The sequence below is a fragment of the Eublepharis macularius genome, chromosome 16, assembly GCF_028583425.1.
Source record: "Eublepharis macularius isolate TG4126 chromosome 16, MPM_Emac_v1.0, whole genome shotgun sequence".
Classification (NCBI taxonomy): Eukaryota; Metazoa; Chordata; class Lepidosauria; order Squamata; family Eublepharidae; genus Eublepharis; species Eublepharis macularius.
Genome location: NC_072805.1, coordinates 11,126,261 through 11,382,558, shown reverse-complemented (window position 1 = coordinate 11,382,558; position 256,298 = coordinate 11,126,261). Strand labels below are relative to the sequence as shown.

The following is a 256,298-nucleotide window of genomic DNA, read 5'->3' as shown; positions in this document are numbered from 1 at the left end:
TTTTAAAAAACTAGCTTCCTCCCTGTCAGCATGATTTTTTGTATAGTTTTTGATACTTTCACTAACTTATTTCCAATTTTAATCCTCTTCCACAAAGCACTGACATACTACTTCTATTACATCTCTTTGGCCATTCCGTTTTTTCTTGGGTTTATTAGATTTTCAGCATGTGAGCAGAGATTGTAGTGAGTTTTTATTTATTATAAAATACGTAATACACTTTCAGTACTCTAGCACTAATAGATGGGTATCACAATGAAGTGAGAATCCGTCTCCCTCACAATAATGCTTGTCCGTATCGGAAGCAGTAGGCTCCAGTCAACAGAAGACGCTCTGAACTGGTTAATTCTTATTCATTTTCTGTGCTACCTCTCCAGATAGCCTGCTCAAAGCAGCTTACAAAGTAAAACTAAATAAATACTATTAAAAATCCAGCCAGGGCATTAAAGATATTTTAATTTTACTTCCCTTATACCCTGCCCTTCTGCACAACGGGGATCCAAAGAGACATTATTCTCTTCTCCATTTTTTCCCCACAACAAACCCTGTGACACAGGTTAGGCTGAGAGAGTGTGACTGACCTAAGGTCACCCAGCAAGCTTCCATGGCAAAGTGGGGAACCGAACCTGGGATTCCCAGATTGGACTCTCTAATCGCTACATCACACCAGCACAAGCAGCTTAAAAAGAGTTTCAAAAGAGTTCTCAGACAAACTAAAAAACTGTAAATGTGATATTAAAAGATCAACCCCTCAAAAGCTTGGCTTAAAAAAAGCATACTAGTCTGGCATCTAAAAGAAAGTAGGGCTGGCATCAGGCGCACCTCAGGCGGAAGGGCATTCTCTAGATGCCACCATTTAAAAAACCCTGCCTCTGGTCACCATTAAAATGCCACAAGATGCTTTGTTGTTCTTCCTCATGGAGTTAATCCACAAGGTCTGTGGGTTGTTGTCGGGAATCTCCAGAAAGAAACACTGAACTGTTCACACACACTGAACTGATTCATACAACTGTAAACCTCACCTGAGCAAAAGAGTTGAGTCTGCCAAGGATGAATTATGCAGACTGTAGGACCATACTAAAATATTTTATTATTGCCATTATTACATCAAGTCAATATGATTATGAATGTTAATATTTACCTGTTCAAACAGCTTGAGTCAGAACACCCTTGGGCAGGGCTTTTTTTCTGGGAAAAGAGGTGGCGGAACTCTTTGGGTTGCCTTTGGAGAAAATGGTCATATGGCCGGTGGCCCCGCCCCCTGATCTCCAGACAGAGGGGAGTTGAGATTGCCCTCTGCACCGTGGCGCAGAGGTCAATCTCAACTCCCCTCTGTCTGGAGATCAGGGGGCGGGGCCACCGGCCATGTGACCATTTTCAAGAGGTGCCAGAACTCCGTTCCCCTGCATTCCCCCTGAAAAAAAGCCGTGCCCTTGGGGACAATTGCTTTCTGTAGTGATCAGAACAAAGTTAGCTGGACCAGGTCTTTTCCAAAGGCGAGTACTTTGGAATATTTATTTAAAAGACTATATTGGCAGCTTCATTAACGGACACATACTGCCATTTTTATCTCTGTTTATCTAGCTGCCAAACAACTTCCCTCATCACCAAGTACAATTATTGCAGAAATCTCCTGGGAATCAGAGTAACCTAGAAGCCTTTGCCACCAGGCTTGTGATTTACCTTCTTTTACTGAAGGGATTGAGCAAGGCCAAGCTGGTTAGACCGGCTTGGCAGCATCTCTCTCTGCAAGAAGCCAGGAAGAACAAATCTGTTTTTGGGTTACCCTGTGAGTTGCTAAGGGACTAACTGTACCTCTGGTAAATATGTCTAAGACAGCCCTAATGCTTTTAATTAAAAAAGCAAAAGCAAAAAATAGCTTCATGGGGGGGGGGGAATTAATGAAGGAAGGGAAGAAATGAAGGAGATGAAATGCTTAATGTCCCCCCCCCCAAAGGAACTCAAGGAACGTAGGTGCTGATTCAAATGTGCTCTGGGATCCCTCAAGGTGAAAATTTTACTGGGTAGGGTTGTCAACAGGCCTACAAGAAAACATCTAGTCCCTTTAATAAAATATGTGGGCATATGCAGGTGAAGTTTTTATGGCAGGATGTTGAAAACATCACCTGGTAAATAGAATCTCAATAAAGCTTCATTAAAGGGACAAGACATTTTTTTTCTCGACAACTCAGACATTTTCAACTCAGCAAAATGGGGCAGCTGGGTGAAAAGATTAATAAGTACCCTTTCTTCTCTACCAGCTTTCTGCTTCAAATTCCCCTTCTGTGTGAAATCTTGTCTCTCCCTATGTTCCACTAAGGCAGCTTCACTCATCTGAACAGGGTCTTGTGCAGATACCACTGTTACTAGTTTTTCATATTTGCAGCTACCATACCCTATTGTATCTGCTTTCATTGAATGTCCTAACTGTTGATCATGTTATATTTGTTCTGTGAATGTCCTAGCTCGGCTGGGGGAAGGGGGAAGAGGGCATTGCCACCTGCTTTGCTCCTGATCCAAGCTGGGTGAAGAGGGGATGGGCATTTCCACCTGCACTCTGATCCCAGCTAGGTGATGGTGATGGTGGTGGTGGTGGTGGTGATGGTGGTGGTGGTGGTGATGGTGATGGTGATGGTGATGGGGCAGGCATTGCCACCTACTCCACTCCTGATCCCTGTTGGGTGAAGGCAGAGGGCGGGTATTGCCCTCTGCTCTGCACCTGATCCCAACTGGGTAAAGAGTGGGTGTGCATTGCCACCTGCTCTGTTCCTGATCCCAGCTGGGTGAAGGTGGTGGGCAGGCACTTGATCCAGGCTGGGTGAGAGGGGAGGACATTGCTCTGTGCATAACTAAAGATTTCAGAAAATTGTTTCCTTGCTCCGCTCCTGATCCCAGCTGGGTGAAGGTGGGGCCGGGCATTGCCACCTGCTTCACTCCTGATCCCAGCTTGGTGAAAGGGGGCTGGGCGTTGCCACCTGCTCCCCTCCTAATCCCAGGTGGGTGAAGGGCAGCGGGCATTGCCACTTGCTCTGCTCCTAATCCAAGCTGGGTTAAGGTGGGGGTATGGGCATTGCCACTTGCTCCACTCCTGATCCTAGCTGAATGAAGACAGGGGATGGGCAGGGCTGATTTTCAGGGGGAACGCACCAGAACGCCATTGGGGCAGTTCCCCCAACAGTCAGCTAGCCCCGCCCACCTGACTTTTGTACATTTTAAGCCGTTTAGGCCTCGATTGGGGCCAAAACTGCCTGGATCAGGTCCCAAACAACCCAAATCAGGTCAGTACCAGGTGAGGAAGCCCTCCCCTGCCCAGCACTGTCTCGATCTGGGCCGTTTCGCCCCAATCCGGGCCAAAACAGGCCCAAAATGGCAATTTCCTGCCATTTTGGGCCCGTTTTTGCCTGGATCAGGGCCAAAAGGCCCAGATCGGGGCCAAAATGCCCCGGAGCGGGTCGGTGCTGGGCGAGGGAAACGTCCTCTGCCCAGCACCAACCTAGTCCCGGCCATTTGGGCCCCGATCCGGGCTGAAACGAGCCCCAAATGGCCGAAAATGGCCATTTTGGGCCCTTCGTCCTGGATCGGGCCCGAAACACCCCAGATTGGGTCAATGCCAGGCAAGGGAAGCCTCTCCCGCCCAGCACCAACTCGGTCCCAGCCATTTAGGCCCCAATCCTGTCCGAAACAGGCCCCAAATGGCCATTTTGGGCCATTTTCGTCCTCTTTTGGCCTGGATCAAGGCCGAAACAGCCTGGATCAGGTCAGTGTCGGGCGGGGGAGGATTCCCTGGCAGTATTGGCTCTGATCCAGGCCCAAACAGGCCCAAAATGGCTATTTTTTGCCTTTTGGTGATTCCACTGGGATTGGTGCTGGAATGGCTGGGATCGGGTTGGTGCTGGGCAGGGGAACCCTCCCCCACCCGGCACTGACCTGGCCCGGGCTGTTTTGGCCCTAATTCAGGCCCAAATGGGCCCCAAGTGGCCATTTTTGTCCATTTGGGGCCAGTTTCGACCAGGGTCAGTGCCAAAACCACCAGGATTGGGTCGGTGCCTGGCGGTGGAACCCTATCTTGCCTGGCACCAACCCAATCTGGGCCATTTTGGGCCCAATCCAGGCCAAAATGTGCCCAACATGGCCATTTTGAGCCATTTTGGGCCCATTTCGGCCTGAATTGGGGCCAAAATGGCCCTGATCAGGCCACTGCCAGGTGGGGGGAACACTCCCCCATCTGGCAGTAGCCAAATCTCAGCCATTTCAGCCCGATCAAGGGGCGTGGCATATGTTATTGATTTATGCTAATGAGTTCCTGCAGCTCTTTTTCTACGAAATGACTCCTGGGGATGGGCATTACCGCTGGATGCGCACCAGGATAGGAAGTGAGTCGTCCTGAATACACTTAGCCTTTCATATAGTAGGATGGTCAATTGCCATGGAGAATGGTGTTCCTGTACCTTTAAGAACTGTGCAGAGGAGGGTATTGGGGGAGATGCGGCTTTTCCTTACGCTGAAAGTCCAGCAGAACTTGCTGAAATCCCCTATTTAAAGTACTTGAGCACTGTTCTCCCCTTTTACCTGTAGCTGGCCTGTTCAGGGAAAGGGCCAGAATCTTTAACAGTTGCCTACACATAGAACCTAAAAAGAGACCATTGCAATATAAATGAGTTTTCCAACACTACTTTCTGAAAATTTCTTTCTAATGCAGGGTTGCCAACTTCTAGTACTAGTTCTAATACTAACCAGGTAGTATATAGGGGTACATAAAAAAACAAATAGCATAAATTAGATTAAAACATATCAGTCAGTATAATAGGGTCTAAAATGGACAGTTGTGCCCATAATGCACATCCACCAAGCATTAAGACACGTCCGTGGGACAGGGTGGCTCGCTAGCTACCCACCCGATCGGATAGAGTTGTCAGCTGCTGACCCCCTGCAGTGCAGGAGTTAGAGTGTGGAATGAGGGCTGGTGAGGCCCAAACTCCGCTTACTCATCATGGAAGTCACTCGGTGACTTTGGGCTAGTCTCTCACTCTCAGCCTGTTCTGTTTCACAGCCTTGTTGTGAAAGGGGAGGGGTCATGTCTCAGTGGGAAGCCATTGCTTTGCATGCCGCAGGCCCCAGGTTCAATCCCCAGAATCTCCAGTTAAAAGGATCAGGTACTGGGTGGTGTGAAATTACCTGAGACCATGGAAAGTGGCTGCCAGTCTAAGCAGGCAACTGACTGTGTTGGGTCAAGGATCAGTTTTATATGTGTCCATGAAGAAAAATTGCAGGGACTATGTGCAATACCATGAACTCCTTGGAGGAAGAATGGAATAAAAATAAAATATCGTAGCTTGGTGCAAGTAAAACCATCACCAGTGCTTCTCAGCCCAAGAGAGATGTTTAACTTCAAGAACCGCACTACGCATCAGGGAGGCCTGCAGCTGCCAATTAACAGCTCATTAATGAGGCTAATGTTCTCCATGCTCGAAAACACAGGTGATTTTACCACCTATCACACCCTAGAGTAATTGCTACGCTGTAAACAAGGGACACAGAGTAGCAGCGGTCTACAGGTGGTCTGCTGCAGACCTATTGTCCAGCTAATCTTGGGAAATACAACCCGGGCCAGTCTGGATAAGCTTTGCCCCATTTAAAACTATTGTATCCTACATCTTTTTGAATACCTTTCATATAAGTCCTGTTGAAAGATGAATGTTACTCTTACGAACTCTCAGCAGCCCCAGTATGGACAGAGTGGTATTAGATTGGTGCAACATTGGTTACTGGGAAGGTTTTCAAATTGTGTTCTTAGAAGTCCTGGAGCTCCTCAGAGGCAGCCAAATAGGGTTGCCAGATGACTTCCCCCTCCAAAAATGGACAGGAGCCCTGGCTCTCACCCATTTTTTCTCCTTAGCACGTGCACAAAATGCATGCGTGCTCACAACTCCAGTGTGATGATGTCACTTATGCATGTCATGTCATTGCTGGCGCACAGGCGGTTGGGTGAGTGGGCTACTTCCCCAGTGTGCAGGACACTGGGCTGGCTGGAAACGGGGCGGGGGGAGGTGGAAGTGGCATAGGAGGCTGGGTGGGCTCACCGGCCACTCCGGCAGGAGTGCTACAAGCAGGGGGGAGGGGAGAAGGAGGAGGTGATGCAGGAAGGTGCTGCTGCTGCCACCTCCTGCATTCCAGTGGCCAGCCTCTCTTCCCCCATGCACAAAAATACTGGACATCTATACGTCTGGTGTTTTAACCGCATTTCCCCTACAGTCCAATAAAAAAATCAGACTGTCCAGGGGAAAACCAGACACCTGGCAACATTACAGGCAGAGATTCTTGGAAGGTGCTTTCTTGCATCTCCTGATCTTTCTTATAAAATCTGTATCTGTGGGAGAGTGTTGGGGGCATTATTAGAGGTTCACTCTGTCCCCCAGATCAATGCTAGCTGGTCTTGTTGATGACTCTCATAAATGAGCATGAATAAGTATTGCCAGCAAGCAGGGTATTCTCTAAATTTGAAATGAACTTGTTTCCCTCACTGTTGCTGCCAGGACGATGTATATTAGGGACGGGCAGGGCTTTTTTTGTGGGAAAAGAGGTGGTGGAACTCAGTGGGTTGCCCTTGGAGAAAATGGTTACATGGCTGGTGGCCCCGCCCCCTGATCTCCAGACAGGGGGTGATTGCCCTCCACCCTGAGCGGCGCAGAGGGCAATCTAAACTCCCCTCTGTCTGGAGATCAGGGGGCGGGGCCACCAGCCATGTGACCATTTTCAAGAGGTGCCAGAACTCCATTCCCCCGCGTTCCCGCTGAAAAAAAGCCCTGGGGACGGGGTGCTTGGTGGTCTTTTCCTGGTGCATACTAAGTGTCTTTAGAAAGTGGGTGGGCCAGTGGGGTTTTTGCCTTGCAGGGCTTCTGATTGGCCACTTAAGATCTGATTGGCTGTGCTGATTTTTTTAAAAAAATCCTTTGGCAGCTGCTGCCAGCACAAGGATCTTCACTGTGTGTCTCATGTATGCCTGTTTGCACATCTGCCATGAATGTATTCTGTGTTATGTACTGGTCCTCTGAGAGCATGAGAAGTTTCTTACTGATGTTAAGGCAGTAGATTATCTCACAAGTATTTACTTCCTCTTTCCCCGCTGCCTCCAGGAGTGTCCTTGAACGCTAGCTGCGGCCAGCTTGAAATGTATGTTCTTGGGAACTGAGATAATTTCATTCTTTGTTCTGTCTAGCCTAAACCTAGCTTCTCCCTGTCACCCCCCTCCCAGCTCTTTCGTGCCCAAAACTTTAATGGCCCTTATCCTGATGGTGGGAACATTCCCTATAACTAACATTCCCAATCCCAGTTACGTCACTTCTGCCAATTTCACTTGTCTGAGCACCTTGAACTTGATGGATCTCTAATAAAGTTACTTCAACCAATACGCCTGCATGTTTGTTGTGGAGAACTTGTGGATTCTACCTGCCAAGGACTCACACTGTGGCTGAAGGTAAGCTATATGCAGGGAAGAAAGTATTCTTAAACAATGTTAATTTTAAAGGTGTCCTATTAACTAGAGCTTCTTTCTGAAACACTGAACAGTTATTAGATTCTTGCATAACCTCGCTTCCTGACACTTGAAGGTTGGCTCTCCCCTCAAGGGCAGCCATTTTGAGGTGGTGCCCAGCATCCTGTTTCAGAATTCCAAATATGCCAGCAAGCTCTAATCTATCCTGCTCTGATCTATCTAGTGATTGCCATAGCAATTACTAATTTGGAGAAAGCTGTCCAGTGGCAGAGCAGGGAAAGTGGTAACTGCAAGGAGCTGATGGAAGGAAAATGGTGGCGATGTGTGGGGAGCCTCAGAAAATGCACACCTTTCCATGGCTTGCTAATGTGCTGGGGCTGTGTTCTTTCTGGAAAGATTGTATCCGGCCCGGATTGAGAGACAAATGTCCAAAGATGATGGAAGCCTGGAAAGTGGACCATTCAAAGATAATGTCCTGTGGATGCTAAGAAATAAAAAGCTGCACTTTGGAAACCTGGATTGAGAAGAACTTTAGTGTGGATGCAGCCACATGTACATAGGGAAGTTACGGAAGATGGAACTTGGTATAACTGCACCACATGAACGTACTACTTGTGTGTTTTGTGGCTCCATGGACCACCTCATGTGACATGCAGCGTGCCCCTGCAATTTTGGAGTTGCTTCTGCATGATATTGTAGGACTCTCAGGGCTTTCTCCTTTGGGCTGGAACAAAGAAAAACCTTCTAAATCGAAAGAAGGACAAGGTGTCTGCGAGTAGAACGTCTGAGTAGATGCTCTACAGGGTATAACTGCATAGAGTCCACCCTCCAAGGCAGCCATTTTCTCCAGGGGAACTGATCCCTGCAGTCTGGAGGTGAACTGTAATTCTGGAAGATCTCTGGGCACCACCTGGAGGTTGGCAACTCTAGCAGCACTGCAAGGGGCCACTGTGGTCGTTACCGCACCAATGTTTTTGTGCAGCAGTAACAGAAGGATGGAGACAGCAGCTGTCCCTGCCCACTTCCACCTGGCTTGCTGCTGCTTCCTCAGCAGCAGCAGCTTTCCCCACACCCTTGTGGAAGCAACTCAGGTTGCAAGATGGAAGCTTCATTTCTTTGGCAGTTCTGGGTTCTGTAGCTTTAGATTTCCCAAACTGTTCTGCTAGATCCGCTCCCTTCTTACTTGCTATATATCTAACTAGAAATACTGCTCTTACTCCACCAAGCAAAGGGACAGGGAACTGCCCCAGGAGAAGCGGTACCTACACCCTCCTTGGCAGCTAAAGAAACACAGTCTTTGAGCTACAGCCTGCCAACCGATCAAGTGCTGCTGTAGAGACTGTCATCTGGAATCCCTTTGTGAACCTTAAAAGCATCTTTTAAAAGGACATGCTGGAAAGGGATCCAAAACTTCTCTTTATTATAAGCAAATTCATATTTTCTTTAAGTGATGCAATTTATTTAGTTTAACAGATTGAATGTTGCTTTGCAGTACCTGGCAAAGGTGGAGTCTTATGTGGGGCTTACAATGAAGTGGCTGTTCTGCAACTTTCTACGGTGAATGAAAAACATAATGCCTGCGCATCCAGGTGTTATTAGGCACAGGAGGAAGACCCTGTTAAAAAGCTGGCAACCTTACATGCAGTTGTTCAGTATAAACTTGGAAGTAATTTACCGTTCTTATATCCTTCGTGAGTAGACTTACTTCAATCCAACGAGGCTGTTGAAAGGACTCAGACTGGAGTAACAGAGTTGAGGTAGTGGTTTTGTGGGACTCCTCTGAAGTAAATTGAGCTTTACAACCTAACTTGAATATAAAGAAGTTCAAATGGTTGTCAGTGAGACTATAAACAAACTTTTTGAAATATGGGTAGAAACAAAACAGTTCGGGAGGTTCTGAAGCTTGAAAATAAGTGTTCTGTAATTATTTAAACTTACATAGAGGGACTGTGTCATGTGAAATGCCACGATGTTTGAACTGAAGTGTTTTAATTATTTTTCTGCCTGTTTTATGAGTTCATTGTGATCTGCTCTGAGCCTGGTTTTCAGGGAGAGCGAAATATAAATGTAATAAATAAATACATTACCAAGGGTGGGAAAAAATCCCATAATTGAGGCTCATGTTCCCTCTAAGACCAGCGAACATCTGAATAAGTAACATGCGCTGTCTAGTACTGAGCCACAATTGCCAAAGGACGCCCCCCCCCGGTGCTTTCTGCAGGGAAGGGGGAGGGGAACTGGTTTATAAAACAGCCAGCTGCTTCACTGTAAAAGTGGGGGGGGGACACCACAGTTAGATATTGTTTGAAGGAGACTTATTCATGCATCTGAAAGGCCAAAAGCAGAAGACAGTGGTGGCTTGTCAAGAGAAAGTCTTAATCATGGATGAAGTTATTTAAGGAGACATGATAAGATTCAAAGGAAGGCTGGGAAGGCTGTTGTAGCTGTTGAAATCCCCTGATTTACCTGCATAAGCACTGAAGATTCAGGCCTTTTTTGTGCCCGTTCTGCCATCCATACCATACACAGCTTGAGGTATCTGCTTTCCTTGCTCATTTTAGGGCCTAATGAGCTGAGATCCTAAGAAATTAGTGAATGGATTAAAAGCCAATGTTGTGCAGTGGTTAGTTCTCAATTAGAGATCCCCACTCTGTCATGGAGGCCAGTGGCTGACTTTTGGGCCCAGTCACTCTCAGCCTAGCCTACCTCACAAGGATGTTGTGGGGATAAAATACAGCAGCTAGCTTTTCCCTGACGTGCTACAGACCTTGGAGGCTGGACTAAGAATAGCACAGTATCCAAGTCAAGAGAAATAAGAGTTTCCGGGCAACTCACATTTGTTCTGAAATTCTGTCTTTAAGGGAGATGTTGACACACTGGACTGCATTCACAGGAGTAAAGAAGCTGGTCAGAGGTTTAGCAAACTTGTCCTTTTTATTTTCTGTATAAAACACAGTACCAAAACATGAGAGACGACATATAAATCATAATACTTAAAGATCAAGACAACAATGTTTATAATGGATCCAGTAACACCTTAAAGATTAACTAGATTACCAGGGTATGAGCTTTTGAGAGTCAAAGCTCCCTTCAACAGATATGGGGCCCTGACTCTCGAAAGCTCATACCCTGGAAATCTTACTGGTCTTTGGTGCTATTGGACCCAAATCTTGCTATTCTACTATAGACCAACACAGCTACCCGCCTGAAACTATGTTTATAACATTTGCAACACTCTTAATAAATGACATCACTGATGAACAGTTATATACATCAGCACATAATCCAAGTTTCCTCTTTCAAAAATCTAGCAAAGGTTTCCAAATAGTTGAGAAGCAGTTCCCCCCTCCAGAAACATCTGTTAAATGAACTGGTTCAGTACATTTAGATAATTTGGTTACCTGCCATGTTTTAATGGTCAATTTTTTGGACATTTTTCCAGGTTTTTTGGTGTGATTATCATTTTGGCTGCAAGGGAATAGTCAGGTATCATATGGCCTTGTTCTACTATAACATGTTCTTGCAAACAACCTAAACCAATTTTTGAATAACTTGAAATTACACCATGACTTTCTCCAAAGTCATTACAGGATAAGACTACAACTTATGTCTGCTGATGTCCATTAACTTTTCTGATGGTTAGCTTTATAAATTGTATTTAATAGCATTTTTAGATGTATGATGTAAACCACAAATTTGGAAAACAAAGTCCTATGAGGAAATGTTGAAGGAACTGGAGAAGAGGAAACAGAAGGGAAACAATCACAATCTTCAAACATATGAAGGGCTACCAGGTAGAAGAGGGTGGGGCCTGTTCTCTGCTGCTTTGTAGGTAGGGGATCCAGTTCCAGGTTGGGAAATTCCAGGAGATTCTGGGTGTGGAGCTTGGGGAAGTTGGGGTGGGACCCACAGCAGAGTGTAATGCCATAAAGTCTTCCCTCCAAAGCAGCCATTTCCTCCAGGGGAACTGAACTCTGTGGTCTTGAGATGAGTTGTAATTCTGGGAATTCTCCAGGCCCTATCTGGAAGTTGGCAACCCTACCTTGAGGGCAAGATTACATGGGATAAAGCACTTTCAGGGCAGTTTAGTAATCTTTTGCAATTAGATTCTCCTTTGTGAAACAGGAAAATCCAGTTGCAAATTACTGCTTAAGTGCATTGGAAGTGTATTATGCACTGTATGTGAAAACACTCATGAGCGTAAGCTACAGAAAGATATATTTTGGTTGAACTTGTAAATTATGAGAACAGTTCTCCAATTACCCATTTAGGGTGGTGGGCTCTCCCTCACTAAAGGGGCTTCTGTAGATCCTGATTTCCTACATTGAGCAGGGGGTTGAATTAAAAGGCCTTCCCCAGTTCTAAGATTCTGAGATGTGGCTTCTATGCTACTACAACAGTGTCACCTGGTTTATACTACTATGTAGTATCCATCTATACAGAGTTTCTATGTTTCATGAAGGATCACTTACTCAGGGCCAAACTAGACAAGGCAGCAGCCCTGAGTTTGGTCTCACCATTTTATAGATTGGGTTTCCAGTGGAAAACTTTCAACAACACTGCAGGAACCCAGTTCTGGTTGGGACTACCATAGTGCTGGGATGGGGGGAGAATTCCTGCCTTTCCCTTGCACCTTTTTCTGTCCAAAAACAACACTGGAGGGGGATTTATTTATTTATTGTCTGCCTTTCTCACGGAGACTCAAGGCAGATTACACAGTGTGAGATTAGTACAATCAGTAGCAAGGGCATTTCCATAAACAACGCCATAGGGTAAATAAATACAAGTTTACAAAGTTATAGCATTAGCAAGGATCCAATATGGAGTTAAAGAATTGCTGAAACAGAACATAGGCAATTCTAGGACTCACATTAGACAACATGAAGCACAGGTAGTATATAGGAGCACATATTTAAATCAACAAATAACATGTAAGGCAACATAATGGTGAAACCTACCCCTGGCACTGTCTGATCTACTTTGACCCTTAATCAATTTGGATTATAGATTAAGGGACCCCCCCCTTTGGATTATAGATTAAGGGACCCCCCCTTATCTCAAATAGCAACTTAAGGGGGTGGGGTCTGAACTGGCTTGATGGAGAGGGAAAGAGATCTTGAGGTTATAATGGATAACTTGATGAAAATGTCAACTCAGTGTGTACCAGCAGTGAAAAAGGCAAACTCCATGCTAGGAATTATTAGGAAAGGTAAAGGTAGTCCCCTGTAAAAGCACCAAGTCATTACTGACCCATGAGGGGACGTCGCATCACGACGTTTTCTTGGCAGACTTTTTATTACAGGGTGGTTTGCCGTTGCCTTCCCCAGTCATCTACACTTTACCCCTAGGAAACTGGGTGCTCATTTTACCGACCTCAGAAGGATGGGAGTTAACCTTGAGCTGGCTACCTGAACCCGGTTTCCGCCAGGATCGAACTCAGTTTGTGAGCAGAGCTTGGGCTGCAATACTGCAGCTTACCACTCTGCACCACGGGGCTCTTATTAGGAAAGGGACTGAAAATAAAAGCCAATATTATAATGCCCCTGTATAGATTTATGGTGCAGCCTCAACTGGAATACTCTGTGCAGTTCTGGTCACCATATCTCAAAAAGGATATTGCAGGGCTGGAAAAAGTCCCCAAGAGGGCAACCAAGATGATTAGTGGGTTGAGCATTTTTCTGACAAAGAAAGGCTGAATAGTCTGGGACGTTTCAGTTTAGAAAAAAGATGACTGAGGGGGGATACGGTAGAGCAGTGGTAGTGTGGCTTGTAGAGAGGCACATTCTAAATTACCCAAACCAAGAGAGCCACATTTACTTGTATCCCTGGCATGAGACCTGCACCTCATGGAGGCTTGCACTTTATCTGTTCCCCCAGAAGCAATTCTTTCAAGGTGGGAAACACCTGCCAACTACAGGCCTTGCCCACTTTCCTGAAACTTGGGGCAGGGGCCTTAATTGGGCTCAGAAGAGCCACATGTGGCTTCTGAGCCTCTGATGACTATCACTGTGATAAAGCTTTATGAAATAGGGTAGAGAAAGTATATAAAGAGAACTTTTTCTCCCATAATGCTAGAACTGGCGGTGAGGGTGGAATGAAGTTGATGGGCAGTAATTTCAGGATACACAAACAGAAATATTTATTTACTCAGCTTGTAATGTGGAATTCACTGCCAGTGGAGGTCTGATGGTCACAAGCACAGATAGCTTTAAAAGAAGGTTAGACAGATCCAAGTCCAATGGTGGTTACTAGCCGTGATGACTAAAGGAGATCTGCATATATAGAGAGACAGGAAACTTCTGAATTCCCAGTACTTGGTGGCAACATCAGAGGAAGGCCTCGGCTTCTGTCCCCTTTGTTTGCCCTCCAGGACAACTAACTGCCTGCTGCCTGCATGAAGCAGTGTGCTGGTTCAGATGGACCACTGGCCCAATGTAAGGGCTGTAACATTTGGATCAGGTCTGAACCCAGAGCTTGGCATAATCAGGAACTGAACTTGGGACTTCATGTCTACAGGTCACAAGTGGCACTTGCCTCTAAGCTATGAATCTAACTTCTGCTGTTGCATTGCCAAATTGGTAGCACAGACAGGCACGTCGTTAAGTTCCTAAGAAACCACCAGTCATGGTGGTAAGGTTGTGAAAGGCTTGATTGTGCAAGGCTGGTGGGAATAGCAAGAGGCAAAAGGCTGCAGGGTTCCTTCCATTCTGAGCCACTGCCAGGGGTTCCCTCCTCCATTACAAGAGCCCCCCTTGGCCTCTGTGCTCTACTTGGCTGTTCTTAGGCTGATGTGGTGATACAGCAAAAGCCACTTTGCCACCATTGGGAGATGGGGTGAGGGTTGCTAGCCATTTGACAGGCTAAAAATGTGGAGCTGCTTGGATTGATTTAGGATTGCCTACTCTGGCTTGGAAAATTCCTGAATCCTTAAGGGCAGTGCCTTGGAAATAATGGAGTTTGGGGAGGGAGCTTAAGAGGGGATGTGACATCATGTTAGGGATCCCATTCCCTGTGGAGGCAACGGATCTACTGCTCTCAGCCTCTGCCCCCCACTGCCACTTACTTGGTTGGGGGGGAATGTGTGGAGGATGGGCCTGGGAGGCAAGAAACTTCCCAGGCAAGAGTGCAGTAGGCATGCTCCTGGAAGGCTCGATGACATCACATCCTGAAGTGACATCATTGAGCCTGATGGTGGGCATGCCGCCATACTTCGCAGGAGCCAATTTTGGCCCCCAACAGGCTGAACTGGCCCTGTGCAAAGCACAGGAGCATGCCCATTGCCTTTTCAATAACATCAGTTCCAGGAAGTTATGTCATTGTGTCAGCACCAGGAGCGTGGGAAGGGGATTCCTTGTCATTGCTAGCCCCGCCCCCCGCTAGGAGGGTATAGGGACCTGGCAACCCTACATCATGTCTAGCTCCAAGGTCACCTCTTCTGACTCCCTCATGTGAGGTCACTTCCTTCCACCAAAATTCTAATTTTAAATTCCTTTTCTCCCCCTGTCTTTTTCTCCTGCTTTATGTCACTTGTATGCCGGCATGCACGTGTTCTATTTGTCATCCTATCCCTAAACATTTATTCCAGTGTAACTAACTCCTGTCTAGTTATGTTCCACTTAGCCTAAAAAGCTCTTAGAATCCTCTACACATGTTTCTTAATGTTAAGGAGAAAAATCCACTTGGAAGGCCCATACGATGCCAGCCTACACCAGTCTTTTAGTGTTTTTACAGGTGACTATCAGTTTCTCCTAGTCCCTATGGTATACCATAGGAGAAGCAAAAGTCCTAGAATGGCTTCATTTTCTGTTGTCACTCTAGCACTTTTGTAGGTTTTAGAGTCTCTGAAAGCTGCCATTTCCTCCAGGGGATCTGATCTCTATAGTCTAGAGATCAACTGTAATTCTGGGAGATCTCCAGGCCCCTCCTTGAGGTGGTTAGTAACTAGAGATGGGCACCAACCTAAAGACAGACCAAAAAAGCCCATGAACCAGCCTGGTTCGGGGTTCGCGAACCAGGGTTCGTGGAAGCTTGTTTCCACGAACTTCCATGAACTGGACTACTGGTTCGTTAGGTTCGTATTAAAGGACCAGTTTAAATGGCCATTTCCCCGGGGGAAATGGTCATTTAAACTTTTCCTGCCGCTTGCAAGCGGCAGGACCCTTTAAACAGCCCAGCCCCCAGCCCTCAGCCCCTCACCCCTCACCCCACCCCCCAGCCCCTCACCCCCTCCCAAGCCCCAGCCCCAGCTCCCCAATTACCTTCCATCTGATGTTGGGGTGGTGGAGGCCTCCTCCACTGCTTTGCAGGCCCACGTGGCAGCAGAGGAGGTGGAAAAGGGCCCTCCTGCCCCTCAAATGGCAGCCACGGCTGCCATTTGAGGGGTGGGAGGGCCTTTTTTGGTGTCCTCCGCTGCCCTGCGGATCCCCAGGGCAGCAGAGGAAGCAGAAAACGGCCTTTCCATCCCTCAAATGGCAGCCATGGCTGCCATTTGAGGGGTGGGAGGGCTCTTTTCCTCCTCCTCCGCTGCTCTGTGGGCACGCAGGGCAGTGCAGAGGGGGGTGGGGTGGGGGGCTCGGGTTTGGGCCATTTAAAGGGCCCTGCCTTGCAAGCGGCAGGTCCCTTTAAACTACATGGTACCACTACATGGTAGTGGAATCCCCCCCCCACCTGCCAGCTGATAGTTTAAAGGGTCCTGCCCCTTACAAGCGGCAGGAAAGGGCCCTTTAAACGATTAAATGCCCCTTTCCCTACCGGAAACGGGCATTTAAACCCCATGAACCATGAACTGGTTCATAACTGGGCCAGTTCTGTGCCAGTTCGTGGTTCATGGAAACCCCACGAACCACGAACCCCATGGTTCGTTTTTTTTCTGGTTCGTGCCCATGTCTATTAGTAACTCTAGTTATTGTGCTTCCCTTGTCTTCTGCACAAGCACACTGTGCAGTCATTGGTGGCATGACTATATTACAGAAAGGGTGTTGCCTTCAGCCTCAGTATCGGTCATCATGACACCTGTGACCATTCAGCATTCCAGCTCAAAGGCAGAGGAGAACTGCAGGGCCCCTGAGCCTTGGAAAGGAGTGGAAAGTTTGGCGGGTACATTTTGTCATGCAGTAGCGAAGAAAGATGCCTGCTGAGATTTCTCCTTCTTCTTGGCAGTGCTTATCTAATCTGCTCATGGGCTTCCCAGAGTCCTCAGCTGGAAACATGATGCTGGGTTAAACAGGACCTCCCAAATGGTTCTTTTCTCCTTGTAGATTCCAATCTTCCACTTTAGATGTACTTCGCTATTGTAGTAAGGAAGGCGCCCAGACAGTATGCATGCAAAGCAACTCACAGAAGGTTAGCTAAACTCTGTGAACGCTCAAGTTACGTAATATTTATGATTGGTAGTATTTATGGGAAGAACTGAAACCGACTTGCAAGGTGTGTTCTTGTTACGACAACTTCCTTTTACATTGTGTAATTGCTGCTTTCTAAATTTAGGTATGTTTCCGAATCCAGTCTTGGTTTTGTTTCCTGAATGTTAGTATTCCAGAAGAGATTATTAGAAGGGGTTAGGTTTTTTTTCCTTTTGTAGTGATGCTAAGATTAGAGTTCTTTCAAGATGATGGAGCAAAGATCTGTGTTACTACGCAACCTGCATGCTTCAGTAGAGGAATATTGAACCTTAAGTGGAACATACTCCCACCTACTGGATGTTCTGATAGTATTTGTCTCAAAGACGGGGCTTTTTTTCAGCAGGAACACAGTGGAACTCAGTGGGTTGCCCTTGGAGAAAATGGTCACATGGCTGTTGGCCCTGCCCCTGATCTCCAGACAGAGGGGAGTTTAGATTGCCCTCTGTCTGGAAATCAGGGGCGGGGCCAACAGCCAGGTGACCATTTTCTCCAAGGGCAACTCACTGAGTTCCACCACCTCTTTTCCCAGAAAAAAAGCCCTGCTCAAAGAAATCCAGCAGGGTTTTGTTGGGTGGGGTGGGGGGGCTTCCGATTGGTCTCTGAATTCCAATTATAATTTCCCCTCAGGCACAGAAAGAATGGAATGAAGAATAGTTACATTTTGCCAAGTGAGTTCCTTGAGGGCTAGTTCCATGAACCATTTTAGGTCACGCAGAAGATTTTAAGTCACATTAAGACATTCATATGGATAGTCAGGAAAAAAAATCTTTGAGAGGGACAGTCCAACTCGTACCCACAGATCATTCCAAAAAAGATGAAGTTGGATCTAGATTAAAGATCTAGAGAGAGAGCCACTTTGGTGTAGTGTTTAAGAGCGGCAGGACTGTAATCTGGAGAGCCGGGTTTGATTCCCCACTCCTCCGCTTGAAGCCAGCTGGGTGACCTTGGGTCAGTCACAGCTCTCTCAGAGCTCTCTCAGCCTCACCTACCCCACAGAGTGATTGTTGTAAAGATAATAATAACTCACTTTGTAAACTGCTCTGAGTGGGGATTAAGTTGTCCTGAAGGGTGGTATATTCACTCATCTCATCTTTATTTATTTCGGTTCACGACCAGCTTTAAACTAGTAAAAGGGTGGTATATATATAAAAAAAAAATATTGGTGAGTATACTTTTCAAATTCAATACATACATTCCCTCAATATCTAATTGACCCTATCCCCCACCCTTTTCCTCCCCCCTCTCTATCGACTTCCAACAGCTTTCCAACCCTTAACCCCTCTTATTACTTGATAATTCCCTTACTCTAAGCACATTCTAATTTTTTTTTCAGGTATTCTATCATATATATCAAATATCCTATCAATATAGTATGCTTCTATCAATTATACTATCAAATATTCTATCAGTATAATATACATCTATCAGTTATACTATCAATATAGTATAGATCTTATACCCCTCAATATAGCAGACCAGTATAATATAATATAATATATAACAAAAGTCTTAGTTTAAACATTCTATTTCTTTTAAACATATATTCTATCAAATATACTATCATCATTATAATATGTATTAACACCCCTACTGTGCGCCCTGCCACCAATGTGGCACCGCACACAGCACCATACTGCACATTCATTATATAATATACAATCTGATCTACCAACATAATAGTATATATAGTATGCCCCATCAGTATATTTATTTAACTATTCCCTTATTCATATACTCTGAGAAAGGTATTACTTATCGTAACCTCCCTATCTTATTCTTTAAAAAATCAGTTCTAAATTTCACCCCTCTTCTGCTATGTTATAATCCAAGCTTAGATTAAAATAGATATAAATTCTTAATGGTACAGTCACTTCTCTCTTCTGTTTAAAATGTCTTATTTCAAAAGTTCTCAAACTGCCACAGTTCTCCTTTCACATCCCATTTTTTTCCCAAAAATTGTTTCAGTTTCGCCCAGTCCGCCAAATACTGTCCCGGATCCAGGTCTTTAAGTTTTCTTGTCATTTTATCCATCTCTGCCACGTACAGCAATTTGTAAATCCAGTCCTCTACAGTAGGTACTTCTTGCACTTTCCATTTCTGCGCATACAGTAATCTTGCTGCAGCTGTCATATAAAATAACAATGTTCTATTTTGCACTGGAACATTCTCCATTCCCAAGTTTAGTAGCAGCAGTTCTGGGTTCTTATTTATTTGGGTTTGTAAAAGGGTGGTATATAAATTGAACATTATGTTATTTAGAATGGCACTTTTCTGCCTCCCCCTTCCACTGCAGTCCTCCAATCTACATGAAATGCTATTGCTGAGGACTGCTGAGGAGGCAGCGTTCACGCGTGTGACCCTAGAGGTCCCTTCCAACCTTATGATTCTATGACTCCCACAAATGTGCCCTCCATTCAAATTGCCCTACAGTTCCATTTGTTCTACAATTCCATTCAAAATGCTCTACAATAACATGGAACTGTTAGGTGTTTAATATAGGCTGGAATGATTGGAGGTGGAAGGATGCCAAAGAACTGAGTAGAGCATACGCTTCGAGGTCGTTGGAAACCAAAACACACCCATGAATTGCTCTGGACAGTTGAGTTTCCCCAGAACATGCCAGTGAGTAATGCAAGAAGCACAAAGTAAAGTGGAGCACCTGATGCAACCATCACTTTATGGGACAGAGAAGAGATCAGCCCCACGGCAGGCGTGCCCACTGTTCTCACTCATAAATTGGCAGTCAAGGGAAGCGTAAAGGACTTACAGTCTCAGAACAAGCTAGCAACGTGACTGGCTCAGAAGGACGAATCTGTGGGGCAATGCTTGTATTACAGGAGGCAGTCTTTTTAGCTACCATTTACAGAAGGATTGGGTGGAGTTTCTTTTTGTTAGATGCTTCTCTCCTGTGTCAGGAGGCCAAGCTGCAGTGAGTCTTGAATGGTCTCAAGGGAGGGCAGGCAGGGATTTGCCCTGTGTACTATTACCTCTCTCTGTATGAGGAAACTGCGTGAAGAAAGATGTCCCAGTTACCCAGGCAACAGTACTTCAGGGTGAAATGAAGATGGCAGCTCCTGGTCCCTATAGAAGTTTTGGGGTCAAGCGCTTGTTTTTCTCTAGGATGTCTCCTCTTGTTGAATTCCGATTTCCCTGTGTCCACAACTGCACAACTTCTGAAAATTGAGGAAAGAGAATAGAAAGTAAAATCTTGACATGAAAACTGGAGTTATTATTGAATCTATTCAGGGCTGATTTTGAAGGGGAACGCGCAGGAACGCAGTTCCGGAAGTTCCCCAAAGAGGTCACATGTCAGGTGGCCTCGCCCACCTGACTCTCAGCCATTTTGGGCCCGTTTCAGCCTGGATTGGGGCCGAAACAGCCCAGATTGGTCCTCTGACGGGTGGTGGATCACTCTCCCACTCAGCAGCGGCCTGATCCTGACCATTTTGGGCCCCTTTTCAGCCATTTTCAGCCCCCTTTTGCCATTTTGGGTCCAAATATCTGCCCTGAATGGCCAAGATTGGGTCCAAAACAGCCAGGATAGGTGATGTCGGAGTGTGGCATATGCAAATCAGTTATGCCAATGACACACTTCTGGCGATGGCAAGGGGCGTGGCATATGCTAATGAGTTATGCTAATGCGTTCCTCCAGCTCTTTTTCTATGAAATGACCCCTGAATCTATTCATGCTTCTTGTATGGACAAGGAGGTACCTCTTCACACATTACACAGGTTAGGTCCAGGTCTCCTGGGTAACAGTCACACATGACATGCAGCTGCTCAATTCCCATGCATGTGGTGCTTGATTTGGATCACAACTTTGTCACTCCTGCAGAAAGGGCTTCAACTTCGCCTCCACCACACCTTTCTCCTGTCCTGAAATGATCCTTGGGGTACTATTTGGCCTTTGGGGGAAACCTATGAGTATAGATGTGGCTTTTCCCAATGGGCCAAATAGCACACCTGGGGGCATTGTAGGTCAGGGAAATGATGCAAGGGTAAGGCTGTGCCATGCCACAGTTGCAATTTGAATGGATGGCACATTTGTGGGAGTCATAAGAATCATAGAATCATAGGGTTGGAAGGTACCTCTAGGGTCATCTAGTCCAACCCCCTGCACAATGCAGGGAATTCACAAATGCCCCCCTGACTGCACCAGTGACCCCTGCTCCATGCTCAGAAGATGGCGAAACACCTCCAGGATCCCTAGCCAAACCAGCCTGTGGAAAACTGCCACCCAACTCCAAGGTGGCGATCGGCACCACTCTGGGCATGTAAGAAGGGGCCATGAGAACTAAGCACGGATGTAACCCTTACTGCCCTCCCTCTTATGATCTGCCCAGGTTCACAGAATCAGCATTGCTGTCAGGTGGCCATCTAGCCTCTGCTTAAAAACCTCCAAAGAAGGAGAACCCACCACCTCCCGAGGAAGCCTGTTCTACTGAGGGACCGCTCTAACTGTCAGGAAGTTCTTCCGAATCAAGTCAAGGAAAGCCTGCAGGTTGTGTGAGACTGTTATATCTATGGGGATTTATATAGTATGATATTTTTAAAAATTACTGCCTGGTTTTGTTTTGCTGTATTTAATTTTTATTTATTTAATTAATTAAGCATCTAAACCCTGCCTTTCCACACAGTTCAAAGCAGCTTGCAAAATAATTTTTAAAATTTCCAGATTAAAAATCAAGATAAAATCTCTCCCTACCTGTGTCCTTCACACCCCATCAAAAGCCCGGGCAATCAGACAGGCGTTGCAGCATCTCCTGAATAACTACAAGGTGAGGAGGCTCCCCATACCTCCTCAGAGAGCCCATTCCATAGAGCAGAAGCCATGATGGAAAAGGTACAGTTGATGCCAGATGGGTCACCCTAAGTGGTGAGATTGCCAACAGATGGTTGCCTGGGGATTGCAGCTGGCACATTGGGACATATGTATCACCATCTAAATAATATTAATAATAATAACATTCGATTTATATACTGCCCTTCAGGATGATTTAACGCCCACTCAGAGTGGTTTACAAAGTGTGTTATTATTATCCCCTCAACAACAATCACCCTATGAGGTGGGTGAGACTGAGAGAGCTCTGAAAGAGCTGTGACTGACCCAAGGTCACCCAGCTGGCTTCAAGTGGAGGAGTGGGGAATCAAACCTGGCTCTCCAGATTAGAGTCCTGCTGCTCTTAACCACTACATGCATTCAATTTACAAGCAGCATATATATCAATACTAATCCAAAATCAATACAATGAATCAATGACAGATGAGAGCATCATATTCCAAATGGCAAATGCCACAAATGTAAACTGCACGGAAGGACAACCCCGCAGAAAAGTCCAGGCAAACAAAAGTCCAAATGTAACAGAGACCAACCTCTCTTCTCCTCTATATTCCTTTCCAGGAGCCCAAAGCCGAAAGCAAGCCGACAAAGCAATGAGCCCACAGCGGAGGCACTGGACTTTTTTTTTTTTAAGAAAATTTTTATTGGTGAGTATACTTTTCAAATTCAATACATACATTCCCTCAATATCTAATTAATCCTATCCCCCACCCTTTTCCTCCCCCCTCTCTATCGACTTCCAACAGCTTTCCAACCCTTACCCCCTCTTATTACTTGATAATTCCCTTAGTCTAAGCACATTCTAATTTTTTTTCCAGGTATTCTATCATATATATCAAATATCCTATCAATATAGCATGCTTCTATCAATTATACTATCAAATATTCTATCAGTATAATATACATCTATCAGTTATACTATCAATATAGTATAAATCTTATACCCCTCGATATAGCAGACCAGTATAATATAATATAATATAATATAATATAATATAATATAATATAATATAATATAATATAATATAATATAATATAATATAATATAATATAATATAATATAATATAATATATAACAAAAGTCTTAGTTTAAACATATTCTATTTCTTTTAAACATATATTCTATCAAATATACTCTTGTCATTATAATATGTATTAACACCCCTACTGTGCGCCCTGCCACCAATGTGGCACCGCACACAGCGCCATACTGCACATTCATTATATAATATACAATCTAATCTACCAACATAATAGTATATATAATATGCCCCATCAGTATATTTGTTTAACTATTCCCTTATTCATATACTCTGAGAAAGGTATTACTTATCGTAACCTCCCTATCTTATTCTTTAAAAAATCAGTTCTAAATTTCACCCCTCTTCTGCTATATTATAATCCAAGCTTAGATTAAAATAGATATAAATTCTTAATGGTAAAGTCACTTCTCTCTTCTGTTTAAAATGTCTTATTTCAAAAGTTCTCAAACTGCCACAGTTCTCCTTTCACATCCCATTTTTTCCCCAAAAATTGTTTCAGTTTCGCCCAGTCCGCCAAATACTGTCCCGGATCCAGGTCTTTAAGTTTTCTTGTCATTTTATCCATCTCTGCCACGTACAGCAATTTGTAAATCCAGTCCTCTACAGTAGGTACTTCTTGCACTTTCCATTTCTGCGCATACAGTAATCTTGCTGCAGCTGTCATATAAAATAACAATGTTCTATTTTGCACTGGAACATTCTCCATTCCCAAATTTAGTAGCAGCAGTTCTGGGTTCTTATTTATTTGGGTTTGTAACACCTCATTAATTACTTCTATTATATCTTCCCAGTACTGCTTCGCTACTTCACAAGTCCACCACATATGGTATAGTGATCCTTCGTGCTTTTTGCATTTCCAGCACTTATCTGACATTTTAGCGTTCCCCAGCGCAATTTTCTTCGGTGTTAGGTACCATCTGTATATCATCTTGTATACATTTTCTTTAATATTCGCACACGTTGTAATCTTAATTGTATTCTTCCACAAGTGCTCTCATGCCTCCATTGCTATTTCTTTATGAAAATTTATTGCCCACTTCACCATCTGTACTTTCACTGTTTCATCCTCAGTGTACCATTTTAGAAGTATCTTATAGATCTTTGAGATTTGTTTCTTGCCTTCTTGTAGCATTACTTCTTCCAATTCTGTATTTTCCATTCTTATTCCTCCCCTTGAACAGTCCGATTTATAAAGATCCCTTATCTGTCTGTATTGAAACCAACTATAGCAAGGAGACAATTCTTCTTGTGACTTTATTCTTAATGTTGAATATTGTATTTGTGTTATCTCCTTGTAAGTTAAACGTTGCTGTTCGTTCTCAACAGTTCTCGGGTCTATTACTTCATACGAGACCACCCAAGAGGGGATTTGATCTTCCAGATACATCTTATATTTCTTCCAGATTGTGAAGAGGCTTCTTCTAATATAGTGATGCAGAAACAGAGAGTCCGCTTTTATTTTATCGTACCATAGGTATGCATGCCATCCAAATATTTTCTTATAACCTTCCAATGCCAGAAGCTTGCGATTTTTCAACGTTATCCAATCCTTTATCCATGTCAAACAAATTGCTTCATAATACAGTCTTAGGTTGGGCAGTTGCAAGCCACCTCTTTCTTTCGCATCCTGTAACACTTTCATTTTAACACGTGGTTTCTTGCCTGCCCACACAAAATTCGAAATTTTTCTTTGCCATTTTTCAAATTGTTTAGAGTCTCGAATAATCGGAATTGTTTGTAACAGAAACATCACACGAGGTAGAACATTCATTTTTATTGTCGCGATTCTGCCCAGCCATGATAAATTCAACTTGTTCCACTTTATCAAATCTCTCTCTATTTGTATCCACAATTTCTCATAGTTGTTCTTAAATAAGTCTATATTTTTTGCGGTTAGTTCAATTCCCAAATATTTTACTTTGTTTGTTACCACGCAGTCCGTTAATTCCATCAGTTCTTGTTGTTTCTGTTTGGTCATATTTTTGCATAGTATCTTCGACTTCTTTTTATTTACAAAAAAACCAGCCAGATCTCCAAATTCCTTTATCTTCTTTATTACCTTTGGCATATTGTCAATTGGATCCTCTACAATCAACATTATGTCATCCGCAAATGCTCTGACCTTGTAGGTAAACTCTCTTATATTTATACCTCGGATTGTGTCGTCCTCTCGTATCTGAATCATCAATATCTCCAAAATCAATATGAACAGCAATGGAGACAATGGGCAGCCTTGCCTTGTGCCTTTGCTTATTTTCAGTTTTTTTGTCAAATCGTCATTCACTACAATCGCTGCACTTTGGTCTTTATAAATTCCTTTAACTGCTTGTATGAACTTTTCTCCCATTTGCAGCTTTTCCATGGTGGCGAACATAAAGTCCCAGTTCAGATTGTCAAATGCTTTTTCTGCGTCTACGAAAAAGAAACCAACCTCCTTATCACAATGCTTATCATAGTATTCAATAGCATTTATTACTGTTCTCAGATTGTCTTTAATTTGTCTATTAGGTAAAAATCCCGCTTGTTCATCTGCAATGAATTCTGACATCCATCCTTTAATTCTTTCCGCCAACACCTTTGCAAATATTTTATAATCATTGTTCAACAGTGAAATTGGTCTATAATTTTTAACATTAGTCAAATCTTGTCCTTCTTTTGGAATCAATGATATGTTAGCCTCCTTCCAAGAATCAGGAATCCCTTGATCCTGCATAGCACCATTCATCACCTCTTTCAGGAGAGGTGCCAATTCTTGGCCCATTATTTTATAAAATTTTGCCGTTAGTCCATCCGGGCCTGGTGCCTTCCCCAATTTCATTGATTGAATAGCTTCTTTTATTTCTTCTTCTGTCACTTCCTTATTCAATTTCTCTTTCCATTCTTCAGAGAATGTCGGAAGTTTCATCTTATCTAAATATTAGCGGAGGTACTGGACTTGAGGGTCACTGCGAGAAGAGTCACAGCTATCAACTGCGCAACAGGGGCCATTTCCAGATGGCTTACCTGCCTCCGGAATGTTGCACCACATTGCGGGGAAAACGCGAAATATCGCATTTTCTCGCATGAGTTTTGCACGACGTCATGCAAAACTCACACAAGAAAACGCGATATTTCGCGTTTTCCCCGCAACGTGGCACGACGTTCCGGAGGCAGGTAAGCCATCTGGAAACGGCCAGGGTCACAAGCTGGATCCCTGTTTCGGTGTAGCTTTCTCAAGAGCGTGGATAGACAGCTGAAATATTTATAAATCATAATAAAATGTTCATTACAATAGTATACTTTCAATAAGTTTGTGCCATGAGGTTACAAAAACTCATTAACTTACAGTTCCGAAGACAAAAGTAATCTTGCTTCTCTAAACCCAAATGGGACCCCAGATACCAGGTGAAACTAATAGACAGGGAATGCCCTATATATACCCTCATATTCAATGGATAGTGCAGTCCTTTAAAGGTAAGAAGCACAGTAGCAATCACAGCAAGAAAAAGACCCTACTTCAAAGGGAGCATGACCAGTCCAACATCTGGTTAAGACCTCTGGGGGCTACAGTGTCTAACTTAAAAATCCAAAAGGACTCCCTCCTCAACAGTTCCTGTTGTATATCCCCAAAAGGAGAGGTCTTGACAACTTGAATCACGGAGTATTTAAGTTCCCTGTGTTCTCTATGGTGACTCAGAAAGTGTTGCACAAGTGGTGCTTCTATCGTTTTATTACAAATGCAGGAAATATCTTCATGTATCCGGATCTTCACAGGTCTAATCATACTTCCAACATAAAGTAAGCTACAAGGGCATTGGATAACATAAATGACATTTGGTGTATTGCAAGTGGAGAAATCCTTCAGGGAGATCTTTCTCCCCCCACTATCATAAAGTACCACGGATCTCCCCTCCATTGCCAAGGCATACACATTACAGCGCCGGCACTTAAAGTGTCCCATCGGCTGTTGCTCTTTGCCGGTAATGCAGGGAGACTCACGGGAAAAATCTGATCTAACTAAAGAATCCCTAAGATTCCTGGTGCATCTATACCCGACCGATGGTGTACTTCCACATCCCTGGATGTCGCTGATAAGATACCAGTGACGTTTCACAGTATTAGTGATATCTCTAGCCAATGGAGTATAATTGATAGACCAGTGAAGGGACGAGTGCTCACCCCTTTCCTTGGAGATAAAGAGAGAATCCCTAGGGGTCTGCACAACTAGTTGCTGCCAGTGCATCCTTTGGGTACCCCCTCCCACGGAGATCCTGGCTCAGTCTGTCCCTAGAGTCAATATAATCATGAAGATTAGAGGCATTCCTTTACAACCGCAAAAAAATGTTCCACATTTTCCATTTAAGTTGGGGGGGGGGGTGAAAGGAATCATAACGTAAACAGGAATTCCTGTCGGTAGGTTTAGGGTAAGGATGGACACTGATGGTATTGGAAGCATTCCTATATGTTATCACGTCCACAAAATTGATACTCTCCCTGCTAAATTGCCACAAATACTGTTATGTTTGGATTCATGGAATTAAACCATTGTCCCATGGCATCCACAGTATTAACATCTTTACATATAAAATACAGGTCATCTATGTACCGTCTGAAGTAAAGGATACTAGAGAAAAAGGGATTAATATCCTGGTTAAGAATGTAAGATCTTTCTTGAGTGATCATATAGATGTTGGCAGTACGTGGAACTGCCCATCGCAACTCCCTGGATTTGTAAGAAAAAGTCCTGATCAAAACGAAAATAATTGTGTTCAAGGATGATATCCAAAAATTGCAGAATCAGATCTTTTTGAAAGACATTATTAATTTGAAGGGCTTCCTCTACAGCACACCTCGCCTCCTCATGAGGTATCGAGGTGTATAGAGATGTGACATCCATAGTCATGCACACCACCTCCGGAGGGGGAGGGGTATTTTCAAGGGAAAGGATGAATGATCCAGTGTCCAAAATAAAGGAGTCTGGGTTTTTTTTGCTGAGGGTTGCAGAAAAAAATCCACATATTGAGCAAGAGGCTCAAGAATGGAATTCGATCCGGAGACGATGGGGCGTCCTTTAGGGGGAAAGCCTGGTTTATGGATTTTAGGAAGAAGATATAAGGTTCGAATCCTAGGGCTTTTGTTAAACAAAAATCCATAGGTGTTAGTTGAAATCTCGCCCATACTCAGAGCTTCATCTAATGTAACTTTAATGACACGTCTTATGTGGGCTGTAGGGTCACTAGGCAGTCTTTTGTAAAACGATGTATCCTGTAGCTGCCGATGTACTTCAGAAAGGTAGTCCTCAGTATTTAAAATCACTATACCACCGCCTTCATCAGCCTTTATTGTGGATTAGTATTGATATATATGCTGCTTGTAAATTGAATGCATGAACACCTAGCTGTTCTAGATAAATGTGATATATTTTGTTTAAGTTTGTGGCACATCTATGTTATTTAACAGCTGTATGGTGTCTTGTTAATATTGTGGGTCATCTAGACCTGGCCATGGTAGGTCCATTGTTTGCTTTCTGTCATTTACTACACGGTGCCCTTCTCTTGTGCTGTAATTTCTTCCAGGGGAACTGAGCTCTGTAGTCTGGAGAACAGTTGTAATTCTTGGGAGAACTCCAGGTCTTGCCTGGAGGTTGGAAACCCTACATCAACTCTTGGGAGAGGGGATTCCAGGGGGGCAGCAACAGAAAAGATCTTTCCTTGGGCCCCTGCCATCCAAACTTTGATGCTGAGTCAGAAAATATGGAATTGTATAGTTGGTTATCAGTCAGTTATTTTTAAAAGTAGTTTTCTGATTTTTCTATCATGCTGTGGTAGTGTATTGTAGTGGATAGAGTGTCAGACTAGGATCCCGGAAAACCAGGTTCGAATCCCTGCTCTGCCATGGAAGCATACTGGGTGACCTTGGGACAGTCACACACTCTTAGCCTAACCTACTTCACAGGGTTCTTGTAAGGAATAAAACTGAGAATGATGTAAGCTGGTTTCAGAGAAAGGTAGAGAGAAAGGTGGGTATAAATGAATAAAATAAAATAAAACAGTATGTAGGCATCTTTGCCATCTGTATCTTTCGAACAGGAATATCATCATACTAATCCTGGATGCTATGTCTATGGAGGCACAGGTCGCAGCGGTTGTTCGATCCTCATTTTTCTATCTAAGACAGGCTCAACAACTTGTCCCTTACTTATCGACCTTATGACAGTGATCCAGGCAACGATCACCTCCAGATTAGACTACTGTAACTCGCTCTATGCAGGGCTTCCCTTGGGCTTGATCCGGAAACTGCAGCTGATTCAGAATACAGCTGCACAGGTGGTTGCCAGAGCTCCAATCATAAGCAAACAACGATTCCGGGAATCAACAGTTAATAATAATTCATTTTCATTTTATAGTGCAAAAGTGCCAATGTGCAAAGTGCAAAAGTGCAAAGCAATAAATATAATAAATACAATGAGATCTTATGTTTCTCGTGTCCAATCAATCATGGAGTAATGATGTCCAAGAAGGGAATAACATGGAAACCCACACAGGGGCTGAACATAGAGTCACAATATGGAATAAGAGATGACCCCAGTCCAAATTGGAGTAAAATCCAAGCGTGCCGACGGGATTATGCGAGCATCTTATACAATTCCCGTTTCGTATAGATGATACTTCTTCCTGGGCACAGTTAATTCTGGATGGTCACCATATAAATAAATACACCGATGTGACAGTACATATGTTCATCCCAACTTCAATACTTCAATACATCACAACAATGAGCAGTAACATGGACATATTGTGACATATTATATTTATTGCTTTGCACTTTTGCACTTTGCACATTGGCACTTTTGCACTATAAAATGAAAATGAATTATTATTAACTGTTGATTCCCGGAATCGTTGTTTGCTTGCGTTCTCACTATCCGGGCGTTTCCCTTGTGTTGTTCATTCAGAGCTCCAATCATGGCACATATAACACTCATCCTCCGTCAGCTGCACTGGTTACTGGTTGAGTACTGGGTCCGGTTCAAGGTTCTGGTGCTGACCTATAAAGCCTTATGCAGACTGGGCCCAGCATACCTTCGGGACCGCCTCTCCCCATATGTTCCCCGGAGGTCGCTTCGATCAGCTAATAAGCAGTTGCTGATGGTCCCTGGACCTAGGGAGGTCCGTCTGGCCTCTACCAGAGCCAGGACCAAAGGCCCTGGCTCCGACCCAGTGGAACTCTCTGTCTGAGGAAACTAGGGCCCGGCGGAATTTGTTATCTTTCCACCGGGCCTGCAAGATGGAGATGTTCCGCCAGGCATTTGGTGGGGGCTGGGCTGTCCTCTTGCCGGCCATACCACTGAGGACTGTCTACCACCCATGCAGGAGCTCATAAGTGTGATGCAGGGCATGATGTAAGAGCCAAGCCCTGCGCCTAAAATGCTGTATTTTAGTATTTATATCTGCCAACTGAGAAATTTTAATTGTATAAGGAATGGTGTTTTAATGTTTATTTATAATGTTTTTATTGATGGTTGTTGTGGGTTTTCCAGGCTGTATTGCCATGGTCTTGGCATTGTAGTTCCTGATGTTTCGCCAGCAGCTGTGGCTGGCATCTTCAGAGGTGTAGCACCAAAAGACAGAGATCTCTCAGTGTCACAGTGTGGACAAGATCTTGGCAGGTCATTTGTATCTACTCAGGAGGGGTGGGGTTGAGCTGAGTCATCCTGTAAGGGTTTCCCAGGGTGTGGAATGCTAATGGCGGGAGGCTTCACTGTATCCTGAGGAGGTTCTTTTGCATATGGATTGGTGCTTGATGTGCTAATCTTCTCTGCAGGGCTATTGTCGGGTGTCGAGTGTTTTGTTAGCCTGGTGTTTTTCAGAACTGGAAACCATGCTCTGTTCATTCTTAAGGTTTATTCTTTCCTGTTGAAGTTTTGCTTATGCTTGTGAATTTCAATGGCTTCCCTGTGCAGTCTGACAAAGTAGTTGGAAGTGTTGTCCAGTATTAGCACATCAAGCACCAATCCATATGCAAAAGAACTCCTCAGGATACAGTGAAGCCTCCCGCCATTAGCATTCCACACCCTGGGAAACTCTTACAGGATGACTCAGCTCAACCCCACCCCTCCTGAGTAGATATAAATGACCTGCCAACATCTTTTCCACACTGTGACACTGAGAGATCTCGGTCTTTTGGTGCTACACCTCTGAAGATGCCAGCCACAGCTGCTGGCGAAATGTCAGGAACTACAATGCCAAGACCACGGCAATACAGCCCAGAAAACCCACAACAACCATCGGTCTCCGGCCGTGAAAGCCTTCGACAATACAATGTTTTTATTGTTTTTAAATTGTATGTTACAAATTGTATGCTGTTACACTGCCCTGAGCGCATCTGACAGGGAGGGAGGTCTAGAAATGCAATAAATAAATAAATAATCCTATGAATGAAAAAAAAATCCTTCTGTGTGAAGCAGAAAGTACATCAGCTTTCTGACAGTGCTGGATTTAACTTTGGGTGATGTTAGAAACCCTAGATAACATCCCTGCCTAACTAAAATAATATTTTGGGATTCTAGCAAAGTTTGAGGCCTTGTGCCAGCCTAAGGGGTCTTCCTCCAATTTCTGCCAGCAGCACAACAAACACTTCAGTGAGAGGGAGGCTGGAGAAAGGCTTCTAACATGGCTGAGGGGGAGTCATATAAGCTGCTGGCCAGAGTCATCATTTGAGAACCAGAATTAATCGAAGGAAAGTTGGCTGAGATCTGCCGCTGGCCTTTGACGTTCCGGCCCCCAGACTCTGGAACTCCGACTCTTTGGAGGTGAGAGTAGCGCTGTCCCCATGCTGGAAGAGAGTTCGAGTGTTTGAATTTAATTGGTTGAGGGACAGCACTTATCGGGTTGGATCCAACCAGCTTTTCTGCTGGAGAAAAAAAAGAGGGAGTGGAGTCTTCCTTTTGACACACCCTTCCATGGGAGCAGCATGGATGAAAGCCGTGTGTGATAAGGATTGTGGTAAGACGTTGGACAATGAAGAAAGCTGCCAGGAAGAAAATGGATTCATTTGAAATGTGGTGCTGGAGGAGAGTTTTGCAGATACCATGGATGGCCAACAAGACAGATATGTGGGTACTAGATCAGATCAAGCCTGAATTCTCCCTAGAAGCTAAAAGGGCTAGCTTAAAGGTTAGTCTTAAAGGTAATACTAGACTCTTTACTATCATGGTTTGGATTGGGGCCATATGGCGCAGGGAGAAGAAGCTTCATAGCTTCTATTTGTATAACTTCTGCATAAGAGTTATATGGCTCATGTATTCCCAGTATCTGCCAGGTGAATCCAGCCCAGCTTTGCATATTCATTCCAATGTGCAGAAATAACTGCTTAGATTTTTTTAAAAAGAAGTGTCAAATGTTTTACAGGCATCCATTTATCTGTCAGCCTAAGTTATCTGTTGGGGATCATGTGTGAAGTAGTCATGCAAACCAGCATTGTGACTGCCGAGAACTCCGAATACTTCTGCAGGCCTGTGATCAAGCCAAACAACAGCAGTTTCTCAGCAGCTTCAGCTTAGTTCCATGTTTACTCTCTGGCGCCTCCAGTGGAAACAGTTCCAGATAGTAAGACTGGGAAATAAATTCTGTGTTATAAACTTTGGAGCGCTGCCACCAGTCCAAATCAATGGTCTTGCAACTTCATAGGAGTCTTTTTCAGACGTTCAATTTTGGTGCCCCAACAGTGTGTAAGGGGAGTAAGCCCCACCCATGGTCCTCCCATTTTGCATGAATAAGGGCAATGTGAGTATTTTCTCATTCACATACACCTATGGAACGTGTCTGCATACCTTCAAAAATCCAGCGTTCTGTTTGGGTGTATTGAAGCTGGAAAATATATGCATTGCCCAATTCACATAGCCCTGACCTGGATAGCCCAGGAGAGCCTGATCTCATCATATCTCAGAAGCTAAGCAGGGTCAGCCTTGGTTAGTAATTGGATGGGAGACCTCCAATGAAGACCCAGGTTGCAGAGGCAGGCAATGGCAAACCACCTCTGTTAGTCTCTTGCCTTGAAATCCCTGCCAGAGGTCGCCATATGTCAGTTATGACTTGAGGGCACTCTCCACCACCACCACCAATTCACACAAAATGGTTTCCATGCATATTGGGAGAATCTCAACACATGCTCCTGCTAGGTAGAGTTGGAGCACCAAAACCGAACATCTGAAGCGGGCTATGGTTTTAACATTCAAAGATTAGCCAATGTTGTGAAGGAGATAGGCATGTTGGACTGTGACATAAACGGGCAACATTTCACTTAACTGCAAAAAAAAAAAAATCCTTGCAGAAGTGTACTATATGGGATATGTATTCTTTCCATAAACAGGATGCAGAGCCTGAAAGATGACATTATATTTATTCTTTCCAACCCTATATTTTCCTTTCTTGATCACTCGATTAACTGTAAGTCCTCTTTGCTGCAGGTAAAGAATATCATATTCTATCTCTCAGATGTTTACATGTACGCACGTATGTAACGATCCCCTTTCCCTGTTCCAAAGGCTTGTCTGTCATGTAAAAGTATTTAATACGACTTCCCTTCATTGTTTCTCTTTAGCCATTAAGGCAACTGATTTTCCCGTTAGCACCATTGTGTTAAGAATCAGGAGGAAGCAAGGGCCACCTTTTATCTTTCCCCTTTAGCGAGCTTGAGTTCCTGGCTTATATAACAGGAACAAATAGCCAACTTGGGCCATTCCAGTGTAGCCTTGGGAAGGAGACGACGGGTGATGCATCCCACCAGGACTAGCCATCCTGGCCATTAAGGAACTTCGCTCTTGATGGGCAGTTGAATTTTTCAACAGAAGCAAAGGTATCTATATAATTAATTAAATTAACTGTAGTTTGTTAACGATGTAGCCAAGTGTTGGTCAAGACAGAGGCTGAAAAAAATTGAAAAATCCTTTAGCAGCTGGGAACTTACAACCGATGCATAATTTGCTTACCATTTTGGTCATTCAGAAGTGATTCTTATCCTCTAGTCTCAACCATGAAGTTCACTGAGTAGCTTTGGGTCAGTTGCTCTTTCCAGGCATCCGACCCTACAGGGGTCATTCTCAACAAAGCTTTGGTTCAGCCAAGGGCCTCAAGTCCTTGGATCATGGACCCCTGTATCCTGAGCGTAATCTTCCAATAAACCTTTTGAAACCAAGAGACCTTGTGCTTCTTGCAGAAGGGGGGAGACGAACTCTAGATAACTGGGATTCCATAGTCTGACAGTTGTTGTAAAGGTTAAAGGGTGAGTTGCTGGCCTGTGTTTATTACCCTGAGCTCCTTCGGAGAAGGGCAGGATAAAAATATAACAAAGAATTCATGTGTCTAGTGCAAAGGATTATGAGACCTCTGAATTTTGCAGTGGAGCACCTGTGTGTGTGAGAGAGAGTGTGCGTGCAATCCATCAGGTTGTGTTTGGTGTTGTGATGTTGCAGAACCAGGTGCAACTTCCTGCCAGCACCAATGAATTTCTCTGGAAAAGTTTCTTGCTTTCAGCATGCCTTATTCCGGTGGGTCGTCAAGAGGATACATTGAGTATATATTGTATTATGCCCTGATTGGACTAGAGAGGCTCCAATTAACTACGTTCTTCATCTCTGTTTCTTTCTTTAGATTGTATTTAGATGTTTATATTAGACTCTGCCTTGCCAAATGTTACTGCGGTAGTTCCCATAATGTTTACTGTGGAGTCTTATCCGTTGCACGTCTTGCATTCCTTTCAGACCCACTAATTACTGCCCTCCTGAACCTCGACTCTTGTTAAACTGCTGTGCTGGGCTGTCTTGAAAATCGTTTTTCCATAGCTTCAGCAGCCCATCTACAAGGCCTCTATGAGTCACAGTGAGGCTGTATGACTGGGGATCCCGCTGTGGTGCTATTAGACATGGTTAAGTATAATCACACTCTGAAAGATACATGATTTTTTTAAAAAATGCCCTAGTTTAATTTTGTAGAGATGCAGAACACTAATGGAGCAATCCTAAGCAGGTCTACTTGGGAGTAAATCCAGTGTTTTCCAGTAGGGCTTCCTCCTAGGGAAGTTTCCTGAGGATTGCAGCTAAAATCAATTTTTCATTGTTGCAATTCACTCGCTGATATAATTGGACCGGAGTAAACTGGAGTCAGTGAACAGCTGGTCCATGTAATTTGAGGGCAAATGGATCATTCAGGTGTGTGTTGCAAAGGTGTTAGTTTGTCATCTGTCATAGCAAAATAAAACAAAAGTCTAGTGGCAACTTAAAGACTAACAACATTTATTTCTATATGAGGTTTTGTGAGTCACAGCCTGTATTGAAATAAATGTTAGTTTTAAGGCACCACGGGAATTTTGTTTTATCATGGGTGGGCGCACATATAGATTCAATACATTGGCTACTCCGTGATCTGAAGGTTTAAGCATTTATAGTATGTATGCAGGGCTTTTTTTCGGCCGGCATGCGGTGGAACGGAGTTCCGGCACCTCTTGAAAATGGTCACATGGCCGATGGCCATGCCCCCTGATCTCCAGACAGAGGGGAGTTTAGATTGCTCCCCGCGCCACAATGCGGAGGGCAATCTAAACTCCCCTCTGTCTGGAGATCAGGGGGTGGGGCCACCGGCCGTGTGACCATTTTCGCGGAGGGTGATTTAAACTTTAAAAAACTCCCCCCTTGTTCCAGCTGACCCAAAGAGACGTCATTGTGCGGTCCTGAGTTCTACCACCTCTTTTCCCAGAAAAAAATCCCTGTATGTATGTTGTCTACCTGGAATGTTGTAATTGTTGATTTTTAAATTCCTTGTTGATTCATGGCTCATCTTCTATGTGAGAGATTAAATGGAGTAGTGGCTAGTGTGCCAGACTAGAACCTGTGAAAACTAGAGTCAAATCCCTGCTCTGCTGTGAATGTTTGGCGGATGACCTTGGGTCCATCACTATCTCTCAGTGTAACCTGCCCCATAGGATTGTTACTGTGATGTTGAGGTAGAGGAGGGAGAATGATGTGATAAAGCTGCTTTAGAACGTTATGAGGAGAAAATTGGGGTATAAATAAAAATAAATATAACAATAAAATGAATGAGGTGAATTGCTAGGATTGCTATTTAAAGTAGAATACACCTTGGTGTGGTTTCTTAGTGATAGCATGGCAAAGAATGTGCAGATTTCAGGGTGAATACAGCCAGCCATTTGCTAGGTGGCAATTGAACCTGAAGTTTATAACTAGAAGCCACATTTGTACCAACCACCAAGAAAACAGGAAAATCTTACGCCTCTTCTACGCCTGATCAGAAATCTTGAGAGGTAAGGACTGGTAAAGTTCTTCTTGTCTTTTTTCTGGATGAAACATAGTTTACCAGCAATTTGTTACAAAATGGTTGTTGTGGGTTTTCCGGGCTGTATTGCCGTGGTCTTGGCATTGTAGTTCCTGACGTTTCGCCGGCAGCTGTGGCTGGCATCTTCAGAGGCATCTGAAGATGCCAGCCACAGCTGCCGGCGAAACATCAGGAACTACAATGCCAAGACCACGGCAATACAGCCTGGAAAACCCACAACAACCATCGTTCTCCGGCCGTGAAAGCCTTCAACAATACATTGTTACAAAATGTCTGTGATAAATTACTGCTGGAAAAGCATTTATCTGTATTCATACCAGAAGTCTGGTGCCAGGTGGTCTAAATTTAGTTTCTTGCGATATTGGAAAACTTTTGGCATTATTGTTATTAAGAATTTTCTTGGGCATCTTTCTTGCCCGCTATCCATTGGGATAACACGTGTTGTTTGGTTTAAATGGTCCTATGTAGATGGTCACTGAAAGCACGTGCAGCTGTATGTGTGGATGAATATTGGCCATTTCTACACACATTGAATAATGCACTTTCAATGCACTTTAGCAATCCTTTGTAAGTGGATTTTTTGTTCCACACAAGGAAAAGCAGTTACAAATGTTCACTAAAGCATATTGAAAGTGGATTATCCAACATGTGTGGAAGCAGCCATTGTATCAGGACTGTAGCCGTTAGCCCCACAACCTTGCCACACCCATCTCTGTGTGCTGAAGTTCTTCGTATACTATGTACTACTAAGGATCTAAAAATTTTCTTAGCAGACAAGAGTCCAGCAATAACTCTATCCGTTGCTGAATTCTTGGCTTATGTGTGGAAGTCAAGGGTAATATTTTATAAAGCCCCCTACGACTGTGCTGTATCTCAAGATAATTTTGCTGTCTGGGGACACGATTGTGCTGTCCTATGAACTTATTCTATAACATTTCTTCTGTTCCGTCTGTATTATTTATGCCAATAAAGGTTGCTGTGTGATGATGGTATACTATGTGGCTATGTGCATATCATCCAAGGCACATAGACTCCAAGTGTGTAATTTTGTACCCTCAGTTTTCCAGGGCATGGACTGTGTGTGCTCGGCCCCAAGAGACCAATGCAGGGGAGTTCAGGGGCAACTGGGAGGGAGGAGTAGGTGCTCTTGTGACTTTCTCACATGTGTGTGTGGCTCGCCATGCTTTGTGTGCTCCTCGAAAACCATAGGATTTTTTTTTTAAAAGCACCTCTCCTTTAACCAATTTAAAATACATATTTCACTGAAAAAAAATGGGTTGGGGACAGGAAACAATTCATAATGACCTTTTAGTTCTGAGTATTCATCAAGATGTTTGGTTGTTAAATATGGGAGGGAAGAAATGCTAATGACAATTTAAAAATGGACATGATCCTATCAAATGTAACCAGTTTTTAAGACCTATCGATTTCAGTAAGAGGGCATGATACTGATGCTTAATGGTTTTATTAAAATCAATGTACTTAATACTGGCTGGATCATGCCTAATATGTACAAATAAGATGTTCTTTATTTGGCAAGGTAATTTGTATCGTGTTCTCTGCAGATTAAAGTATTAAGGAAAAAACTTCTAACAATTCTGCTTTATTTCTTAGATGCCGGGCTCCCACATTTTGCTAATGCTGTTTGTGCTGCCCATCCTGAACCCAGGTAAGAAGTCACGCGGTTCATAATTCCCGCCTTGAATTATGTTGTCCTTCTTTCACTCTGGATCAAACAAAAATCGGGATTTGTCTTCAGGACACTGACAATGCACTCCTAAACAGAGTTACACCCTTGACGACCATTGATTTTGATGGACTTTAAAAGGTATAACTCTGATGAGGACGGCACCACAAGAGATGGAAAGCAATGAAGTATCTTCTGTCTGGAGCATTTGACGCAATATATCAGAGGGAGAGAGAGAGGATAAGAGTTCTGTAGTGGTTAGTATTGGTCTAGGCTTGAGGAAAAGCCTGGTTAAAACCCCAGCTTGCCTTGAAATCAATTGAGTGAATTTGGGCCAGTTATTCTCTCTCCAGCTAAGAAGAGATGGGGGTGGATCCTATAAGCTTTCCCACTCAGTCTTACCCAGTTCGTCTTCTTATGACAGCCCATCTCAGGTGGCTTTTGTCCACGTGCATCTCATCATTCTCAGCATGATCTTTTTTATCAGCAGAAAAGCTGGTTGGATCCGCTCCACTATTTTTAATGGCTGATTCCGCACACATTGGATAATGCACTTCCAATCCTCTTTAGAGATAATTTGGAACTGAATTTTTCAAGCGTGAAACAAAAAATCCACTTCCAAACGACAGCTAAAGTGCATTGAAAGTGCATTATCCAACATGTGCGGAATCAGCCAATGTGCCCTTATTTTGTCTTATAGGGAGATCTTAAGGTTCTAGATGTCTTTTGGCTTCCACCTTTTCAGGATCTCCAGCAGTTAAATTTATTCTGATTGGGTGTAATTGATGCCATTGTGAGATCCACTAAATATTTTTGAAACGAGAGCTGCTATGGTTGTCTTGCTAATACAGATTACTTTAGGAATGGATATTGCAGAGACACTTTATTATGCATAAGGAAAGAAAGCTACTGTTGAGGGCCTTGGATTACAAGTAGCCTGTAAATTCATTTTTTAAACTGAATGTCCATGTCTGAATAACGGTATTTTTGGTAGTGCTATGGGTCCTCTGAGTCAGTGAACCCGATGGATGAAGAAGAGCCTTAAGCAATACGTAGTAATGGGCTGTGTGTGTGTGATTTGACTAGAAATGGATTTAAAACACACAACAGCATTCCTAGCTGTATCTCCAAGTGATGTGTTAGCATGTTCAGAAGGGTAAGAGTGCAAAATGATCATGGTGAATCATGTTACAGTGCAAAATTTGTACATGTGAGGAACTCCCTTTGTGGCAGTAGGGCTGAAACTCTTAATGAAGCAGGGCTGATCTGGTCAGGTGAATTCCTTACTTTTGAAATGAATGTAATCCTGTGGGAATTCTGGCAAATGCAATAAAGGGTTGGAATGGTAGGTCTAATTGCTCCCCTCTCCCCTTGGGCTGCTGTATGCCCTCCAGGGAGAGAGAAGGAATAAAAGGGTCCCACATAATTGTTTTTCCTCTATGGAGCAAACAATAGCTGGAAGGTGGAGAGAATTTAATAGGGAAATTGTTAGATCCCATGCTCACCCCCCCCCTCCCACAGTCCTCTTATTCCAACCAAAGCAGAAGCCCCAGGAAGAAAACAGCCCAGGAGATCCAACAGAAACTCTTTTATGTAATATATTGTTTGCAATAAGTGGTTTTCAAAGTATTCCCAAGAACCTTGAGGTTCCTCAAAAGCTGACAAAGAGCCAAGCTAGAAGTGATGAGTTACACTTGAATGGCAAGTGAACAGGGAGGAATACACGTGAGTCTGTTCACTTGCCATTCAAGTGTCATTCGTCACTTCTAGCTTGGCTCAGTTTCCCCAGTGAAAAGATCAGTCATGGTTGGTCATGCTTCCCTGAAAAACAGTCCCTGTCCTGTGTATAGGCACAGACGTGTTAGACCAAACAAATCAAAGACCTGAGAGCACACCCCAGAACTAGGGTTTCCAGACCTCTACCCTTACTTCCTAGGAGCTCTGGGGAGCAGGACATGGGGAAAGGAAGCATCTATCAAGATCATAGCACTCTAGGAAGTCTCCAAAAACTCTGTGGTAAAACCACAGAGTTTCAGGAAATTCCTAGAGCATCATGATCTTAATCGACATCACTTCCCCCTCCCATTCCCCCCCCATACACTCTACTGAGTGAGCGTAAAGGACACACAAGCATCTGTAGGGAGACTCCCACCCCCAGTGAGTAAGTGGCAACCCTATCCCAGAACCCTCTGCAATGGCAGTCCTCCAGTCACATAGTCTGAACACCTGCTAAAGGGGGAGTTGGATTGCAATGGGGTCAAGTGCCGTGACCGCCACCCACTCAGTGTTCTCCAGTGCATGGAGTACACGCTTAGATTCAGTGCATACAGTTCACGGATAACATGTGCAGATGGGATGGGAGTTTGAGGAGAGACCCTCTATGTGTTCAGCTTACGTAGTTGGGAGGGCCTGTCAAAGGACTGTGTTGGGAGTCTGAAAAGGCGGGTGCAAGTTCTGTAGGTGGTGCTCAGCAGTTCCTTAGCAGACTCGTCTGGTGGCTTCCACACAGCTGCATAATTAATAAGTTTTTTAAAGCCCAAAAAGCCCTTCAGCAGTGCAGCGGTTGGGGGTGGGGGGGGGAATGCAGGGGAAATGGTGGCTGGCAGAGGAAGGGTGCGGAAATCTCCCATGGGGTGCCTTCTGTGCATTTGCAGTGGTAGTGAATGCAAAACAGAGAATCTTTACTTTGTGGACACGGGACTCAGTTTGACAAGAGTTCCTGAAAGTCTGAGAACCAGTGCTGTTCTCTCTCCCCCCCAATTTTATTTTTGATTCTAAGATTTACAACATATCATATTGATGTTTCATATGAGTCACGATATAACTGAGAACAAATTACAGAAAACAGGTCATATTATCAGAGCCAATTAAACATATTAAGTTTAAGCTAATGCAAGCTGCAAATGAGAGAGATATTAGCTATAACATTCTATTAATGATGTCCGTATTTACTCCATGGCTGAACACTGCACACAACAGAGAGTAACCTTAGATATCTTATACTGTTAAGGTAGCTAAATTTTATAGATATATGAGTTTCAGATAGACTGGGTTTTGGGGTAGAATATCCTCTTTGGTAATGTGTTCAAGAAATGGGAGCCATTTCTCAATGAACCCGGTTGTTTTAGGGTAAATTTCAGATTGGAGAAGACAATTCTATATTTCCCAGAGCTGTTGTGTGGTTCAGCTGGGCACTTGCTACTGTGTGCACATAAATAACCTGCAGTTGGGGCTGCTTTCAGCCTTCGTCTGGATAGGACTGGACCAGACCTTCCAGAAATTTGGAAACAAAGTCCTACCAGTGGTAGAAGCACATGTTTCATATTTACAAAGTCCTTGGCGTAGTTTCCAACAGCAAAGCCAGTTCAATGGATCTTGGGGAGTAGAGCTGGGAAGGACCTCCCGCTTAACCCCTGGAGAACTTTTTCTGCTAAGAGCCCACAATAAAACCTGATAAGGCAGCTCCAAAAGTTCCACAGATGGCATGCCTGCTTCAGGCCATGCCTCGTTCTCACAACCCACCCACCCACCCATATTCAGCATGTGGGCAAGTTCTTTCCACCCTGACTGCTTGCTCATTGCATTGTAAGTACTGGATGGCCCTAATAACAGTATTTTATTTTCCTTGTACATGTTGCTAGCTTAATGGTGTGCCAACCCTATGATTGAGATGCTCATCAAATGATTATCTTGCAGCTGGAAAAGAAGTTGTTCAGCCTTCCACGTACTGCAGTCTATTTGGAGGTGACCACATTAAGACGTTTGATGAGTCTCTGTATGACTTTGCTGGGGACTGCAGTTATCTATTAGCCGGAGACTGCCAAAAGAGGTCTTTCTCACTCTTGGGTGAGTCTAAGCTTCATTTATTTCTCATAGTCCCATCATGTCTGCTCTTCAGGTAAAGGTGCACCCACTTTATCAGAGTGTCCAAAGTGGCCATATGCTCTGCATTCAGATGTACACCCAAGAGGTGTATTGCTGTTGCCACTCAGCATCAACAACTTACAGCCCAATCCAATAAAGGTTTATTCAGAAGTAAGTCTGGTCCAGTTCAGCAAGGCTCACTATTGGGTAAGTGTGTATAAAATTGCAGCTTAATACTGCCTTTCACTGTTCCTATAGTCTACTGCAGAGTGATTCCTAAGGGCAAAATTTGAATCCAGTAACACCTTAAAGACAACAACAACAACAATAACAACATTCGATTTATATACTACCCTTCAGGACAACCTAACACCCACTGAGAGCAGTTTACAAAGTATGTTATTATTATCCCCACAACAAAACACCCTGTGAGGTGGGTGGGGCTGAGAGAGCTCCGAGAGAGCCGTGACTAGCCCAAGGTCACCCAGCTGGCTTCAAGTGGAGGAATGGGGAAACAAACCTGGCTCTCCAGATTAGAGTCCTGCCACTCTTAACCACTATACCAAAAGAGTTTCCAGGGTATAAGCTTTTGAGAGTCAAGCTCCCTTTAGGGTTACCAACCTCCAGGTGAGCCCTGAGGATCTCCTGGAACTATAACTGATCTCCAGACTACAGAAATAATTTTCCCTGGAAGAAATGACAGCTTCAGAGGGTGGTCTCATGGCTTCTCCTCCCTACTGAGCTCCACCTCTACCCTTCCCAGGCTTCACTCCCAAATTTCCAGGAATTTCCCAAGCCAGAGCTGGCATCTGTTTCTACTGGCCTCCCAGAGATTCTGGAACACACCAAAGCAGAGGGTGTACAGCTGCTGCTTTGCTACTCTGTTCCTCTTCCTGCGGTGGGATTTTTGTTTAATAAACTCCCAATGGGAGCAGACTGGAACGCTGAAACAGCCCCAGAATAAGCAGAGCCAAGCGGTCCCTCTGCGCGTTGCCATCATCACTGTGCCAGGCTACGGGTGACAGGATAGGGCAGACAGGTCCCTGTACCATTGCAACAAGAAGCCCAAGCTCTTGGTTAAATGGTTTTATTCAGAAATCAAATCACTTCCATATATATGTCCATAGGATTACTCAGAAGCAAGAAAGCATCTAAGCAGTACACGTTCCTTGACAGGAATAGAAACTTGAAGACAGTACAACTCTAAATACCCAATAATTCCCCCCCCCCTCCCACCTAGACTACAGGTTTGCACAGGAAACGTTCTGGGAATTTCTTCCAGGGTTTATACATCAGCCTAGACAGGACAAAAGGCATAAGATTAAACTGTAACATTTCAGACAGTGCAAGGTTGCGCCTAGGAGCTTCAAAGGAAGGAGATAAGCCAGCTGTGTTCTCAGGATGCTTGAGAAACGAAAATGATGGTTAAGGCATTTGCAAAATGACATTAAGGTACAGCATTAGCAATGGTTCACCACATAGAACAATGACATGGATGTAGGGATACAGACATGACACACTGCACAACAGGTCTGAGGGACTCCCAGTGGAGAGAAGACTGCTGGGCTCAGTTTTGTCCTGGCCACCAATGGCTCTCCAGAGCAGTGGCCCACCCAGAACTTTCCTCATAGGGTTAAAAGGCTAGTCTGCCCCTGAAGTACCAACATTAAACCTTCATGCTGTGGCTAGACTCTGAAACTGTTTAGGAGGTCGGCTTGAAATATATATATATTTTTTGAAAAGCAATTCATTTGTATGGGAAAAATATCTCAATCTTTTGTTTGTTTTCAGGTGACTATCAGAATGGAAGAAGAAACAGCCTCTCTCTGTACCTAGGGGAATATTTCGATGTCCGTTTGTTTTTAGATGGCACCGTGACACAGAGTGGCAAAAGGTAAATATTTCAGGTGTGGCTTTGAGCTCACCTCGGAGTTGCAAGCAATGTGCTGTTTCATATGCCCAACATGAAAGTATCCTTATTTCTGTCCCAACAGGATTTCCGTACCGTATGCCTCCAATGGGGTGTTCCTAGAAATCGAGGCAGGTTATCACAAACTCTCTAGTGAGGAGCATGGCTTTGTGGCAAAGGTGGATCTCAGCGGAAACATCCAAGTCACCTTTGCAGACAAGCATTATAACAGGACCTGTGGGCTGTGTGGCAACTTCAACAGATTTGCTGAAGATGATTTTATGACACAGGAAGGTAAGTATCAGAGTTGCTCTGGCGAGTGGAAAGCAGAGCTTATTCAGGTGCTCCTTCAGCAGCACTGGCTGGAAGGCCGATTTCTCAACAGCAAACATAGCTGAGGGTCAAAACGCGCATTATATGTGCCACAAGTAGGCTCACGGGTGCCCAAGACAACTCTTGAAGTCTCTCTACAAGAGAGACGCAGGGAGACGCAATGTTAGCTGGGAAACGTAGTTTAATAAGACAGAGCTGGCGGAGATCGCTCCTCAGCAGGTTTGTTAATTTCATCTTGGCCTCCAGGAAGGCTCTGTCAATTTCACCTCTCCAGTCTAAAACTGTGGGATTGCTTGCAACCAGAGGGCAGCCAGGAATGGAAACGGGCTGGAGCTGCCTTCCAGAGGTAGGCTTGGACCTGGAGAGGTTATAAAGGGCTGAAGTTTCCCTTCTGGCATTGTCACAGCCCCTTCGCACACCTCCAGTGTTTAGCAAAGGATTTGCCCTTCTACCAGCTCTGTCTTTTTAAACTACCCTTCTCAGCTAACATTGCATCTCCCGACACGTGTTCTTCACATGTCAGATGCCTCAGGTAGAGAGACTCTTAGTCACACATTCACATGGGGACTAACCTCTCTATCACTCTGCATGATGGAGAGTGCAAACACGGTGACAAGGAAGGAGCAGTCAGACTTCCTTCCTGCTGTTTTCACCAGTGGGAACAGTTGTGCGCGTGCGTGTGTGTGTGTGTGTGTGTGTGTGTAGGGGGGGCGGGCATTTGTCTCTCTTTCCCCACACAGCATTTGGGAACAAATAGGTCTCCCTCTCATAGCCATTTCCATTAGTGAAAATGGTGCAGGAGGGAATCCTGAAGGCCTTCCTCCCCCCTCACAGCATTTGGAGTTGCATGGAATGACTGAGAGATTTTTTTACAGGTGAATGTGTGACTGAGAGTAGGGTCGGGTACCCGTGACCCAATTTGTGTCACGTGTAATGTATATATTCGACCTGAGGAAATCTATCTAGTCTTTTGATCTTTAGTGTAATGGTCAGGGCACTTCATCTATGCTAGAAAAGAGGCAGAGTCTTGTAGCACCTGTGAGACTAACAAAATTTGTGGGAGGGTGTGAGCTTTTGTGAGACAGGAAGCCTGGGTCTCAATTCAGTCCAGGTGAATACATTGTCTTGAGCTTCTGAATTGCAAATGATAACAAAGCTCAAGACAATGCATTAACTGAATCAAGGTTTAGGCTGCTTGTCTCATTACCAATGCTGATTTCTCCACACTCACCATCCCTCTGAATACCACACCCTATCCAATCACACCTGCTATTGTCATTCATCGGCTATTCTCATTCGGCATCTGAAATCACTCCACTCCTCAAGATATCAGGACAGATGGACTCACATTCTAGCTGTACCTGAAGAAGTGGGCTCATCCCCTACTACTAATTTTGTTAGATTTATAGGTGCTACTAGACTCCTGCTCTTTTCTACTGCTACAGACAGACTAATATGGCTAAATATCTTGATCTATCTTCATGTATGCTAGCTGAGAGCCAAACTACATGAGATGCCAGACATGTGTTCTTCACCTGTTGGGCCCTGCAACGTTCCCTGGGCAGTGTAGTCTTACAAAGAACAGCTGCTCAATGTAATTCTCCACTGGGGGAAGAGTGATGGGAGGGATTCTGTCAAAAAGCCTCAGCTTGGGTTTTGCTTGGGGGTGGGGTGGGGTGGGGTGGGGGTGGGTGGGGGACATAACAGGAGGCAGGGAGTCCAGGGCAGCTTTTTGCAAGAGAAAGAGAGAGAATCCCTTACATCACTCTTCCCTTGGCAAAGAATCACATCAAGAGGTTGTTTCTTGTAAGACTACACTACCCAGGAAACCTTGCGGGACCCCACACACACCCCAGGGGTCTCATGTAGTTTCCCTCTCAGTCATCCTTGTAACCCTGTAGGGTAGGTCACTGTTGTTATCCCCATGTTGCAGTTGGGAAGACTGGAGCTGAGAGAATGGAAGCGAGTTGAGGCATCTGAGTGATTGGATTTCCTGGCTCGCATTTTTATCTCTGCATCTTAGGAAGCTGCTTTATACTGAGTCAGACTATTTGGCCTCTCTCCAAAGTCTTACGCTTAGCCCCACTACCAGAAACCTTTTGAACTAGAGATTCCAGGGACTGAATGCAGGACTTCCTTTATGCAAAGCATACACTCTTGGTCTGTAGATGGGCTCTCCCATAGGCCTGAATCATAACTGAACCATTCTCATGGGGTTTACTTTGCTAATTTGGAAGAGCAAACACTGGAGAGGAAATGTGTGTAATACAAATGAATATTCTGGCCAATTGTGAAGCAAGAAAACGTCTGGACATAGACTCGGTCACCACTCATGCAATTCTGGCATAGTGGCATGACTAGGAAGCGGGTCTACTTGAAAGTAAGTCTCATTTTATTCAATATGGCTTACACCCAGGAAAATGTTTTTAGCATTGCAGCGAAACCTTGCTGAAATCCAAAAAGTGAAATAAAAAAGTACATTCAGATGTCATGTAAATAACCCACAGGCATTTGAGACTCCAAGTTCAAGAGGCCTTGGAACATTACAAAAATGGTAATTTAGTAATTTTTAGGAGTTTTTTTTTTAAATACTTAGTGGCCCTAAACTGTAGCTTACTTTGCTTGTGCATAGGTCCAGCCCCGCAGACATTATTGCAAGGGGGCTAAGAATTTAATGCACAAGAACTGTATTGGAGGCCTTCCCCAGATGCCAATGGTGTTTGCTCTGAAACCTCTACAGATGTGTACCCAGAGAACTGGGACTCGGCCATTACATCAAGAGCCAAATGCCAAAGGTCCTTTTTCATTGTCTCCGACTGACCTTGTACTTGCTTCAGTGTTGAATCATTGTACCTGAAAAACATCCTTCTTTTGAAAACACTGACTCAGTTCAGGAGCCTGAGTGGGAAATCTGCAATGATTCAACAAAAGGGAAGAGACGGAGGGCCAGGCTTGACGTGCAGGTTTTTAAAGAGCTGGGTCTGGCGAACCCTGACCCAACTCGAGTTCCCTGCAGCTACACTGCAGCTTTGGGGAATAGCTATTAAAAATAAAGAGCCTAAATGCGTCAGAATTTATTTATTTATTCGATTTATATTTCGCCCTCCTCTCACCAGCAGGCTCAGGGTGGAATACCTCTGTGGATGAAGGAAGGGCTCCTCCCTCCCCCCTCAAGCCGTTTCCCCCTGTCAAAATAGCAGGGGGGAGAGTTTCCCCCCTGTTTTTTCTGTTCCGGAACCCCCTCCCGTGCTATTGTGACATGGGGAAATGGCTTGGGGGCGGGAGAGAGGCCCCACCTTCCCCCGCGGAGGCATTCTCAGGCAGTTTCGGCTGTCTTTTATTTTAACAGCCATTTACTTTTTAACTGCTATGTGGCTGTGGAAACCTGAGTTGTGTCTGGGTTCCTGTTAAAAACCTGCATGTCCTGCTTGGCCCTAAATGTTGCTACTGTCAGGCACAACTTGTGTTCCTGTTACAAATGCAGAGTTAATGAGGGGGCAAAAGCAGGTTTACCCTGATGGAAGCTGTTACCGGAATGGGACTCCTTGCAAGTCGGGGGAATTAGTGGCAAGGAGTAGGCTATGTGAGAGGGGTAACAAGCAAGATCCTCCACCCAAGGAAACTGATGAGAGATGGTTTCTTCCAAATTAAGAGTAGTTTTTATTTAAAGGAGAAAATGCACACTTACAAGAAATAACTTACAAGCATACAAGGTTCCTAGGAAAAGTAGTGGTGAAAGTGGAATATGCTTGAGGGATTTGGGGGTGATAATTACCTAACCGAAGAGCAGAATAGTCCACAGGGGAAGAGGGCTTCAAAAAGCCAGTGTTCTTGACCAGGAGAGTCTTAGGGAAGGATACCTTAAGGGTACAGCACTTGGATCTGAAGAGGCATGCACAATTTGAATGGGGCAAATCCTGGGTTTTTATAGTGCAAATCCAGCCCTGAGGCGGGAAGGTGCCTTGGCAGTTAGGACAAAGCCCTTAAAGGTCACCTCCGGGGAATGACAAAGGTTTGAGTACCTTTGGATTGGTGCTACCAGGGTGTGGCGAAAGAATCGGGCTGGTCTCTCCTGGGTGCTAATGAAATGTTCCCTGAGTTTGGTAATGAATTTAGATCTTGATTAGATGTTCTCTGGAGGAAGTTACAAACTTATCAGAGCAGATTGATGGCCCTAGAGCATAGATAGGATTCAATCATGGAAAGGAGGGGGAGATCGGAATGTTAAGGTGGTGACTCATTGAGTATCCTTAATGTCAAGACTGCACATTCCGCAGCTTGGAGGGGCAGGATTCAATCACACCTGATCACTCTATTTGCATTCACATTCCATTCATGACTTACTCTCCCAGGTGGGACTCGGCAATGCTTTGCTCAGCTGGCTGGAATTTCTTTAATGTGAATCAAGCCGCATTAAATTCAAGGGGCTTGTGATTTTTATATTGTAAGCTGTTATAAAATGGTGGAGGCTGGGGTCGACTGCTCACAGAAGCCTTCTGCTGACTGTGTCCAATGCTAGATGAAGACCCATGCTGCCCTTGCAATGTTCAGTCTCTACATCTCTCTTCAATACTCACAGTACTTGGTTGTTGCAAGCCTTGCTGAAGGAAATGGGGCTTTCTCTTGCAAAGCCTTGAGGACCAAGCTGCTTGTTCAAGTTGAGTTTTTCTGCTACATGGGAGTTTTGGAGAGCCAGAAATGGCTTCCTATCATCTAAAGTCTGTAATATGACTTGTATATGTAGCTTGGATCTTACCAAATGTTGCTTACATGGAAAAGACCCTGAAAGAGTTGTCCCTTACTGCAAAACATCAGTGTCCCACTTCAAGAACAAGATTTAAGTCCAGTAACACCTTAAAGGTATAAGCTTTCAAGAGTCAAGCTCCCTTCATCAGATACAAGACGGAGCTGGTTTCAGGTGGGTAACTATGTTGGTCTGCAGTAGAAGAGCAAGATTCAAGGCCAGTAGCACCTTAAAAACCAAGATTTCCAGGGTATAGGTCAGGCTCTCCTCATTGGATTTCCCCTCACAAAGGGAGCTTGACTCTCGAAAGTTTATGCCCTGGAAATCTTATACCCTGGTCTTTAAGATGCTACTGGACCCAAATCTTGCTGTTCCACTGCAGATCATCTGAAACAACCAGGAGGTGAGGTGGTAGGCTCTCCTTCTTTGGAGGTTTTTAAGCAGAGGCTAGATGGCCATCTGACAGCAATGCTTATCCTGTGAACTTAGGCAGATCATGAGAGGGAGGGCAGGAAGGGTTACATCCGTGCTTAGTCTTGTGGTTCCTTCTTATGTGCCCAGGGTAATGCCAATCACCACTTTGGGGTCAAGAAGCAATTTTCCCCAGGCTAGTTTGGCTAGGGATCCTGATGGTGTTTTGCCATCTTCTGAGTATGGAGCAGGGGTCACTGGGGCAGTCGGAGGGGGGGTGTAGTTGTGAACTTCCTGCATTGTGCAGGGGGTTGGACTAGATGACCTTGGAGGTCCCTTCCAACCCTCTGATTCTATGAAATAATCATGGTTCTGTCAGACTATGGAATCCCAGTTGTCCAAAGTTCATCTCCCCCCTCTGCAAGAAGCACAAGGTTTCTTGGTTTCAAGAGGTTTATTGGAAGATTATGCTCAGGATACAGGTGTCCACATTCCAAGGGTTTGCGACTCTTGGCTGAACAAAAGCTTTGTTGAGAATGACACATGAAATGACAACACTTCAAACACCCAGTCCCAGCCTCCTCACTTAGTCCTGTCTGCGAAGGCATGGGAAGGCAAGGATGTCAAGGTCTTTGGCCGGAACGGACTGATAAGAACTCTTCGCTCCCATGGATATATGTGGCCTGGGCACCACCTGGGCCTAGAGGGAGGAAAACTAAACAACTACAGATTATAGCAAATTAAAATGGCATAACTCTGGCTAGAGAACTGACGAGCAAACTGACACTCTGACAGGTCCCCCCCCCAATTGATCACTACTATCACTACAGGAACTATTTTATTGGTAAGACCCAACCAATCAGCCGTGCCACAATGGCTGCTGTCAGGTCTTTTTTCTGGGAAAAGAGGTGGTGGAACTCAGCAGGTTACCCTCGGACAAAATGGTCATATGGCTGGTGGCCCCGCCCCCTGATCTCCGGGCAGAGGGGAGTTTAGATTGCCCTCCGCACTGCTGGAGTGGCGCAAAGGGCAACCTAAACTCCCCTCTGTCTGGAGATCAGGGGGTGGGGCCACCAGCCCATGTGACCATTTTCAAGAGGTTCTGGAACTCCATTCCACCACGTTCCAGCTGAAAAAAAGCCCTGGCTGCCGTATTCATCAACTCACACCATAGCTATGTGGGACTGTGTGAAGGGGGCCTGTAAATAGCCACATAGGTGGGCCAGTCACAAGGCTCTTCTTCATTGCAAACCTTCAGGTTGGACTTGGAGACCTCCCTGCCCTCATCTGATATAATTAGAGAACAATTTACATGCCAGTGAATTCAGCTCATGAGAATACCAAGCTCACGTCTGTCTGTTCTTACAAAACGCCCCCACCGTAAGCACAGAAGCTCAGAACAATGCTTGCCTCCTCGAATGCGGCTGCTATTGGCCTGAAGTCCAAAGGTCAAGGCAGCACAGAAATGTTTCAAATAAATACACGCAAACACTTAACTGTGTAGCTGAATGCCTTTATGGTTTGCTGCCTGGCAACAAAGCCACCAGGACTGCATCATCCCAGGAGACCTGCAAGTGGCAGAAGGGAGATTACAGTGCTAAATCCAAAACACAAGCCTGATCTCTGTGGGCCAGGTACGTTCTGACTTGTTCTTGGCATGGGTGAGCCCCATCTCTGAAAGTCTCAGGGCCGAAGAAGTCGTCCACCCAAGCGTTAAGTAGGGCTGATGTTTTAGCAACTCTCGTTCTATTTGAAATGTGAAACTCAAAAGTTATGAAAATAATATAAATCCTGTGAAAACCGTGTCTCTTTCCAAACACAGCAAAACGTTTTCCAGGGTGGTTGCAAAATAAATGTTGAGGGTGTTATCAGAACTCCTGATAACAAGAGTTGGAAGGTCGGCCTCTTTCGAGTCTGGCTCCAGCTGGAACTAACTCAATTCTCTGAGTATCTGGAATGTTCTTAGGGCAGTGCTAGGAAGCAGGTGTGATCTGACCCCTTTGACAGGTGGGAGAAACAGATCTAGCTCTGGACAGTCTCTTCCCTTCTCTGGCACGCAGCTTTGGCCTTCTGGCTCTTAGTCCAGCCTACGCTGGATAGGAACCTTGAAGGAAACCATGGAAAATCTTCACACATGAAGCTGCCCTCTGCTTAGTCAGCTTCTTGGTCTATCAGGGTCAGCCATGTGTCTACCCTAATTGGTAAGCGGTTCTCCAAGGTCAGCCGCTCCTGGATTCCTTTAACTGGTGAAGCTGGTGATCAAACCCGAGTCCTTCAGCGTGCAAAATAGATGCTCTTCCACTGACCCATAGTCTTTCATCCTCGGTGCCCCTGCTTTGAACCGCTTTAGGTCAGTCTTCAAAATACCATACTTGGGCAAAGTCATTGAATGTGTGGTGGAATCTCAGCTCTAAGGATTCTTGGATGAAATGCAAGATTCAGGTCCAGAACCAGAAGCACCTTCTTGGATGAAATCCTTTTCATCCTGAACAACCAGTTCAAAAGTATATTGTTTTAAATAATGTTATTCCTTTTGTCTTTACGCAAGCCCTTAGAGTCTGCTGAAGATAACCTGACAGGAGAGGAAAGGGAAAGAATCTTGCAAATAATAATTTACTTCTTGAGGATCATAGCAATAAAATCATTTTTCAGGCTCTATCTGTTATGGGAAAATAAGCTTACAAAAGAGTTACCATTTTCAGCATTATAGTTTAACTTGGGTTCTTCTGGGTACTTTTCCACAGATGACCTACCGCTCAAGAAAGGAGATTTCTTCATTTTAGTGTTCTCAGATTAAGATAAAGCTTACTTAGCTTCTGGATTCATGAACTTCACTCCTCCTCCCATCCGTTGCAGGTACTTTGGAGGAGAACAGCTACAATTTTGCTAATTCCTGGGCCATGCGCAGAGGAGAAGAGAGATGCCAAAGAGCAACGCCCCCAAGTCAGACATGCAACATTTCATCTGAGATGGCAGATAAGGTTGGTACAGAACAGCCCAGGCCTGCTTCAGGGAATGGCAATGGTGGTGAAAGAAAGCAATAATAAAACAACAATATTCCAATCAACAAAGTAAACAATAAAAACAGTAGCAGTAAATCATATTTAAGAACCAGGAATCATAGTTAAAGCAATTTTGGGTTAACGTTTGTGTCAGAATTCCCAAATAAGGACATTGGGGAACAGAACTTGGATGGAAAAATGGGGATATATAAATGCTCTAAATAAACAAAATAGATTCTGAACCCTTCCCCCTCCTGAACTCCCATATATATCTTCCTACTGGCTGCATTTTGTAAATGTCTAGTGAGGGTCTTTCTAGTCCTTGTTGTGTTCCTTTTTTGCAATCTGGAGAAGACGATCTTAGAAATGTATTTTTAAAAACTGATATTTACTGCAGAAGATTAAGGAATCTTAGACTCTTGCTTTCCGGCTGTTCTTGCCTTTAACTGTAACCTGACACACACAAAATGAGCAAATGAAGCATGTTCTGGTGTGGAGATAAAGTGATAGGGTGAGTTTCACCTGAAGAATTTCAGTGTATCAGAACAGCACATAGAAAAAACAATTAGCTGGAAATTCTCCAAGAAGCGACACCAACATTTGCTTCTGCAGGCATGCAAACCATGGCTGGACAATTATTCTCTTTCATTGTGCTGTGTTTATAATTTCATCACTGAGTTCTTTGAGGTGTGAGCATAAGGCTAGTTTCCCTGTAGCACCACCCAGCAATACAGATAATGAGTTTGTTGCTAGAAAACAAAGATTGTAACTCCCCTCACATGCTTTGTTTTCTGTCTTTTGATCTTTCTGCTGACTGATGCCTCTCCCTTTATTTTGGGTTTCATGCTTCCCATAGCTAGCACCATCCCTGCACGCCTTCTGGGGTGATGAACAGAGAGACTTGTTCTGGAGGGTCTTCAAAATCGGTTCATTCTTTATACGGACTCATACAAAGTTATTGCTGTTTAAATTGGATGGTGAAGTGTTGGTTGTTGAGCTGCTTTTATTATTGTAGACAGGGCTTTTTTTCTGGGAAAAGAAGTGGTGGAACTCAGTGGGTTGCCCTAGGAGAAAATGGTCACATGGCTTAGCGGCACGGAGGGCAATCTCAACTCCCCTGTTTCTGGAGATCAGGGGGCGGGGCCACCAGCCATGTGACCATTTTCAAGAGGTTCCGGAACTCCGTTCCACCGTGTTCCCGCTGAAAAAAAGCCCTGATTGTAGAACTGATCATCTCAATGGTAGTTTTTACAACATTACCGACTATTTTTAAATACTCTGTGTCCCGGCCATCATAGTAATTGACATTTTACTACTGTGACTCACAATAACTCAAGGCCAAAACCACATCTGGGTGCCTCTGGCAACTCCTTCCTATGAATTGGCACCGTCTTCGGAATGAGGGCAGTGCCGGGAAACTTCCCAAACCCAGTGGATACTCATGGAGAACGAGATCTGTTTCTCTCATTTTGCTGCCTTTCCTGACACCTAAGATTTGCTGCCTTCCTCACCCTGGTACATAGTAGAGCCACCTCTGTCCAGATTGTGGTTGCCATCTCCAGCCTGGGAAATTCCTGGAGATTTGAGGGCTGTGCATGGGGAGGGGCAGGAGCTCAATGCGAATGTGATCACATTGAGTCCACCCTCTGAAGTGGCCATTTCCCCCAGGGGTACTGATCTCCGCAGGCCGGGCTCAGTTGTAATTCCAGATCTCCGGGGCCCACCTCAAAACTGGTAAATTTAGTCCACAACCAGGCCTGATTTAAAAGCAGGAGGAATGACAAGATGATAAAAAAAAGACCATCGCGACAGTTGTGTCTGTGCTTAACTACCTTTCGATACAGCTGTTTTGACAAAAGGCCCTTTCTTCTGCAGGCTGAAAAAAAGAGGCCTCTGTATAGTGTGAATTCATGAGGCTGGCAGCATTTTCAAACATTGGTCTCATAACTTCGGTCTCAAGGCAAAACATTGTTCTATTAATAGCAGTCCAGCAATGCCAGCGCCTGCTGAAGAATTTTGATCTTTTCCATCAAGAAAACAGCTTTCTTTGTTTGCTGGCGGCTGCCTCCGGAATGCAAAGTTCTTCCATCCCTCGGCCCCTTGCAGTGTGCTGTGGTCATCTGTTCGGACCAGAGAACAATAGTTGTGGTTGAGTCTGTATTTTGCCTGTTCCAAGACTGTAGAGGCTGCCTTGTCCCTTCTCAGCCCACTGTTCAGTGGCTCGTCTCAAAGTGCTTTATGATCCCTTCCAGGGACTTCAGTGGATGTTAAATCTAGCCTTGTAACCCTCAGCCTGGAGCAGATAATTTGGAACCAGGTTAAGGTATTTTGTCACTCCAGGCAAAGTGTACTTACCACCATTGGGGCCTGCATACATGCTGGCTGGGTGCAAAGCAAGCAGTTGTGGTGCTTCCACAAGGCCTTAGCTTGGCTAGTAATGGCATGGGGATGCCAGCCATATTTGATGGCTTGGAGCAACTTGGGCCTCCCTCGTTGTGTTGTTCCAAGCAATTGCTCAGGTGGCTTGGCCAGAGAATCAGCATTGCAGAGAATCTATAAAGAATACCACCTGGATACAGATAAATTGCAACGAAATCCACTGACTGAAGAGGACACGTGTCTTGATTGGTGTAGTGCAGAAGACGAAGGGCTGTCCCTTAGAGGAGGGAATTGAGGGTCCGATCTGACCACGACGTAGTCCCACAGTTCACTGCTCAATATCTCTCAGCCTATCCTGCTTCAGTCTGGTTGTGGAGATCAAATGGGGTGGGGAAGGAGGCCTCATCACCCAACAGGCCGATAGAAGAAGAAAAATGGGGGTGCTTTTTGATGTTGCTTTAATGCACAAAATCACACCCAGTGCAAAACCAGAAGTGACATCATCATATTGGCAGGATGCTCTAAGGGTCACCCACAACTCTATGGTTTGACCACAGAGTTTTGGGCAAACTTCAGAGCATCGTGGCAATGCAATGACGTCGCTTCCGTTTTTGTGCCGGTAATGATGTTGGGCAGGGAGGAGCTTGTCCTCACTCTCCAAATTCTCCTGTGTGGGTGCCAGCAACAGCTACAAGTGGCAACTCTAGTCAGAAACCATGTGTGAGCCCCTCGCACTTAGAAGAAGAGTGGCTTAAAACCTAATAGTCTATAAAAATAATTTTGGTGGTGAAAGTAAGGCAGAGAGAGTTACAGACACTGCAAAAATACTGCTATAAGCCTAAATAGGTTTTTGGTCTTTGATTGTGGATTGCGTTCTTAGGATCCTGGTGAGGGGGGCGGGGAGAGAAATGTTTACTTCTTAATAAAAAGATGCTAGGAAAGGGAACTTCGGGGAGGCCTGGCCATCTCCCCTGAATGAAGTTGTGTCCCTGAATGCGCAGTGTGTGGGGATGCACAGCTGTTGCTTCATAATGGGGAGAGGCAAGTATTTTTCCTTATTATCTAATGTTACTTCATAGCTCCTTCTTCAAAGAAGAGCCATGAACACAGATTGGGGGGCTGCTAAACGGACATGGTCAAAGATGGAAGGAGGAGGCTCTTAGATCAGTGGTGCCTGTGAGAGATTCTCCTGTCAGTGGTTTTGGTGCCATGGCTGAAAGTCAAGAGAGTAGTCAAAGCAGGAAACAGCTTTCCCCCTAAGAGCAGAGAATGCTCTTTATTATTTTCCCCCCTGAATTCTTTGTGGCTTGTTTGGATGAGTGTTACTGGATTAAGGCTGTCTCTTCCCCTTCTCAGCGTCTCTCTCTCTCCCTCAGTGTCCAGCCCTGGCTGCAAGATAACTCAAGTGTCTTGCTCAGGGTCCCTAAACCCCCTAAGAAGTGAAGTGACCATTTGTGTACCACAGACATTATGGCCACTGTTCTTTATACCAAAAGAAACCTGAATTCCTTGACCCGTATGGCTCATGCATATTGGACACATTTACAAAATTTTCTTGTTTTGCACAATTTGTTCTTCAGTTGTTCTTGTGCTTCATAGCTTACTCTGCTTTTGCTAGTCATAGGGTTCTGCTGGGGTCTGAAGCCTGTTGCCCAAGGGTCTGCAGATCTTATTTGGGCCTTGAGCCAGCAAGGACAAGCCATCCTACTATATACAAGGCAAGCCATATTGGCGACGACTCACTTTTTATCCCGGCCCAGGTGCATCGCCAACGACTCTGGCCTCAAGGCTGCTCCCAGGGGCCTAAGCACTTCTCCCCATGCCTCCCCTCAGCGCCCTCTCGGTCTGGCCTCTAGGCCACTCTGAAGTGCCTGCTTGCTGCTAGGAGGGGGCCCACCGAATCAGTTTTCTAGAGCCCGTTGTATTTTTTCACACAATGGGTATTGTTTCTAGTTTGCTTATATTATTTTAAAAGGGATGCTTAGGTGATCTGGAAGCTGAATTCTGCAGACATCACCAAATTATATGGTTTTTGTGCAACCTTGAGGAATTGCAGGACACATCTTGTCCTGGAGCGTGTAGCAAGCTGCAGTGTAGGGAGCTGTCAAGAAAAGCTCTGGGATATCCTTATTTTATGGGTGAAAAATGCAGAAAGATAGATTTCAATCTGCAAAACACTGTCTAATAAATCTTTTCCTAATTCAAATGCCTTTGAACTACACTGTTTTCGTTGTTCTGTCAATTCAGTGGACCATTCCAATTCACTCATATAATGACAATGAAAATTATACATTAACTAACCACTTTCTGCCTCCTGCCACCACTTACCTGACCGACAGGGGGAAAGGCAGGGAACAGGCCTCTGGGTATGCTCTTTGGGCCAGCACAACCTCACTGACGTCATTGCGCTGCCCCGAAAATGCTACCATGCTTCATAGCAAGCTGATTTGGGCCCTCAAACTCATGCACACTCCCAGGCTTGCGTAATGATGTCACTTCCCAGAAGTGACATCGTTGCACTGGCACAGGCTGCACTCACTCTTTGTGCATGTGCAAGGGGCAGCAGAAAGTTCTGGATCCCCACCCTCCCACTAGGAGGGCAAGAGGACCTGGCAATTTTAGGACTAAGGCCTCAGGCTTGGCTGGTTAGAGTTGGGAGGATAGGCTGAAGCTTGGAGCTGAAGGCTGGAAGCTGGAGCACAAGGCTTGCCCCGGGTGGAATAGCGGATCCAGCAATGCAGCCTTCCGAAGCCTCGGCCCAAATAGGCTTGGAGTTGATCTGGCCCAGCTACACTTGCTGGCAAGTATGGAGGCTCCTGAGAGTGTGCTGTGCTTTGGCTCAGATCTTGCAAAGCTGTACTACTTTCAAAGCAGTGTTCTGGATACAAGCTGAGATTTCATGCTGCCATTCTGGCACTTTGCCGCCTCTGCACTCTCTCAGCCTGGGCCTTCCACCAACACCATTCTTGCAGAACGGGAGTGGGTTGTGAGAGGTTCAGGCCTGGGTTTGTGTCCTGCCAGAGGCCTAGTAGTTATCTCAAAGGCAGGTGGCAAGATGTCTATCTGTCTAACAATTATCATCTGGTTTTATTCCTCAACATTTCAATCTGAAATTCTGGTAAATTGTTGACAAAGTTGACTTAAATGAGTGAGATGTGAAATATATGGTCGGAATGTTTTTTAAAATATCGTTTCAAAATAAAAAAGAATATTTCATTCTGATTTATTACTCTGGCATGTAATTTCAATTTATCATACAAAATAATCCCCTCTCTTTTCTCTTTCTCTCACATGTTGTGTATAAATTATTCCGCCTCAAGGAATATCCTGGATGTATGAGCCTCCACTCACTTGCTCCTCCTCTGGGTCTCCTTACTGCCCAAAGAGTAGGGGATCTCCCAGGGCAGCAGAGCCCCTGTAACCATAAAGCTGCTCCTCTGATCATGGGAGCCCTTTGGGTGGGAGGCAAAGGACTCTTGGTCCTCTGTTTTTAGCTGGGAGGAAGAGCTGCTAGTTGTGGAGGGGAGCAAACAGCTCAGTATTCAGAAGCCCTTTTTGTTTCTATTTTTTTGTTTTTAATATTGTAAGTCTCTTTAGGGCCCCATTGGGTAGAAGAGTGGGATATAAACAAACAAACAAATAAATAAGTAAAGCTGCAGCATTTCGTGGTTTGACTGTTGAGTCTCTCTACACGAGATATTTTACATGGGGATGTTCAAATGCAGGGAGACACAATGTTAGCTGGGAAGTGTAGTTTAAAAAGCCAGAGCCAAAGGCTCTGTCAATTTCACTTCTCTACACTAGGGTAGTTTAAAAAGACAGAGCCTGTGAAGATTGCTCCTCAGAGGGTTTGTTAATTTCATCTTCGCCTCCCCTAAGGCTCTGTCAATTTCACCAGCGAAGATGAAATTAACAAACCCTCAGAGGAGCAATTTCTGCTGGCTCTGTCTTTTTAAACTACCCTCTTGTAGAGATGTGAAATTTAAACTATGCTTCCCAGCTAACATTGCATCTCCCTACACGTGAGCGACCCCATGTAAAATGTCTCGTATAGAGAGACTCTATTTCCTGTGGCTAACGTAATAGACGACTGAGGCAGGCAGACAGCAAGCCCACTTCCCAGGAATAATTCGTACAGTGGAGAGGGGGAGTAGCTGCCAAAAGGCTCATAATAACATCTTCTTCCACCTCGTCCATACCTAGGGTTGCCAACTCTGAGTTGGGGAATTCCTGGTGATTTTTAGTGAGCCAGGGCAGGGTGGAGTTTGGGTAAGGGAGGAAGTTCAGCAAGGAAGTGATGCCACAGAAGGCACCCTTCAAAACTGCCATTTCCTCCAGGGGAATGGATCTCCTTAGTCTGGAGGTCAGTTGTAATTCTGGGAGAACTCCAGGCCCTACTGGAGGTTGGCAACTCTATCCCAATCCCATTATAATAATTTGGTAGCAATTCACATTGTTCTTTCCTTTAAGGGTGTTATAGAGAATTGCCAGCTCCTCCGGACTTCACTTGTGTTTTCCAAATGCCATCACCTGGTTGACCCTGACAAATTCATTGCCCTCTGTGAAGAAGACATGTGCACCTGTGCCCAGGAAAGGACCTGCCACTGCCCAGTTTTTCTGGAGTATGCTAGAAATTGTGCTCGGCAAGGTGTGATTCTGGAAGGCTGGCCTGCTGACAGCACATGTGGTAAGTTTTAAATGCTTGACCTCTGAAGTGCCAAATAGAAGATAATGCACTCTTGTTCATAAAATTGGGGTGGGGGTGAGAAGGTGAGATACAACTTGAATTGTTGGTACTGACCTGAAAAGAGCCGATGGCCATGATTGTCCGCTGGCACAGATAGAACTGTTGCCTTCCCACTGCTTCACCAAGGCCTGCTGATTACAGCCCTCACTAGAGTTGCCAACTCTAGTTTTAGAAATTCCTGGTGATTTGGAGGTGGTACATGGGGAGGGCAGCATTTGAAAAGGAGAAGGAGCTCAGTGGGATGTGATACCATAGAGTCCACCCTACAAACCTGCCATTTCTTCCAGGGCAGCTGATCTCTGTCATCTGGAGATCAATTGTAATTCTGGAAGAACTTCATCCCCCCACCTGGAGGGTGGTAACTGAGGCTGCCTGCTGGCAGTGGGAAATCTCCTCCTCTCTACTGCCTGCCACCATTCAGGAGGAAAATGGGGGGTGGGGACAAGTGGCATTCCCGGTGTAATAATATCACTTTCTGAGCTACCCAGAAGTGACATGGTGACTTTGGGCCACATGTGCCCCAAGCTCTATGTTTGAACCATAGACTTTTGGCCAAATGCTAGAGCGTCACTCTGGCACGATGACATCCCTTCTGTGCAATGCTGGAAGTGACATTATGCCAAGGATGCCAACCTTGGCATTCCCTCATCTCCCCCTGTTGGTAACCCAAGTCTTCACTTGCTGACTGTTCCATGAGGTCTCCCTTAGGCAAGCTGAGATTTCTTTCAGGCTGCATCTCACCTGTGGTTGCAGGTTACCAATACTTGTTCTAGGTGAAATGGTAGCTGAAGATTGTGTGTTGGCAGGGCTATAATTTAGTAACCTATGTTTAGGGTCCCCCCCCCCCAATACATAAGACACTTCTTGCTCTTCAATCCAGTAGGTGGGGCCAACTACTGATTTTTATGTTTCTTTAGGTGTCTTTAGTTCCAATAACAGCTAGTAGTTAGCCACCCGTGATGGATAGGAGCCCCTTGCAGCAGGGCTCAGCAACCTTTTATAGTGAAAGCCAAAATAGGTCAAAATTCTAACTATGGCACTTGCAATTCAGAGCAAAATATCAACAAAGAACTGGTATGAAAGCCTATTTGCATAATTGAAAACATAAAACTTATTAGTGATCATTAACATGATGATGAATAATCCATAGTTTCCACATTCCAAACTCTGGTTGCTGTGAGTCCGTTATAAGAAAGTGATATACACAAGGTCTCCAAATAAGTAATAAATACACATGGACGTAAATCGATGCATGGTTTAAACGTGGATTACTGGCAACTGTTCTCTCTCATTGCCCTTTCTGCAAAGCGTCTTTAAGAAGCCCTTTAGTCTCATAAAAATCTTTGCCTGCCTTCACTGATTCCAATCACTGGTTATTTTAGCTTTGCCATTTGCCCCTCCAGTATACCTTACCTTAAAGATTTCATTTTCTTTTTAAAAAGCCGTATATGGTTCCATACTAAGCAACATTTGACTGCAGAAGCACAGGCTGTGGATCCCTGATGCAGAGTGTCGAATTAAGGGTAACTGCCCCCGGTAATATCCCAGTTATATATTTCTCCTCATGCATTTTTCTTGTTAGAAATAATAATGTGAAAAATACATTATATCATAAGAGAAGATTTGACCTTGTATGATCTTCCTCCTTCCATTAAATTATTTGTGGCTCAAAATCATGAAACTGTTTCAGGGCCAAGATGTCCCGTTGGCTTGGAGTACAAGGAATGCATTTCCCCTTGTGCCAGAACCTGCCAAAGCTTGAACATCAATACAGGGTGTAAAGAAAAATGCGTGGATGGCTGCAGCTGCCCGGGTAATTTATATGCTGATTTGTTTACTGAGGGAATCATTGGACAGCAGTGCTTCCTATTTTGCTTAAAGAAGTAAATCGGTGTCTGTTTTCAAATGTTTACATGTATTTGTCTCTCTTCTCCTCTCCCCCTTTCTGCATCCCAGAATAAGTCCGTTTCTATACTGCCTGCATGTGTGTTTTTATCAAAGGGCTACTTATTGAATACAAAGAATTAAGGGCATATGTGAGTTCCAGTAGCAGTTGGTGAATGAATAAATGAAAAATAAACACACGAGCCCTTTCCTTTTGCCTGCAAAGTCTGGGGTACTTCTGAATTATCTCTAAGCGGGCAAGTTCAGCTGGAGGAAGAAGGAAGGGAGGGAGGATATATGGGGTTGGGTAGTTTGATAGAACCTGGGGAAGCAATGGAGCATATTGCTTTAGCTTGCTGATACTTGCACATCTCAACTGAGGCAAACATGATCTGCTAGGGCAATGTCTTTAAATGCTTTATGTTCAGAAATCTTTTCTGTGACTGTTCCTTTACTGAAGAACACTCTCACATCAACCAACAACCCCAGTGTGTTGACTAGGATTCTAGAAGCATCATTTAACATGCACACCATGCTCAAACTAGGTATCAACTAGGCCTGTTGGTCGCCCTGTGTGAAAGAATAGGCATACTGATCACTCTTCTGTGGCTGTCTACTTTAGAGAAAGGGTGGTAGTGATAGAAGCACTCAGGGTTTTTTTTTCTGGGAAAAGAGGTGGCGGAACTCAGTGGGCTGCCCTCAGAGAAAATGGTCACATGGCTGGTGGTCCCACTACCTGATCTCCAGACAGAGGGGAGTTGAGATTGCCCTCCGCGCCGCTGAGTGGCGCGTAGGGCAATCTCAACTCCCCTCTGTCTGGAGATCAGGGGGCGGGGCCACCAGCCATGTGACCATTTTCCAGAGGTTCCGGAACTCCGTCCCCCCGCGTTCCCCCTGAAAAAAAGCCCTGGAAGCACTGCTTTTCAGAGAGAAAAAATCTGCTTGTATGGATCACCTCATTAAGAAACCCCTTGATATTTTTTGGTGGTTAAGTTAGTGATCAGTAGTGCCAACTTTTCCCACTCTGCATGGGCAGCTAAGCCCCGAGGCAGTGTCGTCGCTCATGCTCCATGGCTCCCTATGGACTTTTGCAGGGGAGTCCCGCCAGCGCCCGAGCGTAGCAAGGTGAGGAGCGGCCACCGCCAGGAGCACTCACCCGCTGTTCCCCAACAACCCCACTCACACCAGCCAATGGCCACACCACTCCCCTGACAGGCAGGCGAGGGGCAAGCAGTGGTGTAGCCAATGGGCAGGCTGTGATCCCCACTGCCACCCCCCCCTCTTGGAGAGCAGGCATCCCTGCCTGGGAGGGGGGCAGAGGTGACAGTGAAGGTCCAGATTGAACATCCACCCTCTTCCCTGTCCAGCCCCCATTTCCAATGACGGCCAGGCCGGTGGCCACAGCTCAGTGTGCCTGCAAATCCCCGCCGCTGCTGCTACAGTGGGAAACAGGTTTTCTCTCCCTGAAAAGTGGGACCAGTAAGCCTGCAGCACTTGGGAACAGCCCCCAGGATCCAGGGAGGCAGGTGGGGGGGGGGTTCTCCAACGAGCGACAGGAATGCCCACTGGAAATCACATGAGAGGCCGGAAGGGAGTGCAAAGCACCCACAGACTTGCAGTGGCGCCATTTGAACAATCACTACATCACAATGACGTGAGAATGCCGGTTGGACCTTGAGAGCCATGCCCCAGTTCAGGTCCGACGCCCCCCCCCCCATGGACTGACAGCCCGTGGGAGAAGAGAAACTGCTCCGGGGGCCGCCATTCACCCCCTCCCTGTGCCAGATTTCCCAAGTCCATCCCTGCTTCTGCAAACAGCGAAATGGAGGGTGGTCCATCCTCCTGGAGGAAGAGGAGATCCGAAGATGTCGCTCCACATCCCCCACCTCCCTGCAGTAACTTCCTCCTTCCCCTCTGCCTGGCTTATCAGACGCCAGCAGCTCAGTCTGTCAGAGAATGAACATGCTCAGTGGAGCATTCCCCCCCCCCCGCCAGACATTCACAGGCCACACTTCAATTCCCACCCTACTGCCAGAACTTACATTGAGGGGTGGGAAGGGGGCAGGGAAGCTGGACAGGGCGCCACTTGATGCCTGCTCCTCCTGGCAGCAAAGCCCACCCCATCGATCCCAGCCCCAAGCCAGGAAAAAATTGCAGGGATGTGTGAGAAGATGATGGGGAGTTGGGGGTAGCAGCAGCTACTGTCAATGTCAGGAGAGCGAGCGAACAGGCAGCAGTTTCTTGTTTTTCAACACATATTTTATTAAACTGGAAAAGGTGCAGAGGTTCTCTGGAAGTATTTCCTGCCAATGTGGCCAAGCCGCGGGCTGTCTTGGTAAACTGCTCCCTGGGCAGGACCTGAATGGCACTTGCGGAGGCTTACGGGGAGCTCAGACAGCCATGCCCCTTGGTCTCCCAGACAAGTGGCGATCTGCCTGCAAGGGAAACAGACACATGTTGCAAGTGACCCAGGCCAGTGTGTGGCTGAGGCCAAGCCCAATCTGCAACATCTGGGAAGGTGTCCTTTGATTAAGAGCTGTGGCGGCAACTCCACAGGTGTAGCTCGCAACCAGATGATGCATGACTCTCTGGTGAGACAGCGCTCTGCCTTGGGATGATCTTGTCCCATGAGGGAGAAAGTCAAGTGGCTGATCACCCTCCAGCAACAGGATGTTACAACACCCAGTCAAGCCAACCACTGGCTGCACTTCCTTCTCTGCCGGGAGGGGCCCCAGCTGAGGGAGTCTGAATAGAGCTCCCACATGGGTAGTGCCCCCCCCAATTGGCTGTGTCAAGAGTAGTTTTCTGGGCAACTGCCTCTGGGGCAGGCAGGGGCTGCTGCCACCACCCTCTCCCCCACCGAGCCTCACCTGAAGAGGCTGGCAGTCAGGAGAACTCAGGTGAGGGGGGCAGCTGGCACAAATCAGCGAGCCGGGTTAGCCGCCACCCCTGCACTTTCTTACCTGTCAGTGCTCCTTCGCTCCTTACCAAGCTGGAACTCCAGAGTCAGATAACCTGCAAGGAGACTTAGGTGGTTATTGTTAGTCAGACATTCTGGACTTTGCCCTTCTTCCCTTGAGTGAGTGCAAAGTTCTCCCAGTTTTCCCGCTAAGTCTCCTCCAGTGCATTCAGGGCCCGCCATCATGAGTACCCACTCTCCTGCCTCGCACGCAAAGTCCCCACGGCAGAAGGTTGATGGGCAGAGCCTCTGGCCGTGTGCTCACCTACCTGGGGTCATGAGCAGTGCAACCAGAGGCTTTGTAGGGTGTGTGGGCAGCTGATTGTGTGTGGGGAGGGGGGCTCGCCCACAGGGGCGGCGCAAGGGTTTGCAGCGCTCGCGGCCAGCTGGCCGGGTGCCCCCTGCAAGCGCGTGCAAGCACGCGTGCACCATCCTGCGTGATGACGTCATGTGTGACATCATCACGGGAGCGCGCGTGCTGCCGCTGGCCCAATCGCTGCGGCGGGCGGCCTCCAAGCTCTCCCACTCGGTTGCCTGCGCCGCCGCAGATGCTTGCCTGCGGCAGCTGCGCCCAGCCGGGGGCTTGTGCTGGCGGTGGCGGCGGCGCGAGGCGGGAGAGATAGGAGGCTGCTGCTTTGTGGCGTGCACTCCCGCCCCCCGCACCTCCTCCGGCGCTTCTTCCAGCACCCCGCGCCTGAGGCCACCGCCTACCTGACCTCAATGGGCGCACCGGCCCTGCTCGCCCACCCCAGAAGTTCATGCAGATTCGCCCCCGTGGTAGTTCCCATTCTATGCTCCTTTGGGCCATGGTGGCGGGGCTGGGCACTAGGAGAGGAGCCCGAGTTTTCCTGTTCAACGGGCGCCTATGGGCTACGCCTCCTTTTTTGTGGCGTAACTTTCCACTGCTGTAGGGGAGTTCCCGGGCCTGGAGTGGCTTTGGATATGGACAAACTCATGGCCTGCCCCCGCCCCACCCCTTCTAGTGCTGCTGACGTGGGAACTTGCACTGCACTTACACCTCTGCTCAGCTGCCAAGCGTGCCTGCCAACGGCGACCCATCTGCAGTAGTGCGCCTTGGGTGGGCACCGGCAGAGGGGGAGTTACAGCCACATAAATGCCATTTATGCCCGCGCAAGGCTTAGTTCACTCCCTAAGCGCTTTCCACTCTGCTTTTTAGGATTGCACTGTTTGTGGCTGATAATCTGTGCAAATTTAGCACCTTAAGCGATTTCTAGCCTTCAGAAGCTGGGAACACAGCTCAAGTCCTGCCAGAAATCTATTATTTATATATACTTTTAAAGATGTGGATCTTACCTTTCCATTATGAAATGTTTACAGTAAAATATATAAAAATCACAAATAAAATGTGAGCAATAGAAACCTAAAAAGCAGAAAACATATAAACAAATATAAAATATCAGTTAAAGGTGTCCGTTTGGAAGCAATTTCTTCTGAGTTCGGCTTCAGCATGTCTGTGTGTAGGAGTTTGGTACCCTGCTGCCCTTTGGCCCCCAGCCATCTGCATTCCCACTTTGGCTCCTGGGCCCCTGGGCCCCTTGGGACCTAGGTGCCCCCCCGACCTCTGCAAAAGGAACTCTGGGACTGGTAGACACAGGCGGTCCAGCAGTTCAGCAGGCTGCTTGAGAGTTTCTCTACATGTTACTAAGTACCCAGGGACGCTCAAGTGCAGGATTGTATGTGTAGTCCTTAATTCATATGCAGGCTGTTGTTGCTCAGTGCACGTGAATGCTGCTTTCATGGGAGCTCCCTTTGTGTGACTGCATCTGCAAGTGATTCTGAAGGGCAGAGCACCAATTCAGCTCTGCTTTTGCTGCGAAAACAAGTATTGTAGGCTCCTTTGAATAGCCAATTTGCATTTCTTTAAGGTGTGAGAAAGTGACAAGATCTGCATTTGAATGAATGGATGTGAAGGAAACTGGGATTCTTTTAGCAATTAAGGAGGAACTGATATGAAACGCATGAATGTACTCATGGGGAGCAAATTAAAGTGTGACTGTGCATGAGAGTACATGGGAAGTTGGAGGGGGGAAACGTGAAATGAGGTTCATTTGAGTGTTTCTAGGTACTTAGTAACATGTAGAGAGACTCTAAGAGTGCTGCTCTAACACGGCTTCTGACTGGCTCCAGCACATCTCACAAGGGCCGTTTCCACACGTCTTACCTTTTGCCAGCACATTGCGGAAAACAGCATCTTCGCGTGTGAAATTGCTCCAGGAAGACACTGTTATCGTGCGAGAAGATGCTGTCTTCTGCGATGTGCCAGCAAAAGGTAAGACGTGTGGAAACGGCCAAGATCTGGACAATAGATACAGAGATACAAGGAAATAAGTTTCTGTAAATATCCTCAGGCATGCTCTACATCTAATCCTCGTTCCCCCCCCCTCATGATAATGGGGATTGGAGCCTGCGCTGGGCCCCTCTGGGCCTCAGTAAAGAGTACCCTCACCCCCCCCCCCATGGGGGCCCTGGATGCCCCACTGGTCTTGGCAGCTGGGTCCAAGCAGAGTTCCTGCAGCAGTTTTTTCCTCTCATGTGGTTTACCCCGTTAAAACTGCCCCCCTCCTGGTTACCCCTTCAGCTGCTTTAACTCCAAGGGTGAGTACAAAGGTGGGAAAAGTCTCAAATGCTGCAGATTGCCTTAGCTAAAAATCTCCCTGCAGTACATTCTAAATGAGTAAAAAACCTTGTCTTAGAAAGTATTTCAAAAGAAAAACAATTCATTGGAGTTATTTCAGTGCTCCCCCCAGATTTCCAGTTTTTCCAGTGAAAAAGCTGAAAAAGTCCAATTTTTCTGTTCAAGATTGTTGAAATACTCCTTAATCGACTCCTTTAAGGTTTCAGGCCTTTTTCATATTTCTTAACCACAAACTCATTCATGAACTCATTCATGTTAAGAAGGATTGCAGAAATCAGGTCACAGGACCACAGATTCAGCTTGTGACTTTTTCTTTCATGAGAAGAGGGCTGACACATCCCCTGTAGAAAGCAGTCTCTTACGGTCTCATTCCTCCACTCTCTGGTCTTGACAAAAGTGTGAGAAGGAGAAGCAGCAGTTGAATAAACTTGGGTGACAAATGTTTGTGTAAGAAGAGAAGGACTCTTATGCTAACTCAGGGCCAAGCTACAAGTGACGAACGACACTTGAATGGCAAGTGGATTGAGTGGAGCGCAAGTGGGGGGCAAGTGAACAGGGAGAAATACACTTGCCGTTCAAGTGTCATTCGTCACTTGTAGCTTGGCCCTCATTCTCAGGTTTCAGAGGGGGACAATTAAAGAGTCTGAAAGATAGAAAGGTTCGGGATGTGTCCATCCTTGCTTTCTACAGTCAGGATGGTATCCTTTGAAGAGCAGATTGTATTCTTGGGGACTTCTTCTTGCACCACCTCTTCATCTCGTTGTCCTCATTCTCCATCTTGACACCATGGATGCTAGACATGTCATCCCGCCATCCACTGGCATCTTTAGACTAGATAATTAGAAAAAATCCTCTCTCTTCCCTTTCCTATCTTACTCTTTAAAATGTATGTCATTTATAGTCCGCCTGAAATTAGTGTGAGATTAGTACAGTCAATTTCAAGAATAGCTCCACAAACAATGCCATAGAATAAATAAACACAAGTTTACGATGAGATAGCATAGTAAGAATTCAATACAGAGCTAAAGAAATGCTGAAACAGAACATAGGCAATCCTAGGGCTGACATTAGACAACATGAAGCACAGGTAGCTCATAGAAAAGCACATGAAGCACAGGTAGCTCACAGGTAATATGCAGGGCTTTTTTTCTGGGAAAAGAGGTGGCAGAACTCAGTGGGTTGCCCTCGGAGAAAATGGTCACATGGCTGGTGGCCCCGCCCCCTGATCTCCAGACAGAGGGGAGTTGAGATTGCCCTCTGCACCGTGGCGTGGAGGGCAATCTAAACTCCCTTCTGTCTGGAGATCAGAGGGCGGGGCCACCAGCCATGTGACCATTTTCAAGAGGTTCTGGAACTCCGTTCCACTGTGTTCCAGCTGAAAAAAAGCCCTGGTAATATGTAAGGAAACATAGGAAACATAGGGTCCCTTGCTCATTAGCAAAGCATCTGAGACCCCTCCCTACAATGCAAAAGCCTTTTTAAATAATTTGGTTTTGCAATAAATGAACTCACATTTCCTTTCTAAAGCTTAAGTTTCACTCTGAGTTTCACTTTGTTTCTTTCCACACATACACTCTACATCATAGGCTCTTTCACACATGCTTCTCTGCATACTATTTATTTATTTATTTATTTATACTCCGCCTTTCTGAAGGTGGAGACTCAAGGCGGAATACATAGTATGAGCTTATTACAATCAGTATCAAGGACATTTCCATACAGTGTCAGGGACATTTCCATAAACAATGTCATAGGGTAAATAGATACAAGTTGACAAGACATAGCATTAGTAAGGATCCAATACAGAGTTGGAGAACTGCTGAAACAGAACACCAGCAATTCTAGGACTGACATTAGACAACATGAAGCACAATGCTGACAGCTGACTGGAGGAAAACTCCATCCTCTTTTGAAGTTGGAAGTCCAAGTGTAGCATCACAGAGCAGGAATGACTGAAGCCCTTCCTCCTCCCATCACCTGTTTTTGTTGGTCTCTGCAGAGGGCAAGCTTCTAGATGGTGACCAGTGCGTGGACAGCTCTGACTGCTCCTGTGTCCATTCGGGCAAGCGCTACCCTCCTGGTTCTTCGGTCTACCAGGACTGCAACTCATGGTAAGTATAATGATGTGATAAAACTGCTGAGCAATGCAACATGGGCTTGTTTCCTGGGGGCATTCTCTCTCTCTCCATCTCCTGTATTAAACACGAGGCAACTGCACACAAGGCATGGGGTTGCCAATCTCCAGGTGCCGCTGCTTTGGAGAGAAGACTCTATGGCATTGCCCCTGCTGAAGTCTCCCTCCGCCCTTGGCTCTGCCCCCAAAACAAGAGCTGGGTTGTCTTACACAGCTGAAGATTCCACTGTGCAAACTTTTTATGTTCACACACAGCAACGACCTTTATTAGCATAAATAATACAGACGTAACAGAAGAAATGTTGTAGAATAAGTTCATAGGGCAGCACAATCGTGTCCCCAGACAGCAAAATTATCTCGAGATACAGCACAGTCGTAGGGGGCTTTATAAAATATTACCCTTGACTTCCACACATAAGCCAAGAATTCAGCCACGGATAGAGTTATTGCTGGACTCTTGTCTGCTAAGAAAAATTTTAGATCCTTATCCAAGAAATCCGTCTGCACAGGAAAAAGGGGACAAATCAGTAAACTACGCATAACAGAATACTTGGGGCAGCGAAAAAGAGTATGTGAGACTGAATCAGGTTCCCTCATAGTACAGTCACACAGCCTATCCCTATACGGAACTTTTTATGTTGTCTCTTATAAGCTCATGGAAATGCTAAGGGAAGCGTTGTTTGGACACATTTGAAATGGGGCGTTGATGTTTCGAAATTCTCTTCTTTCAGTTTATATATGTAGCTAACTCTTCAAAAAAAATTGTATTTCCCAGTATTTGCAGGCACGGTGCCTGGATTTGCAGCAATGAACCTTGCCCAGGTATTTTTTTTTTTTTATTAACTACATTGACTAACAATACAAAGGGAAGAAAGGGAACAAGGGGAGGAAGGAAAAAAAAACACAACAACTACAACATGTAACCACTATGCTACACAAAATGTTTTCCCTTCATACTGCCATTATTCAAAAGTTAAAGCTTTATGTTATATTGATGGAGTGGTTGACCTTACTAAATGCAAATTACAATTTAAATTCAAATTAAATTTTCCTTCCCCTCCTGGGTCCCAGACGCAATTCTCTCTGAGCAACTGCAGCCGCAGTGCTCGTTTCCTTCCCCCCCCCCTCAGACTTCTCCTTTTCGTCTTGCTTGGTGCACTGAAATTCCGGATTTTTATCCTCAAAATCCCTTAGTTGATCTTCTGATAATATCTTGAAAGCTTGATCTTTGTGACTGAACCAGATTCCTTCCGGAAATAACCATTTGTACTTTATTCCACGTTCTCTCAGAAGAGCTGCGAACTTTTTATACTTAAAACGTCTTTTCCGAACTAAAAATGGGACGTCTTTCAATATCTTAACTTTATTACCCAAAAAGTCCAAATCTGCATTGTATGAATTATATAGGATAGTGTCCCGGATCCTCTTAGATGAAAAATCAATGATGATCTCGCGAGGCAGCTGACGCTTCATTGCATATTTTGAAGTAGCCCGACGGACTTCCAAAATGGCGCTTTTTACTTCTTCTTTAGTTGCCCTCGCGGGTGTCGCCAGTAGTTCCGAGACCAGACCCCGTAAATCCTCATTTTCCTCCTCTTTCACATTCTGGAGGTGCAAAATTGTCTGTGTTCGTTCCACTTGTAGCCCGATCAGCTGGTTCTCCACCAGCTTAAGCTCTTTATTCGTAGCCTTCACGAGTGACGCACTTTCCCGAGCAGACTTCTCTGCCCCCCCCCCGCTGCTTCCTTAATGGTTTTCACTTCGCTCTCAATTAAGCCCACCCTTTGATCTGTTTCGTTCAGCTTGTCAACAAAGGGTTTTATGGCTTCACCAACCGCCCTCCGCACTACTTCCTCCAACGACTCTCCCTTCAGGGCAGCCGAAACTGACTTGCCTAAAGCGGGACTTTGTTTTTTCGTTGCCATTTTTTGGGGGGGGGGGGAAAACCGCCAACCAGATTCTGAAACTCAGCGAAGGGGAAGAACGAGCCTTCTTAGCTTCAGATCCCACCACTCCTTCGCGTACGCTTGTAATAACAGAAGGGATTCGCTTACTTGCAGGCTTTCGCCTAATTCTGCTCTTTGCCGTTTTCCATGGCCCGGCAGCACTCGAGGCGCCGCACACGTCTGCCGGCCTCTGTAGGGACAAACGGGCAATTAACCCCCCGCATTGATTCCGGGGGGCTCTTCCCGCAGCGTCCCGGACCCAGCATCCCTCACTGGGAGTTTTGGGGGCTAATCTTCGCAGATCAGCCGCCCGGATAGGGTGCTCGGGCGCTTCCTCTCGGACCTGCGAAGAGGAGCGTCCGACATGGCTGAGAAAACGAAACCGAATGAACCTTGCCCAGGTATGTTTCCATTGGGTCACAGGACGGCCCATCAGTGAATTCTGCCTTTTGGCTACATCTCTGCACTGTCCCTCACTGTGAGGATCAAACAGCACATGATACTCCAATCCTCAGGTGCTACAAAAAGCCACTGCAGGGTCTGTGTGATGGAGTGAGAAGAGCGCTTCCTCCCTGCACTTTTTCTCCAAAGAGGGAGAACAGCCAGTGTGGTTTAGTGGTTGGTGGTAGGGAGTGCCCTCAAGTCATAGCTGATTTATGGCAACCCCTGGTGGGCTTTTCATGGCAAGAGACTAACAGAGGTGGTTTTGCCATTGCCTGCCTGTGCAGCCCTGGCCTTCACTGGAGGTCTCCTATCCAATTACTAACCAAGGCTGACCCTGCTTAGCTTCTGAGATCTGACGAGATCAAGCTCACCTGGGCTATCCAGGTCAGAGCCTCAGTTATCCAGATCATGTTTAGTGGTTAGTGTTGGAGTTTAGGCCCCCTGTGATGAACTAAGTTGTGCATGGTAGAAAGTTCTCTCACGCTCTGCTTCCAACTGCATGGAATGGTCTTCCCAGGCAGAGAGCTACGCTTGTCCCCCCTCCTATTTCAGAACATCTTTTTTAGACACTTAAGGTTGAGGTAAACAAGGTGCCAGGTAAGGGTTGAAACCCAGGTTTGGTGACGTATTTTACCTAGGAACAGTAATTTTCAAAGACAGAACCTCATGGACTTGCTGGGGGATGGGGGAGGGGAGGGATTCCCTCACAGTCCTCCGCTGGGTCGCAACCTCTGCCGGCCAGCTCCCTCCCTCCATAAGCTGCTTGCCTGCCTCCCTCTGTCCATCATGCTCTGGGTGGCAGCAGGGCTGTTGGGTGCCTCCCCTCCTGCCTTCTCTCCCTCCAGGAGTGCAGGCATGCAGCCACACCATGAGTACAGGAGAGGGGAGCCAAGGCAAGAGGATTTCTGTTTAATAATAATAATAACAACATTCGATTTATATACTACCCTTCAGGTCAACTTAACGCCCAGTCAGAGCGGTTTACAAAGTATGTCATTATTATGCCCACAACAATAATCACCCTGTGGGGTGGGTGGGGCTGAGAGAGCTCTGAGAGAGCTGCGACTTACCCAAGGTCACCCAGCTGGCTTCAGGTGGAGGAGTGGGGAATCAAACCTGGTTCTCCAGATTAGAGTCCTGCTGTTCTTAACCACTACACTAAACTGGTTTGCTTTCATTCTGTGTCATCCACGCTAGCCCTGTACTCATACATTGGGGCACAATGGAAATTTGTAAGCCTTCCTCCTGTCTTTGCTCCCTTTCCCTGTGTTCTGGGTGGCTACACACTCACAGTCCTGGAGGGAATGAAGGCAGGAGGAAGGTGGTGGTGGCATACAATGGCCCCCTGCCACCACGCAGAGTGCGGGGAGAGATAATGAGAATCACAGAATCACAGAGTTGGAAGGGGCCATACAGACCTTCTAGTCCAACCCCCTGCCCAATGCAGGATGAGCCTAAAGCATCCCTGACAAATATTCATCCAGCCTCTTCTTGAAAACTGCCAGTGAAGGGGAGCTCACCACGTCCCTAGGCAGCTGATTCCACCTTTGAACTACATCATATACCTTTGAACTACTATTACTACGACTAGCTGTGCTTATATACCATTCTTCTAGACATATTAGTGCCCCACCCAGAGCAGTGAACAAATTAGTGTTATCATTATACTACAATACAGCTGAGGAGCTGGGGCTGAGAGGAGGGGCTTCCCCAAGGCCACCTACTGAGCTCATGGCAGGAGTGGGATTTGAACCGGTAGAATGCTGATTCGCAGCTGAACACAGGGGTTAAGTGGAGGCAGGCAAGCAGGTGTGGGCAGGGGCAGCAAAGCAGCCAGCAGATGCAACAGTTAGGTGGATGGCAGCGAGGGAATCCCTCCCCTCCCCCATCCTCCAGCAATCGCATGCAGCTTTGTTTTTGAAAAACTACAGTTCCCAGGTATAACTATGTCACTGAACATGGGTTTCAACACTTGCTTTGTGTGCTTATTTTCACAAAAGTTCACACAGACCTGCAACCAAACAGAAACCAATTTAAAAGCAAGCAAATGTTTGGAGTCACTCCTGATTACTAACAGGCCTACTTCTTTCTTAGCACCTAAGGGTGCTAGCCCCCCTCCCCAAGCTGGCATTTCCCATTACTGCTCTGAGTGGGAGAAAAAAATTGAAAAATAGCCATCGGACATTGTTGTGATGCCATGTCTCTCTGGTGTTTGGCTGGAACTCTATGGTAAAGATATAGAGTCTTTGGTGATTCCAAGATAGAACTAACACCACTTCCTGATTTTCCCTAGTAGTGGTGTCAGACCTCTCTAGGAATTGCCAAAAACTCTGTGGTTTTATCATAGAGGTTTGGTCAATTCCTACAGAGGCTGGACATCAAGCCATAGCTGTTGCCTGCCTATGTCTCTGCTTCCTCAGGCTTGGTAAGCGCTTAAAGGTTACTGCATTAATTTGTAATCAGGTCAGCCATTTTGTCTTTCTGTTTTTAGGTGAATGCTCTGTCACTGGTCAATCCCATTTCAAAAGCTTTGACAACAAGCATTTCACCTTCAGTGGCATCTGTCACTACTTGTTTGCCAAAGACTGTGAGGACAATTCCTATTCTGTTGTCATAGAAACTGTCCAGGTAAGAAGGTATTTTTTGATAGGAACGACAAAATGATTTGAACCCCCAAATTGCCAGCCTTCTGTCAAAAGTCTTTTGGAGGGAATTCTAAGATCTGAATCTACTTTGAGAACAAAGGGTATGCGTGCTCAGAACACAATTTTGATGCAGAGTTGCTGCTTAAAATGGCAGCCCTAAGTTGAGCTTCCCTGCTCTCTCTCCATAGTAAATATCCCATGCCCTGATGTTCTTATTATTTGCATTTCTCCACCCCGCCATGCAGCAGCTAGAGCTATGGAGTCATGGGGGGGGGGTGCATGAAAATTGTAATGACATCATAGTTGGAGGAGTTGATTACACAACTCAGGGCTTCCGTTTTCAGCAGAGCCTCAGGTTCCTTGTAGTAAATAGTAATATGTATGGGGAGAAAGGGGGGGCGGGGTTAACTCGGCAAGTCCCACTCAGTTTCACTAATCAGAACTGGGGCTCTCTGCTTTGTTCATTAGCGTTCTAAAAGGAAAGGCTTTTTGAAAAAGTATTTAAGACTGCTGCTAGCAGAGTAGGGAGTAGGAAGGCTGAAGGAAATTTCTCCCCCAAGTAGCCCCAGACAAACTGGAGTGCAACAACCTGCAGTTTACATTTCTTTTTATCTTCTTCTTGTCTGTTTGAGCACTGAACTCTGTAACATCTTGTAGTGAAAGCTGACCCTCACGGACTGAGGTTATTTTGTTTCTGGTGTGTTACAGTGATAGGGAGTGAAAAAGAAAACATTGAAGGAGCTCTAATGAGTGTTTACCTTAATTTACACATTCATAAGTAGACTTGCACTTCCTTCAGTTCTCCCAGAAAAAACATCTCTATTGAGGTTTTGGTCACATGCAAACTATGTTTAAAATGAATCAATCAATTGAAAGGCAGCTGATTTGTCAATTACAACACTCTTATTGGTTGTCAGCCCTCAAACAATGAAATCCTAAAGTGCCTTAAAAAGGAAAGCTGCATTCTGAATAAAAAAAACCAGATGGCAAACAGATGGCACCAAAAGCTAAACAGAAGATCCGGACTGTAGTTAAATTAGCACATTTTGCAGATGAATTGAAAAAAATAGTAGGCAGCTCACCAGCATGGAGAATTGGGGAACCTGTTGCCTAGAAAGGAATGTAAGCAGCTAACTGCCAGGCCATATTTACATGAGCAAATGAGCTTTAGGTTTGGTATTCTGTTTTATTTTTCTACTCGTGGCAGAGAGGTGGCAAGACGCTTGGTGGCATGCGTGCCACGGAAGCACTAAGCAGGTCCTCATAAGAGGTGCTGTCGGTTTTATACCAGTTTCATAACTCTCACTAACAACCAAGCCCGTTTTTTATAAAAATGGGCTCTACACATGGCCTGCTGTGGAGCACAGGAATGCTGCTGGGGCGGCATGATGGGCCCCGGAGTGCTCCTGTGCTCCACAGTGGGCCGATTTTGGCCCAAATGGGCCTGATTTGGCCTCAAATGGGCCAAAATTGAGCTGCTGCACTCCAGGGTCCGTCAAGCCACCACACTGGGCTTTCCTGCTCCCACAGCAGCCACTGTGGAGCCTTGCGAGGGCTGCACCAGCACACAGGGCTTCCCCATGGTGCTGTGGGGATCTAGGAGGGCTGTGCCAGCGTGCCGGGCCTCACTGCTGCCTCCATGGCTGCCGGAACCTCTGGAGGCCCCAATGAAGTTACCGCAGCAACAGAAAAGCTGGCGCAGTGGTGCAGCCCTCCCTACCCATGCACTGGGGCTTCTTGCCACCTCCACGGCTGCTGTGAGACCTTGGGAGGGCTGCGCTGGCGTCCTGGGCCTTCCCACTGCCTCCAAGGCCCTCTAACTATACTATATCCTAGGCAAGCTGTATTGGCGATGCCTCATCTTTTATTCTCACGCAGGCCAGAGTGCACCTGCATAGGGATAAAAAGCGAGTTGTCGGTAACACGGTTTGCCTTTTATATAGTAGGATGCCCACCTCCCATTGTCCCAAATCCTAGGTATAAGGGCTTTTTTCAGCAGGAACGTGGTAGAACGGCATTCCGGAACCTCTTGAAAATGGTCACATGGCTGGTGGCCCCGCCCCCTGATCTCCAGACAGAGCGGTGTTTAGATTGCCCTCTGCGCCACAGCGCGGAGGGCAATCTAAATGCCCCTCTGTCTGGAGATCAGGGGGCAGGGCCACCAGCCATGTGACCATTTTCTCCGAGGGCAGCCCACTGAGTTCCACCGCCTCTTTTCCCAGAAAAAAAGCCCTGTTAGGTATTATAATTTAGTGATGGTGCTGGGAATTCTCTGTGACAAGTCACTTTCTTCACAGAGTTACCCTTCTTGAGGTGGAAAGGAACCAATTTCTTTGCGTTGTAGATGTGTCCATGGTCTCTCTCATGCAGAATGACATTCATTATCCTTGCATCTGACTCCTTTTAGATCATATGGGTACACAAGGCAGTAACAGGGCCATCTGTGTGGAAGTGCTGTCAGGAATGTTTCTTTACTGTGCCATGTAGCTGATGTCCCTGCAAACTCATGAACCAAAATGGCAACAAAATTGAAAGTTCATGTCTTACTTCCTCTTTAGTGCGCTGATGACCCTGATGCTGTGTGCACCCGCTCTGTGTCTGTCAAGCTCCAGGAAGAGAACAGCATCATTAAACTGAAACACGGTGGCGGAATCTCTTTGAATGGGCAGGACATACAGATCCCCTTTATGCAAGGTGCGTTCAGTGCCCCGTTACTGCCAGTACCTCCAGAGGAGAGATTTCTGGACAGATCTTGACTGTGCAAAGGGTCTTAACTCACTGGTTGAGCCTGTTTTTTCACGTGGAAGTTCTCAGATTCAGTCCCTTGCCTCCATACATTGTATTGGGTAAGAAGGTTCAAAAAGAGCTGTAGTCAACTGGAGTGCCCAGTAATGGTTTGGGTTGGAATAAGGCAGCTTCCCATACAGTAAAGAAGCGGTATGTAAGACCAGTTGCTGGAACTTTGCTATTCGTACCTACAGCCAGAAGCAAAGCTCACGCCTAGCCATGGTGCAACAGCGTCAAGCTCCAGGCTACACCTGGAGGTTAGCAACTCTATCTGTGCCCCTCCTCTCCTATTTACAGGGTAGAAGCTGGAGGGGGTGGGGACAGTCCTTGCTCACTTGCCACACCCCATGCTAGAACAATCGGCATCGAGGGCTACCCAGACGGTCCCTGGCAGTAGCAGTGGCAGCCGTGGCAGCAACTATCCTTATTGTTAGCGGGAGGGTGGTGGCAGTCTGATTTCTGCTGGAAGCAGCCATGGCTGCTGCTGCTCCTTGGGGTCTAGGGCAGCTGCATTTCTTCTATATCCTTGCAAGCAAAGCCCATCTTCTTGCTCGGCGAGCAATGTGATATCCTGCTCAGCCTTAGGTAGTGATTCAGTATTCCGCTTGTGGCATACAGCTTAGACGTGGTTTCTCAGCCTCCATTTCCACTCCCCATGTCTCTGAAAGTGGCCTTTTGATTTCTGAAGGTGACCTTCACATCCAGCGCACGGTAATGTCCGCAGTTCGCCTCACATACAGGGAGAATATGCAGATTGACTGGGATGGCCGTGGAACACTTTTGATGAAGGTATGAGCCCCCCCACCCCTGATTCAGTTTTATTTCCACACTAGCCACAACTCTTTCCTTCCAAGAGAAAGTGATTATGCTGCAGGTTTGAAATTCTAGATTTTCTTATCTACCCACTTTTAGAACAAAACACAGGCCTTTTTCTTCTCTAGAAATGCCAATGTTTACATCACAGAACTTTTATGTGCCTCCGTGCCCCAACTCTGCAACATTTACAGTTGGGCACCCTGGGGCTTGAACCGAGTGCAGAATGATAGGAGACTGGGACCTAGTTTGGTAAACTACATAGGACAATCCTAGGGTTGCCAGATCCCCATACCCTCTCGGCGGCGGTGGGGGGACCTGGCACTTACTTTGTTTAGCTTGCGTGGCAATTCTTTGCACACTCACAAAGTGCGCACATGGTGCTTGTGCAATGACATCACTTCTGGAAGTGGCGTCATCACGCCAGCCATGGAAACACTCTCACGCTCTGTGCGGGGCTGATTTGGGCCCCAATTGGCCCCATACGAAGCACAGGAATGCTCCCGTGGCTGGTGCGACAATGCTACTTCCACAAGTGACATCGCTGTCCTGACTGGGAGCATGCACACTGCGCGTATTCCTGGTGTGCCTGCCGGTGGCGGTCAACCTCTGGGGGGGGGGCCCTCACCACCTCCCACCAATTGCTGGCAGATTGGAGGGCGAGGGGGGAAATCCCCAGGAGTTTGCCCGCCACCAGTGGGCACCTGGGAACCCTTGACAGTCCTCAGAGGCTGCCTTCAGGTGCAGAATGCAAAAGGAATGTGCAGAGACAGTCCCTCTAAATGGAAACCTCTGACTTTGTTAGGCCCGATAAAAATAGTGGGATCACGACCGGCTGCCCTTGTTGGATCAATAGCGCTGCCAAATTTCCTCCCCAATGTGACTCCCTGTTGATGCTGTGCAGGCAGGAGATTTCTGGGTTCTGAGGTCCTCTGTGCAAATCAGTGGCACTTGATAACCAATTCAGCACCCTCTGCTGGGATACCAAGCTTATGCCATAGGCCTATTTCACTTGGCAATAGGGTTGTTATTCTCCTGGGGACAGTGGTTAAGTTCTGCCTCTGGGCTGCAGGCCCCACTGGGCCTATTCAGTCCAGCAGAAACAAGGGTCCGGGGTAGGAAATGACATTGTGTGATGACTCTTGATGTTGTGACATCACTTTCAGTTTGTACCAGGAAGTGACATCATGGTGCTCTAGAAATGTGCATGTGTCTATGGTAAAAACCACAGATATGAGCAAATTCCTAGAGTGCTATGTTGCTACCTCTAGGTACAAACCGGAAGTGATTTTGCCTAATTGCATGACGTCATTTCCTGCTCCCAAAATGCTCTCACTGGTTGCCAGCACTAGGCTGTCATCTTTTAAAAAATTTCACAGCAAATCATGCAGAGGAAAGGTAGTAGAAGAGCCAATGGCAGCTTTGAAGAATCATTTTAAATGGTGGAATAAAAGCAAGAGGAAAGGGTTTAAATGCTCTCTTTCCCACAGCAGCCCTTCCCGTTTTCAAAGCAGCCACCTCGGAAGCAAATTTACATTTCAAATCAGACTTTTCAGACCCAAAGAGAAAGTAGCTTGCTAAAAAGCCACCTCGACAAAGGCTTCAAACATTGCTTGGAAAAGAAGGATGGGAGTAGGATCCGCCCCAAGGTGTGTAGGATTGCAGCTGCAATTCTTCCTTGGGAAAGATAATCTGGCCACAGTTATTTCCAGGTTAGACTACTGTGATGGGCTCTGTATGGAGCTGCTTCTGAAACTTCCATTTGTACAGGATGAAGCAGCAATATTGCTGATTGGATTACATTGACTGGGATGTATCTTGCCAGCACTGCAAGAATTATACTGGCTGCTGACTCACTTTCTGGGCAGAGTTTAAAGTGGTAGTTACAGGGCTTTTTTTCAGGGGGAACGCAGGGGAACGGAGTTCCGGAACCTCTTGAAAATGGTCACATGGCTGGTGGCCCCGCCCCCTTATCTTCAGATAGAGGGGAGTTGAGATGGCGCGGAGGGCAATCTCAACTCCCCTCTGTCTGGAGATCAGGGGGTGGGGCCACCAGCCATGTGACCATTTTCTCCGAGGGCAACCCAGTGAGTTCCACCACCTCTTTCCCCAGAAAAAAAGCCCTGGGTAGTTATATGCCCTTCAAAGCCCTACCTGATTGGGGACCAGGGTATCTGAAGGCTTGCCTACTCTGTATGGATGATTGCTAGATGCGTTTCCCGTGAATTGCTCTTATCTTCTTTTAAACCCATCTAATCAAAAGAATTAGAAAATTTCCTGGAAGACAACCTTAGCTGTGATACCTACACAGGACCACCTTATTCAGAAGAAGATCTGAATTCGTCCACATCTGTGTTTGAGACAAGCCTAAAAATCTAGGTTGTGTCGTGCTGAGAATAATTCTTTTCCGGGCACTGATGCTTTATGCCAGGGGTACAATTTCAGGATTTCTTTTGAGAGGGGAGACGAGATTCTCAGCAAGGCGCTCTGAGATATTAGATCAGATTAACCTGCAAAAAGAAGTGAATTTTAAGATTATTTAATTTTATTATATCTTGTAATAACCATAGCAATAATGTCAACACAGCCTAAACAGTCACCCCCCCCCCAAAAGAAAACATTTGCTGTACAAACTTAGTACTTTTGCCCAATACAAGGCTAAGTATAGTTGCTAAGAATGTAAAACTGGTGTGGCCTCCTAAATGATACTCTGGGCCTATGGTGGGTGGAAGGTTGATTGTGGTTTGCTGGTAGTAGACAACTGGCCAGTATCTCTTGAAATTTTGTTGAGATTCTTGAAATTTTGCATAGGCTGGATCTTGTTGAGGTCCATACAACAAATCAGTTGCCCTTTAACTGTCCAGAAAGATTATTTATAATTGAAAATGCATCATTGGCATTTGGAACAATGCAAGATCAAGGTTGCCCTGTCCCTGAGTGGTCTTTTCCGAGACTTCTTATTTTCCTGGCTGATGTTTAGTGGTTTCAGATCATGTTATGCTGTGTAACGTCTTGCAGTTATCTACTTCAGACCTTTCATCATAGCAATAATAAGAAAAACGATGGCATGTTTCCGTCTTTTAAATCTTCTCCATTGTCTTTTTTTAATAGCTCCGTTCCTTTCCATCAGCTCATAAATGCCAGTTTATTGTTTCTTTTACAGCACTCAAAAATAATTTATGTCCGTTAAATGGAATGAGGCATTGCCAAGTGTTTGGGACAATTGGGGGAAGTGATTCACAGCCAGTGACCTGGGAAAGGGCTTTAGGGTCTGGGTTTTCCTGCCACATTCCTAGAGAATAACACGCTTATCCTCTGACCATTTAAAAACATGAAAGTAGAATCTCCCTTTGGTGGTCACCCTTTTCAACAAATAAACTTCTACATTGAAAGGAGGAAAAAAACAAAGTTATAAATTTTTTTTGAAAACTCCCATTGGGAAAGGGTAAAGCGCACGCTTGCTGATATCAGTGGGTCTAACAAAATGCTTGATTGATAGGTCTGTGTCCTAGATATAGTAAGCGACCAATTTATTTATTAACCAATAATCAGTGTTGCTCATACCCGTGGAAAATAGTTTAAAAAAAAAAAGGGTTCTTCTGCGTGGACTTGTGTTGGGGCGGCTCACGTTCCCCCTTCCCCCTCTATTTCCTCTTTTTCTTCCCTGAAAGCACCCATAGTGTGTCCCCTTTTCCTGCTTCCTTTCTTTCCCACCGACCAGCCAAACTACCTTTATCTGCCCCCCTTCAGTTCTCCCTCCTTCCCTCCCCCTGTAGCCTCTACCTGGAAAAAGTCTGGCTGAGTTGCACAGTGCCGGCTGCTCGGCCAGGCCCAGTTGCTCAATGGGGAACCTGCAAGAACTTCTGAGGGGGACCTCTTTTCCCCTGTATCACTTTCCTTTCCTTCTGACAACCCCCATATCTTCACCTTTTCCCACTTCCTTCTCTTCGTCCCACACTCCAACCAACCTACCTTTTATCTGCCCCCCCATCTTCAGCTACATTTGTTATTTATTCACCTTATTTATATTCCACCTTTTCCCCCAATGGGGGCCCAAAGCAGCTTACATCATTCTCCTCTACTCCATTTTATCCACACAACAACCCTGTGAGGTAGGTTAGGTAGGCTGAGTGTGACCGGCCCAAGGCCATCCAGCAAGATTTCATGGCAGAGTGGGCATTTGATCCTAGTTTGAAATTCTAACCTTTACACCACATTGGATTTTGTGAGGTGGTTGCTGTTGCACAGTAACAAGCAACCAGTCCTGGGTGAGTCATGCCAGTCATTTGGTAGCAAGCTGCCTGTGGTTGCTGTTGGACCTGGCCCCAATGAATTCTCCCTGGGCCTGCCCCTACCCCTACCTTTTACTGACAGAAATCAGCAACAACAACAACATTCGATTTATATACCGCCCTTCAGAATGACTTAACACCCACTCCGAGCAGTTTACAAAGTATGCTATTATCATCCTCACAACAATAATCACCCTCTGAGGTGGGTGGGACTGAGAGAGCTCTGAGAGAGCTGTGACTGCCCCAAGGTCACCCAGCTGGCTTCAAGTGGAGTGGAGAATCAAACCTGGTTCTCCAGATTAGAGTCCCGTGCTCTTAACCACTACACCAAACTGGCTTGCAACATCAAATCAAGGCTTGAATGCTGACAATTAGGGTTTCCAGGTGCCTGCCAGTGGTGGGCAAACTCCCAGGGATTTGCCCCCTTGTCCGCTGATCACCCAGCGATTGGCAGGAGGGGGCAAACTCCTGGAGCTTGCCCGCCACCGGCAGGCTGTGTGCACGCTCCCACCCAGCGTGGCAACGTCACTTCAGTAAGTGATGTTGTTGTGCCAGCCGCGGGAGCCTCCCTGTGGCTCCCAAACCAGCTGAATTGGAGCCATGCGGAGCATGGGAGCACCCCAGCGTGTTGACGTCACTTCTGGAAGTGATGTCATCACGCCACCGCCGGAACATGTGCACACTGCGCACATGCACAAAGACTGAAAACGGAACTGCAAAAAGTGCCAGGTCCTGACCTCCCCTGCGGGAGGACAGATGGACCTGGTGACTCTACTGACAATACTATAATGGTTGTCTAGCAATGGCCACTGAGGGACGAAGCTGAAGTTGGTTCCCAGTTCCCAGTTCCTTATTCGCAGATCCTAGTTCCTTATTTGCAAAGCCAAAGAAAAATATTGTGGGGGAATTGAAAAGCTCTGAACCCCAAAATGAAGTTTGGAGGGGCACATATTATACACCTCCGGATTCAGCAGACTTGGCCCTCTAAGTGGACCGATACTGGGTTATCCTACAAAACCCAGATCTTGAGTTAACAGCTTCAAAATAGGGTGCCCCAGAACAATTCAATAAGAAGAAAGGGGGCGGCAGCTGCAGCAGGAAAAAAAATTGCATCACCCCAAGTCACACAGCCTTGAACTCCAGAAACTGTCCATTACAAGAGGCCATGTGCTGGTTCCGATCCAGTCTCTACTTCTGGATCTGAGACCTCCTATTTCACCTTTCTCCCAGAACCTTCTATCAGACATTGCTGTGAATAAGGAACTAGGAAACATAAAAGACCTCCGCACCCCCCAAAAATCTTTGGATCACCCCAAGTCACACAGCCCTGAACTCCAGAGACTGTCCCCTACAAGAAGACATGTGCTGGTTCTGATCCAGTCTCTACTTCTGGAGCTGAGGCCTCCTATTTCACCTTTCTCCCAGAACCTTGCATTAGACATTGCTGTGAATAAGGAACTGGGAAACATAAGAGGCCTCTGAACCCCAAAATAATATTTGGATCGCACAAAATCACACAGACCCAAACTCCAGAGACTGTCCCCTACAAGAGGACATGTGCTGGTTCTGATCCAGTCTCTATTTCTGGAGCTGAGGCCTCCTATTTCACCTTTCTCCCAGAACCTTCTATCAGACATTGCTGCGAATAAGGAAATAGGAGAATAAAAGCCCTCTAGGCCTCAAAACAATCTTTGGATCACCCCAAATCACACAGACCCGAACTCCAGAGACTGCCCTCTGCAAGAGGACATGTGCTGGTTCTGATCCAGTCTCTACTTCTGGAGCAGGGGCCTCCTATTTGGACCGCCTCCCAGTAGGGCTGGATCTAGGGTTGCTGGTCCCCGGTGCTACCCTTGTCTGGTCATGTGTGTGCGCGCGCAGTACACGCGTGCTTCCAGCGCTGCGTGACAACATCACTTCCATGATTTCATCACGCAGGGGCAGGAAGCATGCCACCCACGTGGCAAGCCAGCCGCCCCAGCATCCGGTGCGCCATGGAGTTGGCAGCGGCAGTGCGGGCGTGTGCTGGGGCGGTTGGCTTCCCATGTGCGCAGGACCTCCCAGCCCTGCACTCAGCCACTCCCATGGCAAGCCAGCTGCCCCAGTGCATGCATGCTCTGACCCCACCAGCTCCATGGCGCACTGGGCGCTGAGGCGGCCGGCTTGCTGTGCGGGCGGCTGAGCACACAGCTAGGAAGCCCTTGGCCCGGTTCACCTGCCCCGTGCTGCCCGCATGGCAAGTTGGCCGCCCCAGCGCACGGTGCACCGCGGAGCTGGTGGGGGCGGGGGACGGCGCAGGCATGTGCTGGGGTGGCCGGCTTGCCGTGCGAGTGGATGAGCGCAGGGCTGGGATGTTCTGCGCACGTGGCAAGCCAGCCACCCCATCGACGGGGCAGGCAAGGGCCTCCCAACCCTGCGCTCAGCCTCCTGCGTGTCAAGCCGTGGCATGCTCCTGGTGGCTGGCAGCTGTGCCTGATGCCTCCTCTTTGGCAGCGCCAGGGGCAGGCTACCCCCCCTGCCCCCCTCGATCCAGCCCTGCCTCCCAGAACATTCTATTATACATTGCTGCGCATTAGGAACTGAGGAAAATAAAAGCCCTCTGAGCCCCAAAACATGCGCTGAGGCAGAACTGCACCTTCTGCTCATAAACAATGGCTTAATGGTTGTCTCCGGTGTTTTAAACACGTAAGAGGGGCTTATGATATTGCCATATTCATAAGTCTTCTTAACATCATGAGGGCAAACGTGACCACTTATAATCAGGCACTCAAATGGATGTTAACACTCTAGCCCAGGCTCCAAATGTGTGGAGGTCCAAGAAGACCAGGACTGTTTTCAGACAGAAGCTGTTCCCAATATGAGCTACAGGGATGCAGCCCAAATAGGAAGTCATAGCACCGGAACCGATGTTTAGATCAGCAATACCACATGCTATCTTGTAGGGCAGTCTCTGGAGTGCGGAGCTGTGTGAGTTGGGGTGATCCAAAGATTGTTTTTGGGCAAAGAGGGCCTTTGTTTTCTCCAGTTCCTTATTCATGGCAATGCCTGATAGAAGGTTCTGGGAGGCAGGCCAAATAGGAGGCCTCAGCTCCGGAACCAGAGAGTGGATCAGCACCAGCACACGTCCTGTTGTGGGGGACAATCTCTGGAACTCAGGTCTGTTTGATTTGGGGTGATCCAAAGATTATTTGGGGGTGCAGAGGCCTCTTATATATCCCAGTTCCTTATTCACAGCAATGTCTAATGCAAGGTTCTGGGGGAAAGGTGAACTAGGAGGCCTCAGCTCCAGAAGTAGAGACTGGATCAGAACCAGCACACATTCTCTTGTAGGGGACAGTCTCTGGAGTTCAGTGCTATGTATTTGGAGTGATCCAAAGATTATTTGGGGGTGCAGAGGCCTTTTATATATCCCAGTTCCTTATTCACAGCTATGTCTAATGCAAGGTTCTGGGAGAAAGGTGAAATAGGAGGCCTCAGCTCAAGAAGTAGAGACTGGATCAGAACCAGCACATGTCCTCTTGCAGAGGGCAGTCTCTGGAGTTCGGGTCTGTGTGATTTGGGGTGATCCAAAGATTGTTTTGAGGCCTAGAGGGCTTTTATTCTCCTATTTCCTTATTCACAGCAATGTCTGATAGAAGGTTCTGGGAGAAAGGTGAAAGAGTAGGCCTCTGCTCCAAAAATAGAGACTGGATCAGAACCGGCACATGTCCTCTTGTAGGGGACAGTCTCTGGAGTTCAGGGCTGTGTGATTTGGGGTGATCCAAAGATTTTTTCTGCTGCAGTTGCCACCCCGTTCTTATTATTGAATTGTTCTGGGGGCACCCTATTTTGAAGCTGTTAACTCAAGATCTGGGTTTTGTAGGATGACCCAGTATCGGTCCACTTAGAGGGCTGAGTCTGCTGAATCCGGAGGTGTCTAATATGTGCCCCTCCAAACTTCATTTTGGGGTTCAGAGCTTTTCAATTCCCCCACAATATTTTTCTTTGGCTTTGCAAATAAGGAACTAGGATCTGCGAATAAGGAACTGGGAACTGGGAACCAACTTCAGCTTCGTCACTGATGGCATTTGTTTCTTAAAGTTACGGCTCTGCTTCTATAATTTTGTGGAGTTTTAACCCCCCAATGTGTTTTTTTAAGATTTTCTATAAACCTTTCCTCATGTTTGTAGAAAGATCTGTCCATGGCCCCTGTCTCTGAATTTAAGTATCCACAAGTGGTGCTGTGTTAAGAATTAGATATATAAATATTTCAGTGGGAGAGATTTACAGTGAAATCCTAAACAGAGTTATATGCTCTAAATTCATTGTACTTTGTTGGGCTTAGAAAGGTGTAAATCTGTTTAAGACTGCATTGTTAAGCATAGGCTTAAGGCCGCAATCCAAAAAGCACTTTCCTGGAAGTAAGTTCTTCTCAGTAGACTTGCTTAGAATCGCTCCCTAAGTCTATCCTTAAAATCATCAGGATTAAAAGTGCTTAACTCTGGCTAGATAGGCTCCTAATTAAAAAGAGTCTTACTGTTTATTCTTTGCAACTGTACTTAATCTACAAAACTGTTTCAACTAAGATATGTTTGCAGGAAAGGAAGTGAACCTGAATCTAAAACTTCTCCGTTGAATTAGACAGACAGACGGATTTATTGCATGTGGCCATAGGCCTTTACATGTTAAAAATATGTTACAGCTCTAGTCAATAGAATTTAACCCAAGTCTGAACAGAACCTTTAGGAACGCAAGAAGCGCCTTGCAGGATTAGTCCAATCAGGGCTGTATTATTCATAAGGCTGACTAGGCCGAAGCCTAGGGCCCCCACAAGGAGTAGGGGCCTGTCAGTTTTTTTCTGCTGAGGCACACCCCCACGTAAATTGCAATTAATTGATTCTCTTATCAGTCAGTCATTTATTATTGCAGCAAAAGCCAGTGAAACAAAACCTGCGATAAAAGATAAGTTATAACTTTTTTTTTTGTTTTACTGGCTTTTGCTGCAATAATAAATGACTGACTGATTCTCTTATGTAACCTCTATTAATAAGATAATTAATTGCTTCCCTATTGAAGTGAAACAAATTGTCTCTTAAAACAATTATCGATAAGTTATATATTTATAAATAAATAATAAAAAATTTGACTCACTTCAAAATATTACAGTACTGAACAATTATACCCCCCAAATGTGCTTTCCTTAAGAGTTCTGCTCGCGCAATAAAAATATTAAAAATATTGTGAATAGAATTCTTCAGGAGCCCCTCGAAATGGATACAGGGCTATGTACTGCGGTCTAGTACCTACTGTGCCAGGGCCAGGCAATCAGCTGTAGTGGGGTGAAAGACTGAAGTGCCGGAGGGGACCCCAAATACCTGAAAGCCTGAGGGCCCTGGCCGTGGGTTAAGATGGCACTGAGACCAAGTAGTTCAGCATCCTGTCTCACACAGAGGCCAGTCGGTTACTCTGGTGGCCCAACAACAGGGCACAGACACCGAGGCCTTCCTCTTGATGTTGCCTCCTGGCACTGGCATTCAGAGGTTTACTGTTTCTGAATGTGAAGTTTCCCTTTAGTCACCATGACTAGTAGCTACTGATAAATATATCCTCCATGGTTAGGGTTGCCAGGTCCAGGTTGGGAAATTCCTGGAGATTTGGGGGTGGAGCCTGAAGAGGGTGGGGTTTGGGGAGGGGAGGGGCCTCAGTGAGGTATAATTCCATAGAGTTTACTCTTCAAAGCAGCCATTTTCTCCAGGGGAATTGATCTCTGTTGCCTGGAGATCAGTTGTAATTCCGGGAGATCTCCAGCTTTCACTTGGAGGCTGGCAAGCCTATCCATGATAGACCTATCCCAACTTTAAACACAAAAACTTAGTAGGCATATAAAAGTTTAACTATGTAGCACTGTACATTATCAGTTGGATCCAGACCAATGTTCCCTCTAAGCTGTACATTGTTGTGAGCCAAAAATCTAATTTGTGAGCTAAAACAATGATTTCCATTAAAGTTTTAATCGCGCCTCCTTTGAAAAAAGTATTCTAAAATGCCTGCATTTTCCTCTGAACATTGACCTTGATGGCATAAGAGATAGCAAAATGGCCTAAACACATGATACTCCTTTAGTTTAAACTAGCCCATTCTTGCCACCAATCTTCCCACTCCAAACCACGGAATGACAGAAACAGCAGGTTTTCTTCAACCAGAAAGCTAACATTTGAACAGCAAATACCTACAGAGGAGTCAAACAAGAAGGCCAAGCCACAAGCTGACTGGGGAGGTAGGGGGAGTCATCCCTGAGTACATTTCGGCCATTTTCACACTGCTTACTGGCCAGGGAACATCGCGCCAAGCTCCCGGAACGACAGCATCTTCCTGGTGCGATTTCGCCGTTCTCGCGTGAAATTGTGCTGGAAAGACGCTGTTGTTCTGGGAGCTTGGCGCAATGTTCCGTGGCTGGTAAGTAGTGTGCAAATGGCCTTCTTCTCAATCCAATTATAGTGATCAGTTTAATTTTGTGGAGAAACGCAACTCACCAGAACAGGGGAAAGAATACAAAACCCAGAATTCTCTCCAATGCAAAAGTTTGGATGGTGCCAAATTTGGACTGGCTAGTAAAAACTGCCTAGGCAGACATGACGTATGTGTAACACCTGCCCTCCTGTCTTTGGCCTCTTGGGTATGACTAATAGTGCAGTCTTACACAGAGTATTCTGCTGAAATCAATGGGCTCATGTAGACTAGACTCTGCATAGGATTGCACTGTAAAGATGCTGGATATGATCTATTCAACTCTAAACAGTTCAGGTCAAGCGTATCTTTAAGAACACACATTATTCTCTTAGATCTTTTTTTTTTTTGAAAAATTTTTTATTGGGTTAGGATCATATATTTACACATCACAGTCAATTTTCCCATTTCCCAATTTCTAACCCCCTCCCTTTCCCCCCCTTTTTTGTTGACTTCCAACAGTTTTCCAACCCTTTGTCCCTTTTCCCTTACTCTTTATATATTCCTCTATCTAATCAAATGTCTATTCTCCTTTTATTCTAAGCAATACTTCTTTAACTATTTTTAATGCTCTGTACCCATAATGGATAAACAATTTATCCCATAATTCCGTTTTCAAATATTTCTGTATAACGTAAACTATGTAAACTATATAAGCCATACAATCATATAAATCAACCAACTTAACTTATACTCTATATATTATTCATTCTATCTTCTTCTTTCTGTTTTAGTTATATTTGTTTACATTGATATCTCTATTCCCTTCAATCATAGATCTATATATGATATCAATCAATTTGACTCATATATACCTTCATATAAACATATTCCGTTTGATATATTATACAAAATCAGAAAGAAAATATTATTAGTTAGTCAATCCTTATAGTTAACCTTTATGATTAATTATATTCTATCAATATTCTATTTATTATTCTATATATATCAATCTAATAACATAGCTGCTTAGAAGTTCATTTTTACCTCTTCTCCCCCCCCGGTAAAGTCACCCCCCTCTGCACTTTATTATACTTCAATAGTTCTCAAACTGCCACAGTTCTCCTCCCACCTCCCATTTCTTCTCCAAATATTGTTTCAGCTTCTCCCAATCTGTGTTGAACTGTCCTGGGTCCAGATTTCTCAGTTTTCTTGTCATTTTATCCATTTCTGCCATATACAGCAATTTGTAAATCCAATCTTCAATAGTTGGCACTTCTTGTACTTTCCATTTTTGCGCATACAAAAGTCTAGCTGCAGCCGTCATGTAAAATATCAACGTCCTATGATGGGCTGGAATTCCCTCCATTCCCAGGTTTAGTAGCAGGAGTTCTGGGTTCTTATTTACCTGAAATTGTAAAATCTCACTCATTTCTCTTATTATTTCCCCCCAGTACTGCCTAGCTACCTCACACGTCCACCACATATGATAGAGGGAGCCCTCGTGCTTCCTGCATTTCCAGCATTTATTAGAAGTATTCAAATTCCCTAGCGCAATCTTCTTTGGTGTCATGTACCAACGATAAATCATTTTATAAATGTTCTCTTTAATGCTGGTGCATGTCGTTATCTTCATTGTAGTCTTCCACAAGTATTCCCATGCCTCCATTGTTATTTCTTTATTGAAGTTTATGGCCCATTTCACCATTTGTACTTTAACTATTTCATCCTCAGTATACCATTTCAACAGTACTTGGTACACCTTGGATATTCTTTTCTTATCCTCTTTAAAAAGGGTCTGCTCTAGTTCCGAATTCTCTATTCGTATACCTCCCTTTACAGAGTCCGAGTTATATAAATCTCTAATCTGTCTGTACTGGAACCAATCGTAGTAAGGTGATAGTTCCTCCTGAGTCTTTATTCTGAGTTTAGATGCTTCAATTCTAGTTATTTCTTTGTAAGTTAAACATTGTTGCTCATTATCAACAGCTCGCGGGTCTATCACCTCATATGGAACTACCCACAAAGGGGTTCCTTCTTGTAAATAGATTCTGTACTTCTTCCAGATTATATATAAACTTCTCCGTATATAATGATGCAGGAACATCGAGTTCGCCTTTACTTTATCATGCCATAGGTATGCGTGCCATCCAAAAGTTTTTTTATATCCCTCTAGAGCTAGTAGTTTCTTATTCTTTAACGTCATCCACTCTTTCAACCATACTAGACAAATTGCGTCATGGTAAAGTCTTAGATTGGGCAGTTGCATTCCGCCTCTTTCTTTTGCATCTTGTAAAACTTTCATTTTCACTCGAGGCTTCTTGCCTGCCCATACAAAGTCTGATATTTTCCTCTGCCATTTTTCGAATTGCTTAGAGTCTCTGATGATTGGTATTGTCTGTAGCAAAAACATTACTCTTGGTAACACATTCATCTTCACTGCTGCAATCCTTCCCAACCATGACAAATTCAGTCTGTTCCATTTGATCAGATCTCTCTCTATCTGAGTCCATAGTTTTTCATAGTTATTTTTAAATAAGTCTATGTTCTTTGCAGTCAGTTCAATTCCCAAATATTTCACCTTATTTGTTACTTCACATTCCGTTATTTCCATTAGCGATTGTTGTTTTTGCTTAGTCATGTTTTTGCATAATACCTTTGATTTCTTTTTATTGATATAAAAACCTGCCAGGTCCCCAAACTCCTTAATCTTCTCTATCACTTTTGGCATGTTCTCCATTGGGTCTTCTACAATTAACATTATGTCATCCGCAAATGCTCTGACCTTATAAGAATAATCCTTTATTTTTATTCCACGGATTTCTTCATCTTGTCGTATTTGTATCATCAGGATCTCCAATACCAAAATGAACAACAGCGGAGACAGCGGGCAACCTTGTCTTGTTCCTTTACTTATAGCTAATTTCTTAGTCACTTCATCATTCACCACAATTGCTGCATTCTGGTCTCTGTAAATTTCCTTAATTGCTCTAATGAATCTTTCTCCCATTTGTAGCTTTTCCATAGTGGCAAACATAAAGTCCCAGTTTAAATTATCAAACGCCTTTTCAGCATCAACAAAGAAGAAACCAACCTCCTTATCACAACGCTTATCATAGTATTCAATAGCATTTATCACTGTCCTCATTCATATTTCGTGTCGTAAGCTGCACAATCACGTCTCTTGGTAGTTTCCTCTGGGTTGCAATTCTCGAATTCACACGGTATGCCACATCTAGGATAGCCACAACTTCCTCCTCCTCCTTCCCCAGGTATTCAGCTAACACCTCAGTCATCTGTTCTTGCGCTGACTTTCCTTCCACTTCTGGCAATCCACGAAACCGTAGCTGCTTCTCCATGTGTTTAGTTTCTGCAACCGACATTCTTCCCCTCATCAGTCTCATCTCTGTTTGTTGCGTGTCTGCTAAGTTCTCCATCGCGTCTTCTACTGTTTTAACTCTCTGCTGCGTTCCTTGTAGTTCACTTTGTATTGTTTCCATACCTTTTTTCACTTCTGACAGCTCCGATTTTACTGTCTGTTTGACCTCTTTAACCTCTTTAATAAGCTCCAATTTCGTGTCCTTAAGTTCTTTAATCACATCTAAAAGTTTTTTGTCCAGGTTTTCTATTGCCGATTGCCACTCTTTTTTTGACATCGTGGGGCTTGCTTTGGCTCGCTCCCACGAGTCCGCTCTCTTCCTTAACTCCGTGGCGTAAAATTTAAGTATCTTTTTATTTCAAATGTCCCGGTCTTTGCAAAAATTAATTTTTAAAGAGTCCAAAATGTCGGGCGTCTTTTCTCTATGGTTCCTCTATGATTTTGTAATCCAAGATGGCTTACTTCCTTTTCCGCTGAAGCCGCGACCCTTCCCCTTTCAAAGATGGCGATTCCCTTCTTCCTGCCCTCCGGCAAGGGCCGCTTCTCTCCAGCAACTCTATTGTTATTACGTACTTCCTGTCTCCCGACTTCCCACAGTAGGTCTCGCGATGGTATCTTTTTCTCACAGCTCCATAACCGCAAGTATTCAAAACAATAGTCCAATTTCTTTAATAACTTCTTAAAACTTAGTCTCTTTTCAAGTACAACTCTTGCCGAGTCTTCCCCTCCTTATTATTAGCCTGTTGCAGTTTGAAAATCTACTTTTCTTCCTCTCTGCTTTTATCAATCTGTCCCGTATCAAAAGATAGTGATCTTTACCTTCTCCTTCACTTTTCTCGGGCTGTAATCGCTGTTTCGATTATAACTTCTCCTCTCCACTTCTTTCCCCAATCGAAGCTTGGGTATGTAGGTCTTATGCCAGCCGAATTGGCCCCAGAACTGCCGCAGAGATCGTAGCCGACCTGTCACAGGGTGGGACCTCAAGGATCGGGAGGGGACCCGTTGCGCAGAGCCCCCCCTCGTCCGAGATCTAGCACACCCTAGGGTCTTGAGCGTTCTTTGCCTGCTCTCCGCCTGAGAGCACTTGGCCGCGGGCTAAATTTCCCCCGCCGGCCGCTTAAAACGGCAGTCCGGTCAGCTCCGCGAATGGAGCTGCTTCAGACCTCCATGAATCCCAAACCGGAAGTCTCATTATTCTCTTAGATCTTGAAGGAAGGCCTTGTTCCAAGATCCATCTGTTTGGCTAGTTATACTGTCAGGGACATGGTAACGGCTGTATTCCGTTAACCAAAGCCCGTCCACTGGCTTTTAAAAATTCTTTTAAATGGCAGAATTTTGTTTAGGTTGGAAATACAATTTAGCTCTCTTTTTAAACTCTGCAATGAATGATTTTATTTGACAGATTGTAATCATGTATGTTTTTAAGAGGAGCTTTTTATAACTAGCTGTGTTACCGAAAAAATCTTGCTGTACAGTATAGTATAGAAAATGTAGTCAATATTTTTTTAAAAAAATAAGATAATCTAAATATCAACAGGGTTTTTCTTTTATAACTGAGTCCTGTCAGTGGCACCTGGGAGACCAACAAGATTTTCAGGGTGTATATCTTTTGAGAAACAGAGCTGACACTCTGAATTATAGGAACCATAATAGTCTAATGCAATGGAAGTATGTTATGCATGTATAATTGTATATACTGCACAGGTTGGTGGGAATTTAGGCAACGCAAGCTAAAAATAGGAGCCCTGGTGCAAACAGCTCAAAGCAGGGACTGTGGGGCACAGCTCTTCTTGGTGGGGGACAAGGCAAACAAATGGGTAGTCCCCAAAGGCCATGGAAGGCAGGGGAGACCTGGCAAGGCAGGCTGGGCCAACCATGGCACTGCCACCAGGGCCCCTTTCCTTTCAGTGCCAGGTCCCCTTTTAACCAGACACAGCTGGCTCTTCAGCAGGCCCCGCAAACAACTAGAGCCCTGCCAACGAGCAGCGGCGGTGGCAACAGCATGTTCCCCTCCCCCATTCTGTGCCAGGCTTCACTTTTAGCTGGGCCCAGCCAGCTCTTCAGAAGCCCTGCAAGCGGCCCGAGCCCTGCTGGCTGCCAGCAAGCAGTGGCAGTGTGTTCTCCTCCTTCCTTTCCATGCCAGGCTCTGCTTTTAGCTGGGCCCAGCCAGCTCTTCAACAAGCCCTGCGAGCAGCCCAAGGCCTGCTGGCTGACAGTGGGTGGTGGTGGCAATGGCATCTTCCCCTCTCTCCACGGGCCAGTGGACTAGGGCCTGGGAGGTGACGGGGTTTCTATGGATACTCCCTTCACGGCTGCCAGGAAGAGTGTTACTTCCTGAGCCTGCGGATGGGAAGGTGGTGTGAGGGTATCATCCAGCGCACTGGCAGAGCGGGAGGGTAAGAGGAAGCACCTCTGCGCTTCAGATGAAAAGATGTATGCAGAGGAGTCAGAATCCGTGCACAATTCCCCTTTCCCACTGCAGACGGTAGACCCCTTCCACGTCATTCCTCAGGGCTCACTATACTGCAGGATTTTGCGCAGGGAAATTGGTAGGCACATCTATGGAACCTGCTAGGTAGTATTTTTAGAAATACAGTCTACTCGGGATTAGGTAGACATAGCTGCGAGGTCTCCACAGGTGAATGAATGAGAGTATTCTTTTACTTAAATGTGTAGGTTGGCTACATCAGGAATATTGTATATCATTTTGGTCATCCACGACTCCAAACGAATAATGCAGAATGCTGCTGCTGCTAGTAAATATTGAAAAAAATCAAAATTAACTTTTCTGTCTTGTCAGTTATCCTCAGAATACACGGAACGAACCTGCGGCCTGTGTGGTAATTATAACGGCAATCAAGGAGATGACTTTCTCACACCTTCTGGCCTTGTGGAAACACTTGTGGAAGATTTTGGAAATTCCTGGAAGCTCAAGGGAGATTGTCAAGATGTGCAGAAACAAGAGAGCGATTCTTGCAGTCTCACCCCTCGCTTAGGTACTGGCGCTTGAGGCTGTGATGAAAGCCGCAGATTTATCTTTCATCAGTATAACAATGATAATCAAATAACGCCTGTTATTGACTCTGACATGAACTCATATTACAAAGCACTGAGCCTCCCCTAAGTGCTACATAAACCAAGAATGATAGGGGTCACAATGTACATTAACATTGCAATGATCAGAGTGCACTCCTGTACCTTTCATTCTTATTGTTAACTTTGGTGTTCAGTCCATTTGAACACAAACAGTGCAATCCTAAGAAGAGTTACTCCAATCTAAGCCCATTGAAGCCAATGGGCTTAGACTGGAGTAACTCTTTTTAGAATTGCACTAAAAGGGTCAGATCCTGTGGATCCATTATGCTAGTTGGCTTGCTTTCCTCGGGCAGAAGGCACCCTTCCTCTGGTGCAAGGATGGCATCAGAGGAAAGCTCCTTCCATTGGAGAAAAGTAGGGGTTTTTTTCTGGGAAAAGAGGTTGTGGAACCCAGTGGGTTGCCCTAGGAGAAAATGGTCACATGGCCGGTGGCTCCACCCCTTGATCTCCAGACAGAGGGGAGTTGAGATTGCCCTCTGCGCCGCCGGAGGGCAATCTCAACTCCCCTCTGTCTGGAGATTAGGGGGTGGGGCCACCAGCCATGTGACCATTTTCAGGAGGTGCCGGAACTCCGTTCCCCTGTGTTCCCGCTGAAAAAAAGCCCTGCTCTAGGGTAACTGATCTTTGTAGTACGTAGAGCAGCTGTAATTCCAGGAGAGCTCCATGCCCCACCTGAATATTGTCAGCCTTAAAGGGGGCCCTTCCTTCCTTCTTTGCCAGCCGGGAAAAAACTGGTTGGATCCAACCTATGGTTTGCTTAAGGCCTTTTAGAGTGAATTAATGGCTAAAGATATGAATGAGGGACTTTCCAACTTGTAGTCCAGATTTATAGCCGCTCAATATTATCAAGCTAATGCCAATACAACAGCCCCTACGGTGTAAGAAGAGTCTTTGTCTTTTTGATTAAGTCTGTCCCTATGACTGCTGGTACAGTACTGCTAATACTGCATTGCAAACTTCCTTCCTTTCAGCCAAGTATGCTGAGAGCTCGTGCTCGGTTTTGGTGTCAGCATTGTTTGAACCTTGCCACCACGAAGTCAGTCCTTCTCCATATTTCAAGAATTGCCGCTACGATGTCTGCTCCTGTTCTGATGGCAAAGACTGTTTGTGTGCTGCTCTCTCAGCCTACGCTGTGGCATGTGCTCGCAAAGGTGTCCTCATCGATTGGAGGCAGCCGGACTTCTGTGGTATGTAAGCGCTACTGAAAGGTGTTCTTGAGAAGCCCGTTGATATGTGAGGGCTTAATTAGTGCCTTAGCTTGCCTGCCCTGTGACCCTGGGCATCTGTGTTCAATGTGTGTATTCAGGGCTTTTTTTCTGGGAAAAGAGGTGGTGGAACTCAGTGGGTTGCCCTCGGAGAAGATGGTCACATGGCTGGTGGCCCCGCCCCCCTGATCTCCAGACAGAGGGGAGTTGCGATTGCCCTCCTTGCCACCGAGCGGCCTGGAGGGCAATCTCAACTCCTGTCTGTCTGGAGATCAGGGGCCATGTGACCATTTTCAAGAGGTGCAGGAACTCTGTTCCACCGTGTTCCTGCTGAAAAAAAGCCCTGTGTGTATCTGCTACGGTTGCCAGGTCCCCTTACTCTGCCAGTGGGAGGGGGGGAAGAACTGGCCCTTACCTCCTCCTTCCCATCTTCATATTTTATTGGTGCAGTGTGCGCTGTCCTGCGGCAGCACGATGATGGCATTTCCAGTGACGTCACTGCCAGTCACATCACTGCGCAGGCAGTGTCTGCGCATTTCACAGCAGGAGTATTTGGGCCTCAAACGGGCACAATTTGGCCCATTTGGGGCCCAAACCAGCCTGCGGCAAAGCACGGGAGTGCTCTTGGGGCAGTGTGATGACATCCGTGATGTTGTTGTGCTGTCCTGGGCGCTTGCCCGGGAAGCCCATTCCTGTGCCTTCCTCCCCTGCCAGCCAGGTAAGTGGAGTTGGGGGGCCGAGGGTGAAAGTGAGAGATCCCTCGCCCCCTTCGGAGGAATGGGATCCCTAGTGTCTACTCAAGTGTCTTTGGTTTTCATAGCTTGCTATGAAGAAAATTTGCAATGTAAACATAGTGTTAAAATTTATCCTAAAATGATAGCTGGCATGGAAGGAGGGCTCCAGCTTTCCCAAGGATGCAGGTTTGGCTACGGACAGGGGGGGTTAGAGGGTGGAGACACAGGGTGTGTGTGATGTGGTCAACATCACTGATATCACTACATCACTTCCAAGTACAATGGCGATTCCTAGAGTTACCCATTGTCACTTCTGAGTTGCCAGCAGTGATAATCTGTGAGAGGCCTCCTACCATACTGGAAGGCCTGGCAACCTTAGCTGTGAAGATTGGTAGGCCTTTGCAGGGCTTTTTTTCTGGGAAAAGTGGTGGTGGAACTCAGTGGGTTGCCCTTGGAGAAAATGGACACACGGCTGGTGGCCCCGCCCCCTCATCTCCAGACAGAGGGCAATCTCAACTCCCCTCTGTCTGGAGATCAGGGGGCGGGGCCACCAGCCATGTGACCATTTTCAAGAGGCTCCGGAACTCCGTTCCACCACGTTCCAGCTAAAAAAAAGGCCTGGGCCTTTGGATTTGGCATCTTCAGTGGGTCTCCCTCTCCTGGAAGGGGTAAGATGTGCTGGCTAGAAGGTACCTCTGACCTTCTTGAGCGCTCTGTGCAAAATGGGAATGTTTGTTTGTTGTAGAAATTGTTTATGCTCCCTCTCCAGAGAACATGCTAGAGGAGGCTTACAAAGTTGAACATGATTTTATTTATTTATTTTTATTTTATTTATGTCATTTTTAGTCCGCCTTTCTCACTGAGACTCAAGGCGGATTACACAGTGTGAGATTAGTACAGTCAATATCAAGGACATTTCGATGAACAATGCCATAGGATAAATCAATACAAGTTTACGAAGACATAGCATTAGCAGGAATCCAATACAGAGTTGAAGAAATGTTGAAACAGAACATAAGCAATTCTCGGGCTGACATTAGACAACATGAAGCCCAGGTAGCTCATAGGAACACATATTTAAAACAACAGATAGTACGTAAGGCAACATAGTGGTGAAGTCTATGGTCCCTAATTAATTAGTGTAGCATCTGGGATCTCTCTCTATAATACAGAAAGCTAGGAGAGTGGGGAGGGGGGGGGGAGGTGTCTCCTGACCTCAGGCAGGCTGTCCCACAGAGTAGGGTTTACCCATGAGAAAGCATGAAAACATAAAAAACCGTAAATATTGTTAACAATAAACTATTAAAAAGCCAGCCAGAACATCAAAACAACAGAAAACATTGAGCCATTTAAAATGAATCCCATAAAATAGTTTTGAGACTAGAAGCAGACTGTAAAAACAATGTTAAAAGAGCAACCCTTTCATGAGAAGCTTGGGTAAAAAGAGTGGCAATTTTTGAGCTGTTGCATATTTATGCTTATTTATTTTATTCTTTAATTGTACCATGCTTTTCTCCCTTGTCAAGACCCAAAACAGTTTTTTTTTTACATCATTCTCATAGCAACAGCATGGTGAGGTAGGTTAGGCTGGAAGGGTGTGACGGGCCCAGTGTCACCTGGTGAGTCTCCGTGGCAGAGGGGGTGTTTGAATCTGGTTGTCAGGTGTCCTAGCCCAATATTCTCACAATACTAAAACCATGTATGTAAGCCACTTTGGGTTCCCAATGAGGAGACAGGTGGAGTATAACTGAAGTAAAATAAATAAATTAATTAACACTCTAATCACTAGCCATGCCAGCCCTTGGGGCTTCAGCTGCTCTTCAGGACCCAACATTTCTCTGTGGCACTGGAGCTAGATTAGAAGTACAGCTTGAAGAAAAGGGTGAGGCCAAATGGGGCCTGATCCAACAGAACAACAGGCCACCCAGTGGAACGCACCTCTACTCAGAAACAAACCCCATCCGAGCCCAACAGGATTCCCTTCAAAGCCTCACAGAACCAAATGCTGCTTTATAAGACACAAAATATGAAAAGTGGCCCCCCACTGTATCTTTTCTCCCCCTTAGCCTCCCACTGAGATTTCTGAAGGCTTTCGCATTAGGCCCCTTTTCTCCCCAACAGCCCTCCCACAAAGCGCCTCACCACTTGCTTCCAACCCCAGGGACTCACAAGCGCCTCAGCTGTTCCCTTCCTCCTTCCCTGGCCAGTAAAGGTAGGAAGTGCCATTCTTCCTATGAGAGCCCACTGGGAGTGGAGGTTATGCCTGGACTGAGGAGAAACCAGAAAGGAGGGCAGACCGCAGTGCTGAGGAGGTCTCCATCTCCATTTCCTGCCAAGGATACTTTGGGCCTGCAGAAGCTAAGAGGTGCTGCCTGAAGGGCTACTGGTCAAGCTAGGCCTTGGTCAGAAATTTTCATGCCACTATCCTGTCTGAAACGGATCCCCCCAAACCTCTTGACTGATTTGAGGTCACTATCCTTCATGGATCTAAAAGTCCTGGTTTCTTTACAGAATCATTTTGCTTTGCTCTTGCTGATCAAAAGCTTGGACAATGTGGGTGTCCCGGCAGAGCCAAGCCATCTCCATGTTGTGAATACTCTCTTCCTTACCAATGACCTAATGGAGGAAGTGATGGAGGAAGCACTACAGAAGAGAGGGGATCATATTCTTTCCTTCCATTCCCCATTTTCAAACCACTTAAATGTATAACATGGCAAATGTGGAAAGAGCGTCTGGTGAAAATGTGGAAAGAGCTCTAGAAAACAGAGTCGGTATTTACTCTCCCCAGATGGCCAGTAACACTGAACCTCATGAAGTCAATACGTGGCTTGCCAAAGAACTTGACGTGTGCATCGCTATCCCTTTGCAACCCTCTGCAGCTTCTAATTATCCTACTAAAGATCTCACAGGATTGAATTCAATCTGTTGAAAATCTAGAAACAGTTTTGTCCGCTCTGCGTGAGATGCCATGCGTATCACTCGTTGCACCCGCACCTGCCAGATCTAATGGCAAAGAGCCGGCAAGAGTCGGCTTGAATTGCATCCAGCGTGCCTCGTGGCAAGTGGTGGCCTCGCTTTCCCAGAACACCCCTGTTTATGAAAGGCCTGAAATAATGCCGTAACAAAAGCCTTCCCTTGAAGATACCAGAATGGGACGTTTATGCACCTTAAAGGCACCAGCAGCTGTATTAATCTTTGTTGAAAGACTGAAGACCCATTTAAGACGGATTCATGTTGGTCTGGCCCTTGGAGCGGGGGAAGTCATTGGAATCCGAGGTTAAGATGGTTGCTGTCTGTGTGGGCTTGGGAACAGGGTACGGAAGCTGATCTCCAACTCACAGGAGAGACAACAACAACATTCGATTTATATACCACCCTTCAGGACAATTTAATGCTCACTCAGAGCAGTTTATAAAGTATGTTATTATTATCCCCACAACAATAATCACCCTGTGAGGTGGGTGGGGCTGAGAGAGCTCTGAGAGAGCTGTGACTGACCCAAGGTCACCCAGCTGGCTTCAAGTGGAGGAGTGGGGAATCAAAACTTGGTCTCCAGATTACAGTCCTGCTGCTCTTAACCACTACACCATACTACACCATGGCATACTGGATGCTGTTGCAAAATCACATCACTGTCATTTTGTGTGAGCATAATAACATTGAACAAGGCTTTCTTTTAGAGCTGAGAAGGATGAGCAAGTCAATGGGTTGACTCACAATGACTTTGGGGGAAAACAGTTGAAGTCCTCCCATGCTTGAGAGAAAGTGAGAGGTTGGAGGATTTCCCTTTTATGCTTTCTGTCTTGGTTCAAACGAGTGACTTAGAGCTGCTGTCCGATTTGCAAGGCAGATGTTTACTGAGAGGATGAGACTGCATTAAACAGCAGCAAAGCTTTGCACTTTTATATAAATGCTTAGGAGATGAAATTGCAGGTCAATAAAAAAGAATCCTCTTTAGGAATTAGGCATTCTTGGAGACGGAGGGTGAGGAGGACTGCTGTAATGCACTTGTTGTTCTTGCTGTAATTGAACACTGTCAATTTTTGCAATTAATCTTTAATGCCGTGCTGTTTCTTCCCTCTGCCTACCGTCCATTATGGAGCACTTTATGCCTCCAGCAAGTGCCAATTTTCTGTTGCCATAGATCCATCAAAAAGCCTTATTAAATAATCTTGATGCTTCAAATATCTCCCTTTACGCACAACGGAATGTGTGTTCTTTTAATGGATTAAGATTTGAGCTGGCAGTTTTGCATAATTAGTACCGATGAGCGACTGCATTGAACCTCTGGTGGTGGTCTTCTTCCGTGGCCGCTGAATATGAAATGGAGAACAAGCCTCTTTCTTTTAGTGCTTTTTTACTTAGCAGTGGTCAGCTGCTGAATTTTTCTGTCTGTGTAAAGCTGAAGGTAATATGGCAGACCTGTTGTTTCTGATACTCATTTTACACTCTTCTGCTGTTCTCTGGACAAACATGCCTTGTAGAGATTTAAAGTCCTGTCAAAAAGGTGTACAAGTGTGCCTGGGCAGTTTGCCAAATATGTGCTGTCTGAACATACAGCCAGTAACAATGCACGCATTGAATGGATGCACTGGCCAAAGTTATTCACTTTTGTTGTGCAGGACAAAACATACACATGATGCACAAGGAAGGAACAATATTACAGTATTCACACAAACAATTGCCACTGTATGGACTTCAGCAGGGAACAATTGTTGATAGATGTACTTTTACAAAAGTCAAACAAATACAAACCTATATAAATATAAACGGCTATACAGGCCAGAACCCTGACCCGGATAGCCCAGAGGAGCCTGATCTTGTCAGATCTCAGAAGATAAGCAAGGTTGGCCTTGATTAATAACTGGATGGGAGACCTCCAGTGAAGACCAGGGTTGCACAGCCAGGCAATGGCAAACTACCTCTATTAGTCTCTTGCTGTAAAAACCCCACCAGGGGTCGCCATAAGTCAGCTATGACTTGACAACACTCTCTACCACCACATGCAGGTCACAATTTGATTCCAAGCCTGACCAGACTGGAAATTCAATGGATGTTGTTATTTTACTACATCATTTTAAAATTGTCTTTCAATCTCTCTCTCTCTCTCTCTCTGTGTGTGTGTGTGTGTGTTTGTGGATATGTGTAAAATAGTGTGAGAGATTTGTATTTGTGATAGGGGGCAAAGATAGGGGGTCCCTATTTTACTTGTCTTTTCTCTTTCACAGCTTGCAGTTGCTTGGTGTGTGTGTGTGTGAATGATTCCAAATCCTAATAGATAGTGTTGGAGGGTACGGGTGTGTTCCTTGTGCCACAACACCAAATCACGCCCTCTCCTTCCTGCCTCATTGAGGCTGCTACAGAAATCTCCCAGAATCAGATTTTTTTAAAATTTTTTAAATTTAGTTTGAATAATTGAATAACAGTTAACATTTCAACTTTCAAACAATATAAAACAAATCAACAAACAAACATAATACAAGTATTTCTCAGGTATTAGAACAATATCTGAACGTTAACTTAGGGCAACCAAAAAAAAAGATAAATGTTTAGGAGGATGTATATCATTGATAATTAGAAATTCAAAAAATGGAAACCATTTAGTTACAAAGTTAGTTTCTTTTGAATGAAGTTGTGATTGACTAGTGAGGTCCGCAATTCTTTCTTGGATAAAGAAATCCCATAGCTTAATTAACCAGTTCTCAATAGAGGGGATTTTAGATGAATTCCAGTTGGACGCTAATAGAGACTTGGCGGCCATCAAAAAGTTGCAGATTAATTCTTTCCTTATTTCAGGAACATCTACAGACTCCCATTGGTTCAAAAAAATTAGTTTTGGATCAAATGGGATAGAATATCCAGTGATATCTTGTATATTTGTTAAAATTTCTTTCCAATATTTCTCAACATATGGGCAAGCCCACCAGCAATGTGCGAATGTGCCTACTTCGCCACACTCTTTCCAGCAGAGCGGAGAACGCTTTGGATAGATTAGAGAGAGTTTTTTGGGGGTTAGGTAACATCGATGAGAATCAGATATTTTTGATGTCCAGTTTCTGCTTATCTTGTGGAAGCAAGAGAGAATGTGGTTGTTGTTGCTGCCACCTTGTGTTAAATATGGGTGCAAAAAATTCCAAAAAGTTTTCTAGAAGTGCAGTTTTGAATTGTTACAGTTAAATATATATATCTGTTTCCAGTTATGAGTTGTTTTGCTTGTAGTAAATCACAGCAGAATGATTTCTAATGTATGAAGAAGCCCATCAACTAGGAGGGGCTAAAAAACCTGTTTTTTATTGTTTGCTCGTAGGGTGGTCTTTTATTGTATTTTATTAAAACATTTATACCCCTCCTTTCCATGTGCCTCAAGGCGGCTTGCAATAATAGTTAAAATTCCAGTTAAACCAAAAATAAAATAACAAACCCAAACTCTCTCCTTTTCTCTTCTGAGTCACAAACTATGCTGTCCAGAAAAAAACATACTGTTGCCATATAGGGTCACACTCACATAGGGTCACACTCCACTGCACTGTGTTTTCTTGTACCACAAAGGTAGTTCCAGTTATCATAATGTGACTCTTTCTGTGCCAGCATGGCTCCAATGTCCGGAAGGAGCTACATCAGTATTGGATGGGGCTGCATTATGGCCCCTCATAGGTGACTTAAAGCAATACGATATTCTGTGTGCAATAAAGGAAGGGACCCAGCTGCTATGATTCTTGAGCTATGAAGGCAATGTCAGTATGGCCTCCCATGTATTGTGGTGGGATACTTTCCCTCAAGTTAGCATTTCATTTTTCAAGTGCTCAAACAGCAGCGTTTAATCTTTTTGAAAATATGTTTTCCCCACTCCCTGAACTTGAATGCCCATTGTGACGATTTGCATGTTTGTTTTCTTTTTAAACTTTTGTCTTTGGACCTTTGATCCAGCTCCTCTTTACTTTACCTTAAATTCATACCTCAGGAGGGCTCTGGTCACATTCTTTATATTTCCACTCACACAAAGCTTCAGGTGTTCTCTACTTTATCCAAGCTTTTACCTCAAGAACACCTTCCCTTTTTGTTTGTGTGACCTTTATATCGCTGCCACCGGAGGCTTTTTGACTTAGGTCGCCTCAATTTAACTGGCAATGTAGGAAGGCTTATTATAGAGGGTAGTCTGACAGAATGGTCAGTGTGTGAAATTAGTTGTGAGGGGAAAAACGGGATCTTTTTTGCTTAATCAAAAGTAGAATTTATTTATAAGAACATAAGCATGATGGTCACAAAGTTTTGATAAGTGTATTGGTTTCAGAATAGTTCTTTAAGCTTGATGGTTTCAAAAGTAATAATATCTTCTTAAAGATATAGACTCAGTCACAGACTAATTTTCTACACGGGCCTTCACTAACAGAATAAAGTATCTTCTCATCCACACAGACATAGATGCACTCAGGCCCTTCCACAGAGCTTGCATGACCTAGATAGATTAACCTCTTTTTCGGATATACACAGACTGACCCAGGCTCACACACTGTTTGCCTGACTTAGACAGTGTTCATTCTGGGCAAAGCAGGCAAACTGTGTGGAGCCTGAGAGAGTCTGTATCTGTGTATTTCTGAGAAAGAGTTAACTAGCCAGGAGAATCTGGCTAAGTCAGTCTTTGGGTGTCTCAGAGCTAAGCTACAAGAGACGAATTACACGAGGACGCCCATGTGAAGAGTCACAATGTTAGCCAGGAAGTTGAATTTTAAAAGCGATTGGAAGGCTTTGTCAATTTCTCCGCTCTACAGAGTCAGCAAAGATCACTCCTCACAGGGTTTGTTAATTTCCTCTTTGCCTCCCAAAGGCTCTGTTAATTTCACCTCCCCTTCTAAGAGGGGAAGAGGAAATAAACAAACCTTCTGAGTAACAATCTTCCTGGCTCTGTAGAGGGGAAATTGACAAAGCCTTCCAATGTCTTTTAAAACTCAGCTTCCCGGCTAACATTGCTCCTCCTTGTGTAATTTGTCTCTTGTAGCTTAGCTCTCAGAGAAAAGATTCTTCCTCTCAGCACATTGATTAAAAACTGCTCTTCACTCCGCCCTCCTGGGTACTGATACCATCCAATCAGATCATTCAACCATCCACCCCCCTCCTCCTCCTTACCTCAGAGGCCTACATTTAAACTTGCAGCAATAATTTTAAAAAGAAACGCAATCAGCAAGCAGAAATAAAACTCAAACTTAATTACTTGCAAAACATTACATCCATTGTGGAATACGATTGGGCGATTATTGTGAGCATCTATTGGTTAGTGTCTGTTAGCTCTCTGGTGGTGGTGAGCAGTAACTGCTACAAAAGAAAGGGAGAAGTACCTTGCCAAATAAAAAAAAAGCATTTTAGTTCTATGAGGGAGCAATTATAAGCAAGTCTACACTGAGGTAAATCCCATTTTATTTAATGGGGCTTACTCCCAGGACTGTAGCCTTCATAACCTACACTGCATTTTTATTTGTTTTGTTTGTTTGTTTTCTTACAGCTTTAAGTTGTCCAGAAGGTCAAGTTTACCAGCAGTGTGGAAGTCCTTGTAACCAAACTTGTCGGTCCCTATCCTACCCGGATACAGATTGCGATGAATTTTGTATGGAAGGTTGTTACTGCCCTACAGGATTATACCTTGACCAGCAGGGCGATTGTGTGCCAAAGTCCCAGTGCTCTTGTTACTATGATGGGGAGATCTTCCAACCGGATGATGTCTTCTCCGATCATCACACCATGTGGTGAGTATAGGACATGGGTCTGATTTTATACAATCATAATGTGACAGAGAGGGACCAAAAATGATCTGTTGTGTACTCTTCTTTCTTTGTGAGAAAATGTCCTTATGTATTGTCATATTTGTGTGAAACGTAGCCCCCCACCCCAAATTAATCCATATCATTCTAACTAAATTAAGGGTGGAGGGAAATGTTCCCCACTAAACATATGTCCAGAATGTTTACCACTCTGGACTAGATCCAGAAGCAAGAAGGTATCTTTTTAAAATGTATAATTCTTACGCAAACAAGGTGGATGAAAAACACAGGATGGGTCTAAATAAACATGATGAAAAGGAAGGTGAAAAGAATATGAAAAGCATATTGCTAAAAAAATTAAGATAGTAAGAATTTCTTTAAATAAATTAGAAAGAGAAAACTGGCTAGGTGGGGGGGTGGGCTTTGACAACCAAGGGGTGAAATGATTGCTAAAGGAAGATAGGGAGATTGCAGAGAAATTAAATTACTTCTTCGTGTTGGTTTTCACTGTGGAAAATGTGGGGCAGTTACCCACCTTGGAACCAATAAGTTCTGGGACTAACAGACAAATCTTATAATCTTAACAAGATGACAGGTCTCAGTGGCACATTCCCAAGAGTCCTTAAAGAACTCAAATACAAATTTGTTGATCTTTTAAGAGAAATGTGTAATTGCTTACTCCTTCTCTCTCTGGGTGAAAGGTAGCAATTTAGTGCTGGTTTTTAAAAAGGCATGTAGCTAATAACTGTATTAAGATAAGGAGCGAAACCAAGATGACCAGAATCAGAGCGCTCTTGCATAGATCTGTGGTGGGGCTGTCGAGCCAAGACTATTCGTTGGATCCTGTGCTTTTAGCTCTGACCAGGAGTGTTTCTCCCAGGTCTCTAGCACCGATTATTGAGATTGCTCCAAACTAGGAATTGAACCCAAGCCTTTTTGATGCAACGTGTGTGCTTTACGTTATGTAGCGGGAGTGGCCACAGTTCAGGGCTCTTGCTTTGCTTGGCATGCAAAAGGCCCTAGCTCAATTGCAGGTTCCTCCATTTACAAGGATCAGGTAGCAGGTGATGGGAAAGTCTCCTCCCTTGAGCCCCTGAAGAGCGCTACCAGTCAGAGAAGAAAAGACTGACCTTGAAAGGCCAAGTGTCTGACTTGGTGTAAGGCAGCATCATGTGAAGGGGGAGTTTTTATTGTACATGGGAGCATGGATATACTGACTATATACTGACGTTCCTTAGGACGTCTTCCCAGTGTCTGTTTGTTTTCCCTGTAGAGGAATGGCTCCTAGTTGCTGATCCCAGTTGTTGGCTGGCAAATTAATAGTGTGAGTGAGTGCATAGAGGCTTGTTTAAACAGAACCCCCACTTTCTCTTTTTCTAGCTATTGTGAAAATGGTTTCATGCACTGCAGCTCAAATAAACTTCCAGGAGTCTTCCTGCCAGATGTTATCTTTTCACAATCCTCTTCTATCAGAGGTTAGTAATTTTACTTTAAAAGTCAGTGGTATGTCCTTTTTATTATCTTTTCCTTTTCCTTTCCCTTCCTATTTCTGGTAGAAAGGTATACTAGGTAACGTGATCAAGCCTTCATGTTTATGTAAATGACTTGATGTGGCTCCAGGTTTATTTCAGCTCTTGGTAAGAAATCCTTAATCTGAGGAGGGCAAAACTGACTCCCCCACCCATGCAAACATAAAGTGGTAAGGGGAAATACTGCAATACGTTTCTTGGAAACTCAAATTAGAACACTGTTTGCATTCCATTAAATGTGCATTCCATTATGATTTAAAATGGAAAGCATGTGTCTGAATATCAGCAAGTATGCACCTGGCATATCAGTTTTGGGGAATTTAAGATCCATGAAGCACTGAAATTTTGAATGAAGGGACTTAGAAAGGGAGCTGTGGAAATGTGGTAGGAGGAGTTAGTGGGCTTCCATTTTGTTCTGCATATCATGATCTAAGCAGTCTAGGTACACATGATGAATCCAGTTATGTGATGCAACTATGTCTTTGTAAAAAACACAAAGTTGTGGGTCTTAACCCATTACAGATGCTTGGAAAGAATTTCACCTTCTACCCCCAGTGTCTTCACCTCCTTTACAAAAAAGTTTCAGGTCGGTAGCTGTGTTGTTGGTCTGCAGTAGAACAGCAGGGTTCGAGTTCAGTAGCACCTTAAAGAACAACAAGATTTTCAGTTATCAGCTTCTAAGAGATACCAAACTGACGAAGAGAGCTTTAGAAAGCTTATGTTCTGAAAATCTTTAAGGTCCTTTAAGGTTCTATTGGACTCAAATCTTGCTCAAATAAAGAAAATGCTGAGCTTGCTTTTTGCTGGGAGGCTGGGTTCACAGCCAATTAGGGGCAAAGAGCAAGCAATCTTATAAGCTTGCTCCTCCCCTGTAACGGCACTTGCCATTGGAGCTGCCTGCTTAGGGTCCCCAAGTCTCCCTAGCCTCCCAGTGAGAGGCAGGGAGCCTGGTGCTTATTTTCCAACCTTCCCATGACCCTCCTCCTTGTTTGTGTGCACACCCCTGTGCCTACACAATGATGTCACTTCTGGGAAGTGATGTGTTGCACAGGTGCGGGGGTGGTGTTTCACTGTGGGCCGATTTTGGCCTCAAATGGGCCAAAATCGGGCCCATTTGGGGCCAAAATCAGCCCACAGCGAAGCATGGGAGCCCTCTTGGGATGGTCTAATGACATCATTCCTGGGAGTGAGGTCATCATGCCACCCCCTGGAGCACAACAGGGAGGCCTGTTCCTGCGCTCCCCCCCCCCACTGACCAGGTGAGTGGTGGCAGGGATGGAGGGTGAAGGTGGGAGATCCTCTGCCCCCACCGGGGGAATGGGATCCCTATACCCGCCTTGCCCATTCCAGTACTTTAGCAAGTTGGGAATTGCTGGTTGTTTGGGGACTAAGCAGGGATTATTTGGAGTCTTTCAGATGGGCTAAGAAAGCGTTCTTTTTTTTACCTGCGTTGCCACTTTATTGGGGTGGGTGGTTTATAATTAGGCCCTAATAAGACTGGTTAGGCCCTGCTGGGATTGGCTGGAAGGAACATTATGGGCTTTTGCTCAAGTTAAGGGACTGTGCAGGGCAAGCACCCGGAGGCCTCTTAGGATGGAGGGGGAGACTTCCGGAACTGAACTTCCATGGCTTTCTAGTCGGGGGAGGGGCGGGGTTGGGATGCGTCCCCTCAGGGCTGGGGCTTCACCTCTCCGGACCCTTCTGTTTGCCCGCATGGGAGGAGGGTGAGGGACTAGCAGCCTTTAAGGCCACCTGGTACTTGGGGCCGGGGTGAGTTTGCCCATTAATGTTGGCATCCTCTGGCAACCTGTTAGCTAGGTACCCACACTGAGGGTTGGGTATTAATAAGGCTCATGTCAATTTAATAAATAAATCCCAGTTGAACTCAGTTTTTTGTGAGGCGTCTTTATTTGGGGGATGGTGAGGCAATCATCTTTAAAAACCCTTCAGAAAAAAACTCACAATGGTTATTCAGGGCTTTTTTTCCAGGGGGAACGCAGTGGAACGGAGTTCCAGAACCTCTCGAAAATGGTCACATGGCTGGTGGCCCCGCCCCCTGATCTCCAGACAGAGGGGAGTTGAGATTGCCCTCCGCGCCACCGAGCGGCGCGGAGGGCAATCTAAACTCCCTTCTGTCTGGAGTTCAGGGGGCGGGGCCACCAGCCATGTGACCATTTTCCCCGAGGGCAACCCACTGAGTTCCGCTACCTCTTTTCCCAGAAAAAAAAGCCCTGGTTATGATTCAGTTTGGAGAAGGAATGTTATTGATAGGTATTTAATTTTTTAAAAGCAAAACGAAGCTTGACCTGCAGACCCCCCATGACGACGTTTATATGCCCTGTCAATGATCCAAAAGCGGAAGGGGTGGAGTGTATGAAGACTTGCCAGAACTATGAACTGGACTGCGTTATCCATGGATGCACGTCTGGCTGTCTTTGTCCTGCTGGATGGGTAAGAAAAATGAGCGTGAGGTGATTTTGGAACGGGAGGAAATGAGAGCGGAACACAATCCCTCTAATTGGGGTGGGGGGCATGTATGCTGCCCTTAGCTCCTTGCAGGAAGGGTGGGGTGCAAATATGATAACAATTTACAGCTCCTTAAGTCATGAAAACATTTATTCAGCAATGAGTTTTGAAAGACAATCTCATTTATGTGGGGAAAAACCACCGCCCAACATCTTCTTAAGTGGACGTTTATCCTGAGGAAGACTTCAGAACATTAGTCTTTTAAACTGAGTTCAGCAAAAATTCCTTGAGCCACAGGGAAAGGTGGAGCATAAGTAGTTAAATAACTGTCAGTGCAATCCTAAACAAAGTTACTCCAGTCTAAGCTCATCTGAACCTGGTCTCCTGCAGGTGCCAGGCTGCACACAGGTGAAGTCAGCAGCAGCCCGTACACGGGCTTTCTCTGTGGTGGCCCCTATCCTGTGGAATGACTTTCCTGAGGAAGTCAGAAGAGCCCCCCCTCTCCTGACTTTTCGTAAATGATGCAAAACCGAACTATTCAAAAAGGCTTTTTACTCAACTGGGAGGGCTGTATTGTAGGGAAGATGCTTCCCTAATGAGTTAAGGACCATAGACTTCATCACTGTATTGCTTTACATATTATCTGCTACTTTACATATGTACTCGTATGTACCACCAGTGCTCCATGTAGTCTAATGTTAGTCCAAAAATGGATTATGTTCTGCTTCAGTATGTTTTCGACTCTGTAGTGGATTCTTGCTAATGCTATGTCTTTTAAACTTGTATCTATTTACCCTATGGCATTGTTTATGGAAATATCCTTAATACTGTATGGAAATGTACTTGATGCTGATTGTACTAATCTCTTACTGTGTAATCCGCCTTGAGTCTCAGTGAGAAAGGCAGACTATAAATGACATAAATTAAATAAATAAAATGGGCTTCGACTGGAGTAACTCTTCTTAGGATTGCACTGTAAACAATGTTCAAATCTCCCTTCTTTTCATCAGAGGAAGCTTATCCGTTAACAGTTTGCTAATGGAGCACTTTTGTTACAGCCAATACTGGATTTACCTTTGTGCATTGAGGAAATTTTGCATCTGTGAGAAAATTTGGTAGGCTGATAGCATTCCCAGAGTGCAGCCACTTCTGAGTGCCCAACAGTGTGCTGCTTTTAACAAAATACCTTGAAAAAAATCCTCATGTTGTCAATTTTTGCATGCTGGCATTCAGTGGTAAACATTTCTTTTGAAATCTGCCATCTTTGGTGAATCTTGGGTCTTCCAAGTAGCGAAAAATGTTGGTTTTAGTAGCTGTTGCAGTCAATGGAGGAGAATCCTGACGGGGGTTTGCACACAGAATCATAGAGTTGGAAGGGGCCATACAGACCATCTAGTCCAACCCCCTGCCCAGGGCAGGATCAGCCTAAAGCATCTCTGACAAGTATTCAACCAGCCTCTTCTTGAAACCTGCCAGTGAGGGGGAGCTCACCACCTCCCTAGGCAGCTGATTCCATCTTTTGAACTACTCTGACCATGAAAATGTTTTTCCGAATATCCAGCTGGTACCTTTCTGCATGTAATATAAGCCCGTTGTTTCGGGTCCTACCCTCTGCTGCCAACTGGAACAGCTCCTTGCCCTCCTCAAAATGACAGCCTTTCACGTATTTAAGGAGAGCAATCATGTCCATCTCCTCTTCTCCAAACTAAACATTCCCAAGGCCCTCAGCCTTTCCTTGTAGGGCTCAGTCTCCAGACCCCTGATCATTCTCGTCGCTCTCCTCTGCACCCTCTGGATTTTGTCCACATCCTTTTTGAAGTGAGGCCTCCTGAACTGCACCCAATACTCCAGGTGTGGCCTGACCAAGGCAGTATAGAGAGGGGCTATGACCTCCTGCGATTTCGACGCTATGGCCCCAATTGCCACCCTTGAATACAACATTAAGTAATTACTTGCATGTGTTTAAGGTGCCCCACAAGTTAAATATCCTCTCAAAGACAATTCAGTGTGCAACGCAACACACACATTTGTCAGAGAGCCAGAGTGAAGTTGTTAGGAAGTATGTGTGCATGTGTGAAAAGAGTCTTCAGAGCTTGCTCTGTACATGTAGAAAAAAATGTCCATCTCCATTAAAAGAATGACTGGGAGGTTGGGCTTCAGGACATCTCGTCCTTATTCCACCACACACTCCAGTACAAATACACAAGCACGTCAGGATGTGTGTGTGAGTCTTTGGTCAATATTTACCATGTGCGTCAGTGGGTGCATGCTTGCACATGTTGTTTTCATCTTTGTGCATGTTGTGGATAGGACAAAAAGGGTGTTATTTGGTGTGCCAATGTCTTGGTTGGAATACACAAATCATTTTGCAGATTGCTTGTTAAAATGCGGTATGGTTACACACTCCCTGCATCTCCAAGCAGTGAGAAGCTCCAGGGGGTACTGCTTCCTTCCTGGGCTAGATCTCTTCGGAGAGGGGAGTGCTGGAACCATTTGGAGTTGTATTTGATTTATTTAGAAGCCAAGCACAGGTAGATGCAAAGAGGCACTTCTGAAGACAAGCAATTCTACCACCTCATGTCAGATTGCCAGAGAGAGCGAAAGCGAGCGAGCGAGCGAGAGAGAGAGAGAGAGAGAGACCATGGAGTTTCAGCCAACTTACAGCTCTGTTAGTTTTCCCACCTTTGTGTCTTCCAACAACTGGTCCTTCTTTACACATGTGCGTGCGCTCTCTCTCTCTCTCTCTCACACACACACACACACACACATGCATGCACACAGCTGGAAAAGGTCAGCAGCATCCCCAAGTTCTGACAGGAATTGTGTGGAGTCCCTGGGGAAGCCTGCTGCGCCCGTCACTCTCTTTCAGCCCTAACCTAACCTCCCTCACAGGGTTGTTGTGAAGATAAAGTAAAGAAGGAGATAATTACGTTGTACGGTATTTGGGATCCCTGTTGGTGTATAAATAGCTAAATAAACGAGAAGGAAGAAATAGCATAACAATGGAGGAGAGGAGAATGATAATAAGCCGCTTTGGGTACTCTTTAGAAAGATAGGCAGGATATAAATGAAATAGGTCAATAAATACATTTCAGAACAAGAAACCTTATCTGAGTTATTTTAAGACATCTGAAAAAGGCCATTTTGGAGATACTTGGAGTTATGAGAAGGCCTAATGAAGCCCTCTATAGTACCATGGGTCTGATACAAAGTGAAGTGTTGTTGACTTTAATAAAGCAAGTAATGCTAGAGCAGATTGGACAGGGGAATTAAAAAAAACGTTATCAGCAAAATACCAACGTGTACAGAGGGCTTCAATGTATATTGAACCTCTAAGGAACTTGGCCAGTGTAGTGTAGTGGCTAGAGTGTTAGACTAGGGTTCAAATCCCCACAATGCCATGGCAACTTACTGAGTGACTCTGGGCCAGTCATGTCCTCTCAGCCTAACCTACCTCACAGGGTTGTTGTGATAACAAAATGGAGAAAGGGAAGACACTGTAACTTGCTTTGGGACCCCACTGGGGAGAAAAGTGAGATACAAATGAAGTCAATAAATAAATGTTGACTCCCAGTGTGTTCTGTACCCAGAAGTGCATTGCAACCATGTGTAGGATTCCTGCTTCTGAGGGTCAGTCTCCCATATCAATGGTAGACAGGAGGTACGAGTGTGGACTAGCCCACATTACCTCCGGTTCAATTCTCCGGGAAAGTGGTGTTTAGTGGTTAAAGTCATGGACTTCCCTTGGTTCAATTCTCCATGAATTGGGGAATTCATGGGCCAGTTACACATTCTCTCTCTCTCTCTCTCTCTCTCAAAACCTAACCCACTGGACAGCCTTGTGAGGATAAAATGGGGAGGAGATAATAATATACACTGAGAACGTTTCAGCCCCCTGAAAGCCCCGCCCTTCATAGCAAAAATCTAGCAAAAAAGCCCAGCATTAAAAAATACCTTTAATTTATAACTGTGTAGTTAATTAAGGAATTGTTATTTTAGGTATGTGTGTCATTCAGGATGCAGTGTTTGTTAGCAAACTTTTGATGCTTTTTGTCGAAAACAATACTATGTCTTAGCAGACGTTCCACCATGCGCTTTCCCTCATGAGCAGTGCCGTCCTCCTTATCACTTAACTGGGTGATACAGAAGATCAAACTGTACCACAGTGAGAGACAGCCCACCTTGGAATGGTTACAGGGGACCAATCCACTCAGCGAAGGAGCTCACTAGGGGACCGGGGGGGGGGGGGAGAGAGAGAGAGCAGAGGCAGTTGTGGAGTCCTCTTGAAGGTCCTCTTCAAACCAGGGCTTTTTTCAGCGGGAACGTGGTGGAATGGAGTTCTGGCACCTCTTGAAAATGGTCACAATGACGATGGCCCCGCCCCCGATCTCCAGACAGAGGGAAGTTTAGATTGCCCTCCGCGCCGGCGCCGGCATGGAGGGCAATCTAAACTCCCCTCTGTCTGGAGATCAGAGGGTGGGGCCACCAGCCATGTGACCATTTTCGCCAAGGGCGATTTAAACTTTAAAAAACTCCCCCCTTGTTCCAGCTGACCCAAAGTGACATCATTGTGCGTTCCTGAGTTCCACCACTGAGTTCCACCACCTCTTTTCCCAGAAAAAAAGCCCTGCTTCAAACTATTGCGCCTGCTTGTTGAATTGGCTATATGAAAGTTGCCAGGCTGAGTTTTCCTCTCTGCATTGCTAGAGTGGCTAGTTATGAGGGTGAGGGAATTCTGGTAGGGCCAGCTTCATTCCCCCCCCCCCTTAGGTGGGATAACCCTTTCATAAAATCTCAGAACCTTCCTAGGGTGCTTTGGTACATCACCTTGAGGTGCCGGAAGCCACCCAGAACAGAAGAACGTGCCTCAGGACAGAAACTCCAGACTCCATGTCCCAACAGTCAGTCCTGCATTAGCATGACGTGAGAGCCCAGAATGGGGCTCTCTGCAGTGGGGCTTTCCAGACTGGAGCAAGCTTGTTTCTCTGGGATCACTAGAGAACAGGGCACACAGGGTTCGGCCTACCTCGAAGGCTGTCTTGGAGTGACTCCATTATTTTCTTCTGTACAGCTGCTGTAGATGCGAGAGAAAATAAAGCACTGTTTGGGAGTGTTGCTGAGGCAAGGCCGTCTTTGCCCTCCCCTTCCTGGCTCTGTGGGAGTCTGTGGCATGCGTGTGGTGTCTTTGGATCCATGTAGGGACACCCCTCTGTGACGCACTGCATTCATGCTTGTATACATATGTACCAGGATCCTTGCCATAGACATCCTCCTGCATTAGGATTTGAGGGTAGAGTCTGGGGGAGGCAGAGTTTGGGGAGGGGAGGTATATGATGCCATAAACTCCACCTAGGAATGCCAGCTCCTGAGTGTGGGTAGGGTATCCCCCGCCTCCACCTTTCACCCCCCAGACCCACTTACCTGGCTGGCAGGGGGAGAAGGGGGAAGCTCTAGAGCATGTGCGCTCCAGAAGCCCCGATAACATCACTTCTGGTTGAAAACTGGAAGCTATTGGGTCTTAGCAGGATCAAATCAGCCTCAAGCACAGAGAAAGCACTATGGGGGCAATTTGGTCCCAAAGAGACACCATAGCTTTTGGTTCTAAATCAGAAGTAATGATTCTTTCCGCGTGATGATGCAGGATGGAAATTCTGGCACTAGATGGCAACATTGCTCAACAAAGAAGGAAAATTGCTCCTTCGGCAGCTGGTAGGACTCCTTCCTTACCATCTCCTTTGCCAATGGGCAGTTCGCACATGCAAACCTTCTTACTTCACTGTAGTTTTTTTAGGGTACCCAGAAGCAGAGGAAAAGTGAAACGGATGTGAGTAAATGAGGCTTTCAGCAGGTGCAGCGTTGGTGATCCCTGTGCCTGCCGGAGTTCCCCTCTAGATACAAAACGTTAAAGGGCCATGGATTTTCCCTCCTCTGCAGCAGGTGAAGTCCCCAGGGGATATTTCCTTTTCACCTTCAATAAGTAGGATACGCAAGGGAGGAATGGAGGCTGAGCATTCCAAGGACGCAATTGGTTCTAAGATCTCATTACAGGAGGTGTGGTGGGTATTTGAGTCCCGCTCGTTGCTGGATATTTTGGTGTGCATTTTGGGCAATGTGTGGGTGCATTTCTCTGTATTCATGAGACTGTAAATTAGATAACACTACTTGATGCTAAAAATGACCTAGCTAGCACCTTAGCATAAATCTACTGTCAGCATAACCCAAATTATGTTGCCAGAAAGCCGATTCATACTTGTGGTATTTGGTAATGATTTTATTAGGGCTTTGAGACGTGTGAAATCTCAGTGCTCTCTGGCCCCTGAAGCAATCATTCGGGACTGCCTTGTTCGCATGGTTCCCTGAGTCACAGGCACACACAATTCAAATTTCTCAAATGTGGGTTCAGCAGTGGCATACCAAAGCATAATGTGTAGTTTAGGAGGAACAAGCGGAGACCTGTAAAAATGCACAGATTTCTTAAAAGGTCTGTCTCAGCAGTGATTCTCCCTTCGCTTTCTCACACAATCTCCTGTTCACAGAGTGCATATCTACATAGTACCTCTCAGGGCTTTTTTTCTGGGAAAAGAGGTGGTGGAACCCAGTGGGTTGCCAGCACAGAGAGCAACTCTTGGCGGGAGGTGGTGCCCCTGGTACCACATGCGTGCGCGCCAAGTGCGCGCATGCTCCCGGGGCCAATGATGTATCTTTGGGTCAGCTGGAACAAGGGGGGAGTTTTTAAAAGTTTAAATTGCCCTTGGTGAAAATGGTCACATGGCCAGTGGCCCCGCCCCCTGATCTTCAGACAGAGGGGAGTTTAGATTGCCCTCCGCGCTGCTCCAGCGGCACGGAGGGCAATCTCAACTCCCCTCTGTCTGGAGATCAGGGGGCGGGGCCACCAGCCATGTGACCATTTTCAAGAGGTTCCGGAACTCCATTCCCCCGCGTTTCTGCTGAAAAAAAGCCCTGGTACCTCTCAAGCGTGCCAAACATCACCCACCCACAGAAATATGTTGTGTGTTTCTGTGCCACACTCCTTCCTGTCTACAACTGAGTTGTTTGTGTGTACAGTTTTAAAAACAAAACTGCTGAGCAATTGAAATATTGATAAATATTCCTTAATGCCCCAGTAGCTGAGCCAGTGGCTGGGGAAGTTTCAGTATACTGAAAGCCGAACTCCTAGAGCCAGCCTCAAGGTAAGAAGTAGAAGAATTGGGGGGGGGGGGGGGAATCCCAAGAAGAAACACTGTTCAGGGTTTTCTGGTGGTGAAAACTGAGGGGCAAATAGGCAAGACTGCTGCTCTCCTACACAGTTCTTTGTTCTGGATTTATTCTTACACATCCTTACACTTTCTATAACCTCAGCTGTGCTCGAGCTGAAAGTTCAAAGATCATTTGTCTTCAAAAGTACACTTATAGATGATTCACATAATCTTTTGAGCCTTTTTTGTGATGAAAAAAGTGGCAGAGCATGTGCAGAACGATGGTGTGAATGGTCCTGAACTTTGGTGCTCAAAATGATATTTTGTTAGTCCTCAGGTGATGTCAGATTTTTTTGTTCATGTGTCTTTTTTCCATGCCCCCAGCGTATGGTTAATTCTGCTGACTTGGTGTATTCTATAAATTGTGTGTCTGTGTTCTAGGTGCGGCATGGAAGCAAATGCGTTGTACCTGACAAATGCCCCTGCTTTCACAATGGACAAGAATATGCTCCAGGCGAGACAGTGACAAAAGACTGTAATACTTGGTAAGGAATTGGCTTGCTCGGCAGTGATGCTCCAAACATGGAATGGCCAGCTCATGTCTGATAAGGCCCTGATAATAATCTGTGAGAGAGCCCCTGCTCTCTGTAGAACTCCCGTCCTCGGTATCCTCTGGGTGCTGGGAAATGAATGCTGAAGTCTGTGTTGTGAAAGCCTCTTTGGAAAGGATGTTGTAATGCTTAAATGATATTTTGGTGGAACAAATTGCAGTTGAGGAGTTGCTGTGACTCTGGAATTTGGGGGAGAAATTCAGCTGTCTCATTAGAAACAGCCAAATACCTCCCCCGCTCCCGATTAGACCGATACACCAGCTTGGGTGCCCCTTATCAGTAAGGGGCAGGTTCAGGTTGTTTCCTCGCAACCAGAGACAGAGCCTGCTGTGGAGCCCACTGAAGGAACTCCTAGTCAGATGCCATGTTGGATCATGTCACAGGGCAACCTGCAACATGTAGAAAAGGGCTTTCAATAACTGTTTTGTATTCCTGAAAGCTCTTTTCTACTTGCTGAGTGCTGCCCTGTGACGGCCTGCTTTGCATTGATTTAAGAGCAAAAAAATAAGGTACTTTGTTCTCTTAGGACTTATCTAAATGGTAAACTTATGCAACTTGTCTCAGGGATTCCTCCACATGACTCACAACCACACACGCATAGGGGAAAATCACCTTTCACAGTCTAGTGCATGTGTACCCCAAGTGATAGGCTACGATCTGCGTGGCCCAGGTTTGATTCCCACTCTGCCGAGGACACTTGCTGAGTGACCGTGGACCAGCCACACACTCCCAGCCTAAACTACCTTGCAGGGTTTGTGGGGAGAAAAAAGAGGAGAGGAGAATGATGTAAGGTGGGGAGAAGGTAGGATATAAATGAAGTAAAATACAAAAAATAAACAGCTCCCATAGTGGTTTCTGCTGCTGAAAAATGGCACAGGAGGAAATACTGAAGCTTCTTCTCTACCCTCCCCAGTCTGAACCCACACAGAGCAGCAGAGCCCTTTGAAGAAGTGAGCCCCCCTAGACAGGTGTGCCTGTGAGTCATATCAGGGAGTCACTGTCATGACTCATGTCAGTAGTAGCATTAAGACAAGCAGTTAGGCTGCATCCACACTCCTCATTGGATATTATATTCCCTGCAGAGATTATTTGCAAATGAACTGGGTTGTCCACACAAGAAAATCCAGTTGCGAATGATTTCTATAGTGCATCAAGAATGCAACAGCCAAAGACGTGTAGATGCAGTGTTAGTTGAAGATACAATCGAATGTGATTGCCCTACAGTGTGTTATTCCTAGTTCAAAATAAGCTTCCCATACCAGCTGCAGTGTGTGGACAGCAGGCCCGACATGCCACTTTAGGGTCAAACCAAAAGCGACTTTGTCACAAGTTAGCCTCGTGGACTGGCAGCCATTCAGTAGCTGCCAGTCCCTCGTGTCTGTTTCCAGGGACCCAATTCTTATTGGCACCATGATATTAGGGAGGAAAGGCTCCTTCCTCCACCCACTGTGATATTTTCCCCATGCCGTGTATGTGTTATTTGCCCAGTTAGGCGGCCTTTGCAGCCGATTTATAGGGAGCTGCCACCAGTGACTGGCAGCTGGCACATATGTGACAAACCTCATGTCTGGTTTGGCTGTTAGTGTTTGTGGATGTGCTTTTGCACTACAGAAAAGCTACATCCCTTCCACAGAGCAGATAACTAACTTCTGGAGACCCAGGAAATGGGGGTCGGAAACCTAAAGAAAGACAGCTGTTAACCAACGTAACTGTCTTTGAGAAAGGTATCTTCATAGTTTCTTCTGTAAGCCAATCAGAGATAAAACAGAGGTTAAAATTTAACAGAGTTGGGGGCCAGAAAGTAGGTGTCATTAGAACTTATGTGCAATTTAATATACAGTACTATCATTCTGGCTTCTTATTTGTAGTTAATAAATGCATCATAACTCATTTGTAGTTATGCTACTGCTGAAGAAGGCAATGCCAGTCTTACGTTGTTCAGTTCTTTTATTTTATTCATGTATAGCCCGCTTTTCTCTCTGAGACTCAAGGCAGAATATAAAACAGTCAGACAGCAGAGAACTCTAATTGACAGCGCAGTAGGGCTTGGATTACAGAGCTGGGCAGCAGTGCAAACAAAAAGAAAAAAAAACTGTTTAAGGCAGGACATACCATAATGCGGAAAATAGATACAGAGAAGTTAGCCATGTTAGTCTGTAGTGGCAAAATAGTAAGGAGTCCAGGAGCAACTTTAAGACTAACCAACTTTATTGTAGCATAAGCTTTCGAGAACCACAGCTCTCTGACTGTGCATCTGACGAAGAGAACTATGATTCTCAAAAGCTTATGCTCCAGTAAAGTTGGTTAGTCTTAAAGGTGCTACTGGACTCTTTGCCATAATGCAGAAAGTGCAAAGGACAGTGCTGTAAAAAGGCAAAGGACAGTGCTGTAAAAGGAAGGTGATGCATACAACAAACACTGGAAGAGTATGAACCTCTCCCTTATACAGTAACCTCCTGCACTCTTCTGTTATACAGTTGTCACAAAAATGCCCTCCTGAGCATTTTTGTTTTGCACATTCTGTGGAGTGATACAAGTGTGGGCGCCTTGCTGGCCTCCTCAGGCAGGTCGTTCTGCAACAGGGGAGCCAGCCCAGAGAATGTGCACGAATGGGTAGTTGGTTGCCACGCTTAATCATTTGCAGTGTGGCACCTTCAGACAATTTTGCTCTCAGGAGTGAAGATGTCCGGATAGCAGGGTCGTTTCCACATGTCCTGGCATAGCGCTAAACAAATGCAATGAGGGTGTCTTCCTGCCGTGATTTCTGACGTCATTGCACCACGATCTCGTTTTCGTGGTGCGATGACTTCAGAAATCATGCCAGTAAGACACCCTCATTGTGTTTGTTTAGTGCTATGCCAGGACTTGTGGAAATGCCCCAGGAGACGTGGCTCCCCCTGGCATGTGGGTCGAATGACATTAAATGTTCTTTGTATGTCGTAACCAGAATCTTGAATTGAACCTGATAACCAATGAATGGTGTGCAGAATGGGTATGATGTGCAAGAACTGCCTTGTGCTCAGTACTAACTGAGATGTTCCAACTACAGTTTCCAAGTTACGTGAAAGAGCAAACTCATATGCAGTGCATTGCAATAAACTAGGCCGGAAGCAATCATAGCATGGAGCCACATGGCTAGATCAGTTGAGTTGAAGCTTTCAGAGGCAATAAAAGTGTTTTATATATTCTGTATACGGCAGGATTTCTATGGTAAGCTAGCAAGAGTTAAAACATGCTCCATTGTAGTATTTCCATCCCTTTCCTTACAACAAGAAAGTTTAGTGGGGCACAAATTGTTACATGTAGCCGTAAAGTAAAGAGAGAATTTATTGGTGCTATCTTTATTTACTGTTCAAAGGTGCATGTCAGGTACGTTTTAAAGAAGTATCCTTTAAAACCCACCAAGTGCCAGAAGATATTCAGCTTTAGATCGAATCTTTTTCTGAGCATATAAAAAAGATGAGGTCTAGTGTGTGCTGTGTAGATTTGGCAGAATCTATATGGTAACCTTTTCTGATTATTTGGTGTGTGCTTGGAAGGACAGAGGAATTGCATTGGTACTACGTCTGTTGTAGGTCATGTACAAGGTCTAATAACCTTGTTCCCTCTTTCAAAGCTGGCTTTGATGTGTATGGTATTGCTACACCTCATAGAAAGTACTAAAAAGTCCCCCATAGCCAGCAATTTTTTAATGATTCCAGGTTTGGGCAGTGGAGGGAGGGATTGTGATATAACAAACTGATGCAACTATTGGTGACTTTCATGAAGTACTCTGAGTAGCACTAAATTACAAAACATACTTTCAACAAAATGCAAAAAGATTATTAACTAGTGGCCTTCTGCATATTGCAGTGTCTGCCGTGCGCGGAAGTGGGAATGCTCAGATAACATCTGTGATGGCACCTGCTCAGCCATTGGTACAGCCCATTACTTGACTTTTGATGGACTCAAATACAGGTTTCCAGGCAACTGTCAGTATGTACTTGTTCAGGTAAGAGCTGGGCCAGAATATCATGCTAGGAAACATGGATACTGGTGGTTGTTTAGGGCAGGGATGTGTTAATCCTTTCGGGGAAGTTGACTGAAACCGTTTTTGCTCCCTTGAAAATTCCTCACGCGTTTTGCTTGAGGATTTCCCACCATCATTTTGAATTTCATTCTGGTGTCATTTTGGGAGGCAACTCTAAATGGAAACAAGATTCTGTCCTCTGCTGTGCTACCAGTGGGGTGGGGGAGGAACCAGTGCTTCAGCAAGTCTGGTACAGAATCCAGAAACTCTGTGTGCCAGCGGTCAAAAGGGGCCTTAGAGCTGAAGCCAGGGATCCACTCCCCAGTGCCAAACCCATATTTTAATGTGGCCCAAAACAGGTGGAGGCTCTTCTCTGACTTTGCACCAAGGGTTGAATGCACTTGGAAAACCATGAAATTTCCCTCTGCTGCCAAACACTTCCAAAGTCCAATGTGGCACCTGGGAGGAGCCACAGTCTTCTACCAAGGGTGATTCCGCACGAATGGTTTTCCCTGCTTCAGCTTCTAAATGACCTCGATTTTTTCTTGTGTTTCCACACGTGGGAAGGCAATCTTAGCAGCAGATTCGAAGTCACTGCACGTTTTGTCCGTTTTTTTTCCATCCTGCTTTCCCCCGACTTATTTGTCCATGCGCAGCAGATTAGGGATTTTAATCATGCGGAATTCTTTATCCAATGTTCTCCCCACCCTTGCTCTTTTCTCTCGCCCTTCGAATCAACTTAATTAGATTGGCCAATCATGTTTTCTAAGCTACACCCACTACCCTTTCCCTTCCCCTCTTTTTTTTTTAAAAAAAAAATGTAAAAAAACCGTCCTAACCTTTCTACAAATCTATGCAGAAACATATCCTGTGTCACATGACAACAGCTGACCAATAACGGGTCCATTTTACAACACGACAAATTTGTTACTGTTGCTCACTGACAGCTGACAGCTTCTGAGGTAGAGTGAAAGTGTGATGGAGGGACTTCTGCGTTCAACTAGTGGTCTAGGCATTTCATGGAGGGAGAAAGAGACCGTCCTCAACACAACACCTATTACTAAACCACACTGCTCACGAAGAAAGCAGGAAAGATAGACGCGGGGTCATTGGTAACAATTTCCCCTCCAAATGTCAATAGCCAATACTCTTCCACAATATCGGCGGGAAGTGCTCTGGCCTATCCAATATGTTTATTTGATGCAACATTTATGTGTAGCAACTTTTTTTGTGAGAATTTTTTTTCTAATGTGTTGGTTTGATGCAACGTTTATGTGTAGCAACGTTTTTTTGGGGGGGAAAATAATTAAAAAATGAAGATGTGCATCATTCGACACTTCCCCCGGAAAAAGCGATGAGGAATCGATTTTTATCCTGTCAAAAATTCCGCATGATGGACTTTGAGCCGATGAAATATGCAAAACAAAAGCCTAATGTGGAATCGGGGAGAAGTGGATGCGTAGGACTCCACCACGGCATGACTGCTCAGAAAGTCCGATCAAAATTGATCATGCGGAATCCCCCCAAGTCTAGAAATGATGGCTTTCCTTGACGTTGCAGTGGGGTTGAAGATACTTAGAAAGTAACAAGCCCTGACAGTTTTCTGGTGCTCCTGAACTCAGTGCAGTCAGGGGCTAAGATGCATGTCGTGGCACACGTAATTGCATCACAGTAAGAGAAGTTAGGGTGTGCGTGAATGGGATCTCAGTGGTGCCGTTTGCAAGAGACGTGGATAGGCTTGGGCTGCAAAGTTAATATCTCCCTGCAGAAACCATGTGAAAAGAAAAGCTATCTCCCAGATTATTGTCCTTAAATCAAAGCCCATTGAGACAGTCTCCAGATATTGTTTAAACTGGTAATGTTTCAAGGTGGCACTCTGTGCCCAAGTTCCAAATAGGATTTGTTAATGTTCTCTCTCTCTCTCTCTATTATTATTATTATTATTATTATTATTATTATTATTATTATTATTATTATTAACAGGATTACTGTGATGATGACAGTTCTGGAACCTTTCGGATACTTGTGGCTAACGAGGGATGTGGCTTCACTGGAGAGAAGTGCACCAAAAGGATCACTGTTCTGTTTGACGGCGGAGAGGTTGAACTTTACAGTGGAGAGGTAAGTGTGAGCCTCCTCCAGGTTTACAACAACTCTTTCGCTGAAGATCAAGCTGTCTAGACTTTGCTGACAAGTTTCGCTTACAATGATGTGTTAAGCTGCTGTTGATCCAGGCTGTGTTCTTTAAGGTAGTAGAAGTTCATGGTAGCTTTTTCAGGGTTGGGCCAGATGTTGTGCAACACTGCAACATCACTTCCAGTCATGTCACTGGAAGTGACATCACGTGTTGCTACAAAACTCTGTGGTTTATGTAACCATCATGCATAGTTGTGATGTTTTGGCAATGCCCCCAAACTCGGGTTTTACCATAGTTTGGGAGGATTTCTAGAGCATCGTGGTGATATGTGTGGTATCACTTCCAGTTACATGATCAGAAGAGATGTTGCGACATCACTTTTCACCCCCATTTTCTCCCAGACAGTAATTTTATGTGGTAAGATGTGTATAGACAGTTTAGTTTACAGTTTAAGGTAGTTAAATACGTCTTGTTCAGTTATGAAAATAAGTAATGCATTTTCAGTTTTAGGATTTTTTTCTTGCAAAATTTCAGGCTTTTTCTTAAAAAGAGGGGGGAAACCCTCAAATTCTCCAGAAATTTTATTTCTCTTCCACTTCTCACAGAGAACTGACCCTCTCCAATGTTCCCCCTGAAACATCTTTCTTACCAGGGAAATTTGAAGCATAAAGCAAATGACAGACTATCCACGGATTGGACATTGGCCTAGTGGCAGCCTTCAGCCCCTTGGCCCAGCATGGGTGGGGCTAAGGTGAGGGCAAGTGAGCAATAAGCTCGTAATGCCAAAGACCCCTGCCAAGCTGTTGTCCTGTTGGTCGTCTGTAATTCCAGATATGAATGAACAACCCCATTACCCTGGCAGGTGTTTGAAAGGGCTGCCCAGCTGAAGTCCTGAACGAGATCCAGTGTCCTACCATTGATGTTTCTGTATTGTTTTCCTCACAAAGGTTAGCATCTTGACCCCTCCTAGAGAGGCTGATCTTGAAGTCCTGAAGTCTGGGCGTTATTACCTTCTGTTATTGGGCAACGGAATCTCTCTAGTTTGGGATCAAGAGATGGGCATTTCTGTTATCTTGAAAGAAAATTACAAAGTAAGTGCATTCTGTTTTTATTACTCATTAAGGATGTATTTATTAGATATTTCTGTCAGAAGGTAGACAATAACAATAAAATGACAAAATATACACAGTTTCTCTAACAAAACAATGACATGATAAATCCAGTATCTATGTATATCAACAAAGTACAGTTTACTAAGATCTGAACAGGACGACCACACAGAAAAACAGAGAAGCTAATGTAATTGCCCTGACCAGTTGGAAGAGGAAAGTTTGGATTTCCTTCCTAAAGGCCAGTAGGGAATTTACTGCATCGGCTCCATTCGGGAGAGTCTTCCGCAAACACGGCACTACTGCTGAAAAAGTCTTTGTCCCATGAAGTGTTTCATAACTGAAGCATCTAGAAAAATCTCAGCAATATTGAGAAAACAATGTAATGTTTGTAATGTAAACGGTTTGGGGAGTGGAGTTTCACCTGTATTTATATAATATGAGGTTCAGTGTTGTCACTGCAGTGTTGAACTTAGGTAGAAGATAGCTGGATTCAAATCCCAACCATGAAATAGATTGGGGGCCTCTTAATCCAGTTATTTATTCTCAGTTTAACATACTTAAGTTGAGTTGTGATGGTAAAATGGTATACATTCTTACCTGCGAAATGTGTCAAAATACCACCTCCCCTGAGCATCTGCCGCCTTTATTGGTGGTACAGGAAATCAGGATTCTCTTTTCCAAACTACGTAATAGTGGGAGGGGGGAAAACTTATTTTCATTCTTGTGGCTTGTTTCTTCGAAAGGATCGAGTATGTGGTCTGTGTGGGAATTTTGACGACATCCAAAATAATGATTTCACCAGTAGCAGAAAGCAACTTGAAATCGATCCAAATGACTTCGGGAACTCCTGGAAAGTTAATTCACAGTGCGCTGATGTCCAAAAGGTATTGTGTTGGTCTCATAGGAAAGGGGACAGGACCCCGTCTGCTTCCATTTTTATCATCAGAATGGACCCAGTGCTATCGTATGGCTGAAAGTAAAGGATTGAGGACTTGACCCAACCCTGCATGGGAGATATGCCTGAGTCTCTGAGCTTTGATGTATTGTCGAAGGCTTTCACGGCCGGAGAACGATGGTTGTTGTGGGTTTTCCGGGCTGTATTGCCGTGGTCTTGGCATTGTAGTTCCTGACGTTTCGCCAGCAGCTGTGGCTGGCATCTTCAGAGGTGTAGCACCAAAAGACAGAGATCTCTCAGAGATCTCTGTCTTTTGGTGCTACACCTCTGAAGATGCCAGCCACAGCTGCTGGCGAAACGTCAGGAACTACAATGCCAAGACCACGGCAATACAGCCCGGAAAACCCACAACAACCATCTCTGAGCTTTCTAAAGGATAGTAATCCCATGCTAGAGTGTAATACTAACAGTGCAATCCCATAGACCAATTGAAATTATATTGACTAGAATGGTTTACTTGCTTTGAAGTTTCTGTCAATGAGAGTGTTTTTAGTTGTAAGTTTGATTTAAATTACATCTGAATTGTAAAGTCCTGTAAGGTTGCACTGCAATATAGAAAGGTCTACAAGGACCTTGACAAATTTTCTATTTATCCGACTGATAAGAGACCCATGTTTTAAAGTAATTATACTTATTATTATATTACTTACATAGTTATACTTATTGTTATAATACTGTATGTTAAAACTGATTTGGGGGGTATTTTTCCTCGACCACCCTGCAAAGTGGTGGGAGGCAGACGAGAGGGAAGCCAAGAAGAGGTCTCGTTAGTACACTAATAAGATTTTACTGTAGCATAAACTTTCATGGACTTTGTCAGATGAGAGCTAGTTTACATGAGACTTGTTAATTAATTCCTTAACATAATATATTTACACATATTTTCATTAGTATCAAAACTTCTGTGTGGTTTTCTTTCTTTATTTTTTTAAGTGATTTTCTTTTTTCATTTTTTTCTGGAAAATTAATGGAAGTCTAAGGGTAACCTATTAAACAAAAGCTACCTCTCAGTATGAGAAAGATAATTTTTAAAATGTTCTATTTTTATTCCCTGTTACAGCAAAAGTAGCCTCAAAACATAAAGCTTTGTCCTTAATTTGCAACCTGAGTAACATTTATTTTGATTAATCAGCTGAACTTCACTGATTAAATCATTGATAAAAAGACTTATAGGTTGCAGCCCTGATAGTAATTACTACTATGGAACTGTAATCTTACTTGGTACTAAAATCACAATTAAGTAATCAACTCTTCAGCAATGTTTAGATCATGTTTGTTATCTGTCTGCTATTGGAAGTTTGGGAGTGTTGTCACACTTAAGAAAGCCTATGAACCTTAACCCATTCAGCTTAATCTTTCGTTATGAAATGAAATGAGACGTGCAAATCTGATTTTCTAAAATGGATTATCACAACTGCTGCTATATACATTCAATGTATAAATAAGTAGATGACTCTTTAAGCAGTTTTGTCTCGAGTACAGGGCTTTTTATCAGGGGGAACGCGGGGGAACGGAGTTCCGGAACCTCTTGAAAATGGTCTCATGGCCGGTGGCCCCGCCCCCTGATCTCCAGACAGAGGGGAGTTTAGATTGCCCTCCGCGCCGCTGAGCGGTGCTGAGGGCAATCTAACTCCCCTCTGTCTGGAGATCAGGGGGCGGGGCCACCGGCCATGACACCATTTTCTTCGAGGGCAACCCACTGAGTTCCACCACCTCTTTTCCCAGAAAAAAAGCCCTGCTCGAGTGTTTAATAATATGTCATTCACTATTTCTTCTCTGCATTAAGCTTTCTCAGGGGCAAGGCCTGGTTTCTTCACTGTGTAATGGCAACGTAGTGAAGCAAGTGATGGTGGAAACGTCCTGCAGTGTCTTGACCAGTGATCTCTTCAAAGACTGCAAAAAACTGGTAAGCCATTGCTTAGCTTGTTCTTAATGGTGCTAGTGTAACTGTTCTTTGTATGGGTTCTGTGGGGCTTAGGAAGCAAACTTTCACACAATTGTAAGTTAAGATTTTGTTTAAAACCATACAGAAACTTTTAACAATAAATACAATACAACTATTCATTTCTTTAACTAAACTCAAAAGTGCAACCATACAGAAACTTTCAGCCAACAATGTCTTTGAAAAGGTAAACAGTTCAACTTGTCGGAACCCACTAAGAGCCAAGCTACAAGTGACGCCTTACACAGGTTGGACGCTTGTCAGCTTCCCTCAAGTTTTGATGGGAAATGTAGGCATCCTGGTTTTACAGCTTGGCTCTCCATTACAGCTGCAAGACCGGGATGCCTACATTTCCCATCAAAACTTGAGGGAAGCTGACAAGTGTCCAATCTGTGTCCGGCGTCACTTGTAGCTTGGCTGTCTGTGTGACAGAGTCCTTTTTCACCGTCTTTCCAGTTTGAAGCAACTATAGGCCAGGCTTCTTCTTGGGGAATTACAGCCCTGCAAGAACAATACAATCCCAGTAATAACACCAGCCAAACACAATACACAAACACCACTTTTAGTCATATTGTACACATACAATATTTCTGATTACCTTATTCAAGATGATAAGAGCATATTAATTATTATTCAGCTCTCTAGAAACCAGCTTCTTTCTCAGCTACTTGGCTCCAGCTACTGACTCTGCCCTATTGGGCTAAACCAATTACATCATAGGGGTTACACTAGCACTGGTGGCAGTACTAAGTTCTTTTTCAGTCCTATATGTTGACTCTGTTGGGCTTCCCAGGTAACAGGGCTGAGGTAGTACAGAGGAAGAATTTGGAAAGGTCTTCTGGAGTGCTCAGAGCCTCAATGATCCACTCATGTTTCTCTTGAGCCACTTATCTTTGGGCAAATAATTTTACAGTAGCTGACATCTCTCCACGGAGGTGAAAGATGAGCTGTAAAAGATGGGTCTATCAGCCACCTTCCTGGCAGACTCATCATTGGACTCTGTTCAGTTTTCATCTAGAGCGGTGGCCTCTGATGTGGCAGTTTGTCACAACAACTCCTCTGCTGGGAGGTAGGAACACTGGCTCCTATCTAGACGCACCTGTAACGAAATGGTTGCCAAGGGTGAGATGAGTGCTGGTGGCAGTTAATCTGTTTTAAAAAGGAAAAAAATGTTCCCCATGAGGGTTAATGGGCTGTAGGGCCAGGGAGGGGCCTGCAGGAGTCTTGGTGTGGGACGCCCTTCTTCCTGGACTTCAACTCCCAGCTGCCCCGGGGCCAAGAGAGTGCGGGAAAAAATAAGGGGTGGAGCCTGAATAGATATACCCAGCCGATCCTGAGGAAAAAGAGTTGCCTTCTTGGTTGAAGAAGGAGAGGCTCCTGCTGCGGGGTGAAACCCGGGTGCCTGGGCCCTAAGTGTGGAGGGCCTGGGAGGCAGCAGAAAGGAAATGAAGGGGGGACCTTCCCTGAGACCCCCACCAGCCCCTTAAGGTAGAGTAGGGAACAGTGTGGTAGGGAAAGCAGATGGCGGTTCTCTTCAGTTTGGTTTTCTGCCCTATGAGTCCTGAACAGGGGGGGGGGTCTACCCCTATGTGTGGTGCCTTTACCTGCTTGTATATAGTGCTCTGTATATAGTTATTAAATTATACTTTTTGAATATAAAGAATCTTGTGGTACTATGACTACGTAAGCTCCCCCACTTGGCACGCTACAGGAAGGGAGGGAGCCTGGGAGAACCTGATCAGGCCACACCTTGGTGGGTTGCCAATTCTCCAGGGCCCACCCAAAGATTGGGTAATTCATTTCCCAGTAAGGAAATTCAGCCAGAGGGGTCTCACTGGCCCTCAGTCAGGCTGTGTACAAATCAGTGTGTGGTGGCAGCGACGAAGAGTGTGAGCCACGCCCACCAGGGACGGTGGGAGGCAGATAGCGGGGCTAGCAGGCCATTGACGGTGGCTCAGTTGCCCGGACTGAGAGCCAGCGCCCGTTCCGCCACAGCACCAATGCCCCCTTTCAGTACAGTGAATTATTCAGAGTACCCCTGGAGCCAGTGCAAAGTGCCTAGCAGTATTCCTTATATTCTTAGGGAAGACAAAAATTGAGTGCTTAAGTAGCTGTTGGTGCTTGCAGGGCTTTTTTTCAGCTGGAACGCGGGGGAACGTAGTTCCGGCACCTCTTGAAAATGGTCACATGGCCGGTGGCCCCGCCCCCTGATCTCCAGGCAGAGGGGAGTTGAGATTGCCCTCCACGCCATGTGGTGCGGAGGGCGATCTCAACTCCCCTCTGTCTGGAGATCAGGGGGCAGGGCCACCGGCCATGTGACCATTTTCGCCGAGGGCGATTTAAACTTTAAAAAACTCCCCGCTTGTTCCAGCTGACACAAAGTGACATCATTGTGCAGCCTTGAGTTCCCCCACCTCTTTTCCCAGCTGCCCTGGGTGCTTGTATCATTTTATTATACCACATGAACTCACGTAGCTCTATACTGAATCAGACCATTTGTCCATCAAGATCAGGATTGTCTACTCGCAGTGACACTCCAGGATCTCAGGCGGAAAAGTCTTTCATATCACTTCCTACTTAATCCTTTTAGCTGGAGATGCTGGGAATTGAACCTGAGACCTCCGGCATGTCACCTGCATTCAATACAGAATAGCTTTAGAGCTGGAATGGGAGAGTGTGTGTGTGTGTGTGTGTGTGTGTGTCTGAAAGTGCCTCTTCTCTGCGCGTTCGGCACAACAGAAAAGTGCTGATGGGCAAAAGGATTCACCCCACACCATATTGCTTGTAGGTGGATCCTGAGGTCTATGTGGATATCTGCATGTATGACACCTGTGCTTGCGAATCCATCGGGGACTGCGCCTGCTTCTGCAACGCCGTTGCTGCTTATGCCCACGCTTGTGCTCAGAAAGGTGTGGTCATTCACTGGCGGTCACCTGCTCTATGCCGTAAGTATCACAGAACAGCAACAATCAAGATGGAAAGAGGGCGTAAGGACTGAATGCCCCACACTTTTGGGGGCAAAAAAAATCCAGGATAGAATAGTTGCTTTTAATCCCATTATCCTCTGCTGAGATGTTTTATCACACCAAGAAAAAAATCTTTTTAAAAATATATTCTGCACAATTTAGGCCAATAGTGTGTTTTATTGTGTGTTGTGTCCTTCCATGTGCCTCGGAGTGATATCTTGCACCGAAGACATATCTGTCGTGTAAAAAGCTTGTGCTTTTAGATCAGTTTATTGGTTTCGACTATTTTAACTGTCATGGTTTTTCTCAGACCCTCTTGAGACGATGCTGAGAATTCTGTTCAAGATCCTGGGCTCTGCCTCGTCGTGCAAAGAGACCCCAGAGTTTCAGAGAAGAGGGAATGATGATCAAGTATTGAATCAGTTGAAGCATACAGGAAAAGGACGTTCAAGTTCTGTATCCCTCCTTTTCCTTTGTTTACATGTCCAAAACACAGCTCCTGCATCTCCTACCTGGGAGATGTACAAAAAACAGTGAGATTAAGCTGTGGCAGTGTTGCGGAGGGGTAGGGAACTTGTACATCTAATACTTTGTGTTGCCAACTCTTGAAAGGCACAGAGCTGGCAAACGATGGGTCTAGTAAGGGGCAGAGTGAAGCTCAGGGCCTACCCACTCTGAAACAGCACTAGTGGGCTCAAGGGGCAGAGCCCATTTGCCCAGGGACAGAACAGAAGGATTAAAACATCTAAGGTGCTGCTTAGCCCTCCCTCTCTGTCTCTCTGGTTGAGAAGATATCAGGAGAGAAAGTAGGGGTGCCAGGTCCCTGCACCCTCCTGGCAGGTGGAGGGGAGCTGGCACTTACCTGCTGGTCTCTCTTCTAGGGAGTTGTGTCGCTGTGCCGGCAGTGGGTGTGTTCCTGTGCAGGGCCAATTCAGCCTGTTTGGGGCCAAAATTGGCCCCTGTGAAGCGTGAGAGGATGCCCACCGGTGGCGTGATGATGTCACTTGAGGAAGTGATGTCATTGCGCCCTGCCTGCTGTGTGCTTGCCTAGATGGTTTGCTGGTGGTGGGCAATTGCTGGAGGGTTTGCCACCTCCTGCAGATCACCAGTGATTGGTGGGTAATGGGGCAAACCCCTGGGACATTGTCCACCACCAGTGGGCTATTGGGAACCCTAAGGAAAAGGGAAGCAGGAAAGACAACTGCACTGTTTTATTTGTTCATTCATTCATTCCCTGCCTTTCTCCCCAGCGGGAACCCAAAACAACTCACATCATTCTCCTCTCTTCCATTTTATTCTTACAACAACCATGTGCGTTAGGTTGGGCTGGGAGAGTGTGACTGGCCCAAGCTTGCGAGCTTCCATGACACAGCGGAGATTTAGAGAAGCTGCTTTTCAGGCACAGAAATGCCTCCATTAGAAATGAAAGTAAAAATTCAGCTGCAAACTTAGCTCTGCAAAGATTTTTAAAGGTGCAGCACAGCAAAGTTACTGGACAGTAAATATTTGGCCCCTCTTTTCTCCATTATACAAGAGAGAAAAACACATGTGGCAAGTGGTTAGAAGGGGGGGACAGTAATGGCTATGAAAAACTGGGCAGTTGGCCACTCTACCAGCATCGAGGCAGAGGGCAGAGGAATGGGTGTCTTGCACCATGGCGTCCAGTTAAGTCTCCGCTTTGAATCAGTTTCAGCATCACCCCCCTGTCTCTGCACTTGGGGCTAATAATATTGACTTATCGTACAAAGTGTAAGAAATACAATATGATAATGCATATGAAGCATTGTGAAAAATTGCTAAATATGATTATTTATTACTAGCAATCAAGCCCATTGTATAAACAATGGGCGCTAGAAAACCTGGTGCTGTAGACTTGGCCCTCCACACCTGGACTCTCGCTGCCCTGCTGTCATTTGGGCCAGTGTCTGGGGCTCGGAAGGTGATGGTGTGGCTTGGCCAGCTGTTCTCTCGGCTGTTCCTGCCCTCGGGGTGGCCTGCGCTGTGCCTAGTGCTGCATAGACCGGTGGCCGAGGCCCAGGAGGGACTCTTCCCTGAGCCTGGGCCAGGGCCAGTGTCCAAGGCCTAGCAGGGGTGGGGGCAGCTCCGGTGGCTGCTTCCGCGGTGGTACATGCTTGGGTTTCTTCCCTCAGTGCCCTACTGAATCCATGGGCACAGACTCCGCCTCTGGGCTCTTGTGGCCAGGTAAGTCCGTTGCCGACAACTCACTTTTCATCCCCTGCACGGGGATAAAAAGTGGGTCATCGGCAACACGGTTTGCCTTTTATATCTTAGGATAAGGCACGTACATTCCATTCCATTCTTCTTACTTTTCTTCGTATTGCATAGCACAAAGTTGTGAGCACCTGAACCGGGAAGAGGAAGAATACCGGTGTGAGTGGAGATACAACAGCTGTGGTCCAGCTTGCCCACGAACATGCCAGCACTTGGATCCTGTGGAGTGCCCGGTGAAGTGTGTGGAAGGGTGCCATGTACACTGTCCCGCAGGTATGCACGATCCCTCTTGTGCAGGTTTTTTTAGGAATGTCCCATGAACTCTTACACGTCACAAACCCTCATCTCTGTATATTTTACATTTTTCAAACATGGAGAATTTGAGTAGGAGCTTCATGTTCCTAGGCCTCTTGGGGTGGATAGTTGGTGTAGCTCAGAGATTGGCTCCTGGTTCATATCTCATACTATTCGTTTCCCATAACACTGGAACTTGTGTGGGCATCCAGTGAAGTCGATGGGCAGGAGATTCAAGACAGACAAAAAAGGAAGTACTCATCAAGTAATTAAAATTGTGTAGTTCACTGCCAGGGGGTGTATGGAGGGCCAGGAGCATAGATGGCTTTAAAGGGAGATTAGATGGATGGAGGAGAGGTCCAGCAGTGGCTCCTAGCTACTGTGACTGAATGGATCCTCCACATTTGATGGCAGTAAACCTGTGACTACTAGTGGTAGGAGGCAACCTTAAAGAAATGCCCTGTTGGCCCTGTAGTGCAACTGGTTGGTGACTGTGTAAAACAGAATGCCAAACTAGATGGATCTCATCCAGTGGGGCAGCACTTATGAATCCCATGAGCTCAATAATTGGCTTTAGGCAACACACACAGCCTCTCTAAACAAGACGAATCACAAGAGGACGCTTAAGTGAAGGGAGGCGCAATGTTAACCGGGAAGCTGAGTTTTAAAAGACAGATTGGAAGGCTTTGTCAATTTCGCTCCTCAGGGGGTTTGTTTATTTCTTCTTCAGCTCCCAGAAGGGGAAGTGAAACTGACCAGAGCCTTTGGGGAGGTGAAAAGGAAATAAACAAACTCCTGAGCAGTGATGTGTGCAGGCTCTGTAGAGGGAAATTGGCAAAGCCTTCCCATCTGTCTTTTTAGAACTTGGCTTCCCAGCTAACATTGCGCCTCTCTTCATTTGAACACCCTCATGTAATTCGTCTCGTTTAGAGAGACTCAGTCTAATCCTCACCCTCCCTACCTGTAACACAATGATTACTCTACTGCCTTACTTTAGTTTAGTGTTGCCAACTTCAGGTTGGAAAATTCTAGGAGATTTCAGAGTGGCACCTGAGGACAGGGAGTCTGGGGAGGGGAGGGGCCTCAGTGTGGTATAATGCCATAGACGTCACCCTCCGAAGCAGCCATTTTTTCCAAGGGAACAGATCTCTGTCATGTGGAGATCAGTTGTCATTCTGGGAGATCTCCAGCCACCACCTGGAGGTTGGTAAACCTACTTTAGTTAGTGTACTTATTGTTCGATTTTCTCCCTAATGGGACCCAAAAAGGGTTGCAACAAATGAAAATACACTTAAGTACAATAAAAGAAATACAGTTTAAATATACAAAAATAAACTAGCTTGGAGCCAGACCGGAATCTAACAGGCTAGTTGTCCAGGATATATGAGGCACAAGCTGCAGGCCCTTTGATTCTTGCATTTTGGCATCTGGCCATGCCCACAATACATGCCTGGCACAGGTGGAACAATACAAGAGCACAGGTAAGATACTGCAGCTGTCTCCCCTCTTTGCTTTACAGAGCAGTTATTCAGATTATTGTGTGTTTGCTGTGTTAATGTGTGGCTCAAACTCTGAAAAGGGCAGAAGTGTTATTAAATTTTCCTCGAAGTCCATATTGTTGAGTGGTGTCCTGGGGGCCCTGCTGCTGTCCTGCACCCCACCCCAGTGGACTGCCTGCTGTGATCATGGCCGCAGCCCTTGTACAACAGTATTTCCCAAACACTTGATTCTTGGGATGCATTTCTTTCTGGAATTGAAACAGAGGCACATGTCCAGTTATAACCAAAAGCAATGGGTAAGGATGTTCACTGTTGGCTTCCTTTTCCTGCTCCGAACCAGTCAGGGTGCAGGAATGGGAGTATGTTTTCTGGGCAGTGCTGATGATGCCTCTGGGATTCTTCCACACCTGACAGCTGTAATGCAAACTGTGTGAGGGGGTTGGAGTGCATTCCCTACTCCCACCCACCCCCTTAGGATGATGTAACTGCAATATGTGTTGGCAAAAAGAGGTTGGGATCAATAACAGTGCAATTGGCAAAGCAGCTCCTTATTCCAGAACCAGTGGAATAGCCATTCTGGGGCGGGGTGGGGTGGGGGGAGGTTGGGGATGCCAGAGGCAGCATGGGTCTCTAGGAGGGGCACAGGATGAGCCGCTATCCATGGTAGGCTGTGCCATTTTGCCCAGCTGATGTGCAGATCTTGCAAGCACTGCATGTCTTCCCCAGTAGTGGAAGCCAGATGTTTTGAATCTTAATATTTTTACTGTCCTCGTCATTTGCCTTCTTGGGCAATCTTTGGAAAGGTGAAATATAAGTATGTAACTATTTTTTTAAAAAAGCCACTTAGGTTGTTGTAGTTGCTGTGGCTGTTTTTGTTCTGTTTTTTTTTTTTAAAAAGCTCAGTTTCTACCATTATTGTGATGCAGGGAAAATACTTGACGAACTGTCTGAGTCTTGCATTCATCTCGAAGAATGCCCTGTGTGTGAAGTAGAAGGTCTCCGGATACCCCATGGGAAAAGGGTTGTTTTGAAAGCTGAAGATGCGCAACTCTGCAAGTCCTGGTAAATTAGTGATCTTTTGGGGGGTGCATATGGGGGGAGCCCTGACCTGGCTAGCCCAAGTGAGCCTGATCTCGTCAGATCTCAGAAGCTAAGCAGGGTTGGCCTTGGTTAGGAAATGAATGGGAGACCTCCAACGAAGACCGGGGTTGCAGAGGCAGGCAATGACAAACCACCTCTGTTAGTCTCTTGCCATGAAAACCCTGCCAGGGGTCTCCATAAGTCAGCTATGACTTGAAGGCACCACACACACATATGGGAGGAAGAGTGAAAAAAGCAGAAAGGTACTCTAGAAAAACAATCTGTGGCATTTTGATTCTTCTGTATGACGGTATACAACAAAGAGGGCCACAGAACACAAATGTCTGGTACTGCTACAACACTGACTTCCTCCCAACCACAGTGAACAAATCAGGAGCCAGATTTGGGAATGCACAACTTACCCACCTACCTAGAGGTTCAGTTCCCCTCTTGTGATATAACTGTGTGTAAGGGAAACGTCTGCAGTGATGCTAGCTTATAGTTAATGCTAATCGGTGGTTGCCTTTAATCAGACCAGAAGGTTCACGCCAGCATTTTCCTCAGCTTCTTTTTTAATGGCTTGTGTTTTATCCTGTGTTTTTTAATTGTAAGCCTCCTCAAGCAGGACACTGAAGAGGCAACATAGAAATATTATAAATAAGTAGATTCTGGAGAGAATCAGCTCTTGAGGGAGTGAGGGCTGAGAGTTCAGGTACCCAAAGCTGACTCTCGATTTGTTTAGCATGGCTAACTGGGAGCCAGTGCCAAGCCTGTACTGATTCTGGAATTCTGTTGCACAAGAAGCTTGCAACTAAACCTAGCGCTTCTTTTAAAAGATATTTTATTTTACAGTAATGGTTGCAGTAACTTTTAACAACAAATATACAATAAGAGTGAATTAACAAAACTATTTAAGAGTAACAAGTTGTGGTTGACAGTCTTTAAATATTTACAAATAAAGCAAGATGTCATAGTATCCATTGGTTGATATAGATTTTTTGACCAGGTCATTTTCAGTGAGATAGTCCAGTATTGGAAGCCAGAGCTCCGTAAACTGGGATTTGTAGTTGGGAAGTTCTGCGTGTGCGATCTGATCTGAAAGCTTCTACATAATAAAGTAATCCCAAACTCTGGTAAGCCATTTTGAGACCCGGGGTATATGTTTTTCTTTCCAAAAGGAGGCTATAACTGCTTTAGCTGCTGATAATAGAGTGGCTATCAGATTCCTACGAGAGGATGGAATTAGTTCACCATGCCAGTAATTAAGCAAAATAGTCTCCGGTTTCATAGGGACAACGTAATTGGTCATTAGAAGCTTAGTGCTTCAAGACAGAATCTCTGTAGGTTTATTCCAGTGGGCGCAGGGTGTAGCTTGTATCACCCTTGGCATGCTTTATTTCCTGCCCACCAAAGGTACAGCTCAATATCAGCCACACCCTAGCTCTTTTCAGGTGTTTCAGTTTGGTTCTGCTACCTGACAGGCTGGTGGAAGAGTGAGCTACATGTGATGATCACCGTTTGGTATAGTAGTTAAGAGTGGCAGGACTCTAATTTGGAGAGCCAGGTTTGATTCCCCACTCCTCTACTGGAAGCCAGTTGGATGACCTTGGGTCAGTCATAGCTCTCTCAGAGCTCTCTCAGCCCCCACCCACCTTACAGGGTGATTGTTGTGGGGATAATAATAACACACTATGTAGACTGCTCTGAGTGGGCATTAAGTTATCCTGAAGGGCGGTGTATAAATAGAATGTTGTTGTTGTTCTTATCATCTTCAAACATGCATTCACCTTTGTGATGTGAACACGGCAACATGTATGTTTTCCTGCAACAGTACACATGATCAGGAGTCCAGAGTATGGAAGGTTTGTGTTATTGTGCATATATTGAAGCTGGAAAATGCACCGTTGCCATATTGATGCAGAATGAGGGATGCATGTACTGAGAATATTGTGCTGTGTGTCCCAGCACACAAGGATAAAACCAAAACTGAAGCGACTGAAAAGTGCCCCTGTACCCACAGAAGTCAGCCAAGAGTTCTACGCAGGCTGCTGCTGAAGAGGCGATAAGGTGTGATTGGCCCTCAGAGCTCCCCCAGGCCCCACTTTTTGTTTTGTTTTTTAACATCCAGCCTGGTGAAGAGTTCTGGAGAACTTGAAAGCTTGCACATCCTGTTATGTTATTTTGGACAGTTTTAATAAATGGCATGGCATGGCTTTTGTTAAATATTTGGTTGCTAATAAAGAATAAAAATAAATTATACATTTTACACATTATACCTTATTATTAAAAATAGTTAGGAAAGTGCAGTATTTCATGTATGGAAGTGCAGGTTTTCATGTTTTTGTTTACTTTTAGCCATTATATATCTTTTTGTAAGTGTACATAACGAACCACTTCAGCTCCACAAGATAAAATATTTTTTCCCTAGTTTCTTATGCTTGCTGCAGCACCTCTTGAGGGCTTTGGGGACATTTAAGATTTCTGTAGGGTTTCCAATATAAGGAAGGGAAGCAAGCTTTAAAAATATTCGAAATTAAACTGCCAAAAACGTAATTTAAGCTCAAACTTAACAGAGATAGACATGCTCCTGTGGAATGCTCCATATGTGCTCGGAAGCAGCGGAACATTGTTTGAGTGGAATGCACACAAACTGAGTTCCGCAGAGGACCTCTCATAACCCCAGGGGCATGTTCCTGTGTTATTCTTTATGGTGCTTTTTCCTTGGACGTATAGGGCTCAACATCTGTGAAATCTTCCTTCTGAACACTGATTACCCTTTCAAGATTGGAGATGTAGACTAGTAGATAGGTGGGAGGGAGCATTTTGCCTACTAAGTGGGTATTGCTAAAAATCTCCACTGGACAAGGCCATGTAAGTGTCTGTGCGTGTTTATAAATATTCCAAATGCCTGCTATTAATTTATTGCATGTGCCAATAGGCTGTGACTTCTACTTCCATGCAACTTTGGAACGATGCAAACATTTGCTTCACTGGGGATATGTTATTGCGTGTAGCTGTCACCTAATTTAGATGCCTACACCATCTGTACAAACAATAGGAACGCATTTATGTAGCAAATATCCAAAGGAAATTGGAAGTAAAAAGGAATGTTGTCCACCAATATTACATCAGGATTAAAACAATAAATTATAATGGTCCTTTAACTCGGCGTATTAATTTCAAAAATTCTTAGACACAGTAACATTACATCATCTTTAGTGATGTAAGTAAATATGTAGATCCCCCCCCCCACACACACACCCACTCACTCAGAACTCCCATAAAGTTATACCAAAAGTTCACTCATTGTCAGACCCAGGCAAGACATGGGCAGAGAAGAGAGTTATTAGGCAAATAAGCCCCATAAGCCACCAAGTTTTCAGCTGTCTAGACCACCAGGCAAGGCGGACCTGAATCATGATTCAGAGACTTCTCTGTTGCTGGCTAATCTTGGGTCTCAGCCTAACCTACCTCACAGTGTTGTTGTAAGGATAAAGTGGAGGTGAGGCGAATGAGCCATTTTGAGTCCCCGTTGGGGAGAAAGGTAGAATATAAATAAAATAAGAAAGTAAGTAAATAAAATCTGTCCTCGCACGCATATATTGGGTATTTCCGGCACACTGAGAGGCAGAAAGGAAAAAAGAGAACAACTGTGTTCCTCTTTGCAAAAGATTCTGTGCTTAGTTTTTAGATGCAATTCTTATTGGCCAAAAGACTGGTTGTTTATTATCCTGGTACAAACCCAAAGTTGTTTGGAGGTGATGTGGCTGTTAGTATTGATTTTTCACTGTTTAGATTTTGATTTTTTTCCCCTAGTCATTGTGAAGGCCAAAACTTGACATGCCATGCGTGTGATCCTGGAGAGAATGATGAAACCCTGGCTGTAACCACCATTTCTCCAGAAGATGAAGTCACCCGAGAATACTCATGTAGTAAAATGATGGACCTTGCCTTCTTAATGGATGGCTCCAATAAGCTGTCTGAAAATGACTTTGAAGAGCTGAAAGCTTTCATCATTGGCATGATGGAAAAGCTCCACATTTCCCAAAAAAGGATCCGTCTGTCGATACTGGAATACCGCACAGGCTCACACATTTACTTGGGTCTCAAAGATATCAAAAAACCATCTGAAATGAGGAGGATTGTTCAAAATATAAAATACACCGGTGGAAATGTGGCTTCTGCAGCGGAAGTGCTTAAGTATATCGTGTTTCACGTCTTTGGGAAGGCTCCACGAACAAATGCTGCCAGAATTGCTGTGTTGCTTACAGCCAGCAAGGACCCAAAGAGAATTCAAAGCATTTTCCCTCTTTTGAAAAAGAATAAAATCACTGTAATACCAGTCGGACTTGGGCCACATATCAGCATGGAGCAAATTAAACTAATTGAAAGGCAGTCGCCAGAGAATAAAGCCTTCATCATGAGCAGCGTGCGTGAGCTGAGAGAACGGAGGGATGAAATAATTGATTATTTCTGTGGGATTGTGCCTGAAATAACTTCTTTTTTACCAGTTACAGCTCAGAGCCCTGTTACAACTCTCCCTGGTATCCCCGCAGTAACAGTACCTGGATTATCAGAAATGGTGCCAACTATGTTACCCATAACATTCAAACCCGTCCCTAAGACCGTTGACATTGTTTTTGTGCTTGAAGGCTCTGACAAAGTTGGCAGGGAGAATTTCAATTTGGTCAAAGAGTTCCTTGCCCGCACAATCAGAGAAATGGACATCGGGGAAGGCACCACTCAAATTACCATTATACAGTATTCGTTCGTGATCACTGTGGAGTATTCCTTCAATGAAAGGCAGTCAAAGGGAGACCTGGTCAAGAGGGTGAGGGAGATCAGGTTCCATGGAGGGAATGCTACTAACACTGGAAAAGCTCTCCGCTTTGTTTCTGAACAAACCTTGGCCCCAAGCAGGAGAAAAAGGGAGCATGTACCAAACTTGGTTTACATGGTGACCGCGAACCCTGCCACAGATACCATCACCCGCCTTCCCACTGATATCAACCTCATTCCCGTGGGTATAGCTCCTAATGTGAACAGACAAGAACTTGAAAAGATGAGCCAAACACATACTCCAATCATCCTGGAGGGATACAACAAGCTCGTCCAAGAAGGACCTGGCTTAGTGCTGAAAGAGTGTTGCTCTAGGGAAGGTAATGTCTTGCTTTTCCTTGGGGCTAAGAAGAGTTTCTGCTTTTGTGTCTCGTGCATTTCTTGAGAAGATCCTCTTCACATTTTCATACTTGTCCTCCTTCCAAAATTCTGGAGGCACTGGCTTGCATCTTTCCGAATATCTTTCCTAATAATAAGATAACATTTGGGCAGGAGAGGCAGAGTTCAAGTGACGATATGATGAAGACATTCTTGACATTGTTTTTCTCTCTTGTTGCTGCTTTCTAGTCAAGCAGGGACGTTTGCCTGTTGTTGGCAGTGTTTCCAGAACCTGCAAACCCTATTATACCTGGCAGAATAGTGGGGCAAACTAAATATTTTTCTGAAGTTTGCACTATTACAGCAGTGGTCATCAAACTGAGGTCTAGAAGAACCATGAGGTTCCTTGAGAACTTATTAGGGATTCTTCAAAGAGAAGAACCGTAAACATAGAACAGCCCTGCCGAAATACAAATTGTCCACCGCATATGCACTTTCCTTACAAAGCTCAGCCAGGGGAGGGAGACATTGGACATGCTGCAGAGTGACAGGCTTGGGCAATAATCCATGCACACTGGATGTGTGCCCTACAGTCTTCCCTAGAATGTTCTGAAATGTGCAGGGTAAGCAAGCAAGAATTCTTTGCTAGACAAATCAGCGTGGAAAAGGGTTCTAGATGTAGAATGTTGGAAAGAGCATGTATTACAATAGAAAAGAGCAAGTGTCTAGTAGCACCTATAAGACTAACAAAATTTGTGGGAGGGTATGAGCTGTCATGAGCCACAGCTCACTTCTTCAGGTACAGCTAAAATGTGAGTCTGTCTGTCCTTATATCTTGGTGAGTGGAGTGATTTCAGATGCCGAATGATAATAGCCAGTGAATGACAATGGCAGGCGTGATTGAATAGGGTGAAGTATGCAGAGGAGTGGTGGGTGTGGAGAAATTAGTTCATGAAAGCTCATCCCCTACCACAAATTTTGTTAGTCTTCTAGGTGCTACTGGACTCTTGCTCTTTCCTGCTGCTACAGCCAGACTAATACGGCTACCCATCTTGATATATTACAATATTGTTCTACTTTCTCCCTAAGTTTTTTTTAAACCTGTTCTTTCTTTCTTTTGCTTGGAGAACACATACTGTTGTTTGGCAGTTGCTTAGTTCAAATGTCTTATCAGAATAACAGACTTTTAAAAAACCCTTTGCAGGAACTTGCAGCAAGCCAATGGATGTGATATTTCTTCTGGATGGGAGTTCAAACGTTAGAGAATCACAATTTGAGGAAATGAAACACTTTGTGAAGGCATTTATTAACTACATGGATGTTGGTAAGTACTATGTGCTCACTTGGAGAGGTTTGAGGGCTAACGGTCACAATAGCGGCCATTAAAGTGCTGCTCTGAAAGGTATCATGGTTTGGCAAAACACTTATATTGCCATCTTAAGCAGAGTTACAACCGTAGGTCCATTGAAGTCAAAGGGCTTAGAATGGTGTCACTGCACAGGACTGTGTGGTTGAACCCCCCCCCCCCCCACCAAAATCAGGTACCAGACGAATCCGAATCCTGTGATAGAGAAGCGATGGGTTCTGCAATCAGTATAAATTATGCAAATGTAGTATTGTTGCATGCTTTTTCATATTCTGAATACTTATTCTGCTGGTCACAAGGAGTGATATGGAAAACAGATCACAGCAGATGAAATTTTGAGGTTAGTCTACATGGCTATTTGAGCCAATAAAGTCATAAAAAGTCAAGAATTCTACAGGCTGAAAAATGCATGTTAGAGCTAAATAAATCTCAAATATGATGAAACAAGTCAAGCTTTGAGTATAAGACGAGGGAAGATGTCAGACTGAGCTTTTGTGTAGGCCAGATTACCATAACAGCATGTCCAGAGTTCGATTTAGCAGACAGAATGAGGCAGCCGAATCCTGAGGTGGCAGGATAGGGTGGTCCACTGCAGACTGCGCAGAAGCATCTTTGTCAAAATAAATGCGTCTCACATTTTAAAACTTCCGCAGGAAGAAAATCAGACTGGCAAAGACAAATTTAGTTTCTGCTTTGCCTGTTCTCTACTTATAGGTGTGTGTGTGTGTGTGTGTTTTAGAGGGAAGCAATAAAAATAACACATGCACCTTTCAGCCTGATAATGGTACACTCCATTCTGCCACCTACAGTTGCCGGCCTCCAGGTTGGGCCTGGATTTCTCTCAGAATCGCAGCTGATCTCCAAGATGTGGAATCAGCTGCCTAGGGAGGTGGTGAGCTCCCCTTCACTGGCAGTTTTCAAGAAGAGGCTGGAGGAATATTGGTCAGGGATGCTTTAGGCTGATCCTGCACTGGGCAGGGGGTTGGACTAGGTGGTCTGTATGGCCCCTTCCAACTCTGTGATTCTAAGAGGCAGAGACTGGTTCATCTGGGGGAAATGGCAGGTTCAGAGGGCAAACAGCGTGGTATCAACAGCATGCCCTCTGAGCTCTCTCTCCTCCTCAAACCCTGCCCTCCTGAGGCTCCACCCCCAAATCTCCAGGAATTTCCCAACCTGGAATTGGTAACCCTCAGGATCCTGCCATTTTTCTCATTCTGTTGCGTGTGCGGACCTTGTCCACACAGGTGGTTTACTCCTCTCTTTTTGAGTGTTCGCTCCTCAAGGATTGGATTTATTTGGCCACCTACCTTTCCTCACGCCACTTTTAATCCCAGTGTGGGTGCAGTCTTTTTTGGCTGCACTGCTATGAAATAAGGAGTATTACGTGGAAAGGTCTGGTTGTCATCATTGGTGTTACTGTCGGTGTCACCAGTGCTGTTGCATCACCACCACCCCCTTTTTTAATTTTCATGCATGCCTAATTGTGTTATGTTATGATGTTATTACATTATGATGACTGGAGGCACCCACGCACTAAGGCTTTATCAGGGGGAAAAAAACAAAAACAAAAGAGAAACAAAAGCAAACAGAAACCCAATATGACGAGCATGCAGTGCTGGTGCAGAGTAGAACTTTTTACCCCAAAAGCAGACAGCTAATATTTGAAAACCTAAGAGATCCATGTAACCACAACACAAAATAATCCTGTCATTATATTGTTATAATGTCAGCCTCAACCCACAGCCTACCTCTCACCTGGTTGGCGGGGGGAGGGTAGAGTTCCCAGATGTCCCCCGGTGGCAGGCAAACTCCCGGGGATTTCCCCCTCGTCCGTGCGTTCCTGAGGCACCTCAGGAGGGCAGGGTTTGAGGAGGGAACCCAAAATACAGAAGAACTCTGGGGGCCGTACAGCCAGTGCCAACTTGAAGCAGCTTAACTCTCTTGTGGTATCTGCAGTCCAGTAAAAAATGACGCATGCTCAAGGCCCACTGCCCTTTCTTCTCATGTGATTTCCTGTGCAGGACCTACTACAATGCAAGTGGCAGTTCTTCAGTATGGCAAAGCAAGCACATTGGAAATGTCCTGGAATGTGCCCCAGGAGAAAGCAGTGCTTTTATCTATGGTGAGCAACATTCGTCAAAGAGAGCCAGGCCCCAGCAAACTCGGTAGGTGGCTGTCCAGACTGCATGGAGAGGAGGTGTGTGTGTGTGTGAACTATCTGGCATGTACAAGTATGTACTTATTCATTTAAAACATTTCTTTCCTCCCTTCAGGAGGGCTTGCAACAGGGTAAAACTTAACATAACATGTTTTCAGTGTTAATGTATAATATTTATTGTGTTTTTAATATAAATTGCTTTGGGCCTCATTTCGAGGGAGAGACCATCTAAAAATCTGAAAAATAGAAAAAAAATGGCATAAGAGAGTTTCATGAATCAGTTCTGTTTTCAGATTTCAAGTTGTTTCTCTGCTGCTTAAATCTGTTTTTCATCCTTTGGAAAAATTTGCAGTGTACACATACACAGATGGAACAGCATAATCCCCACATATCTCAATACAGATGTTCAGAGGAGGCCCCCTAATTTCTTGGGTCAAGATCCTGAAAGTGCAAAGAAGCCCTCATTCGCTGGGCCATGCTCAGGCCTGCCCCACCCTGTTCTGGGAAGTGGATACAGGGAAATAGCCGTGCCAAATGTTTGCCGTGAACCAGGAGTCTGGACAGTTGGGGAAACTGCCAGGGTGAGGTGGGGCCTGGGACTAGGACCTGGGGCCGAATCCTCATTCTGCCATGGAAGTTTGCTGAATGATGTTGGGCAAGTCATGCATATTTTCAGCCTATGCAACCTCACAGGGTTGTTGTGAGGATAAAATGGAGGACAGGAGAATGATGTAAGTCAAATGAAGTAAGTAAAATAAAATAATGGATAATGTAACTATGGCGTGGGCTTTGAGACAGTCTTTATTATTTAGATATTCAGAAGTCCACCCTCCAAAGCAGCCATTTTCTCCAGAGGAACTGATCTCTATGTCCTGGAGATCAGTTGTGATTCCAGGAGATCCCCAGCCACCACCAGGAGTCTGGCAATCTAGGCTGGACCTGGTCAAAGTTCGGAATATTTCAGCTCATTTGCACCTCTACTTTTTTCTCTGTCCTAGCATTAAATATGTCTATGCCTTTCTGATCCATGAGGTTGTCTTCTATTTCTAATCGTAATGATTTGTTTCCTGGCAAGGAAATAGTGGATAAAGATAACTATTATTGCAGGAATAATTCGGGGTTACGACCTTCATTTTTACCCCCTCCCCTTTTTTACTGGCCTCTTAAAAGAGATGGCAGCTGAAAGAGAAAACCACTTAAAAGAAAGCTGCTGCTAAGACTGAGCATGCAAAATATACTGGAGACAAGTAAAAAAGATACCAATAAATGCAGAGGTGTGAAAGTGCTTCATGTCCAAAGCAAGGAGCTATGGGGGACCTGAACGCTCCCCTTGAAAGAAATAATTCCTGCAGTAGGAATCACGACGGAAGTAACAAAGTGAATCATGTCGGTGTGCTCTGTAATAATAAAAAGCTCCTTTCCTATTGTAATAAAATGTGAATTTTGAAGGGGAAAGCTTCCAAAGACGGGGAAAGATGAAGAACAATGCACCTTCCACCTTCTGGCCAATGTTCATGGGGAAGGGCTGTGGCTCAGTCTCTCTCTACACGAGACACCTTGGCTCATGTTCATCAAGCGTTGGGCAATGCAGTGTTAGCTGGGAAGTGTAATTTAAAACGACAGAGCAGATAGGTTTGTCAATTTCATCTTCACCTCTGGATAGGCTCTGTCAGTTTCACCTCTCCAGTCTAAAACTGTATGGGATCCCAACCAGAGGGCAGCGAGGAATGGAAATGGGCTGGAGCGGTCTTCCAGAGCCCGGCTTGGACCTGGAGTGGCTTTGGGGAGTCAGGGAAGAGAAAGAGGACAAGGGGTGGAACATAAGATTTCCCCTGCAAGTCCTTGTGGTTCCTCCCTTGTCTTCTTTAATATCCACACCAAGGATCTTATGTGATTGTCCAGGAGTTCTCCTTGCCTAAAACCTCTGCCTCCTTACTTACTGGGCAGTTGTCTAGCCAAAGGCCTCAGAGGAGGGTCTCTGTTACCACACTGTGTCAGTGCAGATGTAACAGCCGTTCCCTGTGAGCGGTGGCTAGTGCAATAGAAGCTAGGCTTGGCAAGACCTTTCCTTCCTTTGGAGCTCCTCCGCAGAATTGCTGTGGAAATGTAGGTGGAAATACCAGGCTGGAAAAGTATTTTAGTCCTGGGAATAAACTGGATTTAATAAAGAAGTAATTTGATTAGTTCTCAAGTTATGAATAATATTTACCTTTTACTTAATAAATATGGGTAGGGGGGCCCGTGGCACAGAGTGGTAAGCTGCAGTACTGCAGCCCAAGCTCTGCTCACGACATGAGTTCGATCCTGGCGGAAGCTGGGTTCAGGTAGCCAGCTCAAGGTTGACTCAGCCTTCCATCCTTCCGAGGTCGGTAAAATGAGTACCCAGTTTCCTGGGGGTAAAGTGTAGGTGACTGGGGAAGGCAAACCACCCCGTAACAGAAGTCTGCCAAGAAAACGTCGTGATGCGACGTCCCCCCATGGGTCAGTAATGACTTGGTGCTCGCACAGGGGACTACCTTTACTTTACCTACTTAATAAATATACATTTGGGCACTGACAAATGGCTTGCTCGTCGTTAAGGAAAGAAGGGAGAATTTATTCCAGCAAAAAGAGCAGAAGGGCTTCAGAAAGGAAATGGGTGGCTAAAAAAAAATTCTGCACTGGCAATAATCATTTGTCCTAGCACACAACAATAGAAATGACCAGTGTCCCCTTCTTTGTATTTTTTAATCAGCCCTATTTTTTGACCATGCTCCACAGCCTTCTTTAAGTAAGCTGACTTAGGGCTGGTTCCTGTAAGATTCCTATAGGTTTCTTGACCCTGATAAAGTGCCGTGGTGGTGGTGGTGGTGGAGAGTGCCCTCAAGTCATAGCTGACTTATGGTGACCCCTGGAGGGGTTTTCACAGCAAGAGACTAACAGATGTGGTTTGCCATTGCCTGCCTCTGCAAGCCTGGTCTTCGTTGGAAGTCTCCCATCCAATTACTAACCAAGGCTGACCCTGCTTAGCTTCTGAGATCTGGATATCCAGGTCAGGGTAAAGTCTCATGAATACCATAGTAAACAAGCTAGTCACTTAACTGCACCACAACCCTTGTCAGCCAACTAGTTGAAACCCTTCTCTTCTCTTGCCCACCAAATTATTTTGAGCTTCAGATTATGTCTTCTCTCAAATACTCTGAAGTATAAATGCTGCAATCCAAACAGCCCTGAGAGCAAGAGGAAAGTATTTTTGTGCCTGCAAGGGAACACTGCTGTCCTTCACTGAAGCTCTTCATTGAATCCTGGTCCGGAGATCCCCTCAACCACCCAGAGAAGCTGTTGTATTTGTGTGCGTGCGTGCACGCACACGAGAAAGACAGTGTGCATGGCGGCAGTGGGAAGGGGGGGCTGGAGAAGTCCCGGTGCATGCGTGGAACACTGTCCAGGGCCTTTTGGATTCCACCCATAATGTTTTTGGACTGGAGACTACAGCCTGTCTGGCACTAGCCTAGCATCAGGGCTCTTCTAGGAGCAGAGGAGTATTCAGATTTTAGGATCCTTGGCCTACTTTGCACAGTAGAGAGTTTATTGCTGCCGAAAAGTGAGAAATGAAACCTGACTTCCATAGTTCACTGGAGGATTTACCATGATTGCTTTCTCAGCCTGGAGAAATAATAATAAAACCCCCAAAAAACAGATGGCTGAGAAGCTGTTCCTCCTCTTTGTGGGAGGAATAGTTACGTTCAGATAGATAAGTTATAGAAGACTTTGTTATGTAATGTGTGGAGCAAGTTCCCCAAGGCTGGTAGACTGTCAACATGAAGCTGCCTTATACCATGCTAGATGGTTGGGTTCATCTAGGCCAGTGTTGTCTACCTTGGGTGGCAAGAATTCTGTAGGATCTAAGGTAGCCCTATAATAGTGTTGCCAGCCCAGAACTGACTGATCTCCAGACTACAGAGTTCTGTTCCCCTGCAGAGAATGGCAGCTTTAGAGGGTGGATTATATGGGAGCTCACCCCTGCTGAGCTCCCTTACCTCCCCAAATTTTGTCCTTCCAGGTTTGGTGGGTGGACTGTAAGGGAGCTCACCCCTGCTGAACTCCCTTACCTCCCCAAATTTTGTCCTTCCAGGTTTGGAGGGTAAATTTTAAGGGAGCTCGCCCTTGCTGAGCTCCCTCACCTCCCCAAATTCTTTCCCAAATCTCCAGAAATTTCCCAGCCCTTAGTTGGAAACCCTGCTCTGTTACCTGTATACCTTTAACTGGAGATGGCTAGGATTGAAGCCTTTTGAGTGCAGAATTGGGCTGTCCATAATGAGAGGTAGTATGAGTTTCTCCCTTCCATCTCTTCTTTGGAATCTGCTCTTTTTCTCCTTTTTACCCTGGTTCAGCATTAAGTTTGACTGGCATTAACTGGCGTCAATGAAATCTCCAATCTAGCCTTTGGTACCCAAGTATTTCACAACACATTGTTATCTTTGATGGGATGAGTCTTAAGGCCTGTAAAGGGGAATATTCCTAGATTTGATGGAGGAGAGAAGATGGCCATTCCAATTAACAAAAAGAAAATCAGCACCGCTCCAGGCTGGTCTGGTATCCACTTGGGTCACAGGCTTTGAGTCAGAGGATAAGAGGCAAGAGTTAAGAACTTTTCCCCTTCCGGTCATGCCCAAAGGCTTGGCCCTCTGGCCTGAAGCAGGAAGGGGAACAGAAACTCAATCTATATCATCTTCAGTTGGCACAGATGATCTAAGATTCCTCTCCCTGTTTATACTTAATAGCTAATCAATTGTTAATTTGTTACCTTAAAAAGCTGTTAAGTAACTAATATTACACATTATTAGCCTCAGTGAAAGACCTAAGAAATCTACAACAATTAGCTTCAGTGATATATTTAGAATTCAAATGAATCCACAGTCCCCTTCCCTTAGAATGAAAATAGCCAGGGCTTTTTTTCAGCGGGAATGCGGTGGAACGGAGTTCTAGGAGAGAACCCCTCTTTCTAATATTTTATGTGCAGGGAAGTTTTTAATATAAGAGAGCATTCAGACATGTGAGTCCTCATCAGAAGAGCTACACCCAGGGCTTTTTTTCAGCTGGAATGCGGTGGAACGGAGTTCTGGCACCTCTTGAAAATGGTCACATGGCCGATGGGCACTGCCCCCTGATCTCCAAACAGAGGGGAGTTGAGACTGCCCTCTGCACTGCTAGAGCGGCACGGAGGGCAATCTAAACTCCCTTCCGTCTGGAGATCAGGGGGCGGGGCCACCAACCATGTGGCCATTTTCTCCGAGGGCAATTTAAACTTTAAAAAACTCCCCCCTTGTTCCAGGTGACCCAAAGTGACGTCATTGTGTGGTCCTGCGCTGGCAACCTACTGAGTTCCACCTCCTCTTTTCCCAGAAAAAAAAGCCCTGAAAATAGCTGAACACATGTGTAGATTTATTAGTCCGCCTTTCTCATTATTAACACTCAAGATGGAGGCAGGAAAGGATTTGGATGAGGGCAAAACTGAAACTAAGGGCCAGAATAGACACAGAAAATACCATATATCTCTTTCCACTCTGTAAAAGGTAAATTACATACACGTTCCAGGTCAGGGCTGAATGAGGAAGGGAGAAGGGATTGGATTTAACCCTTAAGCTCTGCTCAGTTTTGATAAATCAGGCTTTTATTAGCATTTTAAAGGAAAAAAGAGTCTCCCTTCTAAAATGCTGCTAACAGTACAGGGAGTCTGGTTTTGATTAGCGAAATGAAGCAGTAGCTGAAGGGTTCAAGACCCTTTCCTCTTGCTTCATGTCCCCAGACTTAGTTGCAGCTGTGTGTACATACTTGACAGACTGGACCTTTCTCATATCTTTTTATGCCCTAAATCCAGGTACAACAATTAGGGTTGCCAACCTCCAGGTAGGGCCTAGTGATCTCCCAGAGTTACAACTGAATTCTAGATTACAAGGAAAAGTTCCCCTGGAGACAATGGCAGTTTTGGAGGGTCGACTCTACGGCATTATATCCCTCTGAAGTCCCTGCACACCTGCCGTCCCCAGGCTCTGCACTGGAACCCCCGGTCTTTCCCAAGCCCGAGCTGGCAACTCTAGAAACGCTGGAGATTGAGGGTGGAGCTGATGCGGGAATATGAAATGCTGGGTGGAGCTGCACCCTCCTAAAGGGCAAGGCAGAGGTTCCGGGAGTCTGTCCCTGGAGGCGGTTTGCAAATGCAGTCAGAGCTGCAGTCTGGATCCATTCCGAGGGGTCCTAGGAGGGTATAACTCTGCTTAGGACTGCTTCGTAAGAGTGCTTTACCAGTTTAGGTTGCTTGCCCAGCTATGACTATTCCTAGAAAAGTGGGTCTGGCTGGTGTCGCACACCCCCTTGGTAATATTGAGCCTGGAGGACCGTAATGCGCTCTACGTGGAATTGCCTTTGAATTCAGTCCAGAAACTCGACTGGTATGAAACGTGGCAGCCAGAACATGAACAGGGGCCTACTTCAGTAAACATAAAGCAAGTCTCATACCAGCCATGCTGACTTTCTGGGGTTTTTGTGGGTCCAGCTTTAAACAAAGAAATAATCGACAGGCTTGGCACCATTTAACAAAACTCAGAAGTGGTGTTGCTTGATTGGGCTGTCCTTGAAACCCCATGACGTATAGGTAACATTTTAGATTGCCACAGTTGTGTTGTATAGCACAGGCCTTTGCTTTCCTGTTAGGCATCTATTCCTCTACCATATTCAGGTGCTAGGAAGTCACTTATTTTGACTACTTCCTGAGGAAGCGTTCCATAAGTGTGGGTGAATAAAGGCCTTGGGGGAATTTCGCTTCCTTGGTCAAAGCCATTGAGGAGGTGTGATTGGAATTGTAGAGACCTCTTTAACATGATGATTCATAAGGTCCAGGCAGGAACTTCTGCTTTGTTAAATTCCCTTGCCTCTTATAACTGTACAACATCCTAAATTGATTTAACATTTTATCCCTCATTTCAGGAAACAAAATATTAAAGAGAATAACTATTAAAGCATATTCTTGGTTTCCGTTTCCCAGTATTTCAGTACATAACCTCCCCCCCTCCTTGCAAATATCACATTTTATAAAAAATCCTGTCCACGCTTTTGGATTGGGTTGAACAGCTTCTCTGCCATTCCAATTAGCTTCTCTTTTAATGATAGTGAATTTAATTGAGAGATTAAATTGAGAGATTAAATTGAGAGAGTAACCTGGTCCATGTTATAATTTGCTAGTGAAGAGGTTAATATACATGCCTAAATTCTCATACTACGAAAATCAGACCTGTATTATGTAGGAGCTCAAGAGAAATGCCTGCTTTCGCTTTCAATAACTCTTTTGGTTGTTGTGATTTTATTTTTTTAATTATTTATTTTTAATTTTTTTAACAATACAACAATAAGTATATACTCAAAGCAGTACAGTAGGATAATTTTCATTAACAGTTGTACAGTGAAAAAGAGAAAGAAAGTTATACAAAGAAGATAAGATCTTAATAAATCACAATAACTTTAAGGTTATCTGGAACCAGACTTTCATCTTGATGTTCCATAAATTCCAGCAAAGGTGACCATTTCTCAAAAAAATCCGAATGGAACTTCTGGCTCTCGGCAAGTGAGATGCGATCTGTGATTTTAGCCATAGTGAGGTATTCCCACATTTTGTTGAACCAAAGTTGGATTAAAAGTGGTTCTTTTGACTTCCAAAATTTTGATATGATAGCTTTAGCAGCATTTAGCATTAGTGAGATTAGATCCCTGCATACTGCTGGAATATCTGAGTCCACCCATAAATTAAGAAAAACTGCTTCAGGTTGGGGAGGGATAGTATACCCTGCGATCTTTTCAATCATTTTGAAAATCGTTGACCAATATGATTTTAGCTCTCCTACCTCATGTTCTAGGAGAGTATGGTATGTGTGTTTGCTTTTTTGTATGAATGAAAATTTTCAAACTTCAGCGTACACAGTCAGAAACTCAGATTTTTGAGGGTACATGCATTTATGTATCAAAGCTGGAAAACATGCATATTGCCCTATTCAGATGCATGTATTTAGTGGATAATGTGCCCCTTGTAGCCAGCTGCAACCCCCTGGGAGAAATTGGGGGGTGGGGCCTGTACATCAGCATCTTGCCAGCACACTGACGTCACTTTTGGGAAATCCAGAAGCAACTTCATTAGATGCTGTAGAATTTACAGAAATCGTATGACTTTCCCATAAAGTTTTTGTAAATTCTAGAGCATCTGCTACATCACTTCCATTTTTTGCCAGAAGAGAGACCAATGTTTTCTCTCCTCCAGTTCCTCCACCCAGTACCAGAGGCACCTTTGGGCAAAGCACCAGGAGGCCTGGCATCACTAGCACCACCTAGTCCTGGTACAACTAAGTAGAAGCACCCAAATCAGAACAGCTGAAAAGGACTATGGTCATAGCTGCAACTGTAGCATCCATGATGTTACGTGCCATTCCACACAATTGTACTTTGCTGGGCTGAGCTTTGCCACTGTGGTTGTCTGTTAAACTGTACTATACACATGGATGCATTAGGCCTATGGTGGCCAACTCTGGGTTGGAAAATTCCTGGAGATTTGGGGACTGAGACATGGAGGGATGGAGTTTGGAGAGGGGAAGAAGATCAGCAAAGAAGTGATTCCGTACAGTCCACCCTCCAAAACTGCCATTTTATTCAGGGGAACTGTGCTTTGTAGTCTAGAAAGAAACTGTAGGCAACCTAAGGCCTCATTTGCTGCCCTCTTTGTGCACTAAAGGAGAAGGAACTGCATATTTGAATTCAGGTTTCCCTATGAAAACCATGTCTATATAGACAGAAGACTAGAATGGCAGGGAGAGGCTAGGCTAGGAGAGAACCCCTCTTTCTAATATTTTATGTGCAGGGAAGTTTTTAATATAAGGGAGAATTCAGACATGTGAGTCCTCATCAGAAGACCTACACCCAGGGCTTTTTTTCAGCTGGAATGCAGTGGAACGGAGTTCCAGCACCTCTTGAAAATGGTCACATGGCTGGTGGCCCCGCCCCCTGATCTCCAGGCAGAGGGGAGTTTAGATTGCCCTCTGCGCTGCTGAGTGCCGCGGAGGGCAATCTCAACTCCCCTCTGTCTGGAGATCAGGGGGCGTGGCCACCAGCCATGTGACCATTTTCGCCGAGGGTGATTTAAACTTTAAAAAACTCCCCCCTTGTTCCAGCTGACCCAAAGTGACGTCATTGTGTGGTCCGACTCCTGGGAGCATGCACGCACTTTCCGCACATGCATGTGGTACCAGGGGCACTACCTCCTGCCAAGAGTTGCCCCTTGTGCTGGCAACCCACTGAGTTCCACCACTTCTTTTCCCATAAAAAAAGCCCTGGCTACACCATATGATTGGTGGCCAGCCCATTTGATGAGTATGCTGCGCTATCCAACAGCTGAAATTATGCTATACTGGTGAAGACTAAGAAGCACGGTAGAGGAAATAAGTGCCTATGTTGTTTTCTCCCCTTTTCCCCAGTATGGTAGCAGCGTTTGTCTTCTAGCCCCTGAACAGAGAACAGCACACTCCTGGAAAGGAAGGCATTGTGCCCTAGCCGGGGCTGGTTCCAGGTTTTGGGGGGTTCAGGGCCTCTCCTATGCCCATTGCTAGGTCTTCCTTCTTGCTGTCACACCCACATGCCCCCATCTGCTTGTACGTCCTTCCTTTGCCCATTCACAAGCTCTCCTACCACTTGCAATCATAACTGCCCACACTGCCTGCACGCCCTTTCCCCCCGATGGTGCTGGGTCGGTACAGCTAGGAGTGTCACTGCTGTGGCTCCCGGGAATGCTGATCTTTTGTGCACCAGCCACATACCATTCTCCAGAAGTGCCAGGCAGCATGTGCAACTAGGAGCAGAGGTGAGAAAGCACCCACAAGCAGGCAGTCAAACGGTGTGAGTGCAGGCATCAGAAGAGATGCGTAAGTAGGGAGTCAGCAGCAGGGGCCCCCGCCAAGCCACAGGCCTGGGCAACTGCCCCACCTCACCATGTGCTGACACCGGCCCTGGCCCTAGCCAAGAAGCACAATGACCCTTCTGTGTCTTGCCATGAGCCACTTCTGGTGCAAAGAGGTCACTTGCTTGCCACGTCTGTGCGATATTGCTACACAGATCAAGTCTAGGAGTAACATAAAACAAAAGTTGATTAAGCTGGAAGTGTCTTGACTTTCTTCCAGCAACTGAACAACTAGTTTATAGTTTGGCATGCTTGTAGAGTGAGTGAGTGACTCACTGGTGGGTGAGTGAGCGAGATGATCATTTTTGTCTGTTGCTCCCCACTGGATGTCACTGTAGCTCTATTAAAATGTTTAGCTTTAAGAGTCATGAAAATATTCTGTATTTCTTATTTCCCCAGATGTGTGTTTAACTGATTCAGAGGTGATTTAACACTGGAAATACTATATTTCAGAACAGTACTGTAAAAAATTTTTATGAAGGATTATTTTCTATGATGTCTGGTTATTTAGTACAAAAGTACACATGACATGTAATTCTGTGATAATTTCAAAAGGTTTTTCCCCTCCTTTTCCAAAAGCAGTCATTGGGGCCTCTTTTTGGTTCTAGCAAATGGCATGGGGATATTGAGAGTTATTTATGTATTTATTTATATTAGTTCAGTTCAGCAACCTTCATTGGCATTACATCCATGTTAACAAAAACACTCGACACAACCAGAACTCAATCTACAAATACCCAACTTGCCTCATAGATGCAAGATACAAAAATTTAGCTACAGTTTCGATAACTTTTTGGTTCTGAGTAGCCAATAGGAAGATAACTTTACATTTATCAGATTTTCCAATTTGCTCTCTCAACAGCGAGTCAATGAGTGTGGGACATATATCACAGCAATAAGTACAATATAAAAAGACATGTTCCAGGGTTTCTATGTCTCGCTGAGCACAAGTGCATAACCTGTTAGCGTATGGCGTTTTATGGAATCTCCCATAAAGTATTGCAGAAGGTAGCACATTAAACTGAGCTAACGAATAAGCTCTGCGATAATGTGGGGCCACTAAACAAGTGAGATAGATATTAGAGATTTTAATTCCAGCTCTCCAGAATCCTGCTCAAGATGACTTATAAGTAAAAAACCCATAAAATCATTATAATTTAACAAGGAGACAAAACATGCCAGGGACATAAAAACAGCATAAAGATATTCGGTAACAGATAAGGTTGCAGCCTGAAGTTCTCCCAGAATTACCACTGATTTCCAGAGGTCAGTTCCTCTGGAGAAAAGTGCAGCTTTGGAGGGTGGATTCTATGGCCGGCCCACTCACTGAATTCTGGCGGCTTTTCTCCAGGAATCCAGACGGCTCTATTTGCAAAAGGGCTGCGGGCTGTTTGGCTTCCGTTTTTTTGGCGTGCTTTTCTGGGAATGCACTTTCTGCGTTCCTAGAAAAACGCGCTGAAAAAACGGAAGCCAAACTCCGGAGGCAGCGTGATGATGTCACTTCCAGAAGTGACATCACTACGCCGCCTGTGTGAGCACTCCTGTGCTCTGCACGGGGCCAATTCAGCCCATTTGGGGCCCAAATCATCAGGAAGTGATGTCGCTGTGCCGATTTGGAGTGCACGCGTGTGACACACACTCCTGAGGTGCCTGCCATGGTGGGCAACCTCTAGGAGCTTGCTCCCTCTCGCTGATTGCTGGGCAATCGGTGGATGAGGGGTCAAATCCCTGGGAGTTTGCTTGCCACCAGCGGGCACCTGAGAACCCTAGTTGGCAACCCTAGATGTAGGCCATAAACAGCTAAAAAGATTTTTTTCAAAGGATTTTCAAAAAAACCCTTAGTTAAAAACCTGGTTAAAAAGAAATGTTTTGGTTTGATGCCTAAAAGACATTGTGTGTCGGATGAACTAGGACTGGGGGCACATTCCAAAGGCAAGGGGATCTCTTCTGTTTGTGCTTAGCCCAGAAGGAGCCACAATGGCTAGATCGGGTGAAAAAAGGTCTTTTAAAATAGCCACAGTTACGTCTGTAGTGCTCTTTTAACTCTGCTTGTGGGTTTCTTAAATTTTCCTATAGGGGAAGCAATAGACTTCACAGTTCAGCATGCAGCTTCTGAAGCCAGTGGAGGAAGGCCCAATGCATCGAAAATAGCAGTGGTTGTCCTCTCGAACGAGTCGGAAGATTCTGTGGATGCTGCTGCGTATTCTGCAAGCGTCAATAGTAAGTGTTTCTCTCTGTATAATACAAGAGTATCTCAGAACGTAACTGCAATTTTCAAATAAGGCATGGTTCGCCATTTTGCTGCTAGTTTCCAAAACATCATCATAAAAACTGGGATCCAGTTTGGTGCAGTGGTTAAGAGCGGTAGGACTCTAATCTGGAGAGCCGGGTTTGATTCCCCACTCCTCTGCTTGAAGCCAGCTGGGTGACCTTGGGCCCATCGCAGCTCTTTCAGAGCTCTCTCATTCCCACCCACCGGAAACTGCAGCTGATTCAGAACGCAGCTGCATGAGTGATTGCCAGAGTTCCAACCATGGCACATATAACACCCATCCTCCGACAGCTGCACTGGTTACCAGTTGAGTACTGGGTCCGGTTCAAGGTTTTGGTGTTGATCTATAAAGCCCTATGCAGACTGGGCCCAGCAGACCTTCGGGACCGCCTCTCCCCATATGTTCCCCGGAGGTCACTTTGATCAGCTAATAAGCATCTGCTGATGGTCCCTGGCCCCAGGGAGGTCCGTCTGGCCTCTACCAGAGCCAGGGCCTTTTCAGCCCTGGCTCCGACCTGGTGGAACTCTCTGTCTGAGGAGACTAGGGCCCGGCGGGATTTGTTATCTTTCCGCCGGGCCTGCAAGATGGAGATGTTCTGCCAGGCATTTGGTGGGGGCTAAACTGTCCTCTTGCCGACCATACCATTGAAGAATGTCCACCACCCATGTAGGAGCTCACAAAGTCTGATGCAGGGCATTTTGTAAGACCTAGGTCCTGAATTTTAATATTTATATCCGCCACTGAGAAATGTTATTGTATACAGAAAAATGTTTTAAATGTTTTAAATGATTTAATTGTTTATTCATGATGTTTTTATTGTTTTAAATTGTATGTTGTAAATTGTTGGTTGTTACACCGTCCTGAGCCCGTCTGACGGGGAGGGCGGTCTACAAATGTAATAAATAATAATAATGAATAAATAAAATAATAATGACATACTTTGTAGACCGCTTTGAGTGGGTGTTAAATTGTCCTGAAGGGTGGGGGAGGGGGAAGGCCCCTAGGGGAGAGGCCACTCCCACTCCCCATCCCCTAGTTTGGATCCTGGGGGACCTGGCACCCCTAGTACAATGGGGTGAAATGTGGCACTCTGTTGAGGCCTATTGTAAACGCAGCACTGCCATTCAGACCACTAGGTTGCGTATTTTTTTGCCCTATTGGTCTGGAGCACTGAGCTTAACCATGGTTAACTATTATTTTGGCAGTTCCATATATAGCTTACCAAGGTTTCTCCAAGGGTTGCCAGTCCTGGGTTGGGAAATTCCTGGAGGTTTGGGGGGGGTGGAGCCAGGGGGAGGGGAAGGTTTGGGGATGGCTCAGGAGTGATGTCTGTCCATAGAGTACACCCTCTGAAGCTACCATTTTCTCCAAAAGAACTGGTCTTTGTACCTTGGAGATCAGTTGTAATTTCAGGAGATCTCCAGGTCCCACCTGGAAGTTGGCAACTCTACAGTGCTCACCCCCCCCCCCTTAAGACCCTTTCGAGGAGGAGGTGGGGAAGGCAGTTTGCAAAATGGTGGTCTGTTCTTGTTTTATTTTTGCAGCCAGGAGTGTTAAGAATGCAATAACTCACATGTTGCTTCAGTGTAGTAGTCTCTCCATTAATTTTGACATTTCCTGCATATTTTAATAACTGCTGATTTTACGCAGTGTGGCACAATGGCCGTACGTTATGCTTTTATTATATCTGATCAAAGTTATTGTGGTTTGGTGTGCAGCCATAGTGTTAAAAAAGGGAGAAATTAATTGTCATTAATATTTTAAAGCTGCCTCCAGTACAGAATCATTTCTGAGCATTATGTTGAAGTGCAGTTGGAAGCATGAACTGTTTCAATATGAGCGTTTTTTTCCCTTCTAGGGGTATTGTTGCTTCCCATTGTAGTTGGGGACAGATACAACGTAGCACAACTGAGCTCTTTAGTGGGACCGTCTGCCACTGATAAGATCATTAAATTGCAACAGTTTCAGGAACTTTCTGCCATGGTTGCTTCAGATGACAAATTTGTCAAAAAGCTTTGCGCAGGTAAGCTTCACATCTCTTCGAGAACCAGAAACCCTCTTCTACTTCTTTAATGATTTAATTAATTTCAGAAACAGGAGAGCTGTTTCATAATGTAAAAGACAGCTAACTAGCAGAGAAGTATTTCTTCTATCGGGCCAAGAATGTTGCCTTACATATATGTTGCCCTACAGAGGGGTAGGGGAATTTGGCTTACTTGAACTCCTCAGGTTTAAAGAAAGCATCAATTGTCCATATTTCAGCCCCCCTCCCACCACCACCTCGTCTACAACGTGCCAGACATGGGCCTTTTTTACACAGCCAAAGCTTCCAGAAGATTGTGCGAAACTCATGGAATGAAATATCTTCCTTGCGCAATTTCCTGGCACAATCCCGTTTAATGGCGTGATTTCTGATGTCATTGCACCAGGAAATTTCACTAGGAAGACGCTTCGTTCCATGAATTTCGCACGACCTTACGGGTGTGTGTGAAAATGACCACGGTCCCCAAAGAGGTGGAATCACCAAATCTGGATCCTTGTACTGATTAGGATGAGGAAACTGTAAACCACCAACCTAGCCTAATCCCACTAGCAGTCGAGGTCATGGAATAGGAGGGAGTTGTGGTTCTTCCATCTAGACCTAGAACTTGGACCTCATGAAAATCTCTGAAAGTTAGTCCCGTGTATTACCCCAGAGGTCACTGGGACCGAGCTACATCTGCTGGGCATCCTAGAGGGCTTGTGAAGAGATTGTCAGTCAGCAGGTCGGTCAGTCAGTCAGCCAACCTTTATTATGGCCCACAAGTCTTATAGAAGCAGAACAAACAACATTAATTAATTGCCTAACATCATATCTCTACATGCATCATTCATCTTAGTATATCAGACAATGAAAATGAGGAGGTTGTGCTTGAGAAGCGCAAGGCATTGAGTACATGGCCTGGCTCCTTAAGGAGATACTTCTTATGCTGGCTAGAACAGTCAGATTGGGTCTACAGGGCTCAGCCTGATTCTGACCGTGTTGCGTTGGTTGCCAACTGACCAAGTTTCTGCAGCTGATTGCAAAGCATTCCCCGCCCCTCTAAGTGTCTTCTCCTGCCTTTGTGCACCCATGCCACAAACCTGTGCCCACAAGAACCAAGACACAACAGCTAGAAAATTAAAGGCCTGTGTACCTTTGAAGCTCAAAGACTATTGGGATTTATTAGGAAGTGTTTCATCTTGACCCAATTAATGACTTCTCCACAAAGATTCTTCATCTAGCTAAAAGGCAGGCTAAAACTGAGAGGTAGTTGAAGGGGCAGGTTGCGAGCCAGTGTGGTGTAGTGGTCAGAGTGTCGGACTAGGGTCGGAGAGACCCAGGCTCTAGTCCCCTCTTTGCCATGGAGATTTGCAGAGTGACCTTGGGTCAGTCACACACTTTCAGCCTACGTGACTTTTGTCATTTGGGCTGGGGAAAAGGAGGCTTTCAATGGATAAAATGTATGGAGGCAGAAGAATTAACATTGACACACACTTTGGACAGTGTACATCTGAACAGACAGTAGGACTGTCAGTTGGGTTGGGAAATTTCTAGACATTTGGGGGTGGAGCTTGAGGTGATGAGGAAGGGCAGGGAACTCCGTGGGGATGTGATGTCATCGAGTCTGCCCCCTGAGACTGCCATTTTCTTCAGGGGAACTGATCTCTGCAGTCTGAAAATCAGTTGTAATTCCAGAACTCCAGGAATAACTGGAGACTGGCAACCCTAACAGAATGCCCTAAGGGGACCTCGTGTCCAGTCCTCTCTTCTCAGTGTTACAGTTAATTGTGATTGTTTTGATATTGGGGTGGATCCAACTGTCCTCCACAGAACCTTCCTCCAGCCTAAGGAGCCTTTCTGCAACTTAAATGGCTCTTCCTCTAATGGCAGAGCAGCTTAAATTGGAGGAAGGCTCCTTAGATTAGAAGAAGGCTTTCCGCTGGAGCCAGAAGGGAAAGAATAAACAAATAAATAAATAAATATACTTTGCCCAGTAGCAGGGCTTTTTTTCTGGGAAAAGAGGTGGTGGAACTCAGTGGGTTGCCCTCAGAGAAAATGGTCACATGGTTGGTGGCCCCACCCCCTGATCTCCAGACAGAGGGGAGTTGAGATTGCCCTCTGTGCCGCTCAGCGGTGTGGAGGTCAATCTCAACTCCCCTCTGTCTGGAGATCAGGGGGCGGGGCCACCAGCCATGTGACCATTTTCAAGAGGTTTCGGAACTCCGTTCCCCCGTGTTCCCCCTGAAAAAAAGCCCTGCCCAGTAGAGTGATAGAATAGGGATAGAATCCACTCCATTATTTTAGGATTAGGGAATCCCAAGATTCCAGGCTTATGGTTAAATCTTGAGCAAATTTACAGCAGTCTAGGCCCATTGATTTCAAAGGGCTTAGACTGGAGTAACTCTGTTTAGGATTTCACTGTTAGTCTGATAGCTGAAAAAGCCCATGTCCTTAGGGTACATGGCCCTGTTTGGTGACCAAGAGGAGTTGCTGCCCTCATCAAAGAATGACCCATCCTGGAATTCACAAGTAAAAGCCCTGTTTACCTTTTTCTGAACAATTGAATTGTTGTATGTAACTGTGATTCTTGGTTGCTGTGTGGCTGTTACATAACTATTTCATTCAGTCTGATTCTGATTTCACAGGCAGGAATTTATTATCCTTGATAAATGAGACCCAAACATATCATGCTTGCTTCTCTTTCAGCAACTGTCCTGGAGTGTATAGATGAGGATGGGAATAAGAAGAGAGTGAGTATATATTAATATTATCTGGTTTCTAGATAACACAGCAGGTCTACCAATTTTTATTCAAGATGTAATATGAAATCCAGGATTTCATCATAAGCAAATGGGAAAAAAACATTTTGTGTGTTAAAATACAAGGCTCCACACCAGCTTTATATGTCTTTTTAGATTCTTTTTGCAAAGCCTTTATTAAGCTTAAATTCATTATCTCCCACAATTGTGAAATCTTTCTTGCTAGGTGGAGCCCCCTTTTAATGGATCCTGCCTTGTCATGAGTAGAGATGGTCAGGAACAGCAATACGAACAAAAAAAAGCCACAAACAGCCCAATCTGCTGTTTGCGAACAAGCTGTTCGTGAGGCCCCATTCTAAACGAACAGGTGGTCGTTGCAAGCCTTGTTCGTTGCTGTTCATCAAGCCAGACAGTCTGGCACCTTGGCAATTTAGGCAGGGATTGTCTGAACTCTGTCCGAACTCCTGCTGTTGCCCTGGAAACCCCAATCTAAGCCCAATTTAGCTTGATAGGCAGATCTTCCTTTAAAGTGCGGAGCTCCAAATTTGTTACAAAGGAACAAAGACCGGGGGGAGGGGGACTCCCAGCTCTGGGTTGGGAGAGGGAGAGACAGCTGTTGATATTTTGATAGAGAAGGTGCATTGGAGCTTGAATTTTCTTTGTGTGTGGTGGGATAGGGATCTACCCCTTCAAGTTCCAGGGCTGCTGCCAAGCTCCGGGGCCAAGCTATTATTTATTATTGGTACCTTTCCTGGTGCCTGCTCAGGTCAGGTTTCTGGGAGTGGTGCAGTAGAGAACTTGACTTGGATGATGGCTGGAGGAGAGCCTGCTGGTCCCCACAAACAGCCAACCACGAACATGTCCATGAACAGGGCCATGTTTGTGGTTGTCTGTGAGTCCCTGTTCGTGGATGACAATGAACAACGAACATCATGTTCGGGTTTTTTTTCTGTTCGTGCCCATCTCTAGTCATGAGGGGCACATGGAATGCATTTCCAGCCCTGGAACCCCAGTCTTGAGAAAACAAAGGGAGGGAGTATCATAACTCAGAGACAGAACACATGCCGGGCATGTATGCAGAAGGTCTCAGGTTCAAACCCTTTTAAATCTTGTGGAAAGGATCTCGGATAGTAGGGCTGGGAAAGGCTCTGGGGAGTTGTTTCCTTTCAGAGTAGACAGTACTTCTATAACTAAACAAAGGATCTGAGTCATTTATAAGGTGCTTTGTAGGTTCACAATATCATTCTCCTTTCTTGGAGAATGCAGAAATTGTCCATCAAGGCTGGACAACCACTTGTCTTGCAGAACATGTCCAGATGGCCCCAATTTCGTGGGCTTAGGTATGACGAGGAATAAAAGCGGAGTTCATTCAAGGTACAATGGCTTTGTGCTTGAAGGTTCTCAACCTTGGGATAAGCCCATGAATCCAAAGAAGTAAAGGAATATTAAACTCCCTCTGAGAGGAAGCCTGCTCGAGTCCTTTTCCTGCATGATGGGAGAAGCATCTGTTTTGATAGACTTTAACTTACGTGTGTGTATTATTACCACGTCTGCTATTTTGGGAACTAGCTTGCATTGGCTGGGATTTGTTTGATTTCCTTGTATGCCAGGTTCCTTGGTCCACTCTAGATGTCTCTTTAATTTTTAAAATACGGCTTACCTTCCATTATTACAGTTCTTCGATCTGTGTCTGACAAGTGGTACGTGTATTTATTAAAGAAAAGCACCTCTTCCTTAGCTAAATGTCCACAAGTGTATGTAGAACCTTTTTAGTCACTTCACTTCTAATGAACTGAGAAAGAAGGCAGCACAATTAAAATATCTCATTTACTACTTAAATATTTCTTAGCACTTAACCCTCCACCCCAAGTTATTCTTTTACAGTTTCCCATAAGCACTTCAACCTTTCCTTGAAAATCCAGCAAATCTCAAGACAACTTTTAGGAGGAGTTCCTCATTAAAACCCCCAAATTTCCTTACCACCCACCAAGAGAAATGAAATTCTTTTACCAATAATTATGTCTGTAGATCTATATTAGTTCTCGTAATATTTCAGCTATAGGAAAAATATCTCTATGTGGCATTTTTTCTAGTTGCACACATTAGTGCTCGGTCCATCCCAAGGAAACATTACCTCACAATATACTTTCATGGGAACTCTAGATTTAGAGACGTTAGTCTGGTCTCCTTGTGCTGAGAGATCTTCGGATACTTAGCTAGACCTGGAAGAAATCCAGCCTTTGTGCATATGTTTAGAGTGAGCAGGAGACCACGCTCCTCTTTCTCCCCACCCCTTCCTTCAAATGCTTCATGTGAACTGCAGAGCCAAATCTTGAGAAAGCCTAGTTTAAGTGATTCTGGGCCCCACACATCACTCCCCCAACCTCCTACTGGTTGCTAGGGAGAACTTGGCATCCATGTGCTAGCCCCCCTTACCTCCAAAGTGGGGAGGGGGAGGGGGGTTGCTGGCAGCCGTGGGGGCCCAATTGTGTGTGTATGCTCTGGAGGCTCCAGTGACATCACCTGGTTGAAAAACAGAACTGTCGGGGTCTCAGCGGGGGCAAAATTAGCCCCAAACAGATTAGGCTCCACTGAGACCCTGTCACTTCCAGTTTTCAACCAGAAGGGCATCGTTGGGACCTCCAGAGTGCATGCTCACTATTTCACTGCATGCTCCAGTGTCTCCGGGCTGCAGCCCCCCTCCTTTTCCCGTGCCACCCATGTAAGCGGGGCTGGGGAATGGCATCCCTATTTCACACTTAGCAATATCATTGTGTCAGCTTGTGGCTAGATAAGGCTCTTCCTACAGGTTCCCTTTCAAAAGCAAACAAGAGTCCATTGATTGAATAAGGAAACTTTACTGCAGAAAAGGTCCATTATAGTCCACTGTCCTGAATAGAAGACTCAGGATGGTACACAGTCATTGTTACCAATGAAGGGCAAAGCATGAGGTACAGAGTAACAGTTCCCATCTGCATCAGCCTCCCCCCACAGTTCTCAAAACAACATCTTTCAGTCTTGGGAAGCTGCTCTCCTTCAAGGCCAATGCTTGGTGGAACGGTGTTAGACAAAACAGACTCCTCCGGTGGGAAAGCTGCCTGGGAACTGGTGCACCTGCGGGGAAAGCACTTAGACACTAGAAACATTAGAAAATGGAGTCAGTACAGTTTAAATACACACTGGACCTGACATTCTGCCCCCCTTAAAATAGATCCCCCCCTGGCTTATATGGGTAACGAGTATGAAAAGCTTTGGTTAATCTAGGAGCATGAACATGTACAGAGTTCACCCACTCATCGTATCCAGAATCAAAGTCCTTCCACCTAATGAGGTAAAAAAGCTGATTCCGTTTGAATTTAGAGTCCAAAATTTGTTGCACTTCGTAGTGTATTTGGTCGTCTATCAAAGTTGGAATGGGTGGAGCTTTGATGTGCCACTTGTCGTCGGTGGGAGCTCTTTTAAGGAGACTGACATGAAATGTATCATGAACATGGCGCAAGTTTTTGGGTAAATTTATAGCAACAGTCACTTTATTAATTACTTTGCGCACAGGGAAAGACCCAAGGAACTTTAATGCTAGTTTGCGGCTTGTCTGAGCTAATTTCAGGTTCTTGGTGGAAATATAAACATGATCTCCAGGTTGTAAATCCCATTCGGCCACACGATGGCGATCTGCGTACTTTTTGTAATCCAGTTTGGCTTTCTCGAGGTGTTTTTTAATAAGAGTCCATTGTTGCGTGGCCTCCCCCCACCAGGAAGATACATCAGGCGAATTAGAGGAACGGAGGGGGGGAGTGTCCAACGGGAAGGGATTGAAGTGAGTTCCATATACAATTTTGAAAGGGGCCTCCCCAGTGGAAGCATGCACACTGTTGTTGTATGAGAATTCGGCTAAAGGAAGAAGGTCCACCCAATTATCTTGTTGGAAATTAATGTAGCAACGAAGGAACTGTTCTAAAATTTGATTAGTTTTTTTGGATTGTCCGTCGGTTTGTGGGTGGTGGCTTGAACTGATTCCTTGCTCAATATTCAACATTCGCAAAAGCTCCCGCCAGAAGTTGGCAACGAACTGTCCGCCGCGATCCGAAATCACCTTGGACGGAAAAGAATGTAATTTTACGATGTGTTTTAAGAATAAATCTGCCAGTTTTCGAGCGGTGGGTATAGCAGTACATGGAATAAAATGAGCTTGTTTGGAGAACAGATCTACCACGACTAAAATGCAATTATGTCCTTTCGAAAGGGGTAAATCAGTGATAAAGTCCATAGATATTATTTCCCACGGTCTGTTAGGCGTTTCCAATGGTTGTAGGAGGCCTGGAGGTTTCCCTTTCCGGGTTTTGGCGCTGAGGCAAATGGGGCAGGAGCTAACGTATTGGGAAATGTCTTTACGCATGCCCGGCCACCAGAATTGCCGTTGTATTAGATGCAACGTTTTCAGATACCCATAATGACCAGCAGTGGGGGCATCGTGACATCGTTGTAATACCTCCCGTCGGAGGCTGTCTGGGACATAAAATTTGCTTCCAGCTAGCCAGTCCCCCTGTGGGGATTGAGCCAGTTTGCTTTTAGGCGCTTTATCCCCCTCCTTTTCCACCTCAGCTTTAAGTTTCGATTTCCACTCCTGGTTATGCGGGAGGGGCTGTCTTGCGCGGCTGCGGGTAGTTACCACGCCTCCCAATTGCGTAGGGGAGAAGACCGTGTCTACTGTCTCCTCCCGTTTGCTCTTGTGTTGGGGCATGCGCGATAGGGCGTCTGCAAGAAAGTTAGTTTTGCCCGGGAGGTAATTTAAAGTGAAGTTGAATTTGGAAAAGAATTCTGCCCATCGCAGTTGTTTGGCATTCAGTCTGCGAGGGCTGCGAAGGGCCTCCAGATTTTTATGATCTGTCCAGACCTCGAAGGGATATCGCGCCCCCTCCAGCCAATGTCTCCAGTTAGTGAGGGCCGCTTTTACTGCAAAAGCTTCCTTCTCCCACACATTCCAATTCCTTTCTGCTTCTGAAAATTTCCTTGATAGGAATGCACAAGGCCGTAGTTTCCCATCCTCCCCCTTCTGCAATAATACCCCTCCTATCGCCGCATCGCTGGCGTCGACTTGCACTATGAAAGGGTAATTTTCGTTGGGGTGGCAGAGGATGGGTTCTGTTACAAATTGCTCTTTTAGGCATTCGAAAGCAGTTTGGCAATCGGATGTCCATTGTATTTTGGAGGAGGGTTTTTTAGCCTGGTCCCCTTTATTTTTTGTCCTTAACAATTCGGTTAAGGGGAGCGTGATTTGAGCAAAGTTTGCTATAAAGTCTCTATAGAAGTTGGCAAAGCCCAGGAAGGACTGCACTTCTTTGCGGGTGGTGGGAGTTTGCCATTCTTGGATCGCTTGTATTTTGGCTGGATCCATTTTTAACCCCTCTTGGGAGATACAGTACCCAAGGTAAGTGAGTTCAGTTTTGTGGAATTCACATTTGGACAGCTTAATGGGAAGTTTATTGTCCATCAAAGTGGACAGGACTTTTTGCACCATTTGAACGTGTTCCTCCTCCGAGTCCGAATAAATTAATACATCATCAAGGTACACCACTATACCTTTATAGAGGAATTCGTGTAGAACTTCATTTATCATGGACATGAATACAGACGGGGCTCCCGCCAATCCAAAGGGCATAACTAAATATTCATACTGTCCGAGGGGTGTATTAAATGCGGTTTTCCACTCATCCCCTGCCCTGATACGGACGTGGAAGTAAGCATCTTTTAAGTCTAATTTGGTAAAGATCTTACCTTGGGCCACGACGTTGAGAAGATCTCGGATGAGCGGGATGGGATAGGCGTTGTTGGTAGACACAGCATTAAGTCCTCTAAAGTCCGTGCACAGCCGAAGTCCCCCATCTTTTTTCTTCACGAAGAGTACCGGTGCGGCATGGGGGCTATTGGCTGGGCGGATGAACCCTCTTTGAAGATTAGTGTCGATGAATTTTCGGAGCTCCTCTCGTTCATGGAGACTCATGGGATAGAGTCGTCCTTTGGGCAATGAGGCTCCAGGTACAATTTCCACCGCACAGTCAATCCGTCGGTGCGGGGGTAGAGTATCAGCTTCTTCTTCGGAGAAAGCATTCAGAAAGGGCCAGTACGGTTCGGGTATTTGGTTTATTTCTTCTTGGGTGAGAAGAGCCTTCTCGGTGTGAGTTGGATCACTACCCCAGTTTTGGTTCCAACGATGGTTTTTACAGTTGGCGTGACTGAAAGTGATGGATCCTTCTGCCCAATTTATGTAGGGATTGTGATCACATAGCCACTTGCTGCCTAGAATTAACGGGTATTTGGCAGTGGAGCTGATGACAAAAGACCTTTTCTCCCAGTGTTGGCCCATGCCGGTGATTACTGGAATGGTTTCAGTGGTAACAGGGTTCATATTGGTGCCATCCATTTGTTCAAAAATCACTGGATTTTGCAATTCACGAGTTGGTAGAACTAGTCCGTTGACTAGGGCTGGGGCGATGATGTCTCTCGAGCAACCCGAGTCGATGAGGGCTTGCACTCGGATGTGCATCTTCCTCTCCGGGTTAAGTAAAGTCACTGGCATGAATAAGATGGACCCAGGTGGCCGGTTCCGCGCAGGGACGGGCTTGGGGTGGATCTGTCGTTTGGGCCCTTTTACGACAGATCCATCTCGTTTCCCGACTGGGGGCTTTCTGGATTTACCTCGGCGTTTGGGGAAGCGGGGTCGTATTCCATAACTTCTTCCGCTTCCTGTCCTCTTTCTGAGGCGGGCCTTTGGGAAGCGCCGCGGCCTCTGTTCGCGCGTGGCGCGGGAATCGGGCGTTGGAGAGTAGGAAATGGAGCAAGGGTTGGACGCCGTAGTTGAAGCGGAGGTCTCTGCACAGGCCGGTAGGGGCATTGTGCTGCAAAGTGACCGGCTTGTCCGCATTGCAAACACAGCCCTTGTTGCCATCTAGCATCTCTCGCTCCACGAGTGGCATATCCAGCTCCCCGTCCTCCCTTCTGTAAAGTCAAGGGTCTTCTTTGTCCCGTTTGTTGTTGTTGTTCAACCAAACGGACTTCCAAAATGCGATTTTCAACTTCGCATGCAAGTTGGATCCAACCTAACAACGTAGGGGGATTGTCCTGCATAAGGGCTCTGTCCAGAAGTCTCGGGTTTAGCCCTTGCTTGAACAGGATGATTTTGGTGGACTCCTCACACCTAGGGCATTTGGCAGCCAATTGTCGGAATTTCGTAATATAGTCCCTCGCCGACATGCTGCCTTGTTTAATGGCTTGCAATTCTGTTCGGGCCCTGGTTTCCTCTAAGGGGTCTTCATATTGCGCTCGAATAGCATCCACCAACCCCTGGAGAGTATTGAGTTCCGGGGCCCCGATATTGTATAGTCCTACATACCAGTCCGCTGCTTTGCCTTGTAAGCGGGAGCCGAGATGTTCAATTTGACTGGCCTCGCTGCCGAAGAGGTGTCCCCACCGGTTGAAGAATTGCACGACTTGCACTAGGAAAAATCCCAGTTTGGAGGGATCCCCATCAAAAGTAGCTTCCAGTTTCACCCAGCCCATCGGGAGGTCTTGCCTCGGAGCCGGTGCTGGGTAGAAGTCCGTCGGAAGCATCAGTGGCACTTGAGGTAGGGGGGGACCCGGTTGTGGTAGCGGCGCTGGTTGCGCTGGTGGCGGCATCACCGGCTGAGCTGGCGGTGGTGGCCTCGGCTGGGCTGGCGGTGGTGCCCTCGGCTGGGCTGGCGGTGGTGCCCTCGGCTGGGCCGGTGGCTGTAGCCGTGGTCGGGCAGGTGGCTGTAACCTTGGTCGGGCTGGTGGTGGCAATACCGGAGGTGCTGGCAGTAGCGGTTGAGGTGGAGGTGGCCGGTGCGGTTGAGTGATGACCGGCCGCTGAGGGGCGGGTTGGTGGGGTCGTAGTGGTGTAGGCCCCACCGGTTGGTTCGGAGGTGGTAATACGGGCTGATCAAGTGGCAAACGTATCGGTTGCTGCAAAGGGGTTAGTTGCGGTCGAAGCGGAAGGGGCCGCAGCGGCGAAGGCCTGATGGGTGGTGGGCCGCGCGGGCTTGCCCCTCCCGGCGTCGTGACTCTGGGAAGCAGAGGCTGGTCTTGTGGCGCTGGTAGACCGTCCCTCGGGGTTTGCTGAATGGGAACCACTTCTAGCGGTTGTTGCGGCAATTCCTCCCCAGGAGGGGCCGGAGGCTCTTCCGTCTGATCCGGCCGAACTGTTATTGGAGAAGCGGGAGGGGGTATCACCGTCGTCTCGGTTGGACGGGTTGGCCCTTCTTCCCCTTCTCTAGGCACCTCAGCTGGAGTCTCCTCGGGAGGTGGATCCCCGTCCGATTTAGGGGGTTCCGTTGGAGTCTCTCCAGGCACCTCAGCTGGAGTATCCCCGCTAGGCGGAATTTCGTCTATTCTAGGGAGTTCCGCGGGCGGTTCTCCCGGTTCTCCAGGGTAGGATTCCTCCTCTCCCGAAGGCAGCGGCTGCTGCGGGGCGTCCTCCACTGGATAGGACATAACGCTTTGGAGGGTGGCGATTTGTACAGCCATTTCTTCAGGTGAGATTCTCTCTCCTGCCCCCATCGCTGAGATTAGGTGAATGGCATGAGCCAAACTTTCCTCCATATCGATCAGCCTAGCTTCCAACTGTTGCATTCGGCTTGGACCCGGTTGCCCCATCACGGAACCTCCCTCGGTTGTACTCACCGGGGAAAACGGCCCCCAAGGCGGAGGATCTTCTTGGTCGACTCGCGATCTCGCTGCTAGAATTCCTTTGGCTAGACCCGTCACTGCCGAGATGCCGGAATCTACAGCATGGGTGCGACTTTGCATTTGCACCCAACTTTGTTCAGGAACTTCCGTTGGCTCTTTCCATGGGGCAAGTTCCGAATAATCCCAACTCAGGGCGCCGCGGCGGGATGTGTTCCCGTCCGTCTGTTCGGTCGTCCTGTTCCAAAACAGCCACGGTTGGCTGCTATCCAGCTCAGGGACAGTCTCTAGGCTTCGGCGCCCGTCCATCGAAACTCTTGGATGTAGTCCTCCGGCCCGGCGCTCTCGCGTTTCTCGGGGTCTGGCTCCCCACTCCGACGGGGTGGGTAGCGAGATCAAGGGGAGAGCGGCAGCCGTCGGCCTTGTCCCCTCACTTCCGAGGTCGATGAGCGGTGGTGTAGAAGTCGAAGCTCCGGCCCCGGCTGGCACCGGTTCCTGAGATTCTTGGGGTTGCGCTGTTTGACTGTCGGGGGACGCATACGGATCAAACAAAGGATCCCTGTCCGGGACTACCTTGGATTCCGCTGGGCCCGACTCAGGCATGATTGGTAACAAAATGTCAGCTTGTGGCTAGATAAGGCTCTTCCTACAGGTTCCCTTTCAAAAGCAAACAAGAGTCCATTGATTGAATAAGGAAACTTTACTGCAGAAAAGGTCCATTATAGTCCACTGTCCTGAATAGAAGACTCAGGATGGTACACAGTCATTGTTACCAATGAAGGGCAAAGCATGAGGTACAGAGTAACAGTTCCCATCTGCATCAGCCTCCCCCCACAGTTCTCAAAACAACATCTTTCAGTCTTGGGAAGCTGCTCTCCTTCAAGGCCAATGCTTGGTGGAACGGTGTTAGACAAAACAGTCTCCTCCGGTGGGAAAGCTGCCTGGGAACTGGTGCACCTGCGGGGAAAGCACTTAGACACTAGAAACATTAGAAAATGGAGTCAGTACAGTTTAAATACACACTGGACCTGACACATTGTAGAAGGGAAGGGGTTAGCTTGCTCCTTCATTGTCCGAGAACAGCACTGTCAAATGTGATCTGAGGCTGAGCTCCAGCTGTTGCAGAAACCAATTCAAGGTACCATTATTAGACAGAAGCATCAGTATTTTGAATACAGTTGTGCATTTACAATACAGCCCTAGGCCTGTCTGGAAGGTTTCATTGTGATAGTAGGCAAGGAATCCATAACCCACCCTTTGGAACATCCATTTTACTGTGAGACAGGACTTTTTTTCTGGGAAAAGAGTTGGTGGAACTCAGTGGGTTGCCCTTGGAGAAAATGGTCACATGGCTGGTGGCCCTGCCCCCTGATCTCCAGACAGAGGGGAGTTTAGATTGCCTGCCGCTCCGCTGAGTGATCTAAGGCAATCTCAACTCCCCTCTGTCTGGAGATCAGGGGGCGGGGCCACCAGCCATGTGACCATTTTCAAGAGGTTCCAGAACTCCGTTCCCCTGCGTTCCCGCTGAAAAAAAGCCCTGCTGTGAGATATAACCAAGTATGTTCAAAAAGGCAATTTGTCAAGGGCAGTTCCAGCTAAGGCAGGAAAGCAAATGGTGGTCTGAGATTTTAATCTTGGAACTACTTGCTCATGTATCTATCCTTGAAGGGGAAAGTGAGGGAACTTTCCAAGGCTATCGGTTGGAAAATTGTCATTGTCCATCTGGAAAATTTCAGAAATGTCTTTTCACCTTGCAAGTCCAGAACTTTCATATCCAGAGGCAGCAAACCTCTGATGGCCAGTGCTGGGAGGCAACATCAGGGGATGGCCTCGGCCTGGATGCCCTGTTTGTTTAGCCCTCTGGAGTAGCTGGTTGGCCACTGTGTGAGACGGTATCCTGGAACAGATGAGCCACTGGTCTGATCCAGCTGAGCTCTTCTTAGGTTCATTACAATTGCATATCCATGCTTCATTAAAGCTTCCAAATGATCCAGTTATGTGATTCAACTCTGAAACGCTCCAAAGGCTTTAAATAATGAGACCTAAAAGAGAGATCCCTTTTTGAAGATAATTTGTATAGGTTCTCCTTGTTTTAACTCTTCCCGTCAGTGCACACAGAGATTTCTTTTAGAGCTTAGATGCAGAGGAGTTAGCCGTGTTAGTCTGTGGTAGCAAAATCAAAAAGAGTCCAGTAGCACCTTTAAGACTAACCAATTTTATTGTAGCATAAGCTTTCGAGAATCAAGTTCTCTTCGTCAGATGCCTGATACAGATACTGGCCAAATACAGAAGAGCAGGAGAGAGAAGAGAGGCGGCAATTAGGGGGGGAGGGGGAGGGAGCAATCAAAACATTCCTTTGCTAGTATATGTAAACATCTCCTTTTGGTGTGTGTATCAGTTGGCTTCAAAGGAGTTTTCCCTGTTAGTTTGTAGCAGCCAAACAGCTAGACCATCCAATTCCAATGTAGTATGGGAGCTGTGGTTGTCGAAGGCCCATACTACATTGGAATTGGATGGTCTAGCTGTTTGGCTGCTACAAACTAACAGGGCAAACTCCTTTGAAGCCAACTGATACACACACCAAAAGGAGATGTTTACATATACTAGCAAAGGAATGTTTTGATTGCACCCTCCCCCTCCCCCCCTAATTGCCGCCTCTCTTCTCTCTCCTGCTCTTCTGTATTTGGCCAGTATCTGTATCAGGCATCTGACGAAGAGAACTTGATTCTCGAAAGCTTATGCTACAATAAAATTGGTTAGTCTTAAAGGTGCTACTGGACTCTTTTTGATTTTGCTTTTAGAGCTTAGTGTTTATTCTTTATTGAAATAAACTCTAATCTTTTTAAATAAAACAAGATAATAATAATAATAACTGTGCTTATATACCGCTCTTCTAGACAGATTAGTGCCTCACTCAGAGTGGTGAACAAGTTAGTGTTATTATGATCCCCACGATACTGCTGGGGAGGTGGGGCTGAGAGGAGTGGCTTACTGAGCTCATGGCAGGAGTGGGATTCGAACCAGCAGAGTGCTGATTTGTGGTCAGACCACTTAACCACTTAAAATAAAACCTGTAAGTAATTAATATATACATGAAACAAGAATTAGCTCTCCTAACATCTCTCAAATCTAAGATAGATTTAAAATCGGATCTACTATGAAATGCATTGAATTTTCAATAAGCACAGAGATACATTTTTTCTTACCTAGATCCTCATGAGATTTCCTTCATTAAAATCTTGATCTGCTATCTGGGTTAGCATCTTCTATAGTAATTAGCATATGCCTTTCACACATGACAGCGATATAAAAATATGATTGGTTTTAGATCTAGCTGATTCTTTAGGTTTTCACTCATATGGCATGTGACAAGGTGATGCCATGTCTCAGGTGCAAGATCAACTGCATAAATCACTAGAAGGTGACAGGAAAGTTAGGTGAGCAGATCATCATTGGTCCATTCTAGCAATTAAAGAACCATTTACAGTCTACTACTGTCCCCTACATTGAATAGGTTGTCAAAGATAAAAGGAACATCTGTGGTTATACAACCTGTTGACAAACTGCATTGAAGTTCATGCACAGTTCACTAGAATACACCTGTATAACAAGGACATATTGAGATCTAATCTATATTCCCATTACACAGTGGCAGGAGGGCACCCCTGGATGGTGGACTCTGTTTCAGGAAAATAACGACATTTCTGCAGCAAAGAAAATGCTGCATGTATGAAGGTTAGGTTTGCCCACATACAGCAGGTGTACCCCCACTCTTGGCTTCAATCCTTCACCCTTGAGAAATAAAGGGGCATGAGAAAAAAATGGCTGGATAATGGCCTCTATTGTGGTGCTCTAGGAATTTCCTGATGTCTCTCTGGATTTTGCCATAGAGATGGAGAAAATTCATAGAGTGTCACCTGGAAGTGCCATCACATCCACCCCAAACTCCGCTTTCACCAGGCGCTACCCTCAAAAGCTCTTGGCATTTTCTGAGGCAGTGCTGGCACACCCAATAGGGACCCCCATTCCCCAGATTTTCAGGTTTAGTTCAGGTTCTCTAAAACTGTCCATGTGGACACAGCTGTTTCATGGAAATAACATCTGACCGCATGCAGTCTCACTGACTGGTAGCAATTCCATTGTGTGCATATAATAGATCCAAACATGCTTGAGTGAGTTGCAGGACTGTTAATACTTGATGCAGTGACACCGCACATACATGCCTCATGCAAGTGCATTCTCAGTGATGCTCCATGTTAGAAGATCCAGACTAGCTCCCAAGTCTTCTCTTGCCTTCAGATGTCCGATTTCTGCTTCAGCAGCACGGAATAGCAGTTATTTATTACCGTCATGGTGTGAGCTTTATAACGAGAATGCTTCCTAAAATAATTTTTATGTTCTTGAAAGCTGAAGTCCTTTTGCCCTTTTAAGAGATGAGCGTGAAATTCTTTTATTGATTCCAGTGCTCTGGCTTCAAGCAGGACCAAGTATGTTAACGGGCAGAGCTCCAAGTTCCTCTTTGAACTAGCACAGAATTGTGGAAATTGTTTTAAGACATGGGTGCATCTTCATAGCAGCGGGCACGATCCCTCTGCAGTGAAGGGCTTTTAAGCCCCACTGATTTCAGTAGGAGAGATTGAAGAATGTGCTTAATTCTCCTGTTGGAATCCCTGGGTCATGCTGAGCATTTCTCTGTGTCATAAATAATTTTGCATCCCCATAAGGTGTGTTTTTAATTTTTTTTTTATAACTGAGGACAGTGTCACTTTAGTTGGTACTTTTAAAGAAACTGCCCACTTTTTTAAAAAATGGACACTATTTTAACATTAGCGTGTTATTTTGAGTGGGAGGGAGGTGGCATGATATAGCTCGATCTTGTCAGATCTCAGAAACTAGGCAGGGTCGGTACTTGCATGGGCAACCATCAAGGAAGACTCTGGCCATTTTCACACTGCTTACCAGCCATGGAATATCGCGCCAAGCTCCTGGAACGACAGCATCTTCCTGGCGTGATTTCGCACGAGAACGGCAGTTCTCACGCAAAATCGCACCAAGAAGACGCTGTTGTTCCGGGACCTTGGCGTGATGTTCCGTGGCCGGTAAGCAGTGTGAAAACAACCTCTACAAAGGAAAGCAGTGGCAGACCACCTCTGCTTCTTGATAGGGGAATTTTTTAAAAATAGTACTCTGCTGCCAATTATAAATCCCCTATTACCACTTACTCAAATATATTCAAGACTCCTAATCACAGTGATACAAAGAAATATAAATTTCATTGTGTTTCAGATAAAACCCAGACACATATTGCCTCTCTCTGGCTCATATGTGTAAAGACCAGTTACATCAGAGAATCTTACGTACCCTCAGTGCTAATTGTTTATAGGATAATTGCTAATTATTTAGAGAATAAAAGATCAAAAAGGTTCATACAAACATCCCTTCAGAATTTCATTTCCCATGGATACATGGCACCCAACAGCCTGATTGACAGGACAGTCAGATCTCACTGTAATATAAACTCCTCAATGCTGAAGTCATACTTTTGTTATGGGTTCAAAATGCTTCTGGGAAGTAGCATATTCAAGGCTAAAATCTTAGTTACAGAATGAAAACAATGAAAAATGTTTACAGTTGAAAGGAATTTTCTCACCTCACTGTAAGACCGAGTTGACCTGCAATATAATCTCTAAAGAGAAAGAATCTGCCTACCGAGGCAAATTTGCCTCTTGTGTAGGTGTCCAGCTTAAATAATGCTCGCATAGGATTTTAGGAGAGGGGTCCTCAGAAAAATCCCTTAAGATTTCTCACTTGCCTTGAAAGCCCCTTGCTGGGGTCACCATAAGTTGATCGTGACTTGACAGCAAACACACACACGTGTCATTTTGCACAGCCTGGGGACAAATGGACGTTGCTGGATCAGTGCCATACGGTGACCTGCTTGCCGGGAGGATACACCTTTTTGGAAAGCCACCAAATCAATTGTGAGATGATGCCCAGGCCACTATGTCGCAACAACATGCCAGCTCTGAAAGTAAAAGAAACATGCGGCTGTCGCTGGGTGTGTCCATGTGAGTAGGCTTGGTTCCTTCACACATGAACTTTGTGCATTTCTTTCCTTCAGGTTCACTTTATAAGTTCGGATGGAGATTTGAACCCTGGCACCTTACAAAGTTGAACTTAACATTTAGAACATTAGTTGAATCATGATTTGCAACTGTTAAGGGAACAAGTAAGGAACAAGTAAGAAACAAGTAAGGAAAGCTGGAGAAGATCGTTGTCAGCCTACAGGAGGGAGCCATTAGCTAGGGATTCTTGGTTGTTGCCCAGTTCCAGCTACCTCCCTGGACAGAGCAGAGGAAAATAGCTGCTGAGAAGTTGCAAACTGGAGATGTGCAATAGATGGAGAAATCCAGAGCCCCCCTCTCTATGCGCATGTGTGCTTAACTGCACATTTCATGCTAGCGCAACAGAACAGAACTGCCAGGTTTGGGGAGAGGAAAATTAGCATCAGGAAGGGAGGATTTGTGGCAGGGAAGCTGCAGGAGTGGGCCGTTGCTTCTCTGCCCCAAACAGCCGCCCCTCAAGGCTGTTTTTGCTTTTGAAAAAGTCAACCAGGGCTGGCTTGCACATATTTTCCTGTAATGTGAAATTAGGCCCTTTGATTGTGACCCCCACGGTTTTCTTTGCCTGCAGACAGGGTGCCTTCAAAGTTCTTCAGAGGCACTGCTGGGCTTCCCCTCCCACATAATCCATAGCCTGCCTTTTCATCCTAAATTAGCGCAATTCCTGTTCCGTATAAATAGAGTTGGGTTCTGCCTTGCCTCAAAAAATGGGATTCAAGAATGGAAAAAGCCTGGGGTGCCCAAGAGCTGGAAAAAATATCCAACGCACTAAACAGCCATGTGTTTTCTCTGCTGCTTCCTTTTCCATAGATCAGGAACATTGACATGGCTCTTATGGTTGGCTTCTATAGTGCCATTTAGTTGATTTTCTTCACAAAGTTGTTCATTGAGAGTCATAGTGTAATGGATCCAGAGGAGTCAGCCGTGTTAGTCTGTAGTTGCAAAACAGTAAAGAGTCCTGAAGCACCTTTAAGACTAACCAACTTTATTGTAGCATAAGCTTTTGAGAACCACAGCTCTCTTTGTCAGATGCTCTAACGAAGAGAGCTGTGGTTCTCAAAAGCTTATGCTACAATAAAGTTGGTTAGTCTTAAAGGTGCTACTCTTTACTATACTGCAATGGTTAGAGTGTCAGACTAGGATTTGGGAAACCCAGGTTCAAATCTCCACTCTGCTGAAGAAGTTTGCTGGGTAACTGTGGGCCTGTCTCAGACTCCCAGGCTGTGACGATAAAATCGAGGGGAGGAAAATGATATAAGCTGCTTAGGGGTCCCCACTGGGTAGAAAGGCAGGGTATAAATTGTTAATTAATTAATTAATTGCCATTTTGTAGGCACGTGCATGGGAAGTTCGACAAGGCATATAGTCACATTCGACGGACTGGATTTTAAACTGACGGGCAACTGTTCCTATATACTATTTGAAGATAAAGAACATGATATCAAAGTGGTTCTTCACAATGGAGCCTGCAGTTCAACCCCCAAACTCAACTGTATGAAGTCCATTGAAGTAAGGCACAAGTCCACATCCGTGAAGCTCTCCAGCGACATGTCGGTAAGCCATTACACTGAAAAGAATATGGGGGGAGGAAAGGGAGGGTGTCACATAGAGATTACCAGCTTTTGGTTTTTAATTTAGTTGTTGCAACCATGAGTGATCATCAGGTGATGTACCTTGTATGAACACAGAGTACTGGTGGCCACATTATCAGCAACACGTGAATTTTCAAGTTCTTTAGTGTTTGAGGAACCTTGCTTTGTCCCTCCCTGAATCCTTCCAAAAATCTGAATTTGAATGATTCTTTCATGCTAGTAGGATATCCTACAATTGCTTTTTAACATTTTTTTTGGCATTAAGCTATTAGAACTTTCATCATTTAAAAGTATTATTTTATGGGAGCTGTTTTAAAAATCTATTTTTTTCTGAAGTATGATAAAAAAAAAGTATATCATCTTTTCCAGGGCTTTTTTTTCAGCTGGAACGCAGTGGAATGGAGTTCCGGAACCTCTTGGAAATGGTCACATGGCCGCGGCGCGGCGCGGGGGGCAATCTCAACTCCCCTCTGTCTAGAGATCAGGGGGCGGGGCCCCCGGCCATGTGACCATTTCTAAGAGGTTCCGGAACTCCATTCCACTGCGTTCCAGCTGAAAAAAAGCCCTGAACTTTCCCCCCTTTAATAAGGTATAACTGGGTTGACCTTAGTCTCTTGTTTAGGTTTCTTTGTTGGGGCATCTGCCTTTGGCACTGTGTATGGCCCTTTTAGATAACCAGTAAAGGTGTTTCTGAAATTCCCATTAACCTTCAGGACTATGTAAGTTCTCATTTAGTTGCAGACTGATGCTTCAGTGACATCTTAAATGTTCTGCTATCCCTGATTCTGCAACTAGCGTGCCCCAGAAACTAGCTGTGGGCTGACCAGGCTAGAATTTCTCCGTGGAACTTACCCACACTCTATAAAAGCATCGCTTTATTTCTGTGTATGGAGATTCGCTTGAGCTAGCCTCAGTAATAACTGTTGAGAGACCAAAATCCCAAGAGTCTACCCTTTGCAACATAATCTTCACTGAATGTTCACATTCCTGTTGTTTCAAAGTTTATATGCTATTGTTGTGTTTTTATTAACAGAACTGGTAAATCATACCCTTACTTTTTCAAATAGGTTACTGTGAATGGTGAATTGTCTATTCTTCCATATACCAATGACCATTTTGAAGTCAATGTTTATGGAGCTATAATGCATGAAATCAGATTCTCTCATCTGGGGCACATCATCTCCTTCACTCCAAGCAACAATGAGTTTACTTTCCAGCTTAGCCCAAAGAGTTTTGCTTTGCAAACCTATGGCCTTTGTGGTATGTTGCAAAATGTACATCTCAAGTTTTACTTTTAGCCAGCTGGCCCTCAGTTTGATTGTATCTTGTTCAGTGTTTATATTCCTGTTGTATACCAAGGTACTAGGTGTGAAACAAATGAGAGATTTCATGCTGGCTTCACAAGAGGCAGAATTTACAATACGAAAATTGTATTTTTGTTGCTGCTGTATGCGTTTAAAAACCCTAAAACGATAAAGAAGCAGCTTTAAGAAACAGACGCCCTCAGTGGCCGTTGTTAGGCAACCATTACAGTTTTGCCAGAATTCTAGGCTTAGTTTCTGTCAGTAAAAGGAAGGGGGGCGGGACAGGGCCCATTGCAGGGCTGTTTCGGCTTTTGAGGGAGAACTCATTGGAGCCAGGCCAGGCAGCAACCGCCAGGCAATTTGCTGCTTCCTGATCTGCATGACTCACTTAGGCCTGGTTGCTTGCTACTATTCAACAGCAGCCACCCTACAAAAGCCCGTTGTGTGTAGTGGTTAGAGTCTCAGAGTAGAACCTCTGTTCTACCATGGAAACTCACTGGGTGATTTTGGGCCAGTTGCATATTCTCAGCCTACTTTACCTCTCAGGTAAGGATGGATTGGCCGTTAAGGGCTTTGTCTGGCTGAGGTGTGGGAAGTGGTGCCTGGCCCTGTGGTCGGTGAGGAAAGTAGCACCCAGCTAATGGGTTAGGCAGGTTGCCCCTTCCCTCCCCCCTTCAGGAGGGTGAGGCAGGGCCAGGGGGCTTCCTCTTCCACTCTCCCTCCCTCCTTTGGGCTGGGGGAGAGGCCTCTCCCAGTGCTTTTTGCTTCCAGTCTGTAGTCCCTTCTCACAGGGTCGTTCTGAGGATAAAATGGAGAAAATGAGAATGATGTAAACGGGTCTGGCCCCACGTTGTGGAGAAACATGGGGCGTAAATGAAGTAAATAGATAATAAATACAGGTGAAAATGGGAGGGGGCAAGCCGAGGAAAGTTACGTTAGTTGTCAGACGGAAAGGAAAGAAAGAAGCAGAGAAGGTTGAGGATTGTCAGTAGGGAGGAAGAGGGAAAGAGGAAATAGTGTGGGGAGAGTGATGCAGGGGGGAAAGTACTTGCCGGTGCCCCATTGTGCAACTGGGCCTGGCCTAGGAGCTGGCACTGCACAACTGGGCTGTGGTTTTCTTGGATAGTGGCTTTCAGGGAGGGGAAAAAGGGAATGCTGAAGACAAGGAGGCAGATAACAGTAGGTTGGCTGGTGGGCGGGGAGGAGAGAAGGAAGCAGGAAAAGGTGAGAGGTTCTGGAGGATTTTAGGGAAGGGAAAGAGGAAATAGTGGGGGAGGGGGGAAATGAGATTCCCGCCCCGCCCCCCGCAAATCCTTGCAAGTTCCCACTTACATCATACTAATAGCTACGAAGTGAGATTTTTAATGGTTTGAAATATTAAGCGAGCATCTCACTTCACCCCCTCTTTCAGCTTAACTTTTGTGCCATCCTCTTAGGAATTCTTAAAGCCTAACTCTACATTCAGTTGTCTCATGTCCTTCCTAGGTCCACCGTGAGGACTTTTGAGCAGATGTACTGTGTGAGTTCTGTGCTTGAACTCAGTTCTCAGGCATGGGGAGGTACGATTTGGATAAGGACTGCAATTTGCACAGAGAAGGAGCTTAATCAGGGTTGCCAGCCCCCCTTACCTCAAAAGTGAAGGATGGGGAGATCGCTGGCAGCCAGGGGGGGCCTGATTTGGCTTCCTCATGCAGCCCCAATGATTTCACTTCCAGTTGAAAAACAGAAGTGACGTGGGTCTCAGCAAGGGCAAAATGATCGGGACTTGTGGTGGCATTTCACTATGTCCTCTGGTGGCTCCTGTTCTGCCTCCCACTCCTCCACCTCTCCCCCCACCTGCCAGCCAGGAGAGCAGGGCCAGGTGGAGAAAGGTGGGAGCGGGGGATAACCAACCATGGGAACTAGCATTCCTAGGTTTAATCCTCCCCTCACACACCATCTTCCCAACATGAAATGAGGTCAGGGAGCCAGGGCTTTTTTTCTGAGGAAAGAGGTGGTGGAACTCAGTGGGTTGCCCTCGGTGGAAAATGGTCACAGGGCTGGTGGCCCCGCCCCCCTGATCTCCAGACAGAGGGGAGTTTAGATTGCCCTCCACGCCGCTCAGTGGTGCGGAGGGCAATCTCAACTCCCCTCTGTCTGGAGATCAGCGGGTGGGGCCACCACCCATGTGACCATTTTCAAGAGGTTCCGGAACTCCATTCCACCGTTCCTACTGAAAAAAAGCCCTGCAGGGAGCCATTATTTGCCCCACTGGGAAAAATGATATGTGGCCCCCTTTACTTGTAAGTTTCCCCAATGGGACAGATATCAGCTCCTTGGGATAATTCCAGGTTGGGAAAGTAATGGCAAGTAGAAGAGGCTTTCAGTCCTTTCCCCCGGCGTGTATACACCTGGAAGTGGAGTTCTAAGCAGGGAATTCACCAGCAAATCTGATCAAAGGCTCTTGTTCTGGGTCTGGAAGGATGCAAGGAAAACACAATCAGGCCCTTCGTCTTAACGATTATGAAGTTTTAGTAGCTCTTTTTGTCCTTGCTGAGAGAGCCTGGCAGAGCAAAAAAAATGCTGCCACTAGTAACTTCTCAGCTTCTGGAAAGTTCAAGAAAATGTGGCAGAAATTATTTAATCTGCCTGTTGAAGAAAGAATTGACAGAATTTTTTTCTTAGACTTCCTAGTTTCATTCCTGGAATGAGACCGAGCTTTTAAGGCAATATGAACTTCAATCAATGGGAATAACTTTTTAAACTAAATTTATTCAAGGGCTATAATAAAGTAAACAAAAATGTAATAAAACCTTCTTGCTACGAGATGTTTTAATTCCCATCTAGAAATTGTTTCATAAAACATGCCAATATGGTCAAATGGAGAGTGTCTATAGAAGGCCAGGCAACATTTGTTTTGATGGGCTGGGAAACCAGTAGAACCAGAAGTAGTGATCTAGCAGCTATTTTATTTTATCTTATTTTATTTACTTCATTTATACTCCACCTTTCTCTCCAAAGTGGAACTAAAACAGCTAACATCTTTATCCTGTACTTTGTTTTATCCCCCGTTAATAGCATGTTTGGGAGGGATTAGTATGTTTCTATTTGCACCCAGTTTCACCTGAAGTGAAATTCAGTGGCTTGATGGTCTGCAGCACAAGTGGAAATGCACTAAATAAATGGTATCTTTCCTGACTCTCCTCTCCTACTGAAGTCCCTCGCTATTGTTTCCCCATGGGCCAGACGATGCCCAGGAATATGACAGCAATTGGGGGAGGGGGCTGCAGTAACAGGGGAGAATCAGAGAAAGTTGCCCTCTTCCGCCAGTGGAAGTGTCTAATGTGAGTGGAAAGACAGCTTAGAATCCAAGCCAATATAAATTAAAAGAGGCTCTGGATGGAAAAATAAAAAACAAGTTTGATGGCAACTTGAAGACTAAATCATTTTCTTTCAGCATGAGTTTTCATAAGTCAGAACTCACTTCTTCATATCCCTCTGGAATTTGTTCAGAAGAAACATACACAGGGATTTCAACAGGGAGTTACATAGTTTGAGTTAGACTTGTGCATTTCTTTTGTTATTAATTACAGTATTTAAAAAATGTGGTGCTTTGTAATTATAGTAATTCATATGACAGCAAAACAAATTCTGTATCTAAATAGCCTATAATGGGGGGAAAACCCACTATTTTCTTTCATTTTGTTTCAGCAACTTTCATTACCTGTCTCCTCTCTCTGCTGTGTTTTCCAAATAAGGGCATAAAGCTGCGTTCCTTAGCGGGAGGGAGAAAGAGAGCCCCTGGTTCTTCTTGATTGGTTGCAGACTGCAGCCACTAAGATTATATGTGTGTGAGAGGCAGTCCAATCCTGAAGCGTATGGGGTGGAATTTTAAAACAGATAAGAGTTGGTTTCCCATTCTGCAGAGTGCCTGTTTGTAAAGAATCAGCTCAGAGTCTCTCTGCAAGAGACTTCTCAATGTGTGTTTGTCAAGTGTAGCCTGGAAGCATAGTTCTAATTAATTCAAAATTTAAGCGCATTAATTCTAATTTAAAAAGACAGAGCCAGCAGAGATTGCTTCTCAGAGGGTTTGATAATTTCATTTTAGCCTCTGGGAAAGCTCTGTCAATTTCATTCTCCAGTCTAAAACTGTGTGGGATGGCAACCAGAGGGCAGCAAGGAATGGAAATGGGCTGGAGCTGCCATCCAGAGCCGGGCTTGGACTTGGAGAGGTTATATTGGGCTGAAGTTTCCCTTCCAGCATTTCACAGCCCCTTCATGCAGCTCCAGTGTCTAGCAAAGCCTTTGCCCTGCCTCCAGCTCTGCCTTTTTCAACTGCCCTTCCTGGCTAACATTGCATCTCCCAACACATGTTCTTCATGTGTCAGATGTCTCGTGTAAAGAGACTGTTAGAGAGAGTGGGGGAGAGAGAGAGATCATTTGCAAGTTTCCTTGTGCCAAATTACATAATATATTATTCCTTTCTTACTTTCTTAACTTTCTTCTTGAATAAAGTTTGGTCTGTTTTGTGTGTGCTGTTTGTGTTGTCTTCTTTCTGAAGCATTTTACTGTTTTTGGTATAGTGGTTAAGAGCACAGGAGTCTAATCTGGAGAGCCGGGTTTGATTCCCCACTCCTCCACTTGAAGCCAGCTGGGTGACCTTGGGCCAGTCACAGCTCTCTCAGAGCTCTCTCAGCCCCACCCACCTCACAGGGTGATTGTTGTGGGGTAATAATAACATACTTTGTAAACTACTCTGAGTGGGCATTAAGTTGTCCTGAAGGGCGGTATATAAATCGAATGTTGTTGTTGTTGTTGTTATTATTATTATTACTATTATTATTACTTGGGGTTTTCTCTCTCCTCTTCCTTCCCTTCCTTGCCTTGACTTCTGCCTTGCTTTCTCCAGCCACTTCTGGCTATTTGGAGTCTTATTTGCTTCATTAGTTCTTTATCAATGTGTGACTGGCTGTGTTGCTTGAGTGTGCCTGATCATGTACTGATTTTTAATTGTCCCCCCACTCCCAAAGCTGCTGTGGTCCTTTAGGAATTACAGACAGGATTTGTCTGTCTTGTGTCACTCTGTCTGTGTTGTATGCTTGGAACCAAAATACTTTAATATTGTTGATGTATTACAAGGTTCTCTTCTATCTTTCTCTCTTAGGGATTTGTGACCAAAACAGCAACAATGACTTCATATTGAAGGATGGTTCTGTTGCACCTGACAGCAGCACCTTTGTCCAAGAGTGGGCCGTGATGCAACCAGGGAAGACCTGTGAGGTCAACAGAGCTGACAGATGTGTCGAGCATGCTACTACCAAGTGCAGCATTTTGCTCTCTGCTCAGTTTTATGTATGCCACCACATCATTCCTCCAAATGCTTTCTATGCAGCCTGTGAAGAAAACAATTGCCATGGGGATGAAGTATGTGAGATCGTGTCCTCTTATGCCCACCTCTGCAGGACGCAAGGGATCTGTGTGGAATGGAGAACTCCAGAATTTTGCGGTAAGGATTCTGTTATTTAGAATAGACAATAGGGGTGTGCACTGAAAAAAGTTTCCGTTTCAGATCCAGGGGTTTATTTGCTGTTGTTGGTTTTTACTGGCTGGGGTGTTGCCTACTCAGATCTGATCTGGTTTTGTTGTCGTTATTGTTAACATGACTTTCAGCCCTGTTCTTTACAATGCAGGCTTTCAGGCTCTTTCTAATCTATAGAAGGGTGGCATCTGAGTTACTAATGTGAATCTGAAACACAAAAGGGTTTTTACCAGACAGAAATAGATTCCCTTTCTTAGAGGACTGTATGAGACGTGTTTCAGATAGCCCCATTTTTGCAAGACTGTGTTTTAAGAAATGGCACGCTACAAATGCTGTGTGTAGAATAATCTCAGAAAGCAGAGAACACTCTGCCTATCATGTCCTGGATTTAGTGGAAGAGCAAGCTCTCTCCAGCCACAGCATCCAAGGCACAGCATTTTAATAACCTTTCTGAATTCTTCAGATTCTCAGCTTGTGACATAGCAGCCCAAAGAGCTTCCCAATTTAACAGCCAGGACACATGTATCAACAATGGCATCCTCTTTTCTTTTTCTTATGAGCAGGTGCATGTCTTACGGGAGCCAGAAATAGCATTGCCAATTACAGGGATGTTGTGCAGAACGCATTAAGGACTCAATAGACAGAGTAGCTTCATTGCTGTAATGTAGCTAGCAATGAAAAACTTGCATAGATTTACAGAACCTAATTGTACGTATCTATGTAGGTTTTAGTTGTGGTTCTTGGGAAGTTATCTGTTTCCAAAGTGACAAGACTATTCAGCATTGAACTCCTATCCATCTTGAGCGACTGCGTTGTTGCTATCATTGTTACATCCCTGAAGGATAGTGAGAGAAAATCTTTGCTGAATAAGTATAGGTGCTTGTAGAGATGTCAGAGCCCGGAAAGGGGCGGAAAAAAAGAACCATTGCTGGTGGTAGGGGTTTTTCCTTATCCTGAGAACTGTTTTTCGATTTTTCCGGTGGGAAAATGGGCAAATTTGGAGGGAGCACTGAAAACATTATTACAAAGATTGAAATGCTTTCTAAGGTCTAATTCATTCAAATGTGTTGCATGAAGATTTTTATCTAAAATGATGTACAGCATTGGATAACGATGATTCTTGTGTATGCTGGAGACATATGCAACGTATATTCAAGGATACGTTTATTGTTTAAATGTGAATAATTTTGGCAACAGCTACTGTATAAATAATGCGTTTGGGGATAATATATTATTAAAGAGTTTAGTGTTTTTAGTGGTATAAATTTTTACTTGATGTCCAAATGTGTTTGTCAGACCTGTTGTTAGTGTGTGAGACTGTTTCTGTCCAAGTAATACACATCTTTGGTTGGCTATAAAATTTATTTTTTATTTTCAGTGTTTATTTTTTTTCCTGTCAGATAGAAAAAAATTGAGGTACGTGTGCTAAGGTAACATAAAGTGCAACTGCTCACCGCTTGCTCGCTGTCAAATACTGAGATTTGCCCTTTTTCTTGCAAAAAAACTAAGGCATTTAGACTTTTGCATTTTATAAATATGCCAGTTAGCAAATGCTCACTAAATTATACATGATGCATTTTCCATTGTTAAAGCAGCAAAATAATTTAGTTTGATTTATTGTGAATATTTATATCCTGCTTTTCTCCTTGAAAGAACCCAAAGTGACTTACGATAACAAATGAAAAACTCAATATGAATAAGCCGAAGAGACAGACAAAAAAATATATATCTTGGGTCTGCCAAGATTCAGGAGAAGGTTCCTCCAAAGTACTGGCTGTCAGCCATGGGATAAAAGCCAAAGGGCCAAGAATCTAAGGGCTTGTACTTCTGGGCACACCCAAACTTTATAGTTACCTGCATGGAGTGGAAGACAAACTTAGTCCAGGTGGAACTCAGCTACTGTAAGCGAAATCTTCCTCATCCTCCCCCAGGTTTAAATAAGTTTAGTTTTTATTAGAAAGCAAGTATTGCCTATATTTCAACTTACCCCCATTTTTTTCTCCTCCGTAAAAAACAGGTTAGTGGTGTCCCCCCCACCCCCTGCCCCTCGGCTTCATAATTTCTAGAAATTTTACATCTCTATGTAATTGGGAGGCGATGGTTGATTGCTTTCTCTCTTCATAAAACAATAGAATTAGAGCGTTCCTCTGGGTGTTTTGATGCTTGAGCTTTTGATTTGAACTGGAAACCTCATGAGCTGAGTAAGGGATTTACACTGCAGTCCTAAGCAGAAAGATGCAAGTCCATTGAAGTCAATAGACTGAAAAGAGTGTATCTCTGTTTTGGGTCGCACCCGACAGCTTATTCCTGGAGGTCTCCATAATAATTCCACAGCCAGCCTCCTATGGATATCATTCTACTATTCACTGCCATTGGATGTGGTACCTTGTACTACAACTGTTCTCCAAGTAGTAGGCACTGGCAGTATGCCAGTTTAGTCTTTCCCCTTGAACCAGCCTAACTTCTCTAGTGTATCTTGATCAGCCAGTGCTGGGGAAGCTCTGGGCCTCCAACATTTCTTAAGGTTTTGGTGAGGATGAGAACCTGTAAGAATGATAAGCTTTTGGATCTCTTCTCCATTGATCTGTCTAATATTTTTAAAGCTATCTATGATGGTGGCCATTAGCCCCATCTCTTGGTTGCAAATTCAACAAGTTAATTACATATTGAGTAAAAATCTACTTCTTTCCATTAATTAATTAATTTCAAATGTATATGTCTCTTCTCCAATGTGCCACGTGTGATAATTAAATCTGCCAATGCAAATAAAACTAAACCTATGAGAAAAAAAGAGTCTCTATTCAGTAGTCAACAAGGTAGTCAACAACATCAAACAGAGTTGCCAGCTCTAGGTTGGGAAATTTCTGTATATTTGGGGGATGGAGCCTAGAAAGTACGGGTTTGGGGAGGGGAGGGACCTCAGCAGGGTATCATACCATAGAGTCCACCTTCAAAGGCAGCCATTTTCTCCAGGGGAACTGATGTCTGTTGCCTGGAGATCAGTTGTAATTACAGGACATCTCTAGCCACCACCTGGAAGCTGATAACTGTAACATCAAACAATAGAAGAACAACCTAAAACCAAAATTATAACAAAGTAGAATGCATAGCATCCATGGAAGTTATTAAAATAGTCAGTTAAAAGGCGAATCTTAAGCTAACCAGTTTCATCAGTTGAGTTTTAGAAAACGTTCCCTCCACTGCATTAACAATTTTGTTTTCTGTGTAGTCTACTTCAGAAAGTAACAATTGTATATCTTTTTTGTTTACCTTGCATATGTTTGTTTTAGAGCAAACATTATAATGGCCATTTCCACACGTCTTACCTGCCTGTGGAACATGGCGCGAAAGACCCGGAAGATATCTCCCGGATAACAGCATCTTCCTGGCACAATTTCTCATGAGAAGACGCTGTCTTCCGGGTCTTTCACGCCATGTTCCGCAGGCAGGTAGGACGTGTGGAAATGGCCAATGTCTTGATTACTTTAAACTGGTTATTACCCATCGTGCATACCAGATTTATGGGGGACCGGTGATTTTAAAAATGTAAAGTTCCCCCTATTTCTCTACAAACGAATGTGTATTGCAGTGAAATAACCTGGGACCAAAAAGAGAATTGAGTTGTGTGGCTGAGTAATTTCTGAAGTCAACACAAAAGCAATGATCTGCCTGTCAGCATTTTGCCTCGTCAGTCCTTGAAGTAAAACAATCGGTCATAGACAGATGCTGCCTCTGTTTCGGAAAATCTTGTCATCTCTGAAAATGACCTCACTGTCTGAGGAAGGGGAGTGCCTTTTTAAACCTAAAAATAAAGTAATCCTTGGCTGGTCGGTAATCCCTAGAGATGGATGTGAACAAGGAATGAATGTGTGTGGCAAGAAATAGAAAGAGAACCATTTAGAGTCCTGGAACATGGCACAGCTCTTTAAGGTGGAAGAAAAAGAGGATCAGAAGGAGAAAATCAGCTCCAGAAATCTGTCATATGGTGTGCTATGCCCAATGCGCTTCCACAGCTGAAGTAATGGGAACTGGGGCAAATTGGAAGCATAAAATACCCCTGGAAACAGCCCTTCTCCCAGTGGCCCCAGGCCCACCCATGCCCCCAACATAGGGGCTAGGAAAGGAAGAAGAATGGTTGTTGTGGTGGCTTGGCTTGAGTCCATCTTCCACAACGCGGGAGAAATTGGGTCCTGCTAGATTTCAGAGACATCTTCCATGGGCTCCATCTGCCAGCTTCTCCCACTTGCCACACTCAGGGCAGAGGCTGGTCCCTCTTGCCCCACTTACTTCAGGGACCACTAGCTGATGGTGTCTCCTGCCCATCTTGGCTGGAGTGGCTTGGGGCAGTGTGGCTACAGGAGAAGGGGTGGTCCCCCAGGCCACCCCCCCACCCCACCCCCCGGATTTTTCCCCATGACATCAATTGTCAATCCACCACAAGTGGAAAAATAAGGTGATGGAATTTCATTTTTATTTTGCCCTGGAGGAAGTATGCATCTGGAATTGAGAATAGTACACATTATAACAGTTTTGTGATTCTTGAGCACCTCTTTTAGGTGTTTAGTTTAAAAATGTGTGACATGATGGGTTGGATGGATCCAGCCCAGCATTTCTGCAGGAAGATGTTCACTTGCAGCACATGGCTTTTGTGGACCCTAAGATCCTGTTCCCAGGGGAGGGCGGAACAGGAATTGAATTCCAGGGAATGCTCCAGGCTGCTGCAGGAGGGGAGAGCCATGAAAGTTGCACTCCATAGGCGAAGACCTTGTGCCTGTGGAAATGCTGCTCTGAATCCAACCTGATGACATAACAGTGGGCTCTCACTGCTCTTCTTCATGAGCTATGGCTTGCTGGCATGTGTCTTTCCTTAGATGCAGCTCCTTTTAAGAACATAACTATTGCCTTCCTGAATTAGATCAAACTTTTTAAACCTATCTAATCCAGTGTTGTAATTATTTAGACAGCACCATGAGTGTGCTTGGCAGTTTACAGAGGGAAGACCAGAGGGATGGAAAGGCAGGTCACTGCCCCAAAGAGTTTACAATTGAAATATTGACAGTGAGGGAGATCACAGATCGAGGGAAGGGAAAGACAAGAGGTGTAGGAGAGAACACAGTTACAAATGCTTCATGACAGAGGTGCAGATTTTCAGCAGGAATTAATGGATAGAGCTGTTTCAGAACACAATAGAATTTTAAGCAGCTCATCATAACAGAGTTGGAAAAGCAAAGGTCACATGAATCTTATTTTTAATTTTTATATTTTGTTCAAAGAAGAATCCTACTATATAAAAGGTAAGCCGTATTGATGATGACTCAATTTTTATCCTCGGGAAGGTGCATTGCCGACGACTCTGGCCTCGAGGCCACTGCGAAATGCCCGCATGCTGCCGGGAGGGGGCCTGCCAAATCAGTTTTCTAGAGCCCATTGTATTTTTTCACACAACGGGCTTGGTTGCTAGTATACACATAAGTGACCTCATAATAATAATGGTAATAATGGTTACTGAGTGATTATATAGTTCCCAGGTATATAATCTTCCTGGTACCGATACAATTCTAAACTGATCAGTTACAAAAATGATGCACAGTTGTGTACATCAATAAACATATGTCAATAGACAATGTTTCCCTACAAAAATCATAAAAAGGTTTCTGACGTTTTGAAGAATAAGCCCAATGAGCTTTTCTGTCCCTTAGCCTAGCTAATTCAGTCAGTTCTGATAATCCTTTTAACTCCCACACCTTGTTTATCCAGAATCTTACATTTAGATATTTTGTACTCTTCTAGCTCTCTGCAACTAATGTTCTTGCATCAGGAAAGAAATCTGGTACCATTCATCTATGAGCGTTAGGAATATGTTCTAATAAAAGTCCCAACAAAAAATATCTTGAATGGTTTGGGATTTCATATCCAGTTATTCAAATAAATTCATCAAGTATCTTTTCTCAACATTGTTGCACTAGTGGGCATTGCCAAAACATATGTTTGAAGTCCATTTTTTGACTCACATTTCCAACATATGTGCTTATTGGTATGGTAAATTCTATTTAATCTGTTTTTATCAAAGCACAAATCTTACAGTTGTTGTCCATCCCATTCCTGTTTGTCTTCAACATCTGATATTAGGAGGTTTGTTGCCTCTAAACATGGTGTCATAGCTCAAGTTGTGAGTTCTGGCTCATCTTCTATGTACAGTGTCCACATTTCCACTTCACTCTTGAATATTTGGTGAAGGTCATGCCTAGCATAAGCAAGGATGATATGCGGTGATTATGCTTGTGCTGAGGTCAGTAAATGTTTTAATTTCAATTTAATAAATGAGAGGTCAGGCTCAACATCTGCAAAGCCAACCTATTGGCAGGAATCTTGACAAAGATGTCTCTGTGATATATTTTTTTTCCAGTTGCAGATGCTACAAGGGTAACAGCCACATTAGAGTTGCCTTTGTAATAGCATTTCCAATACAAACAAGGACATTTAAGTGTACAAGAAGCCAGTCAAAGGCCCTATCTTTGAATCATTCCAGCATAGTATATCAAGGGATGGATGGTTAAGATAGTCTCAGTAGCCGTGTGCCAGAAGGGAAAGATGAAAAGAGGAAGGAGGACAGAGAGAATGTGTCCAATAACTTCTGAGTTGTTGCAGTATTGCTGCAGTTTGCCAAGTTAATTTGAAATACACCAGAGACACCCAACTGGTTTGAGCAAGAACAAATACATACATACATACATACATACATACATACATACATACATACATACATACATACATACATACATACATACATACATGCACAAGTTTACATATATAAACTTTAGTTTTCATTTTCTTAACAGTGACTATAACATTTTCTTAAAATCAACTATAACATTGGTAATAGCTTTTTCGTTCTCTTAAGGGTACATTATTAGTGTCCGTTTTCATTTATGCATGTCTGGTTTGGTCTTTGTAACGTTTCAAAGGTTGGTCAGATTTCGGATAAGTCGTTTGATGTTTATGATTTCAGTCTTTTTGGTGGATCTTCAAAGGACAAGGTGTTGTGATATATTGTTATAACTCAATCTGTTTGTTAGTTTGAGAAAGTTTTGGTAGATGGGCCATTGTGTCTTCATAAGCAGTGTTTGTTTATTAATCTACTAGTTTTATAAAATGAATGTTTGATATAATTGGTTTTCTGGTTGTACATCATTTGCAGTAATATATTCGAAGAACAGAAGTCATTTTTTTGAAAATTCTGTTGTCTTAGGGTAGATTTCAGTTTGAATAAGACCTGTGATTTTTTCAATTGTGAAGTGGTTCCAAATAGTGTACCAGTTTGTTAATATGGGTGTTTTTTGTGATTTCCATTTCGAGGCTATTGTTGTTTTGACAGCTACTAAGAGGGTTCTTATAAGGTCCTGTTTGATTTGTGGAAATTCTGTGTTGTGCCATTTGTCTAGAAAAATTATTTCTGGTTTCAGTGGGGTATTATAATCTGTCATTTGTGTTATTTGTGTCTAGAACAAATATTTGTCATTTGCCAGAATATCCAGTTTTACCACTCATAGGTTGACTGGAGATTTTAAAAATTTGAATTTGCATTTTGCATATAAAATTTGACCTAAAAACCCAAATTTCTTAGCATCTTTTTTTGCTTAGCAGAGATTAAGTCTGAAATCTTACAAGTGATCAGCTGATTGTGTCAAATCTGTCATGTGTTTTCAGATACAAAATACCATTGCATTTCAACTATCAAATAATTTCAAATGGCAAATACGGAACCTGTTATCATAGGGTGTTAAATACAGATTGCTACATATATAATATCCAGATTTGACTCTTCCTGTGATATCAGGATTCAGTATGTGTCATTTGAAGGAGTTTGATATTTAATATTCAAGTGTTCAGAGAAAATTCAACATCAGCATTCGCTAAGAAGTTTGGGAGCTAACTCGTTTCAGTTTTGATTTGGAGGAGTCCTTGGGCACAATTCCAGAAGTCTGAGAACAATCTGTATTCCGTGAGCTAATTGCTGGATTGGTCTATTCTAGTCTTTTCCAAATTTAGGTTCTGCCAAAGTCATCTTGAGATGGATCTTGTCCTGTATACTTTATAGAACTTGATGGCCTTATACAAAATCACTAGATAAATCTATTGAATATAATGGTCACGGTAATTAAGAGCTATCTGTGTTCAGAGGTAATATCTATTTTTGAGGTCAAATCTATATGTAAACTTAGGTTACCATTCCCCTTTTGTTTTATATCCCAAAGGAACGTAGCTCCATACTTAGCATTATGAAGACCCTTACAGACTGGCAAGCAAGTTCTGTGTTTTTGCATTGCTTTAGTTGCTGTATACTGATTTCCAAAATAACTGGAAGACTTTTAAAAACTTAAAGCATGTGATGAACTTTACTTGAGACATCTTGTGAAATCCTTGATAATGTATTTGGTCTGCAAGGACATATATTTTCTTTTACTGCCACTTCAAATTCAATTCATTCAGTCATACTTGAAGGGGAACTTCATGTTTAATTTCCATTGTTTCACAAATACTTTTAAAGTATTTGTATTTGTTACAGTCCTCGGTGCTTTTTAAACCATTTATTTTAGAAAAACAAAATGCAGAGGATAATTGAAGCTGGCTTGCCAAATGGGGTCCGGGCTAATACCAGACCCCAGGGAGCGGTGGGGGGAATTACTTAATGTAGTAAAGGGTGTCATCACACCAACCCCTCACATTTCCGGGCGCCACTCCTGTGTGCCGCTGCATCACTGCAGGAGGCCGCCTGTGTACCCAGGGTGGCTGGCTACTTCCGCACCCTTGCAGTGGTGTACAGCCTCAGGAGGCTGGTTGGGCACCCAGGCTGGCTGGCCTGTCCCTCCTGGATGATGCCACTCAGCTGTAGGAGGCTAGCTGGGGGCCTGGCCTGGCAGGCCATTTTCCCTGCCCAGCGGCAGTGCTGCACAGCCGCAGGAGGCTGGGCGCCAAGCTGGGTAACCAGTGTTTGAGGGATGTCTGGTGTTTGGGGAATGTTTTTCCTGGACAGTCCCCTCAAATACCGGACTGCCTGGACCAAAACCAGACACCTGACAAACCTAGCTGCGACAGTGTAGCTCATTTCGAATCACATGAGATCAATAAGAGAAACACCATACTCCTTACCAGTTCATGAAATATCCTGAAGGCTCACCCATCCAACCCTTTTCTAATGCAGCGATATGAAATTCCTCAAATATAGCATGAAATACATCCCAAATGATGCACCTTAAAGCCTGAGGTTTGCAAAGAAACTTGAAGTAGTGACAAACCATTTCCATTACTGTAATCTCGTCGGGCCTGGCTACCTGATGATTCATTCAGGGGTAAAAGCCTGACATTAGCAGGGCCGTGAAGGATTATGACAGCAGGACGGAGGTTTATTGGCAGTCAAAATTAACTTTTCTCTCTTGTAAACAGGGGCAACTTTCCAGGACTACCATTAGCAGGAGGTTCAGGGAACTTCGTAGGGTGACCCACAAGGCTAGCAAAGCTGAGCTGCAGTCAGGCATGGCGGTGCAATTAGCGCTGCTGCATTAAACACTAATACCCTCTTGGAAGATATTTGCAAGACAGTAATTTAATCTTTACTACTGGCCTTGATGAGACATTATAAAATCAAATAATTTGTGTCCACAAATGCTGCCTTGATTTCATCCCCTGCATGCACCCTACCTGGATATGGTGCAGCTGTCCATACTGAAAAGGGAAGATAAGTTGGATTTATCATGAAATTCCTTTGCTTTAAAGGTCTTCAGTATGGTTGCCAAGTGCCTGCTCAGGGTGGGAGTATTCCCACTCCTGCCCTCCATTTCCCACCGACATGGGAGGGGGGGGAGGGAATGGAAAGTCTGGAACAGCATAAAAAAACCATAGAGTTTCGGAGAATCCTGGCATGTCCCCCATTGTGACATCACTTCCTGTTACGGAGCCAAAATTGACATTGCAGTGTTGTAAGACTCTATTCTGCTGAGTTTCTGCCACACATACACACCCCAGTGGCAACCCTAGTCATTAGATTTGTTGGAGTTTTGAAAACGTAGAGCAGGCATTACCATAAAATGGCTGCCGCATGAGGCAGTCATAAAATGGCTGCCATGGGGCTTGTGGTCAGTTACAAAATATAAGGAGGTTCCAAGCCAACCATCATCCTATGATGGAGACAGCTGTTTCTGAATGGGTTGTCCCTGCAAACACAAGGGTGATGCCACCTGGTTTCTTTTGAAGCACCTCCTGTGCTAATGAGGTGGTGGAGAGCCAGGGTTGGCTCTTTGCTTTAGAAAGAAATGCTTTGGAGAAAAAGGAAATGGATGTTAGGGAGTACATGTGGTCACCCATGGACACCAGTTTGGGGGCAACAAAGCAAACAGACCCACTTGGGAGTGGACTGGGAAATCACAATGGACTTGAGGGAATGAGGTTTGCATATATGGGTTCCAACTTTTCCTCCTCTTTGGTCTGCCTGTTGGTTGGCCTGTTCTTTTTACCTTTGCAGCACCCTCACAGTTGGTTCCTAGGTGCGTTGCTGCTTCCAAAATTTGAGAAGGACGTGTCTGCACAAGGGGAATACGTGTCCAGGTTTGGCCAAACTTTCAAAGTCAGAGGACGAATGATCCCTTTCCTGTCTGTAGTTCAGCTACTAAGCAGCAAAGTATTTAATGATAAGTCCAAATTAGGCAGGTGTTCTAATTCTTTAATACTTTAAAAGTGAATATATTAACATCCCATATGGATATTAATAACTAGCTAATAATTATTAGGAAAAAATTAAAATGTAGTCGTTAACAAAAATAACATCAGAACAACATGTACATGTTAGTAACAGTTTCTGTTATTAGGACAATGAACCCTAAATAACATAAATTGTGAAAGTACAAAAAAAGAAAAAGTCATAGTTACATCAAAACAGCTATTAATAAAACAGCTACAATTTGTTAACAATCATGCAACTATTCATAAATATTTTTCAAATATCAAACATAGCACCTCTATAGCTAATCTACTATTTAGCCATTTCAAGACACAGGGCAGGTTTTCTTCCATTACTTCTGTCCCAACCCAGAAAGAATTTAGTTAGTTATATGTATCTCCCATATTGTACAATTTCCCATCTTTGAAAGTCAAAATACACTTGATGTTTTTGCCAAGTTAAAAAGGACCAGTTTTCCAATTCCCAGTTCTTAACTGGAGGTTTCACTTTCCTTTTCAAGAATTCAGGTGCTGTAATCAAATAAGAGAGAAATTATACCACTCATTGGGGCTTTCTATACAGAAGCACAAAATAGTGGTCCTGCTGTGAGCAGCGGAGGGAAGGGTATGGATGGCTTCCCATAGACCCATCCCTGCACTGTTTGCCATTGCCCACACACCCCACCCCATCCTCTTGCAATTAGGGGTGTTGGCACAGAAAAACCAAGGCCCACTTCTGGTGGGCAACCTCCTTCCCAACTGAGCCACAGAGAGCTGTGCCATGGTGTCCATTTATAACTGTTCCCCTAAACCCCGCTAAGGGGCTGAAAGGAGGTGGAGAAAAACAAAACGTAACATTGCCATTTTGAAGCTAAAGGTTTGGCTCCTCCCACTTCCCTGAGTTGTCTGAAGCTGTCCTGCAGCCATCATAGCAATTTCTCCTTTAAGGCCATTTCCATACATCCTAATAAGAGCGCACCACTCACCGAATGCTGGCGGCTTTTTCGCGGGATTTCTGATGTCTCTGTTTGCAAAACAGATGCAGGCGGTTTTCGCAGCGCCACAAAAACAGAAGCAAAACGGCCTGCATCTGTTTTGCAAATGGAGACTTCAGAAATCCTGCAAAAAAGCCACCAGCATTTGGTGAGTGTGGTGCTCTTTTTAGGACGTGGGGAAATGGCCTAAGTCTCGGCAAACAAGGTTTTTCCTTTGACTCATGTTATATCTCCATCAATTCATGATCCATTTGCTATTGTTTCAATAAATATAATAAAATGTTTCTAAGAAAGAGCATTCCTTATGATCCAGAGGAGTTAGCCATGTTAGTCTGTACTCACAAAATAGTAAAGAGTCCAGTAGCACCTTTAAGACTAACCAACTTTATTGTCATATAAGCTTTCGAGAACTACAGTTCTCTTCATCAGATACATGGAGGGTATGAAGAAACTTTAATACCCTCCATGCATCTGGTGAAGAGAACTGTGGTTCTCAAAAGCTTATACTATAATAAAGTTGGTTAGTCTTAAAGGCAGGGCCATATTAACCCATGGCCAGGACCCTAGGCTTTCAGGTATTTCAGGCCCCCTCTGGCACTTCAATCTTTCACCCCACTACAGCTGACAGCCTGACCCTGGTACGGTAGGTACTAGACCACAGTACATAGTCCTATATTCAAGTGTTTTGACTGGTCCCAACAGCCGGTGGGAACGTTCAAGCACACGGTCCCAACTTTCATTACTCTTGTCTGAATATTGGAATAGAGACATGGACAAAAAAGGAACCCGTAAGCAATATTGTGTTAAAGTAATGTGTGTGTGTGTGTGTGTATAGTATACTTATGAGAGTATATATAGGGATAAATATATATGTACACATATTGCTACAGCGCAGAGTGCAAAATACCTTTAACCCTTGGAGCCCTAGGGCACAGGTAACAGTGGCTCAGCAAAAAAAAAAATGATGGGCCCCTAGTCCCTGCGGGGCCCGTAGGCTTCAGCCTAGTCAGCCTTATGGATAATACAGCTCTGCTTAAAGGTGCTACTGGACTCTTTTACTATTTTATTTCTTATGAGTGCCTCATTCCAGGCCTGTTTCTTTGGAAAGCTTCATATTAAATGTATTTAATTTTAGCATCTTTACAACCGGTCATAATCCAGCTATGAAGTGCTTCCATATACCAATTTGTTTTTAAAAAGATGTGCTAGGAATTTCTTTCCCACTCGATCAAATGCCTTCTTGGCTTGCACACTGCATGTTGTTTTTGGCCTTATGGTAATATCCCAAATTCTCTCTGATATATAATTTTCCCCTTCAATAATAAACAGTAGATATTATTAATACATTCATATTTGTAAATTAATTACCACTTCCAAATCAGTTTTTTCCTACAATGGTAAGTTTATAATTCAAGTGCATAATGGATTTTCAGGTATTTTATGCCCTAAAGCTTTCATGTGCATACATGTGCACACACACACACACAGATCTGCTGTGAAATGAAGCAGAACTGTAGAATGTGATCTTATTGATGTGGCGTTGACCCATTTTCCACTTCTCTATCATATCAAACTCAACAGCTATGCTGAGTTCTTTGAATGCGTGTCTGGGTGCTGTTATAGGCAGATGAGGGCCAAAAAATGGAAGATCAGCAAGACAAGGGTGTTAGTATTTAGAAGGTCTGGAGATCTGATTTTCTGTATGTATTTGTGTATTGTCTGTCTTGGAAGGAGGTCACTTAGGGTTGCCAGCCTTTGGGTGGGGCCGGATGTTCTTCTGGAATGACAACTGAGCTCCAACGATCCATTCTCTTGGAGGAAATGGCAGCTTTGGGGGATGGGCTCTGTGGCATAGCATCCTGGCTGAGCAACCTCCCTCTCCAAACTCCACCCTCCCCAGGCACAGCCCCCAAATCTCCAGGAAGTTTCCAAGCTGGAGTTGGCAACCTTGGAGTTACTATCTCCGTGAAAAGGCAGATACGCAATTGGAGCTTCTCTGTGTGACTGACTTCCCCTTGACAGTGTACATGTTAGGGGTGGGAATCGGTGACATCCAAACTAAATTTCACAAGGGCAGAACGGGACATTCCTGGCTCTCCACTCCCACTGATCGTCAGAAAATGCTGCTCCTGGGGGACACTGAGGAATGACATGAGGGAGGTCTGCAGCAGGCATGGAGGAAATTGCCAATTTAGTTTGGCTCCAAACCAGTAGTTATGAATGGAGAGCATGCTTTTGACCTTCTCTTCTGAACGGGCACTAGCTGTTGTCATCCTTTCCTTTCCTGCGATTTCTTGTTGAATATCCCCCAGATCTGAAATGGCATCCTGCCATTTCCCAGCATTGTAAGAAATGGGTTGGAATTTGTTTAGACCCCTTTCTTACCCTGGGCTAAGTGTTCAAGGTAGGCTGTGGGTGGTGCGTTTTCTCCCCTTCTGTTCCTCTGAATTGTTTTGGATTTCAGATTCCTCCTGAACAAAATCTTTTAATTTTTTGGTTGCTTTCCTAAATGTTTTCAGTAGCCGATTTTCTTTTGTCTTCTGTTCCTAACAGCTATGAACTGTCCAGCCTCTTTGATGTACAACTCTTGCCAAACAGGCTGCACAAAGCACTGTGAGAACAATACCAAGACAGAAATCTGCCTGGACTATCCTGCCGAAGGCTGCTTCTGTCCCCAGGGACAAGTGACCCTGGAGGGCACCTGCGTGGATGAAGAGGTCTGCACTCAGTGCGTCAGTGACGATGGGACTCGCCACCAGGTAGTTCTCTAGTGACTCCCTAGTCTTCTGTGCCAGTAAATCAAAAGCTAACCAAGGGGGGAGGGTTGCCATCTCTGGGTTGGGAATTTCTGGAGATTTGGACTTAGACCCTTGGGAAGATTGCGGGTTGAGGAAGGGAGGGACCTCAGCAGGATATGATGCTATAGAGTTCACCCTCCAAAGCAGCCGTTTTCTCCGGGGGTCTGATCTCTGTAATCAGGAGATAGATCAGTTCTTCTGGGAGATGTCCAGGTCCCACCTGGAGGTTGGCAACCCTACTAGCATGCTGCAGGAGAGTAATTATGTTAGTAAAAGCAACTGTGAACCCAAAGGGTCAACTCACAGATGAGGCTGCCTGTTCCCCCTCTCTAGGATTTGCTCCTCCGTTTGCTTTATGGACTGGTAATTCTGACACATACCTGCACCAGGAGCAATTGAAGCGATCAGTCACTCTTGGTGGAAAGAGACAATAGCATTATTGGCCCTGGGACTGCATGTTGCATTTCCTTATGAATCGTAACTGTGCCTTGCCTCCTTTCAAGCAGAATGCGTTCCTAGAAAAATATTTGATATCAGTACATTAAAGTTTTTCCCAGTGGGACAAATAACAACTCACTGGGGCTATTTTAGATTGTGATAACAGCCCAGAGGGAGAAGTTTAAACTCGCCTACCCTTGTTCTGAGGCCCCGGTCCGAAATGGGCCCCGACACAAGTGGCAAGAGACTCCCTCCCACCCCCAAATGCTGGGAGCTTCTGACAGGCCCCGTTTCCCTGTTGCTCCTCCTGGATCTGCCTGCAGCCTTTGAAACAGTAGGTCATACCACCCCGTTGAAGTGTTTGGAGGCAGTAGCAGGTATCCATGGTTGTGCCTTGGACTGGCTTAAATCGTTCCTCAAAGAACGGACTCAAAGGATTGTTGTTGGTGACCAGCTTTGTTTTTGCTGTGGGAATTACCTTGTGGGATTCTACAAGGTGCAATCTTGTTATTCAACTTCCAGGAGAAATCATTCGTAGCTACAGAATTGGATGCCATCAGTATGCAGATGACACCCAGCTCTCTGCCTGCCTGCCTGCCTCCCTACCTGTTGAGATCCCTTGGTGATGCTTAGGCAATAGGGCTGTGCTGTAAGGGAATGATGCAAAGAGATGGTTTGGTAAAGAGAAAGGGGCTGTAGACTATACTAGCAGGTCCTGTCTGTGGATATAGACATGATCTCATTGGGTATTTTCCATGTCATTTAATTGGCCAGGTCAAATTCTCATGTTTTGTTCCAGCACGATTCATTGCTGTATTCCTATATTTGAATTGTATACTTATTTTCAAATTTCTACTATGCATACACTTGGATAGCCCAAGATGGGTAGCCGTGTTAGTATGTCTGTAGCAGTGGAAAAGAGCAAAGTTGGCATCTTGGTTTGTTGCAGGCCTTGGTACTAGAGTCCATGTTAGTGTTAAGTAGTTTGTCATTGTGGGTGAGTAGTTGTTTCAGGTTAGCAGGCTGTCTGTAAGCAAGAAAAGGTCAGCCCTCCAGTGCCTGCTTATACACACAATCTAAGTTTGTTAGTCTTATAGGTGCTACTGGACTCTTGCTTGCCTGGACTCCACTGGATAGCCCAGGCAAGCCTGATCTTGGAAGCTAAGTAGGGTTGGCCTTGCTTAGTAATTGGATGGGAGATCTTCAAAGAAGACCAGGGTTGCAGAGGGAGGCAATGGCAAACCACCTCTCTTTGTCTCTTGCCTTGAAAACCCCTGCAGGGATCACTGTAAGTCAGCTATGACTTGAAAGAACTTGCCACCGCCATACCCCATTGTATTTTTTTTTACTGAATATCTCAGCTGTTGATCACATGGACTTACACTGCATAATCTGCCTTGAGTCTTAGTGAGAAAACTGGACTATAAATATAAAAAAATAACTTTTCCCAGTGTATCTTATAGCTAGATCATGAGGATAGTAATTGTGGCCTGTAACCTACCACTTCACTCAGCAAAGTCTGGATATTTCCCCCAGCCTAAGGAGACTTCCTCCAACTGAAGCAACTGTTTCTCTAGCAGACAAGCCACTTAAGCTGGAGGAAGACTCCTCAAGATCAAGGAAGTCCCCCAACCCTAAGCAGGATAGCTGTCACTCATTCTTAATGTCAGTATGCAGCCATGAGTGAAATCATCCTGAACTTTGGTACTCTAATAAATGATCCATTTCAGATGTCGGAGTAAAGCATGCTTCCCATTTTTATTCATAAGGAGTATGCTGTAGTGATCTGAACAAGTTTTCAAAATGCTACTCTAAGCTAGGGTTGCCAGGTGTCCAGTATTCACCAGACAGTCTGGTATTAGGTGGGACTGTCTGGGAAAGAGATCCCCACAAAACTGGACACCTCCTCCTTGCTTCTCTGCATCCTCCGCAGTGCTCCTGCCGGCCTCCTGTGGCTGCATGGCACTGGCAGAAACGGCCAGCCAACTTGGGCACCTGGAAGTGAGGCTGGCGTGACGATGTCACTTCAGTTAGTGACATCATCGTGCAGGCCAGGAGTGCACACAGATTATGTGCATGCATGAATATTTAAAAAAAAGCTAAGTGCCACCCCAGCATTATTCCACAAGGTTCAGTATTATTCCGGACCCCATCTGAGAACCCTATTCTGAGCACACAGATGGGGAGGTAATTCAGTATATGTTGGATCCCAAAATAATTATTTGTCATCATTTAAAAAAATTTATTACAGCGAGGGGGCTCAAAAGCTGCAAGGGGCCAGGCCTCTCTGGGCCTTTGAGAGGGTCTGTATGGGAGAGTGGCTTAAGTTGGAGCCGGGTTGCCAGCTTCAGCGGGAGACTCACCATGGGGAAGAGGTCTCACTGGTGAGGCACTGATGTCACTTTTGGCATGATCTAGAAGTGACCTCATAGCAGCAGGTAGCTCTTATTCTCCCCAAATTATATGGTTAAACCATAGGGTTGCCAGGTCCCTATACCCTCCCGGAGGGGTGGGGAACCGCTCACTTGCCAGGAGTGTTTTCTTCTGGGATGAGACATCATCATGATGGCCATGGGTATACTCCCATGCTTCATGCAGGGCCAATCCAGCCTGTTGGGGGTCAAAATTGGCCCCGGTAAAGCATGGAGCATGCCTGTGCCCTGTCTGGAGTGCACCTTGTGTGTGCTTTTTCAGGTTGCCTGCTGGTGTCGGGCACTCACTGGAGCATTTGCCACCTCCCACCAACTGCCAGTGATTGGCGGGCAAAGGAGCAAATTCCCGGGAGATTGCCTGCCACTGGCAGGCAACTAGAAACCTTACTAAACCATAGAGGTTGGGGTGAATGCTAGAGTGTTACTGGCAACATGACGATATCACTTCTGGGTCACACCATAAAGTCACTGCATCACCAGTGAAGTCACAGCATCACTGGCAAGGGTCACTCCCTATCAAAAGTATGTCTCCTATTCCAATTTAAGTGGTTGGAGGTCTCCGGCTGAAATGAGAGACCTGGGCCGTTTCCACACTACTCACCTTCATCCGGAAGGCGGCACAACGTCGCAAAAATAACCTGGAAGATAGCATCTTCTTGTGCGAGTTTTGCGTGACGTTGTGCAAAACTCGCATGAGAAGATGCTATCTTCCGCGTTTTTTTCACAGCGTTGCGCCCTGTTCCGGATTAAGGTGAGTAGTGTGGAAACGGCCCTGGATTCCCTGAGCTGAAGGAAGGCTCCTTTTTTAGGCTGGAGGAAACCTTCAGACTTTGGTGTGTGGAGTGCTGGGATGGAGGCCGGTGTTTTATCCTGGCCAGCCGCATGATTCTTCTGGAAAGCTTATTTATTTTTAAAATTTTTATACTGTCTCTCCCTTGAATGAGGCCCGATGTGATTTACGACATTAAAAACAAAAACACCAATACACAGGGCTTTTTTTCAGCTGGAACGGAGGGGAATGGAGTTCCGGAACCTCTTGAAAACAGTCACATGGCTGGTGGCTCCGCCCCCAGAGGGGAGTTTAGATTGCCCTACGCGCTGCCAAGCGGCGCAGAGGGCAATCTAAACTCCCCTCTGTCTGGAGATCAGGGGGCGGGGCCACCAGCCATGTGACCGTTTTCTCCAAGGGCAACCCACTGGGTTCCACCACCTCTTTTCCCAGAAAAAAGCCCTGCCAATACATATTAAATATGTATATTATTAAATAAATATGATATACTAAAACTTAAAACATCACTACAATTAAGGGTCCCACAAATACCATCAATAGTAAAGAATAGCAGAAAAACCCAAAGGTTTCAAAGCTTAATAAAAGGGATGAAGGCAACGGGACTCTCCTGTGGCTTGCTCATAGCTTCTGTTTTTTAAGGAGACTGACCATAAAAAATAGAGGTTCTTTTTAGCCTTTCCTCCCTAAAAATTCATATAGTCCTGTTTTGAAAGCTGGTAAACTTGCTGGCCCTTCCTACACTTTGGGGCAGTAATTTCTGTAAGTTAGCTCTTTACACTTCCCTGGCTGTGTTTTAAAACTATTGCCAGTCAGGTTCACTGGATGGCCCTCTCCGTCTAATTTTTTTCCTGTGGCGCAGGTACACTGATGATGCTATATAAATAAATAGATAGCATGCATCTGGGAGCATGCGCTGAGCTCTGTACCACAAAAGCTGGGTTGATGTTTTGGCTGAGATCCTAAGCACATTTATCCTAGAAGTAAGTCTCCTTGAAAATACTGGGCCTTACTTTCAAGTAAACATGCTCAGAGTGAAATCTGTTTTGTCACACCTTAGTGTCGGAGTCTATTCATACAAATTTACTGGCCTTTTAGGATTGTCTCAAAGGAATTATGGTGTCTGATACAGCGTCTGTTTACTGTCAATTCATATCCAGGGAAACAAGGAATCTGGTACATTCTCAGCCCAAAATAGGCTGGTGTGCTTTTGTTCCCGAAATGCCTAAGGAATAATTTGAAACATTTCTTACTGAAACTTTCCAAGGTCCAGCTTGGCTTGGCTTCTCTTTCTGCAGCCTATGGAGTTGACATGGATGCATTTTGTTCCCCTAACAGCATCCCACAATGTCTTGTGTTCTGTTCCAGTGTATTATAATTGCACTCATAAAATCTGAAGAAGGGGGGCCGTGCACAGTTCTGATACATTCTTTGCATCTTGTGTTAAATGTATTAACCTTTATGTTAAATTGGGTAACATCTCTGGTTTCTTGTAATTATTTTAACAATCCAAAGCAATACCATATGTAGTCTAAAGTTTGGTGGTGATGGGGTCAGTTTCTTTCTTTACATCCCTCTTCCCTCCCAACTCTGCCCAATTTTTGCATACCAAATAACCAGAAATTTCCTTTCTTTGAAACATTACGTTATTCTTATATAGCACTTGGAAACGTGGATCCCTTCCAATGAACCCTGTAACATCTGTATATGCCTTGATAATAGGACCATAAACTGCACAACTCGGCCTTGTCCAACTGCCAAACGTAAGCTATGGGGTATTTTTGTTTTAAACAATCTAAATATTTCTTCTTTCCTGTTTGGTTAATTAAGCCATAGACCAAGCATGGCGGACTGGTGGCTTGTAGGCCAAATTCTCCGGCTGTGTTCCCCATTGTTGATTCTACCAAAGTTTAATGAAGGTGTGGGAAAATGCTGCTTGCATTTACAAAACAGGACATCTCCATGTGTGTCTCCTATACGTATTATTGACATGCTGTCTCATAAATACTCTGGCAGAGCCGAGACCAGGATTGCTACGAACCTGCCTTTTTAATAGACCCTTTAAGCAGTACCCTCCCAACAGATAAGGGCGCCTCTTGAGGGATGTGTGTACTAGCCAACCACATATATTCTGCATCAGGGAAGCCTTCTTTACTTTGCTAGGGTCTCTTCATCTATGGAACATTTGCAGAATTCTGGACCCAGCCTCTTGTCTCTGGGAGCAAAGAGGCTGATTGCTTTAGATAAGAAAGATGGCTTAGTTTTATTTCTCTCCACTTATAGCGGAGTGTGGCCCTTGTGAAATCCCAAGACTACGGAGGGATTCTGATCTGTGCTGTCCAGTCTATGAATGCAGTAAGTTCCTCATGGAAGTCGTGTGTGTATTTATGTATGTATGTCCTTTAGTTCTGTGGAAATGCAGACTGTGGTACTGGGCAAAGAGTTCAGCTTCCCAAGAATCTCAGCTTTCATGTTAAAAATAATTCAGTTTTCTATTCCTTATGGCTGCAAAGATATGCTTGAATAGTTGCAACTGCTGAACTCTTGGAAGGCGGTGAGGGGCTGAATAAGATTTCTGGTGATTGGGAAGTGGGGTTTGGTGCTCTGAATAGCTCCTTGGCCCTCTCCAAGATTAGCAAAATCAGTATAAATTATGGAAGGCTCTAAAACTTACAGTGATTTCTGTGTCAGAGTAGGATGTTGGAGACCCTGGGTTCAAATCCTCATGCATGATACTCACTTTGTGACCTTTTGAGACAGTCGCACAATCTCAGAGCCAAGCTACAAGTGATGCCTGACTCAGGTTGGACGCTTATTAGCTTCCCTCAAGTTTTGATGGGAAATGTAGGCGTCCTGGTCTTACAGCTTGGCTCTCCATTTAATTGAAGTTTACAGACCCCCCCCCCACACACACCCAGCGGAGGGGAAGGGGGGCTCCTGAAAAGAGCCCGATGCCTGCACTCCTCTCCCGACCGCATGTTCTCCCTCCCATAAACTGCCGCTCTGTAAACTTCAATTAAATGAAGAGCCAAGCTGCAAGAGGGAACTTGAGGGAAGCTGAAAAGTGTCCAACCTGTGTCAGGTGTCATTTGTAGCTTGGCTCTCAGCCTAATGTATCTTACAGAGTTGTTGTGAGAATAAAATAAAGAAGGGACAGTGTTGTCGGCCTATGTTCCTTAAAGGAAGGGTAGTCTAAAACTCAAATAATAAATAGGAGAGAGAAATTGTGCAAAATGAGGAATGATATTTTTAGTGTACACTATTGTTTTCATAATGTACGCTGGCTGTAGAATTTAGCTTTTCTTGGGGCAGCTGTTGGATTGCTTCAATGAAGGAATTTTTAACCACAGGATATACACAGCCCGGTCATGTTATCTGGGTGGCTGTTTACTAGTCAAGTTCTTATTGGGAGAAGAAGTCGTCAGCTTTCTCTAGACTGTCCTCCCCCTGTATGCTCATGCATTCTTGTCTTGCACAATTTACACGCAGCATGAGAATGACGTGTGACTAAGCATGTCAAGGGCCATTGCAGGGAAAGAGAAGCATCATATATATCAGTGTTGCTTCTTGGAGGCATGTCTGCAGTGCCTTCACTTGTCCTTTGTACATTTGCCTGTACGTGTAGGTGACTTATAGAGCTGATAAACATGAGGCCTTATCCACATGAGGTGTATGCTTGTGTGCTCAGGTGCATTTTTTCCTGGTAATCAGTGCAGACATGCATGGGAACATTTTGTGGTGATTTGAAGAACAAATATAAGTCACCCAACCATGCACAATGGCTCCTTTTTGTATTAACAAGATAGCAACTAATAACTGAACTTAATAATAATTGGAACCTAAGGGAAAGAGGCCTACTTCATGTCCAATCTGCTAGGCCTGGCTGCTCTGTGAGTCCCACCAGAGCAGCGTCCCTCTACCTCAGGAGCAGCCACATTTCTGCCCTTGGTTGTGGCTGTCTCCCCCACCCCCCGCGCCCCAATTGTGGCTCTCTTTTCTTCCACTTCTCTATTGCAGCTGTGTCAGAGGGACCACAGTGTAATTTTCGCACACTCCTTTTAGCCCTGTTAGCACTTGTGTATGTAAAAAGAGCCAAAAAAGTCATTGCTGAGTTGCAGAGGCCTCTGGACTGACTGGGCCTGGAACAGGCAGCTGTATCTGACTCTTTTGCCCTCTGCTTTCCGTGCTGCCTCTAGGAACTTCTCCTGTGGGTATTAATAGAGATGCAAGTTCTGTCATGGGGGTGGAACTTGAGAAAGTGGAGTTTGGGGAGGAAGCTCAGAGGGAATATGGAGTCACTCTAGAACTTCCTTTCTCTCAGACTATGGGACTGTGGTTTACCATAGATTCCACTATCAATTTTCTCCAAGTAGGTGGAGGGGCAGGTTTCCTGCTGAATCTATAGAGGGAGACCTCCTGGCCATTGCCTGTTCCCTCACCAGTACGTCATAGGTTGATGGGGGGCCGGGAATGGAAGGAATTGGGTGTGTCCATGACATGCTGAAGTCCATGGCATGCTGTCCATGACATGACATGCTGATGCATGACACCACTTCTGGCATAAAACTGGAAATGATGTCATCATCTCATCCTGTCATAGGGATTATGGGTCCCCCCCTCCACCTCCCCCCCACTCACCTGGCCAATGGGGAGGGAAGGTGGGGGAATAGGCCTCCCAGGCGCACTCCTGGGGTGGCACAACATCACTCCTGAGAGTGACTTCATCACACTGCCCCTGGAGCGCCCCTGTGCTTTGGAGTGGGCTGGAGTGGGTCCCAAACAGGCTGAATCAGTCCTATATGGGCCCCAAATTGGTCCACTCTGAAGTGCTGGAACACGCCTGGCCACTGTGGGATGACCTCACTTCCGGGAAGTGACATCATCATGTTATCCCGGGAGCACACCTGCTTTGTGGCCATGTGAAGACGTTGAAGAAGGCAAATGCCAGGTTCCCCCCTCCCGCTTGGAGGGTAAGGGGACCTGGCAACCCTGCCCTGGCATGATAACACCCTTCTGGTTTTATACTAAAAGTGATGTCATAGACCATGATGTTGGCTTGCTTGTTCCTACCCCCAGTTTCTCCCAGCGAACCCATCACTGTAGTTTGCAGATCATTTGTAATTTCTGAAGAACTCCAGGCCTCATCTTCAGGTGATAATCCTAGCTGGAAAATGGGAGGTCGGCCTAGTTGGGGAGTTATGCCCTTGGCTAGATTGGGAGCCTCATCAGGGGCTCAGCCATGCTGGCCCCTGATGCTGATTTGCCGTCGAGGTCGCTGTGCGATGTCACCTCTTTTATTGTTCCTCTTTTAGTTTGTGATCTTGTCGCTTGTGAACTCCCTCCTGTACCTCACTGTGAAGACGGCCTTCAGCTTGTACTGACAAATGTTGGGGAATGCAGGCCAGATTACGCTTGCGGTAAGACTCCTTTGAAGTGTCAAATGCTGATTTTATTTCCGTAGGTAATTCTGTGTGAGCACCCAAGAGTGTGAATAACACAGGTGTGTGTTGCGAATAAACAAGGTTTCCACCCGTCTGCTGGCAATCTATAAGAGCTTTCTGAGGGCAATCTTTTATAAGTATATAGTAATAGTATGCAAAAACCCGGCTTCAGTGGCTTTGTTATATATTACAGGAAACCAAAACTCTGCAGGGGTGGGAGCGCTCTGCTCTGGTTAGACCTCACCTAGAGTCTTGTGTTCAGTTTTGGGTAGGGTTGCCAGGCCCCCTCGATCTCCCAGCGGGAGATTGAGACCTGGCTGTTACCTGGAGGGGGGGGGGGCGCGCTCCTGCAAGCGTGATGACGTCACTGCTGGGAAGTGACGTCACCACGCAGCCTGTTTGGGTGCGGATCGGGCCCGTTGTGGGCCCCTGTAGAGCACAGAAGCGTTCCTGCACTCCGCAGGGGCCCACAAAGGGCCCGATCCACACCCAAAGGGACCTGATCCATGCCCATTTTGGCACGGATCGGGTCCATTTTGCCGCGGATTGGGCCCGTTTTAGGCCCCTGTGGAGCGCGTGAGCATTCCTGCGCTCCGCAGGGGCCCACAACGGGCCCAATCCGCACCAAAATGGGCCCAATCTGTGCCAAAATGGGCACGGATCGGGCCCGTTTTGGCGTAGATTGGGCCCGTTGTGGGCCCCTGCGGAGCGCAGGAACGCTCCCGCGCTCCACAGGGGCCCCGTTCCAGCCCAGAACAGGCCTGATCCTGGCGGTTGCTGTGCGCGGGGGCGCACAGCACCGCAGGGGGGGCGCATGGAAGGTGCGCACCCCCCCCCGCTGGCCAGGTAGGGAGGGGCAGGGGTGGCAGGGTGGGGGCAGGGGATCCCCCGCCCGCACCGGGGGTCTGGCAGCCCTAGTTTTGGGCACCGCAATTTAAGAAGGATGTAGACAAGCGGGAAGCCCTCCAGAGGAGGGCAGTGAAGATGGTGAGGGGTCTGGAGACCCAGTCCCATGAGGAAAGGTTGAAGGAGCTCAGTATGTTTAGCCTGGAGAGGAGATGACTGAGAGGTGATATGATAACCATCCTCAATACTCGAAGGGCTGTCATGTAGAGGATGGCATGGAGTTGTGTTCCATTGCCCCAGAATGTCAGACCAGAACCAACAGGCTGAAATCAAAAGAGTTTTGGGCTAAACATTAGGAAGAACTTCCTGACAGAGCGGTCCCTCGGGGGAACAGGCTTCCTTGGGAGGTGGTAGGCTCTCCTTCTTTGGAGGTTTTTAAACAGAGGCTAGATGGCCATCTGGCATCAATACTGATTCTGTTAACATGGGCAGATCATGAGAAGGAGGGCAGGAAGGGTTACATCAGTGCTTAGTTCTCATGGCATGCCCAGGGTAATGCCGATCAGGAAGCAGTTTTCCCCAGGCCAGTTTGGCTAGGGATCCTGACAGCATTTTGCCATCTTCTGGGCATGGAGTGTAGGGGTCACTGTGTGTGTGGGGGGGGGAGGTAGTTGTGAATTTCCTGCACTGTGCAGAGGGTTGGACTAGATGACCCTAGAGGTACCTTCCATCCCTATGATTCTATGTTTTTAAAATGATCCACCCCAGTAGTCTAATGGATTTGACTGGTTTTCAGACTGCATTGGAGGATTTTCCCATTGACTCTCCTGGTGATACCCTGGTTGACCTCTGGAATGAAGAAATGACCCAGGCAGTCAACACGATTACTCCTAAGCAGCCTCCCTCCTGTCTAGGAGCCCAGGTAGCCCCTCGGTTTATTGAGGAGCTGCAGATGATGAAAAGACAGGGGAGATGACTGCAGTGACAGTGGAGAATGATTCCAGATGAATCTGACGAGGAGTGGGCTAGATAGATGGTGATGATGGTGGCAAAGGAACAATATTTACTGCCGCTGCATCCACACAGTATAGACCTCTGCTGGGTGGTCAGGGGCCTATTGGGTTTTGGCCTACAGGAGGATATGGGCTGTTCTGCCTCCTGCTGCAATCACTTGGCCGATCACTTTGTGGATAAAATATTTCACATCCTTTCCAATTTGGACTCCACATTAGCAGTGACAGATTGGATGTTCCAGAGGTGCCAATCTGTCCTGTGACTTACCTTTCATCTTGTCCAGTTTGAGGATGTAGACAGAATTCTCAGAATGTTGAGACCTACCACCTCGTGACACTGAGAGATCTCTGTCTTTTGGTGCTACACCTCTGAAGATGCCAGTCACAGCTGCTGGCGAAACGTCAGGAACTACAATGCCAAGACCACGGCTATACAGCCCGGAAAACCCACAACAACCATCATTCTCCGGCCGTGAAAGCCTTCGACAATATACCACCTACTTGTACGACCCTTGCCCCTCCTGCCATTTAAATCTGCTGGGGGGCTGGTGCCCTGAGACTGGAAGACGGTGAATGTCTCTGTGAGAGAGGACAGTGGTATGTTGACTCATACAGAAACATACTCTGGATTCAGGAGAGTTTAATAACTACCGCCCAGTCTCAAATGTACCATTCTTGAGCAAGGTGCCTGAACAAACCTTCTTTGGAAGTTTTGAAGCAGAGGCCAGATGGCCACCTGACAGCAGTGTTGATTCTGTGAACCTGGGCAGATCATGAGCGGGAGGGCAGGAAGGGCTACATCAGTGCTTAGTTCTCGTGGCATTTCTTACATGCCCAGGGTAATGCTGATCACCACCTTGGGGTCAGGAAGCAATTTTCCCCAGGTCAGTTTGGCTAGGGGTCCTGACAGTGTTTTGCCATCTTCTGGGCATGGAGCAAGGGTCACTGGGGGTATGGCGGGGGGAGGTAGTTGTGAATTTCCTGCGTTGTGTAGGGGGTTGGACTAGATGACTCTAGAGGTCCCTCCCAATCCTATGATTCTATGAAATAGTGGCTGGGCAATTTCAGAGATTTCCTGAATGAAGTCAATTGTTTGGATCCATCCCCGTGGCTTTTTTCAGCCGGAATGTGGTGGAACGGAGTTCTGGCACTTCTTGAAAATGGTCACATGGCCAGTGGCCCCACCCCCTGATTTCCAGACAGAGGGGAATTTAGATCACCCTCCGCACTGCTGGTGAGTGGTGTGGAGGGTGATTTAAACTTTAAAAAACTTCTCCCCTTGCTCCAGCTGAGTGGTGCCAGTCAGCTGGAGCAAGGGGGGGGGGAGTTTAGATCACCAGTGGTGCGGAGGGTGATTCAAACTCCCCCCTTGTGGGAGTGCTTCCGGGGGGGTTGCTGCGCCCCGTGTGATGATGTCACCTCCCAGAATGCCCCTAGCAAACTTACTGGCCTCCTACCTGGCTATGTGTATTTGTTTGTATGTCTGTATGTTTTATTGTATTTATATCTTCATTTAACAAGTTATTTTAACATTAAATGCTTTCGTCTCTGTTGTTCACTGCCTTGGGGACCCTATTTGGGTTGGAAGGTAGCATATAAATATTTTAAATAAATAAATAAATATTCTTTGTTCTTTGGTTGATTTGCTAGTCTGTAAAAAAGATGAATGCAAGCCAAAGTCTCCGCCTCTCTGCCCACCACACCGGACGCTTACTGTGAAGAAGACCCAGTGCTGTGATGAATATCAGTGCACTTGCAGCTGTGCCAATTCAACAGCAGCTTGCCCTGCTGGGTATTCGTCTACGACTGTGTCGAATGACTGTGGCTGTACATCTACCACCTGCATTCCAGACAAGGTGACAATAATGAACTTACCCCTCTCACTCCTGGAGAAAATCTTTCTTTCCTGGCAAGGCTCATATCAGGACTGGGCTACTGTCAGGATTTTACTCCAGTAATCTAAAACAACAGGGCATTGCTCCAACATACGCAAAAGAGGTTGCTCTGCCCACATTTCCAGATTTTATAAGAATGTCTCACATGATTTTATGTAGTCCATGTTTTTACTGAATGCATTAGCTGATCTGTTTTTCCAATCATACCCATTAATTATTGTATTTTGCGTTTTCCACCATCTAAGGCTGCAATTCTAAGGACACTTTCCTGGGAGTAAGGCCCATTAATTAATATGGGACACGCTTTTGAGGAGGATTGCTCTCTGTTTTCTGTTTCCATCTGATGGGTTGGATCCAACTATTCTCTAAGTAGCTTTCCTTCAACAGAAGAACTATAAATATGTTAATAAATAAATGAATAATTTAATAATATTTGATTAGTGGAGTGGTAGGATAGGGGTAGGATTCACCCTAGTGTCTTTTGGGAAAAGCTGAAGATACTCCCTCCTCCTTTAGAATGATGAATGAAATGCCTTTTAAGGGAATATGTTGTTATAGCCCTCTTCCCTGAGAATGTTTTCAAACAACTATGTAAGACAATCAGTAGTAAATTCCTCTTGATTGTACTAGGTAGTTCCCATTCCCTCCCACTGTAGAGTTGCACAACTTGATTTGTCTGATCTACTCCCTTTTTCACAAGCAGAAAAGCTGGCTGGATCCATCCCAGGGCAAATTTCCTTTTTTACTGTGATCCTGATGGTCATTTTTTAGCACTAATTGTTTTCTGGTTTACCAAACGGCACAAGCAGGTCATAGGGTACTTTAGGGCATAGCTTCCTGCTCTGTCTCTTAACAGTGGGAATATCTGAAATTATTGGTCCAATAAAACCAGCATTTACACATTTCATAAATGTACCAATATAATTTTATGTTGGCTAAGCAAATTTAAAATTGGTTCTGATAAAATAAGTATTGCATATGTTTTAATTTCCCTAAAATATCTACCTTTATGACCCCCCCCCCAAGTCCTCCTCTTGGAATTTGTTTTCCAGTGGCTTCAAAATATCTGGAAATTTTATCTCTCTAATTGCACTCTAGACCCACTTGATGCTCACGTGTTAGGTACAGTTCTGGGCTTCAGTGGTGTGTCGATTGGTTGATAGACTTTTCAACAAAGTAATCTGTTTACAAATTCTTTTTTAAAAATATCAAAAAACATTTGAAAGTTCAAACCATCCACACTAGTAAAGTCCATCGTCACCCACAGGGGCTGTCTTGCTGGATCAGACCAAGATGCCTCAAACATGAACACACAAAGGTGCCTTAGGGTCTCACTACCACATGAGACAAAATACACTCGAATTACACGGGCAATTCGAGTCTATTGTGTAATTCGAGTGTATTTGAGTGTAATTCGAGTGTAATTCAAGTGTATTTTGTCTCGTGCGGTTTGACCCTTATACTGAATCAAACCATTGGTCCATCAAGGTTAGTTAGTACTGTCTACTCAGACTGCAGCAGCTCTCCCGGGTCTCAGGAGAAGATCTTTCACATCATGTACTACCTGGTCCTTTTAAACTGGAGATGCCGGGAATTGATGGCAATGGTCCGTCAGATTACTCATTGACCTTGAGATGACTGTTATGGTGTTGGAATACTTTGTATAATATAGTTATGAGCCTTTGAAAAAGCATTTTGCCGAAACAGGATTACAAGCTGGCAAAACCCGTCAGCCTCTTCAGCCATATTTTTGGCTTCCAACTATAACCACTAGACCACGTTGTCTCCTGGAAAGACTCCACACAGGAACCAACGCAATTTACAAGGGAACAGAAAAAAGGATTAATTCATCATGAACTGCATCTCTGGAGGCTTCAAGTAACCACCCTGTGGTGAAGCTATACTGGTTGGACTTTTGACTGAATTTGTACATTAGCACTTTGGCACTTGGCACTTTGCACAAATTTTTTTACAAAAACACTTAATTCATCTTTCGTGTACCCTGGAGGTTTTTCTTGTTCATTGGGAGTTGAACCTGGGCCGTCTGCATGCCAAGCAGGTGTTCTTCCACTGAGCCACAGCCCCTCCCCTTAATCATTTAACCCAGCATCGTTTTGGTCCTAGTGAGCAGCCAGGGGCTTCTGAAAAGGCCACAGGGAGAGTGAGAATGAAATCAATTGGCCTCTTCTTAAGCTTGCTATTTGCCCTTGATAGATACTCAGAGGTGTTCAGCTTCGGAACCCGGAGTTCCCATTTAAATGGCCAATTGCCAAACAGGTGTCTCTACCATCAATTTTTATCATTCTTTTAAGCTAGTAACTATCTTATGGTACTTGTTTAAAAGCTTTCCAAAGAATATATTTCTTTAAAAAAATTCCTAAAGATTGCTCTTTTAATTATTGGCAGGTTTGTGTTCATCAAAACATTGTCTATCCCATTGGGAAGACTTGGGAGGAAGGCTGTACAGAGTGTACCTGCACAGACATGGAAGATGCTGTGACCGGACTTCGAATCACAGAATGTCTTCGGGAAGACTGCAACACGATCTGTCCACCGGTATGTAAGGAAATAGCTCAAGATCACTTCAATTCCATTGTGTTAGCTATTGGCTGTCCAAAAAATTTGTAATTGTTTACTGGTTACTACTATCCAGGTAGCAAAAACTGGTACAAAACTTAACTAAGTGTAAACTACTTTAGAAAGCCCCTGTAAAATTCAGAGGAGTTAACCATGTTAGTCTGTATTTGCAAAATAGTAAAGAGTCCAGTAGCACCTTTAAGACTAACCAACTTTATTAGAAGAGAGCTTCTGTGGTTCTCGAAAGCTTATGCTACAATAAAATTGGTTACTTAAAGGTGCCACTCTGCTCATTACTATTTTATAAAATTCAGGCTAGTCAGACAGCTAAAATACTCCAAAGACGTGCTGGGCCCCATTCCCTTGTATTCCTGGTTTTGTACTGAATGCAGACCCAGCTGGGGCCACGTGAGCACCCTTGGCGCCAATCTTTTAGCAACCCTCTACAAAAGAAAGCAGGAAAAGGCTTTTTTTTTTACTTGTCTGGCCACCTGCTCTTACTTATAGCCCACTGATAAGCCTAGGAACGCTGGAAACTTTGACATGAATGTGACTTGCAACCAAAATTACAGGGATCCAACTCCCATAATTACATGCGAAGCAAACTTCTGATCAGATTGACTCTGTGTTCCTCTTTGAAGTTTGTCTCAAGCTTAGTTCTGCACCACGCAGCTGTGCCTCTGGGAGTAGGTCGCTTGCGCTACAGGGCCAGGCTGCTTCAAGAAGGATCTAGCTCATTTACTGGAAAAGAATCGATTTAGTGTTCCCCCCCAGGGTCATGGTTGTCAATTGACTGACTTGAGAAAAGCAGCAACAGATGGGTGGAAGAAGGGGAACAGTGAGGAAGTCTAATTATACGAGGAATCTGTAATTATGCAGATTTGAGCCAGACTGATTGAGATTAATTTACTAAGCCTAGAACGTACTTTTTTGCTCTGCTCTGGCTCTTCCCGAGCTTTGCCTGGTTGGTTTGCCTCTTCCATTTAGATTACCTTGGTCTGGGCCTTGTAGGCCATTCTCATCCCGGCTTGATCTATGAAAAACTAATAGGACAGTACTGTCAACTTTAAAGAATTATATTTATTAAATTAAAGAATTATAGAATTAAAGAATTATACACACACACGCACACACACACACATATTACAATAAAATTATATTTCCAGTTGTATCTAGGCAAAGCAAACAAAGATTGCTACCTTCTAGAGGTAAGAAAGTAAAAAAAAAAATCTTTCTTTGAAGTAAGCATCATTGACCTCCCCCCAGTCTTCCGTAACACATGCCGCTACTGAACTTTAGGTTAGAGCCACACTAAATTAATGACGTGAGTTAATCTGCAATGGGAATGGGGAATTGGTGGATATTCCCAGTTTGGCTTGGATCCAACCATTGCTCAGTGCTGAAAGTACCTTTCCAAACTACCTATTTGAAGGCAATATCTAATGCTTTATATTACCTTCCAAGGAGCCTTCCCCAACGCAAGAGGCAGTCCTTGGGTTGGGGAAGGTACTTGTGCCAGCAGCCAGAGAAAGGCTCCACGCTTCATGGAACAGGTCTATGGGCTCCAGCCCACGGTTTCCGCTCAGTTCCAGGTGTTCTGTTCGTGCAATGTGTGTCGGGACTACAGACCTGTTTTTGCTGGGTGTGGGAACCTTTCCTTTATATTTTTCTTTCAACCTAAGTCTTTTTCCATGGTTTCATTCCCCTTCAGACTGTAATGTGGAAGAACAACTAGACTTGCACGTTTTTCTCAGTTGTGTAATAAAACCAATTCGTTAATGCACTGTAAACTAGTGCTATATTAAAGGCTAACAGCCAGGTTATAAAACCTGACACCTCTTGCTTGACTAATATTAATAAACCAATTTTAGGTCTGGCTTCTGTTGTTGTCTCTGAGGCCAGTTGCCGACTACAGTTGGTTGTGCGTTCCAGACTCCCTGACTGCCTGTGTTCGACTGAGTGGTAAAAAAATGTGACACCGAGAAAAGTCCTTCGGAGGCAGGATTAAATGTAGCCTCTCTTGCAAATGAATTTAGTGATGGGCTTACTTAACCATGTCCATTCATTTTAGCATGTGATTAGGCTATTTTTATGCTCTGGCGGTTGGGAATTTTAAAAAATTATTTATATGTTGTTTTTTTAAATCATGTTTTACTTTGTAAGCCGCCTTGAGCAGTTCCCTGAAGAGATGGCATCTAATTTTTTAAAATCAGTCCCTTCTAGCAGATTTTAATTCATTTTGAAAAAGTAAATGCCCCTTCAAAATGTTATCCTTTATAACTATATCCATATCATGCAATAATAATAGCTTCAATCCCCATGAAAAAATTCATAAACCAAATTGTGACTGTGAACTGTTTTCCCTTCAAGTTTTTATTTTTATTTTTACCAAGGCCAGAAATATTTGTTAAAATTCTAAGATGCTAAAAATTCAGTGCAAGAAGTGTTGTGGCATTAGACATCTAGAAATCCAGATGTGTGCCCAGAGGTGGCTGTCCTTGTTTGAATCGTGGGTAGATAATTCCAACAAATAGCGTAGAAATCCCTTCTGGTAGAATAAATACTTTTTTCTTATTATAGATGACAATTAGTTCATCGTTGTGTCTTCTGTGCAGTCCGACATGGGAACTGCGCATGTGTAGGATGGTCCACGCATGCGCAGTTCCCATATGTGTCTGCACAGAAGAACATTTGATGAACATGTGTCTTCTGTGCAGTTCCACAACCAGCTGTGCTGGCCAGCCAGCGCATACACATTTCCCATGTTTACCTGCACAGCAGAACACTCGATGAACAACAGTTACAGGTTGGTGCAACCCTGTTTTGTCATCTGTTATTAAAACCATTCAGTTGAATTCAGACTAAACTGCCAGTTTGGCCCATTCCCCCTTTCTGCTGCAGACCGCTCCCCCCCCCCTAATGTCATTTCTGAGAGCCCCCTGTCCCTGCAGCATTTCATGGAGATCAGCAGGCTGAACTGAGAGGGGAGAGTGCCGTTCTGCCCCTGAAAATTTTGTCTGGATCCAGCCCACAGTTCATCATCTCTTCCTACAGTGTTAAGATGTGAGGCTTGATCAGTTCTTTATAATTTAAAAAAAATTACAAAAGTGGGCCCTGGGTTATCTGTTTTATTACTCCTAATAATCTGGTTTTAATGATTGTAAACAATTATTATTTTTGTATTGTTTCTACTGCTGTTACTTGCCTTGGGTGGTGACTATGTCAGGCAAAAGGTGGGGCATATAAAATGTTCTAAAGAAGCAAACTTCTGCAAGCTATTTATTATCTATAAACTACCGAAGAGTCGTTATTGATCTCTAATCTGTCATGCTGCAGTTACTGGGTCAGCCACTAGGAGGAGTGATGAGACTACACTTAAATGTCTCCAAATTTGCCCACAGAATTTTTACATGAACATGTCCAAATCAAACCACACTTGTAACAGAAAACAACAGCTTTAAATTCCTGTGCAAACAAAAGCATGGAACCTTTATTTGTTCACATGCATAATTCCTGGTTCCAAAGAGTTGTGCACCTATGAGCATGATATCATCACCACTGCTAACTATAATTAATCTTCCCCTTCATTTTCTATTATATGCATTTTAATCATCCCCAATTGATTGATTATATGTAAATTAAATATTTTCTGGCATCTAGGCTACTGTTTTGCTCAGTAAAGCTAGAGAGTTCACTCCACGTGTGTTTGGACATGATATATGTTAAAAGTGTAGAGAGACTGGCCATGAAAGCCATCAATTTGATCTCCAGTATTTCAGACTGACAGTTTTCTTTGAAGCAGCAAAATTTGTCTTTCCCCAGATGTTCAGTCTGAGTGTAAAAGGGCTTGCCATTATAAGCAATAAAGATCAAAAGGACATGGATTTTAAGGCGGACTAGTGTTTGAGTGGAAGGAAAATATTTAGTTCTTGCAGAATCTATTTGTGTAAAAAAAATCATTAGCTGGATGTTGTCAGAACAGGAGGCATTTATTTATTTATTTTCTTCATTCGTACCCTGCCTTTGTTCCCAACAGGGACCAAAAGCACATGAAGCCAGTGTGGTACAGTGGTTAGAGGGTTGGACTAGGATCTGGCAAACTTAGGTTCGAATCCCCCCTCTGCCATGGAAGCTGGCTGGGTGAACTTGGGCCAGTCACACACACACACATCCTAACCTACCTCGCAGGGTTGTTATGGTGGTAAAATGGAGGGGTATAGAATGATGTAAGTGGCTTCGGGTTCCCATTGTGGAGAACAGCAGGGAATAATGGAAAATAAATAAAGTAACATTCTGAAGACCAAACTCTTGCTCATCTGTTGCATTTTATCTTGGTTTAAATTTGCAAATTTTAAAATAATTTTTAATAATTTTTAAGCCGTTTTGAACTAATACTTTAATAAATGAATAAATAAATTTCAAGTGCTGAATTTATTTCATCTGCAGTTTCTCAATAATTCAGCTGTGGGTATTAGCTCTGTACTGCAGAAGGGTAACTGCAGGAATCATGGCTTGTCTGAGGCCCCACTTCTGAAGTTCATGGCTTCTCTGGTTCAAGCTCTTGATAAAGATTTCATAACTATAAACGGTTTAAGCAGCGATGGATAAAAACTAAGTTGCAATCATGCAAAAATGGCCATACAAACAGCAGCAGTGTAACTCAAGAGAGCTTGCCTTATTTGTGTAAGCAACATGGCGATGTGGTGGACCCCCTTCTGGACCCAGTTCCAAAATGGAGACCCCACCCACTACCCTAGAAATCTCAAGCACTAACATGTCTCCCTTAACAGTTGGGAGGAACATGGAAGGGAACCTCAACGAGCAGTCTAAGAAATATTGAGAAGCCCCTCTGCCACACCTGGAACTTCCAGGGTTTGGGGGCAGTAGGTCAGATAATATACAGGGCTTGTTTTCAGCGGGAACGCAGGGGAACGGAGTTCCGGAACCTCTTGAAAATGGACACATGGCTGGTGGCCCCGCCCCCTGATCTCCAGACAGAGGGGAAGTTAGATTGCCCTCCGCGCCGAGCAGTCTAAACTCCCCTCTGTCTGGAGATCAGGGGGCGGGGCCACCAGCCATGTGACCATTTTCTCCAAGGGCAACCCACTGAGTTCCACCACCTCTTTTCCCAGAAAAAAAGCCCTGATAATACGTATATGTTCTTCTGCTTTATGTGCTTTCATTTTATGCTGCCTTTATTATCTGTTAATAATGCTTCCCTGCAAACCTTTTCAGTTTTATTTCATCAGGTCCACAATGATGATTTATTATTTTCACAGTGTTATTGTTGTTGGATCTTTGTAATCAGTTGTTGGTTGGGTAGGTTATAAATGTCTTAAATAAATCTGTGGGCATCACTTTGTTTATGTGCGTGTGAGCATCATATACACTCTCTCCCACACATACACACAAACAGTTGCACATACATGGAGAAGTCCACACATTTCTTGGTAGCCACTGACCTGCCTCCTCACTTAAGAGATCAGACAGCATCAGTGCACAAGATTTATACCCAAGATAACGTAGACCCGTTAAAGAAAGCTGAGCTTCTCAGGAATGCAAATCATATGTCAAATACTAGATCCCAACAGGAATTCAGTGTACATCAAGTTGGAGAAAGGGCAGACATCAAGTGTCAGGTTGTGTCTACTTTAGCAGAATACTGGTTTTGCACTTGCCAGGCGCTTACTGTTTTTAGCCTTTGCAAAATTAAAATCCAGCTCATACCTTTGTTGCTGTCTGAATCATTTCCCCTCCTTCTCCCCCCGCCCTCCATCCCAGGGATATCAGTATGTCCACAAAGAAGGTGCCTGCTGTGGAAAATGTCTCAAGGCAATGTGTGATGAAGCGGCCCTTTGGGCTCGGGGTGATGAAGATGTTCGTTGGCATAAAGTAAGTTGCTTTCCTCTAGTTCGCTCTGGGGTCAGGTTTTTCTTCATATACAGGAGGGTCTACCCCCACCCCAGGCATTACATTGTCTGTAATTTGAACCTAAAAAACCAAGTTTTTATTCTAACAGGAGCTTTCATGAACTAGAACCCACTTCTTCAGATGCATGTTATGGGTAGGGGTGTGCACTGAGAAAATTTTCATCATAATTTCTGGTCGGATCTCAGGGGGAATTCTTTACCTTGATTGTTTATTTCCAGGTAGGATATTGCTGGTTTGGAAGTCAAAGCCATGTTTTTTTTTTCTTCAGGACCATTATTTTCAATCAGTCTAAAGATCTAAGTTTCAAGTAGATTGACCAAAGGGGGTTAACTCTACAGACTCCTAAAGGAGATCCCTCTCTGTGCAGCTGCACTTATCGTTACTGATTTCTAAAATGGTGGCAGCCTAGCAGGAGAGCTCCTGACTGGGCATTGGATAACCCCTCCCCCCATTTCATTTTCCTACTGTTAAGGTCAGGGCTTTTTTCAGGGGGAACGAGGTGGAACGGAGTTCCGGAACCTCTTGAAAATGGTCACATGACTGGTGGCCCCGCCCCTGATCTCCAGACAGAGGGGAGTTGAGATTGCCCTCCGCGCCACGCGGCACGGAGGGCAATCTCAACTCCCCTCTGTCTGGAGATCGGGGGGGCGGGGCCACCAGCCATGTGACCATTTTCTCCGAGGTCAACCCACTGAGTTCCACCCCCTCTTTTCCCAGAAAAAAAGCCCTGGTTAAGGTGACTGATGGACAATCAGAAACTCTCACCTTTCCACTGAAAACTATCTGTTTGCTATGTTTCCTTGTGGTCTGTTTAACAAAGTAAGGATTGAGATCAGCAGTTTTCCCATTATTCCCTATGGGGGACTTTTTGGAGGGGGGGGTTGGAGTCATTGCTTTTCAACCAGATATCACCAAAATGGTAGTGGAGTGTCTTCTGTCTATCCTTCAAAGAACCCCCAAGTTCAACAGTGAATATTTCTCTCCTTTTTAGAAGAGGGTCAGTTTGGTGTAGTGGTTAAGAATAGCGGCAGGACTCTAATCTGGAGAGCCGGGTTTGATTCCCCACTCCTCCGCTTGAAGCCAGCTGGGAGACCTTGGGTCAGTCCCAGCTCTCTCAGAGCTCTCTCAGCCCCACCCACCTCACAGGGTGTTTTGTTATGGGGATGATAATGACATACTTTGCAAACCACTCTGAGTGGACATTAAGTTGTCCTGGATTATTGTTATTATTATTTTCTTCATGGAACTATTTTAAAATGAGCAGCCACATGCTTTTCAACTATCTTCCATGCTGGAATGTAATTTGATTTAATGAGGTGGTTAACAAGATTGCATGCCCTTAACACACCGATCACGGAGCACATTCACCATCTTTTATCTTGGCTTGGACAACTAAGAGAAAGCTGTAATCCAAATACTTGATTATTTTCTTTTGGTGTTATTGGTAATCAAAAAATGTACCCCACAGGGCTTTGGGGAAGATTTGGAAACCGAGTGCACAAATCCCCCACACTCCCAAGATATGGAAAAACTGTCCTGATTCTAATTATGATCAGGTTAACGAACGTGTGTGGCTGTATCTCTACCACAAGGCTTAACTGCACTACTCCTCATCTGGCTAATAGAGTGGGTTGGAGGTTCATCTCTGCCAAATTCCTGCTGTTCTTTTTAGAACTGCAGAGCAAGCAAGTGTTTTGCAGATCTGGCATCGTCCCTCGAGTAATCTGCTTGTGATGTTCACCTCCTCTTGCTTGCTGTGCTGGGAAGAATTCCACGTTGATCTGCAGTGGATGGAGAGGAGGGGAAGGATGTTTTTTCCCCCTCCTGCAGCTCTGAAGTGGCAAAAATGACCACGCAATGATGCTATCCTGTGCCCCTTAAGAAAGGTAGCGCCCTTTCTCATAATCTTTCTGTCATCTTCTGTTCGTAGGTTGGCTCGGAGTGGCAGTCCCCCTCGGACCCATGTGTCATCAAAGAGTGCGTCCGCGTGAACGAGGAAGTCTTTGTTCAGGCCAAGAACGTCTCCTGCACACAGATGGAGCCTTCCAGTTGTCCCTTGGGAACAGAGCTACGCTGTGACAGAAAGACAGGCTGCTGTCCCTCATGCCACTGTGGTAAACATGAAGAAAACATGTTTTTCATGTCCAACAAAATCTGAAAGATATTTTTGTGCTGGCATCTGATTTCTAGTTCTCATCATGCATAGTCTGTGGGAAAGCACCTTAAATTTGAAACTCTTGGCATGGCTCAGAGAAGAGAGTTCACAGTTTGTCCTCAGCTTTCTTTCAAGGGATGACAAGACTATACCTCAGGGCTGCTGAGACGGGTGGGAGGGCAAATTCTGGATCATCTTTTGAACCCATGGAGCTTGGCAAGTGGTGGGGTTTGCTTTCATATGATGTTTGGGTTAGGTCCAGGAAGAGTCTTCCCAAAGTGACTCCCAATAGCCCTGGCTATCCTGGTGCCAAAATCTTCCTTCTCTTACAGATCCTGTGAATGGCTGTGTTTTCAATGGCACCATTATTGGGGTAAGATAATAGCTAATCAGCTGTTTAAATGATCTTTTGCTTAGAAATCAAAGGAATCCAGCTGAATTTTTAAAAATCTGTTCTGAATGTATCAGCTTTGAAATGATGACTAGACTTCTGATCCCTAATTGTGAATCTTAAGCCTGTGACCCAAAAAATGGATGAACATATGAGGGCACCATTAAAACATGATAGCAATGAGCTTGCACCAATTTTATGAGCTGTGAGAGAACTCAGAAAAAAAATGAAAGCTCCCCCCAAGTGTTCTCCCAGAACGCTTGAAAAAAAATAAAGCTGATTCTATATGAAGTAAAAAGGAGTTCACCCACTACTAGTTATAAAATTTAAAAACGTAAGCCTTAAAACATCACTCTCTTAGGCCCTTTTCACACTACTTGCTTGCTTCCGGAACGTTGCGAAACATCGCGCAGAAAACGCGGAAGATAGCGTCTTCTCGTGAGAGTTTTGCGCGATGTTGCGCAAAACTCTCGTGAGAAAACGCTATCTTCTGTGGTTTTTGAACGATGTTTCGCAACATTCTGGGAGCAGGCAAGTAGTGTGAAAAGGGCCTTATACTAGGTTACTTTTACAGTTGGAAGTAATCTCATATATCTATAGGTACTTCTTCAGATGCAAGAACTGTTACAGGAAGACTATTCAACATTCCTAGCCTGTAGATGAAATTAAAATAGATGAGCCTCTTCATTCCATGGTTCCATCACGGACTTCCATGGGGATCTTCCCCCCCTTCTTTGCTCCTTTCTTCATCTCCCACTCCCGTTAGCCTTCCTTTTGTTTTACAAGATCTACGTATTTCTGATTAGGGAAGGAGACCCACGTCTTCCTCCTCATTTCCTCATTTAACTTTAGAACAAACATGAGAAGGACCACAACTATTTCAATTAAACCGATAAGGGAACTGGGGGACTTTAAAAAAATGTTTGTATCTTCATTGATGGAGAAGCGTACCCATTAAAGAGTACTCATCTGTATGTAATTTCTGGCTGGTAGCCATATGGGTCTGCCGTCAGAGAGCAAGATACAAATCCACTAGCACCTTCAAGACCAACTAGATTTCCAAGGTATAAGCTGTTGAGAGTTAAAGCTCTCATCAAAGCTCCCTTTGCCATGATGAGAGCTTTAACTCTCAACAGCTTATACCTTGGAAATCTAGTTGGTCTTGAAGGTGCTGTTGGACCCAGATCTTGCTCTACATCTAAATGTAGAGTCCCCACATGATCATTATAAGGATTCCTGAGACAATGAATGAAAAGACTATTTTCACTGACAAATAATTGAATAAATTGTTTTAATAATAATAATAAAATGAAAAAGCTCTTTAAAGAAGAGCTAGAAAAATGTATAATGTTGGATCCTGCTATCTTTTCAACTAGTGCAAGAAGGATGATGGGATTCTTTTGACCCCTCCCCTCCAAGCTTTGGGACCCATTTTGACAAGATGAATGACAGAATCATATAGCTGGAAGAGATCTCAGGGGTCGTGGAGTCCCATCCCCTGCACAGTGCAGGATATCCACAGCTTCTCTCCCAGTGACCTCTGCTGAATCTCCAGAGGAAAGCAAAAAACCTCCAGGGTCCCATAAGAGCCTTAGCACTGGCTCATCCGTTCCTGCTCTCCATCTCATGATCCTCCTAAATTCATACTGACTTCATACTGCCCTGCAAGATGAGGTCTGCACTGAAGAGGAGAATCTAGCAAGATCTCCTCTACTCCTTGCACTGAAGGGAAGGGTGGTAGGATCCAACCTGTGGAGGATTGATCTGTCTAAGATATTAGTCATAGTCTGAATTAGCAGTCCCCATCCTTGTTAAGCCTGCAGGCTCCTTTGGAATTTTAACATAGGGTAGTGGCTGCAAGCACGAAATGGCTGCCATGGGAGAGACAGCCGACTACAAAATGGCTGCTGCAGGAGGTAGAGCCAACTGCAAAATATCAAGGGGTGACGTATGTTTAACTCTAATAGTAAATTTTCAGCATTTCAGCTGGAATCTAAGGTGTCCTTTAAGATGAAGATACTGTTATAAAAACATTTGCTTGCATACATGTAGCTTATTTTTAGAGACGCAACTGCTCCCAAAACAACATTTTAAAAATACCACATAGCCGATCAGATCTCCAATGGCCACTAAGAAGCCCTGCTAGGTGAAAGCTGTAACTGGCTCCACTCGCTATTTAAAAACACTTGGTGGGCACCAGGAAGATGTCAGCGGGCGCTACCGTGCCCACAGGGACCATATTGGGGAGCCCTACTCCCATGAAACTTCTTTTTTTCAGAAGCAGGGCACCTGAGGGAGGGGTAGACAAGAGCAGGGGAGGCTGTTGTCGGCCTCCTGTGGTTATCAGGTTGACCACTGGCAGAAACAGGATTCCAGACAGACGAACCTTCGGTCTGATCCATCAAGGATTCTTATCACTGTTGTTATCACAAAACATCTCTTTCCTGGTTCAACTTTACCCATCGATATTTTCTTTTAAATAATTTGTGTTACTTTTAACTACCCTCCAGATTTCCTTTCTTTTTGTAAATATGTACATACGTATGTATATTTTTAAAAAGTACTCTCCAAATGCATATTTTTGTAATCATGAGGTTTGTCCCCCAGCTGAAATATGTATTTCTGTTTAATCACATTTCATTCCCATTCACTGAAAATCCCACCCACCCCCATCTTCTTTCTTCACCTCTCCTTCCTGGCCCCTGTTAAGTTATTCATTGAACGGTTCCACGTTTGGAGTCTCCTATTGCAACTCTATTCCTGTGGCCATTTGTTTTTTTCCTTAATCCCTTTACATTTCCACCTTGTATCCAGTTACCAGCTTTATCCTCCCATAGTTTGGTTTGACGGCATTCAGTTTGCAGCTCTGAGCTGCTCTGTAGACTTCCAACCAGGTGGCTTGACTTACCAACTGGAATCCTCTTGTAACCGTCATCTGGTTTCCCAGGCTTTTACTGAGCGGAGTGTTCAAGGGAGATGCAGGCACTCTTTCGCTGGATACTTTTATGGGTTGCGTGGCTAACAGTATGTTAGCAGATGTTGATAGAGCCTTGTAAGGGGGGTCTCAGTTCAGCATTTCATAGGTGTATTTGACAAGTATTTTTTAAAATTCCCATTCATTAGATATTTACCAACTCCCCCCTAGTAATCTGCTTGTTAATGGAGCTTTACTGTCCAGGACTGGTCCCTGTAGAAATAATATAAACTTTTGATCCAGATGAGAACTTTCCCAAACATGTGGGGTATTACCGGTATCTGGGTGTTTGATTCTGGCCTGCTGCTGAGGCACACAGTCCAAATTTCCTTTTCTAAATAAATGATTCCAACTTAAAGAATGGCAAACTATTGAATCCAATACTGCAAACATTATTCTCAGCCAGTGAGGATTTAGGCACTGAGGTTTTCCGTGGAAACTTGGGACCATTGAATTAGTACAACATATTACAATGTCTCTGTGGAAATCAATAAATCCCATCTATGTGATTTCCCCCCCCCCCCCCGTCTTCAACATCATGCATCCGCGTGAAGGGAATCGAGATCTCAGAAGACCAGTTATTTTGGTAACTGACATGCCCCTTCCCACATGTGCAAAATCTTCTGTTTCATTGGTGTTCAGCTGGTAGGTCACAATTCACAACTGGAAAGAGAAACTGGGAAAAACAGGCTCCAAAGGGATAAAGGAGAGGAGAGAGATGGTCAGAGAAAGAGGAGAGGGGAAGAAGAAATCAGGAGGGACAAAGAGAGACAGAGAGGGGAGGGGAAAGACAGAGAACCCAGTTCCAGGGCGGGATTTCATTTTAGGGGTTGGGGACATAGTTGAATCAAAGCACCAGTGATAAGGGAGTGGCAGGCCGTATGAGAGGGGGGGGGCAGCAGGTGCATCACACTGGGGCCCATGGGCCCAAAGAGGCCCAAAGTTGGCCCAGGAAAGGGGCCCTGAAATTTTTTTTGCACCGCCTCATAAAATTCCTCTCAGAGGCCCAGGGGAGTGGGCATTGAAAGTGAAAACGAATACCCATGCAAATAAATCCTCCTGTGTTGCTGTTTGTGCACTATAGTCAACTCAAAATACACATCCCTGCCTTGCCCCTCCATGGGGCTAATAGCAGCGGTGGTGTGTGCATTCGTGTATGATTTAGACAGGGGGAAAGATGTCAGGAGCAAGTTCCCCTTCCCACTGCATCATGGCTTGCACCTTATTAGATCCCCCTGCCCCCGCCGCAAGGCAAGTATTTTTAAGTAAAAATGGGGGATGATTTGATTCTGAATCTTGTGCGTAATGTACAGGTTTGCCCACAGACAGAGAGAGAGAGGAAAGAAGATATATGGGGAAAACAGCAGGACTGACATTTTCAGAACATTTTTTCTGTTTATTTAAGGCCAAATCTCCACGTTATGTGCAGGCATATGTTGTAGTAGCCCCAAAGCCTGTTTTGAATTCTACTTTAAAACAAGTTGTTCAACGAAGCAACCACTGCACACTTTCCCATATAATGGGGTGGATCCTGCCCCATCCTAGCACTCCACTGGGCAAAATTCATTTATTTATTCATCCTTTAAAATATTTATACCCCACGTTTCCTTTTGGCTCAGTTTGAAGCCTTCCTCCAACTGAAGTGGCTCTTCCCGGGGAGGAAGTCTCCTTAGGCTACCTGGAGGATGACTGGGTCCACCCCAGTGCATGACTTGGACAAGCATTGACATTGGATCCCTCCGTGATTCATGTCTGGTTAGCTGGGTCACGGGCTTAGAGAGATTGAAGGCCACTCACTGGTTGGTTGTATATTCACAGACATAGAGCAGAACCACAAGTGACAAAAGGCACAGATTGGACACTTGTCAGCTTCCCCCAAGTTTTGATGGGAAATGTAGGCAGCTTGGCGGAATGTTGGACAAGTGACAGTTGAAAAGTCCATTGGACAGCAGTCGGAGAGCCAAGCTGCAAGACCAGGATGCCTACATTTCCCATCAAAACTTGAGGGAAGCTGACAAGTGTCCAATCTGTGCCTTTTGTCACTTGTGGTTCTGCTCTCATCAACCTCTCACAGGCAAATAGCACTTAAAAAAACCAGGTGCTAGACCTGTATTCATGATTTTTCCTTGGTCAAATGGAGAGAATTCAGTTTGAGTTTCACATCAGTACCATAGGAATGACCACGTAGGCGTTTAACTTCTGAGTATTCATTTTGCCTTTGGGCTGCCCAGTGGTATCAGCATTTCATTTCTCAGCCATTACATAATGATCTTTTTGGATGGATAAGGGCCTAAAATCAAATTAAATATGAGCTGAAACCAAATTAAATATGGAAGTGTTTGCGCCTGGCTTGTCCAGGAAAATCAAGTTGGAGGCTGTACAGTTTAATTTTGTTCATCTGGTGAGGAATGGCCTGGTTTTTTCATGTTTTTGATGAGGAACAGTTATCACTCAGAATTGCAAACTTGTTCTGATCTTCCAGCCAGGGAAACGTGTGTTACTGGATGAGTGCACCAGCTGTACGTGCAGCCTACAAAGGGGACTATCTTTGAAATACAAATTGACATGTGAAAAAACTACCTGTGAACCTTGCCCCAAGGTAAGAGAGAATGTTACGGCCCATGAGCTCTACTCGCTTTTGATTGCCTGGGATCTGTTCCAAACTGTGGTGCTCATAGTACTTTGGGCTCACACCTCTGTTAGAAGACACATGTCTTCATAAACTTTGCCAAATTTCACGAAAACACGGAATACGTGTCTCATATCAGTAGGAGTCAATCACATCACATATATTATAGAGGATAGTATCACATATCACATATATTATTATGGATAGTATGAATAGTTTCCATACCAGCTTCAGATATAAACTATCTTTTGATGTAAATAATATAATTTCACACAGTCCTCAGAAAGTATTCAGTGTTTATAGTGCAATCTTTTTTGTTTGGTTGGTTGGCTTTAAATCAGAATCAGGGCCTTCCTACCTGTTGCATAGCAGCAGACCAGCCCCCTGCCCCCTGGGGGAAATGGAGGGGAAACGGGGAGGCCAGCCAGGATGCAAAGCTATGTGTGGGGCCAATTTTTACTAAATTGACCCTGGTGTGATTTGTTGCTTCCGGGTCATGTTGGAAATGACATAATCAGCTGGGGATGTGGGTACTCTTACGTGCTTTGTGTGCATGCGCGGGTAAGTACATGTCGCCCCTCCAGCCCCTGCACACCACCTCCCCCCATTTTTTGTTTGTGGGGACCCAGCAACCCTGCAGCAAACCCCAACTTGCACCCACGTGTTCAGTCAAAAGAAAGGTACCGTGACCTCTGGCCTTATCTGACACACGTGATTTTAAGCATGGGCTTATCTTTCACAAATTGCAGATTTGGTGTGCGCTTTTCAAAAAAACCTTAGCTATAAATTTTAAGATCTATCATTTAATTTGGGAGGGTTAGTAATACAGCATGGGCTTTGCCAAGTAGAAATACTCATGTTCAGTCTCCAGTATCTCAGTTAAAGAATCTCAGGCAGACTTAGGGTGGGAAAAATTTGCCTCAGATTTGGAGAGCCACTGCCAGTTGGATAAGGGCCAGTGGTCTGATTTAAGGGTTGCCAACTCCAGGTAGGAAAGTTCCTGAAGATTTGGGGACAAAGCATGGGGAGGGAAAGGACTTCAGTAGGACATAATGCCATAAAATCCACACTCCGAAGCAGCCATTTTCTCCAGGGGAACTGATCCTTGACATTTGGAGGTCAATTGTAATTCTTGGAGAGCTCCAAGCTGATTCTATGTGACTCAGTATATGGTAGCTTCCCATATTGCCCTCAAATGCACTGTTTTATTAATCCACTCCAGAAAAACTTAGATTTCTTTTTGTGGCTAGCCAAACTGAAAAAGAACCTAATGATCATAAAGAAGACAGACTTCCTTTCCAGAAGTTCTCATCACAGCACTGGAATTCTAAACCATTGGGTTTTTTTTAAAAAAAAGCAACCCCTCTTTAACATTCTCTACCACCACCTCTCTCTTGAGCTCTTTGCACCTTGTTAGTCTTGGGAGAGGGGCCTAGTAAGGCCTCCCTCAAGGTCTTTGGAAAAGACTCCCCTTGTAAAGATGCGTTTATCTAGATGCCTTCTCTAGTGGCTCTTCCCCGCCCATCCCTTCCACCCTGGTACCTTTCAGAAAAGCAATGTGACTAAAGGTTTTTGGCTTTGGACTGAAATACCTCAGCGTGGGATTGTGCCCAAACTCCACAGCACACAGGTCCAATCTGAAATGGATGTAGGTAGGTCCAGACTGGGTCCAGTGTCTAGGCCCTCTCCATTTTTAGAGTTCATCATTCCGCTATTTCCATTTATAATCTCCATGTTACTTAGCTGATATCAGTGAAATCCTAAACAGAGTTACTCCAGTTTAAGCCCGTTTATTTCAATGGACTTAGACTGGAGTAACTCTGCTTCGGATTTCACTGTATGTTACTTAATGCAAAACTCCCGCATTTGTTTCCTTTTGACAAATTAATATAACTTCCTAGCAATCTCCAAAACAGAAGCTACTTAATAGTAACAGTAATTGCATGCCAATTCTGCCTTTATTTTCTCAACGTACAGCATGTGTGCAATCCCCATATAGCTTTACATATGCTAGAAATAAAAGTTATTTTTTTTCCAGAGGCGCAAATGTTCATGTTTTTTGTTCTATACGCTTGGTGGGACATCCCCAATTAAGCATCATTTGTAACCTGGTAACTGGGGTGTCGTCGATTCAGATGAGACATTTTGAGCCAACACAAGCATCTCCGAAGGAAGGTGTATCACTGGTAGAGATGGGCACGATCCACATCATGAACGAAAAACCCATGATAATGGCGATCGCGCGATCGGGACCCGGCAAATTGTGCTCGGGCACGGCCAACAATCCACCGGTCGGGAGGGGGGCTGGATCGGGGCTTGATCGGGGCGATTGTGCTTGGATCGGGAAGCCAGACACTCAGGCACCAGCAATCTATTCCCCTGGCAATGGAGCCAGGGGAATGCCTGAGCTGTGTTTGCCCTCCTTCTGTTGCCCTGGAAACCCGAATGGAAGCCCAGCTTGCCTTGATCAGCAGGGCTTCCTTCCAACCACGGAGCAGTAAAGCAGTCACCAGCTGGGAGAAGACACCCAAGGGAGGGAGGGGGAAGGGGGTGTTCTGTAGCCATGGGCACTCCAATCTCATCCCTGCAAACCCTGATAGGCAGCTCTGACAGCCAAACACAGACAGCCAAACACAAACACAGATGCTGCTGGCATCAGCCACCATTCCTGTATCGCTGGGAACAGCGGGGCGCCCCTCCGCTTTTGCCTCCACGATCCACGGATCGGAAACGGGAGATGACCGGTGTGGATCGTTAATTCGGGATCATCGCTGTCGCCGATCCACGATCAGCTTGATCGGTATTTTTTTTTTTGGATCGTGCCCACCTCTAATCACTGGCTTGAGAATGTCTTGCTAGATTCTCTTTAACAATGCATGTAGTGCTTTACAGATGTTATATAGTTGTGAGACCATCTCACTAAAACATATTAAATTGCTCACTGATATAGTGTGGTTCTTTTTCAGAACAGCTTATTTTCTGTGTCACTTCTAAGGTTTCAGAGTAATTGTTGATTTTTCTTTCAATACAGAATTACAGGATGGAAACAGTCCCTGGCTCCTGCTGTGGTAAATGCTTGCCAACAGTGTGTGCTGTACAACTGAGGGATAGGACCATGCGCTACCTGAAGGTCAGCTGATTTCATGTGTCTGCCCTGGGTTGGTATGAGTCTCCCTTTGCCACCAATTTAATGTTCTTTCAGTGCCTCAAAGGGCTAGTTTTGAAGAAGTTTTTGTTTTTTGCAGAAGAGTCCAATTGCACACTTTTGCAACATAAAAATAAAGAAGAACCACCTTCAAAATTAATGTTTGGCATGCTGACAAAAATTAAAATTGTGGGGGGTTTTGGGAGGGGGCACCAAAAGTTTAAAGAGGATTCTCATTTGTATATTTTATTTTGTAGATGTGAACAATTGCATTCTTTTGCAAAATAAATTCAAGAGAATACACGGAAGCCCTTCTGATTTTGGATATCCTTCTCCCCAAAGAGGAATGGAACATTGGCCTTAACTGCAATAGTTGCTTCTCTTTGGAGAGGAGGATACCTTTTGCCACCTTCTTCAGTAGGGGAGTCTGTATTCATCAGGATCAGTGCCTAATGTTCACAAGTCAGGAGGGAGGTTTGTTTTCCTTCTTTTAATTTGCATATTGTGTTGTCTCCATTATTCTCTTGTTTCTTTCGGAATAACCAGTGGAATTGGCTTGGGGGTCAGTTTGGTTCCATGTGGGTATGGTAGTTTTTGGGGAGTAGGGTGTCCTCCTAGCCACGTTCATATCTTGAACTGGAGGAGGGGATTCTTATTTCTGGAAAAGATGGGAAATTAGTATAAAGCCCAACCTCCAGAGTCCATTGGATCCATCTAATTATGGTGTTCTCCTGTCTTTGAAGAGAAATTGTTCTCACAATAAGTTCAGTTCCATTCTAGCATTGTGTACATTAGTTGGTACGTGAAAGAGATTGCCTTGCTTGGTTTGTTAGGACCAAACAAACTAAAAATAACGACAATGACAACAACAACAACAATAACATTCTATTTATATACCGCCCTTCAGTACAGCTTACTGCCCACTCAGAGCGGTTTACAAAGAATGTCGTTATTATCCCCCACACACTTGTGATACTGAATGGATGTGTTACTAAGTACTTAGAAGAAATATTTTTGAATGGATTATTGACTGTGTACTCTTTGAGAAAGATGATATGAAACGGGATTAACCAGGATCTAGACGACCCGTCAGAGGATTTAGAGGATCTTTAATTATCGTATTGTCTGTGTGAATTGGGTATGTTCAAGTGTACAGTTCATATTTTGTTGGTGTTTGTATGGCTTATGGCTTCGGCCAGAAAAGCAATAAACATATTATTATTATTATTATTATTATTATTAAATTATCGTATTGGAATCATCTCGGTCATCTGGAGTGGTTTGCAACTTATGAACTTACCAGAATTGGGTTTTCTCTCACAGATTGGATACCTGGTGCTCAGGACCTCATACATCTATTTGAAGGATTTGTGTTCATATGGTGCTGCTTATGCATTTGCACTTTAGAATGTATATGTGCAATGAATAATCGTAATAGTGCTTTTGGCACTAGCACTTTATTAATTATTGATTGAAGGCACCTGTATTGTAGCACTTGTGTGAATGGGTTTTCCAGTTGTGAGTAGGAGTGTTCTAGGAATTCTTAATGGTTTAAGAATTTCCTAGTATAAAATTTCCTAGTATAGGAAATTTCCTAGAATTTCCTAGTATAAAATAGGAATTGTAATTGGAGATTCTGAACTTATTCGTTCAAAAGGCGGGCATTTTTTGTTTTTTCAGATTATTATCCCCACAACAATCACCCTGTGAGGTGGGTGGGTCTGAGAGAGCTCTGAAAGAGCTGTGACTGCCCTAAGGTCACCTAGCTGGCTTCAAGCGGAGGAGTAGGGAATCAAACCCGGTTCTCCAGATTAGAGTCCCGCACTCTTAACCATTATCCTCACAATAATCACCCTGTGAGGTGGGTGGGGCTGAGAGAGCTCCGAGAGAGCTGTGACTGAGCCACGGTCACCCAGCTGGCTTCAAGCAGAGGAGTGGGGAATCAAACCCAGTTCTCCGGATGAGAGTCCTGCTGCTTCTAACCACTACACTAAACTAGATGATAGTGAATCTCCAAGTCCACCATGGGGATACTTTGCCATTTTAGAGCTTGTTTTTTATTCGTAAAATCATCTGGAGAGGCCTGATCCTGCTGAGGACTTTGGCAAGGGGAATGAGGGGCTCCTCCTGTCTCCTTCATATGTAGTTTTCGAACCAAAATGATGTTCTAGGTCTTGAAAATGGTGCAGGGACGGGAGACAAGAGCCCCTCATCTCCCTTGCCATGGTCCCAAGCAGGATTGGGCCCCTGGCAATTTTAAAGGTAAAAAAGGATTCCAAAATGGCATCATGTCCTTGCAGTGGGCTCAGGAACACAGTGCCATCTAGTTTGGCTCATAGCATGTGGCATAATAAGGATTTAGCAGCTGCATATACTGTACATGTGGTTGTGGTTCTCTGTGTGCTCTCACTGTGTATATAACTTAACATGTGATGCTCAAATCCCACACTCCTTTGATCTCATAAAAGGGTGGGTTAATGGGTTATGCATTGTATACCACATGGCATCAAATGTGTGGGACTGGGGGAGTGTGCTTCTCATCCAATGTACAACAGCCATCGGCTTTTCTACTCTCATCCACTCATCTTTATAGTTTTTTGCTCATTAAAATCTCCTCCTTTTTTGGGGTATAACTGATGTCTCTGAAATCTTTTTCAGCCCAATGAGATGATCCAGGATGGCTGTGACAGCCATTCTTGTAAAGTCAATGAGAAAGGAGAGTTCACCTGGGAAAAGAGAATCACGGGGTGCCCACCTTTCGATTCCAATAAATGCTTGGCCGAAGGAGTAAGTTGTGAACCAAATGCCTTGCTGGGCATGTTTTAGCAGATTATGGTTATTGTTTATATAATGGCACTTTACAGAGTATCATAAGCCTAATAATAATAATAATACTGACATGTTCCTGCTCTGAGGAACTTACAATTTAAATTCAGACACTGGGAGTGACCGAAGAGGGAGGGGAGAACTGCATGGTAACAAAGATATTGCACAAGCAGGACTGCAAGTGAGGATACAGGTTTGACTGGGCGCACGGGGCTACCACAGGTCTTTTCCTTAACTTGAGTTAGATCTCTAGTATAAGTGCAAATTTTTGCTGGCTCCAACCCATTATTTTGGCTGACATCATTCCTCCAGGGTTGTTGCTGAATCCTAAAGGTGAGAGCAAAATTCCCTACCAGCCTTGGAAATCTGGAGAGCTTTGGCTGAAGACTTCTCAGCTTTCCCAAAAAGCAGAGTAGCTTCTGTCCACTATGGAATGTAATATACTGGCAAGCACATCTCTTCCCATTGTCCTCTACAGTGACTTTCTTTTATTAGATGACAGCTTGGTACCCATGCTTCACTACAGTATTTAACTACTTTAAATCCAGTTATAATACTTATGGGTATGTAACATTTTTTGGTTTGTGGGTGTGTTTGTTTGTTTTGAGTTGGTAACCCTAGCAAACTTTGAGGGGAAGACTGGGAACTGCATTTGACCTCAGGACACTTTCAGTGACTCCCAGTAGCAACTGCAGACTGTTTAGAATGTGAGGGGTGAGGACCAATCAGGCTGCAAACACAAATGGCCTCTGTGTTCCAAATGTCTTGGGCAGTGGGGGGGGGGGAATGAGATGTGGAATGTTGTGAGCCCACATATGCAAATGACCTGGAAAGGCTGGTCCAATCAGGGAGGGTGGCTGAGCTGGCAGTGGGCAGGGGCACAAGCAGACAGCAGCCTGCCAGCCACATAAGGAAACTGTATCCCTTTGAGAAAACACATTTTAGCCCTTTTTACCCCCTTAGGGGGCAAATTTCTTAAAATCCCTTCTTAATGAGCCCCTACATCACGAAAGGAATGTCCTGCCCAAATTTCACGTTTCTAGGTCCAGGGGTTTGGGTTGGGCGTTGATGAGTCAGTCAGGACACTTGTCTTTATATAGAGAGATGAAACAGTCTGTGGCTGTTACTGTTAAGGGCCACTCTGTTCAGGATGTGCCCAAATCTCCAGCCTTTTCCTACTGAACATCTCTTGCTGACTTCTACAGGGCTGCTGAAGGGGCCATGCTGTATTTGTGTTTGTTAAACGGTAGAGTCTGTACACGAGAGCCTGGGAAGATGCTGCTTTGGGGAGAGTCGACCTCCTGTACAGCATTTTCCCTAATTAAGGTCAACACCTGCTTTTAGGAGCAACCCAACCACGGGGCTGCACAGAGACCCCAAGAAGAAAGGCAGGCTACTTCACTACAACGGATGTTCATCCCACGGTCATATCTGCATTCCTTCCCTTCCCCAGAGGTCCATTTCATTGGCGATTGATAACTCTGTGGCTAGTTGGAAGGAACTGAGTGGGATGGTTCTTGCCCCAGCTTCAGAGTGGACACAGAGGGGCTGATCCATGCTTAGAGGAGCTGATCCATGCTTAGTGCCTCGTCTTTGGCCAAAGAGCTCTAGAAGTTTCCAAAGTTGTCTGGTGCCGAGTCCCAAGTATGTGACTGCTCAGATAGCCACTCAAAACACAGGTAAGCCACCTGCCGTTGTATGGGTGGCTTCATTAGGAGAGAACTGGCTCTGACGGGTTGCAAGGAGATTGAAAGCTGTTTGGGACTATACGTTGGGTCACCAAGCATCTTACGGACCTCAGGGTATGAATTATGGGATCAACTGGCTGTGCAGTTTATAGCTTAGGTTTCTCAGAGAAGGACTAAGCATTGTAAAAGACATAGGACTGCCACTAAAAATGGCAGCTCCTGGGCAAGGTTTCCCACTTACTCTCTCTATTACCCTGTGTCTTGATAGCATTGCATTGATTCCCACCAGTGGAAGCCAATGATGGGTGCAGGAGAAGGAAAATGTAGAGCACAATACAACATTAAGACATGGGGGAAGATGCGCCAGATGTTTTAGAAGTGCAAAAGGAAGTGATGTGGAGTTGCCATTTTTTATGGCAGCTCCATGTTTTTTGTAATATTTAGTTCACCAGCTGTCCAAAAATTACAGAATGCAGAATAAACAATAAGGTGGGGAGAGAAAAGGAGAGAGAGAAAGTTCTATTAAATATATTTTCAAAAATGACTGAAATGAGATGTGTTCTCTTTGCAGGGTAAAATTGCCAAGGTTGACAACACCTGCTGTGAGACATGTAAGTCTTCCTGTTGGGAAAGGACAAGATTTTAACACATTCATGAATATAGATCTATGGATGCCAAGAATAAAGAGGAAAATAAGACAACCAATTTTGTTAATTAGAATAAGAGCACATGTTAATCCGGGTCATTGATTACATTTACAAAAATTTGATGAGTTATTTCTGTGAAGTTGGTCACAGCTGAATTGTGAAACAATATGTCTGTGCAAATCCTAATTACGCCGCGGCATACATAGGAGCTTCATTGGATGTAACAAGAAACTGCCTGCCAACCCCATTCTTGGCTTGACAGTACGAGAGTGGTGGAGAATGTGCAGATGTTATCACCATTACATGACCTCAGGCTCAAGGTCATGACCACCATCTTCCCTCTAAAATGTACTTAGATAAACTGTCAAAAGATAAAGCACTTCTAATTTTCTGTTTGATAGCAATAGGACTTAAACTTAACTTTGAATCATTCCAGTTGTACTCATTGGTTTAAGACAGTATTTCTGTTTTATTTATTAGATTGCTATTTATTTTATTTATTAGACTTTTTACTCTGCCCTGCTTCCAGAGTTACATCAACCCTCTCCTAATTTTATGCTCATGACATCCCTGTGAGGTAGGCTAGGGGGGAAGACAGTGATAGGCTCAAGGTCATCTAGTGATCGTCATGGCAATGTGGGAATTTGAATCCACCGGGTCCTAGTCCAATACTTGACCACTACACCACATTGCGGGGCCACACTGTGCATGTGTGAGAGAGCTGCTAGTGCGCCATGGGAAATAAATACATTGATCAAAGGTTTCTGTCAGCGCAGAGTGCCCGGGCTGAGAAGAGGCTGACTGCTGCATCTCTGAATGGTTTGCTGTGCTAGTTTCGTTTTCTTCTTCTTCTGCGGAAGGGCAATTCTGCAGTTCCGACTTGTGTGTTTCCAGTAGAGAGGCAGGCACAAAACATAGATTTGTATGGAAACACAGATGATGGACTCCTCCTAATGTGGTACTCTTGTGACTTCAAAAAATAAACTTTTGAGGAATTGCAAGACTGAAGTGTGCCTCCAGTTTGAATGCACAAAATCAGGCGCATCAGATATAAAGTCTAAAATACTTTAAATTTCTTGAAGTGCTGAGCGGCTTTTCCTTATTTTTTTCCTGTGATTATTCCCCAGTTAATTGTTCACACTGACCTAAATAAAGGCTTAGGTTGCCAAATTATATGGTGGATAATTATAGACAGAATTTGTTTAGTTCTGAAAACTATCCCTCCTCTAGAAGGTCAAAATGTCAGCACCTCTCCTGGCCCTCCATTCTGTCTCTCTCCTCTTTCTTTTTGTTCTGTTTGTGTGCCAATAAATAAAAGATGGGGCACCCAGCCTCCGGTCCCTGTGTAACCACAGTAATTGCTGTAACAAAACCCCAGTTTGGGGAAGTTAACTCCAAGCTCACTCCTTGCCATTGCTTATCCATATATCAGCAAGTTCTGGTTTTAAGAAATAAAAGTCAGTGGCGCTCTTGATATAATAGACTATCAACTGAAGAGTGTTCGGCAGGTAATTTAATTAAGAGGCCTTTCATCTGCCTACCAGGATAAAAGCACAAGGACAGGTACTGAAAATTGTCAATTAACCTTTACATAAAACAGATGTCAACATAATATTTAAAAGACTCAGAGAGACTTTTAATTAACTAAGGAAATACTACAGAAAACAAACAGCAAAGCAGGGAGGGAATCTCCTAGCAATGATGGGTTTCTTCTGCCAGTGGAGCACTTTTCTTAGGATGGTACTTGAATATTTCTGAAAAGCTCACATTTTGACTGATATTCTGCCTAGGCAGATTAAGAGTAGATTTTGTTTTCTTCTAGTCGAAGGTTGAAACAATCTAGTGAGGATATTTGGGCTGTCAGTTTTAGATGCAAATTCAAGCCATTTCCCTCTTCTGGTATTTTCTGAGTATTGAAAAGCACCTTTCAGTCACTTTGTAGGGCTTTTGTGAACACATTTGCACAGTTTCAGTGGTCTCTGTGCCATTTTCAGCGGGCTTGCCCTCATTTGTCCTCACTGCCACTTAATACCACGTGGCTCAGCACAGCCAATAGGATTAACAGCTGTGCGGGACAATGAGGCTGAGGACTGTAAGGGCAGAGAAGGAGAGAAATGGTGCTAAGGAGGAGAACCAGCCAAGAGCACAGAAGGCCACCAAGAAACATTAAAATAATGGCTTAGATCCCACATCGTTTCTGTGGATGCAAGGGCAGAGGAGGTGGCTTTAGTTAATTCCTCCTGTGGCAGAGCCAAAACACTCACCGAAGTGCTGTTCCTGGGGGAGGGGGGACACTCAGGAATAACCTGCGGGGAATCGGAGGTCTCCCACTGGAAGAACAAATCAGTGAAAATCACTCCTGCATTGTGCCTGTGAAAATCTAAGCCAGATCCAGTCCAGTTGAACCATTCAGCTTAGATCATCATCTTCATCACCACCACCGTCATTTATTGGTAGTTCATCGATCTGCTCCAAATTACTGCTTTCAAGTTGCAGCATTAGTCATTCATGATGAAAACAGTTCTGGGCTTTGGGCTTTAGTCTTTTAGCCTGGAGGATTCAGTTGTTTGCAGAAGGGCATCTGGAATGTACTGGGAAAATTCAGCAAGGATGTGTTTCTGCAAAGGCCACTTGAGGACTCCCAGAAAAATTCAAATGAGGAGAGTTTCAGAAGCGCCCCTGCTTATAAGTTTACTTGAGGACACTACTAGACATGGGAGCTCATCTTGTTATCTGCCCCTAATAAAACCAGCCGGTAGGAATCAAGCTTGACCCTATCAGGATGGATTCATAGCTCCATCCTGGATTCTGTTCCTTCGTCACATTAAGGCCTCACTACACATCACACCTCGTGGGCATTCCAGGTCTGCTCAAGTGGCGCGCATGGGGAGTGCCGTGCTTCCCAGACACATGCCGGTCTGGTTTGGGTTGGGGCTGTGGAAGCGGAAAGAAGTAGGGATGGTTTCCTGATCCTGTGCTATTTTGCTGATCTGACGGCCTTGAAGGAGACGTGGGCTGAATCCACACGTCCCGGCATAGCGTTAAACTGTTGGAACGATAGCGTCTTCCTGCCACGACTTCTGATGTGGCGTGATGACATCAGAAATCACGCCAGGAAAGTGCCATCGTTCCAGCAGTTTAGCACTATGCCGGGACGTGTGGATTCAGCCATGCTATTTAACTCGCTGCACCAACGTAACATGTGGCTCAAGTATCCATGCAGCTCCCAACAAGACAAATAGCAAGTTAGGAAAACAGCATGAGTGGGCAAAGGCCCCATCTGAATCGGGCCTGCCCACTCCTGGGAAGCATGGCACACACCCCTTGAGGCAACCTGGTAACATTCCTGGGGGAAGCATAATGGGGAAAACATAGAAAGCCGGGAACTAGCATGTCTTAGTATTTAGGGGGATAGGCTTGACCGTTTTTCTCCATTTTTTTCTCAAGTGTGGGTTGAAATTTGTTGTTTATGTTAATTCTGAAAGTGACAGATCAGTACCATCACTAAATGACTTCCTTTCTCTTTCAATCTGATTATATTTTTCTTTTTAAATGTTCATGTGGAAATGGCTTGTGTCCTTCCATTTATCTCGGGTGTTGAAAACGGGTAAGCAAGCAGAGTGCAATTGGATCAAACCTCTCTCAGCTGATGCAAATAAAAGACAAGCGTGGTGCTGACAGTTACTTTGCCATGGGGTTTCTGTCAACTATTGTGGCTTTCTGTGTCTCCTTTCTTCATGGACAAGTTTTGTCGAACAGAGTGATGAAATCCTGCAGTGCAGAGCTGGCTTTTGCCGCCCAGCAGACAGAAACACTTTCCAAATCAGGAAGCGTTGTTCTTTGTTCTCCCCCCCCCCCAGGAAGAAACATGAAGCTCTAGCAAGTGGGAGCTGTAATCTTACAGAAATTTGCCACACTGGGACAAGTTAGACAAATATGTAAATATGAAGGGATGCACTGGGAGTTTAGGTGCACTGATATGCTCTGCAAGGAAAAAGTGAATGAAAATAAAAATGCACTGGGGGAGGCCTAGACTCCAGAGATGTAATCCACCGGGAACTTGTCCCACACAACAGTCCGGTCGATTGTATCCAAGATCAGAGTTGAATCCTGGGCAAAGAATTGCAGTCCATATGTTTTATAAATAAGTACCCTAACTGGATTTTGGACTTTTAAAGAAACGTTTCTTGTTTTTGGAAACGTCCACATTTGTTGTCCAAACATATTAAGGAGGTCTCAATGGATCGTCCTCTGTGCCGTTTTCTTCTTTGAACTGCATGACCTTTGGCCCACTTCGCCACTCAATCTAGTAGGTTGGGGCAACCATGAATGGTGTCATCATGATGCTATGAGTGACATCATGATGATGTTGCAGATGCCTGCAAACCAAACTCAAAGGTGCAGCTTAAGTAGACACTATGGGGGCATGCTTCAAAAATGTTTATGTTAATTTTGGATCTGGATTTCAAAGAGTGCATGCTTTTCATTATCCCAAAGTTACCCTCCATTGCACTCCAAGTGTGCTGATCCCTGGGATTTCCCCAAATGCGAGAGATTTGACTGCTTAATTTCAGGATTTTAAAAAGATACTTTTTCCTGTCCTGAAAATTTGGACCAATTTTTCCAGTCCCCAACCTCCACCCCATGCAGCAGGAGGAGGGGAGCAGGGGGGGGGGAGAAAGAGGAAGCTGGACTCACCAAATGGCTGGAAGTCAGTGTCTCCTAGTCCTTTAAAAAGCGCATTGCATTATTTCACAGGTCACTAATTTGTTTTTGCAGTGAGCACAAGCATCAGACCTGCTGATGAGTAAAGTATCTTTTCTGCTGTTGCAATGAAGTTAATGCTTTAAAAAATATTGTTAGTTGTTAGCGGGCGTCTTCCATCCAATAGCTGATAGTGGGGTGGGCAGAAACCAGGTTCACCAAGCCATTAGAAATAAATGGGGATACTTATAGAGTAGATCTTTTATGGTCAAGAGCGATACAAAGAATGTAACTGACAGTTGTAGAATTGGAAATAGTATTGTAGTGTTGATAATGTCAGTTAATGGAATTAGTACTGATAGTGTTGGTGAAGGGTTTTATATGTCCATGGAGGTGGATTGGAAGGGAATTTAGATTGGCAATGTAGCTTATATTTTGTTGGTTTTGTACATATCTGTAACCTGTTCATTTTGATGATGATGATGGGGGCCATTATTTCCTGTGGATTGCAGGGAGGCCAGGTCTACTTACAGGAAACAGTGGGATCTATAGGTAGACCTGGCCTCCTTACTGATCGTACAATAATTAAGGCCCTGTTGTTTCCAATGGAAGGTAGACTGTAGACCTGGCCTCTGCCCGCCCTCTCAGCTGTTAGTTGGCTAACAGCCTTACCTGGACCGCATGGGAAAATGGGGGGTAGTTGGCTGGGCTGGCTGCTACTGCAAGGCTTTGCTGCCCCACCAGATTATTTTGCTTATCCATTTGCTCCTGTCAGCATTTCCAGCTAGGGTTGCCAACCTCCAGGTGGTTCCAGGTCTCCTGGAATGACAGTTGCTCTCCATACTAGAGAGACTGGTTCCCCTGAGGGTCTGCTGAGGTTGCTCCCTTTCCCTAATCTCACCCTCCCCAGGCTACACCCTGAAGCCTCCAGGAATCTCCTAACCTTACTCCCAGTTTAGTGCTATGCTTGCTTGCATAGGATAAGCCCTTCTTGCGGCAATCCCCACACAAATCCGCTTGTCATATCTAGCATTAATTACCATTTAAAACGATGAGGTCCTTCAGCTATAAAGCCTGGATAGCAAGTGTTTCACTGCCACTGTGTGACAAAAAATCAGCAGAAAGCTAATGGTTGCGATGTTAAATATATGGAGGGGGGCTGGTATTTTGTTGTCCCCTAAAAGGTACGCTCGTTACCATTTAAGCCTGTGCCAGACCGGCCTGGTTCATGAAAAGCTGCCGTGGAAGTGCCACGTGGATCTTTATGACTTAGAATGGGCCGGCAGTGCTAGGAGGAGGTGCCAGTTGCCTCTTGTCCACTGTTGGCTGAGAGAAAACTGAGCCCACCCTTGCGTGGCATCTGCACCCTCCTCCTTGTGGCTGTATCCAAGCAGTCACTTTGGTGTCGTGGCTGGAGAACCAGCCCTGGTGTGCATCTTTTCCTACAGAGGTTCACACAGAACTTTTCCTCTTACCTTTTTAGGTGTGGAACCAGCATGCAAACAAGTCACTGGCAGGCTGGAATATGTTAAAGTGGGGGACTGTATGACTATAAACCAGCTGAATATCCATTACTGCGAGGTAATTTACCTTTATTTTATGAAGAGCAAAATAAAAAGGAAATTGTTTCTGGAGACAACATGTGGCATATTTTTGGCACTCACTGGCAAAAGCTGCCCAGAAGTACGAGGCCTGTTTCTTTTATGGAGAAATAGCTCCCTTTTCTCCACTCATCCATTCTTAACTGTATTGTACCAGACTTCTTACATTCAATACAAGCACATCATACGTTATGTGCAAACCTATCCAATGACAGCTGTGTGTGTGTGTGATTGTTTGTTTAGGGCTTTTCTTATCCTACTTTCTACCCCCCGTAGTGGAAACCCAAATATATCTATAAATAAAAACAGGTTCTCTCTTATTGGTGCCTTCTAAGTAATCTCCTCTCTGTCCACTTGGTTCCAAATACTTCATCTGAAGAAGAAAACATAAGTGGGGGAATGCATTCATGGGAGTAGAAGCACATCTAGAACCCCGTGGAGGGGGGGCATAGCTGGGAAAGTGGCAATTTGGATAGAAGAAACAAGCAGCTGGGGAGGTGCAAATTTTTGTGAAGGTTCATTAGCACTTGGGTTCATGTATTTGTTACTTGGGTCCCCCATTGTTCCCCCCTCCATGAAAGTGGGACAGTGCTGGCTAAGATGAGGAGTATGAAGTAACCCCAAAAGAATTGTAGCATTAACATGTGGGATATTCTGTAACTTGAAAACCCATTTTCCCCTTTCCTTACACACCAATAATTTAAAAGATCCTTATTCTCTGCCTATCACAGCCGCCAATGTTTCCCAGCCCTATTTCCTTCCAGTACCATGTGATTGATCTTTCTCTTTGGTATAGAGCTTCATCTTTTACCAACTGCTGAGTATAGCAGTGCCACATAAACAATAGTAACGAAGATGAGTAAATGTAACTGTCTTTTTTAGTGAGTAAAGACTAGAGCCGAGCAATAGACACGTGTAATGTCAGCCATGGTTAGTACTTGGATGGGAGAGCAGCAGTCAATGGCAAACCATGCCTGTCCATCTCTTGCCTTGAAAATTCCTTGAGGGGTTACCATAAGTCGATTGCAACTTAATGGCACTATTATTATTATTATTATTATTCTCCTCCTCCTCCTCCTCCTTTTTCTCCTCCTAAAAGTGAGTCACTGTTGCCCAGTATTCTAGCCCTGCATTACATATGCTGATCGGCAGCTGCACAGCAGGTTCTCAAGCAGAGAATTGTTCCGTTCACCTCTAACAGGAGGACCTGCAGATTGCACCTGGCACCGTCAGCATGCAAAAGAAGTTGCTGAGCTTTTTGGCCCTTAAATTTGGTAGGTTAGAAAAATGACTTAGTAGCTGCTTTAAGCACAGCGTAGTACGGAGGTTGGCATGCCCAGCATGGAAAAAGCATTCAGCTGATTAGCCTCCAAATTAATTGGCCATTAAGAAGCCTTTGAATCTCAGCACTTTCAACAGGCGAAGCTTTTCCAGGAAAATGTTGACACAACTGTGAAAACTGGATTCTGAGGATTGGCTGAGCTTTTTGTTTTTGCCTAATAGTGAATTCTGGGGGTTTCCCCTTATGTATTGCTTTAATTTTATGTTAAGTATTTTTAAGTACCTAGTGTTGTGCACAAATATTTAATAGGAAAATGGTCAAATTTGGTGCAGCGTTTTAATATGTGAGTTTTTGATCTCTACAGTTGTTTTTAAACTTTAAAAAAATGGACTGGTTTTTAAGTTTTGTTTTTAACTTGCATTTTTTTTTTTAAAAAAAGTCTTGTTATTGGACTTATTATTTCAATTACCCTGATATCTGTTGGATGTCAAACTCTGCTAAAAAGGTACGGTATAATAAATTCCTGACTTGTCTTGCTGATAACTTCATCTTCCAGAAGGTGAAAAAGGAAACAAAGGGGCCTGCTATCTTGGACCTGATTCTCACCAAAAGGGAAGAACTGGTTGATGAGGTGAAAGTAGTGGGCACTCTGGGTAGTGGTGGTGACCATGTAATTTTGGGATTTAAGATCTTGGGAAGGAAAAAGCTGAACATAGTCAGACATATAGGCTGGAGTTTAGAAAAGCTAATTTTAACAAGTTATGCTGGGTAAGAATCCCATGGTCAAAAACAGTCAAGGAGAAGGGAGTTCAAGATGAATGGGGAAATAGCAAAGAGTCCAGTAGCAACTTTAAGACTAACCAACTTTATTGTATCTGACGAAGAGAGCTGTGCTTCTCAAAAGCTTATGCTACAATAAAGTTGGTTAGTCTTAAAGTTGCTACTGGACTCTACTGTTTTGCAACTACAGACTAACACAGCTAACTCCGCAAGATGAGTGGGAGTTTCTTAAACGTGAGATACTGAAGGCACAATCACAAATGATTCCAGTGAGAAGGAAAAAATTGGAGGAACCTAAAGATGGTAGGATAGCTCCGTAAATAGCTTTCTAATGATCTGAGAATTTAAAAAGACACATTTAGGAGATGGAAGGAGGGCCATATAACCAAGAATGAATTTAAACAAATAGCCAGTGCTTGTAGGGAGAGTGTTAGAAAAGCTAAAGCTCAGTATGAGCTTAGGCTAGCGAGAGATGCTAAACACAACAAAAATGTGTTCTTTGATTGTGTTCAGAGCAAGCAAAAGAGCAAGGAAGTAGTAAGCCCACTGCTGGGATAAGAAGGTGTAATTTTAACAGGTGATGAAGAGAAGACAGAACTGCACAATTTCTACTTTGCATCAGACTTCTCATGCATGAGAAATTGCTCAACCTGGCAAAAAGAGAACACATGATGAAGGGAGTAGCAGTTCCTGTAAATGAAATCAAGTCCTCGGGGCCAGATGAATTGCATCATAGAGTACTAAAGGAACTTGCTGATATAAATTAGGTGCCTCTGTCTATCATCTTTGAGAATTCTTGGAGAACAGGTGAAGCGCCAGAAGATTGGAGGCAGGCAAATGTCCCCATCTTCAAGAAGGGGAAAAAGGAAAATCTAGGGTACTACGGACGCAGCAGCATGACGTTCACATCTGGAAGAGTTTTAGAACAAATCATCAAACAGTCAGTCCTTGAGCATTTAGAAAAGATGGCTGAGATTACTAAGAGCCAGCATGGGTTCCTCAAGAACAAGTCATGTCAGACTAAACGTCTCCTTTTTTGAGAGAGAGACCATTTTGGTGGATTAGGGGAATACTGTGGACATAGTTTATCTTGATTTCAGTAAGGCTTTTATATGTTTCCCCTTTATATCGTTGTTGACAAGTTGGTAAAATGTGGTTTGGATCCTATTACTGTTAGGTGGATTTGTAATTAGTTGACAATTGCACCGCAAGAGTGCTTGTAAATGTTTCCTTATCTTCTTGGAGACGAGAGACAAGTGGAGTATCTCCAAGATCTGTTCTGAGCCCTGTGTAGTTCAGCATCTTTATAAATAACTGGGATGAAGGAATGGAGTGTGGGGGGAGAAAGAAGCTCATTCAGTTTGCAGATGATACTAAATTTGGAGGGGTTACAAATATAGTAGAAGACAGAATCAAGATCCAAAGGATCTTGACAGGCTGGAAACCTGGGCCAAAACTAACAAAATGAATTTCAACAGAGATAAATGTAAAGTTCTGCATTTAGGTAGGAAAAATCAAAGGCATAATTCTAGGATGGGGAAGACTTGTCTTGGCAGTAGTACATGTGAAAAGGATCTAGGTCTTAGAAGAGCATAAACTGAACACAAGTCAGCAGTGTGATGTGGAAGCTAAAAAACCAAATGCGATTTTGGGCTGCATCAACAGTATAGTGTCCAGATCAGGTGAAGTGATGGTTAAACCTCACTTGGAGTCTTGTGTTCAGTTTTGGGCACCACAGTTTAAGAAGGATATTGACAAGCTGGAGCATGTCCAAAGGAGGGCAACAAAGATGGTGAGGGGTCTGGAGACCAAGTCCTACGAGGAAAGGCTGAAGGAGCTCGGTATGTTTAGCCTGGAGAGGAGACGATGGAGAAGATGGAGTGGAGCTGTTTTCTGTTGCCCCAGAGGGACAGACCAGAACCAATGGGTTAAAATTAAATCAAAAGAGCTTTCGGCTAAACATTAGGAAGAACTTCCTGACAGTTAGAGGGGTCCCTCAGTGGAACAGGCTTCCTTGGGAGGTGGTGGGCTCTCCTTCTTTGATGGTTTTTAAGAAGAAGCTAGATGGCCATCTGGCATCAATGCTGATTCTATGACTCAGTGTGAATTTAGGCAGATTGTGAGTGGGAGGGCAGGAAAAGATGAGCTGGAGCTAGGCTCTTGTGGTCCTTTCTTATATGCCCAGGGAAATGCCAATTGCCACTTTGGGGTCGGAAAGGAATTTTTCTCCAGGCCAGATCACAGAGGTTTTTTGCCTTCCTCTGGACATAGAGCAAGTGTGTGTGCGTGTGTGAGAGAGAGAGGGGGGGCAGAGGGAGTAGTGAATTTCTTGCATTATATGGGGGTTAGACTAGATTACTCTTATGTCCCTTCCAGCTCTGTTTCTAATACTGCTATGATGTCTCTGTGCACATGCAGACTTGCAGCCTGTGCATTGAGTGTGCCTGCAAATGTGTCCCCACACCCAGCAGTGCTTAAGTGATGGGTTGCAGAGAGTATCCCAGTTCTTCCCACTGAGCACCGTGGGCCCCTTTTTCACCGCATTCTGATGCCCTCTGGCAATGGCATCCTCCCATTTCCCCCTCACTGCTCTATTGAGTGAGCTTGGGGGACATGGGAGCATTGGTGGGAGGATTCCCGCCACAAGTAAGCTGGCAATCCTACCTCGACCCACCATGCAAACTGCTGCTGCCTACCTCATGAACCAGTGTTTGCATCTTATTCAAAACCTTAAACCAGGGTTTGAAGTGTTGTGCAAAACCTGATGAACTGGGAAATCGTGGTTACGAATGGTACATGTTTAATGCTATACCTCAGTTAATGCAAACAAAAGAATGAAATGGAGAATGTGTGTCTGTCTAGGGGTGGAGTGAGGGCGTACTGAAGCTGGCTCCCAATTTGCAGAGAGCTCATTTTGCATCAGACCCCAATGGTTTATCTCCTCCCTGAGATTGTGTGAGCAGTTCTTGTGCAGAATCTGGAGTTTAGAATGCTGTTAGTGCCACAGGAGCCAAATATTTCTTCTTTCACTTTCAGGGCAAATGTGCCAGCAGAGCTGTCTACAACATTTCAGTGCACCACATTGAAGACGAGTGCACCTGTTGTTCTGCTACCGCGATGGATTCTATGCAAGTGCCCCTCCACTGTCCCAATGGCTCCGTAATACAGCAGGAAGTCTTTAATGCCAGACGCTGTGAATGTGTGTCTCGGAAATGCACACCATAAATACTGTTGATGAACTGATGCATATGCAAGCTCTTTGCCCTCTTCCCAGAAATTTACAGTCAGAGTCTAATCTGTGTGTTTTGATACTGCTGTCCTAGCCAAAGCATTCATTGTAACATACTAAGCAATAAACCTCAAATTCAGCCTCATAGTTAGGACATTTTGCTTTCTAACAATATCACTGTTGCATTATTATATACGTTCAGTAATGTGTTTGAATAGCCCAGACTAGCCCAAGCTCTTCACAGCTCAGAAGGAAGCAGAGTTGGCCATGGTTATTACTTGGATGCACAGAGGCAGGCGATGGCAAACCACCTCTGCTCATTTCTCACCTTGAAAACCCCAGGAGCGGTTGCCGAAAGTCAGTTTGTGACTCGATGGCACATCATCATCATCATCATCATCATCATGATCTGCTCCACCTGCCCCACCAATGCTTGATGTGTCTCACAACATTGTAAAGCAAGAAGATGTGACTGCCAGCACAAGACCCTATAAAGAGACCCAGTTAGCAGCATTCTTCCTGCTTGGCCATCGGTGAGCCAGGAGAGTGAAGAGCCAAGGCTCCATGTCTAGTGTCAATGGCTATGAGAGTAGTGTAAGTTCAGGTGACTTTTGATGGACTGTTGTTTCTTTGGTTTTGGGAAACACCAAACAGAGAAACAGAGAATCCCCAGGATGTAACTATGGATGCACAACACCCTAATCTGTGAATCATCCAGTTTGTTTCTTTTTAACACTCCATACACACAAGTATCAGTCAGCTTAACACAGGAAATGAACACAGTGGTTTGATTGAATGAATGATTGCCTTGATATAACAGTCCCTTAATTCGCTTTGACTTTTGATTTCTTAAGAATTAAGAGAGAGACTCCTGACTGAAATATGTTAAAAATGAGGGGAAGAGCTCCTGTAGAGCTGTATGTATTTCTAATGGATCAGCTGGTAAAGTACCAAGGACCTCAGCTATGACAATGAAGTCCACAACAGAGGGAACTTTGGGCCTGTTTTCTGCTGCATTTCAGTGACACCACAATGGAGGGACAGAACCTGGCACTACAGAAGCCAATAAGATTCCGCCAGGTTCTATACAGTTTCTGATTCTCACCTGGATCCTCAGTTTGAGCACAATTTTAGTTCAGATACAATCTAGGCTGTTCAGAAACTGCCAACCCCACTGACCCCACAGAGTTGGAAGGTGTCTGCTTCCCAGGTCAACTACCTGGCTGTTGGGGACTTGCTGGACTCCAGACTATTAGCTTTGACACAGGCCAAGCAATGAATAATTTCCTGAGCTGCAAGTGGAACTACTTTCCAGTTACATGACACTGAAAATCTACATAAAAAGAAGGCGGGACGAGATAATGAAGATCAGAGGGACCATGATTGACAGGAGTTTCTGAGGTGATTCTCATGAGATTTGAGGTTGCTGTCTTAGATTGTTTGAAGAAATCCAAAATAATAACAATGATTCACAGTCCCATTACACTTCATCATATAAACCTTCATTAAGTCTCCCTCATCAAGGCACATTTATCACAAATGAATGTGAAATTTGTCCACCAGAGGGTGTGTTTTTCCTCATAAACACCAAGCAATACCTGAGTTTGTAATCTTGGTAGTTTGAAATCAAACCTCACATTCCATTAGTTTAAGTAACTTCTTTATAATACGGCTACTTTTGTTTCTTTTTATGCTTTGTTCTGCTTTTTATCAGTCTGCCAAAAGAATATGTGTATTCTAGGTTTGATTTATTTTTCTGTATATGTTATCATATAACACATACTATTGTTAACAAGCTCTTAGACCTTATTGATAGTGAACTCTTTGCTAATGATCATCCTCCCAGGGCATCTCATATTCTGCCCCACACTGGTAATTCTCATCAGAGAATTAGTTGCAATACTGCAACCCAGGAACAGCAGCACAGACCTTCTGGCTGAGAAGTCCAAATAAACCCACCAGTCAATTAAGGTTATTTGATTGCCTAGAATCTCCCACTGAAGAAAGCCAAAGATGACATTCAAGGCCATTCAATGTTGCTTCAATGCCAAGCATCACCTCTTAAAATGCCTACCAAGGTCATTTGAAAAATTATACTTTAGAGATGGGCACAAACCAGAAAAAAAACGAACTATGCAGTTCATGGTTCGTCACATTTCACGAACCACGAACTTTCACGAACCGGTTCAGTTTGGTTTGTGAAAACATTACTTATGGGCCAGCAAATCACCACTTCCGGGTCAGCAGAAGGTCACTTCCAGGTCAGCAGAAAGTCTGCAGAAAGCCCAACCCCCGTTGCCTAGAAAACTGATTGATTGGCACCAGGCTGTCTGCAGTGATGACCCAAAAAATGAACCAAATGAACCGCCCTAAAGTTCGTGGCGGTTCGTCAGAAATGGGCTCTGACGAACCACTGGTTCACGAACCATGAACCAGCCTGGTTTGTGATGAAGTTTGGTTTGTATTTCGGTTCGTGCCCATCTCTATTATACATTGACTGATGACAGGCCACCCTTGATATAAAGACCATCTTGGTTAAATTAATTTCCTGTTGTCCCTGGGAGCTAATTGAATCCTGTGGTTCCCTAGTCTGAACAACCATGAGATCAACCCAACTTCTTTTCATCTATCTTTGAAAATGGCTTCTTTTTTACTTTCCTGTATCATTTTGTGAAGAAGTGTGTCTCTGACCCATACAGAGCGATGGATAGAAACTTTCATATACACCATCTACCTGTTAAAAGTTCAGAAATCATCTAGTAGATCATGATAACCACCACACCTCCATGGAAACCTCAGATGGAAACAGGCAATAATTTTTAAAAGAGTTCATGGCTCTGTGACAGAACTATTGTCGCCTGTGATGGACACACTCATATCTTTTGTCTCTATCTAGTCAAAATAGATTTTGCAAATTTTTAAAAGCATAACAAATGTGTAAACTGTTAGATCAAACGGGATGGATAACCGAGGGACAATGGTTCGGTCACTACTGGTCTTAAAACAGTTCTTCCCCCTTCCAGTCTTTGTGCTTTGAAAACCATCCCTTCCGTATACAAGTTGGAAACACATTATATCGAAATCAGTGCAGGTGGAGGAAACATGGACCTGAGTGCTTTGGCCCTGCCTCTCACCTATGAACAATTGCTGGTTGAAGAACATGGAATTTTTTTTAAAAAAATTAAATGTTCTAACAACTGGTCTGATGAATAATTTTGGTGAACTCAAAAGCTTGCACATTGCTATGTGTCAGTTGGCGGGCCATAAGAAAAGGTGCCATGCGGACTGAGTCTGTTTTTTGGATTTTACGTTGGGATACATATGGCTGCTAACAACTTCTCTCATGAGCTTGGATTGGGAATGCTGCTTTTTAAAATGTTCTTGGTCACAGGGAGGGAGCCCACGCCCATATTTCCATGTGTAGACTCCGTGCTCTTGAGGCAGCGAGTGCATGTAGGCTGGGCCTCCTCTGTGGGCATCGATTTCCATGGGCATAATGTTTTTAGAGGGCCCCAGTGAATAGCTGTGTGATTAGCTGGTTCAGCAATAGATCTTCCCCAGTTTGGTAAAGCTGGATCTCAACTGAGACCCAGAGATGAGACTAGGAACTTGATTCCTTCCTTTGGCTTGAAACCAGGTTAAACAACATGCCCAGGAGCTACTTCAGCGCTCTGCATTGCTGTGCACTCTAAGGGCTCCCTGCTGGTTTGCAGGCAGAGTGCCTTTGAATTGAGTCTCTGGTGGAAAAAAGTGTTCAGCTACTCCTGGGTCAAGTGCCAGGAAATTTCCCCCCTGTTGCATTTGCCGCTGTGGATAGTGTCATGATTATATAACCAAGTCTTATGGGAGGGTTGTTGTTGATACTGAGAAAGAGGGTAAGCCTGGTTACTTTTCTTCAGAAGTTGCTAATTTGTCATTGTCACATCCTCTGATAGAGTCTATATTAATCCCAGCCTGTGCAATAAGACTGAGCAGCTCAGAGTCGTGATGGCTGAACTTCCCTCAGCTTGATTCAGGAACGGCTCACTATTTACCAGCCTTCTTGATGAATGTTTGGGGCAAGCGTGCCTGTTTCCTGGGATTTCTCTCCTGGAGTGCAAATTGATGTATTCACAATGATTATTCTGTGCATGTGTGCATAATTATATTGCCTCTGGGAACAATAACTGAGATTCATCTGCCCTGGACCCTACCCCACAGATCCAGCCGTAGCAGAGACCCATTTGAAAATGAACATCTCCGCCAACATGGGAACAAGAGAGTGCTTTAGACTGCATGGGGGCCAACAGCTACATAAAATATTTGTAAGGATAAATATTTTAGGGGTGCTTGCAACCCACTAGTTCAATTCATAGCCTGTTTTCTGTTTGTGATCTTTCATCTATCAGTTTGGTTGTTCACAAACAGTTCTAGCCTGTTTGTTAGGTTACTTTTCAGGCATTCAGACATTCTAGTACAGTGCTGTAGGCAGCGATTCATGCATGCATATTCTCACACGGCCCAACTCGAGCTCTTGTTTTTCTTTTCCCCACAGATCTTTTGTCACTGTGCACCATTCAGCAGCTAGTAGTGTAAGAAAAAAACAGCATTGTTTACTGATTAGTGTTAAATGAGGATCTGGCAGATCTTTTAACAATTGTGCAACCACTCCCATCTAGCGCAAAGATGTCACTACTGGATGTGACATCATTGTGACAACCCACTTCTGGACCCCCAGGTGGCTGGTTGTTCAGGGCAGTGCTGTGCAGCCGCAGAGAACCACCCAGGCGCCTGGGCTGCTGGCCACTTCCCTGGGCTGGTGGTGGCACCGTGCAGCTGCAGGAGGCTGAGCGGCTGTGCTGGGCAATGGGGGAGGGGTAAGAGGAGGGGCCAGGTGTCTGGTATTTGGGGAACATTTCCCCCAGACAGTCCTCCAAAATACCAGACTATCTGGGTGAAAACTGGACACCTGGCAACCCTAGGCAGACCCAGGTTTAAATCCCCACTCTGCCATGAAGCTTGCTGGGTTGCCTTTGACCTGTCACTGACTCCTTCAGCCTAACTCACAAGGTTGTTCTGAGAATAAAATGGAGGAGAACAATATATATTTCCCTGACCTTGGAGAAAAGGTGGAATAAAAATATACTAAATAAACAGTGAACAAGTCAGCCAGCAAGAGCCCCGTGGTGCAGAGTGGTAAGCTGCAGTACTGCAGCCCAAGCTCTGCTCATGACCTGAGTTCAATCCTGGCAGAAGCCGGGTTCAGATAGTCAGCTAAGGTTGACTCAGCCCTCCATCCTTTTGAGGTTGGTAAAATGAGTACCCAGTTTCCTGGGGGTAAAGTGTAGATGACTGGGGAAGGCAATGGCAAACCACTCCATAACAAAAAGTCTGCCAAGAGCGACATCCCCCCATGGGTCAGTAATGACTTGGTGCTTGCACAGAGGACTACCTTTACCTTTAAGTCAGCCAGCAGCTATTATAAACATCATGTTTTTTTTAAAAAGGCTTGCAATTTCACACCTATTTAAGTTCCTGTTATCAATGTTACTTTGCACATGCATGTTTTTGCACAGCCTCTTGGAAGGTGTAGCTTCCCTATCATGCTCTTTAGTGAACTGACCAGGCCATCCATGACCCTGTGGAGAATCAATCTTGCCTACTGCACAGATGCAAAAGCTCCCTCAAAGCCAGGGAACAAACCTCCGCCACCATAGTTATTGTGCAGTTGTAAAGCTGTTTGACAGCCATTTGAGGAGGATCTTGGACAGACAAAGAGATTGGAAGTTCATAGGTGATCAGGGCGGTCAAACAAGATACGTTCACCTGTTGAACATGTTCACTACAAAGGTTGCAACTTGCAACATCTCTAGAATGAACATAGTGATGCAATCCGAATAGAGTTACAGTCTACTAAGCCCATTAACTTTATTGCACTTAGAGGGGTGCAACTCTGTTTTGAACTGCACTGTTAGATTCTCAACGAACAAATGACTGTAGGATTGTGTGGTCTGGTCAGGTAGTCGCATCAGCTGACGAGAGTTTCATTGATAGGTGAGATAAGAAGAACTCCATTACTGGATCACTTGTTTATTTGTTTGCTTGCTTGTTTTAAAGCTAAAGGCAGCCACAGGAAGGGAGTGGGTGCCTATAATGGGATGTATTTATTTCTCATCATTGTAGTAAATAACTGCTGAAGAAGGATGTTTTCATTGAGAAATGCTAAAAGCTCTGTGGACTTGACCCAGTTATCTCCTCACCCACTGTGACTGTATTTTGTTGCAGGGCATGTTCTACGTAGCCTATTCAGCACCCTTCTTTCATCCTCCTTGTCTTTGATCTAACTCTCATTTAGCCCTAACCCTAACCCTTAGCCTCCTTGCTCCCCAGGACTCATCCACTCCGAGTAAGGTTTTAATCCCAGCCAAACCGATAACTTTCCCTTCCCTTATAAAAGCTGCACTGCAAACAGCTTTGGTCCTTCAGCAAGTGAATATTCCATGCCACACAGCAGTTCAGCCAATGTTAATCAGTGTCAAAGGTATCTCTGCCACAAGCGCTGTAACGAAATGGTTTCCAGGGGTGAAATGAGTGCCAGTTGCTGTTAATCTGTCTTTAAAGAAAGGGGAAGAAATGTTCCCCCTGAGGGTTGATGGGCTGTGAGGCCAGGGAGAGGCCTGCAGGAGTCTTGGTGTGGGACACCCTTCTTCCTCGACTACAACTCCCAGCTGCCCCGGGCCAAGAAAGGGCGGGAAAAATAAGGGGTGGAGCCGGAATGGAGAGACTCAGCAGATCCTGAGGGGAGGCTCCTGCTGCGGGGTGAAACCCGGGTGCCTGGGCCCTAAATGTGGAGGGCCTGGGAGGCAGCAGAAAGGGAATAAAGGGGGGACCTTCCCTGAGACCCCCACCACCCCCTTAAGGTAGAGTAGGGAACAGTGTGGTAGGGAAAGCAGATGGCGGTTCTCTTCAGTTTGGTTTTCTGCCCTATGAGTTCTGAACAGGGGAGTGTCGTGCCCTATGTGTGGTGCCTTTACCTGCTTTGTATATAGTGCTCTGTATATAGTTAATAAATTATACTTTTTGAATATAAAGAATCTTGTGGTGCTCTGACTACGTAAGCTCCCCCACTTGGCACGCTACAGGAAGGGAGGGAGCCCGGGAGAACCTGATCAGGCCAGACCTTGGTGGGTTGCCAATTCTCCAGGGCCCACCCAAAGATTGGGTAATTCATTTCCCAGTAAGGAAATTCAGCCAGAGGGGTCTCACTGGCCCTCAGTCAGGCTGTGTACAAATCAGTGAGTGGTGGCAGCGACAAAGAGTGTGAGCCACGCCCACCAGGGACGGTGGGAGGCGGATAGCGGGGCTAGCAGGCCATTGACGGTGGCTCAGTTGCCCGGACTGAGAGCCAGCGCCCGTTCCGCCACAAGCACAATGCAATAGATATTGGTTGCTTCCCAGCTGCCGAATAGGTCAGGCAAGATGGTCCATGTCTGTAAGAATTCATTACATTTAATCCTGTTTAGGCTAACCTGTAGCTTAAACAGGAGGTGGTAGAGCACAAGACTATTCTTTCTACAGGTTTATTTATTATTTTATTTTTTAAAAATTTAAAGCTGACTTTGCACCCAGCTTAGGGACCCCAAAGCAGCAAACAGTAATAGTGTTCAAGCAAAATTCAACATACGTAGATAGATGATGTTTTTTAAAAAACAGAACACATAAATGGGAAGGCAGGTCATTAAGAATCCGTGAGGGAATACCACACGAAATAGAAAAGTCTTCACCCACTGGCAGAAGCCGATGACAGAAGGGAGATGTCGCCCTGGGGATAGAGTTCCTTAATTTTGGTGCCACAACTGAGAAGGCCCTTTCGTGGGTCTTTTGACACAACTGATTCTTCATCATAAATATTTCCAACACAACACAGCCAAGATAAGCACCTTAAATGAAATTGCGCTGATTTCAATGGGAATGTTGCCGATGAGTCACATGCCTGTTACCCCCTCCCCTGCACTCTGGGTGGAACTGCAAAGTTCTTCTCCCCCAGCGATCTCAGGCTGCCTTGTCTTTGAAAATTTTTATTTTAATCCCTGGCA

The 256,298-nt window shown here is 44.9% G+C and overlaps 1 protein-coding gene and 1 pseudogene across 1 annotated transcript; both read left to right on the top strand.

Annotated features, from left to right (window-relative positions):
- The first annotated feature begins 33,426 nt into the window (after positions 1-33,426).
- Positions 33,427-248,370, top strand: VWF (von Willebrand factor). Its single transcript, XM_055000628.1, has 52 exons — positions 33,427-33,612; positions 37,719-37,773; positions 41,488-41,637; positions 43,447-43,549; positions 43,650-43,858; positions 51,909-52,033; positions 58,904-59,120; positions 60,871-60,993; positions 68,679-68,790; positions 69,589-69,635; positions 73,695-73,831; positions 76,407-76,542; positions 77,324-77,424; positions 94,346-94,541; positions 95,613-95,828; positions 105,078-105,318; positions 106,714-106,808; positions 109,153-109,313; positions 116,966-117,069; positions 120,988-121,126; positions 123,128-123,265; positions 124,229-124,372; positions 125,137-125,277; positions 127,135-127,254; positions 130,079-130,235; positions 132,603-132,761; positions 135,208-135,343; positions 139,178-140,520; positions 141,723-141,842; positions 143,906-144,049; positions 156,092-156,235; positions 158,147-158,311; positions 161,018-161,061; positions 175,661-175,838; positions 177,226-177,446; positions 178,552-178,744; positions 183,932-184,273; positions 198,568-198,773; positions 204,130-204,232; positions 204,753-204,824; positions 207,782-207,886; positions 211,420-211,625; positions 214,071-214,220; positions 220,023-220,133; positions 222,103-222,286; positions 222,660-222,700; positions 228,175-228,291; positions 231,353-231,451; positions 234,125-234,253; positions 236,552-236,591; positions 242,815-242,912; positions 248,031-248,370. The coding sequence occupies exons 2-52, from the start codon at positions 37,719-37,721 to the stop codon at positions 248,217-248,219; spliced, it is 8,406 nt and encodes a 2,801-aa protein (XP_054856603.1). The 5' UTR covers positions 33,427-33,612; the 3' UTR covers positions 248,220-248,370.
- Positions 99,050-100,292, top strand: LOC129343949 (NIF3-like protein 1; annotated as a pseudogene).
- Positions 248,371-256,298: the final 7,928 nt, after the last annotated feature.

Bases quoted from the DNA above. Each gene is read 5' to 3' on its own strand.
- VWF (XM_055000628.1), top strand. From the start codon at position 37,719: ATGCCGGGCTCCCACATTTTGCTAATGCTGTTTGTGCTGCCCATCCTG. The intron at 59,121-60,870 runs GTAAGTTTTAAA...AAACTGTTTCAG, and splicing joins GCCTGCTGACAGCACATGTG to GGCCAAGATGTCCCGTTGGC. The intron at 127,255-130,078 runs GTAAGCCATTGC...TATTGCTTGTAG, and splicing joins TCAAAGACTGCAAAAAACTG to GTGGATCCTGAGGTCTATGT.